Source organism: Python bivittatus, unplaced genomic scaffold, assembly GCF_059951505.1.
Source record: "Python bivittatus isolate LINGU-HERP-01145 unplaced genomic scaffold, Pbiv_v1 ctg000340_np1212, whole genome shotgun sequence".
Taxonomy (NCBI): Eukaryota; Metazoa; Chordata; class Lepidosauria; order Squamata; family Pythonidae; genus Python; species Python bivittatus.
In genome coordinates this window covers 1132440-1407560 of record NW_028277056.1, presented here as the reverse complement: position 1 = coordinate 1407560, position 275121 = coordinate 1132440, and the positions used below count along the sequence as shown (strand labels likewise).

Below are 275121 nucleotides of genomic sequence, written 5' to 3'. Positions count from 1 at the left end.
AATTAGGACGCTGACCTCTCTGCGTCCTCCCCTGGTTTCAGATGCCGACGTTCTGCAACCGAGCCACCTCTGTCCGGCCACGCTTCAGATGGCCACGAGAGAGAGCAGCCGGTGACTGCAGGATGCCCCTCCTTGTGCAGACCACTCCCTCCACTCTTTCCCAACACCAGCGGGAGTTAAGCCCCACCAATTTAACTATTTTAGAGACTGCATTCACATTATTCCATTAGGACGCGAAACGTTTAGTTGCTAACTAGTAGCCCGTTAGCAAATGAGCATGATTAAAAATACTGAATTAGCCCAAGCCAAAATAGAAAGGGCCTCGTTTGCAGAAGACCCGAGCCTTGCCAGCGCCCAAAGGCCCCTGCAAGCACTGACCCCACCACCCGCAGGACCTCCGCGGCCTTCCTCCAAAGGCACCGGCTCACCTGGGTGTGGTCTGGAAAAGGGGCTTCCGAGTGGCTCGGAAGGTGACGAAAGCCGTGATGGCCGAGAAGAAGATCCAGATGCCCAGGAATCGCCACCAGTGCAGCTTCACCGTGAAGTAGAGGGGGACAACCCACATCTGGAAGAGGGTCACCATCTGCAAGAAGAGAGGGGCTTTAGAGGGGCAGCCCCAACTCTCCCTGGGGAACTGCTACTCGGCGGGAATCCCCGTTCGGCAGTCGCAGCCCTCTCTCCAGACGACCCTGAAAGAACTCCAGCCGCGGGAGCTGCGAATCAGCCCTCCCCAAGCAGCAGCCAGGCAAGCCCAGCCCGGCATCAAACGACACTCAGGCCTAGCAGACGGGGCCACTGACTCATTATTTAGGCCACCGGGTCAATTCACTAAGCCTCCTTGACAGAGGGCGGTCTGGTCTCTGCTTGAACAATGAAAAGAAGACCCCATCTCTGTGGGTCCCAGTTCGGCCCCACGGTCGAACTGCTTCTATCCTTTGCGAGTTTTTCCTGGTGTTCAATCAGGAGCTGTCTTCCTGCAATATTTTCCCCACTATTCTACATCTAAGAAGGCCCTGATGCTGGGAAAGGCGGAAGGAAAGAGAAGAGGATGACCAGCAGCAGGGTGGAGGGACTCAGTTACGGCTAGGGGCAGACTCTCCTGGAAGAATCCTATCTATGTGGTTGCTAAGAGCCGACACTGACTTGATGGCACTAATCAGCAATTAATGGGAAGAAAGAGAAGAAGAGGACGACCAGCAGCAAGAGGGATGGACTCAGTCACAGTTGTGTTGGGGGTTCCCTTGGAGGACCTGAAGGATCAGGTTAGGGGCAGATCATCATGGAGGAGTCTATTTGCTAAAAGTTGATGCGGACTTGATGGCACGTAATCAATCAATTCCATCCATCCATCCATCCATCCATCCATCCATCCATCCATCCATTTCTATTCATGTAAGCCTTACAATCTGTAGAGAAGTCCATAATCCAGGGAAAGGTGGAAGGAAAGAAAGAAGATGACGACCAGCAGCCAGGTGGATAGGCCTGATTATAGAATGGGGAGACCTGAAGGACCAGGTTGGAACAGATTGCCATGGAGAAAATCTATCTACGTGGTTGCTAAGAGTCAACACCAACTTGATGGCATGTAATCAATCAATTCCACATTCGGCATCCTGGAACAAGAGAGCACAGGGCCTGAACATGTTTGGTGCAATATCCTTCAAGGACACCAAAAGCACACTCTTGTCTCGTCAAGGCTACACATTCCCAGTTCTCTTCCAGGCAGGCTTTCTTTCCAGTCCCTGGATCCGCCTTTGTTTCTTGAAAACTAGGCACAACACTCAAGCAGGGCTCTGGTGAATGCAACCTGAAGCCGAACTTTACTCCGCAGGATTTGTAAATTATGCTTCAATTGCGGCAGCCTAAAATAGCACTTGCCTTCTTTGCAGCAATGTCCCATTGCGATCATTTGAATACCCATCATTCTAAGATTATCAATTGATTTATCAATTTGCACAGCTGCCCATCTCAGTAGGCGACTCTGGGAAGCCCCAAGGTCCTTTTCATAAGGATGCTAGCAAGGCAGGAATCTCCCATCCTGTACTTACGGATTTCATTTCTTTGGCCTAATTCAGTGTTGTCCAAACTTGGCCACTTTAAGATGAGTGGACTTCAATTCCCAAAATTCTGGCTGGCTGAGGAATTCTGGGAGTTGAAGTCCACTCATCTTAAAGTGGCCAAGTTTGCACAACACTGGCCTAAATGAACAACCTGGCATTTGTCTTTAAACTTCATTCCTTTATCTTCAGACATGGCTGAAAATGTTATCAAGTTACCTTCCAGTTTCTATCTTCCAAAGTATTAACCTCTCATCCAGTTTAGCATCATCTGCAAATCTGACATGCATTCCTTCAGTTTTCTCATCCAAGTCATGTATTGTCCACTTCTGAAGGTGGTTTTCAAGCCAGCCAGGAATCTGCCAAAACTTCAAGATGTGTGTACTTCAACTCCCAGAATTCCCCAGTCAGCATGCTGGCTAGGTAATTCTGGGAGTTGAAGTCCACACATCTTAAAGTTCCCAAGGTTGAGAAACGCTGAACTAAGCACATTCCCTTACTATCACAATGTTGCAGGCTAATTGCCAAAGGGGCAAGACAGAGCCTGCAAGAGCAGAATCCAAGCCCCACCCCCTTTAATGTGCATTTTGATATCAAGGGGGAGGGGTTTAATCACACCAGAACCGGCATCTTCCCTATTTTGCCTCACTCGACTGAGGATGCCGCCATCTACAACATTCCCACAATGTATTAGGGAAGTCATGTGAACAAAAAACTGAAGTCAGATTAATTTTTTAAGAACTGTTCTTGACAAACCCATGCTTGATTACTGCATGGTCTTCAAAAAGCTTACAGATCAATACTTTACAATTGGCTCCAGATGTCTGGCTGTGAGAGCTGGACCATAAAGAAGGCTGAGCGCCGAAGAATTGACGTCTTTGAACTGTGGTGCTGGAGAAGACTCTTAAGAGTCCCCTGGACTGCTAGGAGGTCAAACCAGTCAATCTTAAAGGAAAACAACCCTGACTGCTCATTGGAAGGATGGATAATGAAGCTCAAACTCAGATACTTTGGTCACCTAATGCGAAGAGAGGACTCTTTGGAAAAGACCCTGATGCTGGGAAATTATGGCTGGGGAACTCTGGGAGTTGAAGTCCACACATCTTCAAGCTGCCAAGGTTGAGAGACACTGGTCTAACCTATTCCTGGGGGCTCTTCCCAGAGAAGGCTGGCCAGCCTCAGATGGGGAACACTGAAGCCCACCTCTCTCAGCCAACTCCACGTGCCGGGTAGAATCACAGCCCCTGATACACTCAGAGCTGCTGCTGGGGAAGGATTCTGGCTGCAACGTGGGCAGACCCCACCCTCTAAGTTAAACACTGGAGTGGCTGCCCACCATGGTAGCCCCGAGTGATGTGGTATCACCCCTGAAGCAGCTGCCTTACGTTGTAGGACCGAGGGTGCCTCTGTTTCCACTGTACCAGGAGGAGCTGGGCGACGACCAACGTGGCGATCAAGATGAGTACCATTTCGGCGTGCATGGCCTCGTGGCCCCGGTGTTTGGCGTGCATCCGGGCATGCTCGATCCTGAAATGAGAGCAGGGCAGGTGAGCCTCACACACAAATGTGTCTGGAGGCCTTCTAATTTCCCAAGCAGCTGGAAATGGTTCCAGTCACGCTGTGTAGCACACACACAGGTCTACGAAGACACAACACCGTTTGTATATCTCAGGACTGCAAAGGTACAGTTGGAATCAGGCAAGAGGGTACACTTGCCAGCATGTTTTCAGGGCCACTTTTCTTACTGATTTGGGCACTGTGGGCATCGGATGATGGAAAAGCAGGGTAGCTGGTTTCTAAGCTGTTTTGGATCTAAGCTTTGGTGACCTCCCGCCGTTTCCACTCAGGACCCCAAAGCATGTTCTCCCTTCTTCTCTGCACTTCTCTAGGCCTCTAAACCTTAATCTGTTAATGATTTTGCCTTCTCCCCTTTGGGGAAGGGACAAATGACCAGAGAGCTAGGGTGCAGGGTCCAGAGGGGGCAGGAAGGGGATGAGATGGCACTGCATGGCTCCCACCTTCTTTTCTGCATCTTTTCTTTGCTCTAGTGATCGCACTCATAAACATGTTTATGCAGGAGTAAGCCCTAGGGTGTTTTATGGAGCTCTAAATCTCAGCCTTTACTTCAATGCAGTATAGTTGAATGGGATGAAGATAAATAGGAGATGGTCTTTATCAGATCAAGGTGGGTTCCTCTGCATCACCATGGTTTTTAAATTGGGAGGGTTAGGTTGCAGACTTCCTGGAGACAAAACCTTGGCATTTGGGGAAATAGAAAGCTGGAATGTATGGTCCTTTTCGGGCTTGGCACATTACCTCTCAGTAATGGGAAGAGGGTATAGTTTTAAATGAATAAAAACCTAGCCAAGAAAAGCCAGTTCATTATGATTGCTTCCCCACAGGCAACTGACTCCAGCGATTCTGGCTGTCACATCTCCTGCTTCTCAGCACAGCCAGTTGAGAGAACAAAGCAGGAGGATATACTGGGAAGCAGAACTACACTGGCCAGTCTTCCTTATCCCCCAGAAGCAGGAGGTGGAAGGAAACCCTGCCCGCCCCTGAGAGTCAACAGGCTGAGTCTTGCAGCCCCAGCACAGGGCGTGCAAAAACAAGGCCACCTATCTCAGCCTGGTAAGTCAGCAGCCTGCTGGAGGCGGGCCTTGCACAATGATGTCACTTGCCCCCCGCCTCCCCGTGGATGGCCCTTGGCCACCAAAGCAGATGTCCTCAAGGTAGCCAGCCGGCCTTTCACTCACCTCCATCTCTCATCTGGATCCAGCTGTGACAGGTCAACCTACAGAAAACAAGACAGAGCAGCTGCACCCAAAGGAAGCCTCTGACCAGAGGGAGGACACCCTGCTCTCTTAGCAAAGGCGCTCTTGAAACCTCCACGGATTCACCAGGATTCAGAAACAGGAGAAGTGCTACAAACCACAAGGGTTACACAGGCAGTCCCCAGGCTAAGGACGCCCCATAGTTAAGAACAGAGCCTACTGTAGGAAAATTCAAGTTAAATATACAGCGATTTGAGCTAAATACAAAATGGTTCAAGTTCATTACACAACGCTACTTATACAGTATTATACAGTAACACTGTTCCAGCTTACATACAAATTCAGCTTAAGGACAGACCTTGGGAACGGAACTCGTTCTTAAACTGAGGACTACCTGTATTCACATAACAAGGTACTATATGCCCAGAATAGCCACAGTATGGCTTAATGGAGTGCCCTACTCTCCACAAGACTGTCCACAATGTCGTCACACACATTGACATGTCATAGCATGAACTACCCCAAATATGTGACGCATACATGGCTTTGTGGTCCCCACAAACCACCCAGGCCCATTTCACCCTTGCCTTGCATGCTGTGCAAAGCCAATGTGTCCTCCTGCCCCCCATCCAAGGGTTGAACGAGCCCTGCCCTGACTCACTGGGCTCTGGAGGGGGATGAGAGAAGCAACCCCTGCTTTCCCAGCTGGCAGAAAGGAGGCTGCCTGAGAAGGGGAGGGCCCAGATTAGGCTCCCCTTCCCCACATGCTCCATGGAATGGCAGCAGGAGAGGGCCCCTGCTCCACCTGAGAGTGGGATGGGCAGGCCTAGTTGGCACTTTACCCTCCTGGAAGGCAACCAAAGGTTTGTGATGTGATCCTTGAAAGAGAAAGAGTAGAAAACTGGGAGAGACCCCTAGATTAATTTTATCTGCATGTTACGGGAAGCCATGAGTCCTATTGTTATAAAAGAGGAATCCAGAATCCCATCTAGTGGTGAGTGAGTAAAGAAGCCCTGGCTCAGCCTGGGCCAGGGGTTGACCAAGGAGCACTGAAAGTGTTGGCCTGGGGAGACCTGGATTCACATCCAGCCTCAGCCATGGGAGCTCCCTGGGGGACTTTGCGCCAGCCTACCTCACAGGGTTGGTGTGGTGGAAGAAAAGTTGGAGGAGCATGCTAGCTTGAAATCCTGGAGGAAAGGTGGGGCAGAAATGTAACTGGGAAAGAAAGAAGTTGAGAAAAATTACTCAAATTACTCCTGGGGTTGCTAGAGATAGGCAAAGGGCCCGCTCCTCTTTTCAGCACCATGCAGGGTTTCCAGGCGGATACGGAAGAGGATTCTCTGTTCCAGAAGCAATTTTCGGCTGAGAGGAGGAGAATTTCAGTTCATGGAGGGATTTCAGTTTGTAATCAGTGTCTCCATTCAGACTCACTTCCCATGTCCCCTTTTGCCAGCTCTGAACATCAGAGAGTTGAGAATTTGCCTGCCACGAAAAGGTGAAGCCTCCAGGATCCCACAGAACACCTTAGCACCCAACGGGTGCTTCTGTAGCCAGGCCCAGAAACACTGCCCTCGTGCCCAGAGAACCGATGCCAGAATCAGTTCATCCCAGCAGTACAAACAGCACAAGCTGCAGAGTACCTGTTGTCTCCCTGCTGTTTCAATTGTGTGTTAGGACAGTCGTAAACTGCCCCCACCCACCTGTAGGACAGCCATCACCGCTCTTCTAACAAGCAAGCATGCTTTGGCCTCTCCTCTGAGCGAAGTGCTGACCAACCTTCCAATCCCTTCCTCCCCGGGAGAACTGAGAACTTCCCAACACCAGACATTCCACCCTCTTTGTGACTTGGCCCTCCTGGCCTCAACAGGAACCGCTGACCAGCGAGCTCTCCCTTTTCTGAGCATAACAGGCCTTTTCCCCCCTTAGTACTACATCAGGCACAGGGAAAGATCCCCGCCCACAAAAATCTTGCCATCAGGAACCTTGGACTAAAGTCAGAAGACACTAAGCCACCACAACCCTGATAAGGCCACCTTCTCCTCTAAAGAAGGTTGATCAGTACTTCACTCAGAGGAGAGGCCAAAGCATGCTCACCTGCTTTGAAGAGCTGTGACGGCTGTCCTACGGGTGGGTGGGGCAGTTTACAACTATCCACAGATGAAACACGGAGCACGTTCCCAGCAGGTAGATGTCCAGGCTCACTGAAAGGAATGTCCTTTAGTGTCCTTAGCTCCCTTTCACTGTGGGAGCCAACATCTAGAATAAACAAACTCCTTTTTAATCACAATGACATCTTTTATGAAACAAATTTGGCAGCACACATGCCTCTGCTGCACCCTCTACCTTGAATATTACAGGAGCACAAATACTTGGGCCTGCCAGGACTCCCTCGCCCCACTCCCTGATTTCTGATGGCTAACCACAGCGCACGCAGGGCACGTACAGGTGCGAAGGAGAGTGACACTAGGTAGAAAGAAAGCAGTAAATTCTTTGGGACAGAGAAGCCAGTTTGCTTACAAGGCCCCAGACCAAACTGCAAGAAAATCCTTGCCTGAAGTTGAAAGCTTTCCTCCTGGAGGTCCAAGGGTTTCCCAGAGGAAGGGAAAAACAAGTAATGATAATGTGCAACTTTACTTACTCAGAGATAAGGCCAGCTATGCACGCCTAGGACTGTAGCCTACCTAGCCCTAAGAATTCCAACAAGCTAGCAAGGCCTAGGCAAAGGTTGCAAGCACAGGAGGAACGAGCAGAACTCCTGCTCTTGCATATCTCCGCTGTTCTGTGGCATCACAAATCAAGCCTCAACCATAATTTTGTCTCATTCGCAAAATGCAATCAACTCTTTTTTTAGCTGTGAGACAATTAATCAAAACATCCTTTGCTATCAGAAACTGTTTTGCATCTTTAAAGGGACTGCTGTTGCTAAGTGGAGTATGTTGTCTAAACCCTCCAACACAGTGTTTCTCAACCTTGGCAACTTGAAGATGTGTGGACTTCAACTCCCAGAATTCCCTAGCCAGCCATGGCTGGCTGGGGAGTTCTGGGAGTTGAAGTCCACACATCTTCAAGTTGCCAAGGTTGAGAAACACTGCTCTAACAGGAGAGAAGTGCTGAGTGTAGGCGAGTCATCCTTTAGATGCTGAAAAGGTATGTAAGACACACCCTCAGCCAATAACTCAGGAGGTTCTGGGCTGACTATGGTGAGAAGCAGCAGGACGGGAGTGAGACGATTGAGAAGTAGGACTGGAATGGGGAGCAGCTTCTCCTCCTCTTACAGGCAGGGTGAGAGGCCAGAAAGAACCCTCAGAATTATTGCCACGCCAAGGGAAAGCGGGCCAACTTTCTCCACTTCAGCAAATGGGGAAGGCTCAGCTTTCAACAGCATTTTTCTCGCTGAACACACCAAGAGTTACCATCTGTGCTGGGCAGGAGGAAGGAAAGGAAACCTGACATTCTCTGAAGTCCTCTCTCACCGAAGGCCAGAGAAGGCCTAGCTGTTCCTGTTTTGAAGACAAGGTTCCTGGACACCACCATCAATAGCCTGCATAGCTCAACAATTTGGAACAACCTAGGTCCAGCTACCCCAACCACCCCTCCCTATTCTGGCTCTTCAGGAAGGCCTTTAGGGACGTGTAAGGCCATATTATGTCCTGAGGGGTAGGATGTCAGTTGGACTGCATTTTCCATGGGAATAGATATTATTAGCTTTTCACCTTACTGCCTGTTCTATTAAGCCAGAAGGAATCTGACAGCACCTTTTCCGACTAACACATTTGATTAAAAGGCAGCCGTTTCCACGAGCTTGGAAAAGGTGCTACTAGGCTCCAGATTTTTTGCCACCAAAGACTAACACGACTCTCCTCTCACACTGTGGTGATACTGTCAACTGCTCCCAGTCTCTGAAAATGAAGTGCCACACAAATCATTGCAGCTCCAAGCCAAGATTTGATTCCTAGTGATCTAGTGGGCATCAGCACTCAGATTTCAGTTCCTTGTATTCCTTCTCCCCATGCGGGCCTCTCATATCAGCAGTGCCTATTGACCAGGACTACGGTACTGCCAGACAGCACAGTGTCTCTGCCGCCACCACCACCTACTGCTGCAACTTTTTTTTTCCTGCCAGGGACTCAGACAGTGGGCAGCAGGACAGCATAGCAGGATCCCTCTACACCTATTATTTCTCCCCATCTAACCTCACCTTCCATTGCTTTCTTTCTCTAGCTGCTCCTCTCCCAAATTATCAGGACAGCTAATTCTGACTCAAAGACCCACTATTTGGGAATACTTGACTGGCTAGTTGGGCAGGGGAGACAACTAATACAACTTTCTGTAATGGATTAGATCTCTCCTGCAGCTTATGTTTTTATGGTTTAATAGTTCTATTGTTTTTAATGACTATTCCTGAGTTTTTGTGGTTGTCTATAGATATATATGTATGTAGGTATGCACGGGGAGGGGTTTCTAACTCTGTAAGCTGCCCAGAGTCGCAGCGGCGAGAAATAAGCCTAATAAATAAATACATCTGCAAGCAGCAGGGCTGGTGAACACGCCCTGATATTAAGACACTCACTCAAACTCCGCCGTCCCCGTTGCTTCTTTAAACAGGCAGGGGGGATGAACAGCAGCAACGTCACCCCCCCACGGGGGCCCAAAGGGAAGCCCCGGGGAAAGGAGCCTCTTGGAAAGCAGAGGGGAAAGTCAGAAAGCCATGCAGGAGCTGGAGAACCAAGGCTATGACAGTCAGCCCGGTGCTTGAGCTCCTGCCTAAATCATAGCTCCGGGGTCTGCGTCAGGCTAAGTGAATTTAGGCGCGGGACCAGATTGCCAAAAGATGGAAATGCATGGGCGGTGCTGAGTGGGAAATGCTAAGAGTTCATACCGGGGCAGCGTTGCTCAACCTCGGCCCCTTGAAGAGGTGTGGACTCCAGCTCCCAGCTGGCTGGGGAATTCTGGGAGCTGGAGTCTACAGCTCTTCAAGGGGCCGAGGTTGAGCAACGCTGCATTAGACTCGGCAGCAGCATCCCCCGGCAGGACAGCCGATGGGGCTGCACACCTCCCCGCTACAAGAGCCCCAGGGCGCCCTGACGGGGAAAGGCCTTCAGGTGGGCAAACGGAGGCCGCGCGGGGAGACGCCAAAGGCCTTTTCCAGAGCGGCCTCCCAGGGGAGCCTTGATCCCAGTGCGGGGCCCGCATGCGGGTTCCTGGGTGCTCCTTAAGCGAACGCCACCCAGTCGCTCGGCCTCTCGGTCGCCTGACCCGGGTAGACTTCCTCGGGCGCTGGAGGCTCTGCCCAGCTCGGATCTCCTCGGAGGGGGCTGGGCTGCGCGGGAGGCCTGCCCTGCGGGGCTGCTGGGGGGCTCCTGAGGAGAGGGGCCAGGCCCCCTTCCCCTCGCGCCTCGCCTGGGGAGGACGAGCGAGCCGCTGCCCTCGGCAGGCTCGGCGCAAAGGGCGGCGTCGGCCGACCGTCCCTGCGCAGCGCCCCGGCCCCGCTTCCCTGCTCGCGGCGCCGGCGGCCCTCACCTCCTCAGCGCCGGGCTCCAGCGGCGCCCCCACCACCTCCACTTCCACCACCGCCATCTTGCCCCCGCCTTTCCGCCAACTCGCTTCCGCTGGCACCCACCAATCACCGCCCCCGGCTCCCGCTCGGCCAATCGCCGCTCGCGAGGCGGCGGCAGAGGGCGGGTGGCTGTCCGCGCGCGCCAGGGAGCGTCGGGCAAGGGCCGGCTTCGCCCTCGGGCGCAATCATGAAAGCGAAGACACGGGGGCGGGGGCTCCGAGGGCTCTGTGGATAGGTGCCTGTAGAGCAGGGCGCGGCGCGGCGCGGCGCATCCGAGCTTGGAAGGAAGCGGCGTGCTTTCCACGCTTCTTCCAGGGAAGAGGCATTGTCAGACGCTCCCCGCAGTGGGTCGGGAAGAACTACGCCTCCCGGCATGCACGGCGGCCTCTACCGGGGCTGATCTATTGGCGGCCGGCGCCGGAAGTGTATGACGTCAGAGGGCGAGAGGCGCATCGGCCTATCCGGAGCGGAGCGAGGGGTCAAGTCGGGGTTGGCGGGAAAAGCGGGGCCGCCGCCGGGGGCGATGGGGCTTGTAGTCCTGCCGCGCGGCGGGGACGGCGATGGCGCCGCTGAGGATCCGCGGCGTGGTCTCGTTCTCCTCGCAGGTGACGCGGCCTCGGGGCGGGCGGGTCCCGGAGCGCTTCGGGGCGCCCCGCCCGTGTCTGCTCGCGGCCCCGGCGCAGCGGCCCGGAGCCTCGGGGCCTGAACGCGAAGGGCGGCCCAGGCGCCTCCGCGGCCCCGGGGCCCCCGCCGCCTTGGAAGCCCGGGGGGCCGCGCCCTTCGCCGGGGCCGCCAGCCGCGGCGGCGCCCGGCTCCCCTCGGGCGGGGAGAGGGCCTCTCGCGCTCGCTCCTCCCTCCCGGCTCGGCGGGGCGTCCCGGCGCGGGGGAGGGTGAGCGGGGCGGCTGCCCGCCTGGCCCCGGGGAGGATCGCAGCGCGCGGGAGCCGCGAGGAAGCGGCCCTTCCGGCGGACTGCGGGCGCTGCCCCAGCAGAGGCGGCCGGCCGGGGCGTCCGCGAGGCGGCTCCTTCGGCCCGCTCGGCTTCTGCGCGGCCAAAGCGCCCTGGCGGCACGCGGGGTTGGCGGCTGGCGCGGTAGAGACCCGTCGCCGGTCCGGAGGGACGCCGTGGTGGGCGGCAGCGAAAGCCGCCGCGAGGCCCCGAAGAACCGGGCCCGGAGCGGTGAACCGCGGGCGCAGCGCTCGGGGTGTGGCGTAATTCTCCGGCCCCCGTGTCCGTCTCAAACGCCGGAAAGGTGGTTCGGTGGGCGAGTCCACGAGACTCTCCTTGGCGAGCTGCCCCTCGGCGGCCCCCTTCCAGCGGCACTGAGCCTGGACCGATGCTTTCCTCTCCCTCCCTCCCGCTTTGCTGCGCCAGGACCCCAAATACCCCGTGGATAACCTGCTGCTGGAAGAAGAGCCGCAGCCCTGGCTCTGCTGCCCTTCCGATCGCAGCCGGCAGCTGAAAGCGGAGTTGCAGCTGGAGCACGCCAGCTGCATCGGCTACATCGACGTGGGTAAGCCCGGGATGAGTGGTGAGCGTGCCGTGAACTGGTCTTCTGGCGCGGAGGGAAGGGGCAAGCTCCGGCTCCCGGGGCTGCTGCAGGAGCACGGGGAAAAAGGTGTGAACATTTGCCTAAATGGAACTACAGGTAGTCCTCGTTTAACAACCACTCATTCAGCCTTTGCTTGAAGTTACGAAGGCGCTGACTGAGTGGGACTTATGACCGATCCCCGAAGTTTCAGCCATCCCAGCATCCCTGCGGTCATGTGATCGCGATCCGGGCACTTGGCAACCAGTTTGCACTTGAACAGTTGCAACATCTCAGGGTCACACGATTGCCATTTACGGCCTTTCCTGCCGGCTTCCCCCAAGCGAAGCCAATGGGGAAGCCGGCAGGGAAGGTCGTAAGTCGCTCTGGTAAGTCGCTCACACCCTCCCCTGCCTGGCAGCAGCCACTTACCCACCTGCTGGCCTGCTTGTGAGCCACCTGGGACTCGCTTAACGACGGCAACAAGGAGTGCTGGGATTGCCGTCGCTAAGCGATGTGGTCATGTCACATCTGGCTTTATGACCGCAACGCTTAGCGAAGGAAATCCCAGTCCCAATTGCCATCATTAACTGTAACTGACTACCTGTAACTGAATTCGCTGACAGCTGGATCCTTGGCTCTGTGGTTGTGCTGTAACGCAGCCCGAGGGAAGAGAAAGGGGAGGCTGTGTCGGCAGAAGGCAGCTTTGGCTCAACGGTAACAGAGTTTCCTGTTTTGGTTTCCAGGGAACTGTGGCTCTGCTTTCCTCCAGATAGATGTGGGGCGATCCTCCTGGCCTCCAGATCAGAGTTACCTCACTCTGCTGCCCACCACCACCTTGATGGGCCCAGCAGACGCCAAACTGAACAAGAATCGTTCTGGGGTCCGGATGTTTAAAGAAGGTAAAGGAAAGGCAGGTGCTGGTCCAGGATCTGGGGTTGGAGCTGGGCTTGCTCAGCGTCAGCTTTGCTGTGTCCGCAGGGGACCTGCTGGCCTCAGCTATGGCTGAGAAGTGGGATCGAGTCCGGCTCATCTGCAGTCAGCCCTTCAACAGGCACACCCAGTTTGGCCTCTTCTTCCTCCGCATCCGCACTCCGCGGGATACAGAGGACAGCCAAGCGGATCCAGCCGCCTCCTCCCCTTGTCAGGTATGGCTCTGTGGGAGATGTTTGGGTTTGGGACAAAATGGAGCATCTAAAACAGTGTTTCTCAACCTTGGCTGCTTTAAGATGTCTGGACTTCAACTCCCAGAATTCCCTAGCCAGTGTGCTGGCTGGGGAATTCTGGGAGTTGAAGTCCAGACATCTTAAAGTAGCCAAGGTTGAGAAACACTGATCTAAAGACTCATAGAGCCAAACAGAGACCAGGCACAATTACGCTGATGATAGAATTACAGTTCATCAGCAGCAATGTAATAGGAAGCTACGGCCAATATGGTTGATAACCGGAACGTTTCCAATGGGGTTAATTTACATAGCTATTAAGATACGCAGTGAAAAGGTGGATGAAATGGGATCACACTTCTCAACCCAGTGGAGCTTTGACTTAAATAAAGGGTCTAAGAATTTTTAATTAATTGTTATTTTAGTTTAACCGTTATCTAAAAAAAGAAACCCCTGTCCAACCTGGCTCCTTTGGGTAGTCAAGAGATATGGCAGGCTGAATTCAAGAGGTGATTAATGCTTCTCTGAGCAAAGGAGGTAGTTGCTCTCCTTGAAGGAGACGATGATATGCCTTCTCCTGAAGAGGCTTTCTCGTAGTCCAGCCAAGATGGACAGCTTCTGCCCAGTCTCCAACCTTCCCTTGGGGATAAAGAGGGAGTCCTAGAGGAAACTAATTACCTAAATTCCTTTCAGTCAAGAGTCATGCCCAGACATGGGATGGAAACACCAGTTATTGTTATATTAAATTTGTTATGGCTGACCACTGCAAAAGACTCAGGTGCTCAGATGGGTGAGTTTTGTCAGGAACTGTCCTATGAAACCTCTTAGTGATCTTCAGTCCCATTGACCCTGGCATCTCTCTAGACTGATTGCAAGGATTGAGGACTTGGTGGTTTCCTCTCCTCCCTGAGGGGAGGGTTCCAGTTGGTAGTTGTGGGGAAGAGGGATTGAGCATGGCTACTCCACTCTAAGCTACCGTGGGGGTTGGTCCCCTCCCCCATGTTGCTTGATATCTATATGAAACTGCTGGGGGAGGTCATCCATTAGTTTGGGCTGAGGTTGGCAAAGGAGTGCGACAAGGCTGCATGCTCTCCCCTTATTTATTCAATCTACATGTGGAATATAAAGGGATGCTGGATTGGAAGAAGAAGAGGAGCGTGGTTTAAAAGCAGAGGAAGAAACATTGATAACCTGCGCAATGCTGATGACACGACCCTGATAGCTGAAAATGCAAAGGGTCTACTAGCCTTAGTAATAAAAGTCAAAGAGCAAAGTGAAAACATTAAATATAAAGCTAACATTAAATATAAAGAAGATCCACCTAATGACAACAGGTAGAACAGCTAGCTTTAGAACTGGCAATGAAAGATATCGAAGGGGTGGGTGTGATGGCTTTTAGCCTCAACCATCAACAGTAAAAGAACCAGCAGTCAAGAAATACGCCGCAGACCAGCACTTGGTGGAGTAGCCATGAAGGCCTTGGAAAAAATATTCAAATGCTGTGATGTGTCTATATCTACAAAGATCAGAATCGTACAAGCCATGATATTCCCTGTGGCCCCCTATGGAAGTGAAAGTTGGACTTTGAGCAATGATGCCTTTGAACTTTGGGGTTGGGGAGGACTCCTGAGAAGACCGTGGACAGCCAAGAAAACAAACAAATGGATCATTGGATAAATCAACCCACTTGAGGCACAAATGACCAGGCTCAAACTGTCCTACTTTGGACACATTATGCAAAGACTCTCTGGAAAAGGCTCTAATGCTGGGAAAGGTGGAAGGAAAGAGAAGGGGAGGCTGATCAGCAGCAAGGTGCAGGGACTCAGTTACAGTGGTTATGGGTGCACTGTTGGGAGACATGAAAGAACAGGTTAGGGATAGATCGTCTTGAAGAAAATCTCTCTGTGGTCTAGGAGTTGAAAACGACTTGATGGCATATAATAATCAGAATGCTGATGATTCTCAACTTTATGTTGCTGGACTGGCAATGCCTTGGAGATGTTAAAGCCAATCTGGGGCTTGTCAGGAACTGGTGGGGGAAAATGCTCAAACTAAATTGTAGTAGCTGCTGTGGCTGGTGTGGGTCTTCCGGGCTGTGTGGCCGTGGTCTTGAAGTCTTGTTTCCTAACGTTTCGCCAGCACCTGTGACCGGCATCTTCAGAGTGCAGGAGCACAGACAGGAGCAGTTCTCTCTGTGCCCAGGGTGAAGTGACCCTTTTGTGGGTATTTATAGAGATCGGGGGGGGGAAGGGGGGGATTGGGGGGGCATGGGGGGGTTGGGTTACTGAGTGGCTGCTTGTTTTGGTGTCTGCATATGTGTGTATCTTCCTGGGGATTAGGCAGGGTTTTTTCTATTGAGTTGTTAACGAGGGGCTGCTGAGGGTGATTAGCATGTTCATTGTGTGAATTGTTCACACGTCCTGGTGGTTGAGCTGAGTTCATTGACCTTTTGCAGGTTGTATTGATAGATAGATGGATAGATGGATAGATGGATAGATAGATGATGGAGAGAGAAATGGGCAGGTAGGTGAAAGAGATAGATAGAAGGTGATAGAGATAGAGATGATGGAGATTAGAGAGAGAATAGAGAGATAGGTAGAGATAGATAATAGATGAACAGACAGATAAATGAGAGAGGGGGGGGGAGAGATTTAGAGGGAATTTTCCTTCTCAGCTGCTGTGTTCACAAGACAAATTGAACCAGGTCAGTTAAAGATCAGATCTAGCAAGTGCCTTTAGACATATTTTCTTTTCCAAGCATTTCATGGAAAACATGCATTGTGCAGACCCACAACATGGGTGAGTGCAGTAACCAGACCGGCTGTGTTGTGCGAATGCAGCCAAATAGGATGGCTGGTGTGGGTCTTCCGGGCTGTGTGGCCGTGTTCTGGAAGTTTTGTTTCCTAATGTTTCACCAGCACACCAGCACCTGTGACCGGCATCTTCAGAGGACAGGAGCACAGACAGGAGCGGTTCTCTCTGTGCCCAGGATGATGTGACCCTGTTGTGGGTATTTATAGAGATCTGAGGGGGGATTGGGGTGGGGGGTGGGGGGGTGGGGGGGTTGGATTAACAAGTGGCTGCTTGTTTTGGTGTCTGCATATGTGTGTATCTTCCTGGGGATTAGGGTTTTTTCTATTGAGTTGTTAACGAGTGGCTGCTGAGGGTGATTAGCATGTTCGTTGTGTGAATTGTTCATGCGTCCTGGTGGTTGAGCTGAGTTCGTTGACCTTTTGCAGGCTGTAATTTTCAGGATTGGTAGCCAGGTTTTGTTGATTTTTAGACTCTCCTCTTTTTTTTTATTGAAACTGTGCTGGTGTTTGTGAATCTCAATGGCTTCCCGGTATAGCCTGGTATAGTGGCTGTTGGTGTTGTCCAGTATCTCTGTGTTTTCAAATAGGATTTTGTGTCCAGTGTGCTTGAGAGCATGTTCAGCTACCGCAGATTTTTCTGGTTGCTGTAAGATGCCAGTCACAAGTGCTGGCAAAACGTTAGGAAACAAAACTTCAAGACCACGGCCACACAGCCCGGAAGACCCACACCAGCCATCGTATGCTGGCCGTGAAAGCCTTCGACAATACATTGTAGTAGCTGCTGTTTGCCCGTACAACGTTTGCCTCTCTGAAGCACCAGTTGCGAATGGACAGAAGTGCCCTCTTCCTGAAGGAGCTGGTCTGTGACTTCGGGACCATCAGCCCGTTCACGGCTCCTTCTTGAACAGCAGCTGGAGTCTGTAGCCGGGGAAACCTTTGCCCAGCTTCAGCTGTTAGTTGTATAGGGGACCTTTGCCCAGTGCCCGCCAACTGTACCGGGACCAGGAGGCTGGTGAGGCGGATTCCTGCCTTCGTCACCCCGGGGTTGGGTTCCTGCCCTCACTCTGTTGGGGCTGGCTCTGGAAACAACTTGGAAGCTACAACTGTCTAGATTGCTGGTAACAGTTGCAGAGTCACACCTATTTTCCCAGCCCAAATCAAGTTGCTGGTTATCCCCCTTCAAGCCCAACTTGGGGCCGCCTTGTCCGTAACGATCCAGCCGTCCTGCGGGATCCTCAGTGAGGGCCTTGCTCGAGCAAGAGGGGTGTGGGTCAGAAGGCAGGCTCTTCCTCTGGGAGGCCTGGTGAGACACTTGCCCCCCCCCCATGGTTTTTCAGGAACTCTCACAAGGCCTTTTTAGAATGTGCCTTCAGTAGTTTTGGCTTTCGTTGAGGGAGGAGGTGACCCTTTTATTTTGGTTACTGTAGTTCTTACCTATTCTGGGAGGTAGCTTTTAGGCGAGATTCTTCTCTCTCCTCCCCAGAGCAGTTTGACTGGGGCAAACATCTACCAGAAGGGCTTTACTCCTTGTCCTTTGCCTTCTTTTTAACATTTTGTATTCCCAAGGCATGCCTCTGCTGAGTAAATTCCTTTCTCTGCATCCCTCCTAGGCTTCTCCTGAGTCTCAAGCAAAGCCGTGGCCCTCCAGGGCAGCCTTTGGTGGGACATTCTTCCCGGCAGGGCCGTCGTAAGTACCCGTCTTTGTGGTGGGCTGCTCTGGCTGCTTTGCCACTGTTGTCGTGGAGAGGTGGAATCGTATCTTAAGCAGCTCCCTGAAATGTCGGGGAAGCAGAGCTCTGCCCACTCGGTTTGGGTAAGAACCCACCCCGTACTTCACCCAGGATTCCTTGCTTTCCTCTCTCCAGGCCTAGCACCGAGGAGGAAACGCTGCTCAAGAGTCAGCTGCATCGGCTCGACCAGGCTTCCCACCACAAGGGGCTGAGCCCCCCTTGCCTGAGCCGCCCAGCCCGGCTGGTCCTGGAGGCTGCAGCCTCTGTCCGCAAGCGAGCCCCTCTCCTGCCAACTGGCTCTCCGCCACCCGCTGCAAGGAGTCGAAAGGCTGGGCGGGCCCAGCGTGCAGCCGAGCGCCCCAGCGCACCGGGTGAGGGTTGGGTGAGGCTGAGCCAGGAAGAGATGCTCTGGGCGGCCACTGGAGGGCAGGGGAGCCACGCGGGCTTCGCCCAAAGGTGCCAGTTAGAGCGGTGAACAGGCTTCCTGCCCAGAATCATGACATTAGCAGAGGTTGCTTTCCTCAGAAAAACGGGGACGGGAGCGCAGAGGAACGGTGGGATTTTACAAACCTGCTTTCGGTCTGGCGCTCTCAAAACCTCTGTGAAATCACTGAGGTTGTGGGCAAATCTACAGGAACTCATAGAATATTAGGTTTTAAATCTTTCTGCTGCAGTTCTTTGACATTTAAAATCATGCCTTCCACTGCAGCTGTTGTTCCAGAGGGAAGTTTTTGCTAACTTGGTGCCTTCCAGAATGTTGAATTTGGCTCCCACCATCATTCTCGGTCAGCGTGATCACTACAAATTAATACATTTGAGGGAGCATCCAAGTGGATGACTGCTGGCTTATGGCTTAAATGTTGGGCCTCATTGGTGGTGGAGTTTGGGTGGGGGCTCAGGGTGGCAAAATAGGGTCCAGGGCAATGTTCTGGCCTCCCTGTGGGTAACAGCTCCTGGCTCAGGACCCCCCTTCGTTGCGCAATCTGTCAGATCTCCGTTTGTGCACAACATGGTGGTGGGGCCCAAGGACTTGAGCTGAGTGGGTCTCTTCTTTGAGATGGTGTGCTTGCAAAGGTTCCCCCACGTCAGACTTGGCAACGAGTGAGGCGTCTTGCCTTCCCTGGTTCCAAGATGCTTTTCGACTTCCAGATTTGTCCAGAACCCCACCCGGGGCTTCCTGTTGGCCTTGCACCCAACTGCAAGCCAGGGCTGGCCCTGTGGAGCTTTTTCAAGATCACGTACGGTCCGTGGGGTGCTGCGGCCTCTTGGGCCTTTGGCTCACTATATTTTTTATATATTCAGAAATCGATGTGGTACCCCTGTCCTTATTGGTTCGGGGCAGCTCACAAAAATGCTAGAAAATGAAACAGTTAATTCTTTATTTTTTTAAGAACCCCTCAAACCAGAAGTATAAAAATGAAAAGGCTTGGATAAAAACATTTTTACCTCCACCCCTTTGTAATAAACTTGTTTCATCTTCAGAAAGTACAGCTAAGGGTTGATGCCACAGCTGTGCCTGGCAGGGCCCCTGAAGTTCCCTGCTGACGATCCCTTCTGTTGTGGGATCCTGAAAATCACCCTGATCTCCGCAGGCTGCTCTTTAACTGGCAAGCTGTTCCCGGGTGATTTATGTTGCCGGCTTGTTTTATCCCGCAGGGCCCAAACAGGAGCAGTCAGCAAGGAGCAGTCGCATGAAAACGAAGAGAAGACCTGGGTCCCACAGCAGCAGGGGGAGGTGATGTGCCTGTGCCTGGATTCCTGCTTCTCCTCCTCCCCATTGGCTTTCTGGCAGGCCTGTTAGGGCTCGCTACACGATGCAAAAGATGGTTGCTGATGCGGGGAGAATTGGCACCGGGAAGGGCGGGGGGCAGACGGGCCAGTTTGCACGGCTGAGCGTGTAGGTCTGCGTTCATTCAGTTCCACGGGGGTGAGGGGCCAGAAGTCAGGGCCAAACGGTACGCGCTGCTCAAGGTCCTGATCAGCCCTAGTGAATAAGTAAGTGAGGAGTTCATGACTTTCCCAACAGATTTGATTCTGGTGTTGACTGTCCGGGGAACGAGGTTGGGACTGTGGGATTGGGGGAAAGGCTGCTTGAGCCCAGGGGGTTCTCGTGGATTTATTTTCTGGTCTTCTCCCCCACCCATCTGCCTGCCTCCCTCCCCCTGCAAAATTACTGCCTGGGGAAACTGAGGAAGGGCCCTTTCCCTAAATGCAGAATCCTTCTCAGATGCGAAGCCCACCGTGGCTGGAGCGCTTCAGCGTCAAAGGATGAGATCAGAGGCTGTGGCCTGCGCAGGCGAACCCTTGAAAGGAAGCGGTTTCTCCTCCTCTGGGAGGAGGGCCTAAGAGCGCCTCCTTTTCAGGAAAAGGGGAGACAGCCTTGCGCTGAGGCCCCGGGGGTTCTGCTCATCAGGAGGGGGCGGGGCAGGGGCGCCCCAGGGGGTGCTCGGGCACAAGACGGGCTCCGTTGTCTCCAGAGCTTGATGAAAAGGGGGCTGCTTCCTTGATGAGTGTTTGTCACCTAGTTGGCTCCCCTAAGCATGTCACTGCAAAAGGTCTCGCTTCGGGGAGTTTGGATTCACTGCCACCGTCCACCGCCTGCCCCTCTCAGGACTCCCAGCCAGCAGAGTCGAGAAGCAGGTGGCTGATGGGAAAACTTGGCTGGGAGGTCCCTGCTTACGACGGCTGACCTCCAGGGGGGCTGCAAGAGGGCTCCGATCTCTGACCTGAGCCGGGATAGGAGGATTGGAAGGGAGAGGCCACCCACCCCGATAACCCAAGCTGTCGGTACATGACGGTAAGGGGGGCTTTTAACCTTTTAAATAGGTTTCTTCTTCAGACCTAGGAATAGTTCTCGAAGGGTGGGAAGAGCCCACGGCCAGAGAGGAAAGCCACGGACCAGGGAAGATGGAGAGGAGGAGGAGGAGGAAGAAGAGAGCATGTCCGGAGAAGGAGATGCTGCGCTGGGCACCTGCCCAATCTGTGCTGGTGAGCCAGACCCCAGAAAGGACCCAAGAGGACCATGAGAAGCCCAGCAGGTGGCAAGGACAGAGGAGACGCCCGGCGGGTGGGACACTGTGCCTCCAGCCCCCCACTTCTGTAATGCCAGGGTGGGCAGGGCTGTGAGTTTGGGGTTGACATCTAGAAAATTGGTGTTTTTTTATATCTATCTATTAGAATGGTGCCCCGCCTTTCACACAGGAGCTCAAGGCGGCCTAAATGGGCGGCTTTTCCTCTTTTTCCTCACAGCAGCCTCTCTGTGGGGTAGGCTGGGCTATGTGCGTGTGAAAGGAACTCTGACAAGCCCTAAAGTAGGCTTAGGAATTTTCTTCTCTAAATCCCCCCGTGGCGTTTGCAGAATTGCCTTGCCCCCGCCTTCTCGAGTTCCCTGCAAACGTTGAGCGTGTCCTGTGGGCGTGGAGAGGTGGGCGCCCTGCCTGTGTGCCTTGGGAGCCACGCTGGATCTCGGGAATCCCCAGAGCGGCTTGTGGTGGGAAGAGGGTGGCACCTGCTACCCTTCACTTTCTTCCCCTACAGGTCGTTTCCCTGCCCAGGTCTTGCCAGTTCATGCCTCTGGCTGCGGAGAAGAGGTGGGCACGGCGAGGGCTTCTTCATCGCCCCTGTGGGAAGCCTGGGTGGACTGCCCCATCTGCCAAGTCTCTTTTCCTGCCTCCGAGGTGGAGGGCCATGCGAGCAGCTGCGGTGAAGACGCTTAGCCATGGATCCCTTCCACATCCCCAGAGATGAGGGCGGAAGGCATCGGCTGCACCCGGTCCCCAGTGTCCAACGTTAGGGAAGGGCTGGGAGTCGCCCGGCGGACGCCCCATCAAGCTCTGAGGCCTTGTGGATTGAATGCACAGCACTGGGGAGAACGCAACAGTTGGAGAGGTTGAATCAATTCCAAACCTCTTCGGGGGCATCAGAGGTGCTGAACTGAGCTCTGTGAGCCCCAAATCATCCGCCATTTGTCTCTGAGGGGGACCTCAAGCACGGTGCAGTTACTAAGGGGGGTTTTCTGAAACCTTGTGGTGTGATTCATTTGGACATTTCAAACTTCCAAATATTTAGGAGGCTAACATGCCAGCACGATATATTGCTTTTCTTTTGAGTGGGGAGAAGAGGGTGTGATTTGATTCGTGCCTTCCAGTTTCTGTGGGGGGGGGTTTGTAGGCCGTAATCAGGAAGGCTCAGAACAGCTGCTGTTGCTCTGCCCCAATGGGACGAAAGTGGCAGGGCTGGGAGGTCCTTTAAAGGCACTCGGGGCTGCCAGCCTTCAGCTTCGTGCCCCCCAGGTTGTGCTGCATTCAGCATGAGGCATCCTCCTTGCCCTCTTGAAGTGGCGATGGCAGGAGTGAGGGGAGGGCAGCCCTGCAGCCTGAAAATTGTCCAAAGAACCCGAACTGGTCACTGAAAGAACGTGGCGAGGCAACATTTTCAAAACCTGTAGAAAGTTGCTTTCCTGGAGCTTGTGTGTTCTGAGCAGATGTGCTTGTGGCTTTTTGGCAGCGCTGAACAGGGGCGGGAGAAGCTGCCTGGTGCACTGAGACAGGTGTGCCGTGGAGAAGAGGGCTGTCACATGGGGAATTGCACACGTGGCCTTGCCGCCCACTTCTTGTTAACGCAGCATTTGGGGCGGTGCCTTGAAGGGTTAGCCTCAGCCTGGCACTGATTCTTCCCTTGTTCATCTGTAAACCTCCCCCAGTGTTGCAGAACTTAGCGTAAGATTTGGCCCAAGGCTGCCCACTCAGGAGCTGAGAGCAGAACTTTGCAGCTGTGCTGTGGGACCGGTAGACAAGGGAAGCCAAGTGGGAGCTGGTGGCCAGGCCCTTCAGGACGTGGAGGGCTGAGCCCCTGGAGGGAGCCCAAAGAGTGTTAGCCTTGCCACTTTGAAGGAGCTCAAACAGCCAGAAAGTTCGGGAGGATAATGCGTCTCGTTCGTCATGCTGGAGGGCCCATTGTGTAATATCTGCAGTGCTGCGTTGCCTCCTGCAACCCCAGAACCTTTGCAGCCCTCGGCTTCCAAGCGGGTCCCCACTTCACCTGTAATGCTGCTTCAACAGACTGGAATGAATCTTTCTTGACTTGAGGAAACCCTTGGAGGGCTTTGCTGCTTACCTGGACCTCATGAAGGAGAGAAACTTAGGATAATTTGAGAATTAAAACGGCAGTAAGAATCCGTCCAAGAATTCTTCAGGTGAAGTCTTGCCACACAATTGTCATATATCTGAGCTCCCCAAAGCCTTTGCAATGGTATGTCTGCTCACCCTCTGCTTCATGTAGCAGTCAACCATTTGGGGAGCCCGTGAGCTCCTTGGAGGACTGCAACACATGAGTGAATGTCTTTTTGTTTAGAGAATTGGCACGGCCACCCATCTGATGTACATAACCTGGGTGGGTAATGGTCAATGGATTGATTACGTGCCATCAAATCTATTAAAATGTATTTAATAAAACCTCTAATTGCAAAATGCGAATTAAAGTTAATGATACAGTAGCTGAGGCACCGTAACAGACTCACAACACAACTACTGCTCCACTGGGCTCAACGGGCATCTGGCCCAGCGCCTGGGGGAAGAGCCAGCTCCTCATGACCTGGGAGGGTTGGGGGTCCTCTGGATCTTGGGAGGGAGGCTGTTGTATAAGCGGGTGTCCTGGGATCCCCGGGTTGGCATTTCATGGATCTGCCGCCTCTTCTGGGGAAGTTGGTGGGGCACAATGGAGAGAGCCTGGAGGGGCAGCTTGCTCTCCAGAAAGATGAGCCACGTCCCATCTGATCCATTTGAGCAGGGTTCCTCAACCTCAGCAACATGGCTGGCTGGGGAATTCTGGGAGTTGACGTCCACCCCTCTCAAAGTCGCTGAGTTGGAGGAACCCTGCATTTGAGGATCTTGTTTGAGAGTCTCCTTTGGGGAGGGGCCTTCACCAAGAGATGCGCTCAAACTCCGAAGTAACTCATCTGCCGGATGGTTCTTTTCCGTGTTCTGGATGCTTCCGAAGGGCCCCACAATCATCGGGGGGGGCTCTTGCCCAGGACTTCGCCCTCCGTTTTCCGGCACCCCCGGGGGTCCCGCCTTGAGTGCCGGCGTCATCCCGTCCAGTTCCCGGTTCTCCGCCTCAAGGACTGTTGTAGGGACGGGCAATGCATGCCCGTTAGCGGCTTAGCCGTTTGCCCCGGGCTCGCCCCCGGGCGCCCCTGCGTGCCCGGCTCCCTTCTCTGCAGCGGCACCCGGGCCCTGGAGGCCGCCCCCGCCGCGCCTCGCCCTTCGCGTTCCGGGTAAACAAGCCTGTTTGCCGGGCCAGCGAGCCGGCGGCCCTCCTGGGGCCCCGTTTCTATCTCGGCGGGCTGTTTTCCGCGCGGCTCGGCTGCCGCAGCCCCGGGAGACGGGCGGGGACGCCGCGCCTCCGGACGGACGGACGACGGACGGAGCTCGGCAGCGGGCGGCGCCGCCAGGGCTTGCCCCGCCGCCTGCCCGTCTCCCGGGCGCCGGGGTCCTGCCCGCTTCGGAGTGGCGCCGCGGGGCCCCTCTGCGGAGCAGCCCAGGCCGTACCGCTCAGCAGCCCCACCGTTGCAAGGGGGCAGCCCAGCGGCCGGGGACGTGGTGGGTGCGCCTCGCCCCACGCGCTTGAGCGGGCACCACGGCCGCCCGGGCCACGGAGAGGCTGCCCGTCCGCCAAGCGGGCGGTGCTCGAGAAGGGGCGGGCAGGGCGCTTCTTCGCCCCCGGCATTGGCGCCGCGGCCCCTTCTCTGGCGCTGCGTCCGGGCCGCGGCTACGGAAGCGGGGCTCGGGGCTCTGGCGATCAGCTTTCCAGGCAAACCTCTCTTCCGAATCGTCCCGGAGTGTCTCTGAGAGGGGTTCATCTGGGCTTGGAGGCTCAGCAGGGAGGGGTTGGCTAGTCCGTGGATGGGAGACCACCAGGGGCTCCCAGCACAGTTTCCATACTGCTGCCAAGGCCTGGCCTATCCCAGAAGTCAGCGGGAGGCGAGCTGAACTCGGAGGAGAGTTTGTATCTGTTCAGAACTTTGCAAAAGTTTTGGTTTTTCAGAATGCTACTTACCCAGAAAGAATGGCAACAGATGGAAAGAGTTACGGTTTGAAAAAAGCCCATACTGTATAAGACTTCTCATTTAATAATAATAATAATAATAATAATAATAATAATAATAATAATAATAATAGCAGCAGCAGCAGCAGCAGCAGCAGCAGCAGAATGATTGTGAAATAACACCAAAGCTGCTGCTGCTGTTGTCATTATTATTATTATTATTATTGAATGAGAAGTCTTATATGGGCTTTTTTCAAACCGTAACTCTTTCCATCTGTTGCAATGCAGTATATTCTTGCAGTTCCTTTGTTTGGACAGCTCAAAGTCGCACAGCGGTATCCACTGAGCCCTGCTGCCGTCTCTCCTTTAATCAAAGCGTGGAGGAATCTGAAGTCCGTTCAAAGCCACAAAAATTTCTGCGAGCTTTCTGATGGTTGCAGGGGCTTCATCAAGGAAGATGGTCAATAAGGAAGATGCTTGCATGGAAAATTGCCAAAGATTTAATCTGCAGCCAGCAGGCAAAATATGCCCGTCCTTGATCAAAGGGTCAAGGAGCGAATCAGGGGGAAGCCGGTCCCTGATTGAATTAAGTAACGTTCTGGTTCCCATTCAGGACAGACACCGAGCGATGGCTGTAATAATACTGCATTTAACATGTATGTAAATGGATGTTTGCCAAAAAGAAAAAAAAAGCGGTTATGTTTTACTTCAAGAGCAAGTTTTTACTCGCAAAGGACATGAAAACAATAGTGAGTGACTTTGGTCACCCCTTACATACTGGGGCAATGCACCGTCTGGCTGGAAAGATATTTTCTTTCTAGGCCCTCCAAAGAACAGGGAAGGGACCCTGGACAATATAATGACCAAACTAGGAAAAAGGGACGTACTACATTCAACACACTTATAAACAGACAGTTATAGAGCAAGTCCAATATCATCACATTTGACACCAGAAGAAGAAATGCTTTCTAAAATGAGGGACTCTTCGAAAGGAAGGTGGAAGGCAAAGATAAATTTGTGGCCCCAAAGATTCAGGCCCTTGAAGACCTGATATTCCTTGTGATTTAAGAACTGCATCTCAGTTGCTTACAGGTGTAGGTTATGTGTACGTGACGATTGTGGAAGATGATCATCTCTTGTTGCCGCTGTTGTGTAACATTCTATATACAGAGTGTGTATAAGATCCTTATATCCTTCGTGCGGTTGTGTTGTGTTGTTTTCTTTTATTCACTATGTTTTTCTTACTTTTATTACATAAATAAATGCAATTTTTAAAAAGCTTGGCATTTTTCCCAGAATGACCGTGATAAATATCAGGAACCACGCTGCCAGGCTGAAGGGGGCCTAGAGGCCAAGGTGCTGCTAGCGGGGGTCCCAGTGAGCAGTCCTGGTCGAATGAAAACAAAGCAGAACCGAAATGTCACAGAAGTCATGCAAGCAAAGTGTGTCTGAAGAAGGCGGGAACATCTGGCAAAGGGCATGAGGATCAACAATGAAAAATGTCTTTGCGGTGAAGCAGGGAATGGGCCAAAATGGGGCTTTGAAGCAGCGTCACGGAGGAATTTGCTGCCTTCAGATCTACCAGCGGCCACCCGTGCAAAGCTTCCTTAAGAGGGAGATCAGGAGTATTACAGAGTTCGGGATATTACCGAGTACTAATGAAAGGCTCCAGGTAACGCACAGCACGCAGAGACTCTCTGTCGACCTTCAGAAGCTTTATTGGAGACAGTCTGCTTAAGCACTACAAGTGCACACAGACTTTTTTGCTCACTTTCCCCACTACAAATTGGCCAAGTCTGCAAGGGGGTTGGGAGAGACCAGCGCCAAGGTCCGATGGTCACCCGCCTGAATGGTGAAGTGTTAACCCGAGTCCCTCACAGCTTTCCTTTAAATATCTACAGTATCTATCTACCTTTGGGAGCACCCTCTGGACCTCGCCTGGGTGGCTACCTGGGGACCTGCGGCCTGGCGGTCCTTATCCCCGGCACCCGCTGCCCAGGGCTGGTCCGGTGGCTTCCTTTTTTCCTCCTTCCTCTGCCCATCTGGGTTTTCCTTTCGGTTCAAATGCCACGCATCTGCTTCCTCCAGGATTTTACTTCCTTTGTAACATGTCTCTCTCCTCGATAGCCTTTTGGCTTTATGACTGATATTTGCACATACACACACACTTATTCACACTGATAGCATTTACATTGATAACTTTGATTTGCAGCAATCTCGTTACAATTATATTGCTCATCCGAAGGCTACCAATTACAAATAAATGTATGATAATGAATACAACCATTGTCTAATTGATTAAATGATTATATGCCTCAGATAATTCTTCCAACCACCCAACTAATGAGACTAGTTCCATGACCCATCTTTAATTTTTGTACTGTATTTTCTATATCGTCCATAGCCTCATGAACATTTTCAGTATCATTTGGAATAAAAATACAGTAGTCTTGCTCTATCAGGGCACAAACACTTCTCTTTGCTGCTAATACAGAATCTAAAGCCATTTGGTTTTGCAAAGTCACTTGTTGAACTGCACCCTTTTTCTTTTTTTAATGCCCTTAAATATCCTTGTCTGCGTCATTTACAATCTCTTCTAAAATACAACTTAATTTTTTTACTGCCTTGATTGCCCTATTGTGCTATTTAGTTGTTTGCAATCAGAGCGGCCACATCACTTGTCTCAATTATTGTTCTTTCACTTCAACTTTTGATTAACTGGAATGTGTGTTGCACATATAAATACTTTAAATACTGCCAGCACAACAAATTGAAGTCCACTTTGCCTTTGCCATCCAGTAGGCAAAGGTTTACCTGTCAAAAATAAAATAATGTCGCCTCAGGGCAGTGAACCTGTTTTTACAAGACATTTTATAGCAAGATAATGTCTGTCGTGCACTGCAGTGCCAGGGCCTTGTGGTGCTTTGTCTCTGATAAGCGCCCCTTATTTGTTCAGGCCCCACTTTTTAACACATCATGTTACATGTTCTAGTCCTCATGAAGGTAGAGCCAGTATCCCACGATCAGTGCAGCCCAGTGAAAGTTTCTCCACTCTAACAGAGCCTTCCTTGAGAGAGTATGACTGGAAATAATTAATTAATCAATCAATCAATTAATTAATAAACACTGCTTTTTAAACTTTGCTGCAGCTATAATAACTTTAATGCAGGGGTTCCCTGAGCCCTGAAAATTATTTCAAGGGTTCCTCCAGGGTAAAAAGTTTGAGAAAGCGTTCTCTGATACGTTCAGTGACATTCGGTGTACGGCTTGCAACGTGTTTGCTTTGGCTACGATACTTCTGGTGGAGTTCCACCGATGTGCTGGCCTGGCCCTTCTGCCTAAGCAGGATGCGTATCGGAGCAGAAAGGCAACAACTAATTCCATTTAAATCTCAAGAACATCACAGTGCAGTTTGCAAGAAGGAGTTCCCCACGCCGCCCCTCCCACAACCAAAATCCCCAAGATCTTCATGAGAGGCTCTGAAAAATAAAAAGAATAGACAACAGACAATGCAGGTCAAGAGTCATTGTGCTGTTATTGCACCACCTGGATTTGATAAAAAGTTTTTTCTTTTATTTCCTAACACATTTTGTATGTAATCTTGTGTAGTCATGTCCGCTGGTGTATTCATATCTCCTCCCCGATTTCCCAATCCACGCCCAATTTCATGTCGGCGAAAACCCTGCTCCCCAAAGGGTAAACTCTGCAAATCGAACGATACTGCAAGCCTGGCTAAGCAGCAACCTTGTCAAGAATGAAATAAAACCCACCACGGTCATGACCACATCGATGCCCCAAAATTGGCGGAGGGCTCAAGTTTGAAGACAAATAGTTTCTTAAAATCAATAGCCTCTAAGAGAACTTGGAAAACATGTTCATCCTTCCTTTCTTGTTTCCTTAGTTAAGTTTCTTGAACGATATGATAATGAATACCTACAAAACAGTGTTTCTCAACTTGCACAACTTTAAGATGCGTGGACTTCAACTCCCAGAATTCCCCAGTAGCTGGGGAATTCTGGGAGTTGAAGTCCACGCATCTTAAAGTTGCGGAGGTTGAGAAACGGTGCTATAGATGATAGCAAATATGAAAAGTCAAAGCTGACAGTTGCACCAAAATGTTCTGGAGTCTCTGAGGGAGAAAGATCCCTTCTGAAAAAAATTGATAAGGACACAAAAAGAGACATTAACAGATACACAATGTGGCATCAAACAACTAATGCACGCATTGTAACATTAAGCTTTTATAAGAGACTTATATTGATGGACCCCATTCTCTTTAATTTAGGTACAGGCTGAATCAGAGCAAGGTGCATCCAATAATTTATTCTTCTGCAGTCCTTCAAAAGGACTGTGGGAGAAAGGCAGCGAAGGTTTGCAGGGAGATTGGCCAGTCTGCATCCAGGATGTGTGACTTTGCCCTCATTCTGCAGCTCAAAGTGTGGGCTGGCAGGTACAGTATATATTTTTCTTTTCTGAGCTGTACAGAATGATTAATGATGTGGCCTTTGACCATAACAGGGACTTTTCTTCTAATTAACTATGTAAATAATGATCAGGTCAGTCAGAAGCAAATGAAAACGCTGTTTTGGGAGCTTCTAGGACCTCCTGCCATCTCCTTCTTGGATGTGCAAAGAAGCAGATTCTTGTTTACCAAAGTTCAGCCTGTACAGCCACCCTTATGGGCAATCTCATGAAACGCTTCCCCTGCTGCTGCTAAGTACCTGGAATAAGATTTGAGTTAGCACTGAATATCCCATGGTGCCCAAAATAGTCATAATCAGAAGCAGTACTGTATTTCCAGTTCCCACATTTCTGCCGCACAGGAACTGATGCCTCTCAGTTCCCAACAGCCTCCTAAGGCAGGAACGAGAAATCCCTCTGTGTGAACGCAGGAATTTTCTAAATGCCTTGCTTGGTTTCAGAGTCCAAAGTGATTCGTTCAATACATGTCTTCATAGAATTCTGGAACACATCAATTAAAAAATACCGTAAGGTATTTACCGTAATAAATACCTTATTAAGATACAGGCTGACAGCTGCAAAGACAAATTTTGCCCAGTGCTGGAAAAAAGACGTAGTACCGATGGTATCTGATTGGGAACCTGAACTTGGAGAATATGCAGCACTGGTGAAACTAACAGTACATACGTACAAAATAGAAGTTTAACTACAGTCAGGTCCAGAAATATTGGGACATCGACACAATTCTAACATCTTTGGCTCTATACACCACCACAATGGATTTGGAATGAAACAAACACAATGTGCCGTAACTGCAGACTGTCAGCTTTAATTTGAGGGTATGTACATCCAACTCAGGTGAACGGTGTAGGAATTACAACAGTTTGCATATGTGCCTCCCACTTGTTAAGGGACCAAAAGTAATGGGACAGAATAATAATCATAAATCAAACTTTCCCTTTTTAATACTTGGTTGCAAATCCGTTGCAGTCAATCACAGCCTGAAGTCTGGAACGCATAGACAGCACCAGACGCTGGGTTTCATCCCTGGTGATGCTCTGCCAGGCCTCTACTGCAACTGTCTTCAGTTCCTGCTTGTTCTTGGGGCATTTTCCCTTCAGTTTTGTCTTCAGCAAGTGAAATGCATGCTCAATGGGATTCAGGTCAGGTGATTGACTTGGCCATTGCATAACATTCCACTTCTGTCCCTTCAAAAACTCTTTGGTCGCTTTTGCAGTATGCTTTGGGTCATTGTCCATCTGTACTGTGAAGCGCCGTCCAATGAGTTCTGCAGCATTTGGCTGAATGTGAGCAGATAATACTGCCCGAAACACTGCAGAATTCATCCTGCTGCTTTTGTCAGCAGTCACATCATCAATAAATACAAGAGAACCAGTTCCATTGGCAGCCATACATGCCCACGCCATGACACTACCACCACCATGCTTCATGGATGAGGTGGTATGCTTAGGATCATGAGCAGTTCCTTTCCTTCTCCATACTCTTCTCTTCCCATCACTCTGGTACAAGTTGATCTTGGTCTCATCTGTCCATAGGATGTTGTTCCAGAACTGTGAAGGCTTTTTAGATGTCATTTGGCAAACTCTAATCTGGGCTTCCTGTTTTTGAGGCTCACCAATGGTTTACATCTTGTGGTGAACCCTCTGTATTCACTCTGGTGAAGTCTTCTTTTGATTGTTGACTTTGACACACGTACACCTACCTCCTGGAGAGTGTTCTTGATCTGGCCAACTGTTGTGAAGGGTGTTTTCTTCACCAGGGAAAGGATTCTTCGGTCATCCACCACAGTTGTTTTCCATTGTCTCCCGGGTCTTTTGGTGTTGCTGAGCTCACCGGTGCGTTCCTTCTTTTTGAGAATGTTCCAAACAGTTGTTTTGGCCACGCCTAATGTTCTTGCTATCTCTCTGATGGGTTTGTTTTGTTTCTTCAGCCTAATGATGGCTTGCTTCACTGATAGTGACAGCTCTTTGGATCTCATCTTGAGAGTTGACAGCAACAGATTCCAAATGCAAACAGCACACTTGAACTGAACTCTGGGCCTTTTATCTGCACATTGTAATTGGGGTACTGAGGGGATATCACACACCTGGCCATGGAACAGCTGAGAAGCCAATTGTCCCATTACTTTTGGTCCCTTAACAAGTGGGAGGCACATATGCAAACTGTTGTAATTCCTACACCGTTCACCTGAGTTGGATGTACATACCCTCAAATTAAAGCTGACAGTCTGCAGTCAACGCACATTGTGTTTGTTTCATTCCAAATCCATTGTGGTGGTGTATAGAGCCAAAGATGTTAGAATTGTGTTGATGTCCCAATATTTCTGGACCTGACTGTACATTTAAGCAAGAATGGCTTCCAGATATATTATATATGATGCAGCAAGGCTCATGATCTTTCAGAACCCTGCACCCATGGGAAACGCTGCTAAGCTGGATGCCCCAAGGATGTCCACTTTGGACCATGGTCATCCTCAATACTGACAAAGAAGAGGGCCTCTGGTTCGAAAGGTACCTTCTTAACCACCAAGACCTTCTGTAACGCCAACATAGTTAACTTCTTCCCAGACCAGGAAGAAGCTCTACTTGTTGGCAAAGGGCGAGACACTAATTTCCTCCACTTTTCTCGCTTCACAATTCTGATGTCTTCGTTGTGTATTTGTGAAATATTCAAGGAACTATAGCCTTGTAGCAGATGCATTCACTTTGAAGAAATGGGGGCATCGTTTCTACTTTGGGTTTCAATGTCTGTGAGACAAATTGAAATGCATAGTGTACATAAAGCATACACTGAAGAATTATAACACTGAGGATAAGCTAATATGATGATATCAATCACTCCCAGACATATGGCATTTGAGTGAGAACGTCTCTCAGATAAAATATTGGGAAGTGCTGGTTGGCTCCACCCTGGGTGTTTCCAAGTCTTTTGTCATTTTTATTGTTTTTTATTGAAAGAAACTAAAGGATATGGGAATATGTATTTGTGCACATGTGTGGGGGTTGTACATACATGTATACAAACAACTTTAAGGAAAAATATGAAGATTTGAAACAACCATATTCAATATTTCTACTCTGGAAAAAAACCAGTGGTGGATTAAAAAATGTTAACTAAAAAACTGAGACCATTTGGAATGAAATGACTCTGAATTGAAGACCCCTTTTGGGTTCCTACATTGGCTAAGCCATGATATTTTAAGTTAGGGTTAGTCAACCTAAAGTTGGCCAGATCTGTGGCTGGCCCATGGTCCCCCAAGGGGCCCCCAGGTACATCTCAGACATGGAATGGGGAGCAATAGCCCCCTCCAGAATAAGGAGCTGTTTGGGGCTTCAATGCCTACCGTCCTCAACAATTGAATCAGTGGACAACTATGGAAGATGTCCAGACTTCTGGAGGACACCTTGCCCTGCCCTAGACATCCTGCCTACCTGACTAAATTCAAGACACCAGGGAGTCTCAAGTGGTGCCTCTGGTGGTGACTGGAACCCCCCTCTGATTCTGGGGGTCAGAATTGCTTGGTTATCTGCTGGAAGGATTCTCAGCAGTTTACAAAACTTCCATTAAAAATACAGTAAAACATGCACAGTTCATTGCATCAAAACAACACTGAAAAAGATAAAACAAATTTAATCAACCCCCTGTATGTGTAGATGTCACACCTCATTCTTTTTCCTAGATAGCTGCTTTTAGTAGCTTATGAAAAGCCAACAGCATGGGGGCTGAGGGGAAGGCTATTCCAGAGTAGAAAAACAGAGCCTGTGGCCACCACCACCCTCACTTTGCAGATGGGGGAACCACAGGCAGATTCTCCCAAGAGATGTGAGCTGTGTAAATTGAAACTGGTTGGAGAAGACAGTCCTGCAAGTGCCTTTGTGCTAAGCAGGGCTTTAAAAGTTAAAACCAACATTTTGAATTGGTCTTGGAAACTTATAAGAAGCCTCCATGCAGGGCCTGGGACACAGTATCACCTTGTGTTCTGGGCCAGCTGAGGCTTCCAGCCGGACTTTGAAGTCCATTGCGGTCATCCACAACGTACGAAAGGAGATGGTCCTTCAGATGCCTGGATTCCCAAGTGCTTAAGGCTTTAAAGGTTAATATTGGTGCTTTGAACTGAATATGGAAAAAAGCCAATGGCTGATGTCTGAGGTCTTCAGTGACTGGTGGAATACATATAAACTGATACACAGTCCGGATGAAACTACTATACTATTCAAGTTTGGAGCAGAAAGGGTTCTGTGAAATTCCTGAGCATCCTTTTCCCTGTTCAGGGGATCTCCATGTCATCTAGAGAGGATAGCAAGCGGTTACAGTTTCTGCATCTTGGAAATTTTGTCCAAAGGAAATGCAAGAAGACGATATGGAATGCAGAACCGGATGGATGGATGGATGGATGGATGGATGGATGGATGGATGGATGGATGGATGGTCTAGAGATGGTATAAGATAGAAGATGATAGACAGACAGATAGACACAGACAGACAGAGATGATAGAGATAGATAGAGGCAGAGAGATAGAGATAGAGATAGAGATAGAGATAGAGATAGAGATAGAGATAGAGATAGAGATAGAGATAGAGATAGATAGAATACTTTACAAGCAAGAAACCAGCCAGGAAGACTAAGACAGCTGAGCAATTGGATAATATTGGAGCTAACCAGACCTTTATTCACACCCTTCTACTCTTTGTTACTTTGAGCTTTTAGTCAGCTGTATCTTCTAACAGTTTATTTCATTTATTTCTGACTCCATATTCCCTCCCTCCCTCCCTCCCTCCCTCCCTCCCTCCCTCTCTTTCTTTCTTTCTTTCTTTCTTTCTTTCTTTCTTTCTTTCTTTCTTTCTTTATCAGTGTTGACTCCTGGCAACTGCCTGAGCAAGTCCCTGCAGTTTTCTTGGCAAGGTTTTTCAGAAGTGGTTTGCCATTGCCTGCTTCCCAGGCCTGAGAGAAAGTGATTGGCCCAAGGTCACCCAGCTGGCTTCATGCCTGAGGCATACTCCATCATAGCCACCTTGAAAACAAACAGAACATGCTCTTACTTCCCTCTTGCCATGAAACATATATATTGGCTTTGGCCACAGCCCTCTTGATTTTCAAAGGTATAGATTAGATAGTCCTTATCACACCTTGCTTTTCAAATATTTGCTTCCATGGGAACTGAGAGGGCTAGCCCCTGCATCTACTTATTTATAGGTAATTGGCCTCATTCTTGAGCAAGAGAGATTCCCCAACATCACTTCTGCAGTGAAGCTCTGCTGATTGTCAGGTAAGAAACAACAGGAGACAAGTGGGCTGTGTGCTGTGTGGCTCTGGAGAGAGGGCAGGGGAGTAGGGACATAATGCCCCCCCCCCATGTTCATTTCAAAAACAAAAAAGCCTTAATGCTAGCAGAGGTGGGAAGCCAGCAAGGCATGGTGGCATCTCCCTGCTCCACGCAAAGGCTTTTATCAGCTTGGGGGCCAGAAGTTGTGGAACTGCCTATGGTTCAGTGAACTCTAAGCCCATCTTCTTCTGGAGGGTTAGGAGCGTGGTCTGGAGCAGGTGAGGAGAGCAGAAAAGGAGTGGCTTATGAGGGGTGGTACTGCTATAACACACGTTTCTGGTAGGAGCCAGTCTGGAGGGGTTCTGTGTAAACATGAGATGGCAAACTCCCTCTCTTCCAGTGACTCCCCTTCAGCCTTGGAGAATATGGAGGAGACCTCTGATTCCCAGGAAGTCATACCTGTTGGGGTGATCTAGTACATTCCCCTGTTGGGTGTAGGATTTGCAACAGCTTCTGTGGCAGGTGACCATCCAGCCTCTGTTTGAAGAAGACGCCACCTCATATGGCAGCCTGTTCCACTGACTGACAGCTCATACAGTCATGAAATTCCTCCTGATTTCTAGCCTGAACTTTCCTTGTAATTTTAATACTCTGGGGCAATGAAGATTATCTCCATTTACTTTTCCATTTCACAAACCTCCAAGACATTTGAAGACGGCTGTTGTATCTCCCCTCTTGTGGTTGACAAGGACCCCAAACCTTTCACATGGATTACTGCCAAGCCAGGTCTCCCCACTCAGGACTTGTGCCTTTCCTCCCCAGATTCCCAACTGAACATTTCTCCTTGCTCAATTCCAGTCTACTTATTTCAGCCTGCTGCTCAAGCCTGTCTAGATCGTGTTGGATCTTCTGTCTTTCCTCTAAAGTCTTAGTCACCCCTCCCAGTTTTATGTCCTCTGCAATTTTATAAGTGACCCTTCAGTACCCTCATCCAGGTCACTGCTAAAAAGTTTGAACAGCTCAGGATCGAACCCTGTGGCCCTCCACTTGATGTTTCCCTCCAAGCTGAAGGGGAGCCATTAATAAGCCCTTTTTGGGTGCAGCCATTCAGCCAACTCTGAGTCCATCTAACAATGACATCATCTAGTTCAGTGTTTCTCAACCATGGCAACTTGAAGACGTGTGGACTTCAACTCAGAATTCCCCAGCCAGCTGTCCACACGTCTTCAAGTTGCCAAGGTTGAGAATCTAGACCATATTTTACCATTTTGCGAAGAAGAATATCATGACATGTTGCTGAGGCCCAGGTACACTGTGTCCATGGCATTCCTCCATCCCCATGCAAATTGCAAAGGAGCCAAAGGCAGAGAATTGACTGGCCACCGGGATTTTAGAAATGTAATAATAAATGAATAACTGCATAAATGGCTGGGTGCTGATCTTCTTTTAAATGTCGAGGCTTTGGCAGGACATGCGTGAAATTAAAGCAGGGTTTTTAAGCCATGGATCTTGACTGAGTCCACTGATTTCCCAAACAAAGGGATTAAAAAAGATTGGCAGGATTTTGCAACATCTGGGTTCTCAAATGAGATTGCAGTCACTTCATTCATGTGTGTGTATCTGTGTCCCCATAGGGGGATGGATTTGCTTCTGGTGTAGCAGGGTGCGTGTGCAATCATTGCAGCAAGTGTGATCCTGCTGTGCCACATGGACTGAGTTCACAGATTGTGCTAAATCAGAAGCAAACCTTTATGGTTTCCTGGGATGTGTGAAGGTGATGATTCCATGTCTACGTCCTGCAAAAATAACGATACACAATACAGTACATTATCCTAAAACACTACATGAACCAACTCCAAAACAGAGAGAGGATGAGGAGAAAGGAAGTGGAGAGCTGGTTCAGGGGAGGGCAGAGGCACCTCCTTCTTGCACTGCGACCACTCTGTGGCTGACTAGATGACCGAGGCCCCAAGAGAGAGCAGAACTTTGCTAGGCTTGTGAGCTTCGGCTGAGAAGAATAGAGACTTTTCTTTTTCTGTCATGGATGACTTGTGTAGGTTGACTTTGGAGAGAATAGGGGCATTCCATGGATGAGTCTCATCCTACCTCAAATGTTTCTTAATTAGGTACATTTGGAGTCTATGTTACCAATAAGCTTCATTTAAGGAAGCATCTTTTGAATTTGTTAATGCATGCGTGGGTCTTTTGTCTGACAATGTAGTTTTTCTTTAAGTTTCATTCTTGCTTCTGCTATTTCACTGTCATGAACATATGGCCTTTTTCAGCAGCAGACAATGGAGGCCTTGCCTCTCAAGATGATCCTGGTGCTTTATCTGTTGGGGATGTTCTCAGGAGGCTTCCAGGTATGAAGGTTGCATGAAGGTTGGGGAGCAGAGACAAGGACTTGCCCTCTGGAACTCAGGTCATACTTTCACGTCTGCAGGGAGCCTGATGGTGGGGTTAAATAAGCACGTCCCCAGAGGTCAGGAGAACAAAATCCAGCAGCTGAAAAGCTACCCCATTGTCTAACCCCTTTTTTCCACAGCTGGGCTCACAGATTCTGCTTCTCCTTTGCTCCTCCGTGGAGCACTGGTTCCCCAGTGGTGAAGGCTTTGGGCCGCAAAACAAAGTCCTCCCCCCACCAAACTGGAAAGACCTTTGCTCTGATCCAAGAGAGCTTTTCTTAAGGGCTTGTTTGTGGATCAGAACCGATCACTGTATTTCAGCCCTAAAGCCCACCCATTATTCCTTACAGCCTTAAGGAATAAAGCAACGGTTTTGGCTTGTGCTTTTCATCAGAAACCCACAGAAATTGGACAAGGGAGGACAGGGGTAGAACTTGCTCCACGAGCTTCTCAAGGGAGCGTCTGTCTTCTCACCGACTGATCACCCATCAGAGGCACCAGACTGGACAGCTCTGCTTTACAAACCACAATTCTATTTTTTTGTTCTGTTTAAAATAGAAGAACCCCTTGGCTACCTTATAATGACAGCTGGACCCCCATTCCTGCCCCCCTCCCCACAGTTATTACCTCATATTTCCTGAGGAAGAACAGAAAGTCAGCCAGATGGGCAATGGTGCCTAAAGGGATTCTGGGTAAAATTCATTTTGATTCCTAATCAATTTCTGTGGGAACTACTGTATATATTCTTTTCCCATCCAGATCCTATGTGTTATATTCAAAACACCACTATAACCTTTTCAGTTCCTACCTGGTCCACCTTCAGGGTCTTTCAGTGGCTGACTGGATGCATGTGGGAAGCTCCTAAGCCAAGTCCGGGGGGGGGGGCAAGAGTCCCCCTTCCTTGTCCCTCCCCAGCAGCCCCCAGTATTAGCAGTCTTTGGGAGCCTGGTCCTCCATGAATGCCTCCAGACCCCCTTTCACCCCCTCCAAATTGCCTGCCATCCACACCATTGCTGGCAGCAGATCCCACTGTTGAACTGTGTGCTGTGTAAAAAACGAACACCTTATGTCGGTCCTGAATCTTCTAGATTTGATTCAAGGAAGCTCTTAAATTCCAGCACTGGGAGAGAGGGAGACATCTTCTCTCCACATGATCGTATAGATCCATACCGCCACTTCCAAACATCATCGTCCAACAGAGAGCGGAATCGTTCTTTACAACCCAAAGTGGTTGCCGGTTGAGGGTGCCCAGAACTCTCCATCTCTATTGCCCTTCCTCTCCTTGAGCCGTCTCCCTTCCCTCTCCTCTTCCAGGTCTCCAGTTTTCACAGGGGAAGAGGACGCCACTCGACTCGTTTCAAGAATAAAGAGCTTGACATGGCCCTGGATTCTTTCGATGACCAATACAACCGCTGCGTGAGTCAGATGGAGCAGGAACTGCCAGCGTTACTAAGCTCTGAACTTGACATGAATCACATCTACCGTGACAGCTGGCAAAAGGCCGTCAAGAAGTGGGACGAGATCAAGGAGCACATCGTCCTGCCCAGAGGCCTCCAGCCACTTCATGCCACTGCGGTCCTGGCTTATACAGAAAACTCACTATTTAGAGATTTCAACCAGGCGGTCCGGAAAGCTGGGCGAAGCAGAAAGGCTTACAAAGATAAATTCCATTACAAGTCCTTCCACTACCTTCTGACCAGGGCTGTCAAGATCATTCGAAAGAGCTCCACACTGAAGTCCAGGATGGTGTATCGGGGGATGGAGCCCCAAACTTTGACAGCTAAACGCTCCAAGGCCGTTCGTTTTGGACAGTTTGCTTCCTCTTCCCTGGACAGAAGCACGGCGGAACGTTTCGGAACGAAAACCTTCTTCACCATCACTACCTCCTACGGGGCCTTCATTGACGGCCTCTCCTTCATTCCCAAAGAAATGGAGGTGCTGATTCCACCCTTTGAGACATTCAAGGTGGTCAGTTTCACCAAGACAAAAAATGGAAACAATATCACACTTGAAGCCAGTGGTATTTTCAGCAGATACAATTGTGAATTTTTGAAGATCAGGCATCTCTGATTCTAATAGAAGAGAATATGCATAGCTCAGGGTTGAACTGTGGAGTCCTTGGCGTTCTCTGAGCTTGGTGGTTTCCTTGCAAACGTTTCATTACCCAGCTAGGTAATCTTCAGTGCTAGAATGGGATGGGGTTTGCTCTCTGTTCATATACAGTGGCACGCCCTGCCAGTGGAGGTGGGGGTCAGCTGGTGAACTGTCAGCATCTTAGACCAAGCTAAATCCAAAAATGCGAGGGAATTCCTGGAAGCCTGGTATTCAGACAAGGCAGCCATCAGCAGGCACACAGAGATAAGCAACATCTACACATTTCAAGACAATAGAAAGGAAAACAAAAGACCAGAACGTCTCCTCACCCACCAGCAATCATCACCCAGAACAAACTAAACTAAACGTTTGCAAGAAAACAGCCAAGCTCAGAGAGCTCCAAGGACTCCACACCTCTGATTCTTCTTTGGGGGGAGAATTGGCAGAGTCTGAAGCTTTCTTCTGCCCACCCCTCATGGCATTTCTGGAGTCTGAACATTGCACAAATATTCATTACACACTGCAGGGTACAAAGTGTGCCACAACCAGAGAGCAAAATTGAAGATCAGTTATTTGTAGAGCCAGTGATTCAAACAAGAATTCCATAAGTTGTTGTTCCCAAGGCCATCTGGCAACTGGATTAAAAAATGTTCATGCTAAACTGGTAATGTGCCAATCAAAATGCATTGTTATTAATTTGAAAAATAAATATTTTTTTTAAATCACAAGCAGAACCCATCCTACATCTCCAATCCAACTCATGGCTCCTTGGAGAAGACATTTATTTCATCCTGCAATTACAGTCACCTTCCTTTGCGGTTTTTCTTTGTTGTTGTTGTTCAGTCGTTAAGTCGTGTCCGACTCTTCGTGACCCCATGAACCATATCGCGCCAGGCCTTCCTGTCCTTCACTGCCTCCCTGAGTTTGCTCAGTTTCGTGCTCATTGCTTCAGTGATGCTCTCTAACCATCTCATCCTCTGCCGTCCTCTTCTCCTTTTGCCTTCCATCTTTCCCAGCATCAGGGTCTTCTCCAAAGACTCCTCTCTTCGCATTAGGTGACCAAAGTATCTGAGCTTGAGCTTCATTATCGATCCTTCCAATGAGCAATCAGGGTTGATTTCCTTTAAGATTGACTGGTTTGACCTCCTAGCCGTCCAGGGGACTCTCAAGAGTCTTCTCCAGCACCACAGTTCAAAGGCATCAATTCTTCGGCGCTCAGCCTTCTTTATGGTCCAGCTCTCACAGCCATACATTACTACCGGAAAAACCATAGCTTTGACTATGCGGATCTTTGTCGGCAAGGTGACGTCTCTGCTTTTTAATATGCTATCTAGGCTTGCCATAGCTTTCCTCCCAAGGAGCAAGCGTCTTTTAATTTCATGGCTGCAGTCTCCGTCTGCGGTGATCTTGGAGCCCAAATAAATGAAGTCTGTTACTGCTTCCATTTCTACCCCTTCTATTTGCCAGGAATTGATGGGTCCAGATGCCATGATCTTAGTTTTTTTAATGTTGAGTTTCAGGCCAGCTTTCGCACTCTCCTCTTTCACCCTCATCAAGAGGCTCTTTAGTTCTTCTTCACTTTCTGCCATTAGGGTGGTATCGTCTGCATATCTGAGGTTGTTGAAGATTCTCCCTGCAATCTTAATTCCGGCTTGTGATTCTTCCAGCCTGGCATTTCTCATGATGTACTCTGCATATAGGTTAAATAAGCAGGGTGACAGTATACAGCCTTGTCGTACTCCTTTCCCTATTTTGAACCAATCAGTTGTTCCATGACCGGTTCTGACTGTTGCTTCTTGGCCCGCATACAGATTTCTCAGGAGACAGGTAAGGTGGTCTGGTACTCCCATCTCTTTAAGAACTTGCCACAGTTTGTTGTGATCCACACAATCGAAGGCTTTTGCATAGTCAATGAAGCAGAAGTAGATGTTTTTCTGGAACTCTCGTGCTTTCTCCATGATCCAGCGAATGTTGGCGATTTGATCTCTAGTTCCTCTGCCTCTTCGAAACCCAGCTTGTACATCCGGTAGTTCTCGGTTCATATATTGCTGAAGCCTAGCTTGTAGGATTTTGAGCATAACCTTGCTAGCATGTGAAATGAGTGCAATTGTGCGATAGTTTGAGCATTCTTTGGCATTGCCCTTCTTTGGAATTGGAACATAAACTGACCTTTTCCAATCCCGTGGCCACTGTTGCGTTTTCCAAACTTGCTGGCATATTGAGTTCAGCACTTTAACAGCATTGTCTTTTAGTATTTTAAATAACTCAGCTGGAATACTGTCATCTCCCCTAGCTTTGTTGTTAGCAATGCTTCCTAAGGCCCACTTGACTTCGCTCTCTAGGATGTCTGGCTCAAGGTCAGTGATCACACCAGCATGGACATCAGGGACATTAAGATCTTTCTTGTATAGTTCTTCTGTGTATTCTTGCCACCTCTTCTTAATCTCTTCTGCCTCTGTTAGGTCCCTGCCTTTTTTGTCCTTTATCATGCCCATCTTTGCACTAAATGTTCCTTTCATATCTCCAATTTTCTTGTAGAGATCTCTAGTCTTCCCCATTCTATTGTTTTCCTCGATTTCTTTGCATTGTTCATTTAAGAAGGCCTTCTTATCTCTCCTTGCTATTCTCTGGAAATCTGCATTCAGTTGCTTATATCTTTCCCTTTCACCCTTGCTTTTCGCATTCCTTCTTTCCACAGCTATTTGTAAAGCCTCATCAGACAGCCATTTTGCTTTCTTGCATTTCTTTTTCCTTGGGATGGTTTTAGTTGCTGCCTCCTGTACAATGTTACAGACCTCCGTCCATAGTTCTTCAGGCACTCTGTCTACCAAATCTAATCCCCTAAATCTATTCATCACCTTCACTGAGTACTCACAAGGAATATGAGCTAAGTCATACCTGAGTGGTCTAGTGGTTTTCCCTACATTCTTCAATGTAAGCCTAAATTTTGCAGTAAGAAGCTCATGATCTGAGCCACAGTCAGCTCCTGGTCTTGTTTTTGCTGTCTGTATAGAGCTTCTCCATCTTTGGCTGCAAAGTATGTAATCAATCTGGTTTCGGTATTGACCATCTGGTGATGTCCATGTGTAGAGTCGTCTCTTGTGTTGTTGGATGCGGTTTTTCTACCAGATCTCAAAAAAGGCACCAATCTTGCCACCCCTCAGACAAGGAATCTGGGTTGTCCTGGCCCTCCTGGGAGTGGGCAGGCTTGATATTCCATTTCCTATACAAAACCTTCTCAAGTTCTTTCCAAAATATAAATGCACAATTAAACATGTTCAAAGACTATAAAGTCATATTAATTTAAAAGGAGAAAGGAAGAAAACATGACATCCGTCAGGGAAGGCCTGGCTGAATGCAAGGTCTTCAATGGGGGCTTAAAAGATGGAGACATTGTGGACCTCAGTTTCTCAACCTTGGCAACTTTAAGATGTGTGGACTTCAACTCCCAGAATTCCCCAGCCAGAAGTCCACACATCTTAAAGTTGCCAAGGCTGAGAAGCCCTGGTGTACCTGGACCTCTGCGAAGTCTTTAACAGCTGTCTCATGATATTCTCCTTCTCAGAATGGTAAAATATGGGCTAGATGATACACGTCAGATGGATGCACAGCTGGATGGATGGTTGCACCCAAAAAGGGCTCATGAATGGCTCCCCTTCAGCGCGGAGGGAAACTTTGAGTGGAGGGCCCTGGGCTGTTTAACCTTTTCATCAGGGACTTGGATGAGGGAGTTGTGGGGACACTTTTGAAGTCTGCAGAAGACATAAAGCTTGGAGGGGTGACTAGGACTTCAGAGGAGAGAGAGAGGAGATCCAGCAAGATCTAGGCAGGCTTGAGCAGCAGGCTGAAATAAGTAGACCAGAATTGAGCAAGGAGAAATGTTAAGTTCGGAATCTGGGGAGGAAAGGCACAAGTCCTGAGTGGGGGAGACCTGGCTCGGCAGTAGGGCATATGAAAGGGATCTGGGGGTCTTTGTCAACTACAAGTTAAGCAAGAGCCAGCAATGTGGTGCTGCTGCTGCTGCTGCTGCTGCTGCTAAAAAGGCCAATGCTATCTTGGGTCGCACTAATCCAGATCACAGGAAGTCATTGCTCAACTCTCCTCTGCCCTGGTCAGACCCCATTTGGAGTCCCGTGTCCAGTTCTGGGCAGCGTAGTTCAAAAAGGACAGTGTCACGTTGGAGTGAGTTCAGAGCTGCCATGATGATGAGAGGCCTGGAGATCATGGGCTATGAGAAACGATGAAAGGAACTGGGTTTGTGGGGGAACGAAGCCTGAGCCCCAAAACACCTTGGCAGGTTCTCTCTCTCAGCCCTTCTGCTCCTGACCAGGTTGCACCGAATGCTTCTTCCTCTCCTGCTGAAAGACTCACTTTCTGCTGCCACAAGGCATGAATCAGCCTGAGCAGAGACGCCCCAGCGCTACCTGGCTTGTCCAGAGGGATCATTTTTAAAGCTGCTGGATATTAATACCAGCGTAGGCTCTGCTTAGCTGGCTCATATCTGGCAGGCTTGGAGCAAACTGGCAAAGACTGAGACTGCCATCCTGTCTTGAGCAAGAAACCAGAACACATAAACAATTCAGCAGACTTCGGATGAAACCCGCAAAGGCTCTAAATTAAGCCGAAGAATACAAAGCTCCTCCCCCCCAAAAAGAAGACCATGCAGTTCTTGCTTTCAGCTTTGTGGTCGGTTGGGACATAGAAGCCAGAGAAATCTTGGAACTGTCGAGCAGGAAGGGGCTTTGGGAGAGAATCTAATTTAAAGCAACTCCGACAGACCCAATTTCTGTCTGGAACCATCACCAGTCACAGTACTCGCTCTTTTTTGTCCAGAGACTTATGATACAGAGAAACAAATGCAGGCTTACAACTTGTTCACTTTCTAAACCAGTGTTTCTCAACCTTGGCAAGTTTAAGACGTGTGGCCTTCAGCTCCCAGAATTCCCCAGCCAGCCTGGCTGGCTGGGGAATTCTGGGAGCTGAAGGCCACACGTCTTAAACTTGCCAAGGTTGAGAAACACTGGTTTAAACTAAAAACTCCACTCATTTATGCTCCCCCCCTTCTACACCATGTCACCTCCCTGCTCATAGTCCAGTTGACCAGGTTAGGACCGAGTCCCAGGAGGTGGGACACCCACCATGCATGGTGCTTCGCTCCACCTGGCGGCTTCCAAGGAGCACGGTTCCCATGCGTCCATCTGCCTCCTAACAAGGCTTAAGCAGTCCATCAAAGCTTGGCCAGTCCCACCTTAGCACTTTTCTTATGTCTCTAGGTATTTGCCCACCAAGGCTCCACTGCCCTCGATCGGAGCCATCCATGGTTTTAGGAACCATTGTCTGACGTTCTCTTCAAAGGTTCTGATACTGTCCCAAACCATCAACCAGGTTATGCCAGCAGCCTGCTTTTCTGCCCACCTCCACACCCCCCACAGTCAAGAGAAGTCCATTTCCTTGATAGGGACCAACTTCCCCCCAAATGCAGCCCAGCACCTCACAAATCTAAACCCTGGTTCTGACCTACTGCCTCATCCACGTTCCGTGCATTTCAAGGAGAGCGATCTCTGAGGGCCTGCATTACAGGAACCCACCCCAGTCCCTAATGTCTGCTTCCAGGACCGGCTGGCTGCTTTTCTTCCCATCCCTGGTGCTGACGTGCACCACGTCGGCCAGGAGGGTACCTCCCCATCATTTCCTACCAGGTGTTATCAACAGCTTGGAGTCTGCAAACGTCGCTTGTGCGCAGGACAAATCCTCTCTCCCTAACCATGGAAACCTTCATTACCAAGAGCTCCCCGGGGGCTGATCCTTGGTGCAAGCGACCTCCTTCGCCCCCAAGGCCAGGTTAACTGTCTTCACTCGTGAAGGGTTGTCCTGCATCAGGAGACCCCCGTTTTCCACCAGGGAACAGCCACAGCTTGGATTTCGGGGTGTTCTTGCCCAGGCTGGAAAAGTTCATTCCGAAGCTTTCGGACATTCTCAGCTCCCTCGAAGGTGCCACTGAGTTCACAAGTGCTCGGGGCACTTCCCTGCAACTTCTGCCCAGCAGGTCATCCCCAGGGCTGAGCCTCTTCTTTCGACCTGCACTCCTGCATTTTTTACAGTGGCTTAGGATTTTCCTGAAAGTTATGTCAGGAGAGTAGGAATACGTCTATCCTGGTCACCGGGCCCTGTGAACAAACTCCCCTGGAACCAGCAACCCATTATACTCTTAAAGGAAACCCTTGTGGACCCCCCCCCCAAAAAACCCCTGTCTCTGAGGGCAGCTCCGCGGAAGAGTCCGCCAGAGTGCCAGCCCCGGGCTGGGAGCGGCAGGCAGGCCAGGGCCAGGGCCAGGACCAGGGCCAGGGCCAGGGCCAGGGCCAGGCCGCCCCAGCAGCCACCTGCGGCTCCCTCCCCGGAGGCGCAGCCCAGGGCGTTCGTGTGGCAACCCGGCCCCCCGGGGGTTGGCAGGTGGGCTCCGTGGCTCCTCCCGCCCGCTGGCGCCCGGGGCAGGCAGGGAAAAACAAGCGTCGCCGGGCAGCTCAGCGACGGCCTGACGGCGGCCAGCCTCGGCTGCCTGCGGCGAAAGGGCGCGCGGCGGGAGGGCGCGGAGCCCCCGGTCAGCCCCGGCGGGGCGCGGCGCCATGGCGGCGGAGTACGAGGGCATCTCGGTGAGTGCTCAGCTTGGCGGGGCTGCCGGCCCGGTGCCGCAGGGCGAGCGCTCGCCCAGCCCGGGCGAAGGGGCCACCGCGCCGAGGGCCTGCCGCGCCTCCCTGCCGCCGCCCCAGCCTGTTGCCCTCCCCGTCGGTGCCGGCCCGGACTCGTCTCCTCCCCGCCGCGGCCAGCGCCCTTCCCTGCCCGCGAGCTCCGGGCGCGCTTCTTCGGAGCGCAGCCCTCGCTCAGGCGCCTCGGACGCGCCCTGCGGCCCCCGCGCAGCCGCGGGGCTCGGGGCTCCCTCCCTAAGGTGAAGCGGAAGGAGAAGAAGGGGGGCCGGTTTGGCCGGGCCACCTCCGCCCCAACTTTCCTCTGCAAGCAGCTGCCGCCCCGGGAGCGCCTCTGCCTCCCCGCCGGGGCCCGGGGACGCCTGCGAGGGGCTGGGTGGGTGCAGCAAGGGGCCCCGGGCTGCCCTGGGCTGGGCTCCGGGCGTCCTCGGCCAGCAGGCGCAGAGCCGTCGCGGGCGGCCAAAGAGGAAAACCTGAGGACTCGCCTCCGAAATCGCCCAGGTCAGCTCCCTCCAGCCAGGCGCTCTCCGATTTATTCCGTTATTTACGAGCAAGGCGGCGCAGGTCATGCTTCCTCCTCCCTTCCCCTCAACACCAGCCCTGCGAAGTAGGTCAGTCTGAGAGAGAGTGACTGGCCCCAAGCCCCCCAGGGAATTTCAGTGGCCGAGGCGGTCTCCTCAGTGCCATCCACAGGGAAGGGATCCCCCTTCTTTCTAAGCTAAAATGTCCCAGTCGCTGCTATCTTTCCTGGGCGGCAGGGAGTCCAAACAGTCAAGTTGGCCACCACAACTCTGCGATCAAAGACCTGCCTTGTTTACCAGCGTCTCCATCTTGACTTTTTTGACCTCTTTCCTGCAGATACCGTTGCTTGCGGGGGGGGGGGGCTCTAGACACCAGATTATTTTGCTTTCCCCCAAACTCACCAAACCTTCTGAGTCCACACAACACACAAATGCCCTGTGCAGAGGCCAGACCAGCACCTTGGCACTCAGAATGAACCCACAGCAGACATTTAGACCCATTCACAGAGGCTGCTATGCTCCCAATGTGCGGGATGAAACTCCCACCATCCACAGCCAGCTGAGTCATTGTGCCAACTTTGGACCAGGGAGCACCTCTGGAGGCATCTGGTTGCGGAAGAGCCTGGAGCGCCATCTAGTGTCTAGTAAGAGAGTGATGGTGGTGGTCGAAGGCCTGTTTGCAGAAGGAGGGTTTTCCCGCTGGGGACAGCTCCCAGCCACCCCTTCCTCCCTTTCCCCACTTCTCCTGCCCCTCCCCAAGCCGAGCATGTTGTTATTTGCAGGATTTTCACTCAAGCTTTTGAGGCAAACCTCCTCAAGAGAGTCAGCCTATAAGATGGAGCGAGAAATACCTCAAAAATGAGCCTGTTAGAAAAGTCCTGTAATAACTGCACCAAAAGGGTAATGTCAGCAACGAGCCCCCTCCATTTAAAGCAGACTGGAGTGCTTTAAGAAAAGAGAAGGTGGTCTGCAAAGCCTCAGCTGGCCCCTTTCCTGCTCCCAGGCATGCAGACCGTGAGACCCCCACGTGAGCAGCCTTTGTGTCTGGCTGAGGGTGAGAGTGGGGTAGGAATCTAGCTGGCAACTTCAAGGGCGCATCTGCAGACCCCCGTTCCTCTCAGAGGTGACAAAGGGGCCTCAGGAGCACAGGCCTGCCCTGGAGGGAGAGCCAGCCTCTGGAGAAAGGCCAGGGGCTCCAAGCAGGAGAGGCTATGTGAGAAGCAGAAGGGCCACAGACTTCTCCAGAACTGTGGAACCACAGAGTTGAAGGGGATCTAAGAGGCCATTTTATCCAGCCCCAGAAGCCCAGTACCGGTTAGGTTTATTCAGTCAATGACCAGCGTCCCAGAACCCCTCTTCAGCGCAGGATCCACCACAGTATCTCTGACAGATGGCCATCCAGTCCCTGCCTGAAGACCTCTAATGAGGGCAAACTCACCCCTTATGGGGCAGCCTGTTCATAGAAAGTTCCTCCTGATGTCTAGTCAACCTCCATCCTTGGAGATTTAACCTACGGTTCTAGGCCAGCCCTCTGGGACGTTCTTCTCTTCCACGCTTGCCTTCCGTCACCTTCCTTGTCCCCTCTGTGCTGATGCTCTCTTGGTATCTTAGGTTACTCCTGCCCCCTCCACCAGCAAGGCCCCTTTCCAGGACTTCAGCCTCTCTGCCAAAGCAGCCCCCCATTTGCCCACCTTGCCCTTCACTGCCACTAGAAATGGTGGCTTCCCAGAATTAGGATGCAGATGATTTTGTCCAGAGACAGATGGCCTGGAACGCTCCAGGCCGGTGTTTCTCAACCGTGGCCACTTTAAGATGGGTGGACCTCAACTCCCAGGAGTGTATTCGTCATACATCTTAAAGCAGCCAAGGTTGAGAAACACTGCCCAACGCCACTGGCAAGAGACTGTGGGAACTATGGTCCCAAACCCTGGGAGGGCATCCATTGCCTTCCTCTGCTCTGTCACCATGTAGTCTTAGTGGGCTGACCCTGTAGGAACTCGTGGCAATGGGATATATAATAATGGTGCTATTAATCCAGTGTTGTCCAAACTTGGCCACTTTAAGATGAGTGGACTTCAACTCCCAGAATTCCCCAGCCAGCCATGGTCCACTCATCTTAAAGTGGCCAAGTTTGGACAACACTGTTAATCCATCCGACATTGTTTTATACGGATGCAAAGAGCAGTTTTTCTGCCTTTTCCTTAGCCGACCAACTGGAAGGAAATAGTGAACAAGAAGCTGAAGTTTCCCGAAGGCCTCCTCAGTGCCATTCAAGATGGGCAGCTGGCGAAGATCCAGCAGCTGCTGCACGTGAGTGACGGGATCCTGCGGCAGCTGGACGATGCTGAAGACCGGGCCTGGCGAGAGGCTCTCAACCTGGCCATCCGCACCGGCGGGGCTGAGATGACCAGGACGTTGCTACGCTTTGTGAAGTTTGATTTCCGGCAGGTCCACGAGGCCCTGCTGGTGGCTGTGGACACCAACCAGCCCAATGTGGTCAAGCAGCTCCTGGATAGGCTCGACCAAGAGAAGGGCCTCAAGATGGACATCAAATCCTTCTCCATGGCCTTCTTCGATAACTCGATTGACAACTCTCGCTTTGCCCCTGGCGTGACCCCCCTCACCTTGGCTTGCGAGAAGGATCTCTACGAAATTGTGGACATGCTGATGAAGAAGGGCCACACCATTTCCCGGCCACACAAGGTCTCCTGCGCTTGCCTGGAGTGCTCCAACGGGCGTAAATTTGACCTGCTCAAGTTCTCGCTTTCCCGGATCAACACCTACAAAGGCATCGCCAGCCGGGCCTACCTCAGCATCGCCAGCGAGGATCCCATGCTGACTGCCTTCAAGCTCAGCCGGGAGCTCAAGTGGCTGTCCAAGAAGGAGCCCGAGTTCAAGGTCTGCCTTTGCGGGGGCTGCAGGGGGAGCGTGGGAAGGGCTGAGGCATCGGTCCTCTTCTTTCGCCTGCCTCTGCCTCGTTCTTCTTCTGCCTTTCAAGGGGATGAAAGACATCAGAAGGCTCAAGACCGTGGACACGAAGGGGGCCGTTTGAGCCATCGTGTCCAACGGCCTGGAGATTTACGGAGGCCGATTCGGGCCCCTCCCCCTTTGGCTCTTGAGGCTCCAGGAAGTGGCACTGCCCAAGGGACGTTTGCCGCTTCCCACCAGTGACCAGAGTCTGGCCCAGTTGGCTTTCCAAGGCTTCAGGATTGTGAACCTGAGACCACGTTTTAAATTTGAAATGTGGGGGACGGAGGCGGAAGCCTCCTTCTGCAAAAGGTCTTGCGGCTGACTGCAGAGCTGTGGCCCTGCCCCTGAGCAGACCCACTTTCTTTTGTGCTTTTGCCTGAAGTAGGCTCTAAAAGAGAGCGTCTGCGCCAGAGGCTTCATCCTCTGGCAGGTTCGTGATACGCAAATAGCTACCCAAGATCTCCACCTGATTTTGGGCTTGCAGCAAGCTGTTCTTCTGCTTTTCCCTCAAATCATTTGGTGGTTCGGTGATATTTAAAGACGGCCAGTTTGATGTAGTGATGAAGGCACCAGGCTAGAAACCGGGAAGAAGTGAGTTCATCCTGCCTTGGATAGGAAGCCAGCTGGGTGACCCTGGGCCAGTCCCTCTCCCTCCGCCCTGGGAAGAAGAAGGCCGGGGCAAGCCACTTCCAAAAAACCTTGCCAAGAAAACTGCAGGGACCTGTCCAGGCACTCACCAGGAGTCAACACTGACTCAAAGGCACCCAAAAGAAAAAACAATATTCAAAGGGGAGTAGCGGGAAGGGTGGTTTTGGCTGCAGAGGAGGTATTTTGCTCAGCAGCTTCTGTTTGCCTAGAGTTTTGCTGCTCCTCCTTTGTCCCTTACCTTCTCCTTTTGGGGGCAAAGCCAAGGGACCCCAGCAGCCCCACCCTTCCTCCTGCTGATGTCCGGCAGCAGCAGAACTGTGGGGAGAGCAGGGGGTGTCTCCGGAGGCCTTCACAAGCCCCTTCTCCGTCTCCTCTGATCCAGCCAGATTACTTGGCGCTGGAGCAACTGTGCCAGGAGTTTGCCTTTGAGCTCCTGGGCATGTGCCGCAACCAGAGCGAGGTGACGGCTATCCTGAATGAGCTGGGGGACGATGCTGTTGACGAAGACGATGACGCCGTGGACGACCAGGCCTTCGAGGAGGGGATTCCCAACTTGGCGAGGCTCCGTCTGGCAGTCAACTACAACCAGAAACGGGTGAGACCGCTGAAGAGCAGGCGGTGGCAGGCGGGCAAGCAGCCTGGGGCAGGTCTGCGAGGAGGGAAGAGCGAGAGGCCCCGGGCCCTTAGGAAAGCGAGGCCCCAGGATCTGTGCCCTTGCAAAAGGGTGATTTGAAACACGGCTGGGCAGCCTTCCTTTCATCCATGACACGGTTGCATGGGAGTGTGACACACAATAGACACGTGTGTGTCTGCGTGCGTGTGTGGTAATCCCATGTAACGGGGTCAGGGACGGATGGAAGAGGCCTGGCCATAATGTCCAGGAAAAGGGCTCCTTGTGGGTGGTGTCCGGTGGGAAGGGCTAATGTGCTCGGCACTCTGTTCTCAGCACCACATGGAGGAGATGTTGGAAGAGCTCTTCTGGCATGGACAGGGAAGCTCCCCTCAGGCCCCCCCGCCCAATCTCACTTAAAGCAGGTCGCAATGGAACGATCAGCTTCAATCCTGCTGATCCTGCCAGTTCCGTCATTCCAGAAATTGGTGTCGTCCAATGAAAGCAACCGGCGCCGGATCCAGGGCAAAAACGCCGTTCCTCTGGGGCACTTGCCACTTGCTCCGGTGCTGTGAAAGGGGTATCGGCGAATTCAGGGATGGTCCCAAGATACTATTGGTCATCATGAAGTCCATAGTGCGGGGTTCCTTCCTGCCCGTGAGTTTCTGGAGGCTTTGGGCTGAACCTGATGCTGGACCTGACTCTGCTTCTGTCCTTCTTCCCTCCCCGCTCAGTTTGTTGCTCACCCCATCTGCCAGCAAGTCCTGTCGTCCATCTGGTGTGGGAGCCTCCCCAGCTGGCGGGGCAGCAAAAGCCTCTGGAAGGTGTTCGTTTCCTGCTCCATCTTCCTAGCCATGCCCTTCTTGTGTCTGACCTACTGGTTTGCCCCCAAATCCAAGGTGGGTTCCTGGCCCCCACACTGGGCCAGTCAGCGCGTATGCGTGGCGATGGGGGCGGGCAGAGATGACCGTCTGCTAACTAAGCAAGCACGGGGGGCGGGGGGGCGGGGGATTGTATGTGCGGCTTCTCTGAACAGCTTGAGTGCGAGGTGCCTGGCAGGTGACTAGGAGTTGAAGTCCACATATCTTAAAGTGGCCAAGGTTGAGAAACACTGCTTTAGCCCATTCCTAAAATAACACTAAATTTAGAGTGTTTGGGTTTCCATGTCCACCCTGCTGCAGCCTAGCATTTGGTTCCCAAATTGGTGTGCCAGGATCTCTTTTCACTTCTTTCCCACCAGACTCCAGCTGCATGCATTTTGGCCAGGAACGCTGGGATCTGCAGTCCTAGCTCTCCTTGGGCATCAGCTGGAGAAGGCTGGGCTAATGGTTGCCTTGAAAGGTTAGGAGTTTGAGGGACCGGGAGCAAGCTAAATGATGCATCCCCCTGCCCCCCGGCTTTTGAAAACATGGTGTAACCCACCTTCTGGTTGCCTCCCTCCCTGATGGCAGATTGGCAAAATGCTGAAGATTCCTGTGATAAAATTCCTCCTGCATTCAGCCTCCTACGTCTGGTTCTTGGTCTTCCTACTGGTGGAGTCTCTAATCCTGGAGGGCCATCACGAGTCCTTTATGGGGCGCAATCAGAGCATGTGGGAGACATCCCTTCACATGATCTGGGTGGCAGGTAGGTGGCCGAGCAGTGCCCCAATGCAGGGTGAGGAGAGGGAAGAAAGAGGTGTCTGCTGCTTCTGCACACCCAGGCTGCTTCCTGAAAGAGAAGTCCTGCTATAACCACCACCCGGGCACCTTTTCTCCCTGGCCGCTTTAATGATTCTCCTTAGGAAAACGGGAGGCTTGAAGTGGAGGATGGTCTGGATTCCCCTCAAATTCCTGCACTGCACGGAGCAACGGTGGCTGGGCAGCCTGGTCTGGCAGCACTTCCCCATCTCTTTCCCTCCCTCCATCACACTCTTTACTCTCATTATTGGCATCATCGCCGGGGGGGGGAGGAGGAGGAGGAGGAGGAAACAGATGTGTTTCACAAAGCAGGTTTCATCAGGTGCCAGTTTTGAGGTTCAGAGGTGTTCTAATGTCCGCCTGGGCATTAGATAGACAAGACAGGTTTGCAGTCAGGACAGGACGAGAAGAGCAATTAATGGGGAGGGAAGGGGGCAGATGGGGGGGCCATTTGGAAGACTGCTGAGCTCTGTGGGAGATCGGAGCTGGAACGTGGGAGATCTTGGGCGGGTGGAAGCCGGTCTCTTTTTTCAGTCCCAGCGTAACTGAAAGGGCAGAGAAGAGGGCAAAAGTGGCTTTGGGTTTGCTTGAGTAGGAAAAACGGGGGAGGAGGAGACCTGGCAGGGAGTCCAGCTGCCTGCTTCCCTTGTTGGCCTTGACCCCGCAGCCCTCTGGAGGGTTCCTGTCACCGCGTTTGTCCCTGCAGGCTTCTTCTGGTTTGAGTGCAAGGAGGTTTGGATCGAAGGGCTCCGCAGCTACCTCCTCGACTGGTGGAACTTCCTGGACATTGTCATCCTCAGCATGTACTTGGCTTCCTTTGTGCTCAGGCTCCTGGTCTACCTCAAAGGCCGCGTCTTCTGCCTGGACGGCCAGTCCTCTTCGCCGGAGTGCTACTATTACACCCAAGCCAGTGAGCCTGTTGGCGGGCGGGAGTCGTTTGTGTGCTGGGTCACTTATTTACCTGTAGAATTTTTAGCCCGCCTTTCTGCCCAGCGGAAGCCCGAGTGGTAAACCCCCCAAAATCAAAGAGGGACACTGAACTTCCTGCCAAAGCAGATAAAGCAGCTACCAAACTTGCTCAAACAGAAAAAGCCGAAGAGGAAGAGAAGGCGTCTTCTTCTGAAAGCAGAAAGAGCCGCGGCCAAGTGCTGCTCTTGAAGGAGGTCCTTCCCCAGCTGCAAGCCCGTCAAAGCCAGGACCTTAAATTGCGCCCCGGGATAGCGGGATGCGTTGTGTAGCTTGGGGAGAACACAAAGGGCGGGAAGGCTGTCTCCTGTGTGCCTCGCAAAGGGAAAGACAGCCCATCTTTGAGGGGGCTTTTCCTGCTGACCTTAATATCTGGGCAGGTCCATCTCAAGATAGCCGAGCGAGATGGGGGGCATATAAATTTAATAAATAAATAAAATAAAATAATTCAGAGCCAGCCTGCGTCCAGTGGGCAAGTATGTCCCTGTGGACATCCTATGTCTAGCCTCCCTCCCTCCTTTTTTCTGCCCTTTTCTGATGCAGAGCGGCTGGAATGGCGCACTGAAGACCCCCAGTTCATGGCCGAGGTGCTCTTTGCTGTCACGAGCATGCTGAGCTTCACCCGCCTGGCATACATCCTGCCCGCCCACGAAACCTTGGGGACACTCCAGATTTCCATTGGAAAGATGATTGATGACATGATTCGGTACGGGCACCAGGAGACCTTCCTCCGACTCGGGGTCCCAGCCAGCTGGACCCTAAGCTCTTTGCGCGTACCCTTGCTATAGCCTGAGGAGGGCGTATGAACCTCTTGAGCGGTGCCCCCCAGCTTGGCGAAGGCTGCTTAGCAGGGATGGAGCAGCTCGGGCAAGGTGGTGAGAGACCCAGGAAGGCGCTTTCTCAAAGGAAGGGAACAGCAGTCTCTGCCTTGTTTTGGGAAGAAGAAGGCATCTTTAGGTACAATCTTTCCTTGGCTCCCCCTCAGGTTCATGTTCATCATGATGATCATCCTGACAGCTTTCCTGTGTGGCATGAACAACATCTATGTCCATTATCAGGAATCTGAGCGTCTGGGCAGGTATGGCAACGGGTGTGTCTGGGGGGTGAGACCACGACTCTGTTGGAAAGGCAGGTTTAGCTGCCATGCTGAAGCCGAGCAGACTGGGGGTGGGTGGGCACTGAATCTCCCCGAAAGAGGAAGAAGTTCAGTGGAATGAATGAGTGGGAGCAGGCCCTTCATTCTTCGTCGGATTGTTCACCACTTTGGAAGTTTCCAACCCGGTTCCTCCTGCATTAAAATCAGAGACTCTGAGATACACTCACACCTAGGAATGTTTTTGAGATTTCAACCTGCCCTCCTTCTTCAGCAAGCCCAAAAAGAAAGGGGTCTGCTGCTTTTTCCCCTCTCTGGTTCACCTCAGAAGAATGGTTAGGTGAAGCCAAAAGAGGAAGGGGTTGGCCTAGGACCACTCCCAAACCTCATTCAGTGGGATTTAAACCTGGGTTTCCTGGTCCATACAGAACACCTCAGCCAGCCCTCTGGCACGCTGGAGGTGCCCTTTACCTGGGCTCGGAAGACAATTTCCTAGATGTGCTCTTGGCTGATGTGGGAGCAGAGCCCAGATGGTGATTCAGTGGCTTTTGCCCTTAGGAGGAAGGTCCCCATAGCCTGGGGCCCTGGGCAGCCCTGCTGGTTACTCAGATGGATTTGTGGGGAGAAGGCCCCCCACAATTCTGAACTGAGCACTGGTTCTACCTGATCATTCTTACGTAGCTTCAACGAGACCTTCCAGTTCCTCTTCTGGACGATGCTTGGGATGGAGGAACACGACGTGGTTGACATGCCCCAGTTCTACGTGGCTGAGTTGGTGGGCCGAGTGCTCTATGGCGTCTTCACCATTGTCATGGTGGTCGTCCTTCTCAACATGCTCATTGCCATGATCACCAACTCTTTCCAGAAGATTGAGGCAAGTGTTCCTCAGGGATGCTGAGTGGAGTTGGTGTTTGCTGATGGGAACCCAGGAAGCTGCATATGCTGCAGAGGCCATCTAGAGACAACGTTCACGCTTGTCTTCTTCAGGCGTGTGGGAGTCAAAGCTCCCGCAGGGCAAGTGAGGCTCGCCCAACATAGCTCGGACTGCCCAGTTGAGGGGGGATGCATGCAAGGACCATGAGCTGGTTCAGACGTCCAAGGACTCGCCTGTGGCCCAGCGGTGCCTGCCCCATCCTTTCAGGCTCTCTGTGGAGACGGGGGAGAAGTTCCTCCAACTCACGTCTCAGTGTTTTTTTGAATTAGGGAAAAGTCTGCATAAAAATGCAAATGATGAAAATAAGGTACAAACTTGCATTGTATCAGAGAAACCTGTTTGCCAAATTATCTAGAACTGCAGTCCAATACGTGTGTTTGGAGGATTGTGCACAAAATGGGCACAATTTTCATTGCAGGTGTTTTATTAAAAAAAAAAAAAAAGTCTCAGTACAACAAACTGAACTTAATGAATTTGAGAAATTGAAAACCCGTGTGAAACGGAAATTAACACATTCGCCGGTTCTCAAAGTCCTCCGCCATCTTTGTTGCTCCGTTACTTATCGGAGCCTCCCTTCACACGCTTTCCACAGAACGACGCTGATGTGGAGTGGAAGTTCGCACGCTCAAAACTCTACCTGTCGTTCTTCAGGGAAGGTCTAACTCTGCCAGTCCCCTTCAACATTATCCCCACGCCCAAGTCCATCTTCTACGTCATCAGGTATGGGGAACGTGGAAGATGTAGGCCACAACGACCCCCCCATATGCGCCAGTTCCCTTGCCGCACGCCCCACATCTCCCTGGAGGGCAGAGATCCCACTGGCGGCTAGCCACGGGGCTCAACTTGCACGCTCTATCCTAGCACAGCCAAGTCAAGGTGACTTAGGGAGTCTTGGGGTTCCCCTTAAAGCCCAGCTGATTAACCGTCACAGAACCTTTGGCGGCCTTTGGTCTTGTGGCATCACGGACAGGTGTAGTGACAGCGTCCATCTTGCGGCCAAATGTCCTGGAGTTTGGCCCACCCCAAGTTTGCAGTGAATCCGTCTTCTTGGCCTCCCTTAGGAGCTTCCCGGCTAACTCTCCTCTCTTGACCCCGTACATCTTTAGGGGCGTCTTTCGCTTCATGTGCTGTTACAAATCGAAGAAGCATCAGAAATACCCCCCAGTTTCCACCATTGTAAGTTCCCCTTCAAGGTTTTCAGTAGGGACCTCATCAGCACCTGGGGCTTTGACTGCAGCTGCAGCCTAAGCGGCAACCTGCACGTGTTGTGTGTGCGTGCATGAGTGTGAACAGTGGGAGAGCTTAGAAGGTGGGGAAGAGGACAAGGAGACATAACCCCCTCAATCTGGGCTGGGATCGTTTTGCAGAAATTCTGTGGAATTCGGTGCACATTCCTATATTTCTAGCCGGCTTCCTGTGTTTAAACAAAAAAAAAAAAGCTTGAAGGCATGAGCTGCTCTTTTGCCTTCCAGAGCAATCCGTCGGTGGAAGAAGGTGGGACACGGGCCGAAAGCCGCCTCTCCTATCGGCGCCAGGTGCTCAAGGCGCTGGTGCAGCGCTACATCGATACGGCCAGGCGGGAGTTTGAGGAGAGCCGGAGGAAAGGTGAGGGGCCTTTGGGGAGCCCACCAGGAGGCAGGTGGTGTCTGGCAGCAGGGTCTGCGCGCTGCTGCCCCCCACCGAGTTTCAGATCTTCCGGGTGCATCCTGACAGCCCGGTAGGTCCCCCCTGCTGAGTCGCATCCTGTGTGACTCTCAGATGCATTGGGGGTTCTCCTTGGGGGCAAGCACGCGCCCGAGGGCAAGCAGCCTCCCCGCAAAGCGGCCACCGATAAGGAACCACGTGCTGCCTGCATTGTGCAAGAGCCACCGATGTGTTGTATAGCAGATGTGGGGGCAGGGGAGGACTCCCTGGACACTCACCTGCCCAGCCTACAGCCTTCTGGCTCACCTTCTCTACCCGGGGCAGGATGCTCCCCACCTCTCCCGGAGGGTCCGCTGCTCTGCTCTCGCTCAGGCCTGCAGTTTGCAGCCTCCGTCGCCCTCCTTCACCCCCCCGGCCCAGGGACGGTTGCAGTGCCCCAAATATGGTTGCACCAGAGACTGAGTGCCCAAGATTGGATCTTCCTTTCTTGATGGTCCCCAAGACGGGGGGAAGCGTTCCCTTCTCCCCTGCCTCAAACCAAAAGGTCCTTTGCAGAGGAACAGCCTGGCCTTGCTCTGCGGGTGGCCAGTGGGACATTTCCAAGGTCCGGGTGGGCCATAGGTGGCCCACCGTTTATACGTTTCTGGCCTCACTGATGGGGGTTTAGCCAGGGGGCTGCATCAGGACTCTTCCTCTTCTTGCCCACAGATCTGGGGAACCGCCTGACCGAGTTGAACAAGTCTGTGTTGCGTCTTCACACAGAGATGAAGCAGCTTCGCCACTCGGTGGCAGCCAGTGGGGCAGCAGCCAACCCCATGGACGGGGCCAGTGTGCTGCGCAAGTACATCATGAAGGTGCGGAACAGCTTCCAGAGCTACGAGCCTGAACCGGAGAACTCCGGCCAGGGATCCCCCGTGGAGGTGATGGTGCACCAGGACGTGCCCATCGTAGGGGAGGGCCGGCTGCCCTGCTTTCAGGAAGAGAAGGAGGGCGAGGCGGGGGGCGAGGAGGAGGCTGAGCAAGGGATCCCCGAGCACGAGCCTCAGGAGGCGATGGAAGGCGAGGCAGGGGAAGCGCCAGAACCCTGATCCGCCATTCAGCCCGTTCCCACTTGTGGGAGAGCGCTTCCGTAGCGCCGACGTCCGGCAAATGACTCTCCGACCGCCGTAGAGGCGAGGCCACGTGCTTCGCTAAGCGGCCATCCGTTGGGGGAGAATCCGGTCCCCTTCCCAGAGTGTCCTGGGGCAAAATGGGATGGACGTTCTCTTCAGCAGCGCAGGGATGCTCGGGGTAGGCAGGGTAGGCAGTTCCTCCCTTAGTTGTGCTATTGCTCAAGTTGCACCTAGAAAAACAAGCTGCATAATTGCGGTTCGTTCCGGCACAATTATTCTTGCTTCCGTAAGGAGGATGAAGGACGGTTTTAAAATATCTCCAGCAAATAAATGAACAACAGCTCCCCACTGGGCATAGTTACCAAATGTTTACCTACTTTGGTGCCTGTTTTATTCTTCTACACAGTGCAATAAAGTCTGCTGTTTATGTGTTGGGGGGCAGGATTAAAAACGCAGGGTTTCCATTGACACCTTTGCACACACACACACACACACACACACACATGCATGTGGGAAGATAGGGGGCACTTGCAGTTTAATGGAGAAAGAGTGCAACGGATGTAAGCTTTGGCTGGGAAACTGTTAGTAGTTTAGATCGAGCCCAGTGCAAAAATGCTAGAGAATCCCTGGAGGCGTTCAGATAAATCAGCCCTCAGTAGACAGCAGAGATAAGCCACATTTACACACCATTCAAAAGAGGCAATAAAAAACTGGGAAGGAGAGAAACAGACCACAACCCTCCAGCAGCCAACATTCAGATAAGCGGGGATCAACACCAGACAAAGAGTCAGGAGGAAAACAGTGCAAGTAGAAGAGAATGTATCTGGCTCAGGGTTGAACTGCAGTCCTTGAAACACAGAAAACAATGCTCCAGTGAAGGAACTACCCAGGAGAAACCCACCGACACCGGCAGGGCAAGCGACTGCATAAAAACAAGGGGGCAAACCCCACACTCACCAGCACTGATGCTGGTCCCCAGCTGGGCCATGAAACGTCTGCAAGGAAACTGCCCAGCTCAGAGAGAGCAGCAAGAACTCCATAGGAAGTAAACGGGATAGGGGCATACCAGGGGCTGGGGGGTGTCAAAAAAGTCAAGATGGCGTCCACCACAATATAGTTGAAACTTGCCCCCTTTTTTTACACACTTCGTGCATGTGATGTGTGTGAAGAGGGGGCAGGGCTTTAATCATATTGTGATGGGTGCCATCTTGACTTTTTTGACTCTCCTGCAGAGGTTGAGGTGGGGGCGAGGAGGAGGCTGAGCAAGGGATTCCTGAGCATGAGCCTGAGGCGGCGATGGAAGGCGAGGCAGGGGAACTGGGGGCTTCTCTTCAGCCACCTGGCCGGCTGCAAACGTGGCCTCGGGCGACGCTTCTGCCTTTCTCCAGCCCTCCTTTTGGCAGGTCTCCTTCTGCCAAGGAGCAGCCGAGGGAGAACCCACGAGAGTGGTCTGCAGGCAGCTGCGGGTTAAGTGGCAGAAATCATTCCTAGACCTCACTGAGGCCGGGGTCCTTCCAGGCATCCAGAGGAGCCTCCGTTCCAAGCAAAACTCGGCACCTTTTTGTCCTGTGTGCGTCGGGCTTCCCAAAGCCATTTAATTACAGTAAGCACGTAAGTTAGCCTCCACTAAATCGAACAAACCTTTTCTTGGCAATACGGATGGTGTGCGGGTTTTTCGTGAATACGCTGGAAGTGATAAGGACGCGACAAGACACAGACTTTGGACCAGATACAAACTGTGTGGGAGATCCCGTTCGTGACATCTTTCAAGCTTCAGGATGAGGCTTTAGCGATGCAATTCAGTTCCTTTCTTCCTGCCTGGAATTTTAGCAGGAAGGTCACTCACTGTTCCATTTAATCCACCCACCCTTCTGCAATTCCCCGCAACTTTCCCATCTTTTTCCTACATAAATCATCCGTCCAGGAGGTGAGATGCAGTATCGCCCTGCAGCTCTGCAGCTTCCCTAGACGTGAAAAGGGCCACCCTGCTTTATGGCATTTTGTGGTACTGAGAGCCACAGGAATGAGCGTAAAAGCTTAAAACCGGCACAGAGTCCTGCCAGACCAGTCAACGTGGTCAGAGCTTCATCCTCTCAATAGCTTCCAGTGGGGAAGGGGGATAGAGCGAAAGACCACCAGGACAAGTCAACTCCTAAAGAAAATGAGTTACTGGGGCCTAGTGAGCGGGCCATCACCAGCATTGGTGTGGCCCATCTTCCACAGCATCAGGTTTGCTGCTGGATATCAAAGTCAGTCGGCGGCTTTGGGCTAGATTCTCCATTTAAGTCTGGGCCCCACACTTCAAAAGAGGCACGAGCAGAGGGGAGTTTCCAGGATGATCAGAGGTGTGGAAACCAAGCCCTACGAACAACGAACAACGATTCAACACGTGGGGCCTGTTTCCTTCAAAAGGGGGAACTGAAGGGGAGATCCGATAGCAGTCTGCCAACCTCTAAAAGGCTGCCCCGTGCAGGTGAGGGCAGGGCTGTTCCCTGGCAGAACCAAGGGCAGGGCAAGGACGAGTTGGTTGAAGTGAAAAGAGAGAAGATCCAGGCTGCGAGCAAGAAGGACTTTCTTGATGGTCTGTGCAAAAGCCCCTTAAAACGGTGGCGGACTCTCCTTCACTGGGGGCTTCCAAAGGAGCTGGATGGCCACCAGTTGGGGGTGCTCCTGGCAATCCCTGAGCAAAAGGGTGAACTGAATGACCTTCAAGGTCCCTGGCAGAGCCTCCATTCAGTGGGCTCTTGCTTAGAAAGCCACTTCTGGATGACAATAAAATGCTATGGGAAATGCGCCAGATGTTGGGGGAGTCCATCCAACCATAATATTGGGCCCTTCCATTTGTACCCTTCAGATGTGTTGGATTAAGCTCCCATCGTCCCCGGTGTCTGTTTGGAGCAGGCCAGGCCTGGGCCTGCTGCTCTTGCGTGATGAGCGGAAGGTGACGCCGCACCGTACCTCGGGAGAGACTCCTGCTCGCCCTTCCCTTGTTCTGAAACACGGTGTCATTCCAGAGGGCCTTGCGCACAACACTGCCGGGTATAAATAACCTGGGGGCAAGTGAGAGGTGCCAGTGGGGTCTATAAAAAGCACCGTCTCGCTGTCCACCTGTCACAGTGATGGTGTCCCACAGCTGAGAAGGGCCACTGAGGAAGTCAGCAAGCGGCTGGAAGAAGGAAAGTGGGCTTAGCAGCGTAGCCCAAGTGCTTCCCCGGCTAGAAGCAGCAAGGTAAATGTGGCCCCTCCCTTAATCCCAGCTTGGACAACACTTGCAATCCTTAATTCTTCTGCTCAGGCGGCGAGGCCTTCCGCCTTCCCCAAATGCATCTAAGCAGGAGCCGGGGAGGGAATATTAAGGTCGTCGCGGCTGGGTGTTGGGAGAGTCGCCCAGTGGCCGGGTGGTGAGCCATTTTCTTGAGTGCTGGCCGTGTTTTGCACGCCTGCTTAGAGAAAATTCAACGAGGTGCGCTTGAATGCCCAAAGAGCAAAGGGGATGAGCACTGGGGGCCCTCGAGGCAGTCTGGCCAGCATCCGTCAAAGATCGATGGCTCACCTGCATTTAAGCCCTAATGTCAGTAGAACAACTCCCCCTGAGCTATCGCAGCCTTCCTTGTTTGGGTTTGCACGGACGGTGAACTTTGGTTTCTGCTTTTCTTCTAGCGCTGATCAGTTTAACGGGTGCAGAATCCCTGCAGCTCAGGAGCATCTGCGGGGGGATGGGGATGGGGAGGCAGGGGGCACCCTGAAGGAGATCTATAAGCCCCCAAATCTCTTTTCTGTGTCACATTTTGGCGGTGCAGGCAGGAACAACGGGAACTGCAGTCTCTGTGGTTTGCTTCGAAAGGAGTGAGCCATGAAACATCCGTCCTTCCCAACGTCTCTGGCGCTGTGTTTGATGGGGATGCTTACGGGAAACGGCCAGGTACGAAGGGAAAGCTTGTAGTGGCAAGTGACAGTGGAAGTGGCAAAAACCAACTCTTCCAAGATCCATAGTGACGCAGTGCTTTTATCAGGCCCATTGAAAGAGTGTTTGTATTTTGGGGGTCTCAAGAACAATCCACCAGGCAAGAAGTCAATAAAGCAAACAAACACAACGAGTGTCCGAAGTTCAGTCCGGACCTTTTTTTAATGTAGTGAAGGTCTGAGCCTAAGACTGGCAGACCCAGATTCATGCCCCCTCTCAATCATGGGGGGACTCCAAGCCAGCCATTCTCTCTCTCAGCCCAACCTACCTGGCAAGATTGTTGTGCTGTGGATAAACTGAAGGCAGGTTCTCGGGCAAGAGGCTCCAGAAGGAAAAGTGGGGTATAAATCAACAGGTTGCTCCTGAGGTGGGGAGTGGGGCAAATTGGACTTGATGCTGTCACTCATGTCCTCTAAGCACAGCTATTGAGACCTCTCTGGTCCACAGTTAGCAGGTCACATGGAAGTACCTGTAGAAACAAATAAATTAATGACAAAGGTGTGTGACCAACAGAGAGACCTTTGGGGCAACTGGTGATGTGGTGGCACACACGCGAACACACTCAGCCTCCTGTCTCCCTTGCACTCTTCACTCAATATACCTTCACAGTTACCCTGTCTGCCTAACCCACGCCCTGGACACACTCATGCCCACACAGCTGAGAAGCACCTTGCTTGCAAAATCTCTGTTCCCTGTGTTACTTGAAGCCACCAGGACCTCACTGTTGCATCCAGAGAATACCCATGGGGCAGAAGATGGCAGCCCTTGGCATCCCATTGTAAATGCCAGCCTGCCAACCTGTTCCAACACTCCTGGCCTGATTCCTAGATTGGGAATACACAGTCCCATAAATAAACAGTCCCTGCGCCACGCGTGACCTTGTAGATGACTACAGAAACCCACTGGTAACCCACTGTAGCTCACAGAGCACATGTGTCAGACGGGCTTACTGAGATGCACCCATAACTGTGCAGCCACATGCTGGACCAGCTGGAACTTCTGAGTGGTCTCCAAGGGCAGCCGCATGTAAAGTGCATCATGGTATCCCAACAAGAGGTGGCAAGGGCATGAATGATCATAAACAGGGTCTGTTGGTCCAGGAAACAGACAGATGGATCTGTGCGAAAGTCCTCCTGCTACTTGCTCTTCTAGCAAGAGCCATGAATCCAGGAAGACCTCAAATTGCACGCCAGTCCCATCTGGGGAGGTGCACCCCATTGAGAACTACAGATGGCAGGTCTCTGGATATGGCTGACTGGTATCTAGAGGAGGTATGAGATCAGCCTTCTCCAACCTGTTGCACTCCAGATGTGCGGGACCACAGCTGCCAGAATTCTCAGGCTATGTTGTAATTGCAGTCAGCCAGATCAGGAAGGTGCCAGGTGGGAGAAGGGTAGTTTGCTCTCACCTCTCGTGTTCTCTCTTTGCTGATTAAAAACATTCAGTAAGGTTTTCAAAAGATCCTTACAAACCAGCTCTATCTGGGCCATTGGCTTCCTTCTCCCTGCTCATGTTCTTTTCCTGCTTCAGGCCTTCCCCTTTCCCCTCAAAGTAAGAAGAGACCTCTTCCCAGTCAAGGAGGCACCACTCAACATGGCCTTGACGTCTTTTGATGACCAGTACAAAGGCTGTGTGGAGTCGATGGAAGCAAAGCTGCCGGAGCTGAACCACACCGAGTTTGCCAGCAACAGAGTCTATGCTGAGGCCTGGGGAGAGGCGGCCTCCAAGTGGAATGAGAGAAAGACCTCCACCTTGAGGTCTCCCGGTCTGAAACCAGAGCACGCCATTGCCCTCATGGCCTACACGGTCCAAGGCCGCTTCCACAGGGACTTCAACGCAGCTGTGAGGGAAGCTGGGCGCACCAGGGAGAACTATCTCAACCACTTCAACTTCAAGACCTTCCACTTTCTCCTGACGCGAGCCCTTCACATCCTGGGGACCACCGCTCAGCCTCGATGCCACAAGGTGTATCGTGGGGTCAGAAATGTCCGCTTCGTTTCTGAGCGCTCCAGGCCTGTCCGCTTTGGACAATTCACCTCTTCGTCGTGCAGCAATGAGAGCGCTCTGCGGTTTGGCACAGACACCTTCTTCACCATTGAGACTTGCTATGGGGTCAACATCAAGAATTACTCCTTCTTCCCAGGCGAGGAAGAAGTCCTCATCCCACCCTTCGAGAAATTCAAGGTGGCCAATTTCACAAAGGGGCAAGAGTCCAACTTTATCCATCTTCTCTCGCTTGAAGACGCCAGCATCTACAACTGTGTGTTTGTGAAAGGTAACAGCCAAGGAACCAGGGTCTTGATCCCAGAAAAGGGTAGAGCAAAGAGGCCAAAGATGCTCAACACATTTTTTGACCTCCTCAGGCAACGTAGACCCTGGTGCCGGCCCACAAGCAAAGGGCACCGCAGCCCAGTCTGTGTATCACAGCAAGGGTCTTGAACGAGAATTGGGGTATTTCACTCCCAGGGGATGCATAGTAAGATGAAGGCCAGCAGAAGCAAAGTTTGTCTTCCCTAGACAAAGGATACAACTTGGGCAAAAGTCTCCTCCACCTTTCCCAAGCTTGTAGAAGTGCCGAGGAAAAAACCTCTGCTCTCTGAGGGGCTGCTGGAGAGTCTTTTTAAGAGTCCGAGAGAGCAGGAGGAGACCCCTTGATGCCTGGCACAGTCGGAAGGGAAGCACCGGTCCCCTCTGCCTCACGGCTCTGCTCAGGTAAAGGAAAGCGCTTAGGAAATCGGGCAGGCTGGACGTCTGTCTCCAGAAGCAGGCCGAGAACCCAGCGTCCTGAGACACAGGACTGTCCAGTTCTCGGCCTCAGGTTTCTTTGGCTACTTGCAGAGATGCAAATCAGGGGAGGGGCGGCGGCCGATGCTTAACTTCTGCAGCTCTCGCACTGCTGCACCAATCGCTCGCCTGGGGCCTCCCCCCACCACTGCGCTCACCCACCCCCCACCCCTCCTTCAGTCGGCCCCAAACAACGCCGGCATCAAATTGCTGTTTTTGGCTAATCCCCGTGGGCATCTCTTCCGAGCCCCTGGCACACGGTGCTGCCCTGGTTTGTGAGTGCACCCCTCCTGATAGGCAAGGTGACTGGTTTCCTCCCCTTTCAGCAGGTTGTCAGCAACAGGGAAAGCATCCGCCATCGGGCACGGCAGTGGGCACAGGGATGGCCTCACTTCAGGACTCTGCCTGGGCATCTCAGGCAGACCCTGCCAGGATGGGGGAGCCAGCCAGATCCTGAGAACTGAAACAGACCCTTATTGCAAGGGGAAGGGAGGAGAGGAGAGGAAGTGACTGAAACTGACAAGTACAGAGGAACTGGCACAGAAGCACAAGCCAGCCCTTCTTCTGCCTGCTCCTCCTCCTCCCCCTTGTGGGAAGCCTGGAGAGGTGGGGTCAGCGGAGGCAGGAAGGGGATGGTCAGGGGCCTGAGCAGAACTCAGGGAAGGGAGACCAGAGGCTGGGGAGAAATGGCTGGCCCATGGCCGGAGGGGAGGGGCACTCCCCATCCTCCCCCACTCCCCATCACACCCACGAGCGCTCTCCTCCCTTCCCTCCGAAGTTGTGGGTGGTGAAGCAGAGCAGGTCCGACACCCCCGGAGGCTGCCCTTGGACGGGGATGGACTTAGGGGGAAAGGCTGCTTTGGGTGGAGGGCAGCCGGGGGGCCCTTCCCCCTCTCTTGCTCCTGGGCTGGGGAGGGCAGGGGGAGGGCAGATGCGTGTCGGCGCCGGACAGGAGCGAGGCCAGGCCTGTTTCCTTTGTCTTGGCAGGTGGGGGCTGGAGCCATTTGTCCCCTGAAGACCGAGCCCCCCTTCTTCTTTGGGGCCCCCTCCTTGCAGTTGGCCTCCTTGGATCTCCAGGACTCCTGTGATTTACTGGCTGGGCAAGATCCCCCCGCGCTTTCCCGAGGTTGCTAGTAGAGAAGCAGCAGCAGCAGCAGCAGCAGCAGATGCTGCAACGCCGGGGCCAGTCTGCAGGGCCTCCACGCGCGGGGAGGTGGCGTTCCTTCCCCGATTTCACTTACCGTTTGCTGCTCCAGAGGAAGCTTAAATTGTGCAAATTAGGAAGTGGACAATTATCTCCCTTCAGAAGATGCCGTGGGAGAATAAGAACGTGGAGCCTGGTGCGGCCGTTCCTAGAAGAAAGAGAGGTGACCGTCCAAAAGGACGGTCTGGCCCAGCGGCCAGGTCTTCGTGTCCTGAGGGAGCTCAGCCTGACTGTGTCCGTCACCCAAAGAGTCAGCAGAACTGATGTCAAGGAATACGATGGCAGGCGCTGGTGTGAATGAACGCTGGAGCTTCTTGTGCAGTCCCCCAGAGTTAGCCTCCCTGGCCACATTTGCACAATACTTGTATATTTGACTTGGCTGCTGAATTAACCCATTTTCTGGATTTGCGCAATTCACTGAGCCCTAAACTAACCAGATGGCCTGGAATGGAATGGCAGCGTGGAAAGGGAAACCTAAGTTAACAGGCCTGGCCCCGTGGGTTGTGTGAATCCAACCCCAGAAATCTCAGGAAGCTTTACTCTCCCTCTCCTTAGCCCAGAGCAGGAGCTGTTGGGGTTCAAGGCACCGTGGCCTCTGGGCTCACCTACCACCTACATAAACATCCACCCGTGTGCTCGGCATCACTGAGAAGCAAGGGAGTTCCTCTGGCTGCCTTCCAGCTGCAAAGCCCCCATGCGCTACTGGACCTTGTGGGAGGACGGGGGAGTCTTCCTGCCCCCAGCGACCCTGCTCCAGATGCTTTCACCTGCCTGTCAAGCCACTGGCTAAGCCACTGGCTGGGGAAGAGGGCGAAGGGGTAGAGCCGGTGAGGCTTCTGAAAACCGCCAAGAGCTGCTAGAGCCCTTCGGGTTCTCCGTAAGCAGGTCATCGGTGGCCCAGATGTTCTGACGCTCCTCCTGGGGGACAAGGCTTCTTCTCATCTGCTCTACTCCCTCGCTAAAAAGTGCCTCCAAGAGGTTGCAGTCTAGGGGGTGAGACTTTGGAGAAATAGTGGCGGGCCACTCGAGGAGGCAAGCTAGACCCCCCACCCCCCTGTTTAGCAGAGCCGAGAGGTCTGCGAGGGGAACCAGCCCATCCAGAGGGTTGGGGGACAGGCCCAGTAATCCCTATGGAGGAAGTGCCGGGCTCTGAGGGGAGCCTGCGTCTCTGAGGTCCCCCTCCTTCGAGGGGAAAGACGCCACAGGAAGGTCCCAGCGCTTCCCAGGAGAATCAGGTTACGGGGAGAGCCTCAGAGAACCCGTCCTCCAGTCACGGAAAGCGGAGCAGAGAGGAACCCCGTGGGAGTTTCTTGCTTAATCTCTTACTTGGGGTCAGTCCAATAAAAGGTGCCAAAGCTTTACTCTTCTGGAGCTGCATCTCCAGCCCAGAGCTCCACAACCTGCTTCACTCTGAGCTTATCTCGCCTCCTAGTCAGTCGATTTCTGTGTTGGCGTTCTGAGTTTCTCCTGGCATCAGGGATCTTCTAATTCCTTGTCAGGGCTACTTTCATGCCATCGAAAAGCCTTATTTTTGCTCCCATTCTCTGTGCTGGGTTGTTTGCTCAGGTCAACAACCGCAAGCTTCAGCAAACAGATCTGAGCCTCCCTAGCCTGATGCAGCTACCCCACTTCCTCAGCTGCTCTTCCCTTGTGGCTGCTATTTAAATAAAACCCCTTTTTCCATCATTCCTGTCTTAAGGTTGGAATTAGCAGCACCGCACGCTCCGAAAGTTACCTGGTCCAGGTAACCCTGGGAAAAAGGCAAAATTGGAGCCATTTATTTAAAAGCTGCATCCTGGGGAAGGGGGAATCTCCGCTCCCGCCCCATATCCCCATTCCAGAACTGGCGGTAGCAGGTAACTGCCTGGCGGCTGACCTCTTCCAGGTGGAACGGCTGCACCCAGAACAAGGGCTGCGAGGGGCAGATCCCAGGCTGGCTTCTTGTCGGTTCTTGTGACCCCCCTGCTCCCTCGATCTAACTGGGGTCCGGCCTGTCCTCTGCTGTGCAACTGCTCCGTGCAAGTGAGGAATGCTGGGCTGTGCCGCTCAGCATGTGCCCCTGCCGGCCCCCCCAACACACACCAGGGATTATGCCACTCCAACATCTGTTCCCTCCAGGAAGGAACTCAGTGAGAGGACTAAAATTACATTTATTTCCTCATTTGCAGAAAAGAAATGCAAGGCATCCTTTTGCAATTCCAACTCAGGGAGTGGGATAATAATTATTTTGTTTCTATCACACCTTTGCTCTCTCTTTCCCCACTGCCGTTTAATCTTGGCCCATGCAGCTCTGAGATCGGAGCTACTGGTCCAAAGCCCTCTTGGGCGATGGGCTCGTTCTGGTTGTTGCTCCTCTTTAACTTGCTCCTTTCCCCCAAAACGAGCCTGCCTCATCCCACCGTCGGCAAAGGTCTGATCCCAGGAGGCAAAGCATTCATTCCTTGACCCAGAAGGGCCCCAGGGCAGACCCACCACCCGCCTGATTCCTCCCACAGCGCCTGAGAGACCTCCAGCCAGCTTCCAGGTGGACTCCTGGCTCCATTCAGCTGTTTCAAAGCCACCTGGATGCTCGGGGTAAGCCCCAACCCAGCTGACGTTGCTTAAGTGCCCACAGAGGGAGGAGGCCCTGCACACACACCGCACACAGGAGTGGCGCACTGTCCCAGAGTCTGATCATGCAAGGCAGAGGCGCTTCCTTTGGGAGACATGGCCCAAGGCAAGGTCCAGAATGCTTGTGGAGCAGGGGCTGTGGGTACCGGGCGGAGACACGTTCACCCATGCCAGGCGGGCATTCCTTCCCGCGTCTCCTCAGCCAGCTGCCAAAGGAACTGAGCGGTGGGCAGGGATTCTTTGTGTGGCTACCATCTCTAGCTGGCTGGAACCAGCCATGTGCAGGAGCTGAAGTTGGATGCCACCAATCACTGAGCAAAGATGCTCTGCAGTTCCACGTATCTGCACCCTGCACCCAAGGGGATATTGGGGCTCACTTCAACTAACCATGGTTGCTTTGCAGATGCCCCTAAACCTCCAAACAACAGCCAGGAGGGCTTGTGCAATTAATTGGCCAGGCTGGGTGAACTGCTGCAAGGCTGTGGCCCAGCCGCCCACCCACCCACTCACACATACATGCCCACGCCCACAACCCTCTCTCGCCTTCCCCAGCTGCACCGAGTGCGCTTTGCATCACACAGCTTGGCCCATGATCAGGGCGCTCATAATGAACACCATGGCAAAGAAAGTCCACATGAAGAAGCGGTCCATGACTTTGGCCACTTTCTTCCACTCCCCCACCCGCCTGGAAAGCGCCTTCTGGTCTCGGAAGCAGTTGGCGATGTAGTCCACGTTCTGAAGAATGCTCTCCTGGTGGCACCAGCACTTCATTCTGGGGCAGGAGCGCTGCCCCTCCGGCTCCACCTCCTGGCCAGCAGGCCGCCTGGGGATGCTGCCAAGCCCCTGGAGCTGCGGGGTCTCCCAAGGAGAGGGCCCCCTGCCCGTGGGTTCCTCACCGTTGGCCCTCTGGACTTGAGGGAGCGGGTCCAGCTCCTGCGGTGGGTTCTTGCAGCTGTCACCAACTTCGTAGACGAAGAAGATGCGGGCCATATGCTGCAGGATGACCTTCCGGGCCCACCTGGGGACGGGCCTTGCCCCGGGGCCGCAATGGTGGATGTTCATGATGAAGATGGTCAGGGCAGTAGAGGCAGTGATCATCGTCATGGTGGCAATGTAGTACTTCCCTGGAGGGAGGATGGGGGACCAGATGAGGCACACAAGCAAACAGATTCTCTTCCGTCACATAAGCCCAAGTTCCCCATCCTGACACCTTCCAAAAGAGTCGGAGCTGAGCTTCCCAGCCTATCACCCGGAGGAAAATGGTCCAAAACCATCTGGAGAGCAGTAGGTTGGGGGGGAGTCGCAGGTCCAGAAACAGGCAACCTATCTGCTTCTTGGCCACCCATGGAAGGTTAAGGCAGTCAGCTCACTATGTCGCCATTGCTGCATCCCAGACAGTGAGGGTCATTCCCCGTGGCTACTGCCACCCCTGGCTTATTGCTTGTTCAAACAAACCCTCAGTCTGTTAAGGGAATTAGCCATGAGGGCAGAAGTGAGACCCTCCACTTTTGGTCATCTGAGTCTGTGAGGGCTTCTGACAAACCCTTGGTGGGGCCAATGGATTTCCAGGTTAGCATGTGTTTCTGAGTGGCAATGGGGTGGGTGGGAGTAGGAGTGGGATCTAGTAATCCAGAGGGCCTACTCACCAATCAGCGGCACATTCTCAGAAGGTGGCATGCTTTCAGCCACCAGCAGTTGGAAGACCGTCAGGGCCAGAAGAACGGTCACCCCCAGGGAAACCTTCTCGCCCGAGTCGGCTGGAAGGTAGAAGCCCAGTGGGGCCAGGAAGGAGATCATGATGCAGGGCAGCAGAAGATTGAAGACGTAGAAGGAGGCCCGCCGTCTGAGCAGCAGTGTGTAAGTAACATCTGGATAAGGCTCCGAGCAGCAGCCATAGGTGATCACATTCCTCTTGGCAGGCATTCCCAGCACTTCCCACTCCACATTCTCCACAAAGTCTGTCAGATCACCCATTGCCTGCTTGTTGAGAAGGTCGATTTGGTTGCCATTGTAGGTCCAGGAGCCAAAGGTCAGGCGGCACTGCTGCGCATCAAAGGGGAAATACGAGACGTCCACCTTGCAGGAGCTCTTGGTAATGGCTGGGGAGTCCCACATGATCTGCCCATCACAGCGGATCACCACATTGGTCTCCATGGAGGTGGTGAACTGGTCATCGGCACTTGGGAGGCAAGGAGAGCACAGGGATCAGGCTGGGCCAGAGACCATGGCCCTCCTCTTGCCCATTCTGCATCAGCTGGGCTTCCAGAAACAGCTTCCAGTGGAAAATTCGAGTGGCCCACCAATCTCCCGGACAACCATCATGGAAGCTGACCCTATCTCTTGCTTATAGGAGCTGCTACTTATGAGCCAGCGCTGTCTGCGAAATCACCCTGCCCTAAAATGTAGCCAAAAGAAACAGAGCAATTGGGTGTGGAGACCAGGGTCACCCGGTTGGCAGATGGTCTTCCCTCCCGGCAATCTGGGGGAAGAAGCAGGTGGGTCTGGCCATGCACCTCACGAGAGAGCTCATGAGCAAAAGGGATTTCTGGAGCCTAGAGAACACACGAAAGCCCAGGAGCTGACCCCATGCCCTCAGCTGTTCCTCCTCTGAAGATTTCATTTGTAAGTAGGGTTTGGCTTCACACAGAAAATAACTGACAAATCCAGCAGGGACTTCGGATTTGTCCAAAGAAATTATTCATTGGAAAACTACTAGACGTTTGGGGATTCTGGAAAATGTAGGAGCCAGAAGTCCTGGCTTTTTCAAGACCAGGGTTCTTTACACCAATGAGGATTTCCCAGATGCAGTCACTGCTTCCACCCACCCGTTTGCCCACCCCCTGCCCTCCCATCTCTATGTCAAGGTGCTGTTGGGCCCTTCTATGTCTTACACCGACTCCCAATTTCCGAAACGGTCCTTTCCTTCTCTGCATATTTCCCTGCACCTGACCCCGTGGATTTAATTTTACTTATTTATTTCATTTGGATCTCGCCTTCCTTCAAGGTGCTTTTGCTCAGGGCTGATAAATATGGCAAATATCCTATGGAACATATTATCCTCACTGCAACCTGTACGGGACAGGATGACTCACCCAAGGACCCCATGGCTCAGTGGGAATCTCCCTGCCCGGTCTCGGATGCTGCCCTCTACACCACTGGGCCCTGCACTTTTCCAGGGCCACTCCTGCTCCTCCTCCACCCCTCTGCCACAGTCCTCTATAACCCACTTGTTGTAAAGGACAATGTCTGGCCTCCAGACGTAGCTGCTGGGTATCTGGATGCTGTCAATGCCGCCATAGTCTTCCTTGTCCCAGCTTAGGTAAGCATCCACCCACACCTGCCGGATCCAAAGGTAAGCTGTCAAGATTTGGTTCCTCTCATCCTGGAACAGAAGGGAAAAATGAAAGAATTTACCAGGGAGAAAGGGGTCAGGCCTTGAGATCTGCAGGAGTGGCATGCAGGTAACTCTGGGTTAGATCAAGACCAGCCTTAAAGCTGTTCTTCTTATTTTACAACTCCCGAGGAGTAGGACAGTTTGGTAGCCTTCAAAGGTCTTCAGGATGCAGCTGGGTGGACTGAGGGGCTCTCTGTTTTTGATACGACTGAAGAAAGGCACCCTTGAAGCCTTCCTTTCCATGACTGTTTTTAACCTCTTTTACAGCCATCCAAACTGGTAGCCATGGCTCTATCCCCCTGCACAAAGACACTTCCACAACCAAGGAGTGGTCAGCGATTGCAGAGATGGATGCACCAAAAGCTCTTTCGCTGGAGAACTAGGGTTTTGTTCTACGTTTTGGGGGTGATGATGGAATATACCCATTCTCACCAGGCTTCTCGGGCAAAAGAGCTCCAATCCTGACACGGAGTGTTCCACCATCACTTGCCCTTACCATGTCTATGATCTGGGAGAGGGTGACCTGAAGGGTGACATTGAGAGCCCGGTCTGTGTCCTCTGCTGGCCGCAAAGCGCTGGAATAATTGGCAAAGAGCTGGTGCAGCAGCTTGTAGGCAACCTTGCCCGGGGCTCCTGAACAGCCTGTTGAAAGTAAGACCTGGTTGGGGAGCTGGGGAGAAAAGAGCCAAGGGAAGCTCAAAGGAGCAGAGCGGTAAGAGCTCCCTTTTCCCAACATCTCTCAAACAGAAACCACCACTATTCTCACCCCACACAAAACAGCAGCACCCCATCCTTGGCCTCTCTCTCCCATGCATGGTTTAGAGTTGATCTCCCCAACCCCCTCGTTTTTTCCCCCTAATGGCTCCAAGACAAGACACTAACTTGTGATGGACACTAGAGTTTAGATGGTTGAGTATGTTTGGGCAGATTGATGGATGACAGAGGTGGCTGTAGAAGAAGAGGGTCTTCTGATGCCACTGGAATTTCAGTGGTTATTAAGAACGTTGGCAGAGGTTCTGGTGGAGGCTGGAACAAATGGTGCCCTGAAGGTAGTGAGGAGTAGCTCTGGAAAGCAGGCTCCTGGACACATCTGGCACCACTGAAAACAGTCTGGGAGGTGGAGAACACATTGGAGACACTGGAGATCAGGCGTTTGGCCGCACTAAAGTTCTGTTTGGTTGGACCCACAAGCTGCTATCAAGTGAGGCAGTTGAGGTGGGCAAGGCCTCTTCTGAAGAATTTGGATAACTGGGACCTTGTTTCCTTCTCCCCAACCTGAGGGTGGTTCCCTGTTTTGGTGGCAGTTCCCATCGCTTGGACCATCACCTGCATTGGCTCAATGTTGGAGAGCCGTTTGGGAATGTAGCTGGAGGAAGGGGGTGAGTAGACAGTAGGTTTGGATAAGGTCACTTGTTAGCCAGCCTCACCCCTCCCAGGCAAATCCATTCTCTGGGCACACGTGGATTCAGGTACCGATACGAGGGCCAGCAGCTGCCATCTGCTAAGCATGTCTCTTCTTTTCTGCGACTCAGATCCTTGGCCCTGGGCCAGAACTCACTCTGCCAAATGAGCAACTCTAATTAAACAGAACTGACATCACATTAAAAGAGGGCTCCCAGTGGATTAATGCTCACATGCAGATTCACCCTCGGATCACTGTGGTGTGTCTTGCAGAGTTGCAGATCTTTACAAAACCAACCCGGCCTACGATGGGCAGGGGAATCTTTTTATGGGTTTAAACCAGTGTTTCTCAACCTTGGGAACTTTAGGATGTGTGGACTTCAACTCCCAGAATTCCCCAGCCAGCAGGGCTGGCTGGGGAATTCTGGGAGTTGAAGCCCACACATCTTAAAGTTCCCAAGGTTGAGAAATACTGGTTTAAACCAAGAGTTGCTGGTCATCAAAAGACGGGCCCCATGAATCAGCCTTAGCACAAGCTTAACCTGATGCTCCCTCTTGAGTTGGGGTTCTGGGAGCCCCAGAAGCTATTTCCCTGGAAAATCTTCCCCTGTATCTGCTGCCCTAAAGGAGAAAGATGCCTTCAAATTAAACTTTATGCGGTGACTCCATAGATACATCCATGTAGTTTTCTTAGCTCTTATGGAACAGCCTTTTTATAGGTTTTTGACTTCCCCGTCTAGCCCACCACCCTGAGATTTGCTGGTGGTGTTCCACCAAATCTTAGCCTAGTCCCACCCTTACGATGGCTGAAGGCTCTGCTTGCCGGTCTTGGCAGCAACCTTGTAAGAAGGTTGCTTTCCAATCCATGGTAAAGCTGAGAACGGTGTGCTTCTGACTTCGGGAAACCACAGCAGAAAACAAGCAAACAAACAAATTTGTATCCTGTCCAACTTCCAACAACAATAAAAGAAATCACAATAAAATCAATAAAACATAAAAGATGTCAAGGATGATGAAATGCAGGACCTCACCCTCCCTCACCAAAGAGCCAGGTCTTCGTGGCTCTTGTAGGTCACTCGTTTGGTTCTTGATGCTCTCTGAGCTTGGTTGCTTTCCTGCAGATACTTCATTATTAGGCCGTGGGCACGCACTGATGATGCTGTCTAGCTGGTAATGAAACACCCACAGTGGCGTTTCTCGACCTTTTCAACTTTAAGATAGGTGGACTTCGACTCCCAGAATTCCCCAGCCAGCATGAACCAAACAAGAACCTAGCCCGGAGGGACCCCCTCAGGAAAGGTGAGATTTGGACCCAACCTCTCACCACCACAGACTTCCCGTGATTATACGACCCATTTGCTCTTCCTCAACAGCACCCACCTCCTCCTTGGTTTCAGCTGCCGAGTGACAGCGGTTCTGCAAGATCTGTCCCTTCCCTGGTTTGAAAGTTTAATGACAGGTGTCCTGTTTCCCGCCAGGGACTTCTAGCGACATCTTGTAAGGTTCGCTTACAGATCAAGACACGCCAGTTCAATTATTAGTTGGTGCTTTTCCTCGCACCGATGATTGAAATCCAATTTAGCTGATGGCAATTCCAAAATGCCTCTTCTAAAGGCCACGTTTCTATGTTGCTATTAGGATACTCTTTTTTGTTGTTGAAAGCATGAAACTAAACCCAAAGGGAGCAGCCCTAGCACGGAGAATTCTACCTGCTATCCTCGATGGGAGGGAAATGAGGCAACTTAGAATCTGAAGCTCCGGCGCTGTTGGATCTCAAGGACCCCGATCAGCAGAAAACTCCCTTTAAGTGAGCAACAGGAGTGCAAGAAGGACTGCGTTGCTGAGCTGATAAAGGCACACATTTGCAAAATCACTCTTTCCTTAAGCAAAGACCACCTTTCAATCCTGGGAAACGCCCTACCTGGCATCCAGAAGAATCCCAGGAAGACCCCAGGAAGCAGGAAGGTGCAAACGGCAAGATTCCAAGGCATCTTCATGCCCACCAAGAGGAGTGAGAAAAAAAGCCCTACCAAACCCCACAGGACGTTTCACACCTCTTCGCCTACTGGGGATGTTAGCCAGGAATGTGCAGATCAGCGAGCTGAGCTGGTCGCCGAGAAGGCGACCTGCACAGCTTTGCTGGTAGAATCAGCGCGAGGTCTTGCCTGCTGTCCTCCTTCCAAGCGCTGCAGATCGTGCGCGAGCCGGTCTTTTCTGCAACGGGCGTCACGGATGGGCTTTCCTTAGCTCAGCCAGGGTGGAAACAAAACCCCAGGAAGTGGGTCATGCATGGCACTGAAGAAAGGAGCAGGAGGAGGTTAAAATAAGCCTCTAGGAAAACACAGAAGGTAGCCCTGAAGTGCCACAGCGTTCTCAAGTATGTGTGGCAGGTTACATTATAGAGTCATTCAAATATTTGAAGTGAACAAATTTAATTTCGGTGCCCGTACACGTGGTTGAAAGCAGAGTGTGCCAAACGCTGAAGATGCTGCCACTGGTTTACTTATCCTTAAAAGAAAAAGCCATATTTCTGAATGGATCACATTCAAGAAGCACTGTGTTGAAATTATAGACAAATCATAGACAGCAGTCGAAAGGTAGTTGATCCACGAGATAATTTAAAAATAAAAAAGACCTAACAATTCAACAGATTTATTGTGGCAAAAATCTTTAGTCTGCCTTGAACTAGATCTTTAGTCTAGCCTAGCTCCTATTATTTGTTACCTGGTTTGCATGTCATGTTAAGGAGCATTATGGGCAAAGTAGGTCACTATGGCTTGTGCAGCAAACTGTAGCTAACAGCCCCATAAATGCAGGGTTATTTTTGCTGTTTTCCCTGCAAATACAAATACTGCGATGCCCCTGAAAACCGCTGACCACCGTTATTGGTTATGGCAACCGAGGAGCCTCAGGAGCCCCGAGGATTGGCCCTGGATCAGTTTACGTGCTCTTGAGAGAGCAAAGCCGATGCGGAACACGCCTGCTGCAGAAATTCTTCTGAACCCCCAGATGTGGCATTGCTTGGATGCCACTGACCCAAACCTTTGCCCTTACAGTCGCGATCCTGTTAAGAAGTGCAGTGGTTGGCCCCTGCCCCCGTTATACCAGTTTCTCAACCTTGGCTGCTTTAAGACGTTTGGACTTCAACTCCCAGAATTCCCCAGCCAGCATATGGATGCGCCTAGGCAAAGATTTCCCTCCAGGTCACTGTGTACTGTATCTTGCTATTAGAGGAATCAAGAAACCAAAGATTCAGAAGTAAATGAACTTTTTGTTAAGAATTCACCCCTAGAAACGCTCACATTTATGTAATAACATAGTACCTAAACAAGAACAGCTTTCATCCCATTAACCTTAGAGACATTGGGGATCCTAGCAAGTACCTGTGGGAAAAAAAATCATAAAGGAAGAGTAACCTGCTGCTTAATTCCCAAGTGGAAGCTTGTTGTGACTCTCGCTTTCCTCATCCTGCAACTTCAAGAATTCCTTGGCCCTTGCGGGAATTCTTGGGAGCCTCAGATCTGCAGAGAAGTAGGTCGGGAGAAGTTTCATTAACACTCCCATCTTCACAGGTGAACAACCCAGAAGGAATCGCACAAGCAGACTTGGAATATATAAGGGGGGCTGTTTTGAGCAGCATGGATAACTTTGGGACTTCAAGAATATAGGTGGTCCTCATTTAGTGACTGCCTCATATACTGACCATTTGTAGTTACAACAGTGATGAAAAAGTAACTTTGTGACCAATCCTCGCATTATGACCTTTGCAGGTCTGTAAACCAAAGGAAAGCTGAAGTCAGATCATAAGCATAGCTGCGGTTTCATTTAGCAACTGCTTAGCTTAACCAAGTTGCTCGTCTCAGTTGTGGTTGCTAAAAGGGGACTACCTGTACAGCTAAACTGCTCCTCTTTCCAGTTCCAATCTGACAAGTATTTTAAAATACAGAGAAAAAAGTTAAAACAGGCATGGTTTTTTTTCCATCTGCCCAACACAAGCCTAAAAATCAATACAGAAAGTTATTTGCTGGCACTTCAGCTCCAAGTGAAGATTGGCAACTTGCAAAAAGAAAAACAGAGACCAAGTTGGAGACGGGCCATGGAAATTCAGAACAAGCGAAGCCCCTCTCCTCTGACCTAGTGCTTTTCCGGAAGATACAACGAACACATCCCCAGCCCTAGCATGGCAGTCAGGAATCGGGAGTGGGTCAGATTGGAGAAGGCCACAACCCTAGGCTCTCGGCCTAAAAATGCAAATGTCCCAGTATTTGCTGCCAGTCTGTCCTGCGTGGCTGTGGGCAGGATAGCACCTTCTCTCTCTCCCTTTTAGACCCTGAGGTTGGCTTAGCATCTACTACCCGAAAGGCACCATCAGCACTTCTGTTTGGTCTGGTGAAGATGCCCTTTAGAGCCCTTGGCAACCCAGGACTTCAACACGCGACACAAGCGCCCCCAGCTTTACAGGTAGATCAACTCCGCGCACGGCCAGGGGTGACAGGACCAGACCAGAGCGGAGCTCTCCCTGCTTCTGAAGAGCTCCTGACGTTTGCTGCAAACTGGAAGCTCACTGCCTCACTGCCAGGTCCCCAACTGCTGTGGTCAGTGGTGCGCTGACAGCTGCCGCTGCCGGTGAGCCAACTGATCTGCAACCAGGATGGGATTCTGACAGACCCACCCAGCTAGTTTGAGGATTGGGGGGGGGAATGGGACAAAGAAAGAGGCAATCAGGAAAATGTTATAAACATTTTATTTTTTTTTTTGTAGAAAGTATTTCCAGAAAAACAGACAAGAAAATAATCTGGGTCATTTATTTATAGTTTTAATAAAAACCTTTACATAATCTTCATGCGTAACCACTTTTCTGGCACCCCCAATACACGCAGTCAAGCACACATGCACACCCCCCCCAGCCGCCCAGATCCAACCGCAGGCCGGGCGTTCCCCGCAAGATCCAGGCCGAGGCTGTGCAAAGGGTTCCGGCCACCTCCCTGTTAAGACAGTCCCATCCGGAAGTCCCTTGCGCATATCGGGAATGCGCAGACCCCACAGGCTGGCTTCTGAGCTGTCCCCCTTCAGCCAAGGGCAGCCCTGGGCCTGGAGGGGAAGAGCACCTTCATCTGTAAATGCGGAGACCCCCGGAGGCAGCCTTTCGCAGCCTCTCCAGCCCGATCCCAGGGAGCCCTGGATAAAAGGAAGGAGGGAGACCCCACTTCTCTGCGGGGTGCAGCTGCTCGGGCCAACCGCTGGAGGGGCAATCCAGAAATGTACTGGCCGTCTGGCCCTCTCCAGGGCCATGCCCGGTCCGACTCTCCCTGACAAAATCTCCAGCCAAAGCTCAGTCGAATCAGAGATCTGACTATTCACACACAATGATTTCTAGCATCCACCCGAGCGGAGGAAGGAGTTCTGCTGCCGCCCTGTTTTCGGCCTGCCAAATGCCAGCGGGGGGCAGCCACCACTGCTGGATTCTGCGGCAGCGGGCTTCATTAACACCACAAAGCGCACGGGGATGGGAAGGGGGGCTCCTGGATCCCAACGGTAGAGCCGGCCCATAAGCTTCCTGCTCCCCCTCCCTCCCTCCCAAGCTAGCTGGCGGCAGTCGTGCAGATTTGAGAGCACAAAGGGAGTCCACATCGCAGCTGCTTTTACCCCAAAAGCTGGGTCCAAAGGGGTGCCTAATGGTGCGGCAGGCTGGACACCCAGACTTGCAGGCAGGACGGCTTCACTGGGCCACCACCATCAGTTCCCGCAGGTAGGACTGGGTCAGCCCGCGGAGCTCCTCCAGCGCGTAGTCTTCTGGCATGGGGAGTCTGCCAATGTGGGGGGCCAGCAGGCGCAGCGGCACTCTCTGCACATCAGGGGTGGCGCTGGCGGCAGAGTCCGGAGGGTGCTGCAAGCTCAGCACCACACGCAAGATGTCTGCGTTGCGCTTGGCCATTTCTGGGGGAGAAGAAGCATTTGAAAACCTGCGAGCCCAGAAGCCGGAAAGGCCCCTCGTCTTTCTACCTGCCTGCTACGGGTCGTGGACAGGACGCCTCCAGTCCACGTCCGCTGAGACAGAGAGGGGCAGGGTGCTTATGGCCATGGATTACTGGCCATAAGCAATTTCCCAGGAGAACCAACAGGGTAGGGAGGGCAGGACCTGCCTGGACCAGATGCAGGAACCATCTCACCAAGAGAACGGGCAGCTGCCGGAAGGGTTCTTTACAAATGTGCCCCTCCGCCAGGGGCTTCTCCCCTTTAGCCAAAGTGGGCCTTAAGGGGTGCCCAGGAGGCTGGCGGAGGCCAAGCGCACAAGATCAGGGGAGAGGAACCCCTTTTGGCCATCCAGCCTCAGTTCTGCGGCCCCAGCTGGGAGCGGCAAAAGAAGCTGCCCAGCTTTTGTTTTCACATTACAGGTTTGGGGGGTGAGAGGTAAAATGGGTGCCTTGAAGAGCAAAAGGGCTCCTGCACGCTCCCCTCTTCGGGGCAGCCCCTAATATCTGGGCAAGGGCTTGTGTGGTCTCTCGAGTGGAGAGAAACGGTAGAGCCAACCGTGGCGGGGGGCCCCATTCTTCGCCATCTGTGGCTTTCGACCAAGCAGCTCAAGGGCCCCTGCAGGAGCTTAGCTCTAAGGCTACCTGTTCACAACGGCAGGCCAGTCAATCCTTCTCTGCAGCGTTGTTTTAACCACACCTCCCATAAGCCCTTTGTCCGGTGCCGGGTTTTATTTGCTGGGCTTACGCACGAACCGAGTCACCCCCCGTAGCGATCCCCCAAAGAAAAGGAAACCGGGGTAAATCCTACGCCATCCCCAGCCTTACCAGACTGAGCCAACCTGTCCTTGGCGCTGTGACACGGGACCAGCTCTATCCTGCTGCAGAGGGAAATGGCTTTCGAGTGCAGCTCCTCCAGCTCGTACCCAGAACAGTCCAGCTGAAAACCAATCGGAGGAACGGGGCCAGCGTCAGCAGCTGGGGACGGGGACAGTGCTGTGCCACCTGCCAGAGGAAGAGTTTCTTCCTCCGGGTGAGACGAGGCTCTCGTGTGTGCCGGCCAGCGCCTTCCCCGGCAATCAGCCGCGTTGAAGGAGTCAAGGCACAGGGCTCAGCAGGGAGTCCGAAATGTCTTCCGTGATATCTGAAGCTCTCCTCCCTCCAGGTCCCCAATCACCCCTTGTGCCCCTGAAAAGCTGTGCCACGATGGCGTCTCCTGCTCCCACTGCCAAGTGGCAGTGAAAGGTGCCACTGGCTCCTTCCTCTCCCTCCCTGAACATTCAGAAACCAGAGGCCGCCATGAACGATCTCATGCTGCCTTAACAAAGCTTTTTGGGCTTGCATTGCCACCCCTGCCTCCTCGTTCCTTTTAAATGACCCCACCTCCTGATTCTAATGGGGCTTTGTAGGGAACAGTAGACTGTACAGCCCAGCTGGTGCATGTGCGTGTGTGTGAGAGAGAGAGAGAGAGAGAGAGAGAGGGAGAAAGAGAGTGTGAGTGTGCAAGGGGGGGTAAGGAATTCGGGGGGGGGCATTTGGAGCTGGCTGGAATAGCACGCTGAAATTTTGTACCGAAAGAACTGGAAAGAACCAGCTAAGTGAGCCCAAACCTTCAGAGCCCAAACCAGGAACAGGTACAGAAGACCAGGAAGAGGCCTCCGTAGGAAGTGAAGCAGAGGAAGAGGGTTGCTGAAACAGCAAGAGCAGGCTTTGAGGAGGCTCACTGACAGACACTGCGGGAGAGTCCAGAGGCAAGGCCTGAGAAAAGGCTTTGTGGCTTTAAGCGAGGCCACTACAAAGGTCCCGAGAAAGACTGTGTGTGGACCACACAACCGATGGGAGAAGCCTAATGAAGAGATCCAGTGACAGGAAGTGCCTGCCAGCCTCAAGGGTGGTTCAGCCTGGCTAGGGCGACAGGACGTAAATCCTGACTGGGGGGGGCACAGGCAGCCTTCACGCTCAGCTTGCAGGCCCAGCTAGCCTCTGCAGGCATTTTGCTGGCCCACCAGGGAGCCTTAGTGGTTCACAGAACTACCACCCCCCTCCCCTCCCCTCCCCTTGATAAACAGCAGGAGGGTGAAGGCAGCAGAAAGTGTGCATGGAAATACCCTACCATCCTGGAACCCGACTGTCACCCCACTTGCCTGTGCTTGTAACCCTCCTGAGTCAAGCCTACAAGAAGAGCAAAACTTATTCTGCCAAGCTCCCCAAGAGGGGGAAGAGCTCCCCCTTGGAGGCAACATCCCAGGCCACCCTACCTGTTGAATTCTGTTGACCATATCGATGACCTGAAGGTAGTCCAAGAAAACCAGCCCCGCAGTGTCCCAACCCTGAATGAGGGTGCTGCGCTGAGGACTAGACAGGTCTTCCAAGAACCCCTTCAGATACGTGTAATTTTCATTAATGATGGCATCTGTGAGGAAGATCAGTGAAGAAAAAGTCTTAATGGGAGGCATCTCGGTCCCTGCCTCCCATTTGGCTCCGGGGCTCTCAATCTCAATGGCAGTTAGCAGGAAGCTTCAGCCCCGGGGAGAGCAACTGGGGTGGGTGGGTGTGTGGGTGTGTGGCGCGTCCTTACCTGAAGCCAAATGCCTGACCACCAGCTGGTGGCACTGGTTCCAGCGGCCAGCCTTGAACAGATAGAGGGCCTCTCGGGGCTTGTCCCCCTCCCTCCTGGCCCACAAGGCCTTCGCTTCATAGATCCACTCCGGGGGGACACCCAGCTTCTCCGTGAGGAAGGCCTCCTTGTCCCAAGACTCGGGCATCTCCAGCAGCTTGCAGTGACGGTTCAGCAATTCCCGCACGGCTCTTTCACGCGTTCTGGGGAGGGGGAGGGGGCAAAGGAGGGTTGAGTGGCGGTGCTCGAAGGCTGTGCATCTGAGTACCGTCCGCAAAGGCAAGCCTTCTCAAAAACTGCATTTTTGCTGCTCCTGTGGCATTTTTCTTTCTGGTTTTGAGAATGGCTGGGATCTGCCGGTGGCTCTCCCATGCACTAGCTTCCCGTCTGACCTTTCACAACACATACACGTGTGTACAGGCAGGAGCACGGCCCCCCAAAATTCAGACTGGTAAGGAGGGGCACAACCCAGTGCAACAAACTAAGCTGGCTGCCCCTGCCCCTGGAACCTGCAGGCAGCAAAATACAAGAGCAGGAAGCATCCTGTTCCCCCCACATATGCTCTGTTCATCCCGGGAGGGAACCTCTGAGTGCAGAGTCCAAGCCCTGCCCCTCGCGGCAAGCCCAGCTAAAAAGCACCAAGTGGGATGGACAGCAAGACCCACCAGAGCTGCCGCCAGTCCCCCCCCGCCCCCAGAAAACGGCTACTCAGGAGGAGGTGGTTTCACAGCTTTGCACCACCCCACCCAAGGAACTGCTTCTCTGGTGGTAAAGCCCATCAGGAGGATTCTCCTGAAGACGCCCGGGGAAAAGGCCCCCTCCCCGCTTGCTGCCAAGAGCTGTATTTCGGCCCTGATCTCAGAATTTAGGAAGCTGTTAAAAACTGATCTCTCTTGTCAGAAGGGAGAGGGATGAATCAAACATACAAATGCACTTTGTGGCTGGCATTCCTTCCCCGGGATCCTAGTCCTATTAAAAACCCATATGGTAACCATGTTCTAACAAATGCTGTAAAACAATTTCACTTTCTCCAGCTCTGCTCAGCTCTGTCTCACTGTAAAAGTGAGTTCTAGTGCACAATTTGTAATTCTAAAAGTTTTACTTAAAAAACACTCAAAGCAAGATTCCCATACACATTTGAAATAGCAAGGAGCCACTTCCCTAAACCTTCAAATACAGCAACGTGACATGGTTTACAAGCAGACCAAGATTAAAGCAATTTATTTGAGGCAGCAGCGGCAGCAGCGGCATTAGATCAGAGGGCACTTACTGTGCGTTGGGCGTGTGAAGCAGGACAAAGACAGCCCACTCCCACAGCCCCTCCCTCTCCAGCTGGGCTGCATAGCTGGCATTCAGCACTCCCTGGCATTGCTCTGACAGGTGGGTATAATTTAAGGCACGAAGCACTTCCCACAGGTGCCAGCTGAGACGGTAGTCCAAGGGGTCTGCAGTTATGCTCCGGGGGTCAAGCAGCTGGTGTAAGTCGTAACACCTGCAAAGGAATCCCAGGTGAACCACGTGCTGGGCTGTTGCCACCACTTCATTCCACGGCCTTGTCCCTCCAAGGAAACCAGAGTGCCCAGAAGCCCGTGTCCCCGTTCAAGTCATGAAGCGAAACGTTTTGGAGACTAATGGCACTGGATGAAATGCCCCTCCCTCTTTACAAATCCACAAAGAGCAGCCAATGAACTGGGTGAGAATTAAGGAGACCTGAATGTGGAACGAGAGCCAGTTTGGTGTAGCGATTAAGGCCCCAGACTAGAAACTGGGAAGCCGTGAGTTTTACTCTTGCCTTAGGGTGACCTTGGGCCAGTCCCTCCCTCTCAGCCTAGGAAGAAGGCAGGGCAAACCGCTTCCAAAAATCTTGCCAAGAAAACTGCAGGGACTAGTTCAGGCAGTTACCAGGAGTCAAGGCAAAAAAAAAAAAAAAAAAGGAATAGAATTTTTGAACTGGGGACCATAGGAAATCAGGATAATCGGGGAGAGAGAAGGAAAATAAAAGATCCGCACATTGCTTTCTGCCCCCTCCCAGCAATTAACATATGCAAACACCCAGCTGAGGATGTGTATCTCACAGTGGGAATTCTGGAAGCTGCAGCCTTTGGGTGGGAGGACCAAGCCTTGGTGGGGAACCTGCATGATTCCTGCAGAAACTCTCAGGAGTTCTGGCTCCCCACCCAGTACACGAGGGGAGAAGGAAGAGAAGATCTGAGGTACCTGTCACTGTACAATTTTAACAGGTGAAAACACACATCTCGCAGAGGGTGTTGTGAACTGTTGTTCTCAACCACGCAGCCCGAGCCTTCTAGATAGGGAGGCAGCGGAGCACAGGCGTATCTCTCACCATCTGGGGAGTCCTGAGGAACATAAAGCCCGTTAGTGAAATGCAGCCCTGGGCATCTTTAGAGGGTGACTCGAATTCTCCAGGGCAGTTTCAAACAAGCCCCAGGTGGACACGGTGCCCCAGCGATGCCTTCACCAGTCACAGGGAGATGATTACCACGCACAAGCTGCTTCCTTCTTTTCCAAACGTCCTTCATACAAAGCTAAACACGATGCCTCTAATCTGAGGAATGTCCTTTTCCCCTCTCTTGGACACACACACACTTTTTGCCACTGCTGATGAAACACTTGTGCTACATCCATGATCGTAAAACCCTGGAGGCATTCAGGCGGAGGCTAGACAGCTATCTGAGCAAGGGATGGCAAGCTGGGCTCCCATCCTCTGCAACCAGTATGCTGGCCAGAAATGATGGGAATTGCAAGTCTAACACTTTTGGAGGATATCAAGATAACCAGGGAGGTACACAGAGAAGTAAAGGGTCTCCCCAATGACCCTACTGGGCTGGACAAAGGCCAAACACGCTTCCTTGGGATGAGCACCTGCTCCTCCCAAGGCACTAATTCAGACTCTGGTCAGCACTCAGGGCTGGCTGGAGGGTGCTACTTACTTGGAATGCAGCTTCGTACATGCTGAGGGCCTTTGAAAGGGGTGCCGTAGAAGGAAGCAGGTACCACAAATGGATGCCGAGAGTACGCTTCCAGTCCAGTTGGGAACAAACGTTGATGCTTCTCTTCTCAGATAATTGCCAGACCTGGAGCAGGAGAGCGCAAAGACTTAAAAAGGAGCAGCAGGTGGTTCTGTAATAAAGCCAGCGCCAAGCGTTGCAACTCACCGGCTTGCCAGCGAGGAGGCAAAAAATGCGTAGCCTCTCCTCCTGGATGAAGCCATCTGCCTGGAGCTGATGCCAGTCGGCTAACTGCAAGGCCAGGAGCTCCCGAATCTCCTGGCTCCCAACCAACTGGGAGAGGAGCAGTGACAGTCTGTGATCTCCTGCAACAGAACAGCAATCAGCACCCAAAACAGAAAAGACAAGCCCCTGCCCCCCGCAAAGCTTCTGGAGCCTCACACCGCTGGCTTGGGGATGTTGCCAAGGATGTGGAAATTTAAATGTGGGTGCTCTTTCTCTTATTTAGGAGACCTGGAATTTCCTGCTCGGCGAGGACCAGGAAAGAGGGGCGGATGGAACCTGTGCATACAGGAAGATAATCCTCTGCTGTGAGCCACTATTTGGCTGGCCGACTTTTACCTGGACAGTGCTGTGTGTAATCGTCCATCAGGGTAAGGCATTTGCCCTCTTACTGCTCCTCTGGCAGGGCAAGAGGCCAGCCTAGGGGGCAGGGGCTTCTCTGGGGAACGGGGGAGGCAGGCCAGTGGGAGGGGCTTGGGAAGAGCTCCCAATGAGATGCTGCATTTTCTTTGTACAAGCCTTGCAGAACTTTCCTAGGTGGCTGAAAGGCACATCCAATCCCCTGCACAGCCAAAAGCTAAATTTGGGTATCAGGAACTGGGGAAACCCACAACCCTTCGCTCAGGCTTCTCAAGGCAGCGTTTAAAATGCTGTGATCCAGGCTTCAGCTTCCGGGGTGCCCGCCACCCTCGGGCAATTTGCTGAGTATTTCTGCACACTGAACTGCTGAAGCAACGCCCTCCTACGAGGTCAAAAGCTGTGGAGAAACCCATGGCCTTACCAGACTGTTGAGCGAGACGGCAAGCATTGCCGATCTGCTTCCCGGTAAGGTAACTGAAGACGGCCTCTGCAGGATTGTTGTTCTGGCTGAGTGATACCTCCTCTTGGACCCGTTCTGCCGCAGTCTGTGACAGCCAGCGAGAGAAGGCCTTCCTGCGTTCCAGCAGCAGCACGTACTCACTGGGCGCTTCCAAGCAGACCTCCAGCTCTTTCAAGTGGCCCCAGAGCGCCTCGCACAGGGTCCACACGAGACCCCAGTCTTTCACCACTGCTGGGGAAAGAACAGCAGGCAGCAGCCTTCAGCATGTGATCTCAGCTATTCCTGCCAAATCCTCCGTTCTTTTTGGCTTTTGGCCATGCCGCTTGGACCTGCCATTCCCAGAGATTTTACTTCACAGATAACTTTCAGCTCCTTACTGTGAGCTGGACTCGGCAAGCTAACTGAGCGTTCGAACCTGTTTTCCTACTCCCTACACCCCTACTCCCAGTTGGTTTTTGCAAGGTTCTTGCTCATCCTTGGAGGAACTACTGCTGAAAGCTTAAAACAACCCGGCTGCCAATCTGGAGAAAGAAAGAAAGATGACCTTGACGAGGTGTGCGAGCCCCACTGCCAAGATGACAAGGAGCAAAACATGTTTGGAGTCCAGAATGTCCAGAGAACATTCAGAAGCAGCTCTGGCAGAAACCTGCAAGATTGATGTCAGTCCCACTAGGTAGATCAGGCCGTGCCATCAGCCCCACAGGAAGGCTAAAACTACTTTTATTGAGAGTGGCTCTAAGAACAAACTCTTGGTGGACCTCCTCCTTCTTCCTCTCATAGTTCAGTGAATTAGGGAGGCGTCTGCCTGAGTCACTTCCGAATGTTATCTGGACAATTCTGGACTTGTCCCTACAAAACTTCTCGGCAGATCACACTTGTTCTCTGGGTCAAAGCCAGAAAGGGGACCCTGCTGCTGTGTTCTCCTTTGCCTTGCTCACTTCCACACCCAGCTCTCTCCACGCTTGGCAAGAGAGGACCCTGGCAGTAGGCTACCTTCCAGAATCCTCCCGTCACCCTCCCCCTTGTTTATAAACACTCACCTTCTTGTTCTTCTGCGTCTTCACACACCTCTGTGGCCCATCCGGCATATTCATGGATGGCTGCTACGCCAGGGTTGGGGGTCAGCAAGGGGCAGAGATCATCCAGGTGGACAGTGCTGTGTTTCAGCTTGATCTCTAACGGAAGGAGGTACACACGGAGATTCCCATCAGTTGTCTTTCCTTCCAAGGTCAGTTTCTCCATGTGAACCTTGAAGGGGGACTCAGAGACCCTGTGAAGGTATCAGGAATACAGAAGACAGGTGATCAGGGGCTGCCTCCTCCAAACTTTTCTTGCTGCTGCAGAGAATTTAGAGGGCTGACAGACAAACCCCAACCCATGCACAGACAGCTGCCCATCTAAGCTGCTTGGAACTGCCTATCACTGGACATCCAGACCACCCACCCCTCCCTTAGTCTGCTTCCCAAGAGCAGTGAAAATCAGCCACTTCGGAAGAGCATTTGGGCACAAGTGGATATCACTCTATCCCCAAAGAGCAGAGCATCAGGCTGGTGCCTGTTATGACTGAATGGTTCTCTTCTGGTTCAAGGTTATGCTGCTTGGCTGCTCAGAGCCTGTGGGAACTGACTGGAATGAAGCCCTCAGTCAGTCAGTCAGTCAGTCAGTCAGTCAGTCAGTCAGTCAGTCAGTCAGTCAGTCAGTCAGTCAGTCATACACGACTCGGCTTGGGAAAGTGCTCTCTCAAGAGGTGCTCAAAGAAGAGCACTGCAAGGGCCAGCAAGGGCAAGTGCAGAGCACTGAGGCCGCCAGGGCCTTTTGCACCCACCCCTCAGCCAATCCCAATCCAAGCAGAGGCCTGGAAAGGAGTCGGGGGATTTCCTCTCTTCTCTAGGATCAGTCAATACATTTAGCCCCACGACTTCCTCAAAAGCCCACCAGAAAATGGTATGGTCCAATTTTACGAGAAAAGCCACCCCCCTTGAGGTTGGCACCCAGAGCGTCCCTACTATATATGCTGGGCCAGTGATGCTCTTTCCCACAGAAAAACCCCAGGATTACAGAACAACGCCTTACTGCTTCGGAGTTGTGGGGGCTGGCAAGAATCCGTACTCTGCCGACTCCCCGTGGGGGTCTTCTGGCTCACTCGACGGGCTCATCCGGTCTCCACTGTGGACCAAAACCCAGTTGGGCCCCCAGCCAACACGGAAGGAGCGACCCATGAAGAGTGCCATGTCCTTCAGCAGCCTTCCTTTCCCATGGGCCACTGATTTTTCCAGGGGCACCAGCCCCGGATGCCTGCGGACGCCCACGGTTTTCAGGGGCACTTCAGGTGCTGAGCGCGGCACTACGAAGGCAGAGGCCAGGGGAGAAAGAACAGGCCAAGGTGGGGCAGGCAGAGCGCCACCCAGGGAGGAGGTCCTTGGACTGCGGCGGTCCTGGAGGGAAGCGTTTGGGAGCAGGAAAGAGCCGCCGGAGAGTCTCGACTGCAGCAACCTGCTGACTGCAAACCGGGAGGAAAGCTTTTGTTAGGAAGTCAAAGGTAAGGCTTAAGAAACAGGAGCAGCAGCGGGTCTCGGCAGCTGCCTCTTCTCAACGGACCCGCCTGCTGCTGGCGAACAACGCCCATCTTCCCACCCCACACGCACCCCCAGGCAGACTGGAAGAGGCATTCTTCTGAACTGCCCTTTCCTATTTTATGCCATTGATGGAAGGGGATAATGCAGTCACACAGGGCACAACGCAGACTGGGAGGCCCAACAGCCGCAGCCACAATCTGCGAGAGCAGCTGTCAGGCCCCCACGGGCGTCGCGCGATTCCCAGTCCAGCTTTCAACGGACCAGGGGCTCTTTCAGAAACCCTACTTGGATGCTTCTCTGGCAGCGCACCCTGCTTTTCCTAGGGTCACCGTGCAATGAACACACACCTGACACCAAACGCAGCCCTTTTTACACTCTCTCATGCTCTAATATACTGATTTTAAGTGTACACCTTACACCGAAACTTTTAACTAAACTAATTATAGAATCAGCATGTGTGTGTTTTATTGGGTATCCTGGTTTTATTCAGAAATTTTAATATGCTGTAAACCACCCGGGGAAGCAACTAAAAAAAAAGGGAAAAAGGAGTGACGTAAAACACTAGTCAGCCTCGAAGGTCCCATTAGCGGCGTCGGGGTGCCTGGCCAGCCTTCACCAACCTCCACTAAGGAGGCTTCCTGAAGCCACTGGGGACAGACCCCCCCAGCCTTAACAGAGGGGTCGGTTGCACCTCTGGAGGAGGAGACTCCCCCAGCTCTGGGGACAGGCAGACGGCATCCACAGAAGCCAGAAGGCCATCTGGCTGGACTGTCGTTTCTTTCTGTCCTGAGAGCCAGAGGGGGCCGAGCTCCCTCAATGCCATCACCTGCCCGCCAGAACACCACTGAAATGTATGTGCTGGCAGCAGACAGTGGGGATCCCTCCCCACAGAGGGATGCAAATGGAAACCCACCGCGCAGAGCAGGAGAGGGATGGGAGACCCTCCCAAAGGCAATGCCCACAGCAGCTCTAGGACAGAGCATCCTAGGAGGGAAGCCACCTCTTCCTCTGCAAAGTGCCCCACGTCATTAGTTTCTTGTGGGGGGATGGAGCAAGTCTGCCAGGAGAGTGCCCGGCTGTGGGAGAACACAGTGACACAGGCCCTGCTTTCCCCCTCTGCTCCCCAGTGCAAGGGGGCCAACTCTGCTCCCTCTGGGGTGCTGAGGACAGCTGGCTGTATGACTCTGGGGAAGGCTCACGGGTGTCCACATGCCGGGACCTCTGGCAGAGCTGGGGACCATTTCCTATGAGGCTGAGCGGGGTGGGTTTCAGATTTCTTTAGCAACAGCCAGGACTAGAAACAATTCAATGAACAAGTCTCCTGATGCTCAATTAACAGTACTGACTAGCACAAAGGTTAAAATAAAAATGCAAGAAATCCAGTGAGGGCTTTGCCTTCAATAAGAACGTACTTGTAGGCAAAGCCAAGCTGTCAGAACCTCCTTCTTTCCCAGGCTCTTAGTATATAAAGGAGAGGAGGGCTGCCAGCTGCACACAGAAATGGTTAATGACCCCTCCTCAATCTGAGAACCAGCCCTCACCCGGGGCAGGAAGCCACCGGATCTGATGCTGCCCTTGGAGCTGGAGGGCACAGGCTGTGGCCATCTGGGGGCACGTGCATCGGCAGGCGTGCCTTGGTGGACAGCTAGATGCTGGTGGGTCAGTGGAATCATCAAGTTCTCACTGGCATAGGTGCTCCAAGCAATCTTACTTCTTCTTTCATATTCTTTAGCTGCTTCTATACCTACCAGAGCTACTTGGAGATCTGTCCATGACTACAGGTAGTCCTTGCTTAACGACCATGCATTCAGTGACTGTTTGAAATTACAACGGCGCTAAACGAGTGGTAATTACGACCGGTTTTCCTAGTTGCAGCCATCAGTGTCCCCGCGGTCACGTGATCGCGATCTGGGCACCTGCAATTACGACACTGCAGTGTCCCACAGTCACGTGATCGCCATTTGCGACCTTTCCTGCCAGCTTCCCACAAGCAAAGTCAACAGGGAAGCCAGCAGGAGGTTGCAAATGGCGACCAGGTGACACTGCGCTTAATGACAGCACAGGATTTGCTTAACAATGGCAACCGGAAGTGGTGGGACCGTTGTTGCTAAGTGGTGTGGTCACGTGGTGACGGTTTACGACCATGTCACTTAGTGATGGAAATTCCAGTCCCAATTAATGCTGTTAAGTGAGGACTACCTGTAAACTGTGAGTACAGAATGGCCTCTATGTTATTCTATTCTTACAGAGGAATCAAAAGATCCAGCAGCACCTGGACGTTGTCATTATCTGCTGGGCTCTACCCTAAATTAGCCCAGCTGATCTGTCTTAAGCAGCGTTTAGCATTCCAAGTCCTTCCTGGCCTGGGTGTTTGACTGCACCTGGGGGGTGGCTTTTCCATCCTCGGGTCAAGGAGGAGATGGGAAGTCTTGGAGAGCAGATCTCTTGCGAAGTATCCATTTGTTCAGCCTGACTGCCAAATGGGTGATCTGTCATCAAGTCCAAATCTTCCTCATCTGCAAGCAAAGATGCCTTCATGACCTGGAAAGAAGACGAAAGCAAAGGTACTGCACGTGCTCTTCTTCCTATCAGTACATGGGACTGGGTAAACAAAAAGGTATTTAAAACCTGCTGAATTTATTTAAATGTATTTATTTGATTCACTGCGTGGACTTCCAAGATAGAGGGGGAGGAGCAACAGTATGCTGCCTTGCAAGGCGGAGGTAGAGGAGTACGAAGGCAACACTGAAGAAGGCAGGCAAGGGTGGTGACATAAACACCAACTTAGCCCTGAAACTCAGGGTTGCCCCACCTTGGTGCTGTTTTGGTATGAACCAGACCACGGTACATGATTAGGTAATTCGGAGACCCAAGAATGAATGAGAGTGGGAATGTGCATAATGCTTTGTGCATGAACATAATAATGCACAGAACAGCTTGTTTCAGGTGATCCACGTCTGAACCAAAACCTGTACTCCATCTTGACACAGCCCCGAGGTTGTGAGTTCTGGAGGCAGCAGCACACAGAAAGTGTTTTTGCTGCAAAGATGGGAAGGGAAGCCTGGCTGGTAACAGCAGGGAAGATTGGGGGGGGGGATGGGAGTGACAGGGAAAACAGAAGACTGGGAAATGTGGGGGTGGGCATGCAGGCTGTGAGGGCACCGTGGGGACCACATACTCCAGCCTTGCCCTACTCACCCCAGAAGCACCCTGAATTTGGGGGGAGGGGACTCCGAGCCATGCTGTGTTTGCTCTATACAGAACAGAATGTATTTTTTTGGTTTGTCTATGTGCACATTGAAAAAGACCTGTTTGTTTCACATATGTTTCAAGTCTAGCCAAGCATTCACATGGCAAAAGACTGAATGCAAAATTAAAAGCATGACTGTTTATAAAGAAATATTGGAAAAAAATTAGTAAAGTCCAGTGAGAAGTTCTGAATATGGGATGGATCGGAAACAATCTGACATAGTCAGCAACCAGCTGTGGTTTTCCCGGAGGCATCGAAGACAACTCATGATTTCAAAGGCAAGCCACATTTTATATTTTATGCTCAAACACCAGATTATTCTTAGGCATCCTTGTTAAATAACTATGGTTGACAATGGAATATTTGAGAGCACAGTAAGGACAGTGAACATAATTCTATTCTGCATTACAAGATCTCATCTGAACCAGAGAGTACCCGTTGAAGAAGATCCTTATCTGGGTCCGGTGATTCCTGCTGAAGATTTGGGTGGGAAGATCCCCTTCTCCTCTTGAGAAAGACCTTTCTTTTCTCAAAAGTTCTGAATTCAAAGTGGGATTTGCTCCTAAACTTGCTTTCCTGTTTGGATGTTTCAACGACTTATCTTTAGCTACCTGCCTGAATATCGCCTTTCTTTTATGCATAATCTTGCTGCTTTTATGCTTTTAACTCTGTGCGTGTTTTCCTTAATATAAATTTTAGATTGATGGCTGACTTGAACTTTTAAGGCAACGCAGGATTTTAACTTATTATTAATATTAAATTAATATTCTAATTTTTCTTGGATAAAAAGCCAAAGCAAAATGGAAAAAGAACCTGCTACTCCTGTTTGGAAGAATCTCATTTCAAAAGGAAATTTCTGTAGGAAACTAAAGCAGTTTCAGGGCAGAGAGGGGGGAGCACCCAAATGCAACATGGGCCCTCCCCCCATGGGACACCTGGAGGAGGACTCACCTGCAGCGCATGGGGGTTGATGTCCAGGGAGGATGCGATATGCATCGAGGCTGGTACTGGTTCCTGTTCTTCCACTAGGTTCTCTTCTACCACAGAATCCTGAAGGAGCTCTTGGGTGATGTCTGCCATATCGCTGTCGAATTCTACAATCTTCCCCAGATGGTCAGCCTCTGGACTCTGCAAAAGTCAGTGGACGCAAGCCGCAATAGTAGCCCTGTGCTCTGGGAGGCCCACACGATGCCCAGATGCCCCGTACCAGTTCTAGATTCAGCCAAGGACCCTGTCCTGTGGAGCTGCTGAGCTAGCAAAGCAAGTGTCCATGAGTCTGCCCAGAGACAATGTTGTGGTGCAATGTCACCATGCACAGGGTTGTGCTGCTACCACAATGTCTCCTTCATTCAGCTGAATTTCAAGACCCTGTTCAGGTGATGGGTGTGGAAAAGAGGATGAAGCTATTTGGGCAACTGACATCCTGACACTGCATCTGCTGTACCACTGGGCGTGGTAGCCATTGCCTCATGGTGGCAACCTGCTGTCATCCCGGGATCCAGTGGGATTTTTAAAAGAAAGCACTCAGCCACCTCCTCCTGTGAGTTCTCCCACTTCAGAAGGAGCTACCTAAGCCAGTAGTGCTGGAAAGGCTACCTTTCATACAAAACCCAAATCGAGTGAATGGACCTAGTTGTCTGAGTTTATGTTTGTGCCTGCTCCTGCTCTTGCTCTAGAAATCCAAAACTCATCTGAAATGGTATCTCTAAACAAAAATGGAGAACACAGCAACATTGCTCCAAGATGAGTTTTTCTAGCATACATTTTGAGGTTCTTGTGATGTGTTTCTCTATCTTTACAGAACAGGGGATATCATCAATAAATCACTATTTCTCCCCCTTCCGACTCCAGGTTAGGGACCAAGCAGCTTGTACAGATGGCAAGAGCACTTTGGCATGCAAAACTCTGTCACAACACATCCGTGACAGGCAAAAAGCAGAAACAGGCAAACAACAGTCCTACCTAGACTGCCATTATCCTTTGAAAACAGTACTACTTCAGAGCCAAATGCCCAGATTTTGCTTTTTCAGAGGCCTCTTCATTTCTCTCCACAAGCAAACCCTGCTGGTGCACCGTGACTTAATTCTAAGCCCCCCTTCATTGCCCTGTCCTCCCCATCCGGGCTCTGAAAAAGGAATGCAGCAGACCAGTTTTATGCCTTGTCTTCTCTTCACTCTCTGTGGGGGGACCAGAGCAAATGCCCTTTGGGGTGCAAAGGGGAAAAAGGGACAGGATCATCTCCAGGGAAACCATTTTTAACTGGTTCATCTTCGCACACTTTGCTCTATGGCTGGACTTATTTCAACAGGGCCTTTACGGAGGGCAATGTTTTCTACCTTGGAAGGAGGTGCCAGCTTCCCAACTGCAGCCATTTGCTGAGTCACCAGCTGACCTGGCAGGGGTACTTGAGCAGTTTTTAATTTCTTGGACTCCACTTTTGCTAGGTTCTCTTCCTCTTCCTCATCAGAATCCTGCAGGCCGTATTTTGAGAAGTGAGCCACCTGGACAGAGAAAAAAGCCGTATTTTACAAATCAGAAGATCAAGAACAGATTATTCTCACATGAAAACAATGTCCTGCCCGTTAATTCCCATTCACTGCTGTCACCCTCTAAGATTCACCTACAGCCAACAGCAATTTGTGTTTTCAAATGTGACGGAGGCCCTTATCTTGCCTGCTCCTTAGGGTCTTTAAACAGGATGGGGGACCTGGCTCCAGTGCGGAACATGCTCCTGATCTGTTCGCCAGAAGAGGATGTTACCTTGAATATCCATGAACCAGTTTCAGGGCGGTACTCTTTAAACTGGGCTCCCTGTTTCCGAGAGACGGCCTCCAGTCTGCCTTCGTAGTTCATTTCTGCCAGCCGTTCTGGGCTCTTGATCAAGCAACGTGAGGTTTTGTCAGTGGGCCAAACCCCATCTAATGTGACTTCAGCTCGCCTGTTCAAGAGAGAAATGTGGAGGCCTGAAATGAAGATAATCTGAGGGAGAAGTGTGTGTGTGTGTTTTGGGGGGGGGGTTCCAGCAGCATGTCCCCTGCCACCGAGCAGGAGCTAACAGTGGGGTAAAATAGCCTTTCCCAGCTGGTGTTGGGATAAATAAGGAGAATAAAAGATTCCCGGCATCACCTGTTCAAGCCCTCCCCAATGGGGGGCTTCAATTCATCATCTGGGTAGACAATTACTTCTTTCCTGCGGATATGCACAATCTCATCCAGATTCAAGTTGCTCAGATTGACCTCCCCCTCGAAGTAGATGGAGCCATAGCCTAAGAAGAAGAGGATCCCACCATTAACTGGCCGCCCCGGACCATTGTAATGAAGTGTACTAGTCGCTCAAGCAGCACAATGTGTTGTGCACATAAATGGCAACGCATCTGGCTGTACAGGCACAAAAAAGACCTTTCCCATGAAAACAGCTTTGGGTTTGCCTATTTCCAGCACGGCGTTAACGGTGCCATTTTTCCACCTAATGACTCTAGGACAACAGGGGCTTCTGTTGCATTTCCCTCCTTTATTCCACAGAAGAATTGGTGGGTTTCAGACTCTATGAAATTACCGATTTCAGGGTGACGTGAACAAACCTGCATTAACCTTGAAATGCAACCTTTCAACTGTTCAGTACTTTAGAAAGCCAAGTGGCCTATAATAGCCATGAACTCTCAGCCGCAATAACAGATGAATTGACAACAGTGAACTGTAGAAGCTGTTCTGATCCTCACCTTTACGGCCTACAGTGAAGTCTGTCACAAGACACTCTCCTCTGTCATTGGTCATTTTGGCCAACTCTTCCAGGGGGGGAATGGTGTAGTACCCAACTCGTGTCAAGACAATTCCTGGAAAAACCAAAATCTGAGTGAAGGTCTCCGCCAAACCGCATACAGCAACGCAATCTCTGAGCACATGAACAAAACGCTGAACTTGCCTATAAGGACTGAATCTGATTCAAAGGCATTCTGCTCTAATAATCTGCTGGCACAGGTTCAGCTACAGCTTTGGGTAAGGGCATGGAAGGGGCCTGGGAGAGAAGGTATTTTCCAGATAAGCTCACTGGCTGTGTGCCAGTACAGAAAACTAGTCTTCTGACAGCCCCCGCCGGGTGATCCGGAGAAGGGCTTTCTTTAGGAAGATCCGTCAATCCAAGCTGAAATTTCATAGGTTGGTTCTGGCCCCTTGGAACAGACCTACAAATACCTGATGCCTGCACAGATTTGGGCCACAAATCACAACTTGGTTTAGTTTTCAGAATACCAGCTCAATTATTTGGACAACCACCCAATCGCTGACAGCTGATTTGAAGGTCAATGATGGTCTGCAGGAAAATTATTCTTCCTGGGTGACCAAGGAAGGGACAGCAAGCTGAACCCTGGGAGAGCCTGCACCTGACCTGCTGGATGGGCGCTGCGGAGCTGGCCTTCTGTCTCCTCGTCTTGGTCCTCCTGCAGGGACTCCTCGTGATAGGAAGCGTCCTCCGTGCTGTTTTCCAGTCCATTCCGCAGCGCCGGTCGCACATTCAGGGCCATGATGGTGTCGTCCACGCTGTTACTGTGATGCTTGTGCATGGCGTTCTCTGGAGTCTGGGGGATGGGCTTGGCAACGGAATTGGCAAAATACCTGGATATGTCACGAGGGTAGCTCTCGTCTTCCTGCTCTTCATCCTGCCTGTGGTTCTCATTCACTGACCTAAAGAGGAGACTGAATCTAAGACAGGCAAGCAGGCAGGCAGACAGAAAGCGTCGTTTCTAAAGAAAGTTACTCTGCCACATGTCACAGGAGGAGGAGAACTGATTTCATTGGCCTGAGTTTTCAGTCTCGGACAATGCCTCTTTTATGTGATGATATATCTACAGTGTAAGCTCAAGTCTTTCTGGGAAATGTGTACCCATAATATGGAAAAGAACCGAAAAACTGCATTGAAGAGTCAAACTCCTTGTGATATATGGTAAAGTATTTGGCTACCTCACCTTCAGTGAATATAAACAATTATTTATGTGGGAACGAGATAATTACATCATACGCTGAACATGGAACAACAGTGCATGCAAAGAGAAGTAGGATTTTTTTCCTCTGGAACTAAAAATGTAAAAGAATCCAGACTCATTTGATCATCACTGATTACAAGACAGACCCAGGTAAGGCCACAACAATTCTGGCCTTACATACAGTCCTGCAGGGCCAGTGTAAGCATAGCTTGAGGAAACTATTTTAAAAAACTAATTGTGTAACAGCTTTTAAAATGACAGGCTCATTAAACAAATAAAATGCACTTTCTGAAAGCAATCATGCTCTGAAAAAAAAAAGTAATTTCCCAATCACTCTAATCTCTACTGAGAATTTCACTTCCATTCTTCTGTAAATAAGCTTTTAGCCTGGCTTAGCAGTCAGGCCGATAAGATCAGCTCTCTGGTGCACAAAGCGCCAAAATATTCGGACGGAGTCACTGACACATCGGGCTACGCCGTGACGAGAGTTCTGCTGTTGCTTCGGCTTAGAACTTCATTTGAACCCCACCAGCGCGGCTTGTGAAACAAACCATGCATGACTGCACTTCACAATGGAGTCTGTCCAATATCAACCACGTTTGGTTATGAACTGTCCCCATATAAATCATACTGGGGGTGGAAGGCATTGGAGATCTTATTATACCAGGGTCGTTAGGGCTGGGGAAGTGGAGGAAGCGAGAGAGTGCAGTGATGAAGGCTTGAGACTAAGATGGGGAGACCCAGATTCACCCCCTTCTCCAGCCATGGAAGCTCCCTGGGTGACTTTGATGCACTCTCTCCCAGCCTAATCTACCTCACAGGGCTGCTCCCGGGGGAGGGGGGAAGGAATAGGAGAAGGGAACACTATGGTCACTGTCTTTAGCTCCAGAATGAAAGATGGGATATAGAACTTACAAATAAATAATTATTTTAAAGGGTGGTGCATAATTTTAAAAATAAGCAGAACGAGAAGCAACTTCAAGTGCAGTTGCTAAATAGTGATGAATGGCCAAGGCTATGCTCAGCAAGACCTCAGAAACCCGAGCAAGATTCATCTCCATAAGTGAGCAAGTTGTGCAAGCTGCCTTTCCGGCCACTTTGCCATGGAAAATGCAATTCCCAGTTCACAGGATCTGGCAATGGCTGTGATTTTCTAAGTCAATTTGTAGTGGGGAATTTTCATAATGGAGGACGCAGGCCCAGGTTCAGGGGACTTCCATCAGAACTCTGGCCACAACTCCTCCTGCTAAGGAGTTCAGACCAGCGTGCTTTGTCCATAATTTATCATGCTGCAACACCAAGCAGCTATCAGGACAGTAGCAACTAGTGGAAGCAAATTTCCTTCTTACTACTCCAATGTAAGGAGTTCTTTGCCTCCCTTCTTCCCACAGATGTAGCATTCAGCTTGAAATTAGACACGGTATTTCTAGCTTCACAGGTAGAAGAACTGCAAATGGTTAAACTCAGTAACTGGAGCTAGAGCTACTTTTTTAAAATGAGTCTTGCTCATGTCAGAAAGAAACCTAGCAGAGATGGGGGAGGCAGACATACCGATCCCCATTCTCAGGGTACACAGATGGCGAGGCAATGTCATCAACTTCAGCACTGGCAGGAGAGAAGAGACTGCTGCTGTTAAGGTTCTTCAGAACCAGCTTTTTAATACTCCTCCTGCGGGGGGGGAGAGAGACACACACAAACATACATGAGGTTATCCCGTGAAACCACAGTCCCCAGCAGATTGTGACCTTCCCCTTGCACGTAATTCCAGCCGGGTCACTGTTACCACGGCTCTTTTTTTGGCAGAAGGTGACAAGTCTAAAAGAGGATAAAGTCATCAACCTCAGTTCCTAATTTGTGGGTACTTATTCTGAGCATCAGATTAAACAAAAAGGAGAAAGGCAAAGGATGAGGCATGCCAGCTCAATTTCAGCTGGACCTTGCCAGGAGATCCTGGGAATTACAGTTCAATGAGAGAAGGCTAAGAAAGCACAGAGTTCTCAGTACCCCATTTATTTATATAAATTGTATAAATAAATAAAATAAAATAAAATAAAATAAAATAAAACAGGAATTCCTAGCTTCTGTAAATAAACCCAGGAGGACAGTGGAGCTTGAGGAAACTCTTTAAAAGTCACTGAGTGAAATCAAGGGAACTGCCTAGGCACTCATGCCTGTGACAGAGCCAGGCTGTCTAGAGCAGGGTTCCTCAACCCCAGCAGCTTTAAGATGGGTGGACTTCAACTCCCAGAATTCCCCAGCCAGCCATGTTGAAGTTGAAGTCCACCCATCTTAAAGTTGCTGAGGTTGAGGAACCCTGCTCTAGAGGAATCTCAGACTACGACAACTGGAGACCCTCAAGAACCAGAAGAGGAATTCTGTTCAGATCAGCAGGTTCCCCAGATCCCCTTCCGTGCAAAACGCAAAGACAACATAATACTAACTTGGGCATAAAGGCCCCGTTGGACAGGGATGGCTCGTCGTCATCCAGACCGTCAAAAAGATGGGATTTGGAGGAGCCGGTCGTCTGCAAAGCTTTTGGGCGCACACGAGTGGCCGGGCGGGGAGTCAGCTTGTAATGCGTTGGTGTGGTCAGGGCCTTCTGGGCCGCCGGATTGGTTGGCTTCAGCCTCTGAAAAAGAACAAGTGTTGCCACGTGGGGACGATGGTCCTCTCCAACTCAGAACGAATTCAGGTTTAAACTGCTGACTTGCTGCTCATCCCCCGCAAAGAAATGAGGCAATTGTCCAAGTCTGATTTTCTCCACTTCTATCCCCAGACTTTTCCCCAAGACAAAGGAAGGCAACAGGCATGTCCCCTGGATAAATGCCAGGGCATAAGGAGCTCCTGCTCGTTCTAAAACCCAAGTGTCCCGAGGAGGATCTATGGCGTGACGTACTCAGCCCTTCCCCAAACCATCACGGGTCTGCTGCCAACAAGCCATCCTTCCAGCTGGTGCTATCTCAAGCATTTTGCTGGCAGCAGCTGTGATGTTCAGAGTCTGCTTTTGACACGGGTTTTGACCTGGCTCCCTCTCGTAATTATGCATGGCAGGATGGGGTTCCTTGCAATCCCTGGCTGTCCTGTTTCTTCCCCAGCTGATCCTCCAGACGTGCGAAGACTGCAACTCCCAGAACTCCCTCCCAAAAGGTTTTTAAATGGGGAGGGAGGGGGGAGGCCCCTGACATAGGCACCCTAAAGTCACAGGCCTCTTGGTTATGTCTGTCCAGAGACGATGCCCCCTGCCCCCCTTGCCTTACCTCCTCCTTCTTCTTTGGGTCAGACATGGGGTTTCGGAAGAGAGGGGAGTCCCCGAAGGGCGAGTACGTCAAGCTGTTGAGGTGCTGCTGCAGAACGGCTTGCTGGGCCGCAGAGGCGTTGGGATCTGTCAAAGCTGAAGGGAAAAGGCAGCCAAGGGTCAGCCTGCTGGCCCACAGAATGCCACTGAAGATGACGAGGCAAAGGTGCCCTCCTCTGACAGCTGCAGCAACTGACAGCATTGACAGAGGGGAGGGAGAGATGAACGGCTGACAGCCAACCTCCAGCTGCTTCTGGGGGGAGGCCTTCGAGCATGCCAAAACCAGCTGTGGAGGCTACCTTACTAAGACACACTATCGAAATGCCCCACAAAATGGATTTGGACATACTACAGCCCAAACCCTGCGGGCTACCAAAATGCCAGCCAAGTGGCATTGACGGGATAGTCGCAGTGGCAGTAGAGAATCCCCGGCAGGAGTGGAAAGTGCCCTTATTCTGCCTATCAGAGGTACACAGAAGCTGCCTCAACCTGGTCTCCTGGCCATGTGGTCAATGGATGGTAAGAACAGTAGTCCAGCATATCTTGGGACACCAGGTTAAGGAACCTGTGTGTGAGCCATAAGCCATCATCACAACACAAGGCAAACAAAGGGCATTGCTGTTTATGATGCTCTCCTCTGGATGGGCAGGTGCACCCCTGACCTGCTGCTCCTCTAAAGTATGGCCCTCACCATGGCCTACACCCATAGAGGACAGAGCACTAGGGGGAATGAAATTCAGTCTTTCTCCATATTAGGATAGCGCACCTTCAGAAATGATTTTGAGTGGGCACAGTGCCACTCTGTTAGTCCCTGAAGATTTCTGCTTTAACGAAACCCAGAACAGCACTGGGCTCATGCAGGCCCGAAGCACTTCTTCTTCCAAACCATTTTCAACAGGTATGACCCTATTCTTTACGGTCGGTCCAGGTGCCACCAAGGGGCAAGCTGTGCAGAGCACTCTGGAGAGAGCAGTTCGTACTCTAACTCACTGTTGCGATGCTCAGCTGAAATCCCAAATGAAGCATATAGCAAACTCACCACGGTCTAGTCTTTGATTTGGGAGTAACAATAAAATGCACTCTGGATAACAACGAGACAGGCTATTGCCCTAAGAACTGCCCGAAGGCCGTAAAGCATTCTTGGCACTTTCAATGGGACTTACCTAAACTGCTGCCTAATGCCCTCACCACTTGCCCTCCTGAAAACAGTTTTAAGACACTCCCATCTGGTGGAAGGTTAAAAAATCAGAAAATCATTTGAGAAGATCCAAAACAGCAGGTTGACAGATCCATGTGATCTTACTAAGTTCACATGCAAAAGAAAAAAATTAAGTTCTCACTAATCCAAAAGAAACCTGCAGATGCTCTCAGCTGACACCACTATGCAACATCTGAGAATCACAAGGTGGGGCTGGCCAACAGCACAGTCTCTTCTACGTTGCCCCACCCTTGCACGAGCACTACTCTGAGGCATACATCTCTCCCTTATCCTTTGGCAGAGGACAAACTGAAGGGGACCTGGAGGCAATCCTCACACACCGATAGGGTGGTTTCTTGTTGCACATCTGAACTGACTATCAGAGAGAAGTCAATCAAGCCTAGACTGAACCAAGTTGAGCCCCTTCCCACCCCAAAGACTGGGTTTTAAGCAACTTACCCACAGCAGGCTGTGGAGCTCCAAAGCCCAGAGTGGCTGTTGATGTATTAAATCCAGGGGCACCAAATGCCCCTGTCCCAAGCGTGCCCCCTAGTTTGGGCTGCGTGCTCCCAAACAGTGAATTTGGTCCTGCATTAAGGGCTGCAGAAGAAGGGGAGGGAAACAGAAGGGTCAGGGAAAGAGACTGTGATCAACCAGCAATAACCAATGCATTCAGCCCTTCCCAACACAGTTCAGAGAGAAGCACTGTTGGTCTTAAGATGGAAAAATGCTTCTACCAGCCAATGCTGGCTTTGTCAGGTTTCTTTTTAAAAGGATAGACATAATTAAACTTGGCAATCTTCTCAGCTATGGGAAGATAGCTGTAGTGTAGCTTTTCACCCGACCATGCAATCAACTCCACAGGAAGGCTAAAACTGCTTTTGAGATTGGCTCTGATAACAAAATCTTGCAAGTCTGATTGTGCTGGACCTCCTCCTCCTCTTCCTTCCTTATGGTTCAGTAAATCAGGGAGGTGCCTGTCTGAGCTGCTTCCAAATATTTTCTGGTTGTCCTGGACTTAAAAAATGTTTCAGCCCCTTTCGCCTAGGCAATGGCTTTTCCATATCCCCGTCAAGGTCATCTTCCTGACTCTCTGCGTCCACCGACAGAGCTAACTGGAAGCCGGGGTGGGGGAGTGGGAGCTTTCCTAATTGCTACAGACGAATCATGAGCCCCAAAAGCCAGGCTGTCAGCTAAGTGTTAAGACATAATTGCTGACAAGGAATCCATCACACTGGGATCATAAATGGCTTCAAATCACAGAAAATCTGTTGATTCTGCAGGAACATTTTTTGCCTTATGTAACAGAAACCAGTTTTTAATCTCTCAGTCTGAGTAAAATGGCAAAGAACTGGAACAAACGTGTAAGGTAAGGGTGCATTGATAATTGATAATAATAACAGATGAAGAAGTTCACCATGGAGAGAAAGAACTGGGATGGCCTGGCAACATCTATGTTTCATTATTACCATGCTTTGCTCATCTCTAACCCTGGCACCCCAACTACTGGCTAAGAACTTTCTAGAAGGAATGAAGACTACACATCCCATGCTGGTAACTCCCCAATCCTACCTGTCCCAAATCCTGTCCCGAGGCCTGGACCCAGAGCTCCAGCTGCAGGCTTGCTCCCAAACAAGCTATTTCCTGGGGTGTTCGCATTAAACCCTATGAGAGAAGAAAGGTTAATGGCCTTCTCTGAAATTCAACCTGAACGTCTGTTGATTGTGCCACTAGGACTATACAAAAGCGGGGAACTTTTGGCCAAGTTTTTTTCTGAAGACACAACATGAGGCTGCATGTGGCCTCCAAGAACATGGTTGGCCTCAAGGGTAATTTTCAGTGTGACAAAAGGGGAAATCATTAACTACATGAGAGAACTACTACCCATAACTTTAATAACGTTTGGGTCTTTGACTGTAAATTCAAGGAATAACCTAATAATATTTAGACTGGAATCCAATCCAACGTAGTTTCCAACCTGCCCTGTCCCACAGCCTCTGAGAGTGCTACCCACGTGGCCTGGACTCAGAGCAGATGGTGCACGGGTATCCTGCCACCTGGCAGGATCCAGGGATCCCCTAGGCCTTTGTTTAGCCAATAAAAAAGCCCATAAACTTCACGGCAGGCTGAGTCCCTTTTCTCTGGCTCGCCAGCCGTTTTAGGAAGCTCAAGTCCAGACATGCACCGATGGAGAGAGTGGGACAGACCCAGCCGTCAGCCCACCTTTCCCAGCACGGGGCCCTCCAGGTATATCGACAGGTAACTGCCAGAATTCTTAGCCTACAGGCGCACAAAGGTTAAAGAGGAGTGATCCCTCACACCCCCAAGTTGGGAAAGGCGGGGGAAGAGCAGTGGTCAGAGCTGCCACACTATTCTCGCCTCACAGCTCAAAATGCAAAATTCCTGCCTATAACCCCAGACCAGATGGCCCTTTGCAACCTGTGCCCTTTCAGCCCAATTCTGCCTCTGGGCTACATTTGGTGAAATGGACAACAGACTGAAACACTCCCAGAGAGATATTCCAAGTGAGAAATATCTGTTTAGTCGGTTACCAAAAAGTCCACTTGTTGTTGTCCCGAAGGAAGGAGCACTGGTGGTTGTGGTGCCAAATCCAGCAGGCTTGTTACTAAACAGAGACTGAAAATAAAAGGAAAAAAAGACTAGTAGCTTTTACAAAAATACAAGCACCCAGAAAGAGCAACCCGCGTCTTTTCTCAGTCAGCTGATTTTCAAAAGAAGTGCCTTCTCCTGCAGGATGGCTGTCACGTCAGACAGCAGCTGCCCTTTTCTTTGGCACAAAAGCCCCCTAGGCTGCCAAAAACTAGAAAGGGGAGGAGAAAGGAAGAGACGGGCTCTACTTTTGTCCCCAGCATGGTCACAGTTCCCAGAGAAGGTGCCCTTTAGATACACGGGCCAAGCAATGCAAGGGGACGCGGGTTGCCTTGTCCTCGCTAGAAATCTTCTCCTGACTGAAGGAGGGGAAGCCAGGACAAATGTTTTCCTTTCTGCAGGCGAAAGGATCTTTTTTTAGTGATTAATTCTGCTACTGGGAGGGGACTGGCCAGCAACTTGGTTGAGATGGGCGGCTACAGAAAATAAATAAATAAATAAATATCTTCCCCAGATAACCCCCCCAGGACATCAGGGAAAAACAACCAGAAGATCGTATGGATTTGACTAACGTCAAGGACAGCTTCCTTGGGTCTGGCCCAGAGTCAAGAGGGCACTTCACAAGACTCTTCTTATTACTGCTACTTCTTAACTTTATAGAGGTCATGAGTGAATTGCAGAGAAGGGCATTTCCTGTCACAAAAGCTGATGGGAGTGTCTTTGACTAACGTGAAACCCCTTTACAGGCGATTCTACCAAGAAATAAATATTGGTATGCCTGCAAAGCTTAACTTTGCATAAGAACTGCAGCTTCCACCCTCTTCAGAAAACTCATTTTTAATCCACGTACCGAGCCACCAACGCCAAATCCAGTATTGGGTTGTCCAAAGAGACCAGTCCCTGTTCCAAACGCAGCTGCAGTGTTGGTATTGGCAGCTGTTCCAAAGAGGCCCCCCGTTTGCGTGGGCTGGGCGGCTCCAAACAGGCCCTGGGAATGATAGGAAATGTTGAGAAAGTGGGCCGCACGTATATGTCCGTTGGAAAAGCCGAGCAGACAAAAGTGACCGTGAAACACTGTCGCATCGACGAACCCATCCTCTGCTGGAGCTTGATCTGATTCAGCTGAGCTGGGCAAAGCTAAACAGGAAGCCTCGCTTTGTTTTTACTACTACCTTGAGGAGACTCGGGCCTGCCCAGAACCAGCCCTTTATGAAGGGAGGTCAGGAGGTCACCGGAGGCCACCAGCAAGCCTCTGCCCTGGAGAACGAAGCCCACCCACCACCAGGCCTGGAGACACAGGCCCTTCTCGGAGATGACAAGGCTGCGCACCCCTTCCCTTTTGCCAAGTCCCACCTCAGACTCTGAACGCTTCTATCCCAACCGGGTTAGGCTCCCCTGAAAAGAGCTGCCCTGTGACTGAGTGCAAACATGAAGGTCTGCACTCCTGGGAGTTCAACAAAAACTGCAGGACTGACCCCTAAAGGGGTGTCTCGAGGGAGCATTCCTCATACCATACCTAGAGCTTTCTAGGCTGTGATCATCCTTACCATTGTGTTTGTGCTGGGCTGTCCAAGGGTGCTGGTGTTTGTAAACGAAAAACCCGTGTTCTGGGTTGTTGTGGGCTGACCAAAAGGTTTGTTGAAGAGGCTGGGGGTTGCCTGAGTCGAACCAAAGAGGCCTCCAGTTCCCGTTCCAAAACCGGTGGTACCTGCAACACACAGACAAGGTTGGTTACTTCTGCAGTCCTCTCATGGAACCAGCTCAGACAGGTGCGTGCTTCAAGCAGCCCACAGACCCAACTTCGTCAGAAGATGCACAGGGAAAATAAGTAAAGCCACTTTGATACACCTGAGTATCGTTCTGAATGGGCCAAAAAGATTGGGCTGAGGCTTAACAGAAGACTTTGAGGAGAAGGGGCTGCAGCTCAAAAGGCATTTGAAGGGACCTCGGTACAAAAGCCAACACACGAGAACAATCAGAGACATTTCAGAGTAGGAGAAGACAGAGATTGTTTTACCAGAATGAACTAAGCCTGCAAACTGTATTTCAAGCCAAGATATTGCATGAGTTCACAAAAGGGAGTTGGTTAAAAGAACTAACTAAACAGTGCTGGAAGGAGAAATCAAAATTGGATTTGCAGCAATGGATTGATTATTGATGTGGGTAGTCACCCGCTGGCAAGAGGCGACTTGGGTTCTCAACAGAAGAGCTCTCAGACAGCCTCTCTGGTGCTGATTGCAGGGTGTACCTTGTTTTACCAAGGAGCTTTAAGGGATGAAACAGCAGAAGCAACTCCTGGAGGGCCAACAAAGGTGATGCATCTTGACTTTTCCTCCCTTATTTGGTTGGCCAGTGGCCTTGTTTAGGGGGGCAAACTACCCTTAGGGAAAGAAAAGCAGGTAGCTCTCCTGGCTGGCTGCTAGAATCATCTTCCGCAGCACTTTGTTGAAAAAGCTGCTGAGATTCACTGAAGTCTTCATGCCACGCAGGCAGCGTCTGATGAGGTCACTGAGACTACATTTGGCCTGCTCACCGGGGAAGCAGATTAAGTGTTCTCCAGGATGACCTCCACCACTGTCACCCTAATCCACACCCCTCCTGGCTCCTGTGCAGAGACGGCGTGTGAGTGCAATGGGCTGGATCCAGGGTGTGGTCAATATCTTGCTTTGGAATGGGGTGCTGCCGAGAGCCTTGACGGAGAATGCAGGGATGTGGTATTCCTTTTTTGGATCTGGCTGTTTTTGACAACTATCACCTGGTCTCCAACTTTCCCTTTTTAGGCAAGGAGCGGGTGGATGGGCACATGGCTGTGGAGCACCCCGGAGGAAGTGGATTACCTCAATCCTTTTTGTGTTCGGGACTGGCTATGGGACTGAAACCGCATTGGTGACCCCTTGTCAGGGCCTGGATGGGAATGGTGTACCATGCTTGGACTTACTAGACCTATCACTGGTCTTCAATGCCACTGACTACCAGCAAGGGTTGGGGATTAGGGGCTCAGCTATCCAGTGGTTCTACTCCTTCCTGAGTAGGGGGGTTCCAGTGGATGGTAGTGGAGGAAGAGAGATCAGCGTGGCAGTGCCACCGGGTTTAGTTCTCTCTCCTCTGCTTTTTAACATCTACGTGAAGCCGCTGGAAGAAATTATCTGGTGGTTTGGGAGTAGTATCATCAATACACTGATGATACTACTCAATTTACAACTGATACCCTGGGGCAGCTGGAGATACCGTGAAGACTTGTCCCAGGGCCTGGAGGTTGTTGGAGGGAAAAAGCTCAAGTTGAATCCTAGCAAGATGCGTTGTGGTTTGCGCACATGGCTCTCTGAGAGCTAGAGCGTACCTCTCGAGGGGGAAACACGACACTGGGGGAACAGGCCCACGACCGCGGGCCTTCAAGGACTCATCCAATTGCTGGAAGGGCAGGGGGAGACTGTGGCCGGGACTTCCTTTGCCCAGCTCCAGCTGGTGCACTGCCCACGGCCCTAAGTGGAACAGGAGGCCTCAGTCAACTGCTCATGGCCTCATGACCACTTGCCTGGCTGCTGCAGGGCATCCTACGGGGGAATGACTTTGAAGCCCACTTGGAAAGGGCAACTGGGCCAACACGCAACATTCTTTTTTTTAATTAATTTTTCTTGAAGAAAGTTTTACAGAATAAAAACATTCAAAAGTAAAAGAAAAGGGGTGAGAAAAGAAAAAAGAAATGAAAAAGGAGAAAAATAGAAAAAAAGACAAAAAAAAGGACAAAATTAAAATAAATGGCTTCTGATATTCTTTACAGCAGTTATAAATGCATTCAAACGTTATCCTCTGTCTCTAAGGTTACACCATAACTCCCTTTTTTCCATCATCTACCCCTTCTGATCATCAAACCCATAAATCACATTTTCCCCCATTTTCAGCAAAAAGTCCCTAAAGGGTTTCCAGCCACTGACAAATCTAGTTGTTGTCTTTTTTCTAATTAAACAGGTCAATTTTGCCACCTCTGCAGATTCTGTGATCTCCGCCTGCCATTCCTCCGTGGTGGGTATTTCAGAGTCTTTCCAACATGAAACATTCTGTGCATTTTCAGGCTCTTAACACCATTACCACGTTACAGCAATTCCTTGGGCTCTGCACGGGATGCCAATCCGCTCCCAAGTGCAACTGAAAGTGCTACAAAGCTGAAGTGTCTACCCCAGGAGATGTCACAGGTGATGGCCCATTTGCAGGAAGTGAGGAGGGTTATGGCCTCGGGGACACAGGTTCTCCACAGTGATTGCTGCTTTCAGGAACTGTCTCCCCAGGAGGCTTCATCAATTACAGCTTTCCAAAAGCTAGCTAAAACCAACTTATGACTTCATAACCAAGCAAAATCCTTGTGACACCTGCAAGCACGGCATCTTATGTCTCCCTTGGAAGAAGCCACTCTCTTCTATGGCTTCTTCCTTGCTGGTCAAAAGCAAAGCATCATCTCACCATTTTATATGGAACACAATTCTGGGATGCAAATGGGGTTGAGCACCAAGAGCAAGCCTGTGGGATGAGTGAAATCTGAACGTGAGCTTCCTGACTCCTAGACTGGACCCAGGCTGGTTCTCTTCAGCCACTGTCCACTGAGCACCCTGGAGGGACATGGTGCCGGAAGCCTGCCCAGTAAAGTATTTGGCTTTCCTGGAGGATGTTTTCCCCTCAAGACCACAGCAACAGCATAAAACTTTACAACAGTTTTTTACAAGCCTGGGTACAGCACACAGGCACACAAGCCCATTGGTACTTACTGGTTCCAAACGCTGTTTTATTTGGCCCATACGAAAAGCCCGTGTTAGTGGTGGAGGAGCCAAAGAGTCCTGTGGCTGCACTGGACGTAGCAGTTGACGATCCAAACAAGCCAGGAGTGGCTCCAGCTCCGACTGGGTTGGAGGGACCTTTCCTGTTAGCCTGATAGTCTTCCAAGCGAAGCTCCTAAACAAGAAATGTTTCCTGAGCACACAGAGGCCCCGCAAGGATCATCTTCTCCATGCTCTGGCCTTTCCAAAAATAGGAAAGGCAGCATTTGAACCGGGTGCTTCTTGAAAGGGGGGAGCGCTGTTCTCAAAGGGAAGGAGTTCCAACCCTGCACAGCTGACATTGGGCAAGTCATCAAGGTGCAGCTAAGCCGAAATGTGACCGAAGAGTTGTGTGAATCCCTCCAGCTGGGCTTTATTCAAGCAACCACAGGCAAAGAGTCCACACTGACCTCTAGTGATTTACTTTCATACTCCTTCATAGCAGTGATGCATTGATGCTTGGTGCTGATATTTGTGCTGACTCCAGACTTGACCATCGTATCAGTACCGGTTGGTGGCTGGAAGGAAAATGACAAGCTCACCAAGGTGCAGGTCCCGAAAGAAGCGACGCTCCTGTGAGCCCCGGTGGTGCCTTGTGGGCTTGCAAGCGGGCTCCGATGGCTCAAGCACCGAGCTGGGACTGAGGAAACCCTGCCATGGCTCTGGCCAGCATGCAGGGCCTGGGCTGCCTATCTGAGGGTTACTGCTCTTGGGGGCACGAAGCAGCAGCTGGACGCCTCCTGCCTTGCTGTGCAGGGCACGCTGTTCTACCCTCTCCTTACCTACGCTCTGGTCTCTTCTGAGTCAAGCTTTTCCTACCTGGAAGGGAGCCCTCATGACTCTGACTTTGCCTGCTGTTGCAATTTTAGAAGGAATGTGAGCAGGGGAGCTCCATCCTCACTGCTGCACAGACAGACAACCCCCCTTTTAGCAGATCTCTCCATCTTCTACTTCATCAACTGCTACAGAACCCTCAAGATCTGCGGTTCCATCCACCCCTTAAAGGGGCCTCTGCCCTAAAGCAATGCCGATGAAACACCCCCTTCCTCTTTTTCACAATTCCAAGGAGCAGCCACCTACCAAGGCAGAACACTGGGGGCCCCACTGAACTCAGGGCAATCTGCACTGGCTGGCAGCGGCTTTCCAAAGCCTCCCTCGGAGAACGGCCTCTCATCCTGCCTTGCAATGGCAGGGGTTGGAAGCGAGAGTTTCTACATGTGAAGCAGGTACTTGGTCATAGTACTACAGCCTTTTCTCAAGTGATGGGAAACGTAACTGTTATTCTCAGCCTCCCTTCTTGAAATAATGTACAAATAGAACTACATCAACATATGGTATCGGATCCTCTACAGCAGCGAAATTAATCCAGATTCCCTAGCATATGTTCCTGCAAGTATCACACATCCAGAGACATCTTGACAAGAACTTCCTAATCCAAAATTAAATACTGTTATGCTGCCCCATATGGAAGGCCATATGTCTGAGAGAGGATAATGAGGCTTCATGGGAATCATGATAAACATGAAGTCTTGTTCTCTTGTATCGCTGACAGTGAATAGCATTTAGATATATCTTGCACAAGAATCAAAAGCCCAAGAGACAGCATGAAGGCTGAAATTAATTAAAAAGTGCACATGAATGGGGCTTACATTGAATTTAATAGTTGTGCCAGTGGGGACAGTGGGAAAGCTTGTTGATCCAAAAAGGGAGCCAGATGTGCCTCCAAATGGATTGGAGGTTGTGTTAGTGGTTCCAAACAACCCTCCACTGCTGGTGCTTGTCCCAAAATCTGTTAAAAAAAATCAAATAAATGTCCAAACATATCACAGATAAAACCTTTTTTCATACAATGAATACCTGATGGAAAGCAGACTGAAGTTATAACATTTCAAATTAACCAGAACTGGGTCACAGATCAGCATGAACAAGGATGAATAAACACTCCTTTCCACACACAACCTGGGATTAAGAAAGAAGCCCACGTCTTTTATTCAGGGATAAATGCAATTTCCTTGTCCATTTGTTTTTCACAGAAGGTACCAAGAACATGCGGCTTACACATTTACAAAAGCTCAAGTTTGGGGTGGGGAGAACCACTTTTCCTTTCCTCTGCGGGGAGTAAAGGAAGGAAGAGGATTCCATCCAGCAAGTTCCACTTTTGCCAAGAATGCCCACAGGAAATCCTGCCTTCTACAAAGTCTCCTCAGAAAAAAAAAAGCCACCAATTCTTTTGGCCAAAGGGAACAGGTGGAAAAGGGAAATAGGTCTGTTTTATTCCTCCTCTTGCTGGCACTTCTTCCCTCCCAAACTGCAGGAAAGGACAGGTAGCTCAGGAATCAGAGGTTTGAACTGATTCCTTGCACAGGGGCTGGCCTGATCTACCACTTCCCTCAATCTATCCAAACACCTGGGAAATGGCATTCTGACTGACTGCTGACTCTTATAAACAGCCCCGTTCTACATGCTGAAATCTGTTTAAATCAGAACTTTAAAAAACAATTTCCAAGAATATCCAGAAAATATATTCGTCATAATTAATAATAAAGTTATCACTGAGTAATGCTTTTTTCAACAGCAGGTCACTTTGGATCACTATTAGCATTGTGAAAATACTACATACAAGCTGAAAGAACAGGAAAATATTTCAGGGTATGAACAATGAACAGGCCTCAGCTTACTCTTAATTACATTACTGCCAGAAAAGGCAATGCTCTTGCTGATTGTATTCCACTAAAGCTGGTTTTAAAAACAGGTTGCAAATTATTATTTGTCTTGCAGGACTATTTCTTCACGTTGTACATTTGATCAAGGTCCTTGGCTGTCTTAACAGAACTGTCCCCACACCTGCTGGCTGAAAGAGTATAAACAAAACTAAAATAACAGAGAATTCAGCAGGAGGTTGAATCCTGCAATGGGGATCAAAGGTGGGAAAGGGAGAAGACGGAATGTTTAAAATACTTCAGATTATATTTCTAATCACACTTATTCTGATTATTTGACCAAACACGTTCTTCAGTTCATGCACTGGTTCGTCTATTTTTATTTTATCAGAATGTTAGAAAGATGAATTTCCAATAATGCTCTGTGAATCTTACAAACCTCAGTTTGTCAACCGTACCCAAGCCTCATTCCACAAAGATGCTCAGGAGCATTTTCTCAGACGTTTTGAAGAGATGCCTTTTGCTGAGTGAAACAAACCAGTAATGGCACCACACATACAGCATTTCCAAGCTACTTTAGAAACAGCCATACTCACTGCCAAACCCCACGGGCTTATTCTGGGCAAAGGCATTGTTCTGGGATGAGAAGAGGCCTCCCCCTGCGTTTGCGGTCCCGAACAGGCCGCTGGACGTTCCGGTGGACGTTCCAAAACCAAAACCAGTACTCGTGGATGACGTAGCTGGCTGGCTAAAAGTACTTGCCCCAAAGAGCCCTCCTGCAACCAAGAAGAAGCCCTCTGATCAGGCACCAGAGAGGAGAAAAGGACGTGGGGCACAAAAGGCAGGAAGGGATCTGTACCTGGCTTGGTTTGAGCGCTACCAAAGAGTCCCCCAGCATTGTTATTTGATCCAAAGGCCGATGTCCCAAAGGCTCCTCCACTGGTAGTCCCAAAGCCAGTATCTGCAAAGCAGGAAGAGGGGAATGGGGGGGGGGGGAGGGTGTCTGAGTTCACAGTAGGGCTGAAATTCAGCTGCTCTCACAGCCACAGTTGACTGACAGAAAGGTGAAACCACTTTCGGGGTACACAGAGCGCATTTTTTTTATAGCGCATGGTTTTGCAAGCCGCATCTTTCAGAACGCTGAGGCTCCCATGTGAAGTATGTGACAGTCAAAAAGTGCATTTGATGGGCAAACATTTGGAGGGCTTACCATATTTAAAAAATAGAATTTTAAATAAAAAGCATTTAACTCAGTTCTATCCCATCCATATTCACTTTATAAAGAAAATGTTCTAACATTCAATGTAAGACTGCCAAATAATATTATTCTCTAGGTAGTTCACAAAGATAATGTACTATTAAAATTTAAAATATGTGGTTTAAGCATTTCCAGAAGAGAGGAGACTAAAAACAGAAGAAGCCTCAAATCTTCATCACCTGTGGATTCAAATATATAGCATACAAGGAGGTAAAAGATTTCTGTCTGAAACTGCCCATCGGAGGAGCTGATACTAAGCTACCTGGACCAAAACATCCCCCCATTCTTAGTCACAACTTACTCTGTCCGAAAGTTGAAGTTGTTCCAAAGCCCCCCGTGTTGCCTCCAAAGGGCGTTCCAAAAGATTTGTTAAACATGTTGAAGTTATTTTAGTTTCTCAAAACCTAAAAAAGAGAAAATAATTTTTTTTCAACAAACTCAGCTTTTAGGAGTTCATATTAGGCTTTTTTTCAGAAAATATAGATAAACTATATTTTTCCATGTTAGTTTCTTATCATGTCCATATGAGCTGTCAAGGTCCATCAGTAAAGAAGGGTAAAAGAACACTTAGTTAATTTAAACAAATTCAAGTCTCCAGAACCAGATGAATTTCTAGGGTACTAAAGAAACTAGTGGAGGTGATTATAGAACTAACTGCAATCTTTCAGTACTCCTGAAGAACTTGTAAAGCCCCAGAAGGCTGGGAAGAGCAATGTTATCCCTATCTTCCAAAAAAAAAAAAAAAAAAAAAAGGGCATTAGCAAATTACCAGTCTGTCAACTTGCTATCAATACTGGGCAAAGTCCTCATGCAGATGATTAAACAGCATATCTGTGAGCACTTGAATGCAACTATTAACAAAAGCCAGCACGGATTTGTCACAAACAAATCATACCAGACTAACCTTGTCTACTTTCTGTGAGTTATAAGCTTTAATAGATATGGGGAATGCCATGGATATAGTATATCTTAACCTCATTGAGTTTCTTTCCTTTCAGTTTCTCATTATATCCTCATTAATAAAATGACAATATATGGGCTAGATAAACAACTGTTAGAAGAATACATAACTGAACAAATGACCACTCCCAGAAAGTATTCATAAATTGATCCACATCAAGATTGGAGAGAAGTGGAGGAGGTATTTTCTGATAATAAGAGCCAGTGGAAACAGGCAGCCTCATGAAGTGGGATGTTCTTCATCATTGGAAGTCTTTAAACAGAGACTGGAGAGCCACCTGTCCAAAATCTGTCACTTAGTGAATCTAAGTGGGGGGTTGGACTAGTTGGTCTCCATGGTCCCTTCCAACTTTGTTTTTTTATGATTCCATCAATAAAGGAGCCAAGGCAACAGAAAGTTGTCAGTTACCAACAGCTTCCAAGTGATGGTCAGAATCAAATAATTTCCATTTACCATAGGATTCAAAACTGAACTTGTGCATTTAAATCAACCTAAGCAATTCAAGGTCAACTAGCAGAAGTTGTAGAACTTCCTGATCTAAGCTAAGTGAGTTTAACAAGTACATTTCTTGGCACACGAGTTAGTGTGCAAACTAACTCTAACTACTGTGCAAAATGAACTAGAAATAAAGGAAACAACCATGTTCATCCAAGTAACATTTCAAATGCTCCAAGAACAGAAAAACTGATCTGTTAATAAAATAGTTGCTTCCCCATCCTTGGAAATGGAAAGAGAAGCATATCCAAGGACCCTGGCTTGAAAGCAGCACAATGGCTCCTTGAAGCAAAGAAGAGGAATGAAAACCTGCCTGGAGATTTTACATCTTGGGAATAGAGATGCATAGAAATGGCAGTAAATGAATAAATTAAAAAACAAATCAATGACTTGATTCACACCATGCCATATTCTGGTTTTGGATTAGCCTGTTTGCATGCAATTAGCCATTGTAGTCTGTAAGCCATTGGTTCATAGCTTACACTGTGTGAATGCAGCCAACTTTGGCTTATTCAGTAAATTAGGACTAACTGGATTACTGGTTAATTAATCTTTGTTTTGGTCTTAGCAGCAGCTGCTTGCTACTGACTTCATCTAATAATAGCATGATACCCAGACAAGTCCTCCACTAGAATTATACACTGAAGATCACATTTCTTGCTGCCTATTTATGAAGTTCTACTATGTAGCTTCCTGGTCAAGCATTAGGACTGTAATGGCTGGCTTCACACACTGAGCTAAGCTGTAACAGTTAACTTCATTTGGGTTTGGCTTGATGTGCAAAGCTACTGTGAGGTACGAAGCATGGTGTATAGCCTTCCAGACACACTGAACCATGAACTAACTGATCACATTTCAACCAAGTGTACCATGCAAACCCTGGATACACGGTTAGTTTATATTTCAGTGTGTCTTCCGAACTCAGAAAATTGGGCCAAGTAAGCAAATTGTGGCTTAATGTCATGAATACATTCATGCAGTGAAGCATGATGAATCAAAAAGAATGCTGGACTTCTTAAAATAGAAAAGTGCTATTTGAGAGGACAAAACTGTTCAACTTATATCCAGCTCAAATTCACAAAAGCATAAACTAATACTGACTGCTGAGGCTCTGGGAAACAAAGATCATGAGGTATTATTATTAAAAACACAAGTAATTAAGTTATAACATACAAATACTAAATTCATAAAGAAATGGCATATATTGTCTCTAAGGCAAGAGTATTTCCAGAATGTACAAAACATTTTTATTTATTTATATTTATATATCAAATTTGTCACTGCCCATCTCGTTGAAAAGTGACTCTAGGTGGTTTACAAAGGAGATAAAATCAATTAAAAGACAATATAAAGACAATCTTAAAAATAATAAATTCCAAGAATGATGGAAATGACAAATAACTCAGGAGTGACATCAGGGTGCCAGCCACCCCCAGGATTGATTAAAACTCTTACCTTATTATTTTATCAATACATCCCTTCTACACTCAAGTCTCAAGATGAGGAGATCTTCATAAGCATCTCTTACTTGTAACATACTCTAGCATAAGATGCAAGCACCTGTACGTTTCATTTCAGTTAGCGCTGTCAACTTTCTGCCGTCATTGACAATGTCTCCCCAAAGTCTCAGCTGGCCATATTTAAAAGAACCCCCCCACACACACACACAGAGTGGCCACCCAGATGCTACTAGAAAATGCCTGCATATGGCACAATGGAGCAAACAGGCCTAATTCTTCCCAGCCCAAGCAGTCAGCCACTCTACAATTTAATGTTTTTACACACACACTTTCTACATAAAACAAACTAGAAGCTTCTGGTTTTCCTAGCTTTCTTTATGCAAAAACTTTTCACTCTAGCCTACAAAGTCCAACATTCTCTAAAGACTGAATACACTACTTAGGATTAGGGTTAATACACTACTTCATACTGAGGGACGTTGGAGAATCCAACTAGCAGTGGTTGCTGTCATTCGGGATGCCGATATCCAATAACAGTTTGTTGCTGATTAACAAGAATCCACTTGGTTTGCCCCAACATTAATGGGATTTAGGGGAGCAATTAAAACTCAATTATTTCAGCAGGACTTTCAAGAGGAAATGACTTGACAGGGATTTCTCTTGTATATAGACTATGACTATTTCTTGGAACAGGAATATTTTTATTTATATATCAAATTTGTCACCACCTACCTTACTAAAAAACAACTCTTTTAAAATTATATTTTATCATATAATTGCTACAGTTGCTTTTTTGTTCTTTTAATCTGTTTATATATTGTGGGATTATAACCTGCCCAAAATTGATTGACAAGTGGTATGGCATATAAACCTATAGCAAAAATAAATCGCTATACTCTACAGAAATAAGTCTTTTGTCCACTTTAGTTACATTAGAAGTCAAATCCACGATATACATTATTTTTAATCAAAGCAAATTACAACCCCTTTTACTGATGTGCTTAATGTAACTATGTATTTTACAGGATAAACATTTTGTAAGCCAAATAGCTATGGGAGTATAAGTAGTTCATTTCTAAATGTTTTATAACATAAATAAGTTAAAGACTACAATATTGTTGGCAATTCAAAAACCCCTTGAGCTTCTACTAAGAAAGCAGGTGAAAAACTAATTCATAAGCTTGTCAATACTCATACATTCAAGCTCCACTACCATGACTGGGGCAGTTTTAAAAAGGTACGCGATCCATTTTCTCAAGTTGCTCATGATCCCCTGGTGGGTTGAAATATACAGCTTCAGGAGCTCTGGTTAGTAAAATCATAATTTGCTAGTCTTTAAAGTGTAACAAAACTCTGCTGCCCAACTCAGTGCTCGCTGTGATAAAACCTTTTACCTATTATGTGTAGGTCCTTGAGTATCTCAGCTTGATTATGCTTGGCCATCAGGCTCAACTTATGTACTTACGCAGAGGTAATATTCAAGGCCGCAGAGTGACCACTAAGACAACTGCTATTTCCTTGGTGCTCCCTGGTAAGAATTTTTATTTCAGGGCAAAAAAAGCTGTTACTGATGTTCTCTAATAGATAATCAACACTTTGCACTGAAGATTCCAGAGTTTCTCTAACCAAGAAAGCACCAGCCTCGATGCTGGAAGGAAACCGCAAGAAAACTAATGACAAATCCTTACCAAGCACCTTTATAGCTGCATTCGCACTGGCTCACGGTCTGGTTAAGGTCCCCCAACTGCCAAGACCTGAACCACAGCTCTTGATTTCACCTGCGGGCGTGACACGCGAACCCACCCCGGTCCACACGCGCAGCCTCAAGATCCGCAGCTGCGTTCTGAGTCAGTCAACCGACTCTGGGCTGCTTCTACCTATCGTAAGCGGGGACTCTGGGCCCTGAACCTGGGCAGTTTGCCTTCCTTCCCCAAGCGTCAGGCCTCCTCGGCGTCGGGCTCACTTCCCGGTGACTTCATCGCCTCCCCTGCGCACGGAATTCCCCGCAAAAGGGCCCGCACCAGCTCCGTTCACAGAGGGGGTGGGGGGAGGCGTTTCTGCGGCGTCTGACCTGCAGCGCCCGGGACCGGTTGCGCGGAAGGGTCCCGCGTTAATTCGGCCGGCCGCTGCTTTAGGGGGCTCGCTGGCTCCGGCACCGGCCCACTGCGGCTGGAAGACACCCCGAAAGGGCCAGTACACAAAGGCACAGACCAGGTCCCTTCCCAGCCCGCGGCTTCGTGAACAAACCGGGAGGGGCGGCCCGCGTTCCCACGGCCCGCACTTAACCCACCACGGCGGAATTCAGGCCACCCGGTACGGCGACCCGAGCCGCGCGGCGCGACGCCTGAGGGGGGCCCCGGCGGCCGAGCGGTCGGAGAGCCGCCACGGGCCCATCGGCCCCGCACGTGCGCCCGGCGGGACCCTCGGCCGGCCGCCACGTGACCGCAAGACCCCGCCCACTCGCCCCCCCGCAGGAGAGCCGCGCGGCCCCTCCTCCTCCTCCCAGAAGCCCCCGGCCCCCTCCCTTACCGCTTCTCCAGGCTGGGCCTTCCGACGAGGGCGAAACGCGGCGTTCGGCGCAGGGGCCGCGGCCCGGCCTAGCGCTCGCTCGGAGTCGCGTCTCTGCGACGAAGAGCCGGAGGGCGCGGCGGTGGCGGCGCCTCCACGACACCCGCCTCAGCCGCTCGAGGGGTCGCGATCGGGGGGGGGAGGCCGCGGCGAAACTGCGTCATACACGCACGCTCGACGCTCGTCTGCGCGGGACGTCAAGGCGCCCGAGGCTTCCGATTGGCTCCCCCGCTCTCCCTTCCCCCGGAACCTCCCATTGGCCCGCCATTCCTTGACGTCGCGGCCTCGCGCTGGGCTCCTATTGGCCGAGGGGTAGACCACCCCAAACGTCACTGATCCCGCCCCGGTCCAACCTGCTGCGCCCCCCCTCCTGACGTCCGTCGCCGAAGAGCGCCCTGGGAGGCGGCGATTGGCTGGAAAGCCGACAGCGCTGTTGCTGGGGGGCGGAGGCGGGAGGGCGACGTCGGGGAGGATTCTGTCGCCGGCGCGGCTTTTCAAAACTCTCCGGAAGTGGGGGGGGCCTAGGCGCCTGCGGGGGGGTCGCTCCGTCTCTATAGCGACCGCGGGAGGCCGGGCCGCGGAGGCGGAAGGAGGGCGGCGAAGTACGTCTCCCAGCAGGCCCGGGCGGCGGGGCCCAGCCGAGGCCGCTGGGAGCCGTAGTGCGGGCGCGGGGGCGGCGCCGCTGTCTCCTCAGGTGAGCGGGGCGGCCGCGGCGGCATGTTGCAGGTGGCGCTGCCGCTGCCGCTGGAGCGCGAGCGGGACGGGGCGCTGCTGCGGGTGCGCTTCACCACGCTGGCCGTGGGCACGGTGTGCTGCCCGCTGGCCGGGTTCCTCTTCTGCCTGGGCTGGGCGCTGCTCTTCCACTTCCAGGAGGCCACGGCCACGCACTGCCGCGTAAGTCGCGGGGGAGGGAGGGGGGAGGGGGCGGGGGCGCGGGGCCGCCCCTCGCCCCGCACTCACCCGGCCCGCCCGCCCGCCCGCCCGCAGGTGCCGAACTACCTGCCGTCCCTGAGCGCGGCCATCGGGGGCGCGACGCCGGAGCGCTACGTCTGGCGGCTCTGCATCGCGCTGCACTCGGCGCCGCGGCTGCTGGTGGCCGCCGTCTACTGGCGCCACTACCGCGCGCGGCCCTGCCCGCACCCGCACCCGCGCCGCCCGCGCCTCTGCCACGCCGCGCTGGCGCTCAACCTGCTGGAGGTCCTGGCGCTGCTGCTGCTCACCTACGTCTCCTCCTCCGAGAACAAAGGTAGGCCGGGCGGGGTGGGCCGCGGGTGAGCGCCGCGCCGCGCCTCACGGGCCTCCTCTCTGCCCGCCGCAGCCCTGCACCAGAACGCCTTCGTGCTCTTCGTCGCCTCCGCCCTGGGCCACATGTTCCTGACCTGCCTGCTCTGGCGGCTGACCGGGAAGCACGCCGCCGCCAGCCCCGAGGTAGGCCCCGCTGGGGACGCAAGGCTCGCCTGGGGAGAGAGTCCCGCGCCCTCAGCTCTTAGCAACCGCATCAACAGGCCTTCTCTGCGGTGCTCTGTGCCCGGCCTGCTCCTTCAGGTCTTCCACCGGCGCCCCCGACCCTCCTGTGGCCGAGTCCGTCCCCCTTGCTGCCGATCCTCCTCCTCCTCCTCCTCCTCCTCTCCTTCCTTCCTTCCACCTTCCCCGGCATCAGAGCCTCCTCCAGAGAGCTGGGTCTGAAGCAGGATAATTTGAGCCTGGTCATTTGTGCCTCGTCTGATGATCCGTCAGTTGGTTTTCTTGGCTGCCCGTGGTCTTCTCCAACCCCAAAGTTCAAAGGCGTCAATACACTTCCTGTCTTCCTTCTTCAGAGTCCAACTTTCACTTCCATAAAGTGTCACAGGGAATACCATGGCTTGTACGATTCTGATCTTTGGAGATATACTGTACATACATCCTGGCATCTGAATATCTTTTCCAAGGCCGTCATGGCTGCTCTACCAAGTTCTCGTCAGCGACATATTCCTTTACTGTTGATGGTTGATCCTAAAAGGCAGGAGCTCTCCACCACTTCAATATCTTCACTGTCAGTTCTAAGGCTGGTTGTTTTACCTATCTGTGTTTACATTCATTGAAGAGGAAGGGGTTACAAAGAAGTAAACAGGCACACAAGGGGGAATACAGCTGAGGAGGAATGTGCTAGAGCAGCTATGCTGGCTGGGGATTCTGAGCACTGAAGTCCACCCATCTTAAAGTGGCCAAGTTTGAAAAACACTGTGCTAGAGTCTTCAGTGTGGAACTGATTAAGATCTTGTCGATTTCAGGCAGCAGCTGGAGCAAAGGTAATCAAGGTCACTGAGCTTATTAAGTTGCAATTAACACTTATTAGGGAAGAAAAGTCGCTCAGGAAGAGACAACTCAAAAAGCCAGACAATATTGGATTCTAAGGCTATGCCTGCCGGATGAAGGACACGAGAACAGAAAGGAGGGCGTGTCCTTTTGCCCGGCGTGTGGTAACCTTACTACAGATAGAAGCCACGTAATCAGGTCCCGGCTAAGCAAAATCTTGGGCCTTGCCTCGGTTTTCATTCTGACCTTGTTATGGCTATCAAACTATGCATTCTTCTGTGAGGAGGTGTTTGCAATAACGCCTAGTCTGGTGAAACAGGTTTTATCCAGAAGCATTTGTTTGCAGAAAGCTGCTGGAAATGGGTGAGTGTGGAAGACCTCTGAGGGCAATGTCCTTGAGGCACTTGCTGGTTCCTGGGCGCCGTGGGTGAGTTTTGTGTGGGGCCTCGCAGTCTCCATATTTCCTCCCAAGTGGAAGGGTGTGGTGTTTGTCCTTCGAAGAAATGGGGCTGAGTGCAAGCGGCTGCTCCCCCCTTGTGCTGAAGGGAGCTCCTTCAAATGCGCCATCAGCCATGCTCCTGCTGTCCGCAGCACCTTCAGCAGACCAGGAACTGGGGCTGCCCGAAAGCAAGAGCCAAGGGGGGGAGTTGTGTTCAAGGCTCCCTTTCAGAAGGCTGAGGATGTGTTTTGGACACAAGGTTGGGGTGTCGGTTTAGTTGCCTGATGTGGAAGGGAGGAGGTGTGAATCTCTAGGGAGCGTTGGCATTTCTGGTTTGCTTTGGAAATATTACTCGGTTTTGTTGCTGGCGTGTTCTTTTGACCAGTGTCTGCCGTGTAAAAGAGGAAACGCTTGAGTCCTCCCCGCTCTTCCTGCTCGCCCACCTGTGTCTGGGGGCTCTGCACGGGCTCTGGAGGGAGCATGGAGAGTCTGGCTTTTCTGGGCTGCCCCCTTGCTGGCTGTCGGGCCTTCCTAGTGGGAGAGCAAGGCTGGTGCTGGGTTGGGGATGGGCCGCCAGGGGGCAGTGTCTGTTTTCCTCCCCTGGGCTGGTTCCTGCTGGACTTGGGGCTCCTGGAGCCTGCTCTAGTTTTACTGGGCATCGAGGAGAGCTTTGTTGAGGGAGAGGGACGGGGGTGTAGGTGCCCCAGAAACCTAACCTGGGACTGCGGAAAAGCCCTCTCCCCGAATCCCAGCCCTATGAGTGATCCGGGGGGGGGGTGCATAGGTGAAGTACCCTCTCCAGCTTCACAGCAAGCAACCATCTTGGTTCACAGCAGCCCAGCCTGTCTGCAGGAGGGAAAATACATAGTTCTCCTCTGAAGAAGTCTGGCTGCGGAGCAGGAGGTTGATCTGTCCTTGTGGCTTAATCCCAGAAATGTCTGGCTAGTTGCTGCTGTCAGCCCTTCAAGGCAGACCAGGAAGCAGCCTTGATTGAAAGAGGCCGTAATAACAGAATCCTGCAAGCCTGACTGCTTTTCCCTCTTGAACCCCAGTGAGCAGGGGAGGCATTATTGTGGTTCTCTGGGCGTCACGGTTTCTGAATATTTGCTTCAAGGCCATCTCTCTGGCTCTCTCCAACCGCTGAGTGACGATGCCGAATTTCATGGGATCCACCAGGAATCCTCTCAGGCATCTTTCTTAGGCCTTCTTACCCTTTGGCCGTGGTTGTGGCGGAGGGTGGCATGCCGCGGGTTAGGTGGCTGAGGGCCAGGAGGGGCACCCCGGACAACTCTGAAACAACGGCTGTGCAGAGGATGTGGGGAGCAAAGGAATGGTTACAGGCGGGGGGTGGGGGGTAATTCTTCTTGTATGAGCGCAGGGCGGGGGGGGGCGCATGTCATGAATGAGCCAGAGGAGTGGTTAGTCTAAGGTTAAGGCTAGATACCCCCGGTTAAGGACACGAGGAGGATTTTCACACAGCCTGTCCAAGGGCTACCACTTACCGTCTGCCACTTCCTGTGTGAATTTTCACATTGCGCTTGTTTGCGGTCCTTAGCTGGGGCTTGAAGGGTGGGGTTCTCGCCGTGGCAGCCCTGAGCCCCACCCACTTCGAAGTCTGGGGCCCGATCCTGTGGATCAATGACCAGCAGAAGAGAGAGCAAAGAGACTGGGGAGGGGAGAAAGGGAGAAATGGTTCCTTCAGAAATTCAGCCTCAGCTGATACAGGCATGTCCATGCAGTTGCCAGAAGTTGAGGAGGCATTATTTCTGCTCAGCTGAAAATGGACAGAGGAAGGATTCGCACGGTTGCTCTATTTGCATGAATGAATCTATGTCAGTTTGCAATCAAGAGTCTGGTAACACCTCTTCCGATTCACACATTTTATTCAGCTGCAGCTCACCATAGACTAACCCGGTTCTTCTCCTACTTTGTTTGCTTTAGTTTTTCTTTAAACAAATTTTTTTCTGCAATGCCATTTGAGGAGTGGTTTGATCAGAGACTCTGGGATGGGTTCTCCTCTGTTATACTTTTGCCCGCCCTGCTTTGCCTAGCTTATACACCATGTTTTTGCTATTCTTTCAAAGTCTGGTATTTTGCTTGAGAAAAGTTCTTGTCAAAAAGAGGAGGAAGCTGTTTTTGTGTCCTACATAGACTTTGGTTTGGAGCACCGGCTCTTTGGGGCCTAGTGGGGCGGAGCTTTCTGAAGATGAATTATCATCTAGCGGGGAGTTTTCTATCTCTCGGTCACATCCATGGTGCAGTTCCTCTTGCAAACCTTTCTCAAAGTAGAAACAAGACCGTATCCTGTTGTAGTCTGTGTGTGTGATGCTACCAGTAGCTGCTTCTCAGGGTCAGTTTCTTCTCTGATTGTCCCCCCTTCCATCACCACTCCGTGTTAAATCCTTTGCAGCGCTATCCTTGTTGCACTTGTTTTCCTCAAATAAGCGGAGTCAGGAAGCTAACAAAAGGCTGATTTCTACTTCTGTTTTTAAAGCAACCGTAGTCAGAATTTGCTCTCCTGCTTCGGTAGGACTTGAGTTAAGCTTGGCCATCCTATTTCATAGGCTGGTGGAGGGTGGTTTAGGTGGAGATGTTCTTCAAATGCTTTGGTCTAGGAGCTGAGGTTACAGTATAGGCGCAGAGGTTGGGTGAGGCTGAAGATCTTTCTAGTCCTGCATTCAGTGGTCCACCAGATGCATCTGCAAAGCTGACAAAGGACAGGGGAGAGCTGTACAGAACCTGTTTTTTTTAGGAATGGAGCTTCTGGAACATTTTATTTCTCCTGTATATTATTCTGGGGAATGGTTCAGCAGTTCTCCATGGAGTGTCCAGATCAGCCTGTCCAGGGAAGAAACAGAATGGCTTCCTGTTTGGAAGATTAATTTTTGGAAATCTGCGTGGAACGGGCAGAACAGAATGGTCTGGAGGAGAGGTGGAATGTTCTCCGGAACTTCCCATTCCTGAAACTATGGGTTTTGCCCAACCTCAATAATAATCCTCTTCCACTGTTGCTGCCCAGCCTGATCCTCCTGAACTTCTCTAGCCATCTCCTGAAACCCTCTGAATTACATACATTTTGTAATGAAGTAGGATGTCTTTGATTTCTGTTACTACATGAAGAGGAAAATGTATCTCGACATTTCCTATCCCAATTTCCAGTGGTTTTTTAAGTTGATTATGTGCCATCAAGTCATTGTTGACTCTTAGCAACCATGTAAGTAGATTTTCTCCATGATGAACTTTTCAGTGGACCCCTGAAAAAAGGCACGGCTCCTTTAATGAGGGGTGTTGCTTGTGCTCCCCCCCTTTTGACTCCTTTTACGTGCCTCCAGCTCAGATGGTTCTCCTGCCCCCCTTCCCCACGAGCTCAGACACCCCTGTTGCTTTACGTTGCTGTTTTAGCCTTTGCTGCTCTTTTCCAGCTCTGTGGTGTCCTTTTGAGGGTGCAGAGGCGGTACTCCAGAGGTGGCCTTACAGAGGACAGAATGTGGCAGCTGCCACCAGGGCCACAAGTTCCCTGTCTTAGTCTTGTTGTGAGCTCGTTACAGTGAAGGGCATTTGTCATTTGAACTCCCATTTATCCCCCTTGGAGAGATCCTGGAAAAGCCCTCCTTGGCTCACGGAGCTCCAGATTGTTTATCAACAGGCCGGCAAATGTCTGTGGGCCTGCTGAAGGATCCTTGCATGGAGAGAAGCTGTTCTCTGTGAGTGACTGCTGGTTGTTGGGGGAAGTCTTCTGCTTCTCCCCACTGGCATGGGCTCTCCTTTGGATAACTGTACCCAGGCGCTCCTGGCTGCCAGCTGCCAAGCATGCACTGGCATCTTTGGTGGGTTTGGGGGCTGCTCCCTTCCATCTCAGTGTTTAGGAGAGGGCTTGGATTGCACTCCACGGTGCAACTGGGTGCTCTGGTTAGCCATCTGCTGGCCAAAGGGAGCAAAACCCTGGCCCTCGGCTGTGGCTTCTCCCATTGCAGGGCTGCCCCTTAGTAGATGGTACCCAAGGGCAGAAGCTTGCTGCCCCGTCTGGTAAAGGGTACTTGCCGTGGCAGATGCGGTGGCTTGAGTCAAAGATTGTCAGTGCATTGGTGGCCGCTCTTGGCTCTGGAATGGCCAGTCTTGTTTTGATGCCAGTCGAGGCTTGTCAGATTTGTCTGTCTGCAGGGATGAAGAATGTCGCTTCTCTATAATCTTTCCTCTAGCCTTTTGTTCATTTTCCAGCTCTGTTGCCTCCTTTTTCAGGTGTTACAAGAATGGCTGTATTACAGATCGATGAGAAGGTGTTATGATCCTGTTGTTGTTGATGATGATATTATTGTTATTGACCCAAAGCATGGGATTCTTCCTTTTTCGCAGTACTGATGTGTTTTTTGACATTTCCATTGCATTGTGACATGGTATCACCTGGCTACTGCCTTCCTGGTTGTGCTTGTGTCCTGAGGGTGGCCAGTTTTGGGAGGGGGGCAAGGAGGCATTCAGGATTGCTTTTTCCCACCTCAGTAGAAATTCTCTGTGGGTTTAGAGCTGCCTCTCCTGTCTGGTATGGGGACTTCCAGGGGAAACAGGAGGTTCCCTCTAGGACTCAGACTTTTGGAGGGAGACAATGGGTGCTTTGTCTGGTTACAATGGCCTTCTCTCTGGATGTCCCGGGGTGGGCTGGGACAATGAAGGAGGTCGCAGGGGATTCTCACAGGGGGCTTTGTTGGGCTTTGGCTTGGCTGAAGCAGGGCGGGGGGCTGGAGAGGGGCTGAGGGCCTTGGGCTGGGATCCAGGACGCAGAGTCAGCGGGGAGGTCACCTGCGTTTCTCTCCACAGGAGCGCACGTCCTACAAGTGGAAGTGGTGGCTCTTCCTCTTCAACCTGTTCACCTTCTTGGTGGCCGTGTGCTTTTACTTCCGTCACAACTGGTATTGTGAGGCTGGAGGTAAGGCAGCTGGGCCCTTTTCTGTTACTGGTATGGAGACAATAATTATGGTGATCTGAAACTCGGTTCGAGTGATGTTTTGGTTTCATCTCCCAAGCACAATTTCCCGCAACCTCGTAGAGTGAGGAGGCACCGTTTTTTGTGCCAGTTCAGGAGTCCTGGGCTTCCATGCCCTTCTTCAGCCTCAGGTTCTCTAGATGGGAGGGTGCGCGTTTCCTGGGCCCCCTGCTGTCCCTTCCAAATGTAATTGTAATTGTAATTCATTTATCACAACCGTAGCAAAAAGTATAACAAAATAAAGAAAATGATGCAGTGATTGCAAAATTACTCCAAGAAAATCAATCTAAGCCTCCCTCCTTTTCCCGGGACCCAGGGCACCCCTGGGCAGAGACGCAGGGCTTTGCCTGGTGAAAGGCTGGAGGCCCGAGTTCTGCCCGGGTTCCTTACCCAGTCTGTGGGATCCAGCAGGCCAGAGCGACGAGAGCGGTGTTGACTCAGAGCTCCCTGAGTTCCTGAGCGCGTCCGTCGGTGGGGCGCTCTGCACAGCCGCAGCCCTCTCCCGGTTCCTCCGTTTGGTCACCGTCCTGGGTGGCGGAGAGGGCCGGGGTGGAGCCCGGGCAGCTGGAGAGCAGCTGTGGAGAAGGGGAGGAGGAGGTGGATCCTGCTTCTGGGGGGAGTTCTCATTCAACCCAGGAGTGGGAGGGGGTCTCCTGGCTGCAGAGCGATGATCCACGGAGCGGCCTCCTTCCACGCTTCTCTGTCTGCTTTCTGTTCCAGTGTACACGGTCTTTGCCTTCCTTGAGTACCTGGTGGTCCTGTCCAACATGGCCTTCCACATGACAGCCTGGTGGGACTTTGGGAACAAGGAGCTGGTGGTCAGCTCCCAGCCGGAGGACAAGTACTTCTAGCAGAGACCTCCCGGGCCGGCTGGAGGAGCCCCGCTGGCTGCCGGCGGGGGGGCGTTGTGATGGGTGCTGGAATGCTGCCAGAGGGCAGTTTCTGGAAAGGGGGCTTTGCGGTGGCTGTGGGGGACCAGCCTTCTCCTGGGGAAGAGACGTTCTGTGCTGAAGGAGGGAAGGACCCCCCCCCAGGGAAGGACTCCCCCTCCGGCCCGGTTCTGCTAAGGGAAGGGCAGGAGGCTTCGTAGCCTGACTTCACCTGACGCTGCTCTTGGAGGGACGTCTGGAGGCCTGCAAAGGCCACTGCTGCCCCCCACCTGGGTGAGCCCTGGGGGGCTCCAGCCCTCCCCGGGATGGTGGAGGAGGGGCGCCTCACTCTCCCTTTCCCCTGGAGCTGTTCCCTGCTGGGGGAGTTGCGACTGACCCCCTGCAGCCACCAGTTTCCCCGTTGGGATGTTCTGTGTCCAGAAGGCTATTGGTCACAGGGGCTAAAGCGAATGGGCACGAGGGGCAGAATTTCTTGAGACGCCCCCTTTCCCCCTCCCTCCTCAGTTTTTGGCTTTCGCACTGATGTCCCCCCAGCTGGGGGAAGGGACGCCTGCTGTGTGTTGACAGTGTTAATCCTCCTGCTTTTGCTCTTTCCCTCCTGGGAATTGGAATTCCGGAAGAGGTTTCAAAGCATCGTCCCCCCAAGATACGGATCTCTAGAGTATCGGGGCGTGTGTGTGCTGGTGTGTCGTGGCTGTGCGACCAAAGCAGAGGCAAATTCAGCCAGTCTGAATTACGGCACCTGCCGGCTGAAGAGGAGGCTCTGCCGGCTGAACGATGCTGGCTGAAGCGGGGCAGGACGGGTCTGTCTCCTTCCCTGCAGCCGGACCGCGTACGTGATGGGAACGGAGGCCAGCACGGCACAGGAAGGGACGGGTTCGCTCACAGGCTGCTCCATTCTTGCTCAAGGCCTCTTCTTGCTCGGGGCGGGCGGGGGGTGGCCAGGGGCAGCGGGGCTGAGCCCAGGGAGAGAACCGCCCGGGGTTCTGGGAGAGGCACTGCAGCCAAAAGCAGGCTGGGAGGCTGCTCCGCGGCCCCCCGCGGCAAGGTCGGTGGGCCTAGCCCTGGTGTGCCGTGGACGGTAGAGGCACTCTGGTGCCTTGGGTTGGGGTGACTGGCTTCCCCTTGTGCGGTTCTGGGTCTCTGCTGTCCTGCCTCCGGGTGTGCGCGTGTGGAAAAATTTGCATTGCCAGATAATGTATTTTCATCAAATTCCCCCTCCCCACAAAATAAAGCACTGAGTATTTTTTAAAAAATAAGTTCTCTCTGCGGTTTTAAAGGGGGCTGTTCTGGCACATGGCAAGGAGGGGTCCTTGCTGCACCCCAATCTTTCACTGCCCCGCCCTCCCTCTTGGTCTGCAGCTCCTCGGCTTCTGTTCCCTGGTGCTTTTTTTTTTTACAGCTGAGGAGGCATCCTGCCCTTGAAAATTGGGGGGGGGAGTTGTTTCTCCCCCCCATCCCTATTCAAGGAAATCGTTCACCCAGTTTCTCTGCCCACCTATTTGGGCAGTTTTGAAAGGCATCTACCAAACCTGAACCCTGAGAGGAAGCGCTCAGGGAAGGCCATGGGTGGGCTTAGGGTTCTTGGGGAGATGCAGGCCTTGACCCCAACAACTCCCCCGAGATACAGGCATGGATGCATGTGGGATTATATGGTCAGAGTAGCTCATGGGGGAGTGACTGGTTTCTGCTTTGGATGACTGGATCTTCCACAAACTGGACAGCCAAGTCATCAAGGACGAGCAGGGTGGTTGCTGAAGACTTCTGGTGAGGACCACGGGGAGTAGGTAGCTCCCCCATCCCTAAAAAGAAAGAACTCAAGGTTGCCGATGACCCAGAAACTGGAGGGTGGGTCATATTTTAGAGGAGAAGATATTAAAAGGTGTAGTAAGGCTTTGAGCAGGGGGCTGAAATGAACAGGATGGAATTGAACGGAGAGGAACATCAAGTTCTGCACCTGGGCTGAAAAAGGTAAGGCGCGAGTCTAGAAGGGGGGAGACCTGGCTTGGCAGGAAGACACCTGAAGGGATCTGGGGGTCCTTGTTTACCCCAAGTTAAACAGCCCTGTGGGGCGATCTTGGTTTTGTTAGCAGGGGCATGTGGTCCAGACCCTGGGAAGACATTGCTCCAGTCCGTTGGTCCAGCCCCGTTTGGAAGGCTGCGTCCAGCTCTGGGCACCACCTTTCAAAAAAGGGAGGCAGTGAGAAATCGGAGCAAGTTCAGAGGGGCCTGCAGACCAAGTCCCATGGGGAACAATGAAAGGAACCGGGTTATGTTCAGCCTGCAGGAGAAATGCTGAGGAGAGAGATGAGAGCCATCTTCAAATGTCAGTATTTCTCAACCCTGACTGCTTTAAGACATGTGGACTTCAACTCCCAGAATTCCCCAGCCAGCATGGCTATCTGGGGAATTCTGGGAGTTGAAGTCCACATGTCTTAAAGGGGCTACGGTTGAGAGACACTAGTCTAAAAGGATGCTCTACGGGGAGGGAGCGGACTTACTCTCTGTTCTCTCTGAGGGCACGAGCAGAACCAGCAAATTAAAACTACATGTCCAGAGGGTCAGCCTTGACGTCGCGAGGAATTTCATGAATGTGTGAGCTGGCAGCCAGTGGAGCAGACCGCCACACGATGTTTGCTGGAGGTCTTCCAGCAGGGCAGGAGGGGAAGCTCTGGGCTTGCAGGCTGGCCTGTGGGGGCCCAAGCTCAGCCAGCACGAGGGTTGCTGCAGATGTGTGCCTAACGCAGCTGCCAGGGAGTCACGGGTGCTGCAGCTGCCCCAGGCTGGGAGGCTGAGTGACCAGCGGGGGATCTGGTTCCTCTTCCCTGTGCCGACAGCTGCTCTTCAGCCCCGTTTGGTGGGGCCGGACAGCCCTGGTTGCATCTGCGGTGGAGGGCCATCAGAAGGCCCCACACGTTCTTGCTTGGCCCTCCCAAAGATCCCAAGGTCCGCTGCCGCCACCTCTCCCTCCCCTCCCCAAAGATTCAGAGCCAAGCTCGTTTCCTGCAGCTGACTTGGCATGGCCTCCCCCACCTCTCTGCCAAGGGCAGCCATGGGCCACTTTTAAGGAGGCGATCTGGGTAGTCCCAAGTTCAAAATCCACCTTCCAGTAGGTGGTGGCGGCGGCAGTGAGAACCAACACTGATGAGCAGAGCTTTTCAGGTGACTCCACTAAGACGATGTCTACATCTTGTTTTGAACCTTAGGAGGTATTATAGGAGCCGCCCTCAGTCTAGCGCTCTCCAGTCCGCAATTCCCATCATCCCCAGCCAGCATAGCCAAGAGGTGCAGAATCTGGAGAGAGCCTCTGTTCCCCCTTCCTTGGACCCAGCCCTTCCCTTCCGGCACCCTTGGCCCCAACGCCTTTCCCCATGGCCTGCTCTGGCTGGCATCTTGGTGGCAGGACACCACCTCTCCCTGTCCTGCATCGGCTGGTCTCGCGCAGCCTGCCCAGAACTTTAAAGAAGCCAGCCCAAGGGGCGTCTTTTCCTGTAGAGGGGGATTTACAGAAGGCAAAACGCAGAGGAGACTCTTGATTCTTCATTAGGGCACCGGAGGAGGAGCCAGAAGCCCTGGGGGCCTCAATGAGACTTCTATGGGCAGCAGCAGTGCCCCTAGAGCCCTAGCTGAGCCTGGGTGGCGCAGGAAGCCACGATGCCCAGCTTTAGTCCTCCTGAGTGGGAGCAGGACCGGGCAGGCGTTGCTTTGACTGACTCTGCCACCTCTTTCCTGGCAGCTGGGCCAGGCAAGGCTCCCACCTGTGATGTGTGGAACTGCTCTACTCCCAGCTGGCCCCTCTGGATAACCAGATCCCGGACCTACCTGGGAAGGGGGCAGCGACAAGGCTGGTGAAGGCGTTCCTGGGCGCACAGCTAGACGGAGCCCAAGAGACAGAGGGGAGGTTGGCATCTTTATTGGGGATGACAAAAAGACCCACGCGCAAGGTAATCACCGTGGGGAGCGCAGGGCGAGGCAGGCGATGCTGCTCCTCCCTTGCAGCAGCAAGATGAGCCCCACTGAGCCTTCCAGGTCACGTAGAGGAAGGGCCGGGTGACGCCGCTGTCCCTGAGTGTGGCGAGCTGGACAAGAACAGGCAGGAAGCTTTGGGTTGGGCAATGCGGAGTTACGGCAGAGAGGCACCGCAGCTCTTTCTGGGGGAGGTGGTTAAGAAACTCTGCTGGAGGACCAATCCAGCACGAGGGCTACCAGCCACAATGTCTGAAAGTCTACCTGAGCACTGAGAGTCCTGAGAATCCCAACTTTCAAACCATTCCAGCGAGTTTCTAGTTCCTATGACAGTGGAACCCAGCCAGCCAATGGCTGGGCCTCGCCAAGGGTGGCCTGGAAGCTTGAGGGGGCCTGTGTTTGAACTAAGGGGAAGGGGAGCAGTCTGGATTTGGGGTATTCTAGCATTCCTCTGCTCTTTCATTCAACACCAAGCGTGCCCAGAAGCTGCCTGTCATCGGTGACAATTCAGGGAGAATCTCTTTCGACCAGCTGAGGAGATGCCCCTTCTCCTCTTGCGGAGGAGGGCAAAGGAGGAAAGATCCAGGCAGCTAGTTAGCCTCCAGACCTGTAAACAGTTCAACTCTGGCAGAGGACTGCTGCGGGAAATCCACATACAGTCTTCACAAAAAGAAAGACAGCGGAAGCGCTAAAGAACAGCATAGGCTGAAAACTGAGTATTTCCTTTGTAAACAGGATGTGGAGCTCAGGTGGCATCTTGGTTGGCAGCTTCCAAACTGTACCATGTTTCAATTCTGGAAGGTGCACCTGGCCTGCCTCAGCACCACGAGGGACCATTTGGCTGGGCGATGCTGAGGGCAAGTGATCGGAGCAGATCTTCAGCTACTGCCTCGTCCTCGCTCTCCTGGGGTGGATTTTCTGCCAAGCGGTTTCTCCAAACAGTCATGCAAGCCAAAGGCCAAGCAGATCGCTTGTTACCTCTGCCTTGGAAGAGCAGGGAAACCAGGTTTGGACATGTTGAGAAGAAGGTGGATCTTCTTTGCACCATCAAAGAAACAGCATCTCGAGCAAGCTTTGCGCAGTTGAGTGCAATCATGGCCTTTCTTCCTCCTTGCGGGGAATAAGGCTAAACATCTGAGTGTCCTGGTTCTCCGAACAAGCTGGTCCTTGATCCTTCTTAGGAAACAAAGTTTGGGGAGGAAAGAGTAAAGTGGGAAGCAGAGAGAGCTCCTGGGCATAAGCAGAGAGCAAGGCTGCTGAACTGTCAAAGCTGTTGGGGCCGCCTCCTCTCTCCCGAGCCTCTGAGGGCTGGCTGGGGACAAGGCCTCCTTCAAAGCAGCACGCACGGTTTTTTGGGCTTGGGTGGGGCCGGATTGAGGACCGCTCTCACAGCTTCTGTGAAGACCTCCTTGATTCCCTCCTGGTTGAGGGCAGAGCACTCCAGGTACTTGATGGCATGGATCTGCTTGGAGAGGGCAATGCCTTGCTGGGTGGTGATGGGCAACTGGTTTTGCTCCTTCAGCTTCTTCAAGGCCTCGGGGTTGGTCCGGAGGTCTTTCTTGGTGCCCACCAAGAGGATGGGCACGTCAGGGCAGTGATGGCACACCTCTGGGTACCACTTGTGCTTCACATTCTCGTAGGAGGGCGGGCTGGCGATGGAGAAGCAGATGATGAAGACGTTGGTCTGCGGGTAGGAAAGCGTCCGGAGGCGGTCATACTCTTCTTGGCCAGCTGTGTCCCACAAATTGAGGTTTATTGTCCTGCCATCAACGGTGTTCTGTGCGCTGTAGTTGTCAAAGACGGTGGGGATGTACTCGTTGGGAAAGGCGTTGGTTGTGTAGCAGATCAGGAGGCAAGTCTTGCCCACCGCACCGTCTCCCACCACCACACACTTGATGCTCTGCATCTCGGCAGCTGTTCCGGGGTTCTCGAGGCTCCTCCTCAGCAACCTGCAGGGGACCGAAAACAGAAGATGCTGGGCAGAGGCCTGCGGGAGGAACCCAACCAGCCCCTCCTGGCTTGCTCTTCATCACTGCCCACATAGACGCACCAAGAGCGTTCAGTGCCCAACGATCTGTAACACTGAGGGATGCAGGAGAATATTTGGCTTTCTTGCCAGTTTTACAGACCGTTCCGTTCTAATAGTTTGCATGCTGGACTGGGCTCACGTGCTACTTTAAAAAGATGCTCACGCTCTCCCAGTTTATTGTGTTTTGCTTTGAAAGGTTGCCCAAAGTGGGATTATGGGAAGCTGCTCAGCACTGGATGGGTAGCTTAGAGGACAAAGACATTCTTAGCGCTTCATAAGGGCTTCATCTTACAAGCTGTCCTGGCCTGTGTCTCCACAGGGATGCTCCTGAAAGGGGACTGGGGTCCCTCAGAGCCAGAGTGGGCCTGGTATCAACACCCACTCAGAGCAGAGTTGAGGGGGAACCTGGAAGGGAAGGGGCAGTGCCCAGTTTCCCCTTCCACGCCCTCCCGGCTGGAAAGGGTGAGCGGGCAGGCTGTGGCTCGTCCAACCAGAAGCAGGGAGATGGTTTGTGAGGGACAGAAGATGCGGGCAGGTGCGGGGCACGAAGAAGCCCAGCCGGGAGCTGCCACTGGCTCCTCCAGAGGAGAGGGTGTGGGGCACCAGCAACTGGGGATCACCAGGTCACTGGGGACGCCCGTGGCTGGCAGGGGCCAGGTGCTGGCTGGAGGGAAGGGCGCCTGCAGGCCACCACTTAGAGCAGGTTCCCAGGCTGGAGAAAGAAGCTGCACAGTGGTGCTGCTGCTGCTTCATCATCAATCAACATCAGCCATCAACAGACACAAGGAGATAAACGACATGTACACACCGTTCAAAAGAGGCAATAAAAAGAAACAGAAAGACCAGAACACATCCTCTCCAGCAGCCAACACCCAGATAAACAAGGATTAACACCAGACAAACAGTCAAGCAGAAAACAACACCCTAATCAAGGAACTGCCAAGGAGAAAGCCACACTCCAACCAACAATGGCAGGGCAAGCTTCTGTATATAAGGAGGGAGCAAACCCCACTCCCTTCTAGCACTGATGATGTTACCTAGACGGGTAATGAAATGTCTGCAGGAAAACAACCAAGCTCAGAGAGCACCACGGACTCCACAGTTCAACCCTGAGCTGCAGATATTCTCTTCCATTGGCTGATGCTCAAATGCTCCTGCCTGGGCCTTCAACACTCCCCCTGCAGTGCTGCTGCTTCCAGAAAAGGCCTGTCTGTAGAGCTCCATCTCATTGCCCCCCGCAACGACCAGGTATCCCCCCACTGCCTCCCCTTCTCCTGCTTCTGTCTCTGGTCATGCCTTCACTCCGGATCCTCGGATGAAACATGAAACTGTAGTGGTGCCCGAAGAGGCCGGCCAGGTGGGGGGGGGCGGGGGGGGGTAGGCAGGGGGAAGCTGCGCATATGTACGACCGCCATCACTGCTGCGTTTAGCCCCACTTTGCCTCTGCCTGGTCCGAATCAGCACGAATTGCTCCCACAGGCGACAACCGAGAGGCGGGAGCAAGAGATGACTCGCATCTTGCTGAGGGCCATCACTTGGGGGTCTCGGTGGGCCACTAGTCTGCTGCTGCAGGGCTTTTTTTGGAGGGGTAGCGCACAGCAGGGCTCTTTGGGGGTCCGCAATTCATTCCCTGCCCCCTGCATTCAAGGGGGTGGCCAGAAACCGCTAGCCAGATAGGCAGTTGCCTCAGGCTGAGGTGGCTATGCAGTTCTTGCTCAGCCCTGTCCAGCTCGCCTGGATTTCGGACAGCGGCCTGGTCCAGCTTTCCCCGGTGAGCCTGAACCAGGGGACTTTTCTTGGGGCGAGCAAGAGCTCTGCGGCTGACCTGCGGCGCTCCCAGCTTCCTTAGCAGCTGAATTCATGCAATCAGTTAGCAGAAAGCTTTCCTAATTTCACTGCAAAGAAAAATGTACAAAACCTCCTGTAATCTTTTCTTTCTTTGTTAACTTGTGTTACCTTCAGGGCCCACAAATGCATGCCTTTGTGGGCAATGTGAAATTAATTTCCAGAAGAGTGCCATTTGTGTAAGCTGGTTGCAACAAAACTCTAACAAGCCTGGTAGCAGGTGCCATAATAAACATTTCACACTTCGGGTGTTTTCGTATGAATCGGTTAGCTTTCAAGGTGCAACACGAGTCTTGGCTGCTTTTATGGCAACAGATTTATATCTCTGAAAAATTTGGGTTGTTCATTGTTTGTTGTCATTTTGAATTACTACATTGTCATACAGCAAAAAGGTCAGCCAAGAAAACACACTGATGGACATGGAGCAAATCAACCCAAGTTTTCACTCGAGGCACAAACGACCAGGCCCAAATGATCCGACTTCAGACAGATCACGAAAGGACCCAGCACTCTGGAGAAGGCTCTGATGCTGGGAAAGGTGGAAGGAAGGAGAAGAAGAAACAAGATGGATGGACTCAGCTGCACTGGTGATGGGAGCACCACTGGAAGACCAGGTTAGGGACAGATCGTCATGGAGAAAATCCATCTATGTGGTCCCTAAGAGTTGACCCCAACTTGATGGCATATAATTAATCAATCAATGCAAAGACCCAGCTCTCTGGAGAAGGCTCTGATGCTGGAAACGGAGGAAGGAAAGAGAAGAGGAGGATGATCAGCAGCAAGGTGGAGGGACTCAATTACAATGATGATGTGGGCACCATTAGAATGCCTGAAGGACCAGATTGTCATGGAGAAAATTGATCTAGTCGCTGAAAGTCAACCCTGAATTGATGACCCATCAATCAATACAGCAAAAAACCGCCTGGATCAAATCAAAATGCCTCGGGGCTCTCCATCTGACCATGCGGAAGGCTTTCCTAGGCTGACACACCAGATGTGCGGGCCTGCAGCTTCCACCATCCTCAGTCATCACAGCTAGCTAGGACAATGGGAGTTGTGGAAGCAGGTCTCTAGAACAGTGTTTCTCAACCTTGGCAGTTTGAAAATGTATGGACTTCAACTCCCAGTACTCCCCAATTCCAACCCCTTTATCTGCTGTGATAACCAACCCTCCAAAGCAGGTGTCCTTGTGCTAACATCTCAGGAGGCCTCCGGGAGATTAACGAGGCTGATGTCCAGGCGGGGCTGCGGGGAGACATCAGCGTCTCCCATCTGAGAAGCTGCCCCGGCTTTGCTCCTGAGCAAGTAGGAAACGGGAGGGGCCAGGAATGCCTTCCACCCGCCTCATTGTGTCCAGAAGAGGGGACACCCCCTCCCTCCCGGACCTTAAATTCTTTCTCCTGGGCAAGTCCTGCCCGGCACCATCTGGAAGGCCCGTTTCCTGTTCTGCAAAGGAAGCTTGTGCCAATTTGAGGGTGCACCTATGCTCAGGTGGTCCCTAGGATAAAAGGGAGTGGGTTTTGTCTCGGCTGCCCTTGGCAACAGCCAGGAAGGTGCCCTGGGAGAAGGTGTGGCGTTTTCAGCCAGCAGAATTGCTGAGTCGTAGCTTTAGGAAGAATCGAAGGGGCTCTGCTTTCCTGGACAGGGAACCTCCACTCTGGAGAACTTGGGGCCAGCTCCCCATAGCCCCGGGGGTCTGCAGGCTGCTCTGGGCTTGGAGATCACCTTTCCCAGTTGTTTTGCTCCACAGAATCTCTCTTATGGAAAGGCTCCCGACCAAGGCAGCCCTGTCTGAGGTTACAGCAGACACCAGAGGGTTTGCATCATGGATAAATGGCCAGGAGAGACTGGGAGGTATCTCAGGGCTGTCCCAGCCAGCCAGCCAGCCAGCCAGCCAGCCAGCCAGCCAGCCAGCCAGCCAGCCAGCCAGCCAGCGTTCCTGACCTCTGTTCTCACTGTAGAGCCCTGTTGGATTATGGTAGCCAAAAACCCGAGGAGTCCGGCACCCCCTTTTCCCACTAACCCGTTTTATTAAAAAGCAGAAGCTTCAGGAGATGCGGCCTCTGATGAAGCGAGTCGCTATTCACAAAAGCTTCTGCCTTTTAATACAAGGAGGTAGTTGGAAAAGGGGCTCCCAGACGCTTTCCCATTTCCAACCTCTGTTCTGTGGGTTCCCTTCTGGCCCCACAGAGGAAGGGAAGATCCCCCCAGCTGCTTTCCCCACATCGCTGCCACCTTTCGTCACATCTGCAGAGGAAAGCGCCCGGGGCGCGGGTGTGGCGCGCCTCGCTGGGAGAGAAACGGAAGCGAAGAGCAGTTCGCAGAAACCTAAACAGGAAGCCAGCCAGGCGGGGACAGCCGAAGACCGCTTGGTGCCTGAGGCAGGAAACCAAAATGGAAGGCACCCCCCCCCCGGAAGAAGCTCGGCCCCGGGGGATTCTCTGGGAAGCCCTCCTTGAAGCGCAGGGGCCCTCGGGCCCCTTGAGGCAGGCAGAAGGCCCTCTCTGCATCCAGAGCTCGGGGTTGGGCAGCCGTCCTTCAGAGCCACGCCAGGAGGAGGGAGGCAACCCGAGTCTCAGCTGCAGGAGCCACACGGCTCCAGGCGGCCCTCTGTGCCCAGGCGGCCCTGAGTCAGCCAGGGTTCCCATGGCAGAGCACCTCTGTTCCTCTGCCCGCTGGGTGGGACCAGATCCTCTGTCTGGACGTGAGGCACAAGAGACACTTTCTGGCAGCTGCACAGGTTTCCATGGCCAGGACGGAGCCATTCCTGGTTGTGGAGCCAGAGAAGGCAACTAGCTGCCCGCCTGCCCATGGGCACGTTCACCCGCACCGTGTGCAGCAGAGCCCAGGGAGGGAGGGTCTGTCTGCATTCCCCCACCACCTGTAGAGAGTAAGGTAGATGACCTTGATGGAGGCAGGCCAGATCCACTACCAAACCAACAAGGGGAAAAACCCATCTGAAGACCGCAGCAGGCAGAAAACATTCAGAGGCGGCTCAGACAGACACCTCCCTCGTTCACAGGAGCGTAAGAAGGGGAGGGGGACCAGCACAAGCAGACTTGCAAGACCGTTGCCAGCCCCACCAGGCAGACCAAATCAGGAAATCAACCCCACAGGATGGATAAAGCTACTTTTACTGAAATTGGCTAGAATAGCAGAATCTTGCAAGTCAGATTATATTGTTCCCCCTCCTCATACTCCAGTGAGTGAAGGAGGTGTGCCTGAACAGCTTCTGAACGTTATCTGGACATCCTAGACGCGAAGCATGTTTTACCCCCCCCCCCCCCAAATGGCTTGGGCTCTGCTGGCGTTCTATTCCTTCCCAGAAACCAGGAGCCTGCTGGGTTTTCGAGGGGAGGGGGATGCTGCATGGCTCCCACCCATTCCCCGTTTGCTGCTTTCCAGAGGAGGAGGAGGAGGAGGAGGAGGAGGAGGAGGAGGCATTCTCCGGCCGCCGTGCCCGTTCCTGCTTTAGTTCTCATGCTTCCTCGTTGCAAGTGCCCGGCCTGCAGTCTTTGTTTCCCACCTAGGGAAGGCTGGCTCACAGGCTGGCCCCAGCTCCATAAACTGGGGTCACAGACTGCACAGGCGGTGGGTTGGCCAAAGTACCTTCGACTAACTCAGCTCACACAGCTCACGAAACCATAAACTATTGCTTACCGGCCATCAGACATTTGTACCTCTGCACAAGGTTTGCACAAATCTGAGATCAAGGTATTTGAGCCTCTCCAGTCCCACTCCCTGCCCAGGGCAGGCAAGGCTCCCAGAATTATTTCACACGGAGGGTTGTCCAGCCTCCCTCTGAAGGCACGGAGAGAAGGGGAACCCCCCACCTCTGGGGTCATGGCTTCCGCTGTCAACTCTCAGGAAGCTTTTCCTGACCCTCCTTTCCCCTAAGTCCACGATTCCCCACCCCGCAATCCCAAAGAGAGAGAAGGCAGCTTGACCTTCTTCTGGAGGGAGCATCGTGGTCCTTCTGGGTACGTGGAGGGGGAGATTCTGTGATCACCTGTATTCAAGGCCCAGGATGTCCTGACCCAAAGCCTGGGGGGGGGGGGGGGGCGGAGCCACAGGCTTAGACCCAAGATGGAGCGGCTGTTAGTTTGGCCAGATTCTCGAACTCTTTGTCTGTTGTCGGGGGGGTGGTGCTCTTTGGTGGGGGGGACAGGTTTGGAATCTGCAGGCCCTTCTGCACTCTCGGCCCCTGCCGTGGAAGGCCGCTCCTGCCCTTGTCACCCCTGAGCGGAGGGCTGCTCAGAGACTCCAGCGGGTCCAAAGGGCAGTGCCTGGCGTGCTTCCCAAACCTTGCATCTTACACCCCGGCTGCTGGAGCTGCCCCGTTGCCTCAACCCTCGCATCCTTGACCCTGGCTGCCCCACGGCCAGTGGGCTTCCGGCTTCCATTCAAGGGGCGGGGTTCTGGTCCAAGGGAGCAGACACAGTTGCCAAGGAGCAGCAGCAGGTAACAGCAGACGGGTTGTAAATCAAAGTTTTATCAAAGCACCGTTGGCTAAAAAGTACCGTTTGCAGTCCGAGAAGCGAAAGGGTAGCCTAGTCACGTCGTCAAAAGTCACGACGCCAAGTCGGGCAGTCAGCCAGTCCAGAAGCCAGGGACTCAAGGTTTTCGAACGGTTGCTCTCCAACAGAGAGCGAAGGCAAAGCCAGCTACGTAAATCTCTCTGCTGGCAACTGGCTGCGATTATCCCGCTTCGCCCTTTGCCTTGCGAGGAGCCTCACTGCCTGGCGCTGCCCAGCTCGCCTCTGCGGGTGTCTGGATCTGGGGCTTGTGCCTCGTCGTCCGACTGCTCCAGCTGAACGGGAGAGGCCTGTGGCTGACCAGCCTCGGATGCATCCTGGCCTAACAATTCCCGAGGCTGACATTCCGCAGGCTCGGCTGCAGCAATGTTGTCGGAATCGGAGTCAGACTCTGAATCGTGCTGATGACAGGCGGGTGGCTACTGCTCCGGCCTCTGCGGGCCGGGGCTGGGGATCTAGAAGGCTGCCTGCCCCTGCTGCCGGAGCCGGACGGTCCGGGAGCAGCTGCTCAGAGCTGGGCAGGAGGGGTCCCGATGTGCTCCATCGAGGCTGCCCTCCTGGTCAGCCCTCCCGGTAGAGCAGACAGGGACCACGACCAGGTGAGCTAATCCTACTTTATTGTAAGGCTACATGAACAGAATCTTGCAAGTCTGAAAGCACAAATCTCCCGCCTCCTACTGACCGCCTGATCAGTGAGGGCGGGTCCTTCCTAAATTTCTCTCGCGGGCCGCTACCCGGTTGCGGGCTCCTCCCGCTTTCATCGGACGGTTCCCTCGGTGGCACCTCTCCCCCCCCGTCTCCAAGGCCCCCCTCGCATTCCATCACCCTCCCACGGGGCAGCCTGTGCCCCCAGCTGAAGCGGCCCCCCTCCGTGGCCTCCCAGGCAGGGCTAAGAGCTGCCTTTCCAGGCCCGACGGCCGAGACTGGGCTTCGTGGTCTTCTCTGCTGTATCGCGGCCGTTCGTTCTCAGACACATGTATTGCAAATGGCCGGGGTCCAGCACATAAATGTCCCCAATCAGCTGGTAAAACAATTCGGAACGCCCTGCTGACTCATTTTCGGTTTGAGCGCAAAGTCCTCCCCGCGATTCGGCGGGGGGGAAGTGGGTCTTCCTGCCAGCTCCCAGCACCGATCCCTGGCACGGCCCAATCCCAGGGGTGGGTCCTGGAGGAGCCCCCCTTCCCCACAGGTGCCTGGAGGAGCCAAGGCTGGAGCAGCCCTTCCTTTCTCTGGGTCTCCTTGGAGCTGCCCGACGTCTCGGCCGACATCCCGCTGGCCGCTTCCCCTTCCTGTGCAGGAAGCGCGTGACTCCCGGGTCTCTCCCCAGGCGGGCGGCGCAGCTGAAAGGCACTTGTGCAATGCACGTGCAGGACCTGCTCCCCAGGAGCCCTGCCCTGCCCGGGTCTGCTTCCGGAGTGGCTCGGATCCCCTTGCCCAACTCTGCCACCACGGGCTGGCCAGGCCAGGCTGCTTCCAACATCTGCGGGAGGAGGGCAAGCTTTGGACCGCTGCAGGGCTGCTGTTGGTGTCAGGAGGATGGCCCCTTGGCCCCTGAAGAGCTCTGAGGGGGCGGCACAGCCCGCCCAGGCTGAGGGGGGATTCCCCCTTGCTGGAGGCTTCCGGGGGGGCAGGACAGGGGCGGTAGCAGACTCCTGCACGGAGCAGGGGGTTGGCTAGATGAGCCCGGCATCCTGTGGCGGAAGGCCTCCTGGTGTGAGCGAGGGAGCCCCAGATGATGCCCCGAAGAAAGGCAGCCATTTTCAGTTCCAGGGCGGTTCTTCCCTCCCCTCATTACGCAAAGCCTGCCGTTCTGTGCAAATTCTATGCAAAGGGGACGCGGCTCGCCCGGCCACAAGCAGGCTCCGCACACAAGCTCCTTTGTCTTTCCTGGCCGGGAACATGAGTCATCAGGATCTGTTCAACATCGCGCAAGCTTAACTGCCCCTTCTCTCTTGCCACACCACTGGTTCCATGGGGCATTCCCGCCACGCAAACGGAGGGGCTGCTCTGGCAATATGGTGGCCACACTTTGTTCCCCCTCAGGAAGAGCCCTTCCCGGAGTAGCAGAGAGCGGCTGGTAGCCTTTTGGGTTCCAAACTCCGCGTCTGAGACTGCCCCACGTAAGAACGGCCCCGCTGGGGGCGGCCAAAGCTCCTCCCCGTCCAGCATTTTCCTTCTCCCAGGGGCCACCCAATGCCTCTGGGCACTTCTGGGCAGGGGAGGGAGATGTGACCCTCTCCCACCCGTTCCCCTTCAAATATTGGGAGACCAGCTGCCCCCAACCTAGAAGTCACATGGACTGACAGCCCTTGGTAGCCCTGCCCTCCATGGATGGATCCAATGGATCTCTTTGAAGGTTATCTGAGTCAATGGCCATCGTCGCGTCTTAAAAACACCCTGGTTCAACAATTTATTTTTTACAGTGGTCAGCCGGATGCCTCTGGGGTTCGTGCAAGCAGAAGATGGAGCCTTCACCCTCTCCTACCACTGAACCCTCACAAATGGCATTTGGACACAGGCTGTCCTCGGCTCAGAGATCCCATATAGTCTTCAAGATTAGTAGACCTCGACGGACCTGTCCTCCACAGCCATCCGAGTTACTGGCCATCATCTTACGTTCACCGTAACATCTTATGACCTTAAGAACACAAGGATAGCCCTGCTGGGTAGGCCAAGGCCCAACCCAATCCAGCCTTTCGCTGGTGAGCAGGAGAGGGAACGTGCCCCTCCCCCACCCTTGTTCCCCTGCAAGTTTTGGGAGGCCAGCTGCCTCCAAGCCAGGGGTAACATCGAGTCTTCAAGACCAACATCCCTTGATAAGCCTGTCCTCTACAGATGGATCCAATCCCCTTTGAAGGTCGTGCAAGTTGGCAGCAACACCATATCTGAAGACTATAAGGGGAGGCCTGCTGGGTCAGAACAAGGATCGCTGTAGCCCAGCATTTCATCTTTCACAGTAGCCAGCCAGATATGTCTGGGGTGCTCCCAAGCAGGAGATGGAGGCCTACCCCTCTCCTGCTGTTCCCCCTCCATTATTAGGAGGCAGCCTGTCCCGAGCCCACAGGAAAGGCAGAACCTTGCAGACCAGCAGCCCTGGATAGACCTTCCCTGCATGAATTTATCCAATCCTCTTTTAATAAAAAGGGAAGGTAGTGCTGCTGAATCAGGCCGAGGCCCACCTTAGTCCAGTTTTAGTCCAACTAGAAGCTGGACTAAATGGATGTTCACGTGCAGGAGATGGAGGGGCTCCCCTCTCCCTCCATAGTTGCTGCAACTGGGATCCTGGAGGTAACGTGGCCTCTAGTCATGGGTGTCCAGGGGGGAACGGTCAGGGCGCCACGTGAAAAAAAAAAGGGTGGTGATGCAAGTATAAAGGGATGGAGCATTGAAACATCACAAGGCACGTTTTGTGACATTGGCATTGTTGTGTCTGGTTGTGCTAAGGCTCATGAGTGCCGCAGGTCCTTCCTGAATGGACACCCTGCCCCACTCCGAGATTCCGGGCCAAAGGGAACAGGCCCCAGACCAACCATGCTTCCCGGGGGTGAAGCCTCCGGTCTGACGGGCACCAGCTTGGGGAAGGTGAGTGGCCTTAGGGTTGTTCGAGCAGGGGGAAAAGAAGCGTCTGGGGGAGAGGCTCCCCTTGAGCCACGGGCTTCTTCCGCATTAACAGCCTAGCCCTGTTGGGCTCCTACTCAGCGATCCCACCCTGGGCTGTGCAAAGCTTTGGTAAAGATCTCTAAAACTCTGGGCTGTGCTTTCTTCTCTGCCTGCCCTACCTGATGACAGAGGGCTCTGGATCGATCCCTCGTGGCCAACGAATCTCCAGGCCTTGGAACGGGTCCAGGCCTCCTCGGTCTCCCCCCTCTTGTTTCATGCAAGGCAAGGACCTCTGATGTCCTTGGCTGTTTTCTCTTCCCAGGTCCCAGGTCCCTTGGCCTCTATGGGCCAGCTCAAGGGGAGAGCTTGTCAGGCAGCCCCTGAGCCCAGGGAAGGAGGCCCCCAAAGCTGCTCAGGACTAGTCCAGGTGCCAGGCCACCCTTTCCAGGCAGAGGGCCATTCTGCCTTTCCCTGGCAGGCCAGGAGCCCCATGCCAAAAAGGAGCCCGTGAGTCTAGGACAAAAACTAAACCGCTTTCTATTTCCATGTAATGGCACAAAACACACTTGATGTGCTTGCTCTCCTGTCTTGCACTGAATCATCTCCCTCTTCCAGCCCCTTAAAAACCTTAAGGCTGCACACCTCAGAGGATGAGTGTGGAAGGTCGTCATGTGCCTTGGACACCTGCTACCCCAGCCAAATGTGCTTAGCTTCTGAGCAAAGGAGATCAGGGCGTTTTTGGTACCCAGAGAAACCTTGAATCTGCTAAAGGCAACAGGACCAGTCAAGACCCTCCATTTCCACCCCACGAGGGCAGCCCTGTGTCTGCACTGATGCGCTGGGCTCTCCTCCGCTCAAGATGGAAGAAAAAAGCACCCCGGACGACCCCGTCTGCACAGCACCCTAAGATATAAGCCAGGCTTTATAAACAACCATGGCCAGATTGTGGAACTCACTGAGCCCAAATCCACAAGACTCCATTACGGGGGGCTCTGGGGGAACATGTTCAGGGCAAGGCAAAGGCCCACATTGACAATGCCCACGGCTGTTCCCCTGAAGGTTCTGCTTCCCGTGTCGAGCAGCCCTTCAGGGTTAGTGGAAGCCAAGATCTGAAACGTACAAGCAGCCTTGGTTCTCCTCCCTAGCTGAGCTGGAGCCAAAATGCGGCCATCTGGGGCTTGGATAATGCAGGGAGCCAAAGACGTGAGTTCAGGAGTTATGACGGAAGGAGGACCCTGCCACACAGGGCTTCCTTAAGATGGAGGCGGCCACGGGCCTTCAGGACAGGGAAGAAGGTCACCTCATCCTCAGCTGCTGCTGTTTGATGACGATGATGCTGTCTGCTGTTTTTATGGCTCGCTCTACCTATAATGCTGCTATTTTGTTTTCTATTGATTTGTTTTACAGGATATTTTTAACCTACGCACTGCCCTGGGAGCTAATGGTGGACATGCATAAAGTAATGGGTGCAGGAGATGGTGACCTCCAGATCACGGCTCTGCCCCTTCTCCAAGCTGCAGGTCCTTCAGCCCCGTCTGGGAGCCTCTTCCTCAGGAACATTTCCACGACGCACCTGGCTCCAAACCTTGGGGAGTGGGCATGCCTAGGGCCTCTTTCCCCTCTCGCACCTCTGCCCCCAGAGTCCCGAGGCAGCGCAGGCCCTGTTCGGCTGTCACAAGAGAGGTGCCGACGCCTACAGTGCACTTGCAGCGCCACGCAAGACGGTGGCCGTTCTGCGTCCGCCCAGCCTGGGAAGCCTGGAATTCTGCCAGAGGAGCCGTTCACGGGAGGGGTGGGGTGAGCCTGTCTGCCAACTAACCAAGACTGACCAAGCTGACCGGGTTTTGCAACCCGCTGGTCTCCCACACACCCCTTTGACCCGCAGCCACTTTTGCATCTTGCCGGAAAGGGAACTTTGTTGTCTGACTGAGAGGACGGACGAGGGGGGTGGGCTGGAAGTGAGAAGTGGGGATGGGAAAGAGGGGGCCCAGCCATTACACGAAAGCAGGGGCTGCCTCTTTCTCTTGGACTCACACTGCCACCTATATCAGCAAACTGGATCAGTCACATCTCAATGGTACCGCCCAACACCACATGCATTACGACAACACCGCGCAATGATGCAATGAGCACTGCCAGTTACATCGTGCAGTATCACCAGCCCCCCAATACTGACTGGAGAGATACCCCCAGAGGGTAACCCCCAATCTCTGTGGGACACCTCCGATTCCTCCCCTGATGAAACCGATGCGGAGGGAACGGGCAGTGGCAAGCATCTCCCCGGGGCAAAGCAGGAGGAGGAAGGCCCGGGCAGACTGCATATCCCGGATATGGGGAAGTCCAGAAAGGGAACTTCAGGGCATCACGCACAGCCTCCCGAAAGGGTGATGGAAAAAACGAGTCAGCATTCTCGTATTTGGGGGGAGGACGGCTTAGAAAAAGGGAAAGGTTAACCAAAGACAGTCCAGCTATTAGCCAGCATGTTAAACCAGGGTGGGAAACAGGCAGGCTCCCAGATTTTGTCAGCGGGTGCCACCCATTGCCCTTCGGTGCGGCTGTGCAGCTGGGGCCAGGAATCGCTGAAGGGCGCCATCCACGATGGGGCACAATGGGGGCCTGGGAGGCAGTCACCAGCCTGATGTACCCCCCCCCCCCCCCGGCTGGGAACAGAGTGCTATGGAGGCAGATGAGAGGCAGGGGGCCTGGAGGTTCTCCCCCCACCAGCTGCTTCCAGGCTGATCTGGTGACTCTGGACCTTGTCCCTCCGGGCTGGAGGAGCCACAAAGCTGCTCCCCTAAAGGAGCATCCCAGGGAGGAGGAGCAACCCCCCCGAATATCCCTCCCCCCCCACCAGGCCTAGTGTCCTGTGAACATGACCAGATCTGGGCTGCCCTCCAGATGGGACAGTCCTAATTAAACTCCTGCTACCCCTTGTCAAGGGCAAAGAGCCCCCCTCCCCCACGAACCTCTTCTCCCGCTTGGCCTTGCAGCTGCAGGGTCATGACCCAACCTCCTTCTTCTGCCCTGGTGCCCTTGCTCAGCACCCTTCAGCTAGTGACCACCCGGAAAGGGCGATTTCGGATGCACAATGACAGGACATGCAAGATTTGTAATAACTCTGGAAATGAAGGGGGGCCAAATGCATCCTCTTTGGACAACGGGTCCTCTGCACTACCAAGGCCCTCTCTCTCCTCCAGAGCCTCCCTGGGCCGGGCCAGTCTACCAGAACCCAGGAGGTGAGGACAGAGGGGGCTTTAACTGCCCGGCGCGTTATCCAGGAGACCCCGCCAGGCTCACGGATGCCTCCCTCGCCCAAGGGGCGCCCAAGGTCGGGTTGTGGGAGACGCCGAGGCAGGGCTTGCTTAACCCCCGTTGAACCCCACCCTTGGGCTGGCTAAGCCGTGGTTTGGACTCAGCTTAACCCACCGGAACGGAACCGAACGGGGCCACGCATCGCGTTCCACCACGAACTGCGCCTGGCTGAGCCCGCCGGCCTCGCGCAAGAAGCAAGCCCACCGTCGAGCGACCCGCCTCACGGCCGGGAGCCGCCTCCCCGCCGAGCCATACGCGCGCGCGGGACGGGGGCCGCTTCCATCCGGTCCCCCTTCCGAGGCGGCGCGCGGGCGCGCGGAGGGGGCCCCGCTGGGGCCCTGCCGTCCGCACGTGCTGGCGGGCGAGAGGGTCCCGGCGCGGCTCCCCCCGGAGAGAGGAGGAGGAGGAGGAGGAGGAGGCGCGGCCGCTCCGCTCCGCTCCGCTAGCTAAGCTGGCCCGGCAGGGCGCGCCCGGCTTCGGCGAAGGAACCGTTACGCGCGGCTCAACCCCGGCCCGGCCCGGCCCGCCCGGCGGGCGCCAGCCAAGAGGGCGAGCGCGGGCGAAGGGGGTCCCCGGCCGGCGCCCGCAGCGCGGCGCGGCGCTCTCGGGGGGGGGAGCGCGGGCGAGGCGAGACCCACCTGGGCTCATGGCGAGCGGGCGGCGGCGGCGGCTGCTCCCCGTCGGCTCGCAGGAGGAAGTGCGCGCGGCCGGAGGAAGTGCGCGAGGTGGAGCGCCTCGGCCGACGGGGAAGTTTCCCGCCGCCTCCGCCGCCCCCTCCCGCGCGCTCCGGGGGGAGCCCTCTCTGGGCTCGGGCGGGCAGCGCCAGCGAGCCCCGGCCCCGGCGGCTTCTGTGCTTTTGGGGCCGCGTGATGTGTAAGCCCTCGAGCCACGGCGGCTCGTAGCGCCTGCGCGGCACCCGGGCGGGCCGGCCGAAAGCCCCTTCGCGGCGCCTGGGTTCCCGAGCGCTACGAATTAGCGCCCCGCTTGGGAAGCGACGACGGCCACGGGCCGCCGCCCCGCGCTGCGGCCTCGGGCTCCGTTTCTCCCCGAGGGCCCGCGGTCTCTGGAGGGGCGCGGGCAGAGCGGGTGGGGCGCAGCGCCCCCCCGCCTGCGAAGGGGGCAGCGGGAGGGCTCCCCGGCTCCCCTCTGGCCGCGCGACCCTGGCCGGTTTCTGCCTTCGTTTACGGTTCAGCGTTTTAAGAGGGCTACATGGTTTCAACTGTTGCTGTTTGTCCGCCGCCCGGAGGCTCGTTACGTGAGAGGGCGGCGGTGTGAATTCGCGAGCCAGCTGATTAGCTGACGCAGCGCTGCAACCCGGGCAACTTTCAAATCGGTGGACTTCAACTCCCAGAATTCCCCAGCCAGGCATGCTGGCTGGGGAATTCTGGGAGTTGAAGTCCACCGATCTGAAAGTTCCCAGCGTTGAGCAGCTCTCCGCTAAAGACGCGAAGCAAGCCAAGCCCTCGCGCGGGGAAGCCGGTTCCGCAGGGCGCGACCCCGAGACTGGGCGGGGGGCTCCCGACCGCCGCCTCTCCTTCCGAGGGGGCTTCCCGGACCCCGCGCGCGCCTGGAGGGGGGCGCCCTCCGGTTCTGCGCCCCGATGAGCCTCCGGGAGGGCGCCGCGGAGGCGGGGGCAAGCAGGGCGGGGGGGCATGGCGACCCTTCCCAAGAAAGCCGGCCGGCGGGGCTCCGGGGAACGGAGGGGTCGGGGGCGAGGCCTTGCTGGGGGTGGGGGGTCTGGCGTCCTTTTCGCTTCCTACTTCTCCTGTTCTGTTTAATTAACAAGACCGTGCCTTGTCCGGAAGGCCGGCGCTGCAGAAGGAGCCGCGAACGGGCAGCGAAGCGAAGCGAAGCGAAGCGAAGCGAAGCGCCCCGCTGCCTTCTCCCGGTCGGCCCGCGTCCGGCGGGGGGGCGACGGGCGGCCTCTCCGCTCGCCTCCGGACGGCGGCGCGCCCGTCCCGGGCTTCGGCCCTCTCGCCGCGCAGCGCAGCGCAGGGGCCGCGGGGGTCGCGGCGGGGCGGGCGGGCTGGGAGTCCGCGCGTCTCAGGCTCGGGGACGGCGGCCCGCGGGCGGGGGAGGGCCGCGCGCCTCCCGCGCCGCCGCTCCACGTGCGGCGCTCCCGTGGCTGTGCGGCCGCTAGGGGCCGCTGCCGGCCGGGCGCGCGCTCCGCGGCGAGGCCGCGCGCGATTGGCCGCCGGGCAGAGGGGGCGGGGCCGCCCCTCCCCGGCGCCCGCTCGGACTTGGTGCGGCGCGCGGAGCCCGGCCGGGAATCGCCCGCGGAGAGGCCGCTCGGCGCCGCGGGGGAGGGAGGCAGGCAGGCAGGCAGGCAGGCAGGCGGGGAGGGACGCGCGGCCCGGCCCGGCCCGGCCCAGCCCAGCCCAGCCCAGCCCGGCGCGGCGCGGCGCGGCACGGCCCGGCCCGGCCGGCGGAGCGGGGGCGCGCCGCTCCCGGGCGGACTCAGCGGGCCGAGCGCCGCGGCGGCCGAGGCCGGGAGCGCGGAGGGCGGCCCGGAGCCGACGCCTTGCACCTGCACCTGCAGCCGCGCCGCGCTCGCCGCGCCCCGGGCCGATGCGGGCGCGGAGCTGAGCGGCGCGACATGGCGCTGTGGGGCCGCATCGCGCTGGGCCTGCTGTGCGGCCTCCTCCTCCTGCCGCCGGGCCGCGCCGAGGGCCCGCCCGGCCCCGACCTGGACGTCGCCACGCTGGAAGGTGAGCCGCGCGGCGCGGCGCGGGGCGCTTCCGCGGGCCCCTCAGCGCCCGGCGGTCCCCGCAGGGAATTCTGGGAGCGGAGTCCGCCCGTCTCCGCGATGCGGCCCGCCGGCGCGCGGGAGGCCGACGCGGAGCAGGCGTGTGGGGCCGCGGGTGGCGCCGGGTCTCGGGAGCCGCTCGCCGCCCGGCCCGGCCGCATCGGGCGCCTGCGGGGGACGGGCGGTGCTGCTGGCCGGGGTCGCCTCCGTCGCTCCTGGCCACGGGGAGCCCTAACAGTGCCAAACCGGTGTTCCTCAACCCTGGCGGCTTTAAGACCGGTGGACGTCAACTCCCAGAATTCCCCAGCCAGCCGTGCTGGCTGGGGAATTCTGGGAGTTGACGTCCACCGGTCTTAAAGTCGCCAGGGTTGCGGAACGCTGGCCTAGGCGATGGGGCGGCTCTGCTCGTCGCCGGTTCCAGTCTGGAGCAAAGCAGACGGAGGCTTCCGGAGCGCCTTCGCCCTGCAGATCCAGAGCCGCCTGTTCTAGACGCCTTTCCTGCCTGAAGGTTCCCGGGGCGCTCTCCAGAACGGCCCCCGCGGCCCTCCCGCGATGCCAGATTGAGTTGTTCTCAAGGTGCCGCACGACGCCGTTGCTTCTGCTGCCCGCGGGAAACGGTGCCTCCTTGGCAGCCGTGGCAGCGGAGCGCCCGGGAGAGCCGTGCCCGGTGCTTTCGGGGCTGGGGGCCGCCCATCCTCTGCCGGCCGGACCCAGGGAAGGGGCTCCACCCCCTCCCGGCCCTTCCCGGCAGGAGGGTTTCCGTGGCTCTGGGCCCTTTGCGACGGGAGCAGGTGACAGCCACCTTCTGGTGAACTTCCCTTCGCTGGCGATGTCGTAAATAAGTGTGGTCGGCTGAGAACCTGGCAGCGGATGCAGAACTCGCTGCCGTGAGAGAGCGGTTAACCTCTGAGCGAGACACGTTTGCAGAAGGGGGGGCAGCCGCCTGCTCGCCAGGCAAGTCGCGACGTTGAAGTTGATGGCCACGGCGGGCAAGTGACGGATGGTCGTGGGGTTCACGGAGCCCCCGAGGCATCTGGTTGCCTGTTGCAGAGACAGGAAGGGCTTGCTGGATCCCCGGTGGGGTGGGAAGTTTAGATTCTTAAGCCCCCTCGGCGTGTGTGTCATCACTGCTGCAGGCATGGAGAGACCGGCCAATTAAACACCTTGGCTAAAATGTCATGCCGTTGATCGACTTTCCGTGCCTCCTTTCAGCTTTTTTTCCTTAAAGAAGCAAAAACCCATCTTTAGAGCATCATTAAAAGAATATTCATAAGAGCCCCTCTCCGATGCAGAAGCCGGGCTAGTGTATGGAGCCAAACGCGTTTGCCTGCCAAGGAAGGGTAACTGAAGGGAAGTGTGCCAAGTCTGACCTCGCTTGGCAGGGAGTTCCAAGGCCCGGGAGCAGCCGCCAAGGTGGCTCTTCCTTATGTTCCCGCCAGGCGGGCTTCTGAGGGTGGCAGGACCACAGACACGCCTCTCCTGCTAGTCTGAAGCCGGGCGGGCTCACAGGTTGCTGTGTGGAATTGTAGGCACCGTTAGCCGCATTTTGGTGTTGCCCCAGAGCAAGCAGAAGTCGCTGGAATTGTTTTAACGTGGGAGTTGTGTGCAGCCAGGCCAGTAAATAGCCTGGGGAAGGTGACTGTGTCCAATCTGTCATGGTATTCTGGTAATGAAGTCATTAAATCCTGTGTCCCCAGCGGTAGCGCTGAAATATCCAGTCCCATTGATCTCAGCAAGACTTACGCCAAGGTAAATATGTGTAGAATTGGGTAGCTGTAAAATCACGCTGCAATTAGAGGAGAACCCGTTTATTTATTTATGGAACTAAGAACTGTTGGCGCGACCAGCTTTAGAGCGGCTTATGGTTGGGCAGTCCAAATAAGAGTTATAAATGACAAATCTCTCAAGAATCTGTAAAATCCTGAGTAGTACTGATATTTTGGCTTCTGACTCTGCTTTTTGGAGTTTGTTGTTCTCCATCTGAGCAATGGAAGGAGGATCCTGAAACTTTTGCAATTCTGTCCTCACTGACTAACTGCGTCCTTTTGGGATCCAGACCTAACTTGTCTGAATTTTCAATCTATTTTCAGTCTATTAAAGATCACCACCACGCCTGGTCTGCACCTACGATTTAGATGTGTCTGTTTGTTTAAATGTGTGCAAACAAACCCAAACATGTTCAGGCTGTAATCTTGTACCTGTTTAGCTGGGAATCTGAATAGGCGTGTCTAGAATTCTGCTGTTGTTTCTTAGCACTCATTAGCCAGTTTCTGCTCTTGGCTGCAAGCGTATTGAAAGAGAGTTATCGTGTACCTTTTGCATGGAGCCCCTGTTAATCAAGTAGTAGCTGAGCAGGGAAACCCCCAGCAATTGTCTTTCCGTTGGAGAGAACAGCCTCCTCCCCAAGGACAAGCAAGTCTGCTAACCTCTCAGTCCACTGACCATTGGCGACTGATCAGGCTTCGAGGTCATCATATCCAGTCTAGAAGAGATTCTCTTTCAAGAAAGGTACAGCTCTTCCTGGATCAAGTGACACTGAAAAAGAGAGTAGGGTTACCGCGGGTGGGACTCTGCTCTCCAAATTCGGAAGTTCTCCCACCCCCTGCTGTGGTCATCTGAATATCACAGTTCTGAGTTAGGCCAGTAGCTGTTGAGCTTTGCAGGCTTCTGGGAAGATTTAAGGTGGCCTTTTTTGGAGACACTAAGGCCCCTTCCGTGCGCAAGAGCAGCATGATCGAAGATCAGCACTGCCTCCCAGACATGGTTCATTGGGGTTGTTGGAAAAGTAAAGGACCCTTTGCTAGCAAAGCTCAGCATGGAGTGTAGTGCTGTATTTTATTTACCTCTGTGGCAAGGAGAGCATCTTAGGACAGCTTCATGTAGGCCTTCCGTGCAGATCATCCACCAAGGCAGTCGGAGCAACCTTGATCCAATACCCCACCTGAAAGGCCCCAATTTCCTCCTTTTCTTCTTGTACCTTGCACACGAGGCCTGAGTTTGTTGGGACATTTTCAGTAGGAGCATAGACGGTGCATCTGATGATGGTCTGCAGAAGACCAGGCTGGCGGTTGGGAAGCTGCGGCCCTTTGCCAGGGTACAGGTTGGTTCTGCTGCCTGGGAATAGTGCTCCAGAGCGAGATCTGGATCAACCGAGGCATGTTCTTGACCCCCGTAAGGAATAGGTTCCTATCCTAAGCTGGGGCTTTTCATAATGTGGCCTTTGCCATGAATGGAAAGGCTTGTCAACTGCTTCCCGCCATCTCAATAAATGTTCAGGCCCACTCTGCCTGAAGAGGGGTCAGAAGTGCCATAATATCAAGAATTTCAGCGAATTTCAGCATCTGACCTTCGCAGAGTAAGCTTTTCCTGTTTGGTGTCAGGTTCACGCTATGTTGCAAGAGGAGCAGAAGCCGTTTCTTAGACAATGGGGTGCCTTCCAGGCATTCTTTTGGTGGATTTTCACTTCACTTAACAGCACCAAATAATTCTGAGAGGGACAGGGGCAGGGAAATGATATCGCTTATTGTTATTTATTTATTCAGTTGAGAGGCTGACTGACTCCAGATGACTCTGGACGGTTTACATTTAAAAAGTAAGAACAAGTAAGAAAAACCCAGAAACAGATTATAAGTGCCCAGAACATAGACTCTAAATAACAATGGCACACCCTACAGGGGCTGGACCCCCACTCTACCCCACGTTCTGGGAGAACTGCCAAGCTCTCAGAACACCATCCTGCTGGCTTATCCAGATGAATGAAAGCGGTGGGGTGAGGCATCTGCGCAAAATGACATTCTCAGGCACTACAAGAAAGCTGCAAAATGTAGAAAGCGGTGAGATTAATTAACTGTTTAAGGAACTAACATTTTTATAGTGAAGAGAAGAGAATCCCAGTATTGTGGTGATCTCAAGGTCAGCTAATCCAGCGCTCTGCTCAGGGTAAGATCCACTGGAACCTTCTGACAGATGATCTGTTAGAATGAGAACTGTCCGTTTCATGTGGCATCCGGTTCCACTGGCCGACAGCTCATATAACCAGAAGATGGTTTGTGATGTCTGGCTTGAACCTCCTTCCTTGTATTTTAACTCATTGATTCTGGTCTAGAGAATGAATCCACTCTGTCTTCTAACGTGGCAGTCCTGTAGATATTGGAGGACTGCTATCATATCTCCCCTCCGTTGTTTTTTCTCTGGGCCATTAGCTGTTCCTCACTAGCTGTTCCTTCACCATCTTACCAGCTGTCCTCTGAACTTGTCCTGTTTGAACTGCGGTGCCCAGAACCGGACACAGGGTTTCAAATGGGGTCTGACTGGGGCAGAGTACAGTTGAGCAATGATTTCCCATGATCTGGACTCTCTGCTTCTGTTAGTGCAACCTGAGATAGCGTTGGCCTTTTTAGCAGCTGCGGCACATTGCTGGCTCCTGCTTAATTTGTGATTGACAGGCCCCTTTCACATGTCCTACTACCTAGTCAGTTCTTTCCCACTCAAGACTCTCGTGCCTTTTACTTTTTCTCCCCAGATGCAGAGCTTTGCATTTCTCCTGGTTTAATTCCATTCTGTTCATTTCAGCCTGCTGCTCAAGCCTGCCTAGATCTTTTTGAGTCTTCTCCCTTTCATTTAAAGTATTAGCTATTCCTCCTGGCTTTGTGTCATCTGCAGACTTCATAAATGAAATCCCTCATTTAAGCCACTGATGAAATTGGTAGCTATTTGTCAGTAAATGTTTTGAAAAGATGAGGTAAAAAATCAAATCATGGAGTCACTAGAAGTGTTCAATCGAAATTAACCGTAAGATTATATATGGGCCCATTTGGGGATGCAGAAAACAGCCTGATTCAACTTGGGCTGATTCAGAGGCTGACCAATTTGAGTTTGTGACTCAAATCCAAATTGAAATTAGGGATCCTTTCTGCATCCTAATGGAGGGGATGACATCTGCTCAGTTTCAGAAACATTGGTGCAGAATGTTAATTAACGTGATATGATTACATAATTTATTTAATAACATTCTCCTTGTCATGCAAATATTTACAATTTGGTGCCAACTTCTGGAGATCTCTTGGGACCATTTGTAATACTTTTGGGGGCTCCAGAACCCAACCAGTTCTGGTTTTTCCAGGAAACAGTGGCTTAGCATGATGCGTGAACCCCAGACAGTTTCTGCTTGCCATCCAAGCTTCATGGTGATTCTTCAGCAATTCTAAACACTTTGAAAGGGATCCTGCTTCAGCACAGGAGCCTCCAAATGTGTTCCAAGTGGCAGAATTTAGCTTGGGACTCGGCCAGATCTCTTGCATACTCCTATTTGGAATGACACAGTCAAGGGACCAACATCAGGAAGGTATCCCTGTATACAACCAGATTGTCAGTGGTATTTTTACTTGATCGTTTAAAATATTATATACTGCTGCTTATTTAAGAAAATGTAAAGTGGTTTACAGTAATGGTAGATACTGGCTAACAAGGTTGTGGAAGTTTTTGTTACAAGAACCGATCAGACAGTTTGTTCATGACCTCTAGGGATTTATGGGGACGTTAGACTTGTAACCTCCAGGAAGCCAGCTGGGGCGGTTGTGTGAAGAATAAATGCTGAGCAGGACATTAGAACACACCACCCCTGCCAGATCAGCCCACCTAGTCCGGCCTTCTGGGTGACCAACCGGTTGCCTGCATTTGGGAGGCTCCCAGGCCTACCCCGGGAGGTGGGAGCCCTCCTCCCCGTTGCTCCTGCCAGACTAGAGTTTCGGGTCCGTTGTTGCCTGGGATTTGAGAAATGAGAAGCAGCCGCCCACCTGGGTGGCCGCTGAGAGCCAGATCCTCCGCGAACCCCTCCGGACCCCTTTTCCGGCCTCAGCAATGAATTTTGCGGGAGTGAGCCTGAGGACTCTTCTGCACAGCTGCTTAAAGGTGAAGCTGGATGGACAAGAGGTTGGCCTAAGAAAGGGCTGCCTGGACTTCAGCCTTGCCGCAGCTCTGGCAGCAGTGCTGGCCGGGGGTTCTTCCTGTGGCCCCCAGCGGGTGGCTCCTTTGTCCCTCTTCCCGGACACAGGGAAAACGAGCACCAATCGCTTGCCTTTCCCTGGGCGGGCCTTGAAGACAGGAGAGCCCCTGTGTGCTTGACCTCTTTTGTCCAGGGCATCCCCACTGAACTGGGGGGGGGGGGAGAAAAAAAGAAAAAAACTATAATTTTACCTTTCTTCCAGTCACCTGGAAGAAACTGCCAGAACGTGGGTCAGTTTCACCTGATGGGGGGCGCCAGCTAGGGGCTGGAGGAGCAGGGGGTCCTTGCCGTGGCATGCGGTCAGTTGCCACTTTGAGTGGGGGCTTTTGAACTTCAGGGAGGCTGCGCGGGGTCACCTGGGCTGGCCGAAGGTGGAAAACCTTTCTTTTAACAAGAAAAGACAAGCAAATGTCGCCTTTGTGGTGGGCTAGGGGCTCCGTGGTATGTCCTTATCCTCAAGAAGTGGTTAGTAGACCCTCCTCCCATCAGGGGAAGTGGGGGGTGCAGTGAGCCGTAAGCCCTTGGCTCCTGAAAGAGCCCCGAGGAACTGTCTGCCCATCTTCCTTGTCCTGCCTGTCCGCCTTCGGTCCATGTGCAATCCGCTCGCCTCCCGTGGTTTGCAGCGGGGTGGGAGTCAGTTGTCTCCTTCAGCTTGTCTTCACCTTAGGGTGCTTTCGGCCTGGCAGCTGAGCAAGGTGTCGTGCCCGGCGTTCTGCTGGAAAGAAGGGCAGCTGATGGGGAGAGCCAGTTAGAGAAAGCGTCTCCTTACTTGTTTAACATACTTATACCCCAGGCGTTTTAATACAAAGGCTTCACAAGGCGGTTTCCAGTTAGGAATAAGATAATAATAAAAGGGTAAAAAAAATTAGCCTGGTCGCAAAAGCAAAATCAGCAATGAACGAGGCCACCATCAGACCGGAACAGCACTTGGTGCTGCTGTTCCTTGTGGCTTCCTTGGGTGACGGTTTTCCTTCTTTCTTTTTAAATATTTTTGTTAGAGTTTTACAATGCAATAAAAGTATGAAAAATGAAAAGAAAAATAAGAGTAAGAAGAAAGATAGGAAATAAGAAAAAAGAAAGGAAGTGGAAAAAAGAAAACAGAATTTTGACTTCTGCCCTTCTTTCTATCAAGTAGCTGCCACCTTATTCCTTCCCCTCCCTCTTTAACCCTTTGTAATCCCTAGATCCACAGATCGTCAGTTCAGCCTTTTCTTCTTTCAGCAAAAAGCCCATGTAAGGCTTCTAGCCTTTTTAAAAAGCATTCCCTCCCCTGCCCCCGGCCATCTCGGTGATGGTTTTCTAGGACCAAAATAATGCATTTGTTACCCCTAGTCTTCTGTTTCAAAAAAAAAATGAATGGAAATGCCCGGCCGTTCTTCCCCAAGGCAGAGCGTGCAGGTCGGGGGATGCTGCGATGGCCAGAACTGTGTGGCGTGAGACGGGCGCGGGGAGGAATCTTGGCCGTGTGGCTTCATTGGCAGTGAGTGCGCGTGAAGGATGGCCGCGGGGCAGAGGTGGCGCTGGGAAAGGTCTTCTCCCCCCACGGTGCCTTTGCAGATGGTCTGCCCAGTGAGGCCGAGGCCGTGTGGGATCTTCAGTTCTGAATCCCGTGCTGGGCAGGATTCACTTGTCTTAAAGACTTTTTCCGACTATTCTGTGAACTAAGTTCCATTTAACTGAGGTGAAGTCAGACAGAGGGTTATGGGATGGCCACAAGTGGATTTACCAAGGCAGCTGCTTCCTTCTGTTGTTACTCAGCTGCCAAGGACAGGTGTGTGGCGACCCTTCTGTTCTCAGGTGGAGGCCTTCAAGCCCTGTTTGGGTGGCAGATTCCAGAATGAGCTGGTGGCACATTATACGAAGAAGCTCTGTTTTCTGGCTGCTTGGATCTCCTGCCTGCCAGCCCCATTTGGCTCTACAGCAAAAGGAAGGAAAGTCCTGTTTTTCCCCACACTGATCCCAGTGTTATAAACTGTAGCCAAGTTCCTTCTGAGATCGTGTTCTTGTTCTACACAAAGGACACCTTTCAGAGGAAGGAAGAGAACTGAACTTTTGAGTAGCTTTTTGGCACCTTCTCTTCACAGACAGTGTTGTACACGTGACTGCTTAAGGGCTCTTGATGTTAACCGCTAATCTCTTAAAACTTCCTAGTTATTCTTCTGGTGCGCTTTTCTTGTACCGTGTCTTCACCAGACTGTCCACCGTGATGACTGAGATCTGATCTCTGAATGGCTGGGCCAGACTCTTTGACTGCAGAAAGTCCGTGCTTGGACCCTCTTGGATTTTGGCCTGGCGGGTGACTGTGCCATCTTGGGAATACCAGCCTGACTGTGGTTGTCATCTTTAACCCTTCATATTTGTAATCTAACAATTTTAAAAGTTTAGGGAAGTGAAGTTATAATATTCAGTTTGGCATTTCGTTGCTTTGCTTTGTGTCTGTAGTCCATGAGAAGCCACGGGGACTCCCACAGAATTAACGGCAGGAGAGTGGGCTGGATTTGGCCCACAGCTCATGCTTCTTCCCTGCCGATGTTGGATGGGGACTACCTCTTGAAGAGGTCCCCCCCTTGCATGTCAGCAGCTATCTGCTGTGCCCCTTAGGCATAGAAGACCCTTGTCCTGCATGCCCCGTGGTTTGGACTTCTGGCCTGTTTCAGCTCTTATCCCCGGTGCTGCTAAAATAAGGATTATTTTTCTTTCTGGTCTGCTGTTTTTGCCTTGCAGTCTTCCATGTGGGTATCATCCCCCATAACTGCAACTCCTGGCAGCAACTGAGGGCAGTTATAGGAGGAGATGGACGGTGTCTCCTCTGTAATTTCTGCGGCTTGGTTGATTTTGTGAGTGGGGGGCAGATTGTTCCCGGTAGAACAGGCCACGCTTGTGCGGGTTTTGTCTTCCGTGTAAGCCTCCCAGTTAACCTGAAGTGTGGTGGGCTGTCCCTAAACATCTTCTCTGATATGATCTGCGGTTCCACCCAGATTGCACTGTATACTCTGTGTAAAAAACAATACTGTGTGTTAAAACAATCTCTCAGTTGTAGCAGCTGTCGATCTGTCCTGGAGGAAAGTTTTAATGAAGAAAGAAACCAAAGCTAATTGAATCGAGAAGGGCTTCTTGCAAGAGTCTGGCGGAGCTGAAGGCTGTGGCCTAAGCTTTGTAAATCCAGGAGTCATAGAGATTGAGAAAATATTTTCTTTTGTTCTAATTCTGTGTCCGCCTTGTGTGAGGGGTGGAGCATGCAGAATATTTATTAATTATTTAAGATGGTTTTATGTTGTATTTTAATGGATCTTATCTCTTCTGGAAACCGCCCAGAATTGCTTTTTAACGAGATGGGTGGTGTCAAATTTGATAAATAAATAAATATTTAAAAAATATGGACAGCGTGGATTTGCTGGGGTCCTGTGTAGTCAAAGAAGTCATAACTGTAGGGTTATAACTGTAGTTTATAAATATACTTTATTTATATTAAGTAGTTGAGAGACGCTGTTGTGGTTCTCCTGCCCGCCTTGTTTTATTTTCATAACTCTGTGAAGTGAGTAAAGCTGAGCAAGATTGACTGGCTCAGACTCGCCCAGTGCTTTGGGCCAGGCGGGCTGGAGATGACAGTCCAAAACCTCTGGGAGGGACCAGGCTGTGGGAAGCTGTGCTGTTTAGCACATCGCTCCTTGCTGGGCTTGGCGTTCTTGGATTATGTGTGGTTTTATTCCAAGCTGCCCAGGCATTTTTGCCCCTGTTTAGCCCTAGAAGTCATCGTGGCCAGCCCAAACCTTCTTTCAGGTACAGGAAAGTACTCTACCCATTGAATATGTTTTTCTTTGCTGGTGATAGCAGAGGGTTTAATCCACTTGGAGAGAGTGGATTCTGAAAATCCTTGTTCCCGCTTCAGCCTCTGGGCAGGCCTTCGTCTTTCTCTCGTCATAAATAGCCTCAGGAGAACTGGAGGGCTGACCCAGGTCCCTGCAGGGGGCTCAAAGCAGGGCCAGTTGGAGCCGCTGGGAAGAGAAGGTGGCTGGAACTGGAGCCAGCTTGCCTAAGGCATTTCGGACGGAGCAATTGCCAGGTAGAATAAAATCACGGCGTGCAAATATCACCCGAAAGCCGATTCTTGGTGCACTAAAAGCTCTTTCTTCTAGGAGAACTGGATACAGGAGAGGAGCCTCTCCATTCCGGGAATGATTCGTCAGCTGGAAGGAGCTGCAGGAGTTGCGGCTCTTAGCCCACTTGGCTTTCACTGGCAGGTGAACAGGAAGGGCTGTTTGCCAAGGCTGGTGCCAGGAAGGACGATGCCTACCGAGCCATGCACCAAGAGCACCCTTCCCTGTGCCCTGGTGAGCCGAGGCGGGGGGGCCGTAGCTTGACCACGTTGTTGAGGGCCACACGGAGGGAGAACTTGGGTCCCCTTCTGCCCTGAGAGAGGCGCTAAGCAATCGTGGCTTCCTTGCCGTTGATAAACTATGGTTTATGACTCAGCATGTTGCGTGGCCCTAACTGATTGTGGTTTAGTCCACAAACTGCATTTCAACCACCTTAGCACACTGCACACCCCCGTTGAGCGGAGCCAAAGGAACACAGAGATATCCCAGAATTCTCCCCAAATCTCAGTCAGCCTGCCCCAACCCAGCAGCGCCTGGGAGGGCCCTGAGAGAAGGGTAGAGCGCTGCTAACCCAGCTAACCCAGCACTGTACCCCTGCCAGCCCAGAAATCCTAGGGTGGCCAGAGGGGCTACGTCTGTCTGCTGCCCTGTCCAGCGGCCCATTCGTTCACCTTCCTGGAGCCTCCTCCCCTGCGCCCAGCTCAAGCGAAGGCCCCTGGCCGGGTGCTTAAGTGCCGCCGTCTGCACAGCTGTCGGGACGATCGCGGTTCTGGGAGCACGGCGTCCGGCGCCCTGCCCCGCTGAGGACAGAGCTGGGCAGAGCTGATGAGGAAGCTCTGGGACTCATCAGGGGCTTTCTCTTTGGGTGAATCGGAGCCCGCGCTACGAGCAAGAGCTTCCCAGAGAGCCACGGCTTCTGCTCAGCTTCCCGGGGGGAGGCCCCTGGCCGCGCTCTGGCCTGCTCCCGTGTCCTCTGCCTCGCTTGCGAGAACTGCCTCTCTTCCCCCGGGTGAACCTAGTGCAAAGCCCTCGGATGGGACTTCTCTGCCATGCCCTAGTAAGGAAAATGTTTTGCCGTTTGGATACGAGTGGGAGGAGGGGGAGCGGGAGCGGAAGGAATTTGGGTTTTGCACACTTCAGGAGTCGCCGGTCGCTTCTGCCTGCAGGCCTGCTGGGGATCTGGCTTCGGCTCGGTCAGCCTGCCCCAACCCAGCAGCGCCAGGCAGCCCTTGGCCGCGGCAGTGCCAGGCTGGAGCCTCTGCTGCCGATCCGCTGAATGCCTGAAACCAAACGCTGAGGAGGTTTAGCCCACTGGGCCTGCTCTTGAAGAAATAGTGCTCTGGGGGCCCTTCACCAGAACTGCGTTTTCCAGTCCTAATTTAATCAGTAATTTTGAAGATGGAGAGAGATCATGTCCTTTGGCGTGGGAAATACTATGGTAATGCTCTCTGTTAGGAACTCTGCTGCCTCAGACTGGACCCTTCTGCTTTGTCATTGCAGCGGAAGAGAGTAGATTATTATTGTTAGGAATGTATTAGAATATATCTTAATCAAGGAAGTTGGCCCTCTTGTCTAGGGCACCCGTTTCCCTTCTATCTGGGGCAGGAACCATCTCAGTGGAACAGTGGGTGACATGCCCAGGGGAGTGGGCTCTCGTGGCAGAAAGGCATTCCCAGAGGGAGGAAGTCTACTGCATGGATCTGGGTCGAGGCTGTCCTCCTGGTGGAAAGGCTTGGAGAAATACTAGACTCTGCATCTTCCTGCTCATTCGGTGGGTCCGCTGCCCGTTGGAATGAATGCAGCCGGGTGCCGTTTACCCAAGCCCCTTCTGTCAGGATAGTCCATCCAGCATTACTTAGGGTTTTTTTTTTAAATTACAGTTTCCATACACCACTGTCGGCATAGGGGCCTGGGTACTGCAGTCTGAAAAGTGGTAAGAAACCCTGCTGGATCAGGCTAAAGATCCACCCGACCCACAGCAGGCTTGTGGCCCAGGCATCTTTGCAGGCCCCCAAGCAAGAGGAGAAGGCTCTGACCCTCAGCTGCTGAGGCTGGAGGCTCTAGTTACCTGCCCGGTCCATCTGGGAGCTGTTGATAGGCCTGGTGACACCTCCTGTTGCGTGAATGGATCTAAATCCCTGGGAATTCATTTATGTTTTCTGATGCTAATAGTCCATGGGCAGACTTGTAGCTCAGTCTTGGGTCGTTGCACTGAGACGGTCTGAGGATCCCTGCCCTGGGCAGGGGTTGGACTAGAAGACCTCCAACGCCAGGGTTCTGTGATCGGTTAAAGGACTGCATGAAAATTAGAGTCATGCTTGACTCCTGGTGACTCCGTGGACACAACAGTGCAGCTTTCTGGGCAACGGGGTGGGAGTGTTTTCCAGAGCCGCCTCTTAGGTGGTTTCTAGATCCCAGCATAGCCTGCAGAACTGCTGAGCAGGCTGCCTGTGCTCTCCCTCGCAGGCTATCTCCTGACCATATCGGACCTGCTTTGCTTTGGGCCCAGACCTGGTCAGCTGGTGGCTTTGGCAGAAGCATTCTCTCTCCCTTTCTCTTTTGTATCCCACCAGGTTTACCATTTTGTCTTCAGATCGCCTGTAGATAGGGAGGGAATGTGGTCTGTGGCCGCAGGGCTTGAATCCAGAGAAATTATTTTTCCCTTTTAAATCTGCTGGAGGCCTCCCTGGGTCCCCTTGCTTCCACAGCAACAGTCTGTTTGCCCAAGTGCTATTCAGCAGGGACCGATGATCTGGCTGGTAATCCTCTGGCCGGAGCCAGAGCATCGAAGAGCGAAGCCAGAAGGAGGCCAGCCTGGCGCTATCTGGCAATTACTTGGCCTTTGCTGATTGAATACAACAGAACAAGAGGAGGAGGAGGAGGAGGAGGAGGAAGACAATAGTGAAAGAGGAAAAAGCAGAAAAATGATCATTTTAAATGTGTGTGTGTGGGGGTGTGTGTTTGTGAGTGTATATGTAATTTTACACAGCAGTTTTAGAAAAGGATAACCACATTTCAGTGTAATCATCCGTATCTAATCTATGCCTGTAAGTAACTTGTCCGTGCATTGCAAGTAGCACCAGGTTTTCAATCCACTGAATAAATGGGGCCATAGATTTATCTTTCCAATGTTGGACTAGTCTGTTAGTAATAAAAAGGGCATGAAGAATCCCCTCCTGTTGTTCAGCCATCGGTTTCCGTGTACAGTAATAGGTGTATTGATCAAAAGAATATGAAGGTCCAAAAATATTAAAACCTCTCTCAAAGTCAAATCAATATGTCTAATTACTTCTTCCCAGAATATTACAACTTTTGTTGTTGTTGTTCAGTCGTTAAGTCATGTCCGACTCTTCGTGACCCCATGAACCATATCACGCCAGGCCTTCCTGTCCTTCACTGCCTCCCTGAGTTTGCTCAGTTTCATGCTCATTGATTCAGGGATGCTATCTAACCATCTCATCCTCTGCCGTCCTCTTCTCCTTCTGCCTTCCATCTTTCCCAGCATCAGGGTCTTCTCCAAAGAGATCTCTCTTCGCATTAGGTGACCAAGTATCTGAGCTTGAGCTTCATTATCGATCCTTCCAATGAGCAATCAGGGTTGATTTCCTTTAAGATTGACTGGTTTGACCTCCTAGCAGTCCAGGGGACTCTTAAGAGTCTTCTCCAGCACCACAGTTCAAAGGCATAAATTCTTCTTTATGGTCCAGCTCTCACAGCCATACGTTACTACTGGAAAAACCATAGCTTTGACTATGCGGATCTTTGTCGGCAAGGTGACGTCTCTGCTTTTTAATATGCTATCTAGGTTTGCCATAGCTTTCCTCCCAAGGAGCAAGCGTCTTTTAATTTCATGGCTGCAGTCTCCGTCTGTGGTGATCTTGGAGCCCAAATAAATGAAGTCTGTTACTGCTTCCATTTCTACCCCTCCTATTTGCCAGGAATTGAAGGGACCAGATGCCATGATCTTTCACCCTCATCAAGAGGCTCTTTAGTTCTTCTTCACTTTCTGCCATGAGGGTGGTATCGTCTGCATATCTGAGGTTGTTGATGTTTCTCCCTGCAATCTTAATTCCGGCTTGTGATTCTTCCAGCCTGGCATTTCTCATGATGTACTCTGCATATAGGTTAAATAAGCAGGGTGACAGTATACAGCCTTGTTGTACTCCTTTCCCTATTTTGAACCAATTGGTTGTTCCATGACTGGTTCTAACTGTTGCTTCTTGGCCCACATACAGATTTCTCAGGAGACAGGTAAGATGGTCTGGTACTCCCATCTCTTTAAGAATTTGGCATAGTTTGTTGTGATCCACACAATCAAAGGCTTTTGCATAGTCAGTGAAGCAGAAATAGATGTTTTTCTGGAACTCTCGTGCTTTCTCCATGATCCAGCGAATGTTGGCAATTTGATCTCTAGTTCCTCTGCCTCTTCGAAACCCAGCTTGTAGTTCTTGATTCACATACTGCTGAAGCCTAGCTTCACAAAAAGTATGTTTCAAAGAAGCAGGATTTACATCTCCAGCAACATGATGATTTACTGTACTCATTCCTTTTCTGTGCAAACATAATGAGGTCCAGTATATTTTTTGGTTGAATAATCCAAGAGCTGGTGACATGTTTGATACTGATCTTAAGACAGTTTCCCACTATTTAGACAAAATGGGGATCTCCATTCCTTATTCCATTTAGTTTTTAAAATTTTCCCAACAAATTGATTTATCAGTAGCAGGTATTGATGAAGACTAATTGTGGAATTTTTTTGTCTCACAGGATACAATGCTAATTTCTTACAGATTAGGTGTCTCTGAAGCCAAAAATGTTGCTGGTCCAAATCAAGATGTCAGTGAATGTTATTGTTGTACCTACTGCCAGTGGACAAATGATATTCATCCTTCCACACAGGAACTGTTAAAAACTCATTTTTACCATTTAATAGTTGATCTAAGGCAGCCAGTTTGGTGCAGTGGTAAAGGCACCAGGCTAGAAACCAGGAGAAGGTGAGTTCTAGTCCCGCTTTAGCCACAAAGCCAGCTGGGTGACCTTGGGCCAGGGCAAACCACTTCTGAAAAACCTTGCAAGAAAACTGCAGGGACTTGTCCTCAAGATCAGTATCAAACATGTCAACAGCTGTTGGATTATTCAACCAAAAATATACTGGACCTCATTATGTTTGTGTAGAAAGGGACTGACCTGAACGCATACCTACGGCCACACAGGCTGATCTGAAGTAAAAATCCCAGCATCCATTCCATATAACAGGGTGTTTTTAATCAACATTATGGTTTCGCACCAATTTTGCATGAGAAAAAGAGTCAAAATTGAATTTTCTAGAAATAATATACCTCAAATTTCAAATGGATATAATAATGGCAGAATATATAATCAGACTGTTTATATTTTGAACTCAGAACAGTTTAATGAACTAAAGATGCTGCATATGAATATGAAGAGCCCAGAAAAAAGCATTTATATTAAGCGAAGGGGGCTAAAATTGGATATTAATCAAAAGGTCTGCATAATAGTTTAATTCAAGATTGAGGAAAGCAAAGACGCCATCTTTTTTTCAAAGATATCTCCAGAACTGAAGAACCACACATAAATGTACGGAACAATGTGTTGACTTTTTGAAAATATTTTCCAATGTATAGAAATCCCACAGAAAAGATAGAGTGTCCTGAAAATTACATTAATTTTGAAAATTTACCCTAACCCCAAAGGATGGGAAGCATCTTTATATATCTTACTCATATTTAATGCAATTATTTGAGAAATATCTGATGGGATAAGAATGCCCAAATCGTGAATAAATTCAACATAGGCATGAAAATAAAAATCACTTATGGCATGAATAAAGGAGTCTTTGTCTACTGGCATCCATTTCTAACCTAGAGATCATGCTGTAGTACACCCAGACATGTTATTCAGCCCATTGGAGGTGCAATCGAATGATGTGATTCAGAAATAATAAAATATAATCAGTTTATATAATCAATGTATATCCTAATGAATTATGCAAAAAACATGGATGTTTCAAATCTGTCTGATAGCGCAAGATGAGGGTTCTAAACAAATATCAGAACCCAAAGGAGAAAGTACCTTTGTGGAGTAAAAAAGTTAATGAAAAAAGGCCGTTGCTTGCTACAGATTTGCAGGCCATGTAGACGTTCTGCACCCATTTTATAAATCCTTTAGCTAAGGTAACGTATACGCTATCTATAAATTTTATCAAAAAGCCTTTGTGCAATAAACAATAGAATCACACTTCTCTGTCTTTGTTTCAAATCAGCCAAACGAGTTGAATTTTATCTGACCTGCGTCTGGTCTTGATAATACCTGCTTGAACGTTGTTTGTCAGTGAAGAGACCGTTAGGTACTGTTTTGGTTAAGAGATTTCAGCGGATCTATATTACAGTTTATGGAAATCTGGAAACGATCGTAAGATAAACGCTATCATCTTTTTCACTGTTAATATAGAAAGATTTTAAGATTTATATAAATAATGACCACCATAACATCCTTATCAGGTTTTCGGGTAACTCTACTATGTGCTTCATTAAATGGTGAAGATAAAATACTGTTCTCAAAAGTCTCACTGTATGGTTGATGAACTTTAGGAACAGGTACCTTCATAAATGTTTTATACCACTCCACAGGAAATCCGTCCAGTCCTGATGCTTTACTATTACTCATATTTGAAATCGCTTTTTTGATCTCGTCCATAGCTAGTGATGCAACTAAGATTGTTGCGAGGAATTAATTGTGGAAGGTCAGGTTTAGTTAAAGAGCCTCTACAACTTTAAGTTCTTGGATTTACTGTATAAATCTGAGTAAAATTTTTAAAATGGAAAATTTATGTCTTTGGGAGGACTGCATAACTTATCATTCCTGTCTTTAATGTCCATATTTTTTTCCCCTTTTTTTCCCCACTTCAGGCTGTTTGCCAAAATCCTGACAGGTCTTTCACCACTCTTCCAATATATTGACATAAGCTTGTTAACATAGCTATGTTATATTGGCTATGATAAGATAATACTCAATTCATAGTTTGTTGGGTCCCCTTATACAGAGTGCTTATAGGATACCAGCAGTGTCCGAAGAGTTTTCAGTTTAGTTTTGCAAATACGTTTCTTCTTACATATGTGAAAATACATGTAATTTTGTAAGCCTCCCATTTAGAGAGTTCCTGCATTAAGTTCAAAACCTTACAGTGCCTCAGAACTCATCTGCTTTATACATTTAGAATCATTCAGTAGAGAAACATTAGAATGCCAATTTCCAGATGGCTTAATAAACCAACTTGTACATTTAACTAAGTGAACTATGATCTGATACGAGATTTCAGTCATGTGTGTCTGAATATATTGTTGTCTAGCATTCCAAAACAGTAGTATAGAGGAAACGTGTGTCATCTCTAATAAATTTTACAAGAGAATTTCGCTCCTTAAATACCCTGGACGTTGTTCCTGGCAGGGGCACATTCCTGAAAGAGCCGTCACCCTTGTGTTTTTGGTGTGGGCCAGCTTGCTCGCCGCACGGCTCTTCGTCAGCACGGAAAGTGCCTGGCTGGTTCTGAAAGAGGGGCTCGGTCTCTCTGGGTCTACGCAGCAAATGTTACAGACCCCACAGGTAATTGTCTGGAGAAAGAATTTCAACTGCAGATATTAGAGTCATAATATGAGACATAATTTGACAACATGATCAGTACAGTCAACTGGACTGGTCTGATCCTGAATGAAACATCTGGTTGGCCATTTTTGGGGGATTCTGACATCTAGCCATTAGGGTGCTTGAGAGGAGCTCTCTTAACTGCGATGAGAGCCTGGTCCTTGAGTGTGTGGATTAGTTGCGGTGAGTGGTGGTGGGCAGTGTGGTGTAGTAGCAAAAGTGTTGAATTTAGATGGGCTGAATGCTCTTGGACCTGTAATTAACTGATTTTCATTGAGGTGTTAGTCTAATCCTGTGTTTCTCAATCTTGGCAACTTTAAGAAGCCTGGACGTCAACAATGCTGGCTGGGGAATTCTGGGAATTGAAGTCTAGAATCTTAAAGTTGCCAAGGTTGAGAAACCCTGCTCTACTCTGTTCTTCAAGGTGCCGATTATTCCCTCTGGAGGCCTGCGTGCCTTGGGGCCTGCTGATACCTGCAAGATCACTCGGTCAGTTACAGTCTGCCTGGCCAGGGCAAGTCCGCAGAGAGTCCTGGCTGAGGTCTGCACTCCTTGCCCTGCGTGACTTGTGACGAGAGGGGACTCGAGGGAGCTCCCCTCTTGTGGAATACCTTCCCCCAACAAGCTGACTTTGAGGCAACTGCTAAACCTTGATTGTTTCGCAGATCTCTTGGGATGGTGCAGTGAGGCGCTGCACCTTCAGTGAGCGGAGAGTGGAATTGTGGACTGGGATATTGGTTTTATGTTCTGGTGTTGTGACAGCTGTTCACCTCTTAGAATTATGCAGCCAAAGCGGCCTCAAAGCACTTGAATCAAATAAAGTCGCAGGGCTTTGAATTAAACAGAGCTTCCTGGAAGAGGGATAAACTCCAAGAGTGGTCCCTGCAGAACGGAAAGCTTTTCCTCCTCGCAGTCTCTCTGCATTGTCCTTTGGATGCTCCGGGACCAATGGGTGGAGCAGTTGGCTTGGTCTGGGCCAGAAAGGGCACGGAGCTGATTTATGGCAGGACAGCGCAGAGGAACTTGACCGGCAGGGCATCTCTTCTGCCTTTTCAGCAAAAGAAGGTACAGAAGAGTCGTGACTTTCTTCCCTTCTCACTGTTTTTTGCTTGGGAGGCAGCAGAGCCCTCCGAGTGATAATCTGTGGCTCTCTCCTTTCTCTGCAGATTTGTAGGTAGAATCAGGCGGGGGGGGCTGAGCAAAAATCAGCTCCTTTTCAGTTGGGTAAATGAAGTATTTGAACCGCGGCAGAGCCTTGTGTGGATCAGCGCTGCGAAGGTCTTGTCGGTTGACTGAAGGAGTCAGTCCACAGCTGAAAATGAAACGGAGCTCTTTGGGGGGGGGGATTGGGGGCCGTGATGCCATCTTAGCTGACTTCGTTATCTAACCTGTGTCCAGTGTCCCGTTAATAATCAGCTGGCGGATGCTCTAATTGTGTGTTTTAATGTGCACCTTGTCTTGCGAATAGCCGAGAGTCCTTTGGTATTGCAGCGACCTCTAAATGTGGCGGATGCATAAACAGAGAAGCATGCAAGCTTAGTCGTGTGGAGGCGGGGTATTTCACCACCAACCACCTCTGGAGCAGGTGCAGGGGCCCGGAGAGTCCTTCCGTTACTGGTTCTGGGTGCCCTGCTTGTGCGGCCGGCTGGCCCCCACTTGCGTGCAAACGTTCTCAAGCACCGGAGGCAGAGCTGTCCTACCTGTTTGGAAATTCCTGTGCTGCTGCCTGTTTTTTCTCCCTGCATCTGGGGGAAGAATGGGAGAGCCTTTGGTCCTGCTTCGGCCTCACCTGCGTTCACCTGTCCCTTAAACAAAGAGGTCTTGTTTTTAACCTGCTTAGAGTTTGTGTGGGATCAGAATTGGCAGGCTTGATGGGATTAAGACTTACAAAGGAAATGCAGAGGTGGTCTTTTAAGATAAAGGTGGCCTTCGATCTGATGTTGGGAAGGTCTTTCTTCAGGGAATAAGGAGTCATGAAAACCACCATTCTGCTACTGGGTCTCTCACCACGTCATAACCTGCAGTATTTTATTCAGGTGCCTATAAATTCAGGTGCTTATAAAGCCACTGGAATTTGAGTAAAAATTTCTTGTGTGTGGCTAGTATTTAAGAGAGTGGGGTTGGCTCTAAAAACACCATTCCCAAAACTTTCTCTCTGGGATTTTGGAATACATTTCCTGCTCATACCTATAACTGCACGAATGGCCTGTCTTTTTTTTTTCCCCCCAGAGCAAGACAGAGCCGTAATAGCAGGGCATGGCGTTGCTGGCTTCTCCAGCAGAAAGTCCTGCCGCCGCATAATCGAGGAGAACGTGCCAGATCCCAGACTACACAAGGAGTTCTACCTCTTGGTCTGCCTCTAAATTTGTAATTCAACCTCGGCATTTAGAACGCCAGTTAGAAGAGAACCTCTCGGAAACTAACCTCAGTAATTTTACCGTAGGGTAGAAGTAGCAGGCGGAATGTACAAGTGGTTGTTGTAAATGTTTTTTCCTTCCTTGTTGCTGGATTAAGAACATCACAGTGATGGAGCTGTAAGCCGCCCAGAAAGTTAGCTCCTTCCCCTGGTGATTGCCAGTTCCTCCGGAAGCGGGGCCACCTTTCTGTTTGAGAACCAGGTCCCCCTGAAGCCCCGGGCCAACCAAAGGCATCCCTGGGAAGGTCTGTGAATCCCGTTCTGCACCTTGGACTGCAGGTGCCTTTTGGCACCGAAAGCTGTTTTCAGCCAGAACAGGACAAAGAGTTCCTTTGGACAGAGATGGATGTTGTTTTGCAGGCCAGGAAGGACCATACTTGGCATTAAAAAGCTGTGCCGAGGGATGCGATTGTATTGCAGGTTGCACGCAACATGGTGCTCGGACTGCTTGGGGTACTTGATTCGGTTCTCTTGGTTCAGTTTAACGGCTGGGCTGTCGCGTTGTAAGCTGTCTTGAATGTTTTGGGAAGAGGGCGTGTATGAATAGCTCTTGATTGGTCATTATATGTTTAGATATGTTTGTGTGTGTGTGTTTCACACCATTTCCTTTTGCTGTAAGCAGTGTTATGCAGAGTGTAGAAAAGTGCCGCAGGCACCCCAGAGCCTCAAATTCTCTCTCTACCTGGCGTGTGTGAAAGAATCTGGTAGCTCCCCCATGAATTTGGCTTTTAAAAAAATCTTCAAAGACTGCTTTAGAGGCCACAGAAGCTGCAGAAGAGGATCTTCTGGGTGGTAATTCTATAAATGTGGGCTTCACCCGTGCCACATGTGTAAGCCCAGCCACCCCCCAGGGCCCAGAGAGCGACTTGTCTGGCTGAAAGGGCTTCGGCAGCCAGAGCGACTCCTCCTGCCCCGATGAACAAGCCTGTTCATGTCCTGCTAAGTGTGCAGAGCTAGACAGAATCTGGGGCAGGCCCACGGTTGCCCTGAAATCCTGGGCTGCTCCAGACGGTAGCTCTGAGGTAGAAGTGTTGGTTGGGGGCATGCACGTAGTTGTACTTTGTCTGCAGATGTTGCTGTGTGGCTGGCTGGAAACGCAAATGATTGTGGCAGAAGTTAGACAGACTATGGGATGCCCCAAAGAAGGTATCAAGGACCCGGTCGCATAGCCTGCAGCAGAGGCAACGTAGTGGATAAGTGCAAGTTAGACACGCATGTACAGCATATAATGTAAATATGAACGTGTGTGTGTATGTGGCAAAAAACTAATGTTGATTAAGCTGAATACATCGCTACAATTTTTATTCAAGGTAGGAAAATGGACGGAGAAGCTTTAAGATGCGCAAATGCTGGCCAAAAAGTGCTGGGTAGTTTGTGGTCTGTTGCAAGGCGTGTGTGTTTGTGAAAGAAATGAAAACGCCTGCATGTAGGAACGGAAGCGAGAGTTGGGCGGGCCAAGAGAAAACACGAAAGCGAGTTGCGCGCAGTTGCAACAGGCCACCTGCGGAGTGCATGTGGTAAACCAGAAGAGATTGGATCGGGAATGACTGGGGGCCGAAGGAATGTGCACTGAATGCAAAAGGAAGTGACCAGAAGCTGGGAGGTGTGGTATATTCAGCGATCCAGGGAGATCACATTGCACAACGAAAGTGTTGAATGGGTGGAGAGGAAGGGAAGACTGAGCAAGTTGGGGAGGTTTGCAGAGGGAGAGGTGGGAAGTCGAAAGAAGAAAAGGTGTTGTGTGAAGCAGTGTAGGCAGTCGCAGAAGGAGCGGGTGGATTGTAAGGGTAGAAAGATCTGCGTCGGAGAGGCCTAATGATGTAAACTGGATTTCACTCGGTTTCCTTGTCTTTCTGTTCTCTTCTGCCTGGGATGTCTGAGGTTTAGTGCTTCTTGCTCCTCTCCTGCTCTTGGCGTAACGCTGCTTACCCTGAAAGGGAGGAGCGTGAGTGAGTCCCGGGTCTGCAGCTTGGCCCAGGGTCTTCTCGTCCCGCAGCCCGGATCCTGTGGTGGTTTCGCTCTTCAGTTGGGGTCTGCCCAGCCGCACCTGCTCCGCAGGCCACGACCCCCCACCCAAGGGTCCTGCCATCGTGCCTTGTAAACGGGTTTGTGCCCAGTTCCCGACGGTTTTTCCAGGGCAGAACCTGCCGCATACAATCGTTTCTCGAGCCGTGTTCGTTTCGGCCAGGCCATGGGGGAGAGACCACCCGTTGTTTAACGCCTCGGTTTGGGCACGTGCTGGGACCGAGGATGGGGAGGGGGGACCGCTGGCCAAGAAAAGGCACTCGGCCAGGGCAGTTGATGGATGAATGAGTTGGATGGGCTAATGGGGTCTGCATTAACTTGTTGCTAGGAGCCCCAGGAAGCTCCTTATTTCTAATTTACTGTTACTACCCCGTGTCAAAGAACGCCTCGGTCCCAAATGGAGTTGTGCCTTTCTAATGATTTCACTGCTTTCTCATCCGCCCCGTTTTCTCTCTGCGAAGGAAGAGCTGGGGAAGATCAAGCCCCATCCCTGGGATTTCATGGAACCACCCCTGTACTTTTCCTGGCAGCGGCACAGGAATATTTTGCCATTCTAGAATGCTTTCCAACTTTCTAGTCTAGCCGACAGATGTGGGATCTCCTGGTGGTCTCCCATCCAGTTGCTAAACAGGTCTGACCAAGAGTGGTGGGAAGAGGAGCGTTAAATCTAAAAAGATGCTGCTGCTGCTGCTGCTGCTGCTGCTGCGGAGGACTGCTGCCCTGCAAATTGCTGATAGGACTGTGTGGTGCTCTAGATTCGGAGGGGAAAAGCCCCTTTTCCCCTTAGAATCCAAAGTGTTGGGGAGCCACGATCAGTAAACCATGGCGGTGCCTCTCCTATTTAGAGTCTTGTGGCCCCTCTGTGGCCCCTCTGTCCTCCTGCTCCTTCTCCTCTACCCATCTTGTGCATCAGTTGGAGTTACCAGATGAGGAAAATTAGATCTCCTATGGGTCTTTTGGGAGCTTCCAGAATCCTGGGCTTGTTTCTGAGCGGTGTTTCCCCACCTCAGCCACCTTAAGATGGGTGGACTTCAGCTCCCAGAATTCCCCAGCCAGCAGGCCCACACATCTTAAAGCAAGTTGGCTGGGGAATTCTGGGAGTTGAAGTCCACCCATCTTAAAGCGGTCGAGGTGGAGAAACACAAGCCTGCCCTGTCCCAGCAGTGGCCGTAGGGTGCCTCTGCTTCCCCTTCGGGTTTTTTGGGGAGGGGTCCAGGTACCGGGAGAGATGAGGCCGCTGCGGGTCGTGTGGCCGGGTGGGAGGGCTTGGAGTGGAGCAGCCGGCAGCCTTCCCAGTCCCTGCCCAGCTGTCCCTCCCCGAGGGACGCACGGAGGGATTTGCTTTGCTTTTGCGAGGCGGCCGCCTCCCCTTGCTCCCCCCCGGCTGGATCTGGCCTGTTTCCGTCATGACCGTCCCTTTGCTGGCTCCTCTCCCTCTCCAGATTTGGCCCCCTTCTGTCCAGGCTTCGGAGAGGTGTCGTGCTGATGGGCACTCAGAGGGCATCCCAAGCCCCTTCCCGAATTTCTTTCCAACATTCCGCTGGGTTGGAGAGGATAAAAATGGCATTCCTTGTCGAAAGTTTAACGGAGGCTTTGTTTATAAATAAAGAATAAGCATTTTGAAAAGGAAGCCTGTTCGTTCCCTGACGCCCCTCAGTTGGAGTCACGCTGTCATCCAGTTGGGGAGGTCTGAAGCTTGCTGCGTTTCCAGATAGGATTATTTTGCATAATGGCGTGCCTCACAATTAAGTGGACCTCTGGCTTCCCTCGGGGCCGCGACATCTCCCCAAGGCTGCGTTTCAGGCGCGCCGAGCAGATCTGTCTTCGTCCAGTGCAGCATCTCAGTGGGACAGCCGCTCTTCTCTTTCCTTCTGCCCCCCAGTTAACCTTGTCGTAGCTGCTGGGGACTGACCGGAGGAGGGACGTTGGAGTAGCTGCGGAGGGCAGCTAAACGTTGGGAGATTCAGACAGGCACAAAGAAGAGCTTCTTCACACAGCGTGGACAGAAACCCTCTTCTTCCGGCTCTGGTGGTGGCCACCAACGTGGATGGCTTTCAAAGGGAATCAGGCCCATTTATGTAGGAGGAAAAGGCTAATGGTGGCTACTCAGTGTGACACTGTCCTCTCTTAATCATTACAGGCCCCTTTTTGCAGAGGGGCAGCGTCTGCACTCAGTACAAGCTGCCAAGGAACACGAACAGAGGAGTTCTCTTGTAGGTCCCATCCCAGGGGCATCTGGCTGATCGCTGTGGGAAACAGGATTTAAATAGAAACTTGGCCTAGTCCAGATTCAGGATTTCCCTGAGATGGTGGGTTTTCCCCCCTACTTTCTTGTCACGACATCTCCAAGCATTGTCACAAAAAGCTACCCATCTGCTTAATTCCAGCTCAAGGTTGCTTAGGTTAAGTATTGATAATGAGGACCCCTCCATCAGCTGCTTGTTGCAGTCTTCCTCTGGGAATCCCACTAACTCAAAATCAGAACAGCTGCTATTTTCTTAATCCAGCCCTTCACCTGCACATCTTTGCTTTGAGGATCTGAAGAGGTGACAGAAAGGATGTTGGGAACTTTAATATGAAGACACATGAGGACTCTGGTGTGTAGCATCCTCCCGCCTGAAAGTCAGGAGACGGCCTCTCCTGTCCTGTGTTTCCGTGCTGGATGCATTTTCCCTGAAAATCGCTACTTTTCCCCACCTGTTTGTCTTGGAACAGCTGTCAGGAAGGACTCCTGTGTTTTGATGATGAACGGCCTGCCACAGACTTAAAGATTAGCAGTTTTCTGGAATTAAGTGGAGAGTTTGTACACGAAGCTGTAGGAAGCAAGTACCCAAGTCCTCCCTGAAGTCCATGCCCGCAGTTTCACTTCATTTATTCCCTTGACATCTTTGAATTTGAATGTAGTATTGTGCTCAGTTAAAACAAGAGGGTGAGGAGCTGCCTTGCCTAAATTAAAAAAAAAAAAAAAGTTACAATTTAAGTTAAATAGCTAACATATTGCATTGCTCTTCAAGGCTCCTCCATAGAAATTAGGGAGAGCACAAAGTGACCCAGATTCTTCCTGGTGAAAAGCATGCCTAACGTTAAGAAAGCAAGGGGAACAGGATGAATTCAAATGTAGCATTGCAGCTCTGATATGGAGCTACAAGGATGGGTCTGCCTGATTCTGTCTGAGGAATATCTTAAAATTAAGATTATGAACCACGTATATGATTAGAGAACTTGGTGCATATGCAACTATTTTCAGTGTGCCGTCATCTGTTCTTAGAATCACAGAACTGTAGAATTGGAAATGGTCTCTGAGGTCATCCAATCTAACCTCTTGCTCAGGTCAGGACCCAGCATTTTGGGAAATGACTAGTCAGCTTCTGTTTGAAGTCCTCTAGCAAAGGAGAATTCACCCTGTTATGAGGCAGCCTGGTCTGTTGGCTGGCAGCTCCCACAGTCAGGAAGTTCCTCCTGATAGCTACTTGAACCTCCTTATCGTTTTCACCCACTGGTTCTGGCCCTGCCTTCTGGGGCAACAGAGAATAAGTCCACTTCCTCCCTCATGTGACAACCCTTCCGCTGAGGGCTGCTATCATCTCTCTCCTTAGTTGTCTTTTCTGCTGGCGAGCTGCCAAACAGACCCAAATCTTTTAACCGTTCTTCATAGGGCTTGGTTTCCAGACTCTTCACCATCTTGGGAGCCCTGCTCTTAAGTCACTTGCATTTGTCAGTGACCTTTTTGAACTGCAGTGTCCAGAACTGGACCCAGGACTCCAAATGGTGTCTGGCCAGGGCAGAGTAACATTAATGCATCCCAAGATATCATTGGCCTTTATAGCAGCTGCATCGCACTGCTGGGTTATTCTTAATTTGGTTGATAAGGACCCCCGAATCCCTTTCAGAGGGACTACTGCCAAGCCAAGTCTCCCCATTCTAGACCTTTGACTTATGTTTGTCCTACGTAGATGCAGAACTTGACGTTTCTCCCTGTTCAGTTCTATCCTATTCATTTCAGTCTGCTGCGCCAAGCCCGTCTAGTTCTTGTTGGATCTTCTCACTCTCCTCTGAAGTATTAGACAGCCCTTCTAGCTTGGAGTCATCAGTAGACCTGAAAAGCGTCCCATCAGCTCCCTCATTCTCGTCACTCGTAAAAAGGTTGAACAGCCCAGGGTCCAAGTCGGAGCCATACAGAGTATTCCCCACTAAGCCAAAGCGGAGCCATCATGAGCTGCCTTGGGTGCATCATTCAACCACTTGTGAATCCATCTAACAGTGGCATCATCTTGCTCATAAGTTTCCATTTTATGAAGGGGAACCTCATGAGGCACTTTGTGGATGCTTCGCTGAGATCCAGGTAAACTGGATCTATAGCGTTCCCAGATCTCCTATGCTAGTTTTCTTTTGTGGGAGAAAAACATTTTTAACCTAGAAAGTTTTTATTTGCTGCAGGTAAAGGTCTAATGGCAAGACTAGTTTTGCCTTTCTTCCCTGGTTTGTACCTGGAAATGCCTCTAATGGAGGCACCCAGCACTTTTCAGTATTTTTGGGATTTTCCCCAAGGCTGCCTTTATATGTGTTGTCTTGTAATCAAGTTTGTCGTTGGTCTGAAGGCTCACCTTGTTATAACAGAATACTGCATTTGTATGACAGTCATTATTTTAACATTTGAACAGAACAAGCTTTTTGCAAAAACTGAGTTTCTTCCAATGTAATTAATTTACAATGCATGTTCCAATAATTAACAAAAGATGCCAACCTATTTGGAATTAATTCAGAGCTTGCTGAGAAGAATTCCTTTTATTACTGAGCAATTCAAACCAGAAGTATTGCCAGAAGCTGGCTGAAGTCTTACATTATCTGAAATAATAACTTTCCTTTTATTTTTTGTCTATTCTTACTGTTGCTGGAAAACCAAGCAGACAGTAAGGCGAGACAAAGGAGCAAGGTGAGGTTCTTAGGATTTACACCAAGCTGGGCCAACTGCAAGGATTTACACTACTGTAGCAATCTATTGGTGGAAAGATGGATCTGAGATAGTTAAGGACTGTAGCAGAGCACATCTTGTCTGTGCAGAAAGCTTCAAGAGGCAGATGCTTCTCTATCAGCAATGCTGGCAAATACACCACTTGCCTAGATGGACAGAGTCTCTCGCCTAGGGAAAGGTGTCTTAGCGTTGAAATAATTGTTGGCTTTATCTTTGTGGTTAGCCACTTTGGGATCTTAGGAAGACTGATGGGCTTAGTGCATTAAACCAATAAATAATTTCTATGTCCTAAACTTGGATAAGAGTAGAAACCTCACAGGAAGGAGGAAAGTTGTAGGGTGCACATACAAGATGGGGGGGTCATAGCTTGGAAAGACTGCATCTGAGAAGGTGGTGGTGCGTGGTCATTGATAACAGGCTGGAATGCCCTCTGAAGTCTGGTGCCCCCCCTCTGCTGGTGTTTTGAAGGGCCTTGAAGACCTGACTCTTTGCCCAGGCCTTTGGGAGGGTGAGTGAAGCCCCCCCGGATTGTGTGGGTTCATCTTTTTCATTCCTATCTGGGTTGCAGAGGCCTGGACTAGATGATCTCTCCCAAATCCACAGTTCTATGATTCTGTAATCAGTGTTCCTACAAGCTGTACAGAGGTGAGATGGCAGATCCCAGAGAAATGCCAGGATGCTGAGCTGTCATAATTAAAGGCAAGCTCACCACTTTCTGGAATCAGTTTTTTTTTTTGGTCCTAATGTACATATATTCTGTGTGTCCATCTGAGCCTAATCTAACACACTTTCTCTCACTCTCCTGTTTGTGCAGTGCATTTGACCTGCAGAGATTCCCGAAATGCTTCGATAGTTGAATAATCCTATTGCCATTTGGTTGCGGGCACCCTGCCTGCGTGAGAGAAAGAGGGCATTTTGGTATCGATGGCTATAGAGTAGATTTACGTTCTTCTGCTGTAGAGAGAACGTAGAGAATCTCAAGTGGGGAAGAGGCTTTAAGCCAAGTAACATGATTTTAATGTGCCACTGCTTTACCTTTTGGCTGCAGATGTCTCAGCTGGTTGTATGTCAGGTTGTGTCTGTAGAGACTTCCATCCCTTGTCTCTGCCCCCCCCTTCAGCACACCCGAAAAGCCTTGCGCTGAGCCCGCTTCCCCTAGGACTGCAGACTGGGATTAGCTGTTGATAGCAGAGAGCAAGGAACCCGAGCTGGCTAGCCTCGTGTCCCTGCCTTTGATGTGGGTGGCATCATTTCTCCGGGCCCAATCACTTAGAAGTGGAAGGAAGGCGTTGAAAGGGAAGGGGTTGTGACCTGTTGCTGCTAATGACTCCGGCCTTCGGTGGGGGTTGTCAGGGCATGCGTGGGGCTCTCCCCCACCTCCTTCAGGTAGTCTCCGGACAGGACAGGCAGGCAGGAGCAGAAAGGCAGAGCCGCCTTCTGAGCAGCTCCTTGTAGGGCGTGCCTGGGCTTGGCGCTTTTCAGGGAGGATGCTGCCGTGACCGAATTGGCTGGGGGAGAAGAGACCCCTCGGGCAGGAGGCCTTTGCTGCTGTGAGGCTGTGCCTCCTCCTCCTGCTCCCCCCCGGGCACGAGCTGGATCTTGCTTCCGTCTGGGCCTCGGCACAGCTGGGCTCCCCCCTTTTGGATTGGGGCAAGGTCAGAGGGCGCCACTCTGCCCGAGCCTCACCTGGCAGCCATGCAGAAAGGATGGACTCTGCCCTTTTGGTGCTTCAGGCTAATTTCACATGGTACTTGAAAACCAGAACAGGGCAGCGTATCCTTTCCCTGGGTCAGTTAGGCAGGTGGGGCAAAGGCGAGGGGCAGCACGGGGACAGAGGGAGGGAGAAGAGGTGGCCGTGTCCTCTCTGGCCTTTGGCCTCCTCTTTTGCCCCCTCCCGGTGAGGGAACGTGGCTCGCGATGGAGGAAGGCGTCCCACCCCTCTGCTGAGCAGACGATGAGTGCCACGGAATATTGTTGTTCTCTCCATTGTGTTTCTAGGCCGCCTTCCTTCGGCCAGTGCCGCTCCCAGCCCGGCGTGCAATCCAAGCAGAACCCCGGGGCTTGCTGGGCGTGTGGAGGGGCTCTCCTTTCAGAGCATGCCTTTGCTCCCCACCCCAAAGGCTGCGACGGTCATCTTGTTGCTGCCTGAACTTTTGGCGTGGGGTGCTGAGACGGGCAGAGGTCACTGACTTTGCAGCACCGTTAAAGGGTTTGCTGGGGGCTTGGCCTGAGGCAGGGGAGCAGGGCATTCGAGCCACGTCCCGCTGCTGGCTCAGAGCATCAGCTGATGTAAATAGTCTTCCCTTGGTTTCGCTCATAGCCCTCTCAGTTTTTAAAACTGTGATGCCAGGGTCCGAGCAGCCTTCTCCAACTAGATGCTCTTCCGATGCATTGGAATATAAATCCGGCACTTCAGGAGCCAGAAGTTAATCCAACACATCTGGAGAGAGCCTGTTCTGGGAATGTTTATAGCTGTTCAGAGTCAGACCCAAGGCCCAAGCATCCTGTTTCCCACAAAAAGCATTCAGGGCTGCCTGGGAACCTCCTGATCAGGCTGCCAGACAAGGGACCTGCGGTGGCCGTTGCCCAGGGTCGGATATCCAGAGCTTCTAGCCCTAGCCAGGAAGGTTAAGAACACGGGAGGGAAGAAGGAGAAGGTAAGGAGGGTTGCCCGGCTCTGAGACTCAGCCCAGGGAGGTTGCCAAACCCGCTTTCTATCAGGGGCTCCCAAAAGCTGGTTCCGCCCCACGTTCTATCCCTTTTTCTCACAGATGCTTCAGTCCTTAGAGGGGAGGCCCAGATGCTCCCCTCTACGATACGGGAATAGCAGGCTTGGTGGCTGCCAGACAGCAGGGGAGCTGGAGGGCTGGCCCTCCGGCCCACGAAAAGAACATCTGCCGGGCCAATATTAGAAGGCTGGCACTGAGCCAACCTGGCAAGGAAGGGGCGATTCTCCCCTGGAGCAAACCAACTGCCTGAAAAGCGCCAAACGGCATGGCTGTCCGTGGTACGCTTGGCATGAATGGTTGAGGGTGATGCTGAGACTGAGGACAAGAAGCGTGGGGAGGTGCAATCATTTGGGTGACCCGTTGAGTACAGAACTGGTTCCTTTGCTTCGGTTCTGCCCAGGCCCCACAGTCTGGGTCCCCCATCCTCAAATGGGATCTGTCAGCCCGGTGCGTCACAGCTTTTCTTCTTTCTTGGCCGGGGGCTGCCGCCATTTTCATTAGCGGGGGCCGCCTGGCTTGAAATGCGGCTCGTCGCACAGGCCTGGCATTGCGGTTTGTGATGGCCGATGTGAGGCTCGTGGAAGGGGCGCATTGGAGAGACTCGCACCGGGAGCAGTGGGATTCCGCTCACGCCAGGAGGCCTAGCTGCTGAATATTTTTATACGTGGCGCCTTTCTGCCTCTGCCCGACCTGTGTAAGAGGGCTGCATAGTTTTGTGTTGGGCTATTAATAGACTTCTATAAATCTTCCAATAAGTGCAGAACTATAAATAATAAAAAACAGAGTTTCTGGCCAGGTTTTGCTCTGTTGGTGGCTCCGGGGAGACGTGCCTGAACTTGGCTTGCAAGGAGAGACTGACCCACAGAATCTAGGCCTCCAAGGTGGTTTCCACAGTGAAAGAAGACCCAAAGTGATTTCTGACAGCCCTGGCTGTTTTGAGGTAGCTGACAGTAACTAGAGCACGGCAACTGGGAAATTAAGCCGATAACATGAAACAGGCAGAATTTGAGCAATCTGGATGGCTGAACGGGCGATAGCTTGGTTAGAGAATGGAGCCAGCCTTACTAAATGCAAATTGTGTCTGGGGTGCTGACATAAGGAGGACTGAAACGCTGACCAGCGTGATCCTGAACAGAGTTCTAGGCATCCATAAACTGAAACATCAATTAACAGATTTCAGTTATGGCTCCCAAGCGTTCAGATGAGCAGCCTGCATTTCAGGCTTTTCCCTGAAAAAGGGATTACGTTGCAAATCTGCTCCCATGGCTTACAAATGCATCTCCTGTGTTTCATCCAGCACTGGTACCTTCCTCAAATTAGTGGGCTATTCTTTTACGTTGAAAAAGCTGGTGGGTTTTTTTTGTTTGTTTTTTTGCTATTACGTTATTACTGCTAGATGAATGTGGATAGATTGGTGCAGGCGCTTAGCAGTTAGGCTAAGGGGTCACCAGTATGCAGACAACGCTCCTTTTTTCCCCATTTTCAAATCCCGAGGAGGCAGACAAGGCAATGGAATCACGGACTGTAAGAGTGGGAAGTGACCTGAGAAGTTGTCTGGTCCACCCCTCCATCCAGCGCAGGCATCCATGATGGCAGCGTCCCTGGCACAGCCACCCGCAGCCTCTGCTGAAACACCCCCCGCGAAGGAGGATCCGCCACCTCCAGATCCTGTCTGGGCTATTGCGTTAGGAAAGTCTTGCTGATGCCGCACCAAAGTCTATTCCTTGTAACTTGAACCCACTTTCTCTTGTCCTGTCTTCTGGGACAGGAGGGTCTTCTTGCTGCCTCCTGGAAGAGGAACTCTGAGGATTTCTGATTGTCTCCCGCAGAGCAGCCTTGCAGGTATTTAAAGGCACTATCATGTCTCCCCACAGTCATCTCTCCTCTGGGCTAAATGTGCCCAGGGCCTCCAACCATTCCTCGTAGGTTGCTCTCCTCAGTTTCTCAGCGTCCTCCCTGAAATGCAGAGCCTAGAATGGGAAGCCCTGTTCTGGATGCGCCCGACCCGTGCAGCGCGGAGAGGAACAGCGGCTTCCTTCTTCCTCGGTTCTTGGTGTTTTCTTTCCCGATACAGTAATGCGGCTTTTTACTTGCTTTGATATGTCCTATGTTCCTTAGAGTTACTTGGACGATTGAAACAACTTATAAACTGAACAGATAAATAAATAAATGAAGCTACTTCCCTCTCTTCATCTTGGCACCGGGCTTCTCTTGAGACTCCTGCGGACGGCATTGGCTTCTTCTGCCTCAGGGTAGAAGCGAATTGTGGAATCTGCTGATTCGGTTCATCTGGATCTGGATTGGGTTGCACTCTCCTAAAAGGCCCGGACTCAGTATTCCAGGCAGGAGCCCAGGCAGCAGGACGGGTCAGCCTTTCGGAAGACCAGAGGGCACTTTGGAGCACATGGGGCATGAACGTGGCCCCGTCTGCAATTCCTGCGCCTTTTTCCGCATGCCCTGTAAGGCCCCGTGGCAGAACTGCCCGTCTGAACTGTGCCTTCCTGTCACAAGCTTCATGGTCTGCCCATTAGCGAGATTCATTTCTGTGCTCATTTTAAAGTGTTGTTTTAACTTGGTTTGGGACCACCTTAAGGGAAGGGTAGCTGCAGTCCCCTGAAGCAGCATTCGGAGCCCTGATTGCTGAACAACGAAGCTGCCAGAGATGAAGAGCAGATTTTTTAAAAATGTAAACATTGTTTTATTCCAATCAACTTTTTTTGTTTTGCATTATTTTTTTTTAACAGCTGCTAATGCTACTGTAACAGAATGAGTTGAAAAGAAGCAAAATTTCCTCAAGTTTAGGAATGTTCCAAGAGTGGACCTCTCTATTCCACACTGCTCAGAGGCTGGGTCCTGACCAGGCTCTTCTGGCCTGCAGAAAGCTGGAAGGGGGGATCTTGATTCTTAAGGGTGCTTAGTTGTGTGTGTCATTCCCTGGAACCCACTATAAAGAAGGGCAACTGGGAGCCCCCCCTTTTAATTAGCTGTCAGTTCGTGTTAGTGGCCAGTAGTTAGAACAATCTTGAGGAAGGGTTCAAGCACTTTGCAGCTATCCCAGGAATGTATCTCTGCAAAGTTTGGGCCGGACCGTGTTTCTCTTAAGGCTCCCCTCCCCTTTCCCTGCTTGCCAAAATATGAGGCATCGGAGACGCCAGTCTGTTTTTCCTTGAGTGATGCGTGAGTCGTGCCTTGTTGCTGCCTGCTTTTCAGAAAACACTCCTGGGCGATTTGCAGGCTCCCTCTTCTTGGCAACTCCCTTCTCTCGTCCCTGCTGCGGTTCTGCATTTAATGGAAGGAGTTTGTATGAATCAGAGCTTCTGAGCAGCACCTCCAAGCACCCTGGAGTGGCTGAGTTTGGGGAGCCCTGGGTCTGTGTCCCCTGAATACGAAGCTGCTGTTCCTGCCTTAATGGCTGCGGTTGAGAAGGAGAGGTTTCCCCTCTAGCTGCGAGGAGTTCAGGGTCAGCCACTGGCCCTCAGTGGGGCGGTGCTGCTGGTTCACGCTCGCTTGTCCAGGAGAGCCGAGGGTTGGGGGAGAGCAGTGTTCCTCCACCTTGGCAGCTTAAAGATGTGTTGACTCCAACTCCCAGAATTCCCCAGCCAGCATCAGTAGACTTCAGAATTCCCATGCTGGCCTGGGAATTCTGGGAGTTGGAGTCCACACATCTTCAAGCTGCCGAGGTGGAGGAACACTGCGTTAGAGACTAGGAAGGGAAGACCCAAAGCTGGCTTTGGATTTCCAGAATGCAGGAACTAGGAGTCAGAACCGTTTGACCTGGTCACCAAACCTGAGATCAAAGCCAATTCCGATCACAGGTTTATGAACTCAGAAGGCTGGGAAGGGTCCTTAAAGCCATCAGGTCCGTGGCCCTGCTCAGAGCAGGAGCCCAAATGAAAGCCTCTCCCACAGTTGCTTGAACGCATCCGACGGAGAGGAGCTCGCCATCTCTCGGGGCAGCAGGTTTTGCTGTTGATGGCTGTGCCTGGGAATTTGCCTTCCTGTAATTTCAATCGATTATGTTATGTCCTGGACTCAGGACTACCGCAGGACAGGCCTGGATCCTCTTGTGTGTGGCGTTCTGCAGGTATTTGGAGAGTGCTAATGTATTTCCCCTAGTCTTCTCAAGGCTAGGCATGCCCACTCCCTCCCACTTCTGACAACCTGTTGACTCCCCCTTGCCTGTACTGTATGCCCACCATAATCAAAGTAGGTACTGCCCATAAGAGAGTGAAAGGGAACATCTCCTTCTCGTGATTTGGAAACTACACCGCTGCCCATCTTCACGCTGCAATTTTCTACTATTCTAAAACCTTTTTACAAGTGAGCCAATTACTGAGCCAAGTAATCACCATCCTCTGTCTGGGCATCTGGCTTCTATTTTCTAATTAAAGAGCTCTGAATTTGTATCTCTTAAAGTTCATTTTGTTATTTTTGCCCATTTTTCTGATCTGTCACAATTGTTTTGAATTTCATTTGTGTCCCATCTGATTTTGGGTCATCTGCACGTTTCCTCCAGCTCTTCTACCAAATCACTAATAAAGTTGTTGAAGGGTACAGGACACAGGGCTGATCTGTGTGGCACCACATTTAATGCTTTTCTCCAGTGTTTTGAAGAGCCGTGGATGTGCACTCTAGCTGGTGTAACTAAGAGGATCAGACCTTAGTCTTAGTATTGGCATTTCAGTGGGAGACCACCAGGAGTTCTAAAATCAGTAGGAGTCTGGAAGCACCTTTTCCGACTAACCATTTTTAAGAAAAGGCAGAAGATTTTGCCAGATCTGCTGCTCAGAATTTTCACGGGTGAATGTCAGATGGACGGATTTCTAGTTCCTTGACTCCTCCTTTGCCTCTTCAAACACGTTGCAAATGTAAAGGCAATCATAACCATGGCAAAATGGCAAAAAAATAAAATATACCACAACTATACTTCGTAGGCCAGTGGAAGCTTGACAAAACAGCAGTAAGCTTTTGAGCGTCCGAGAATCCTACATCAGGCCCGATGGGGAGAAGCGGGAGACAAAACGTGTAGCGCCATGTTAGGGCAGATGGCGTTCTTAAATGGGTGCAGAGGGTGCGGAGGGCTCGCCGTGTCTGCTGGGAAGAAGAAGCTTTTGTAAATATCCCATTTTTGGCAATAATAAATTACAGCTGTTAAAGTCATACTCTGTATTCCTTCCTGCCAGTCCGGAATTGTACCCGTTCAGCCTTGGTTGACTTTATTGTCAACTGCAACAGCTCCAGTTCTCTCTGTATTCATATAGACTGACTTTATACGAAGTCATACGGTTATGTAAAACGATAAAGGATGACTAACGGCTGCTTGGAACAAGCATGCAGGCCTTACGCCGGCATGCAAAAGTTACGTTAGCTAGATTGAGGGTCCTTTAAATTCTTCTAAGACTCATTTTAAGACATTGATGGGGGTGGAGGCGTGGCGATGGTCATTCGGGAATCACTCGCGGCTTTCAGGGGCACTGCCCCACAGGTCCTGGATGTGAGACCCTGCTCATTAAGTTGGGAGGCACTAGGGACTGGGGAGATTTTGCGATGGCTCCCTTACTGCAGTTAACATCATCCTGTTTTGTGTGGGTTTTTAAATAGCTTTTATAGTTTTAATGATTGTTTTATTGGTTCTGTTTAATGGAGTGTTGTACGCTGCCCAGAGTCTCTCTCTTGTGAGATGGGCGGCTGTACAGATATGATCTTATGGTTCTGGGGACTTCAGTCTGCCTACCCTAGGAATGAGGTCTGAGGTGGCTAGAGTTCATGGCCACCATGACGGCCATGGGCCTATCCCAGGTCATCCAGAGGCCAGCGCAGGATAGCGATCACACTCCGGATCTGGTGTTCCTGTCGGAGCAGTGGCGATGTGGTCTGAAATTGAGGGTACTCTTGGTGTCTCCCTTGTCATGGTCAGCTCGCGCCATGATTTCCATGGCATTCTCTAGTGCCACCATCCACTGCGGGGAGGCTGGGCCCATTAGGTCGGTCCGCCCCCAGCGACTGATGAACCCAGATGGGTTTCAGAGGGAGCTGGGGGTTGTTCCTGTTGGTCTGCTGCATGGTCCATCTGGGGTTTGTATATTTTTAATTTTAATAACTTTTAATTTTTAATGTTGACTTTTTATATTTTTATATATGTGGGTTGTTTTTTACTTTATTGTATGCTGCTCAGTGTCACTTCTTGTGAAATGGGCGGCTATATACATTTGATTAAATAAATAAATAAATAAATAAATAGATAATATGGTACGAAACCGTCGTTAATGCCTTGTATAGCTCAGTAGCTTCAGCGTTTCTCAAACTTGGCAAGTATAAGATGTGTGGACTTCAACTCCCAGAATTCCCCAGCCAGCCATGCTGGCTGGGGAATTCTGGGAATTGAAGTCCACACAACTTAAAGTTGCCAAGATTGAAAAACACTATAGTAGAGGAATTTCTAGGGCTTCATCCTGACCCTTCCTATGTCTCAAGAATGCACTCCATCCCCTTGCTTGTGACCCTTGGCCTAAAAATTGCCCGTAGGGCGGAACTTCATTTCAGCTCATTCAGAGATGGGACGGGAGTGTGGTTGTAAGCTTTTCCATTTGATTATTCCGTTCTTAATGGGTGAATTCTTCAGTTTATTGTCTTTTTTAAGTGGTTTGAGCGCTTCATGCTTTTCAATTACTGTGTAGGCTGTGTGTGGCAGGAGCTGTTGACTCATGAAAGGTTTTTTAAAAAAAATTTCTCCTTGCCACGGCTTTCCACCCACGCGCATCTTTCATGCGGAGTTGCAAAAGTGCTTCTGACCTTTTGCGTTCCCATGTAAGCTGATCCAGTGGCCTTGTGATGATACAAGCCAGAAACAGCATGGCAGAGCCACAGAAACCAGCACATCACCCAAATGTCCCTTGAGAACGAGGTTTTCTCTGCCATTTCTGACATCCGCTTTCTAACTTGTCAGTATTTTCCAAAGGATCCTCCTCAGTTTGGTCCTGCTTTTATAGGCCACGTATGGAGAAGTAGCTTTTTTAGAAATGGGGTTTCTGTGGAAAGCTGTTCACGTTAACATTAGCTCTCCGAATTGATCCAGGGAGCAAGTACAGTAGACTATAATGAACATAGTTGGTTCAAAGCACATTGACTGTATATTTGCTTCCTGGCACAGGGTGAAAGACAGATCTCTGCATTTTACAGTGAAGCTTCTGAGTTAAAATCTAGGGCAGTTGTATGTACAATGCCTGGCAGTTGCAAAATCTTGAAGTTGCAGAAAATGAAACCATGCCGTAAATTCTAGGTTTAGAAGATGCTGCACATTAAAAGCATATGAAGTAATAGAGTGGGATTGACAGAAGGCAGTGCGTGGGCTGGAAAAAAGGTGAAATGGCAGCAGAAATACTATGAAAGAGCAAGGGAGGAAGATTGGAAGAAGAGTGAGAAGATGTAGGTATGTTTGATGGTGCCGGTGAAGGTAAATAAAAGGTGATTCATGTGGGGAGAAAGTGGGAACTAAATTGGATAGGAATTGGTGGATGGTGACATGGAAGAAGAACATGGAAGAATGGCTGGCCGTGATGGAGGAGGAAGTAACTGGCAAGTTACCATCTTAGGAGAGATTCAGTATGTAAGTAGGAGACCTTAGCTGCTGTCACGCAGAGGACTAATAGGATTACTATCAAGAAAGAAGGGTGACCCCAAATTCTGATTGGCTGGACATGGCTCTGGGACCAACAAGCAGGCAAGCATGAATTAACTTACTTGTGGCTCAGGTGAACAGCCCTCCCTCTGAATCCTAGCAAGATGGCATTGCTGCTGGTGCAGAGGCCTTCTAGATCCATGCGTGTTCTGCGTGCTGCTCTTGACTGGGGTGGCCCTGCTTCTGAAAGAGCAGGTAGGCAGTCTGGGGGTTCTCCTGGCTCACGAGTCTTCCTAGAGCAGCAGATTAAGGCCATGGCCGGGAAAGCATTGTATGGAACACCTGGCCCCCACACCTCTATACGGTCAGACAGGCAGGGAGGACATTATACTTGAAAACTACTGCAATTGAAGTTTTTGATTTGTTGTTTTCATTGTGTGAACTATATGCTATTTATGATAGTTATTTTTCAGTGGTTTGCTCTTTTGTACGGGTTAAATGTTATGAAGTGTACAGTGTAAGTATCCTAAAGGGGTGGTGATGGTGGTGGTGACATGTGCTGACTTCCTTGGATCCAGAGGTGTAGGGAGTTGGAAATAGGGGACTGGTTTGAAAACAGTTCTGTTCAACAGTGTGGCAAAAACGTGCAGACATTAATCTTGCCAGATTCTTCGGCCAAAAGCTCAGCTGAGACAGACACAGCTTGTGCTTTGCCAGTAGTCTTCGCCTGCGATGTTCAGCTCTAGGAAACTCAGGTCTCTTCTGAGATGTTGCCATTCACGTGGCAAAGCAATAGAATTTACTTCCCCTGTGAATGAATCCCTTGAGCGTGTTAGAATAACCTCTCCAAATCTCTGCAACGTGCAGGCATTCCTCAGCATAAATGTTGATGCGGAAAGGGCACTCCAGTTGCTGGGTAGATCAGAAACATAATAAAACTGATAGAAAAAATAAAGGTTTGTTAAGAATGGACCATATTAAATCAATATGAAACACAACATTGGTTCAGAGAGTTCAAAGCCAGAAGGCTAAGGAGGAATGCTGAGCGGGGTTGATAGAGGTGTGGTTCGTTCCACGTTGGCTCAGCTTGCAAACTGGGTGGCACACGGGATAGAGGCCAGTTACACCACATGGTGACTTTGGGGGTTGTAATGCCGTGTGGTTATTATTGCTTTCATTTTCAGCGTTTTGTATTTTGGGGTTTGTTACTGTTTTTAATATATTTCTGTGAACCACCCAGAGCCATTGAGAGAGTGAGTTCCCCAAATTTTTTTTCCTAACCAAACAAGGGCATCAGTGAGGACCCTTTTTTCTTTAACTGTAGCTGGAAAGCACCTTGAGCACCTGTTCCCAGTAGGCAGAGCAGCCTTGAAGTGTCTGCTCCAGAGTTGGGTCACAATAGCTTGAGGCAAAGAGCTTAATTAAGGCGCTTGGGCAAACAGTAACTTTGGGCTGGATCTTTATTTATTTATTATTATTTTTATTTATTTACTAAATTTTTCAACCGCCCATCTCCCCCCAGTGGGGGGACTTTAGCGCTAGAAATGGATGACAGGCTTCCAGATCACTCTCTCTAGGACTTACCATTAAGAACATAAGAGCCCTGCTGGACACGGGGCCATCTGGATGCCTTTGGGGGACTCACAAGCTTGGAGTGGAGAGTAGGTGCTCCCTTTCCCTGTGGCTTTCCCTTCACCAGTATTCTGGGCCTGTGGCTGCACAGAAACCAGCCTTATTTATTTGTCTTCTATCTGCCGCAGTCAAGAGAGGCTCGCAGTTGTATACATAAATCTATAAAAATGCAATAAAGCATCCATAACATAAATATGAGTCCAGAGTCCACTGGAACTGGGAGGCCAATACATTTAAATAAGTAATACAAATAATAATAAATATGAACAGTAAACAAATGATAAAATAGCTTCAATTACACATAGAACATACAAACAATCAGTAACTGATGGTGTCAATTCATACCCCAATGGCTTTTCAATATATTCCAGTTTTTAATAACTTAGGAAAAGCCAGTAGTGTGGGGCTTGTTAACAAGCTATTCCAAAGTGTAGGTAGACCAGCGGAAGAAGAGCACCTGTGAGTCTCCTCCCCATTCATGATAGTGGACAACCACAAGCAGATTCCCCTGGAACAATCAGGTTGGGTCGGTTGAAACTGGTTGGAGAAGGTGGTCTTGGTGGTGTCCTGGTGCCAAGCCATGTAGGCCCTTAAAGGTAAAGGCAAGTGCTTTGAATTGCATCTGGAAACTAAGGACCAGGACAGGGATCAGGACACAGGTATACTGTGCTAATCTTGGTGAATACCTACCAACAACCTATGTTACGGGCCCCCCCATTAAGGAGGTCCATTTAGTGGGACCGAGAAGAATGGCCTTCTCCATGGCGGCTCCCTCTCTGTGGGATATCATCCCCATAGAGATAAGACTGGCCCCCACCTTGAGACTCTTCCGCAAGTCCCTGAAGACATGGTTTTGCTAGCAGGCCTGGGGATCCCAGGTCGATCTGGAGCCCATCAGATGGCTAGTGTAAATGTGTTGTTGTTGCCAGGGGGGTTGGGGGGCATAGTGGGTTTTGTATTTGGGATTTTTATCTCTGTAAGCCGCCATGAGTGAGTTGGGCAGCCATATAAATTGCTGAAATAAATAAATAAAAATAAAACAACCAGGCTGTTGCAAGCTCGTTGAATGGTTGGTGATGAGGGCATCAGGTCCTCCTGTTCCAGGTAGGGTTGAGCTGGTACATTAGCCAGAGGTCGCAAAGCTTCACTTGCCCCTCCAGTAACAGCTAAGAGACCAGGAGGTCCTCAGAGTTGTGGAACTGCTGCTTTCCCCCCCATCCCCACTTTATTTAGATCTTGTAACAACTTGACATAATCTTGTCAACATACAGTTCATAAAGGAAATAATCAGTTGAGCCAAATAGCTAAGAGTGAATAATAAACAGCAAAGCTCATTACAAATGTGCATTTAATTAGAAAACTAAAGAAGATCACAATCCAGATTTTTCTGATTATTATAATCAATAAATGGTGGCCAAACTCTATTGAATCAGCCAAAGTTTTGTATCGCAACTCTGTTTTTGAGACATGGAAGAGTACTTCCACAATTTCAGCTGCCAGCCTTCAGAGGAAAGTGTTGCTGAAAGTTTCCAATATTTGGTATATTCATTTCTCGCTGCTGAAAAAATATATAATGCTGATTCGGAAAATTTTACTGGTATATACATTTTTGTGATACTTAACAAGAAAATAACAGGAAGTTAAGTAAAATGCAAGACTAAAATTAGTTCTATCTTTTATTAAATCACTTTCCAAAATTGTTTTCACATTGCCACCACAAATGATAAGAAGTTCCCATTTCTTTACTACATTTCCAACAAATTTTTGGATATCTGAGACCCATTTTAGCAAACATAACTCGGGTAATATACCAATGAAAAAGCATTTTATAACAGGTTCCTCAAATTATAACATTTGCAGTGGAATTAGAGTTAGTTTTCCATTGAAATTCCCATTGTTGTATATCAGTGGTGAAATCTACATTTTGCATCCACTTAATCATGCAATCTTTGTTCAGTTTTAGAATCAGATTTTGTCAGTAACTGATTAATACCTGCTAGTAAATACCTAGACAGGTGCATTATAACAATTTTGGATTCTATTAAAGCTGCCATAGATCACCGTTTCTATATATCTTTGCACGCTGCAGGATTAATCTGTAAATACTGAAGCCAGTGATGAGTTTTGGCCCATTCTTGAGTCCTCTTTCCATTAAGATTTTATCTTGGCCCTCACATCAGTAAACATTGTGAAGCTTCCACTGATCAAACCTTATTCCAGGATCTGCTTCAAAAATGTAAATGTTTGGTATTGCGGCCAACGATGACCGGCTGTTACCTTTCCTTCCTCGTGATGGCAAGCCTGGAGTTTGCTTTCTTTGCAGCTGCAGCCCAGCAAATTGCACGAATTGAGATTCTTCAGCCCCAGTCCTGGTTGGTCTCTATGAAGCTGCAAGAGAGCTGGGAGTTCTCACGGTCCCTTTGTGTGAGGACTGTTGCAATGCAGTCTACTTGGAGCTGCCCTTGAAGACTACACAGAAGCTACAGAATGCGGCAGAGTGAGCAGTTATGGGTGCACCTTCGTACACCCATGTAAAACCTTGGTTGCAGGACCTGCAGTGGTTACCATTGTGCCTCTGGGGGCAATTCAAAGTGCTGGTTATCATCTACAAAGCCCTTCATGGCAAGGGCCTAGTTACCTGAGAGACCGATTCCCATCATTTCTGCCTGTCCCATAAGATCCAACAAAGTGGGCGAGCTTCATGTCCCATCCATTAAGTGGTGTAATAAATAGTCTAGTGGAACCTAGGAAGTAGGCCTTCTCGGTCAAGGCACCTGCCCTGCGGAGTAGCATTCCCACCCCCAGACTTTGGAACTTCCCCGATCCTGTAAGCCTTTGAAACGATCCCTGAAAACATGGTTATTCCCCAAGCTCTGGGATAGGTCCGGGTATCTCCCTCTGGTCCACAGAGTCTGTTTCCGTTCGGGCGTCTGTTTGTTCTCCCTGCTATGTTTACTTTTGGGTTCACTTTTAGGCGTTGCATCTATTTTTTTTAATTTGCAGGCTGCCCAGGGTTAGTGTGGAGCCAAATAAATAAATAAGGAGGAAGGGGAGGAGGAGGCAAGCAAGCAAGCAAGAACAGCTCTTGTTGAGGGAGCAAGGGATCCACTGGGGAAAAACTGGACTGGATATATAAACATGCGACATCCTACTTCTGCACGGCTGTGCTTTTAATTGCCGCATACGCAAACAACACTTTGCTGTCGTGTGCAGAAGCAGCATGACGTCATGCTACCGGTTATGTGGCAGTCGGGGAGATCTAGGCCTGTTGGTTCTCTCTGGCTGTATGGATTATACACTTGCCAGAAGAATGGTGGGGGGGAGAAATAACTGAAAAATAATAATTCTCATTTTTGAGCTGTGGGCATGCCAGCCCTTCAGTCTCTTTCTTCCTTGGCCGTTTCCCTTGAGAACGATTCCCTGCAACACAAAGCCGTTTAGCCAGTCAGGGCACTTGGGGCGTTTCAAGGAAGTGGATTGTGTTTGTCCTTCGGCAAAGTGCCCCTTTCTGATAACGCAAATGAAAACGCTGGGCCTTGCTCCAGTTGTTTCTGGTGTTGGCACAGTGCGCTCTGGGTGAGGCTGGCATTTTCTCTTTCCTCCACAGAAGATGAGAAGGCAGCCTGTGCCTGCTTGGGCAGTGTTCAAGTCATTCTGCATTTCCCAACCAGGGTCTTCCAGAGACGTTGGACTGTAACTCCCATCATCCCCGCCAGCCACACCCTTCTTTCGAATGCATAAAACAGTGTGGTCCAAACTTGGCCACTTTAAGATGAGTGGATGGCTGGCTGGGGAATTCTGGGAGTTGAAGTCCACTCATCTTAAAGTGGCCAAGTTTGGACAACACTGGCATAAAACAATTCAGCAGGATGGTTCGTAGGCCAACGGCATGCAGAAGGCCCTGGAGTCAGCCCTCCCCTCCTTTCGGTCAAAGGGTCTCTGCTGGGAGGGCCAGAAGGATCTCAGTCTTTGGAGAGCAGCCGCTGGTCAAAATGGTCAGCGGTGGGCTTGGGACAGGGGCCTGATGCCGCCTAGAGCTGCCATATGCGTTCATGGGTACGTGCTGCAGATCTGCCAGTTGCATTCGCCCACATGTTGACCCTTAGCTGTTTCTCTGCTTTACCCTCTAAAGCAGCGTTCTTCAAACTCGGCAACTTTAAGATGTGTGGACTTCAACATTCCCCAGCCAGCATGGGGAAGTTTGAAAAGACTGCTCTAGTGGCTCGGTACCTCTGTGGAATGTGTGAGTCGACCATGTGAGCCTGACTCCCGTTCTTGAATCTCTAGTGAAGCTAAAGCATTGGCGGAACCGGGGAAGTCTTGGGAGTTAGCTCTGAACAGACCTTGCTCTTGACCCTTCCCCTGTTCTGCTGCCAAGGACCCTTCATTTCTCTCAGTGCTCCTGCCTTGTACATTTTGAGTTTTACTATTTAATTTTAGAATGGCTTCCAGCCAGTTCCTAGGACTTTTTCTGTAGCACAAATAATCAAACTGAATTCTTTATCATTGGATATGCCCAGCTAGGCTTCCAAGATGCTGAGGTCGTGACTCTCTAAGGATCATTTTCCTGTACCCATTAAACGAGGGCACAGATGTATGAAGCCCGTTCATGTCTATGGGACCTGTTCAGGAGACGCTCTCTCGCCTCCACTTGCATCCTCTTAGGAAAATGTTTCTGAACAAACTAGAGATGCAGGGCGCAACTCTTGAGAGGCACCCAAAATAAACCTGCATTTGCCTGCTAGTCACAATGTTTGCTTATAAAATGTTTATCGAAAACAATATAAGAAGAGAGGAGAGGAGAAAGTTAGCAAGGTGCACAGCTCTGACGCTGAGCAAAATCTGCAGCAGGTGGTTGGTCAAAGTAGATCTCCGTCCTGAGATAAACTGTTCTGCCTCTGTAGCTTGTGTCTGTTCTAGATTCAATAGCATCTGATGCAGTTGGGTCCATGGAAGGAGCACCCAGAATGGACAGAAACCGGCAGGAGTGAGCAGGAGTACAAACAATGGGGGATCTGCACGGTTGTCTGCTGTTCAGGGAGGTGACTGAGATTAATAGCTGCCCTTTAATGGGAAATTGGTTGCAGAGGCAATAGAAGAACCATCCGGAGGCAATTCTTGCCAAAGTTTGCCTGAGTAGGGGGGAGGGAGGGAGGGAGGGAGGACCTTTCCTATTGGGCAGAATTGGGCTTTGCAGAGGCAGGGTGGCTTAGACATAATTAGAAGTTTTGGACACGGTAGGCTAGCGAGGGCTAAGTGTGGACACAGAGATCTTTCTCCTTCAGGTTCTGCTGCTGGTGAACACCCCTCTTCTCCCCCATAGGCGAAAGTCTGCCCGTGCAAGAGGCTTGGCCAGAGGGGTGTGTATTTTGGAGTGGGGAGGGGGTGAGATGGGGGCTTCAGGTGTGCCAGGACTACTTTGTCATTTTCTTTCAAGCTCTGCTCTGCCATCCAGAGTCAGGTGCAAATGATGGACCTTTAGACCTGCAGAAGTCTGAGTCCAGGCATCTCTTGAAGAGGACTCACAGTTACTCAGGAGAAGCCCCACTTCTGGCCGCCTCAGTTCCTTCCTTCCTTCCTTCCTTCCTTCCTTCCTTCCTTCCTTCCTTCCTTCCTTCCTTCCTTCCTTCCTTCCTTCCTTCCTTCCTTCCTTCCTTCCTTCCTTCCTTCCTTCCGTGCCTGGAGTAGGAGGGAAAGTAATGGAAGTCCAAGCCACGGATTTTGTTTTAGCAGTGTCATTTAAGGGTGGTGTGTGTGTGAGACTGTTGCTCTTCTTCAACAGCTGGGAGTCAGAAGCTCTGTCTGACCAGGGAGGGTTATTTGCAGAGCTACGTTTCCACTAGGTTCAATTGTTGTGTCACGGGTTCCTGGCTGTTGGGTGGAGGTGGATTGGCAGTTTAGAACCGGCAAGGGCCCTGACCCATTAGGGCCAGACTTAATTCCTGGCCAGAAAGGGCAAGCCGTTGCTGCTGAGCTAAGAAAGACAGGCTTCTGAGTATCCGTTATGACCTTGCCTGCTTAATTGTTTCCTAGAATTCCAGCTAGCAACAGGAACAAAAATAAATTATTTCTTTTAAAAAATAATTGCATAAAAGTCATTTGTAAGGAGAATGATTCAAGTTTGTTCTATCTAGTCATATTCGTCACAGATATTCGTTGATCCAAAATACAAACCATTCTTAGGCTGTGATGGAAAGGAGAGAATGGAAGCTCAGTGTCATCCACATATTGGGGGCAACAAATTCTGAAAATTCCCACTGATTTCATGCTAAATGGGATGCAGCTGGTGGGATGTTGTTTAGGAACTGCCCTTGTAGGAGGGGCTGAATACCTTCACTTGGTTCTTCCCAAGGCAGCCAGGCGGGATGCTATGGTAGATGTTGTTGAGGTCCTGCCCTGTAACTAGCCCTGAAGGAAGATCAAAAGACCTTTCAAAATAGCTGTAGACCATTGTATCATCTCAGTAAATTTGGAGTTGAAATGCTATCACTCTTCAGCCAACTTGCCCATGAATGAAGTATTGGAAGTATTTCTCAGGACTTTGATCCATGCACCCAATAAAGGACCTGTAACCCATGGAAGTTTAAATTATGATGAAGTGATTAAATTTTAAGGTATCACAAGACATTTGGTGGTTGTCTCTTAAAAGATTTAAGATGAACAGTATTAGCACAGGTCCCCTGTCAGGAGTGTTCCAGAGGCCTTGCTGTTTTTTCCACAAGAGTTCAAATGGTAGATTTTTCTGTCCTGACATACTTGCGCAAAAAGGATAAAGAATAAAAAGGCAATTGCATACTCTGTTTTGCACCCCTCCTCTGTTTTGTTCTGATTCTGAGTTTTTGAGATACAGTTCTTTTGGCTAGGTTTCTAGTATTAATAAAGAGAGTTGTATAAAGGATTGTTCTTGTTTTTATGCTCTGATCCTCGCTTCCGTGTTATATTCATATTATATTATTCCACAGTATTTCAGATTATGCTGGTGATAATGCCAAAATAATTAGCATATACAGGTAGTCCTTGGTTTACGATGGCAGTTCCAGCAGTTCTGGTTGTCATTGTTAAGTGAGGACTGAATGGGTCATTAAGTGAGGACCTCATGTGACCACAACTTCTGATTTTCTGCCCGTTTCCTCATTTACTTTGCAGGGAATGTTGGAAATCGCGATCACATGACTGTGGGGATGCTGTGACAGCAGGAACTTGGAGGACCGATTGTAAGTCCCCCTTGTTCAGCGCTGTTGCAAGTTCAGATGGTCACTGAACAAATGGACATAAGCCACGGACTTCCTGTAATTCCAGGTCCCCACAATGCGTAAGGGCAAATGTAGCAGAAGAATTCAACATAAACTTTTGGCATATTTCTTTGCTCTTGCAGTAGTGGACTTTGCTTTAGGAAGGAATGGGAAGCACAAAAGCACTAAGAACAGCATGTTTAGGTGGTATTGACAGAATTTAGGCAAGGTTAGCTTTCAGAGTTAAGGAAGGGTATAGCAAGAACAATACTTGGGTACAATGCAATCAGTGACCAACTCATATCAATTAGACTTAATAGACAACCCTTTTATATGTTGATTATCCAAGTTTATTTTCTAACCACTGACACATAGGAAGAGGAGGTTGATGTGCCAGTCCAACTTCTTCACTGCTGATGCGTTGTTAAAACAATCAAAATTATGCCTGTATACATGGACATCAGCAGATGGAGTACACAGAAATCAAACTGATTATATTATTGGTGGAAGGAGGTAGAAGAGCTCAGTTAAGTGGTCAGGAGCTGACTGTGGAATAGATCATGAATTGCTCACGTGCAAGGAAGGAGAAAAAGAAGAAGGCCAACCAGTTTCCACATACACCCACCATTTTCAAGGAGAATATCAGAAATTGTTTTGAAGTCCTGAACTTCAATGACTGAGAACCAGAGGAACTGTGGAATGAACTTAAAGAAGTTGTTAAGGAAATTACCAAGGAAAAAAAGAGAAGCCAAAGCCAAGAAAGACAAAGATCTCAGGAGGGAACTTAAAAGAATTTCAGAGAGCTGTTAGAAGAGACACGGAGCAGTATTACAACAGTATTTGTAAAGTCATTGAAGATGGAAACAGACACAGAAGAACTAGGAAAGTCTTCCAAAAGATCTTCAAATGTAGAGTTTCCAAATTTGATTTGGTGTTCTAATGGAGAGATAGTAACTTATTCCAAGAAGATCAAAGATGGAAGAAGTATTCTGAAATTCTGTACAGTCAATGTCCAAGATACCTTAGAAGTTATTCCCTACTTACAAGAACCTCTAGTGCTAGAAGATGAAGTTAAATCAATACTCCAATCATTACCAAGTTGGAAAGCTACAAAAAGCAACAGAAGAAGAAATTGTAAAGGTTTTGTCTGAATTATGCCAGCATATCTGGAGAATAACACAGTGGATTGGAAGAGGTTAGTCTACATTCCAATACCAAAAAAAGGATACTTAAGAGAGTGTACAAATTATTGTACAATATCCTTAATTTCACATCCTAGCAAAATAATGCTTAGGATTGTTCAATGCAGATTAAAGTCCTACATGGAAAGGGAGTTGCCAGATGTTCAAGAGAAGGCCGAGGAACACAAGACATTGCTGACGCATGCTGGATAATTGAGAAAGCCAAAAATGCCAAAAAGAAGCTAATATGTGCTTCATTGATTATACAAAAGCCTTTGATTGTGTTGATCATATCAAGCTATGGAATGTGTTTAGTAAAATTGGGAATCCCAGAACATCCCATTGTCCTCATGCAAAACCTATATACAGGTCAGGAAGCCACAGTCCAGGCAGAACATGGTGAAACAGAGTGGCTGCAGTTTGGCAAAGGACTGAGACAAAGCTGTAAACTCTCCACTTATTTATGCAACCTACACATACGTGGAATACATTTTGAGGGAAGCTAGATTGGAAGAAAATGAATGTGGTTTTAAAATTGGAGGAAGAAACAATCACCTGAGTTACCTGTGACTGTTGAAAATGCAAAGGATGTGCAAGCTCTAGTAATGAAAGTCAAGGAGCACAGTGAAAAATGGGACTAAGATTAAATATAAAGAAGACCAAGCTAATGACAACAGATACAGCAACCAGTCTTAACATTCACAATGAAGATACTCAGATGCTGGATAACGTCTGCCTTTAGGTTCAACTGTCAACAGTAAAGAAACCAGCAGTCAAGAACTAAGCTACAGATTAGCCTGTGATAGAGTAACAAGGCCTTGGAAGAGATACTCAGATGCTGTGACGTGTCTATTACTACAAAGATCAATATTGTGCTGGCAATGGTTTTCCCTGTGATACTCTATGGAAGTGAAAGTTGGACTGCTTCTTCAGAGTATTGATGCTTTTGAATGTTGGTGTTTGAAACAACTCCTGAGAATACTACGGATAGCCAAGGAAATAAATGGATCATTGAACAGATCAACCCAGATTTCTCACTCAAGGGACAAATGACCAAGCTCAAATTATCCTACTTCAGACACCCTACACAGAGACCCAGTTCTCCGGAGAAGGCTCTGATGCTGGGAAAGGTGGAAGGAAAGAGAAGAGGAAGACCAGCAGCAAGATGAACTGACTCAGTTACAGCGGTGACGAGTGCACTGTTGGAAAACCTAAAGGACCAGGTTGGGAACACTTTCTCCTGGAGAAGATCTGTCTGTGCAGTCACTAAAAGTTGACACTGACTTGATGGCACATTATCTATCTATCTATCTATCTATCTATCTATCTATCTATCTATCTATCTATCTATCTATCTATCTATCTATCTATCTAGGTTTGTAAGGTGGTGGGGAGGTTACTTTACAGTTTTGGGGAGTGTCTTTCCCTAACTTGAGTGTTTCTTATGGTGCAGTCGTTCAGATATCCATCTGGAACCAGAGAGGCCTAAATGTTAACAAAAGTTTTAAGAATATCCCCTTCTTATAGGCTTTGGACCAATGAAATAAATAAATAAATAAAAATAGATGTAGTTACGGGTGCACTTGGTATCTCAAGAACACTTAATGGCAATCTTCTCCTAGAGTCATTCTTAAAACTCTGACCAACCAGACTTTATGACTTTGGAAAGTACTCATGGTACAGATGGGCAGAACAGTGAGGCAAAAATAGAGGAGCCTGTATGATCATATTTTCCTTGAATTGTTAACTTGCCTATGAGGATAAGGCAAAGGTAGCATCTTCAGAATGCCAAGCTACTGCATCGAATCCTTAGCCTTTTCTCTTCCAAGATCACCCCTAATTCAACCCTGTGGCTCATTTCTGTGCTTTTCTCTCCTGCCATGTGTCCCCCAACACACCCACTGTAAAGACCCCATCCTACCTTCTTCCCCTTTCTTCTGCTGTTTGGTTGCTCCACAGGCATCTTTTATCATTTTTGACAGAAGCCACACTTCAACCATGCTCACGTTCTTCCTTGTCTCCTGTCAACCCATTTCCTTGTTGCCTTTGGTCTTTTTCTGGTTACAGTTTCCACCCCTCACAAGCAATGGTAGTAGAGTCCATTCAGTTGGGGAGGGAAGGTTGTGGGTGTCCAAAAACTCCGGCAAAGTACTGGCCACCTGTGGTCACTGCTTTATGACATGCCTTTGGTCTAAAGCCCACAAGTTGAGCTGAAAGCACTCCTGGTCTCCTTAAAGCATTTTAATGAAGGCAGTTCTAAATGGGTCTTCTTTTGTGTGCATAGAGCAGTGTTTCTCAACCTTGGCAACTTGAAGATGTGAGGACTTCAGCTCCCAGAATTCCCCAGCCTGGGGGATTCTGGGAGTTGAAGTCCTCACATCTTCAAGTTGCCAAGGTTGAGAAACACTGGCATAGAGGGATGGCCATGGTGAATTCATGTTCAACCCCAGGCAAAGCAAGGAAGTGCTGTAGGAAGCTGATGCTTCTTATCTCTTTAGCTGCTTCTGTAACACAGGCTGATATACTGGGACGGGTCTGGGATTCCCCATTTCCTCTGGGCATGGAACCACTGCAGTTTGCATCTGGGTCTCTGCATGGTGATAGCTGTAAATGCAACAGTAATCCCATGGCTGTCTTCTGTGAGGAACCAGCGAGTCAGAGAAGCCCAAGCTATCGTTATTAGTTGCTCATGGGATGCCCATGAAATGGTGGGAGCATGTCTGGAAATGTTGCTATGAAGGTTGGTTAGTGCTGCACGGCAGACATGCCAAACTTTGTTTCTTCTCTTATTTGCTTGTTCTCTCCCCGCTTTCCTTCTTTGTGCATTTTCCTGTGGCCTTGGACCTCTTGTACACTTGGTGTCTCAAGTCTTCATAGATGGCACCACATACAGGTGTAGCACTGTTTGTGTGCTCCCCTCCATATTTTCCTTCTGTGAAGAGTTGCAGGAATTTCAGAGAAGGTTTCAAAGGGCCACTTCTATTGCTGTTTTTGGGATGGCGGGGGAGAGCACCTTAACCATCCAGCACCTTAACCATCACCCTGCCTTCGCTCGAGTCAGCAGAATGAATGATATTTACAGTTTGGGGGCACCAGAGAGAACCCAGCTGCAACTGGCTTGTGTAGCTTCAGGAGAAGCAGTAGGGCTAGGAACCCCGGGGGGCTTCCTGATCGGGGCCTGCAGCTCCTCTCACCACACATCCTTCCTCTGGGCCTCTGCGCCCCTGAGAGTGTGCACGGCTCGGAGGCCACGTTGTATGACTCAGCTGACCGAGCCGGTCTTCCACAGGCACCTGTGCGGGCAGGAGGACGGGCGGCGTTCCGTAGCCTCTGAGTCATCTGGCCTTTTTAGCTTTTGCACACTCTGCTGCCTTCCTGCGGGCCTGCTTGCTGAGCACGGCTTGCTCTCTGCCCAGCTGCTGCAGAGGCTGTGGCCGTGGGGCGGTTGAACTCCAGGGGTTTGGGTTGAAGCAGGGCAAGCCAGCCATGCGAGTTGGTGAGGGACTGGAGAAAATTGGGGTCTGAAACCCAAGAAGGGGGCCCTTGCTGAGCTGCTCAGATTCCTTCATGCAGCTGCTGGGCTGGAGTGGGGAGTCAGAAAACGCACCCCAGGCCATCAGCAGTCCCAAGGCGTCAAGGCCGCTTTCCATCTTCCCTTTGTGCTTTTTTCCTTGGACTGAAGTCACGAGGAATGCAAAGATCTGGTCTTGATCCAGTTTTTAAGCACTTGAATATGACTTAGAAGGCGGAAATGTTTTTTTTTTTTTAATTCCTGTTTGCCCATAAAAGACATGCATCCCTTTTGCAGTGGAAGGGAGAACGTGCTGGGCTTTCTTTAGCTCTTACCCACCTTGTGTAGTTTGCCAGTTTTTAACAGGTACTCCTCTGTCTTTTGCTGACTGCTATTCAGTAGAAATCAGGTTGAAAATGGGCCCAGTCGCGTTACCTAACCCCTTGCCGGCCCCCGAGAGGGGTGGACTCCTGAACCTTTCCTGGAAGGAGAGACCCTTCCTAAGTGCTCCTGAGGAGGACCCTGGCTTCTTTCAGGGGCTTGTTAGAAACATTGGTCGTGGCAGGCGCGAGTGAAGGGGGCTTCGCAGGTGCCCAGTCAGGGCCTCTGGACCTCCCGCCTGCCTCTGGAGCGCCTCCTCTGAAAGGGGGTTCAGAGCGGTGCTCCTGGGTCGGCCCCTACGGGGTCCAGGCTAAGGCGCCTCTGCCTTTTCTCCAGGGGAGGGAAGTCCTGCTTGGGCTCCCGATTTCCCCAAATATCCTAGTCTCCAAAGGAGGGGCTGTCCTCCCTCAGGTCCCTGTGACGAGCCCTGTCTGGAGAAAGCGCCGTCGTGATGTGGGAGCCTCCTAGCTCTTCCTGGGTGTTTTTTCTAACCTTCCCGCCTCCCCCCGCAGAGTTCTGCCGCATCGACCAGCCCTTGTGCCACAACCAGGATGAGCAGCTCAGCTTCGAAGCCGTCCGCAGCATCCACAAGCAGATGGACGACGATGCGAACGGCAACGTGGACGTGGAGGAGAGCGATGAGGTGAGGGCTCGGGCAACACAGCCCTGCTTTCACAGTGACGCTGCTTCGTGGGCAACCCTCTTTCAGTCGATCCGGGTTAGATGGGGGGCGCTTGTGGCCTGCTGAAACTCTTGGCCTCTGAGACAGGGCCTTCTGGGGCAAGGGACCAGGGTTTCTCGATGGGGCACAACTCCTGCAACCTCAGTGGACACCCCCCCCTTTCTGTTTTGTGGCTTGTATTCTCCCTTTCCCTCAGATCAGATCAGCAATTGATAGCATCCATGGAAATGAAGAGAATGAGCTTTGCTGGCTTAAGGCCAACAGGAAGCAGAACTCTCCCTTTTACAGTTTCTCATTTTCAGGATCTAGGAAATGGTGAATCTTGGAATGAGGGGTCTCTCTCTGCACATAGGCTGCCCTTCCCGGCCTGGTGCTGGTGCTCAGGACTTGCCTGAGTGGAAAATGCTGACCCTCTCTAAGCTCCAGGACAACCTTCTTCCGTCCTTCCACCTGCTGCATTCAGTTTCAGGAAGTTGTAGTTCAGCTGCTCTCGCCATCAGACAGCTGCCTCCACTTGCTTCGGAGAGCGTAAAAGGAGCATGTGTGTGCAAAAAACAAGCTCAATCCAGGCCAAATGAATATTTCTGAGGCAGGGACTTCCCACCTAAAGTTTATTTTCTTTGCAAAATATGAGTAGAAGCAGCTTGAAAAACAACCACAGATTCTCTTCTTAAACTTCTTAAACTTTGGAATTCACAGCCACAAGATGGGGAGCTGGGCTGGCTTCAAAACAGGGTGGGATCAATTCAGTGAAGTCCTGGGGATCGGTGGCTCTTAGCTGGATGGCGGTGGGGCTGCCTCTGAAGGGCCTCTGCCGGGAGAGGAGTGGGCTTCCTTGGGCAGTTGGTGGCCCACTGGGAGAACAGGCTGCTGGAGGAGATGGGCCAGGGGCCCCGCCTGGCAGGGCACGGCATGGCACGGCTTCTGTCCTTAGAAATATGTATCCAATCAGATACGATCAGAAAAGAGCAAAGTCTGGGAGAGCAAAACCGGGAAAAATGTAAAAGAGATGGAACAAAGAAGTGGGAGAGGGTGGGCGAAGGATGGCAGGAGTTGCGCAGTGCTTCTCTCAAAGTCCATTTGTACTGTGGGAAACTGGGGTACGGTCTGCTGCCAGTGTGAGGGCGCAGAGGCAAGGAGAGTGAAGGAAGCCATCCCTCGGCTTGAGAATGGCAGCCGGTGGTTCCCCAGCAGTTCATGTCTAACCAACACACCTCCACCATCCCGGCCAGCGTCAGAAGTCTGCCAGACACCAGCACGCTTGACAGACAGTTTTGCATTCACTCTTCCTACCTGTCCTCTGCAGGGCAGTACAGCAACCGTGTTCGTCCGATATGCCCGCAGACACGGAGCTTTTGCATAGACGTTCAATATACTGTATATCTCAGTGGGAGTGGCAGCGTTTTAATATTTCTCCAGTTTCACAATCTACGCTGCAGCCTTACAATTTTTCAACATTCTCACAGCGCTTACGACTTCCTTTTCATCTGAAAAAGAAACTATTTATTTCTTTTTAATTTTGAATTTAACAAAAATAGAAAGTACAATAGCAGTGGGACAATTTTAAAAAGTATATATAATAATGATAAAATTAAACTAACGGTTTAAAAAAAGATCCATATAGAATTAATACACAACTAGTTCAGTCCTTTAATGTCTTATTAAACCGAGACCCCATTGAAACCTCTGCTCCTTCTTCTCATGTCTGCAGATTAAAGCCATTTTAAAAAATCAACATCTCTTGGATCCACCCTTTGATTACTGGAGTGTTCCTTCCTTTTGATCTTTGGAGGAGGATTCCCTTAACTGTTGTAAACTTGTTGTAAACTTTATTGGCATGGTACCTCGTACAACGAAATTAAATGCCATCCCCAGTCCACCTTATATATAAAAACCATAAAATAAAAACACACATCCTTCACAGTCTATTCGCCATTGCACAACCCCTGATGTTACATTAATATTGCATTATACAGCAGAGTTCAATATAGTTGCATCTCTGGGATAAAAGCTATTCTTCAGCCTATTTGTCCTTGTTTTTATTATCCTGTTCAAAAAAAGAATGTCCCGGGTGAGATGTTTTGAGCTTTCTTGAGGCAGCAGGAGCTGTAAAGTTCTTCCAAAGAGGGGAGAGGGCAACCAGTGATCTTCTGGGCGGTGGCGGTAACCCTCTGGAGCACTGATCCCCAGGTTAATTCTGTGCAACTGACTTTTTCTGCCCCTGCACATGAAACAATATTTTCCTGTCATCCTTTTTTTTGTAGCACTCAGCCACAGCCTCTTCCCTTCCAAATTCCACCTGGCTTCCTTTTTCATAGCGTAACTCCACACGTGGCTGTGGCGCTCTCTTCCAACTCACTCCCACTCCCTCTGGGAGAAAAATTGGTCTTCTAATTCTTCATGCTCAGAACCTCTCGTCACCCTCGTACGTGTTTCACTAATCCAGTCTTTAAGCAGTCAACTCAGTCATGCTTTTAGATTTATATTCCTTCGTCTGCCCTGTGTGGCTATGAGTCAATTTATGCTTACCCCGTGTATGTAAAACTCACATCTTTTGCTAAGCAGATATTCTCCACAATCAAAGTTTTTGTTAATACTTTGGGCTCCATGTTGCCCATTTATTTTTTCTGTTCTCTCTTAGGTCATTCCCATCCATCTGTTCCCATCACTTATCAGCATTGCTTTCCCCTGGTTTGCATTAATCAAAAATCCACTCATTTCCCCTCCAAAGTCACCTCTGGTTCTTTGTTGCTTCACATTCGCTGGAGCAGAACATGCAACTGTCACTAACCTCTGGATTCCTACTTTTATACGCACACCAGCAACACAGATGATATTAATTCATATTTTCTGACATAGAGTTTAGCTCTTTCTTGCACAGCTGAATCTACAAGTTGAATGAATGCGTTCATCAGTTCCATTCTGCAAAATCAGGTCACCTTTAATCAGATCTGTTATGTTCTTTTCTTTTCTCTCAGTTTTTCTCTTCTTTCCTGCCCTTAATTTCTCACTGTATGCTCTTTATCTTCTGCTCCTCTTGTATTCCAAGTCACAGTCTCCTTATGCCTATCGGTATTGACCGCTGCCTCCCATTGTGGCTTTAGTCAATCATGGTTCATACAAGGCTTTTTAGTAAGATAGAGAAAGTGTGAACCAGGCTACTAGCCCCATGCAACATTCCAGCGATGGTGCCATACAGTTTGAGCAAAGTTTGGCTGGGTTGCAACAAGTGCAACCAAAGCCCCGTTTTATTTCAGACATGCTCACATGCTCTGTGCAACCTAGAGATTACCTTGCAAGCCAACATAAAATTGCCCATATCCTGCTAACCATGATGTCTATCAGTATCCTGCACACGCTCAGGACACCATCAGGAACGAAGGCAAAATCAGGATTACATTGCACCGATCGACCTACAGCGGTGTCTCTCAATCTCGGCAACTTTAACATGCTGGCTGGGGAATTCTAGGAGGAGAAGTCCATACATCTTAAAGTTGCCGAGGTTGAGAAACACCGATTCAAAGTATCCCGTTGATTCTTCGTGGGTCAGAGTCAGTCTGAAGCGCTGTGTCCCATTCTGAAGGTTTCACACCAGGTGAAAAGAAGGCAGGATGGATGGTTGGGGGCCTGGAAACAACTGCGAGGAGGAGAGAGGGAGAGAAAGCTGTTTTGAGAAGAGAGGACTGACGGGGACACGTGAAGTGGCATTGCAGAGAAGGAGGACAAGACATGTTCTCTTGTCACCCAGAGAATGGCCTGAGCTGCTGTGAGAGCAGTTCAGCTGTGGCGCCAATTACGAAGGGAGCTTTTGATTTCCTTTCTGCTGGGCGCAGAGAAATGTCGGTTCGACGGCCACCAGTTCGGGATGCTTTCATTTTGAATTTGGGCACCAAGCGAGGAGTGAGACCTGAGGGCTTAAGTGGACTCTCCCAGCTCTGTGATTCTATATTTATGTTGAATTCTCCTTGCTAAAAGCACCTGCTTGGCTGAGGGCCGGGACAGTAATTTGAAGTACTGCGGTGTTAGAGTCCTCCTATTCTTCCGAGGGGCCTCACCACAGGGGGTGGTGCCTTTAAACCTGTCCTTCCTGTTCTGCGTGCCAGGGCATCTCACTTCCACAGGCGTTTGCCTGCTGCAGCATTTATTTTCCCGTGGGACTGCATTTATGTCTTTCCCACCCTCTCCTTAGCTGGCTGAAGAGCAGTTTCCCAGGGGAACCCTCTTTCCTTGAGCATGGCTAAGCTTGCCGGCTGGTGTCTTTTGCTGACTTGGGCTCAGCCTTCGGGTGCCGTGAAGGAACTGGGGCTGTGCTCTCCAGGCCCGAGAGGGTCTTCAGAGGCCTTTCCCAGCAGAGTCGTTTCTGGTCTGTAGGCTAAGCTTGCATGCTGAGAGGCCTTTCTCTCAGGGAACAATTCCTCAGCTCCCTTGAAACTTGCAAAGTGCCAGTCTAGCCTTTAGTTTTCCGGAGACGTGGCTGATGTGGTCTCGTTGGAAAAGAGCCTGTTTTAATTTACCAACACCCCTAACGTGCATAAGATCGGTAAACGCAGGTTTGGGATGGGAGATAAAATTTCAAAATGCTCTAGGACATATTTGAACTGAGCATTTTTCAATTCTGTGCTGGTGTTTCTTTCAAGAGCTCATGATGAAGTGCGGGGGGGGGGGGTGTTCCCTCATTTTAGCCTCACAAGAACAGCCCTGGGGTGCAGATGGGGCTGGGAGGGAGCAATTGACTGAACCAACATCATCTATGTGAACCAGAATCTTCCTGGTCCAGGTCCACTGCTTTAAACATTACCCTACACGTCTCACTCCATCTGCCAAATGAGGATTCATCTCAGAAATAAACTGGCCTCCCTACACAGGTACTAGCTGGCTGGCCATCCAGTCGTGAACTTCATTCTAAGGAGCTGTTCCAGTCAGAGATGGACATTGTTGGAAGCTGTACGTTTACCTTGGAACTTGTGAGCCAGAGTGAAGAGCGACACAATTCCATCCTTTTTGGCTTGTTCCCCAGCCCCTACCATAGGGCAGCCATGCCCCAAACTGCAGATGTAACCCACCCTTTAATATCTCCTGTTGGGAGAGGGAGAGGTTGGGCCAGGCGTGCAGCTTGGACGCTGCCGCTGCCGCCGCCACCACCACCAGCTAAAAGCGAGGATGGGCAAGAGCAGCCGGCCAAGCGTTGCTCCACCGTTCCCCCCCACTTCCAATCTTGCCTCCCTTCCCACACTCACTCTTCTTGTTCTCTCCACTGGCCCAAAGAGCTGCGAAAAAGGGAGCCCCTTGCAGGAGTTCCTGTCTCTTCCTGCAATCCGTCCTGATCCCGGCTCTCACCAGCTAGAAGGAGAGCCAGGCAAGTGGGCCTTCCAGCTGTACTTCATCCAGCCCTCCTGGACCACCTGTTTTCCTTCCTGGCAGCTGGCGCGCGTGGAGGGCCCTGTGGCGCTCAGCAGGAGGCTCTGATTCGCCCAGTGCAAAATTAACATGTGAAGTTCATGATGCAAGATGCAGTGATGGACACTAACTTGGGTGGCTTTCAAAGGGGAACTGGATAAGCTCATAGAGCACAAGTCTGTTGAGGGCTATTGCTTTTCAGGTCTCAGCATTAGGACTGGGTTAGGGGCAGCAGAGGAACTGTGATGGCAGAGGGGTGGGTCTCCATCTCCTGCTTGAGATACTCTAGAGGCAGCTGGTGGCTATTGGAGAAGCCAAATGCCGGATTATGGTGGCTTCCGCAGGGGGGAGAGAGCATGGTATGAAAAGGCTGGTAGAAAGAGACTTGGTGTCCACGTTCAGCATCCCTCCAAGCTAATGCTGCTGGGAGTCCCCCGTCTTCCTGCCCATCCCTTTGTGGCCAAGCTGCTTTTGCCAGCCTGCTCTTTTCCGGTGGGGTGCTGAGGGCCTGTTCTCATTGATGTCCTTCCCAGGGCTACATGGCCTGCTACCCTGCCCAAATGCTTGCTTGCCTGCTGCCAGATCCTGGGCATGCAGGTGGGCATTTAGTGTGAAACTATGTGCTGAGTGTGGCCTGTTAGCATGTGCAGAGTATAGGTGTGTCTACAGGCTCTTGTTGGTCTTAGAACAGAAGCTAAGTGCTGCTTGATTTAAGGCCGCTGCAAGCAGCGGTTCTCTCCCCTCACACATACCCCCACCCAAATTTGGTGGCAGGATTTGAAGAGGCTCTGGCTGCCCCCTCTGAGAGGCTATGGGCAAGCTGCACCCCACCATTAGATGGAGCAGGGAGGCCAACCAGTAGAAAGCCGCTTGGGCAGTTTCATATTAATGTCATCCTCAAATAGGAGGCCAGCCTATCTGTGGAGGGATGACCAGTGGCTGGCTGGGTGGGGGACTCAATGTCTTCCAGCTTGTGGGAAGTCCCACTTCTGGATCAGGAAAGCAGTTTCTATTCCTCCTTGTAGAGGAGATGGGGATTCCTCAACTGGCTGGGGAGCTCCTGCAAAGCAAGGCCATTCAAAAGCAAGCAGGTTGGGAAGAGTGATGCCCTCACCCGCGGTGCACACAGCCCCCTCCCAGTGAGAAGAAGGAGGCCCAGTGAGTCCTTCCCTCCGGGAGGCCAGCAGGGCGGGATTAATTTCGCTCCGCTTAGAGCTTGAATGGCACACGGAGAATGAGGGCAGGTGGCAGCCTCCAACAGAGACAAGGACGAACGCGGGGAGAAGCTCGGCCTTCATGGTAGCCCAGGAAACAGTAGCCATAACAGACTGCTGACAGTTTCTCCATGAGCTGGAATGATAGTTGAGAATTTATGGCTGGAGAGATTCCAACCCTTTCTTGCTCTCTTGTAGCGCTGCCCTCTTTGAAGAGGAGTATTGGACTTCCTCTCCTCTCTAACTCCGGATGGGCATGCTGATGACAGACGCTTGTTTGTGTTCCCTGAGATCCTGCTATCCCATTCAGTGAGTCCACCAAGTTAGGCTGGAATCTTCCTGCTGCTCCCCAAATCCTCGTCACAGGCATAACTTGTATTAGAGCTCAGCCTGGAAAGAAATGCCCCATTGCAGGGGACTCTCCCAGTCTAGCTCCAGAACAAGCTTTAGCATCTCCAGATCCTCTTTCTTGCCCTCTCTTGGGGCAGGAGCTACCTCTGATCACAGTCCAGAAAATGCAGTGAGGGATCCAGATCATGGTCTGGATCCTCTTTCCTTTCTAGAGGATATTGGTTCCCTTCCCCTGTAGGGAATGCTGGGAGTATGAGAGTCAAGGGTTTGATATGAGCCTGCTCCCCCACCAGGGGACACAGAAGCTCCAAGGTGGCTCCAGCAGACCCTGCAGAGGGAGGAAAAAGAAAAGACGTGGAAGGTCTCTAGACAAAACATGGCCTCATCTTCTGGCTTTTTTACAAGCTCCTTTTTTAAGGAGGATTAAGAGGAAGGTGACTCTAAAACAGAAGATTATGAGGAGAAGACCATATAGGAATGTCCCTTCATGTTTGATTGCTTCCCAAGAAATGGTGCACCTGGACCGCAGGCCAAGGAATATCACCAACATGTACCCAGATCCAAGCAGACCAGTGTGATGGCCACCTTCTTTGAGGCTCTGTCATGTGCTTCTGCAGTTGTTGCAGTTGTGCATTTGGAGGAAGTGACCATCTCAGTGATCAGTCCTACCTTCTAAAATCTATTGTCATGGAGCACCTCCCCCTACCCATGGTGTGCCGTACCCCCCCCCCCCCCAAGTTGATAGGCTTCCCATCTGCAGTCTTAATATAGTTCTCAGGACCCTTTCCAAGATCCAATTTGAGCTCCTGAGCAGCCTCTCTCAAAATCCTATCCTTGAATATCATTTTTCTATTGGCCATCACATCATTAAGGAGAGTCTTAGAACTGAGGACCCAATTTTCTGTCTCACTTAATCCAAGACAACTTTTTATGTATGAAATAATAACATTTTTGCAAGGATACTTAAAGTTCACAACGTGTGCTGATGATCCTTGGGTTATAAAACATAAAAGCATTTTATCCCTCTATATTTTTTCCAGAGTGTCCCTGATTTTTGAGAACATGACATACAGTGAAGAATTTCTTATGATACCATTCAGACATTAACAGTGGCAAGTTTTCAAAATAGTTTTTCCCTGATGGTGGGATTGATCTCACACGTATGATTAGCTCACAAGCCAGGCTCAGGGTTCCCTGTGGAAGGAGAAGGCTCTAAACAAGTGGGTCACCTTCTCCGCTACCAACCTGAACAACTGCTAAGGTGCTTGGAAGATGCTGCGCAGCTCATGCGGTGATTTTGTAGGTTGTCATCTTGTGGTTCTTTGAAGTATCTGAGTCCTGGTTTTTTAGGCATCTGTTGAAGATTTGCTCTTCCCTCAGGCCTTTCCAATGGGAATCTTATAAGTGAATGAATTATTTTTCCTCCCTCCCTCCCTCTTCCTCCCTTTTCAAAATTTATGCTAAATCTTTATTTCTGATTTTGTTACACTTTAATTATTCTTATTCCCCTTTTCTGTGTGCTGTTGCATTATGTTTACATAGGAAGCAATAGAACTCCACTTTAAGGTGGGCCTTCTGGGTGTATGCGCAGGTGTGCCAACCTACCACAGTTGGGTCTGGGAAAATAGTGCCAGGTAGCAGCACCATCCTTGGTTTTTAAAGCTTCCTGCTAAGAACTGGAACTCTTTGTCTAGCTGTGCTGGGAGGCAGGGAGGGAAGAAGGAAAACTTATCACTGGCTTCATTTCTCAGTCCTACCTGTTTGGTTGGCTCATGGTTTTGACTTTTGGGAAAGCAGAGGGCCCTCCTGCTCCCTCTGCAAGTGAGTTAGCAGCCCGTTGACTCTCTGCTTCCCAGAAAAAGGCCACAGCAGCAGCAGCAGCTCCGCCTGACAGCCTCCTCTTCCTAAGCGCTTGGAAGCAGGGCTCCGACGGAGGGAGGAGGACAGGAGAGATCACTTTTCTTTCCTGAGCTAAATATACTGAGCAACAGCTGGTTCCTCTGCCTGCTTCCCTCGGGGAGATCATGGCTGCCTTGAGCTGCCTGGAGTGCCCACTCTGGATGACCTCGCCATGTTCTGTGCGGAGGTCACAGGCTGTGCTTGCCCCCCCCGCCCAGCGCTTTGCCCCCCTGGCTTGGCTGCAGGGCTCAAGCTGAGACTTCATTGATCTTGGACCAGCCTGAGGACTTTTCTTTGTTCCCCCCTCGCCTTTCTCTCTTTTTTTAACCCCGAGCTTGGCTCTCGGCAGAGGTCACAGCACTGCCCAGGCCCTCCACCGCTCTTTTTGGGCCTGGTAACTTCAAAACAGCTCTTTCGGTGGGCCACGTTGCCAACTGGAAGAAAAACATTCCAGAGAAAGGACCCATCCGGCTGCCGCTCTTGTGTGCGCAGCTGAGCGCTTTCTCCCCTAAGGTTTCTCTCCCCGTTGCCCTTAGCTGCTCTTTTCTCTGGCCCGTGTTTTTCATTTCCTTCATTGCTGTTGTTGTGAACACGGCACCGTCCGTGCTAATGGCTTGTTGGCTCGTTTCAAGAAAAAAAAATGTTTTTTTTCCTTTACACTCCTGATCGGCGTTGCTTTTTTCAGTCCAGGAGTTGGGTGTGGTGGAGGGACTGGGCAGAGGGAAATGGGGTTACACATGTACTGCCTTGATTTTTTATGGCTTTCTGGGTGATTTTTTTAAAATTAAAAGCCCCTTTGTTTTTGTCATAAAGTTTGCCCCAAAGCCTTGTGTCTGTCTTTGGTGGACAACACGAAGCATCCAGGGCCTCAGCTCAGCCTCTGGACCTTTGCTGGCTGGGGAATTCTGGGAGCTGAAATCCACACATCTGAAAGTGGCCAAGGTTGAGAAACACTGCTCTTGAGCATAAAGCCCTTTCACAACTCCAGAAGAAACGGGGCTGAGATAGTTTGGACTGTTTTTATGTTGTTTTGGGGGATGTCAAGGGACAGATGAGAATAGCATGCATCCTAGAGACTTCTTGCTCCCATTCCCACCTTTAACTTTGGTGGCAGGGAACCCCAAAAATTGTGCCCTTGAATTTTGGCAGTGCAGTCTAGGTCGCTGAAGGAATTCAGTTGTAGTACTGGGGGATAGTCCCCACCCCTCCCATGAGTGGTTTGAACCCAAGGCCTAGAAGGAAAATGGTCTCCTGTTCAGTCCTCCTCATTCTTTAAAGCATTCCACCAAGGAGTAGAAAAGTTCATCCCAATTGAAGGGGTGTGGGGAGAAAGAATGGGTAGGCAGGCTGGAGGAGGAGACTCTTAAAACCCCAAGGACTCCACTCTTAAAATCTTTCTGGGGTCTTCAACCTTGTCTCACCATGTGCTGTGGTCCTTCAACGCTTTGTTGAAGTCTCAGAGACAGGGCCAAGAGAGGATCAGTGCTGGGAAAGCAGAAACCAGTGGGCTGATAGGATCAGGGAGTTGAAGTCCAGCATATTCTTCCTCCCTGTTTGGTAGACATCTCCCCTTTTCTAAAACCTAGGATGCAGTGCCACCTCTTCTTGTATCTCCACCCATCCCTCTCATAAAACCATACAGTTGGAAGGGACATAAGAGGTCATCCACCCATTTCTCCATGTAGGGGATGGCTGTGTCCTCTTTTCCCCACTTCTCCGTCTTGTATCAACATTAGTTATGAAGACCTACTGGCTGTTTTACCTGAATGTTTTGTATCAGTGTAACTGCAAAATCTGAAAAAGGGCACGAGGAGGAAGGCTGTATCTTCTAACAAAATACTGTAAGTAGATAAGAATCGGTGCTTCTGACAGGGCTTCATCACCTCTTCAGAAAATTTCTGGTGCTGCCTGCGGGGTGATCAGAGACTCCAGCAGTGATGGGGATGGGTGAGGAAGGGTCGGTCACTTCTTCCCATGTGTTGTGGATGATTTTAATTTTTCTAAGGTTTTATTTTTTTGCCATGGTCCAGAGTGGTATTAAATATCGTGGAATAAATAAGAATAAAGTTTGCTTTGATCCAAAAACAGTTAACACAGCTGGAACTGAAGAGAAGATGCGCTGAAGCATTTCTTGCCAGGCAGTGGACTACTCAGAGAGAAGGGACCTGTCTCCAATTCATGGGAAGTGCTGAAGAGTTAGAGAGCCTTTGGAGGGATTGAAATCGTTCCTGCAGGAGCCATCCCTGAATATAATAATGTTCATGGCAGTTTGTTAACTTGGGAAGCAAAGCTGTGGGTGGCTGGGAGTGCATCTGAGGAAGCAACAGCAAACACTTTTGCCTAAAGGCCCATTCACAGAAGGGGTGGGAATGGGGATGTTCTCCTGTCATCAAACTTTAACCCAGTTAATGGGTTAAGAGTAGAGGTGGCAGTTTTACTGAATCCCCCTGGCCAGCTGTGTCATGTGAACTGAAGCAGTAGGATAACTCTGTTTCCTAAATGCCAGACAGAGAGGAAGTTGTATGTGGCCCTGCAGAAATGGGTTCTTCTGGGTACCTTCTTATGTCCATCCGTCCGTCCGTCCGTCCTCTCCCTCTGCTTTACCTTTCATCCCCCTGAGGCCCCCAAGGGAAGGAGGTGGATAAGGGGTAGTATCTTGCCACCCTCCCTTTGGAGGCTGCCAAGGATGGCTGCTCTGCTGGTGGGGCTGGCATCTCTGGACGTGCCTTCTTAGTAGCCGGGGCTGAGAGTCCCGTGAGTCCAGCCCAACGTTCTGTCGCTGTTTCGCATTGTTAATCTCAGGGATAGTTTGCCTGCCTTGGAGAAATTGCTCGGAGCCACTTTGGAGTCTGGATCCTCAAGCCGCCCCGCGTCTCATCAGTTCACAGCTCCTCCACTGGCAGATGTAGCCGTTTGGGAGGAAAGGGAGGCGCGGCTGTTTTAGATGCAGTTGGGGGGGTTCTGCTGCTGCTGCTTATGGGCTTTCCAGCAGCCAGTTGATAATGATGGTGATGGTGATGTGCCATTGAGTCATTTTTGACTCCTAGCCACCACATAAATAGATTTTCTCCATGATGCTCTGTCCTTAACCTGGTCCTTCAGGTCTTCCGTTGATGCCCCCATTGCCACTGTGACTGAGTCCGTCCATCCACCTTGCTGCTGGTCGTCCTCTTCTCTTCCGCTTCCTTAGAGAGTCACAGAGAATCCCATGGCTTGCGTGATTCTGATTCTTGTAGGAATAGACACATCCTGGCATCTGAATACCTTTTCCAAGGCCTTCCTGGCCACTCTACCAAGTGCTAGCGTGCGGCGTATTTCTTGACAGCTGGTTCCTTAACTGTTGATGGTTGAGCTGAAAAGGCAGAAGCTCTCCACCACCTCAGTGTCTTCATTGTCAGTTCTGGTTTCTCTACCTGTTGTCATTAGTCTTTATATTTAATTTTAGTCCCATTTTTCACTGTGCTCCTTGCCTTTTATTACCAGAACTTGCAGATGCTTTTGCATTTTCAGCTATCTGAGAAGTGTCATCAGCGTAGCACAGGTTATTGAGGTTTCTTCCTCCAATTTTAAAACCACGCTCATCTTCTCAAGAGGAATTAGTATGAGTGAACATGAGTATGTTCTTGACGTTCTTATCTTTGGTGTTCTTCAGAGAGCATCCCAGTGGGAGTGTCCTCTTCCGTGTTTTGAAGTTCCACAGGAACAGTTGGGATCAGCACTTCTGCATGTGATAACTGAGCTGGGGAAAGATCTCTCTCTCTCTTCCTGAAGGGCAGGAAGAGAGATGGGGGCAGCCTCATTTCTGTGAGCAATGCTGCATTTCCTCTGAGGGCCCTCAGTCTGTTCTCTGCATCCTCAAGTAGCGTGAAGACTCACAGAAAGGTCAGCCCCATCCATCCTGCTTGCTTGCTTTGCACCAGTCCCAGCAGCACCTTCTTGCAAGGGAACTGAGCTGTGACCGCTGTTTGCAAGGACAAAATCAGTGAAAGCATGTAGGAGAACAACACAGGCGGGTGCTGCGTTCTTCTGTTTGCAGAACCTCCCTTTGCAGAGTTTGCTGTCATGGGGCAGATGGTCTGATGCAGGAAGCAGGCTGGGAAAACGTACGGCAGAGGGGGAGGCCGACAGTGGTAACCCTTAGGCGGCAGCCAGCCATTTGCATGAGAACCAGGAAGGACCTTGCCTACAGCCCTCCCCTGGCCCAGCTCCAGCATCCAGTTGGCATGAAGTCTTGCAATAGCATGTCCTTTGTGTAGGACTGATGTAACCAGTTGACTCTGTCTTTGTCTTTCTTTCCCAGTTCCTGAGGGAAGACTTGAATTACCATGACCCAACAATCAAACATAGTACTTTCCATGGGGAGGATAAGCTCATTAGTGTTGAGGATCTTTGGAAGGCCTGGAAGGCATCTGAAGGTAAGCCAGGTGGTGCCCCATGGCTTGGGCCTGCCAGGAGAGAACCTGGGGGCTGGTTTGGGACTAGCTGTCTGTTACGACAGGAAGAGGCTTCAGGAAGGGCTGTTGGCACTGCGTGTCTGGGTGAAATGCTGAGAACTGTTGAGAGAAGGCCAGGAGAATTCACCCCAAGAAAGGGCAATAAACAGAAAAGGCCAAGGCTGGCTGATGCTTCCAACTCCACACAAGCACAGCTTTCCAGCAGCAAGCCACAAGGGGTTTTGTTTGTCTCCTTAAGATGACACCGCTGGCACCCTGTGGCCACTGGAGCTTAGCATCCAGTTTGCTTCTGCCAAAAGGGTTGAACAAGCCTGGGCAGCAGCATTGAGAAAGGAGGCTTCTCTCTGGCTGATGCAGGCAGGATGCAGCTTCCAGAAGGCCTGCAGAGAAGGGCCCCCTTTCTCCCCAGCCCCCTTTTACCCCTGACCTCTTCCTCCACCCCCAGTGGCACTTTGTTTCCTTTACCTCTGTCTCCTTCCGCTGCTCTGTGTCCCCAGCAGCTGCTTCTGCCTCATCCAGACCACTCCTCTTATGCCGTGAATGAATCTGTTGTAGAATAGTGTGACTTGTCTCAGTTCATCATTTCTCTCGTTAGTTGGGATACCTTAGAAAATTGCATTGGTTGTTGTAAGTTTGGTAAGGGGTTTCATGCCGCCCCATTGGCCAGGGACAGACATGCGGATAATATATATTTTTGAAAATATCCCTTTCCATTCTCCTTAGGAGAGATGTACAAGCCAAGAAATTTTGGATGATGTCAGCGGAATGCCTTATAGGAAAAGCACAGGAGGGGCGGGGGGAGAGCAGCGTATCTCTGTAGATAAGGATCTTGGGACCGCAGGGCTCTGCAGGGTGAATTTTAAACCAAACTCTGTGTAGAGTCCAGAAGAAATGACGAATATGGACTGTTAGAGGAGCAAGGGAGAGGCACATGTGGCTGACTCGGGGCACGTGGATCCCTCCCGTCCTGGAGCTGGGACATGGCCTCAGAGCCCCCTGCAGGGCGGAGCAGAAGAGGAGGACCGTTGGCGGCCAGGGTGAAGGAGCGCTGGCCCTGTCTGTTGCAGGAGCCCCACGGGCCTTGGGAGAGTAACCCGTATGAGGCTCCGTGGCTCCTCTTGCTTAGTTGTGGTCTGCCGGGAAGGATCCATTCTCAGCCTCGTGGCAGGACATGGAGCTTTGAGGGGGAGCCCATCTGCCCTGGCAGGGAAGAGGTACCTGGTGCCTTCCAGATGTTTTGGAGTGTAGCTCACGTAACCCTTCTGCGCCACTCCTCTTGGCCACGACATAGGGCAGTTGGGCAGGTAAGATTCTTGGGGCGGAGGGCCTGGAAGATGTGGGGCCTTGTTTTGAGGCCACCTACTCTCTCAGCCGACCAGGAGCAGAGAGCTGCTGTGGAGCTGCGGGGGCCAGCAGACCGCGAGGGCATGAGGGGGACTGAGGAGGGCTCCGGGCTCTCTCCCTCCTGCAGCTTTAAGGGATCCCGAGTGGGGATGGAGGAGAATAAGGGCCAGGGAGGTTGTCCCTGTCTGCGCGTCTGCTGAACCTCGCCTCGCCTTTAGGTGGCACTTTCACTGGGGCTGTTGCAGACCCATCTGCCACCCCCCCCCACTGCCTCAACATGCTTTTCAGAGTGGTGCCCAAACAACTCTGACGCAAGGAGAATGCTCCCTTTTCACTGAGATATTGGAGAATTTTAAAATCTATTTCACAAATTCATCTGCTGTTTTGTACCGGGTAAGTCCCTGGCCGCAACCCTGGTGGTCAGCCTAGGCGGTTCAAGATACTTCTGCTGCCCGCGACTGGGTGCTTGTGAAAAGAGAAGGGTTGGCGCGTCAGGAACGATGAGCAAGTCCTCCACGCAGCATCCCACGTGGCTGGCTGGCTGGCCGGCCCAGGTGCCGAGAGCTTGCTTAGATAAAGCCGCCTGCTCTCCGCCGACACTCTTCACTGCTCCTGGTTTTGCTTCCATTTTCCGTCCCCTGAATCTCGCCCGGTTCCTCCTTGTTCCACTGGTCAAGCACCAGCCTGGCCAGAGGCCTTTCCGGCTTGCATCTCAGCTGCTACCTGCATCTCTGGGAAGCTAAGGGGACACGGAGGAGGCCCCTCAGGAGTGAGGCAGAGTTCACAGGCAGCCCCAGGCTTTCCTTCCTCCCGAGGATCCTGCCGTTTGCGGATCGGGTAATTGCAGCTCTGGGGGGCAGTTCTCAGGGACCTCCTGGAGGCTGCAGATGCGGCCACAGCAGCAATGGCAGAAGGGGCTTAGTCACTCCATAGCAGTGTCTCTCAACCTTGGCAACTTTAAGACCTGTGGACTTCAATCCCAGAATTTCCCAGTCAGCAAGGCTGGTTGGGGAATTCTAGGAGTTGAAGTCCACAGGTCTTAAGTTGCCAAGGTTGAGAGACACTGTTCCGGAGAGTTTTGGTCACCTGCAGCTCTTCTGCAGAGAAGTCCCGGGCATCTAGCGAGCCACAGCAAGCTCAGTTGAACAACAACTCCCAAAATTTCAGGGAGGGAGACTTTCAGCCTCTTGCCCTCCTTTGGAAATGGTGCAATTTCCGTAAAAATCTACAAAGCCACGTTAATTCTGTACCCCGTATTTTAAAAATTCCTGGTTTTGTTGATGAAGGAAACAAATAGTAAAAGCCTATACTGAACAGCTAGCCTGACCAGTAGCTTCATAGCAGGTTTCTCAATATTTTTTTTTTCTCTTGAAAGAGACATTTTAAACACAGCTAGGCAGGCTGTTTTTCTGCTGGGAGCTGCAGTGCGAGATCCACACGCCGGATCTTGTGCTGCAGATTGATGAAGTCGGCTTGTGTCAGAATTCCCCCCGGTATCCCTTGCGGAAAAATCCCTCCTTAATATTGGGTTTGGTTTCATGGAGTGTCCACTCCTAAATGTATAGATTATGGGAGTTAGGCCAGGCCTCTTCTCCCCACTCGGCTGCGGTGAGATGTGGAGCTGGGGCGGGAAGCTGCAGGAGAAATGACATTTCGTTCTCCCAGAGAGCCCCATCCCACGGTGACTCTGCTGTGGTGGTTGGAGGCTGTGCTGGGCCATGTGGACCTTGGTGCTGATCCAGCTGAGCAAATCCCCCCCTTCCTTCCTGAAGCCGAACTGCACGTGTTTACATAGCTTTTAGGAGGACAGAAGGGGCGTGCTTCGCAGACCACCTCCTTTGCTTCCCCTGAGCATGTGGATCAAGGCCGGGTGGAGTTTCCTGATGGGCAGAGCGAGTTGGCTTTCCTTGGGAGCTCTGTGAAGGGGGGAGGCCCGGCCGAAACGGGGTCGGGCTGCTTTTTAAGTCTTGCCACCCTGAGCGGAGAAGAAAGGCAAAATGTACGGTTGGGGCAGCTTCGCCGAGCATGCCTGCCGGGTTTTGTGGAACGCATTCCCGGTCAGAAGGCAAAGGGAGCAGGTCTGCAAGAGACCGTCCGTCGGGAAGCGCTTTGGCAACCCCCGCAAGGCTTTTCCACCTTGCAGGCTGCTCCGTCCCATAGTCGAATTCCAGTTTGCGGTGGCGGTTCAAAAGAAGAAGCACACAACCCCCAGTCAACGTGCTTAGACTTAGCGGATGCCGTATACCGCGGCACCTCAGAACTGAGGGTTCTCCTGCAGAACCCCTTGAGACCGTGGCCTCCAACGGGGGTCTTTCCGCCCCAGACAGACGGCTGTCCAGCCTCTGCTCAGACTAATCCAGCAAAGGGGAGCCTGTTTCCTCTCCACGTTGTTGGTTCCGCTGTTGAGCTGCGCTCCTTGTGCGGAATTTTATTCGCCAAGAGGCAGTCACTTGGATTTCACGTCCTGCCCGCTGGCAGCAGAGGAGTGGCTTTCTAGCCCCCGCCAGTCTCATTAGCTGCTGAGCCTTTGCTCGCTGCGCATTTTAAACTGAGGTTCTGTGTCAGTTTTGTGCTTCGCAGTTGCAGATGATTTGAGAGAGCCCTCTGAGCATCTTGTGCTCCCAGCGTGAGACAGCAGGAAGGCAGGTCTGGAGTGCTGTGCGCCCTGTGTGGGAAGAGTGCTGTTGGTTGCCTCTCCCTGAGACAATTCTTTGGGAAGAGACCAGCTTATTTCTAATATGCCATGCTTGATTTTTGTTCCATGTGCTTTGTTCCTCCCTCCCCTCTGCCTCTTGCATGTATTTGCTGTTTTTCTTTTTGCTTATACTAGAAAGGGAACTGCTTTTCTGATGCTGCAGAGTTTAGATGGTACTAAAGTCCATCTTGCGGTGGGGGAGCTGGCCGGCCAGCCGGCTGAATTCGTGAGAGTTGCAACAGGGACAGGCTCCAGCCACGGTTTCTTTTTAAAGGCCCAGATTCTCTGGACTGGCAGGAAGGCCTGCCCTTCTTGCTCACCCCCATCTACCCAGGTAAACTCGGGGTCCCCCCCCCTTGCCTGAGGCAGAGGTGCCTATTGGCCAGAGAAGGTCAGCCGTCCATCAGACTCGTCCCGGCAGAAACAGACGTCTTGGGTCTTTCCAGCTCCCTCCTCCCGCTGATGCCCCACAGCAGCTCAGACGTGGATCATGAGCCTGGTCTGTGGAGTCCGTGGGGCTCTCTGAGCTTGGCTGTTTTCTTGCAGACGTTTCGTTACCCGGCTAGGCAACATCTTCAGTACTAGAAGGGAGTGGAGTTTGCTGACCCCACTCCCTTCTAGCACTGAAGATGTTACCCAGCTGGGTAACGAAACGTCTGCAAGAAAACAGCCAAGCTCAGAGAGCCCCACGGACTCCACAGTTCAACCCTGAGCTACGGAGATGCTCTTCTGCTGAGGAAGTCCGGCTGGCTGGAGCAGATCTAGCGCGACCAGTTTCTGAGGAGCATTTGGCTTACTTAGGGAGCTGGGCACCTCCTGTCTTTGTACTCTCTCTTTTTTTTCTGCTAAACCTCAGATGATCAGGGGGTCTCCCACTTTTAAAGCAACCTGGGTTGCTCAGAAACATTTGTGGCATTTATCCAGTTGTGCCGGAAGGGATGGGAGCAGCTGGAGAGCCCTTTCCTCGCAGGCAGCTGAGGGTTCATCCTTCCAGCCTCCCTCGCAGGAGGGTTAGATAACCTCTCTTCTCTGTCCTATTTGTAAAGCGGGCAGGGGTCCGCGCGGAGGATTCCTGGTGCAAACCAGCCCAGGAAAGCCACCCCCGGAGCAGGAGCCTTTTCCTTTTCAATGAGCCGTGCAACTACAAAAGTAAATCAAGCCAATTCTGGCAATTGAAACTCGTTGCTCTGCTTATTTCCACCCCCCTGTCACCATTCACAGCAACCATTTGCATTTTATGACAAGTACAGAAAGTAGTATTGAAGCTGTTCGCCTCCCAGGATCTCTCAGGCTGTGATCTTCAGTGCACGGTTATTCCTAAGGCCTGGGCTGGGGGTGGGGTTCAGATGGGGTAGCCTAGATGGGCTGAAGGGGTCGTGCTACAAGAAAGCGCCACTTTATCAGTGCTGAGTGATGTTTCTCCAAGCAGGGTTTCTCAAGCTTGGCAGCATGAAGACGTGTGGACTTCAACTCCCAGAATTCCCCAGCCAGCCATGCTGGCTGGGGAATTCTGGGAGTTGAAGTCCACACGTCTTCAAGCTGCCAAGCTTGAGAAACCCTGCTCCGGTCTAAGGCTTTCCCCTGGGCCAGACTTGGTGCGATTCACCCATCCTTGATCCAACGGTAAGCAGTGCTCTCCTGCACTCCCTCCGCGCTGCATGAGGTGCTGGTAGGGCAGATGAATGGGTGGGTCTCCATCCTCTCAAAGCTTCCTCCTGAGCCCCTTCTTCCCATTCCCTGTTTATTGTAACCGCAGCTGAATAAATAAATAAATATAGAAGGGAGATGATCCTCCGACATCCTTTCGCAGCAAGTCATTATGGGACAGAGTTGAGACACCGAGCGGCCCAAACGAATGCGGGCTGGGACGGATACATGAATGGGAGACCACCGTGAGCCCCCGGGGCTGCAGGCTAGAGGGGAAATTGAAAAAAACATTCCCAAAGGTAGCAGCGGCATTCCACCTCCTTCCTGTGGGTAGGAAAGCTGAGCGGTTGTGTCCGTGGGGAGGCCTTGCCTATCCTGCTTTTATCCCAGAGAAAACTCTGTGGGCTGCTGGGGAGCGAGAGAGGCCACGTGCCAAGCCTTTGGCCCTTGTGTTTCATAGACTCTGGAATTTCACGCCAGGTTGTCCATCACTCTGGGTGTGTCTTGCTTTTCCCCCCCTTCTGCAGTGTACAACTGGACAGTGGATGAGGTGGTGCAGTGGCTGATCACCTATGTGGAGCTACCCCAGTATGAAGAAACCTTCCGGAAGCTGCAGCTCACGGGCCACGCCATGCCCAGGTCAGCCTGCCTTTCTCGTGACTCCACGACCAGGGCATCGAGGCCCACCGCTGAGAACGTGTTTCGGTGTGGTGACTCTGGGGGAGACGGTTGTTTTTTGAGGCTGCTGGTGTTCCTGAGAAGTCCCTGGTTGCTTCCCCAAACAACTGTGTGCTTTGCTAAGACGTTTTTTCTCTTTTCTTTTCAAACCAGGGCTGTTTGCTGTTTGTTGCCACTGGTTGCCCAGGCACAGAGTTTGGAAAAAGAGTTTACTCCTTTAGCATAGCAGTACTAAGCATATATAAATTGCAGATACAAATGAATATGAAGGAGAATACACAAATAAAAACGTTCTCTATCTCATGTTATTCCATCCAGGAAACCTTGGTAATTGGATGGATAAAAAACATCTAATGCTTTTCAGCACCCCCAAAGCTGTGTGATCTGTTCATATTGTAAAGCAGATCCCCTTATTCTCTGCCACTTTTGGTTCCTCCTATGAAATTCCACTGTTGTGGTCTGGGGAAGCAGAAAATGCTCCTTGGAAGTTATGGGGACCTTGGAACACAGAAACCCAGTGAAATCGATTAAGCTTGAGGAAGAAACATGAAATGTGCAAAATTTACTTGCACGTCTGCCCTAGGATCTCTGTTTCCAGGCTTCCACAGGGGATTTGCACAACCAAAGAACCGAACAGTGGAAAAAAGCAGGGTGGGCATTGCCACGGGGTATACAATTGCAAAGAACAACAGGGAAAGAGTCTCCTCTCTCCTGCTACGAGAAAAGTGGGGGCTGGAAGAGGAAGCCTTCCCCAACCTGCTGCCCTCCATTCCTGAAAGGAGCCATGGAACCTTCAGGGCACCAGATGGGGAAAGCGCATCCAAGACGGGTCGAAACATGCCCCTGCTCCCACGGGGCATCTGACGGCCTCTGGAAAAGCTGTGGCAGGGTTGGGTTGGGTGCTCGGGAGACTGGAGGCTGCTTGGGGCTCAGCCAGCCAACCCCTCAGTGGGAAATAACTGCCCTGCCTTGGACCACTCGCCTTTCCCCTTGACGGAGGGAAGCCAGCGGGGAGCCGCACCTGCTCAGCTGGGTCCTGTTCTGGAAGCTGGCCCAGGATCCTGGCCTGTCTTCCTTCTCACCCCCATGCGGTTGAGGTGCTAGAGGCCAGGTTTATGGGTTTGGGAACCCTGCAAAGACCCCCAGTATCGACATTTCGTGTTTTATGAAGTACAGTTTAGATCAGTGTTTCTCAACCTTGGCAGGTTGAAGACGTGTGGACTTCAACTCCCAGAATTCCCTAGCCAGCTTGCTGGCTGGGGAATTTTGGGAGTTGAAGTCCACACGTCTTCAAGCTGCCAAGGTTGAAAAACGCTGGTTTAGATGTTGCCCTAAAATCCTTGAGAAGAGCAAGGAAGCTGCTGTTAACCTTGTTCCTGTGACCAGCAGCACCCCTGAGCGGATCCCATTGAGGGAGGTCGCCTGGTCGAGCTGGCGCCCTTTTCGGCCTGACCTTCCCCACTCTTAAGCTGAGGCCTGGCCCCCGCTGTACGGCTCTCTCCCTTGTTCTCTCTTGCAGACTGGCCATCACCAATGCCACCATGACAGGGACGGTCCTGAAGATGACGGACAGGAGCCACCGGCAGAAGCTGCAGCTGAAAGCCTTGGATACGGTGCTCTTTGGCCCGCCACTCCGTGAGTGACCCTGCTTTGTCCAGGGACTGTGGAGGGCAGACAGGGGAGCCGGGACCCTTCAGAAGTCCTTAAACTGGAGCTCCCATCACCCTTGATCGAGCATGCCAAGGAATTCTGGGAATGATCATTCGGTCAGATTGGAGGGCTGGTAGCTAGGTTGTATCTCCCCGCAGCACTGAAGCTGTCCATCCTCCCTCGTTGTGGCTCGGCTGTCGCATTTCTGAGAAAGCCCGGCGGGTTGTGAGTGGGATCGTAATGGTTTGAGGTTTGTAACTCTCCCGGAAGGGCGGAATGGAGGAGAAAGTGCTTGAAGACTGCCCCTCGGTGGTGGGATCCCTTTTTCTTGGAAATGGGCCCAAGCGATTTTAAATTCAGTTGGATGGCAAGATCACTTCTGCGTGGCCTTTCGGTCATTTCCTTGGTTCTTTGCCGGCTTATTCGTTTATGTTTTGAACTGTCACGTCATCTCTTAGAACCAGCTTTAATAAGCTTTGGGTTTGTAAATGGCTGTGGTGAGTGCAGTGCTGCGCTCCTCAAATAACTCTGTTGTTCTATTTCGTTTTTAAAATCCGTAGCCAGAGAATCCAGGTTGTGCTAAACAGCCACATGGCTTCCTTTGCCTCCCATTTAATTGACGTGGAGATCCAGACTGAGACTTTCACCCTTCGATCGATGGCCAGCAGGGAGGGAGAGGGCAGGCTGGAGGGGTTTGGGGCACAGAGTAGGGCAGGCATGAGGGTGCTGTGGGAAGAGCTTGCCTACAACCGTTCCGGGCATTCGGGAAGGCCAGCAAGCTTTCTCTGCCACCCAGATTCTCCTGCCGAGACAGAGGTGACCAAGGCAGAAATGGGCGCGGTGGGTCATTCCGTTTCTCTGGCCCTTCCTCCTCTCCTGAGAAATGACTTTTGGTTGCAACCACCCCAGAAGCTCTGCCATCGCTCAGTGGCCAAACGCCCTCTGTGCACGCCGCGGATCCCAGCCTGGTCCCCAAAGCGGTGGACCAGGAGGTGGCTGAGAGGGACTCTCTTTCTCTGCTCAGAGAGCGGACAGGAAACAGGTAGCCTGCTGCTGTGAGGGGGTCCGCAGGGGAGTCAAAGAGTCATGGTAGCCACCACCGTGCCATCAAAGGCCTGCCCCTTCTTTACACGTGGCACAAGGCATGTAAAAAGGGGTGGGGCTTTGATTGCATTGTTGGGGCTGCCATCTTGACTTTTTTGACCCCCTTCCTGCAGACCCCTCCGGCTGGCCTCCTTGCCAAGAAGGTTCACCTACAGGCTGCGTCAGCTGAGCAGAAACCTTTCTAGCTGAGTATTGCATGCTTTGGAGGAGCCCCCTTGAAAAGGCTGCACCCACAATCCTTGAGGAGGATGCTTGAGAGGGGGGAGTTGCAGAAAGCTGCCCCAAACAGCTGTCAGCCAAACGTGGATGCCCACTAGAAGGGGGAGGCACGGGTTGGGTCATCCCTGGGGCAGGCATCGATGACCGGCCCAGGAGTTTGAAGAGCCGAGAGCCGAGATCCTTGTCGCTGGCAGGATGGACGTGGGGGTGGGGGTGATGAAAGTGGTGGGCCTCCTCCTTGATGGATCTTGGGCCTAGGGCCACACTGGCGTGGGCTCTGAGGGGTTGCTGGAGACCTCACGTGGTCCCAAACGCGGATAAAGAGCCAGAGAAGTTCCCACAGAAAGAACTCTTTGCAGTGTTGATGGTACACTGCTCACCCCAGAGAACGTAATGAATGCCGTGGAGGGTCCTAAATAGAAACGGGAGCTACAGATTCACTGGGTGGTCGCAGGCTTTGTCAGGAAAGCGTTTCAAACCCGGGTTCCCCTGCACTGAGCGAGGAGGGGGAGGCGTGCTGCGGGTGATGCCTCCTGAGGCTGACCTAGGGCCATCTTTGCCTTGGTTTCTGTTGGGGGCCTGGGCCCAGAGCAGCTGCGTTTCTGGCCCTGCTCCTAACCGCCCGGAGCTCTTTGGGTCGAGGAAGGGGGCTCTGAAGCTGTGTTGCCTAAGCCGCCCGTGGGAACTTTGCTTCGTTTCGTTGCATTATCCGGTGCGTGTGTCCGTGTCTGTGTCTCTGTTGGGATTCACGTTTTACCGTGTGAGTTCCTATTTTATCCCCGGGAAGCTCCAGATACCCACTGAAGAAGTAAATGAAATGTGTCTGGCTAGGCTGGATTTTTTGTGTTTTTTACAGGACGGCTGGCAATCCAGTCCCTTTGAGCTCATTGACTGCAAATTTGATGTTTACAGACTTAATCTGGTCTCTCTCTCTCTCTCTCTCTCTCTGTGTATGAGCTTAGAGGAATACTTTGGAGAAAGGCATGAGAGCATTAATGGGGTTATGGCTGCGTCTGTATATTCTTGTTACCGAGAACTTTCCCTCTTTGTGGAGTTTGTGCAATGGCTTATTGGTTAGTCATACTAATGCTTCACGGCTTTATAAATCTGTTTATAACGCAAGTGGATCTCTTAGTCCTATGCTTTCCTTTTATGTTTATTTGCCATTGAGCCCGGAGCCCTTCATTTCAGTGCCCCGCATCAACCGTTTCTTGAAGGAAAGAGAATGCTTCTGAATTGGCCGTATAAACTGGCCCGGAAGTCCACTCGGGCCAGCTGCAGGGCTTCCAAGGGCGCCGATGTAAGAGGCGGTTGGAGGCCAAAGGGAGCACTTAGGCTTCCTCGGCGCCCCCTTTTTCCTTGTGGGGATTCCAAGCAACCGCAACAGGCCCCCGGGAAAGAGTGAGGCTTTCTCTTTCCCTTTGCAGGTGCTGTAGGCAGAGAGCGCCAGTTGCGGGTGGCAAAAGGTCAGGAGGAGCCGGGTAGCCCCCTTCCCAACTAACAAGCGTTATTAAAAGGCATGGCTTTGGTGAGCTGTACGAGCCCTTTATTAAAACGGGCTAGCTGGAAAAGGGGCTGCCCGGCTCTTTCTGACTCTTCCTTTTGGTGTGCAGGAATGGCGTGAAGCTCTAACTGAGAGAATAGAGGGCTCCTTGGGGGGGCTAAAACCAAAGTTTTCTGGTGATGCCTGAGGAGGGGTTGGGGTGCCCTGAACCACCTTCAGCCTCCCCTAGAAGGAGCGATGGGGGCTTCCTTCTCTTGGGGACTTCAGGGCTGCCGCTATGGGCCTCCCTGGGAATGGCCAGCAGCATTTTGGGCCATGCTGCAGCCACCTTTCTTTGGGCTGGGGCCTTAGCCGTTGGGAATTATCTTCTTCCTTCGCTCCCTCCCCATCCTAATCTTTGGTATGTGGAATCCTAAGGCCTGGGATTTGGGGTGGCAGCCTGGTTGCAAATTGAGAATAAGGCATCGTTTGCAGGGCTAGATTGTTCCCCATGCAGAACCCTAGACTTGGAAGGGCCCCTCGCGTCCCACCTGCTGCTCAGGACAGGAAGGCCCTGATGGATAGATGGATGGATGGATGGATGGATGGATGGCTGACTCGTCTCCCCTGGAACACTTGTCGTGAAGGAGAGCCCATCTCTTCTCTGGGCGTTGGTTCCGTGGCCCAGGCAGTATCCATCAGCCTGGCCAGATATCGCTGTATTGACACCTGTCTTTCTGGGCCTAGATGAACAGCTTGGCCCACCTGCGTTGAGTCCCCAGAACTGATTTGATGCCCTGCTGGTCTGATCAGCTTCCAACAGTTTTCTTTCCCTCTTTTCAGTCAGTTATTAAAAGCTTTGAAATAAGAATGCATGTACTTTATTCCCAGCTCAGGAGAGAGGTGGCGGGAGGGAGCCCTGATCCCCCCACCACTTCCTGATTGGGCCCAATGGGTAGAGGAGGAGATGCTGCCCTGGCCTGTTGAATTTACTGTTTCATTTACTCTGCAAATGCAGCTTGACTTAAGCCACTTCTATCTTGGCTTCCAAAATGTGTGTGAGCTGCGATGTTTTTCCCTAAGAAGCTTCTGGAAACAATGGGCAGGGCAAGAGATCTCTCTGGGGAATTGCTGAGCATGGATCATTTGTTCTCCCAAAGACCTGAAAGCGTGCATGGAAGGCACTTTGGTGCTGTTTGCTTTGTCTGAAGAACTGATTCATCAGCCCCCTTAAGGATTTGCCTTGGATGTATAGTTCATTTAATCTTTACAGTTGTTATCTGGCCCTCAGATTGAGCTGAGTGAGGGCATCCTTTGAGGTGATGCTCACTAACTGTTCTTGTGAATCTCCAGGCTGCCTGCGGAAGGCCAGTGGCCACCGTGCTTTGGATAGCCTTGCCTGCGCTAATGGCAGGTTAGGGGAATTGGCGAGGCTTTCCTGAGTGGGAAGTGTGAGGGCGTGATGATATCCGTAGAGCCCCATTCAATGATGAGGACTCGGATGGATCAGAACCCAAAGAGTCCTCTCAACCTCCCCGACTTGATACTTTCAGTGTGCTGCAGCAAGAACAGGTAGACCAGAGAGGAGATGGTGACACAGCTTGATACAGAAGACGTGCTCAGTCAGTCTGAAGACTGAACAACCAACCAGGTAGAAGTTGAGTGTTTCTGTGAATGGCCTGGCAGAGTTGGGACAACGGGTGCTTGTTGGGCCCTTGGCAGAAGACCTGTCCCAAGGAATTGGACTTCGGGTGGACTGTTCTGCAGAGATGGTTATGCAAGGGTGTGTGTGTGGGCGTTTGGCATTTGTAGGAAACACCTTCTTTAAGAGATTGCTGGAAGATAGTTCATGGAACGGCAGCAGGAGTGTCTTTGGCTCCTTTCGGTGGGTGCCCTTCCTTTCTGGAGCCCTGTTGGCAAAAGCAGATGCGCTTTAATGGAGGGTCCTGTGCAACTGCAGCGGACTCCATGAGTCTCATCGAACCGAAACTCAGCCTAGGTGAGCGTTTCTTCTTCAGGTGCTCTTCCGAGCAACTTCAGTATGAGCCGGTTCCTCCGGACAACGGCAGTCCTTCCTGAGGTTCCTTTCTCCTGGCCACGAGCTGGGCAGGAAGGAGCCCATCTCCACTGGCTAATCTTACATTGGCCGCCCTTGACCAGCCCGTTGGGTGTTGCTCCATTATGAGCAGGAGTAGAAACTGGCCCAAGCAAGCTGCAGCCACAGGGCTGCGATGCTTCTTGGGAACCTTTTCTCATTTGGTGTGTTTCACGATTTGTGCCCTGTGGCCGGAGGTGGGGCCGGCAGGGAACTGGAGCTAGAAGGCCTCTTTCCCTCTGCTGCTGGCCCACCCACAGAGGGGCCCCTCCCCCTGCGTGGTGCATGAACATGCGCGAGGGGCTGCCTTGGCTGCAGATCTGAGGGAAAGCGCCCGGTCAGTTGGAAGGTGCTGCATCACGGTTTCCCGGCCCAGCCTTGAGCGGGCTTCGGAAATGGCCCTGGAAATGCAGGGGAGGCTGGAGGGACGGTTGAGCAGGGCCATTCTTCCCTCCTTGGGGCTTTCTCCGGCATTCCTGTCCCATGGCACTCGCTCCCCAGGGCTGCCCTGCGTTTGTTTACTTCCCCATAGTGCTGCAGATTTGGTTTGTCCAGGAAGGGCAGTTCTGGATCTCTGAGTACAGAATCCTGGAGACGTGACGAAGGAAGTAAAGGCAGGGGCTCTTGAGAAGGGGGACTTGGCTGGGTTAAAGAAAAACCGTACACTTGGACGCGTCCCTTGAGGCCGTGGAAGAATCCCCGTTAAGGCTTTGTGCTCGGCTGGCTGTCCAGCCTCTGCTCAGGCCAATGGGAGGGGTGGGAGGGAAGCGGGGTCTCTGGGTCTTTGCTTCTGCTGTCCAGTTGTGCTTCACTGGCATCTGCCTCCCCAGAGCCGAAATCCCCTTTCCTGTCTTCTGAACTCTGGGGGCACGCGATGCCTGTCATGATTAGCAGGTGCCAGTTTGGGGGGTCAAGAAGGAAGCCTCTGCCCCCCTGTATAGGCCCAGAGGCAATAACTCTGTGGAGTGCCAGAAGGTGTGTTTTTAAGTGCTTCCCAAGGACCGGCAGAATACAGCTCCAAGGGCCAGAATTTAGCATTTGGAGCATTTGCCGGGGAGGAAAGTGGAGTTTGATGCTGGAGCGGTTGTGTGGAAGGGCGAGGGGCTGAGCCACAAAGTCACTCCAGGTGAGAGGAAGGTCCGGCGTGAAGATCCAGACAAGCTGAGGGACAGAACCTCAAGGAGGAGGGCCACAGATGATCCACGGGCCTGCAGGGAAATGGAGGGACCTCCAACAAAGTGTGGTTCTCAGAGATGCGTGGATCGCTCTGACGAGTGAATCAGATTTTGCGTGGGAACACAGCCAGGACGCCGTGTTCTGGAATGGCACTCGGAGGAACGCCTTTATTTCTGCTGACTCCGACTGAGAAGAGCGGCTTGTTTTCACGGGGATTGCTGCCTGAGGAATCTGATTGGGGGTCGCCAGCTGTGGGCTGAGCCCACGCAGATCCCCTTGGGCATCAGCAGACCCTCTCTAAGGTTTGAATGCTGCTTGGAGGCTTATGCACCCACTCCACACAGCTGACAAACGAGAAAGAGAAGCATTCTGCTTACCATTGCATTCATTTACTCAAAGAAACTGCAAGCCAATGAAGCCAGTCCAGTAGAAATAATGCAATTACAGTTCTGTGTTAGGGCTGAATGAAGAGCAAAATAACTTCCTAATACTTGGCACAAAGGTTAGCCGTCGCTACCTGCTGCTAAAAGAACAGCATTGGATAGGCAGTGCTTTTCTTGACGAGAAAATCTAGAATCTCCTTCCTTTCTTTATGCACAGATGTTATCTTCTTGTAAACTGAAACATTCCTAATCTCTCTATAAACTGCATTTGGGCCACTTCCAGACCCATGGCTGTAAGGTCATTGAGAGACTCCTTATTGGCTGACACCTGCAAGGCTTTCTTACCTCCTGAGTGCCTTGTCCAAAACTCATTGACCCCTTGAGTTGTTACTTGGCAAGTCGTCATCCCTTAGCCACTAGTTTTAACTGAGTTAAAACAGCATGGCTGTATTTCTCCAAGACCCCAATGGGTAATACCTAAAAATGAACTCCTGGAGCTGCATGCCCGAAGATGGCTTAGAAATCACAGCCAAGCCCCAGGATGGCATCTCTGTTGGAGATGAAGCAGAGCTTCCAAAAGTCACTAGTGATTTTGATAGAAATGTTTGGAGGCAAATGTGCTTAGCTCTTTGCTGCTACCGAGAAACACAGGTGCTTTTCACACCTGTGAAGATACACGCGGATTCTGCCTCACCGTTGGGGCCATTCAGAAGTTTGCACTGAAAACGGGCTTCCGGGAGGCATTGTTGTCCCTGAGCAGAGAACTCTCCTTGTCTGGAATCCGGCTAGCAGGAGGTCGGCCTCCAGATCAGATCAAAGGGGCAGAGGAGAGGAAGGAAAAGAGGTGGGTGCGTCTCCTTGTTTACCAGGGCCGCTCTTCAACTTCTGTTTCCGCAGTGACCCGTCATAACCACTTGAAAGACTTCATGCTGGTGGTGTCCATTGTGATTGGCGTGGGAGGCTGTTGGTTTGCTTACATCCAGAACCGCTATTCCAAAGAGCACATGAAAAAGATGATGAAGGACCTAGAAGGTCTTCACAGAGCTGAGCAGAGCCTCCACGACCTCCAGGAGAGGTGGGTTTGTCTGTCCCTCCTTCCAGCTGGGACCCTGGATGGGGATAGCTGCTGCTGAGCCCCTGCCTGCCTGCCTGCCTGCCTTCCTGCCTTCCTGCCTCCCTGCCTCCCTGCCTCCCTGCCTTCCTTCCTTGTGCTCTGGCAAAGTCTGCATTTGCTTTGGCTTTCTTGATCGAAATGGATGAATCCCCACAGGGCGAGCATGGCGTGGCTCCTTGGGTCTCCTCTCTATATGCCAGGTAGATTGGAGTGAGAGGAGGAGGAACGGTTGCTCCCCATCTGCTTTTTACTCTGGCTGCACTTGCTCTAGCATGTCCCCAAAGAGATACTGCCCAAGGAGATGCGGTCAACAACTGGAAAAGGGTTGTCCACCCGGATGTACTGACATCCTGGTTCCCCTCATATTCAGTGCAGAGATTAAAAAAAAAAAAAAAGATTGAGGGTGGGCATCAAATGCCCTGTAGGGGTGGGAGGGTCTCCTTGGAGGTTCACTTCACCTTCTTTGAAATAGTCAAGTCTTCACTTGTCCCTAACATAAGTCACTTGTGTGTATCAACCTCTTGTTGAAAATGTGGAAGGAGGGAGCAGATTTAGCACACTTTCCAGCAGGCTTCTGTGATGTAGGGGGTAGGAACTTTCCCCCCTAACATTTAACTTGACTTTTAACTCTCTTTACATACTTCTTGGCCAGCATGTGGATGAGTAGGAGGAACTGTTGATCAGAGTTTCTGCAGTATGGATGAACGATTGAGCTTGCTGGTGTCTCTTTCATGCTATCAGGGTCAAGTCCTTCATGTCATTCTTTCATGCTCTGTCTTACCTGTCGTGTTCTCAGCGTGCCAAGTGCTCCGAGGTCCTTAGCTTGAAGTCAGGGCTGTGCAGAAGGCAAGAAGGTGACTCTCAGCCCTACCGGATAGGCCAGACTAAGAAACAAACACCATGCAGACGTAAAGCTGCTTTTATCAGAATGACTGACTATAAAGAATCTGCCAGATCTGAATGTGCTTCCCTTCCTCCCTCTTTTATCTTCATGTGAATTAAAGGTGGGGGGGGGCTGTCTGAAGTGACAGTGACTGACCACGTACAGCAGGAACGCTGGTGCCGCCTCCCTCAGGCAGGCCAACCCGTTCCCTGCTTGATTTGGCCTCGCTCTGGAAGCAAGTGAGCAGCAGCCCTCTCCCTCCTTAACCAGCTACCCACCCATCAGCTCAGGCCGGTGTGTCTTCATTTCGAGCAACCCAGGAGAGTGGCAGTCAATAACCAGAGGCCCTTGGGTGTTTTGCATCTAAGTCCTGATGCAGACAAAGATCCTCCATCTCCAGGGAGAGCAAGTTGCACGCACGTCTCTCAGGATCCTGGGAGCTCTTCAGGAGCTTCTCCGGCTTGCAAGCCTGTGATGGGGCTGCTTGTGTGGGTTAATTCTGTACCCGCAGATCTCCAAGGAATCCCTTAAACCCTCTGACCATCCCTGGGCGGTGCTAAGGGTGCACGGCTTCTTCTCCCTCTCTGGTCCCTTGGGGGTCTTGCCCGTAGCGTTCTGTCCTGGGTTCCTGCAAGACAATCAACTGAAGGCCGAGTCCACAAATGTGTCCAGACTCACTCACACCCTTCGTGGAGGACCTGCTCCCTCCACCTTGTGCACTGTCTTTTTTTCCTTGATCTCTCCAAAGAGAGTCTTAAAGAGAAAATGACAGAGCAGCCCCCGTCTTACTAATGACCGGTGGATTCTTCCTTGCGTGGGGAGGTTGTTTTCCTAGTAGCTAGAGGCTAGCCATTTTAATGTATTCACGAGTCACATTCGGAAGCCCTTTCTCCTCCTCTTCCTACTGTGGTAGGGAGTTCCACCATCTGATTTTGCCCTGCTTGAAGGTGGTTTTCTGTGGCTTCAGTTGCTCCCTCTCACCTTCTGTGCATTGCGAGATGGAAGAACAAGCATGAAACTTGGTTCTGAAACAAAAACTGGATTAAACAGCCTGCTTGTCCAATAGATCGCCCCCCCGAGAAAAGAGCTGCCTGCTTCCTTCTGCCTCCAGACTTTTTCTGCCCAGGGAGTGGGATCTCCATCAAGCTCCAGCTCCATCAGGCGGCAGGACCGGGAGGCTGCCGAGCCAGAGACCACAAGGGCGATCTTTGAGATGTGCAAAGCTATTCCTCCCTCCACTGGGACAAAATGTATTTTTTGAGTTTTGGAAATTAGCAAGTCAGCTCCAAACAAACTTGTCTAGCAGAGATGGCCAAACAGTGGGAGCATAAAGCTGTTCTGGGGTTGGGGGCTGTTTTATATGTGTTCTGGGCATCTCAATTTAAGGAGGATTCAAAGAAACTGGGAAAGCTTCAGAGAAGGGCAATGAGGGCGACTGGGGAACTGGAAACCTTTGGGGGAGAAATGGAGGCGGGTAGATACATTTAAGAAAAGATGCCTGGGGTTGGGAGGAATATGGTGGCCCTCTTTTAAGTATTTATGGTCATGCTGAAGAGGGTCCAGGCCTGTCCCCTGTCATTCCAGAGTGCAGGAGACAGAATAATGGACAGAAGTTGCAGGAAGGCCGATTCTGGCTGACTATGAGAAAAAAATCCTAATGGTTAGAGCAGTTGACAGCGGAAGTGAGGCGGTGGGGGAGTGATAGCCTCCCATTCCCAGGGAGGCTTCGGTTGGGATTCCAACTGGGCAAGGGGTTGGAAGTGGGGTGCCCACAGTTCCTTTCCACAGTGGGATTCCATGAATTCCTGCTCTGGGCGAGTCAAGAGAGCTGGGCAGGGGTGTTTTTAGGTTGAGGAAAAGCAGGCATGCATTTGTAGGAGCAGGACCCTCGGGTGGTTGTCTTTGGTCTCTGTGCCCTAAGAGCTGCTGGCTGTGAATATCAGCTGGGCAAAGTTTCTCTCTTCTCCTGTGCCCTCGACTGCCATCCTCCTCCTGGGAATTAAGATGCCACCTAAGCTTTCCACGTCCATCTCAGTCTTGCTCAAGGCCTGTGGCTCTCTCTGGGTTGGGCCAGTGTTTCTCAACCTTGCCAATTTTAAGATGCTGGCTGGGGAATTCTGGGAGTCCACGCATCTTAAAGTTGGCAAGGTTGAGAAACACTGGATTAGGCTGATGTCAGTTCGCTCATCTCTTGCTTGGGCAAAGATCTTGGTGGTGGACATTCAAGTATTAGCTTGGTTTGGTATCCAGCTTTTTAGATTCAGAATGAATTCACTGTTGTGAGAATCTGGTAGAGAGTATTGGAATTAGATCCAGTGGTTGAAAAAAGTCTCTGGCAGAATGGGAGGAATGAAGTGAAGGCCCTGAGACGAAATTCTGTTTCTTCTCCCTTGCAAGGGTTCTGGCATCCCCTCCTGCTCAGTACTTTCTACCCATTAGGTCCTCCACCCAGCTGGTCATTGGGCCACTCCTGTGAAGATCCTTCTGCCAGAGGCCTGCTCAGAAGCCAAAGAAAGGGGTTCAAGAAGGTCTCCAAAGAAACCCTGAGATACTCCCAACCCAGCTTCGTCCTCCTTTCCCTATTTGCTCTTCCTCTCCAGATCCTTCTCTGGATCTCCTCCTTCACCCCTTCTGCTAGGTTTCTGCTGCTCCTCTGGAACACCTTCTCTGTTCCTTTCTGCTTCAGGACTTGCATCTTCAGGAAGCCCCCTTCCCTGTTGTCTTTCCTCCAAGTCGTCCTTGTCCCTGCTCCCGTAGACTGGGAGCCTTGGGGGAGGATACACACCCCTCCCGCCTCATCGTCCCCTGTCTCTTTCGCAGGCTGCAGAAGGCCCAGGAGGAGCACCGCACGGTGGAGGTGGAGAAGGTCTCCCTGGAGAAGAGGCTCCAGGATGAGATCAGCATAGCTAAGCAAGAGGCTCATCGGCTCCGGGAGCTGCGGGAAGGGACAGAGAACGAGCTGAGCAGGCAGAAGTATGCGGAGCAAGAGCTGGAGCAGGTACGTCTTGCGGGGCAGGCAGGCGGCTCCTTCTACGGAAGTGAACTTCCTCCTTCCGGAAGATGGAAGGGCTTGACCTGCTGCCCTTTAGGACTTCAGCCGTCTCTGGGTCTGGATGGTGCAGCTTGGCTTTCCCCCGCCGCAAGGCCGTTGAGCGTCACGCGTCAGCGGGGCACCCCAGGCTGCTGCAGTCCAATGCTCGCCCCCCGGGGGGCCCCTCTCTCTGCCTCGAAGCACTGCAGGGGCTGTTGTGCCGTTCCCCCGGCAGGTCCGCATGGCCCTCAGGAATGCCGAGAAGGAGCTGGAGTCCCACAGCAGCTGGGCAGCCCCTGAGGCTCTGCAGAAGTGGCTGCAGCTGACCCACGAGGTGGAGGTGCAGTACTACAACATCAAGAAACAGAACGCTGAGAAGCAGCTGCTCCTGGCCAAGGAGGGGGTGAGTGCCAGGCTGGCGGTCTCGAGGGTCCCCCAGGAGTCGCGTTGAAGCTGCCCGAGGTCACCTCTGCCCCAAAAGGGAGCACGCTGCGGCTTTCCTCTTTGAGCCAGAACTTTTTCTGTTCTGCTTCTCCCTCCATGCTGGTCCTTGCCGCAACTAAGCCTACAGATGTAAGGAATCTGTGCAGTGACCAGGGAGCATAAATGCCAGAGGTGGGACGCTAAGGAGGTCTGTGGCTGGAGAGAGGGAGTCTGTGGCAGAACGGGGGCACCCGTCTTTACCTGTTTTGACCCAGAACAGGAGGGGCAGGTGGCGGAGGCACCGGGGCGGCAGTGGGGCAGCAGAGCAAGCTGCAGTCAGTCTGTTGAACGTGGGGGGCGTTTTGCTGGGCCTTCAGAGCGCTGACGCTGCTCACTTCTCTGCTCATTCTCTCCTTCAGGCTGAAAAGATTAAAAAGAAACGTAACACCTTGTTTGGCACGTTCCACGTGGCACACAGCTCATCCTTGGATGATGTGGATCACAAGATTTTAACTGCCAAGTGAGTTTGGGCTGCAGATAATCCCTTCCGGGGCCTCTGAGGGAGTTTTTGTGCAGACCCTATCAAGGGAAGCCACCCTCTCTAAGCGGCCTTTTCGGGGGGGGAGCCCAGCAGCCTGGAGAAAGACCCTCGCTCGCCTGCTCTCCCGGCTGGGGGGACCATTCCGGCTTTGACCCCCAGGGCAGGGACTGGGCTGCAAGGCAGTTGTGATGCGTGGAAGGGGAGGGGGCAAACGGGTCGGCTTGGCCTTGCACAGAAGGCCCCCCCGGTAGTGTTTCCTGGGGGCAGGACCCCAAGGCGGCTGCAGTGGTGAGCACACGGTGGCAACACAAGCCCCCAGGCCATCTCCCCACCCACCCACCCAGCCCTGGCCTCACTCCCCCAGCGCCCGTCCCTGCAGCCCCCTGACTTCCCCTCCCCGCCTCCTCCCCAGGCAGGCGCTGAGCGAGGTGACGGCCGCCTTGCGGGAACGGCTGCACCGCTGGCAGCAGATAGAGCTGCTCTGCGGCTTCCAGATCGTCAGCAACCCCGGGATCCACACGCTGGTGACGGCCCTCAACATTGACCCCAGCTGGATGGGCGCCTCCACACGGCCCAACCCCTCCCACTTCATCATGACCGACGACGTGGATGACCTGGATGAAGAAATCGTCTCTCCCATGTCCATGCAGTGTAGGTGCCCTGCGCCGCTGAGACAGTGCTCCTTGGGTGCTGCCCGCCCTTGGGCCCCCCTCCTGGCCCAAAAGGCCGGAGCCAGCGGAAGAGCTGCCTGCTTGGCACCAGATGTCCTGGCTTCCCTGAGACTCTTAGGAGCCAAATCCCCCCCCCCCCCAATCTTCAGTAGAGGGTGCTTTGGAAAGTCTACTTCTTCTGCAGAAGTCTTACTTTCTCAAGAAAAGCCGTGAATTAGCAGGGCTTAGATCACCCTAGCAGTGCCTCTGAGCATTCAGAGAGTGCTTTCCTCAGTATCCGGTGCATTTGACACGGAGGGGAGGTGGCTGTGAGTTCGGACTTACGGGCTTCTTGGGGTGTAGGCGAGGCTCCCGAAGGCGTCTTAACCTTGGCTCCAGAAGCCAAGCCGAGGTGGCATGCCCTTGAGATCTGCCCTGGGAAAGGGGGCGGGAAGGGCCTCCAAGAAGCCGAGGGGGCAGAGAGGAAAGCCCTTGCTGAGGTCCTGAGCTGGGAGGGCCCGCCTTTCTCTAGTGAGTCCGGGCGGGGGGCAAGGGCAGGGGCAGGCACTCCCCAGAGACGCCAGTGAGGGGGAACTGGCTGCCGACGAGTCCTGGGTAGCCCCCACGAATGTCCAAAATGCCGATGCCAATGACGCTTTCTCTCTTCCCGCCTCTCGTTGGCTAACGCCAGACGTCGCCTTGCTTTTGGGGCACAAGTACAGTGACCGATCATCTCTCTGCTCGGAGGATCAGTCCTTCTGGAAATACCCCGGTTTGAGAACTATTATCTTGGATTCGCTTTCACCCATCAGACTAAACTCAGCAGGCAGAGACAGCCGAGCACCCATTCTCTTCCTGACCCCTCCGGGCGGTTTTCATTTTAAGCATAGCAGCTAATTCTCACCCCTCTGCCCTGTCTGGCATCGCTACTAACCCCTTCCAGGAGGGCAGTGCCTGTTGGAACGAAGAACCGAAGGACCGAAACAGGGCAGAAGCGAGGCGGGGGGCTGCCTTCCTGGGCTAGGCGCCTGCGTTCGCCCTTCTTTTCTTTGCCAGGGCCGGGCAGGGGGAGGAAGTGGCCGGACCGCCCCTCTCCTTGGCTTCCTTGCCCTTTCTTCTCCAGGGGATGCAGGCAAGCGGGCAGAGGAGCAGGTGGCATTGCTGGGAGCGCCCCCTCGCCCTGGCCTTCCGCGCTTGGCTGACCGAGGCTGGCTGGCTCCCGGGCTGCCCCTGCGGGTCTCTAAGGGGAGTCGGCTTTAAGGGGGAGCAACTGCTCTCTTGCTTGGGAAGCCTCCCCGTGTCCCCTCCCTGCCCAGCTGCCAGGAAGCCAGCCTGCTCTGCCCGTGAGGGGCAGCTCCCCAGGGCCCAGAGGATGGATGGACGGAGGAAGTTGACTTGCCCCCCCGGAGCGGTTTGAGGCGAAACGCGGAGGACGCGGCTGGCTTCCTAAAGTTACTTGGGATGCTCTGCGTGAGAGCAGGCGCCACGTCCAGCGCAGGGAAAGCATCTTTCCTCCCGGGGCCTGCGGGGCGGGGGGTGGCAGCAGCCGACGGGCCCTGGGGCTGGGCTGCTTCTGGCCGGAGGATTTTTCCACTCAAAATTGCCCAGAGCCAGTTCTCCAGGGAAGAGGGGCAGGGCCGGATGCTTCTCCCCTCAGGAGAAAGGCAGTTGGGAGGGGCACTCTGGATGGGAGAGGGGCGGGGCGGGCGGGGGTCCTCCCAGCCGGCGCCGCTTCCCGGTTCTTCAGTTCCCAGCAGGGTCCTGACTCCTCGTCTCTTTCATGCACCAGTTAACCCGCGTCCTGTCTGCATGCCCCTTCGGGCCCAGCCAGCAGTCTTGGGCACCGCCCCGGGACCCTGCGGGGCTGTCCCGAGGGGGCTGGTGCCGCTAGGTGATGGGAACCTGGGTTGCAGCCAAGCCTCTTCATGTGCTTCAGCCTGACCTTGGAAAAGGGTTGCGGGGGGAGAGGAAATGGGGAGACCCGAGGGGGAGAGCGGGAGAGCCTCTCTGGGCACGAAGCCTAGGGAGGAAATGAAGGAAGCTTCCTGAGGACGGCCTTGGACGGCGATGGGAGGCCTTGTGGCGAGCCCCGCCTGGTCACCCCCCCCCTAACCGTGCCCCGTTTCCCTTCTCTCGCTCCAGCTCCCACCTTGCCGAGCGGCGTCGTGCGCCAGCGCCTGGTGGACCCCCAGCATTCCTTGGGATCTCAGAGGTTGGTAGAGTCTCACCAGCAGGCCCCCAGCCAGGGTGAATTGGGACCACTGGTGCATTACCTGCCTGGCAGGGTCACTCTGCGCCGAATGCCCAGCCTCACCAGCTGCAGCAGCATCGACGTCCAGGCCGCTCCTCCTCACTCCTCCGCTGCCAGCCACGGAGCGCCTTCTGCTCCCGCTTGCCACGCGCTCCCCATCCTGTACCACCACACCACCTCCTCTTACATCCTCCAGATGGATGCCCTGCCCAACCTGCCCCCTCCTGACGTCACCTCTGGGACGCACAGTCACGCCGAGAGCTTGGGGTACTGTCCTGTCTGCTCGGCCTTGGCTCCCCGCCTAACCTCTGGCCAGCTGTTTTCAGCCGCTGCATGGGGTGCTGTGCCTGCTGTGACTTCAGGCAAAACCCACTAATTGCACCGTGAGCTTTCCCAACCCTCGGCTGGAGGCTGGCTGCATTGGCTCTGCTTGAGGCTCGGGCAGCTCGCAGCCTCCAGCTGCTATTTCTGCCACGGCTGGTTTGTCTCGGCCGCCTGCCTGGGGCGGAAGCATCCCACCGTGCCTGGGAGAAGCGACCTGCCGGTCTGCCGCAGGGGAGGACAAGACACAAGTGCTTCAGTGCGCAAGGAGGACAATGCATGCCCCTGGGGTGCAACCCCACCCTGCGCCTTGCATACTTCTGCTGGGGAGGGGGAAGGGGCAGCTTCTGGAGCGTTTCCATCAGCTCTCCAGCAATGTGGGCCGCAAGCTGGCTAAAAGGGAGGAGGGGGCTGCAAACGGCAGTAACGTTCTCTCCCATCAGTCCTGTGGGAGGGGGAGGAGGCCTGGCTGCCTCATGTTCCCCCCTCCGCCCCCTTTGGAAGAGACAAGTGCCCCTCCTGCCACAGGGCCTCTTCCCCCAGCAACATCACGGTGCCATTCAGGGTGGGGTTTCTTTGCAAGGCCTGCAAGAGGAGTTCCGTGCAGGACCTGGGACCTCCAGCTGCCCCCCGGGCTGGAGAAGGGGAGCCTGTCCTCCCCACCCCACCCACCCACCCACCCACCACTGCCTCTTTGCATCAGCCTGCCTGGGGTTCTGAGGTGAAGGTGCTTGGGGAGGGGGGCGTTGGAAGGCAGTTCCCCCCCGGGGGCCGCCTTACTGCCGCCACGCACTGTTGCAGGTGAGTGCACACATTCAAGCTCTTGCAGCTCGCAGACTCGCGTCTTCATGTCTCCTCCCCCCCCGCAGGGACCTGGCCCGCTCGGATTCAGACTCCTCCATCCCGCACCTGAGTGACCACCAGCGGGCGTCCGCGTCCGCACCCAAGCTGCGTCCGGCCCCGATGAACAAGCCGGCCGAGGAGCAGCAGCAGCATCCTGCGGAGCCGGTCGAGTCCGAGAGCCCGCTGACGATGAAGAAGGTGCCACCGCTGAACCACCACGGGCTGGAGAAGGTGGCCAGCCTGGTGGAGCTCAGCCCCGGGGGTGCCCGCTCGGGGGACTCCTCCCGCTCGCACAGCCCCAGCTCCACGGAGCCCGACACGCCCTCGCCGCCCACCGATGGCCGTACTGCCCTTGCCCTCCTGGCCGGCAAGGCCAACAGCCGCATCCCGCACCTGGCCGCCAAGAAGATGGCAGGGGGTGCGGCGGCAGGTGAGGAGGACAGCGGCTCCACCGGTGAGGAGACCGACTCGGGCCCTGGCAAGAAGAAGTTCCCGCTCAAGATCTTCAAGAAGCCCCGGAAGTAGTTGCGGGATGGGGGAAGGACCGGGCGAGCTGCCTGCTGCCCTCCGCTGGACCAGATCTGCCCCGCAGTGGCACAGGAGCCCCTGCCCCGCCCAGCAATGCTCTTTGCTGGGGGGCTTCCTGTGGCTAGAGTGCCCCCGCTTGGCTGCGCATTGCTTGCACCCGCTGCCCCCCTTCTGCCGGCTGTGCTCCTCTGCGTGGCTGGGCACCGGAGCGGGAGGACCCCTTCCCTGGCAGGGTGCCCCGGACTGCAGCCTTCCCTTGGGAGCAGAGTGGAAGTTTTGTGGCCCTTCTGACCGGACTCGGATGGCTCGGCTGGGGCAGAGGAAGGTGACGCTTCGGGCTCCTTGCTGTGTCCTGCCCACTCCTGGACTGGCCAGAGCAGCCGCGGGGCTGCTGCACAGGCGGCCGTCTCGGTGGGTCTCAGGGCAAGGAGGAAGGTGGCCGCCCGGCCAGTGAGGTGGCTGCCGAGGCAGGGACAGAGAGGCAGCTCCTCTGCCCGGCCGGCTGCTTTTCTGTAAGGGCCGTTTCATAAAACTGTTTTGAATCTAATAAAGCATGTAGACTATTTTAATAAGCTCAACTGTGTGGTGTCCTTCTGAGATGGCTGCAGAGGGGGCCAGAAGTGCTGCTGCCCCCAGCTCAGCCGGGGACCAAGGAGGAGGCTGCCTCTGTCTTCTCCTGACCTGAGGCGTGTCTCATAGGCGAAATTCCTGCCTCTCGGCCGATGGTGCTCTCCCCACTAGCCAGGAGGGCCTCCCTTGGAGAGAGTGAAGTACCCGGCCTGGAGGCCAGCCTGGGGACGGAGCAGACGGCAGGTTCGGCTGCTCTTTCCACGGTGGCACAACAGGTTTCCTTGTCTGGTTTCCAGGAGGGCCTCTACAAATGCTGACCTTCCCTGAGCTTGTTCTTCCCATCGCCTTTTATTGGAAGTGCTTCGTGAAGCCCCCATGTGTGGGGAGGGAAGGAGGGAGGGGACACTGGGCAAGCATCTTCATGTGCATCCTGGGTGGGCGGGGGGAGAGCCTGTAAGACCCCTTAGGAAAACCGGCAGGGAGGTTGTCTGTCCAGGCACTTCGTCCAGAAGCGTCCTGTTCTGTCCTGGATTCTTCTCTAGCTCAGCTCCGGTTCGTGGGCAGACACTGCCGCCCTGTCTCGCTCTGCTGCACGAGAGGGAGCACAGGGAGTTGGCTTGTCTGGAGGCGGCTGAGCCAGTATGGGGCCCTGCAGAGGTTGGAAGGAGACGCGGGGGGCCGAATCCAGGAGGAGGAATCTAGGGGGTGAGGCACCAAGTGAGCGGAGGGCTGGATGAGGACTGGCATGGAGCAGCAAAGCCCCAGCAGAGACTGGCCTCTTCTGTTTCGGAGGTGGGCAAACCCGCCCTGGCGGGTGCTAGAAAGACCTCTAGAGCCAAGTCTCACCACCTCCGATCAGGGAGTAGAGCAGCCACAGCCCCGGCTGAGCCCCCTGGGCTTCTTGCGGGGAGATGGGCGGGAGGCACCAGCGCCCTCGAGGCTGACCCCCAGCGAGCAGCAGCATCTCTTCTGGAGCACTGCTTTGACTGGAACCTCTCCGCAGGGGTGGCCGGGCGGCACGTGGGCTGGCACAGAAGCCTCCCCATGTGTCGGCCGCAGAATCAGGCCTCGCTGCAATCCGGCAGTTGCCAACTCCCCACAAAGTCGCTGTCTGTCAAGTTCACGGTGTAGGGGACGTCAATGACCTGGTGGGGCAGTTCGCGGCCGTTTGCAGAACGCCAGGAGTTCAGAGGACGGATGGCTTTCCTGAACCGCTGCAATGACACAGGAGACTTACCCGTTTCGGCAGAGCCCCAATTACCCACCTCAGCCACCCAGGGGATTGCCGGGAAAAATCCCCTGCAAATGCACGCCAGGAGACCTCTGGAGAGGCAAGGCGGGCAGGGCGTCTCCCTGCCGCTCTCCAAGAGCTGCCACGCTTCCCGGCAGAAGTTCTCCACTTCTTTCGGCCCCGGGTCTCCAGAAGGGCTGCAAAGCTGCCCCAAGCTCTGGTGCCAGTGACGCTACACGGGGGTGGTGTGTGTGTGTGTGTGTGTGTCTCGCCAGCACCCAGATGCTACCACTGACGTCAAAAGGAAATTCTGCCTGCGGGGGGACTTGACCCCTGCAGGAGAGCAGGCAGAGACCTGCAGGGGAAAAACCGGAGGCGCCCAGGTGCTCTGCTGCACGTTTGCTTCAGTTGCTGGGATCCTGCGGCCTTGCTGATGCGCAGAGGAGGGGGTCCTTGGTGTTCGCTGACACCTCCAGCGCTCTCCGCACTGGGAAACCCGCTGCAAGTCTCTGGGTTGGCTTTTGCAGGACCAGGTAGCTAAATAAACTCACTTTCTGGGTTCATACAAAATGGCCCACCCGCATTCCTTAAGTGGCCCTGGGGGAGCTACCAAAGGCATTTGGCCAGCGCCCTGCCTTTTTCATTTATTTATGATCCCATAGACCCCACCGGGGTGGGCGGGTGGGGGGCAATGTGTGCTCTGGCGCTCACAGGCGTGGGGTTGCTGACCCTTGACTTCCGGCGGCTCTGAGGCTCCCCAGGATGCCAAGCTCCAGTTCCAAGCCACCCAATGGCCTGCATTCACAGGCCGCCTGGCCCGGTGAAGTGTGTGGAGTGTCCCCTGATCCATAATCCTCACTCCTCAGAGAAGGCCAGCCCGGAGGCCAGCCCTGGCGCAGCATCACCGTTTCCCTTCCTGCACTCCCCAATGCGGTTAAACCTTGTTCCCGTCTGGTAGCTGCAGCCTGCACTAACTGCCTTGTCTCGTTTCCTGCCAGCTGAGACTTTGGGCCGGTGGACGCCTTCCCCCTCTGGCCTGCAGAGCTGCAGGCTGCCCTGCTGGTGGGTGGGGTGGGGTGGGGTGGGGTGGGGTGCTGTGTTATACCCACGCTGCCTTCCCGATGCAGCCAGAAAAGATCCAACCCTGCATGGCTGCAACCTAAGCAGGGCTCTGGGGAGCGTTTCTGTCTTCCTTCCAACAGGGAAATCCTCTTTGGAAGTCCCTCTAACAGCCCTGCAAGGTAGGCCTGTATTGCAGATAGCTTGGGGCTGATGAGTCCAGAAGAGCAATGGCTTCCCCTCGGGTCCTGAGCCGCGGCACAGGAGAGGCACACCTGGAGCCTCGCCCGGCTCAGCTCCTTCACAGCTCTGCAGGTGACAGATCGGGGCCCTTCCTGCCAGCAGGCCTCTGCGCAGCCCTTCCTGTGACCTGCCAGACTCTCCCCACAACTCACATCGACCAGTGTCCCAGACTCCCTGCAGAGCGCCACGCCAGCCCAAAGCGGAATCTGAATGCAGGTCAGCACCCCCATGCAGACGCCCAGGGCCTGCCCCCACCGCGGGTACTGGTATGCCCCGTAGTGCAGTGTGGTGCCAGACAGGTCCAGGAAAACATAGAAGAGAGTAAACTGTGGAGGGAATGGGGGGGGTGTCAAAGAGCGGACAAGGGCAGCAGAGGGGAGCAAGGGAGGTCACCCCTTGCCGCCCAGAATCCCCGCCTGAGGATGGGGGGGGCAGGAAGACGGCAAATCTCCCCGCCTGGCCTACCAGGAGCATCCCCGGCGTGAAGACCACCCAGCAGGCCTTGAAGTAGAGCAGCAGCTGGCTGCACCAGGGCGGGCACAGCCGGATCATGTCGACAATGTCTTGGCAAAACTGGTTCACCCCTGCAGGGAAGGAAGCAGGTAGCACGTGGCCGCAGGGAAGGCCCCCGCCTGCCCCGCCCCGCCCCGCCATGCCTCCGCTTGGCGCTCTTCGTTCACGCATCCACCCCGCCTCCCTGCCAGGTGACGGCCCCTGCCTCCTTCCTGACCCAGGGCAAGCGAGGAAGCCACTGCGGTCTTTCGTTCTTTCCGAAGCCAGGCCTCGCCCGCCAGTTATTAACTTAGGAGGTGCCCGGCAGAGCTAAAGGGACGACCCCCTGCCCTTCCGCGATGCCGGGCGGCTCTCCTTCGAGGAACGGGGAACCTGACCGGCCCGACCGAGGGAAAAGGCCCGTTGCCCCTACGGCAGCCACGGTGCTGGCTTGTCGCGGGGACTGACGCAGCGGCCCGCGAAGGAGGGAGGGACTCCCGCGAGAAGCCCCTGCCTGCCCAGCGTGCCTGGCTCAGCCCCAGGCGGGCTCACCGTAGAAGGAGGCGACTCCGAGGCACATGAAGAGGGCGACGAAGATGAGCCCAAAGCTCGTGCTGTAGGTGTCGACAAGCGCGAACCAGTAAATGCCGCCCTGCGAGGGGAAAGCCACAAAGGCCTGGCAGCTGCGAGGCACCGAACCGGGCAAGGCCCTGGAGAGGCAGGAAGAACCGGCCCGGGCCAACTGGTGCCCTGCTCTCCCTCAGAGGGCCGCAGGGTGGGCTTCATCTGAGTGCGCTGCACTTTTCCAAGGGTCCCCAAACCCACCCCTGGGCTCCGGCAGCGCTCGCCCACAAAGGCTCCCAGAAGAGCCTTTTGCTGCCCGGCCAGCACTACACAACCCCTAATGCTGTCCTTTGCCAGCACAACAACGGTTACAACATGGTAAACCCAAACCCAGCATAATAAATCGTTCCTGCTGTAACAAGCAAGGCCCAGTCAAACGGCTCCCGTGAGTGGTGGCTTAATGTGGCAGCCTGGTTTATACCACATGCTAAAGCAAAAGCTGGGTTCACACAACGCAGTGCACCCCCAACCCTACGTCAGCAGCTCTTTCACAGCTGATCCCACCAGAAACCACGTTTTCTCTTGCAGGGGCAAGCCAGAGGGCCTTGCGTACTTCCGAGCTTCACAACGGGAGCAGCAGGGTTCGAGACGAGAGGGTGACGACCCTCCTCGTCAGTCAGAGAGACAGGGTGCCCTAATGGTGCGCGCAGTGAATCACGATAATGGGCATGGGGAAAAGGGAGGGAGCTTTAAACACCCCCCTGTTCCTTTCCCCCTGGCTCTTACCTCAGTAATTAAGAGAAGGCCCAGCAGGTAGAAGGCAAAACAAAGCCCACCCAGAAAGATCACTTTGCGCCTCCAGTCGCGCAGGGATGGGAACTCATCCATCACGGCCGTTGTGATGCCCTCCATGTTTCCAAACTGGCAGGCAGGCAGGCAGGCATTAGTGGCTTTGCCAGGGAGAATAGGGCACACCCTCCCTCCCCCAGTCCTGAGCCACCCTCTCCTACTTGGCACCAGGATGAGCCCGACAAGGAGCAGAAAAGAGACTCAGCTCTCTTTCCCGGGGGCCAGGCACCGACACAACCCAGGCTGTGCATGCTTCAAAAGTGATGCGGAAAAGGTGCTTTGGAACACTCAGGACACAAGTGCCGCCCCTCTTGAAAGCACCTGCAACTTCAATAGGACTCATTAAAGCAGCCGTGTCTTTTCTCAAGCTCCCGTGGAAGCCTGAAAAAACATGCAGCTGCTTTAAAGGGCACAGCTCTCATAGTGAGAATCGTTCACCTGCCCAGGAATCTTCTCTCGGGCCAACTGGAAAGCAGGAGAACAAGGAAGCAGCGTTTTACAGCCCAACCCAAACTTGCAATAGCTTTGTAATTTAAGTAATTTGTGCTGCTTTATAACAGTCAGCAGTTTCGCTATTGCCAACACTGCAGAGAGATTTTGATCTGAAAATAGCTGAAGAAGGGAAGGGAAGGGAAGGGAAGGGAAGGGAAGGGAAGGGAAGGGAAGGGAAGGGAAGGGAAGGGAAGGGGACAGCCAAGGAGCTTCGTTGTTTTAAAAATCACCTCAACGGCCCAGAAGTTTGCTTCAGGACCGCTGGCAATCCTGTGGGAGAGCCTCACCCAGGTGTGACGGCAGCTGGCACCCAACTCACCCAACCCCCACCAGCTTAACGGGGATTGCAATAGATCTGCAGGGGGCGGCTGGGTCAGGCTGCAACGGGAGACACCGGACGGCTGCTTCTTGTGCGTTGCTGGAGCTCCTGGCGCGCTGCCTCCCCCGCCCTCGGCCCTCATGCAGCTGCGAGCTCTGAAGGGGTCCGGGCTTGCTTACCAGAGTGTCCACCCCCAGGGTGAACAGCATCAGGAAGAACAGGATGGACCAGAACACTGAGCCGGGCAGCAGGGCCAGGGCCTCTGGGTAGGCCACAAAGGCCAGTCCGGGCCCTGCGAAAAGAGCGAGGGGTCACTCAAGGGCCACTACGCTGCCTTCTGCTTTCTTCAGACGCGGGCACACTGCAGGTGAAATAGAGTGGGGGACCGAGAGGAGCTGTGAGTGTGTGTGTGGGCTCTTGGCGGGGCTCTTCTTCACGAACCCCTAAGCTGCTCAGCTCCTGCTCCCCAGGTGGCCTGATCCCCAGGAAAAGGGGGGGTGCGGTCTTTGCTCTTGGAGCCGCCGATGAGCCAGGCCTGAGGACCATTGAAGGACTTCAAGACGGCCCTGGCGGTCCCCGGGTGGGCAAAGCCATCGGGAGGCGACTTGCAGCCCAGTCCGGTGGGGCTTCCCAGCGCCCTCCGTACCCGAATCTGCCACCCTCCCGACCGACACCTTCTTCCGCCAAGCCATGTGTCCGAGGATGGAGAAAATGGCGAAGCCGGCAAAGAAGCTGGTGCAGCAGTTCCCGATGGCGATCACCAGCGTGTCCCTGCGGGCAGAGGGAGAGAGAGACTGAACGAGAGTGCTGCCAGCCTTCCTCTGGCTTGGCTTCCTGCGCTGACGCCTCGCCTTTGGCGGACCCCACGGCTGTGCCTTCCTCACCCCCCGGACGGTTACAGCAAGTTGGGTGCTGGGAACCCCAAAAGCCAATTCCTTCCCCCCGTGGCTGATCTGTGCTCGGCCGGGGTTTGTGCCCGGAGCCAGGTCAGCATGGCCGGACCCCGCCTCACCTGATCACGTTATTGTCAAACTTGTTGTAGGAAGCCATGGAGAGGAGCCCCCCGAAGCCGATGCCCAGGGAGTAGAAGATCTGCGAGGCGGCGTCGTTCCAGACCTTCTCCGGGGAGGGGGAGAGAGACAGATTCTGATTCCAGTTTTCTCCCTCTTATAAGTTTCTCTCTCACCTTTTTTTTTTTTTAATCCGTTCCATCGTGCCTGATTCTCGGAGACCGCCTGGATGAGCCCCTGCGGTTTTCTTGGCAAGGTTTTTCGGAAGCGGTTGGCCATTGCCTCCTTGCTAGGGCTGAGACTGGCCCAAGGTCACCCAGCTGGCTTGGTGCCTAGGCGGGAGCAGAGCAGCCGGCCTCTAGCCCGGTGCCCTTAATCCCTACACCAAACTGGCTCTCTACTCTTCGCTTGCAACCCCACTTATTGGCACTGGCTAAAAAGCCCTGTTACTCTACGCATCAGCGCAACACGCCTCTCACAGTTCGTGCCTGCGGGAACACTGAGAGGGGTTAGCATGGCTCACGGAACGTGTGAGCCCAGGTGGTCATGGGTGACTCGGCAAACCGTTGTTAGTCAAACCGCATCTTCATGCGATCCACAAAGCAGGCCAGGGTTTGCAATCACACCGTAAGGGAAGTAAACACACATTTATGGCTTTGGGTTGCTGAACAAGTGATCGTTTGTCCCACCAGACGTGGTTAAGGCGGCATGGCTCACCCCAGGCACGAATCCAGGCCGTGTGGGGTGCCCAGGATGGGGCTGGCTCTAAAGGGTTGGGCTCCCTTCCCTGTAAGCCTTCCCATGAGAGGGCTGGCTCCAGAACAAGGGACCCCGTGCACAGCCGCCCCGTTCCTTCGGCTCCTGCTGAGGCCGCCCCCCAGCCTCAAACCCCTCCTCTGTCTGTCCTTCGGCTTGCAAGAAGGCAGGAGGGGCTCCTCGCATCCTCATAGGCCAGGGTCCCCCCCCGGCCTCACTTTCCCGGCAACGCTGCGGGGATCGCGCCCCCGCCTGAGGGCCTACCTGAGCGCTCCGGAGCCGGCTCCAGTCTGCGGAGAGGTAGAAGCGGACGCCCTCAATGGAGCCCTCCAGCGTGGCTCCCCGGATGATCAACACAACCATGACCACGTAGGGGAACGTGGCGGTGAAGTAGACAACCTGGCAGAGGATGGCAGGCCAGCTGAGAGGGAGAGGCGACCCCCCCGCTGGAAGCAGGCAGGGCCCTCCAGGGCAAGGAAGAGGGGCCTCACCGCGCTGGCCCCCTGCGTGGGCTCCCGTGGGCAGCCGAGACCCGCCACTCACCTTGCCTGAACTGCGGATACCCTTCAGCGTGCAGAGGAAGACAACTGCCCAGGCCAGCAGCAGGCACAGTGCCAGCGGCCACCTCACAGGGCCAGGGTCGCCCAGGCCGGAGCTGTGCACCACCCCAAGCACCCGCTCGCTGAAAGCAGAAGAGGAGGGCTGGCGGAGCGGCGGGTGGCCGGGAGCCTCCCTCCCTAGCCCCCTCCCTGCCCCGGGCCCAGCATGTGGCCCGCAAGAGGGGGCAGAGGAGACATCTTCCCAGCCCGGGCAAAACGGGTGCCCCACAACCCACGGCCACCTTATCCTGGCAGCAGTGAGGGAAAGGGGGAAGGAGACCTCGCTAAGGAGACCCAGCCGGGTCCGGGGGGGGCAGCGGAGAGAGTTCCCCCCTCCCTCCCTCCATACCTGGCCAGATTTGTTTGCTGGGCTGGAGGCGAAGCAGCAACGACAGGACGTTTTTTCTGATCGAACCTTTTGCCATTGTGTGTGTGTGTGTGTATGTGTGTGTGTGTGTCTCCCTCCCACGAGCTGCACTCTCCGGTCGGGGCAGAAGCAGGAGCTCCGGCAGAAGCGGCTGACCAAGGCCAGCCTTGAGCCCCAACTTTCTGCCGCCCCTGGCTGACCCCTAGGAGAGTTCAAGGGGCGCCCTGCCACCTCTCCGAGATTTCCTCTACTGACCCCCGAAAGAGACTCACTTCCAGAAGGCTTCGCTGGCGCTGGCCCAGGAGCTGTTGGCCAAAGACCCGTTCTGAAACGGAACAGACCCTGGTCACAGGGCCGGCCGCACAGGCGCACGCCTCTAGGTCCTCCAGGGCCGGCCAGCCAGCCGGCTCCCCTGCTGCCCGAGTGTCTCCCCGGCCAGAGAGGAGGCGCAGTGCGTGGCTTGGGACAATCCACAGGTTCTCGGCCATCCCCCACGCCACCCACCGCCCCTTTCTCTCCACCTCGGGCCCACCCGGTACCTGAGATTGGCAGAGGGGGCCGTTCTGTGGGGCGTCGCAGGACCAGGGCAGGGGGCTCTGGAAGGACATGCTCAGATAGTAGAAAGTCCAAGCGATGATGACGTTGTAGTAGAGGGAGACCAGCGAGGACACCACCAACATCCCGATTCCAATCCCTGTAGGGGGTGTGGAGGGTGTCGACCAGCCAGGCGCCTAGGACTCCCCTTCCCCAGTTGGGGATGCCTCCAGGAGGGTTGAGGGCACCGCCGGGCAAGGCACAGACTGCCGCTGGGCAGCTCCCCAGAAGCAGCCCTGGGCTCCCTGAGCTCCACCAGAGCAGCAGTGTTGGATTCGTGGCTGGCCAGGCGTAAGGCTGGCATAGGCCCTCGCGTGTGAGGAGGCCAGGACCCGTGTGGCTCAGCCTCTTGGGGCAGCAGCGGCGGAAAGAGATGTTGGGTTTGGCAGGCTTACAAGGCCCAGGGCTCGTCTGCTCATTGCCCCCGGGGGCAGGAGGAGGTCCTCCGCAGGGCAAATGAGGAGGGAAAGCAGGCCCCCGCCTGCAGCCCTCCCGGCCCTAGAAGGACCCTTTGGGATCCCTTCCCCCTCTCACTCCCAGGATGCCCTGCCTGGACTGATGGGCTCCCCTTTGGAGCTCGATGGCTTCTGGGCCCCATTGCAGCCCCCAGGCTTACCTTTCAGGAGGGGGCAGCACTTCCAGACACTGATAGGTCCTGCAGCACCATATTGGCCAAGGCTGAGCTCCATCAGGAAGAGAGGCAGACCCGTGAAGATGAGCATGATGGAGTATGGAATCAGAAACACCCCTAGGGAAGACAACCCAGCGTAGGTGTGGTCCTCAACATACAACACCACCACCACCACCAGCCCTCCTCCTCCTCCTCAATGCAACCGATCGCTGGCCCTGGACGGACTCAAACCACTACTGCAGGAGAATGGATTCCCGCTTGCTTTAGAGGCTACAGGCCTGGGAAAATATGCTTTTTTGGTGCTCGTGGCAACGAGGGCCTGAGGGAAGCAGCACGGCCCAAGGATCAAAGTCTAAAGCTGGGAAAGTCAACAGTGAAGGCCTGGCAGGTTCTCAGGCTAGAGGGAAGAGCTACCGACCCTCTTGCAGGCCTTGGCAGACTTCACTGTGACCCACTTTGCTCAGCCTCAAAAGGATGGAATCATTTCCATGATTTCCATCATTTTATCAATCATTTCCATGACTGGCACACATAAAAGATGGGGGATTCATGGCTTGGAAGTAAAACTCATGGGTGTGGTCAATGACAGGAAGGCAAATACGAGCCAGCAGGGTTAACGCAGTTTTGGGCTGTCTCATGGAAGCATCATGTGAAAGGTGTGTGAGTCTTTTGATGGCGGTGGGGCAGAAATATGATAGATAAATACATGGATGGATGGATGGACGGACAGACAGATGGACAGACAGACAGACACAGACCAGCCCTTCCTTGTTCCTCTCTACTCAAGTGATGGTGAGCCCACATCTGGAGTATTGGGTATGACTCTGACAACCGCAATTCCAGAAGGTTATGGACAGGTTGGTTCAGAGGAGGTGGCCAAGATGATACAGGGACCTGAGGACAAGCTAAAGGAAGGATGTTCAGTCTGGAGGAAAGAAGCCTGAAGGGAGGCATGACATAATTGTTCAGGTACAGAGAAGGAGCCATTAAAGAAGATGGTCAAGAATTACTTCTCACTGTGTAGACAGCAGACACATTGCCACAGAAACTAGGATGAGAAATAATGGGTATAACGTGCAGCTATCTAGAGTTAGTTTAAGAGGAAAAACTTCCTGATGGTAAGAAATGGGCTATAGCAGAACAATCCACCTGTAGAGTCCCCCCGAGAAGCCCTCCCTTTTTGCTCCCCACTTCTGAGCTTCTCCCAGATGGGCAGACCAACACAGTGCAGACACAGGAGAACGTCTCAGTGACTTGGGCTGGGGGCAACACCTTCCTCCAGATGTTGGATTCCACATCACTCACTCCACCTCTGGGGGACATCAGCTGGGTGGAGAAAGCTGCCTTACAGCCTGTTTGCCGAAAAGTTCTTCGGCACTTGGTCCCTGGATCTTCGCCTTCCCCCAAATGGATTTTGTTCCTGGGAGACTGCTCAGTCTACAGTGCCCCCTTGCGGAATGCAGAGGAAAACTTCTGCTGTTGACTTGACCCCATTCTCAGGGTGACTGAACAATTTTCAGGAGCTACAGGTAGTCCTTGACTTATGACCACAATTGGGACTGGAACTTTCGTTGCTAAGCAATATGGTCCTTAAGTGAGTTGTGCCTGATTTTACAACCTTTTTTGCTGCGGTCGTTAAGCGAATCCAATTTCCGCCATTGACTTTGCTTGTTGGAAGCCCCCTGATCACCTGACCCTGAAGAAGACAATGTTAACGTCAACATGCTTGCTTGGCAAGCTCATAGCTGATGGCAAAGAAGTACAAACGGTGATCATGTGATCCTGGCATGTTGCAACTGTCGTAAATACATGCCAATTGCCAAGTGTCCGAATGTTGATCATGTGACTGCAGGGATACTGCGATTGTCGTAAATGTGAGGACTGGTCATAAGTAATTTTTTCAGTGCTATTGTAACTTTGAATGGTTGTTAAATGAATGGTTGTAAGTCGAGGACTACCTGTATGTGCGTTCCTGTAGTCAGAGAAGGATCGGTGTATGTACCTGTGCAGAAAAAGGGAGATGCTAAAGAAGCTAAAGAATGTGCAAGTTATTGAACCATTACACTAATTACTCACATATGCAATTTTGACTTAAGAGCTTACAAAGAATAGAGCCATTCAGAGAGAGAGAGAGAGAGAGAGAGGGGAGTCAGGTGGAAGGGCAGGAGATGCGAGGGCGATCGCCAAGCGGATTGTGGGGGGAGCAAGAGGATGCAAGGAGGAGGTTTGCTCCTGCTTTACCACGGCAGGCAGGCCTTTGACTGCGTGGACCATGCCCCAATGTGGAATGCGTTCAAGGAAAAGGCAGGTCCCACCCGCCGACTCTTCCTCTGAAGGACAAGAAGCTTCTGTTAAGGGCAGAGTGTGGAGAAGCAGGGTTGTTGTGGAGGGGGAGGGGCGAGACGGGGATGCCCGTTGCCCCCACCCTGCTCAAGGCGGGCAGCGAGGATGAGAGAGGCAGGCCTGGGGCAAAGTTCAGGTCAAAACACTCGCAGTTGGAGGCGCGGGGAGGACACCCCTTAGGTGAAAGCGAAGGAGGCTTTGAGCTCCGTATGGAAGCAAAAATGGAAGTGGAACAATCTACATTAATATTAATGAAGAAGACAACGTTAATGTCAACATGCTTGCTTGGCAAGCTCAGAGCTGACGGCAAAGAAGCGAAAGTGTTGGATAATTTTGTTTTCTCGCACTCAACAACAGATAATGAACTATGTGCTGAAGGAATAAAGAGGAAGCAGGAGGAGGAGGAGGAGGAGATTTCAATGCCATTTTCAAGCAATGGTTTTCTCAGTGGCAATGAAAACTGGGCACTGAGACAGAGAAAGAAGACAGATGGATAGACGCTCGGCCGTATGGATACGAGAGCTTCTGCTAAGAGCGCCAAGGGTGGAGGAGGACCCAGTGAATCCGTTCTGGACCAAGGAAGGGCCAAGTGGTCCCATGAGGCAATTACCAGGAATCAAACTCGCATGTCTGATGCGAGTGGAGGAAGACTAGGAAGAGGGATTATACTTCCCGAAGTTGAGGGAAGGGGAGACAGTGGATGGGGGGGATGCGAGGAATTACTGGTAGGTCTTCAAGGAATTGTTACTCCTGGAGGCAGGTAAAGATGGTAGACGTTTGTCCATGCTGTGCCCAGGAGCCGAGCCCGACGATTTGCTTGCGGGCATGGCAAGATCAACCCCAGCCGCATCTGAGGTGCGATGGGGTTGTGCCCGTGGTGACGAAGGCTCGAGGGATGCCTGGCTCAGCTCACAAAGGGCCGCCCCAAAGCAGCAGAGAGGCACTGACATCTTGGAGGCCACCGAGCCATGGCAGATGTGCCATGAGGTGCACCAAAGGCTGAGGACCCAGAGGCGGCCTCTCGCTGCGCCCCCAAACTCCCTTCAGACTTCCCCAGAGGAAGCCGGTTGCTCAGCGACTTCTGGCTCCTGCTGCGGGAACAAGGGTGCCAGAGGAGACGAGGGAAGCCTTTGACCCAGTGGACCCTCCCAGGAGAAGCAGGCCGCCCATGATGTCCGGACAAGGAAGCGGGTGGACGCGGCTCACAACAGCACGTCTTCCACTCCAAAGAAGAGGCCGACATTTGGACTCTGTACCGGCAGGCAGTCGCAAAGAAGGAAGGAAGAGGCGGCAAGGTGCGGAGGTGCTGGAAGCAAGACTGGCACGCAAGGCTAGGGAGGCACGAAGAGATCTAGTGAACGGGGCTGGTCAGAAACCCAGATTTCTTTGCCCTTCTCCCAGTTTCTTCTCCTGAATTTCCTATCCTGACGATTGACTCATTTTCTGCTCTTCGAGCAATGCTGCTTAACCCAAATAACGTTTGCATCTCAGGAAAACCACGGACCCTCTTAGCCAAGCTGCACAACCCCCCCCCACCGCCCCCATCCTGAAGCAGCAGCCTTGAGCAATCCCGGAGGGACGTCCACTCACCGCCTCCGTTGCGATAGCAGAGATACGGGAACCGCCACACGTTCCCCAGGCCCACACAGTATCCCAAGCAGGAGAGCAGGAATTCGTACTTCCCTCCCCACGTCTCCCGGGGTTGGCTGGGCTCAGGGGCCGGCGTCGTGTCCTGGACCGGGACAGATGGCTCCCTCTGGGGCAGCATGGTGGATGGCAGGAAGCACCCCTCCAGGCCAGCCCCATTCGGTTGGGTGACTCTGCCCTGTCGCCCAAGGAGAGATGAGAATGCCAGTCAGGAGCACAGCGGTCAGAGTAGAAGTCCTCCTCCTCGGGGGAAGTGGTCCCCTCCTGGTCCAGGGCCTCCTTTCAGTGGGACCCTTTGCACCAAGAACCTTCTCATCAGGAGCGTGCTCTCCTGGCTCCATCTGCCCCTGGGTCTGGGGGACAGGAGCGTGCAGACTAACCTTCTCTGCAGCTGGACCAACCAATGGGGAGCAGCTTGAGGGCCCGAGAAGGGTTCTGCAGAAAGCCCAGAGAAGCTCTGCCCCGACACCTGTGAGGATCTGTTCCGAGCTTTCTGCCATCAGCTCAGAGCCGTCCTCAGGGCGTGGTCAAAAAAGTCACAGAGATGCAACTAAAGCTCTGCCTGGTTTTAAGGCGGAGCTTCAACTGCGCCGCTGCAGCGGCCCTCTTGACTTTTTTGACCACACCCTGCAGACGCCCCTGCTTGGGCTTCATCCCCCACAGCTCAGCAGAAACGCTGGGTGCTCTGCAGTGCAGAGAAGGTCCTCAGGAGTACCTGCCATTCCCCAGGGAGACTCCCAGGACCTCAGCTGGAACTCCAGCCAGGTCAGCCAAAAACCCACCGGGCACCCCGGGAAGCCATCAACCTTCAGGGACAGGCCAAACGAGTGGAATCCTAGCTCGGCAGAGAGGGCCACCCAAATGCGACGGATGAATCATCTAGAAAACTGCTCTTAATTGCTGGGGGTGTGGGTGTGTGTGCGCCTTTGAGTCAGTGTTGACTCCCGGCGACCGGCTGGACTAGTCCCTGCAGTTTTCCTGGCAAGGTTTTTCGGAAGTGGCTTGCCCCGGCCTTCTTCTCCCGGGGCTGAGAGGGAGGGACTGGCCCAAGGTCACCTGTTGGCTTTGTACCTCACGCGGGACTAGAACTGACGGTCTTCCGGTTCCTGGCCTGGTGCCTTCACTGCTACACCAAGCCAGCTTAGGGTTTAGCGGCTACAAAACCAGGAGGAGCCCACGCGTTTCCAGGGCAGCCGCCCACCCAGCCCCTCGTGGGTACTTCAGTGCAAGTCTTCCTTCAGACGCTCACGAGACCTGTGTTTGGCCCTGAAATTCACGCGTGGGTGAGTCGGGAGCTCTGCTCTTTGGACAACCTCTTGTGGAGTGAAAAGGGGAGTGCAGCGTCTCTGGGAACCTCAGAAATTTCTCAGGCCTCTTTCACCCCCTTTCAGAGATGCCCTGGCATCTCTGTTTTCCTTCCACCTGCGGCTCCCAGGAAAGGCACCGTCTGGCCAGCTGATCACTCGCAGGCTTCTTCAGGCAGATGCTGCCAAACGACGCAGAACGTGCCAAATATGAAAATGACCGGGTGGTATGAATGAGGGCAACTCCACAAGCTCTTACATGAAGGGTCGCTGATCTTCTCCACAAAAGCGGGTTGGATTGCCCATGACCCAAAGGCCACTGGGCCTCACTCCTAGCCCCCTATTTCTTCCTGGACACCTGACCCAAGCACAGCTGTCTCAGGGTCATTGCTAGGCAGGAGGGAGACCGCCGAGGGGCTGCACATCATTTGAAAATCAGAACAGCAAGAGAAGGGGTCCCCAAAGATCCGGTGATGGAGCATGCCAGCCCTCCCAAGGCCTGTGCCTGCCCGATGCCTTGGACTACAGCTCCTGTGATCCTCTCCTGCTGCCTGGGGTTGATGGGAATTGTAGGCCAACACACTTGGAGAGCCCCAGTTTGGGAGGAGCTGGATCAGGCCCAGCACAAGCCACTTCTGAGGCCAGGAACGCAGAATGGCTCAGATCACACCCGCTTTTAGCTAACAGCTCAGCAGCCTTCCTGAACTTGACTTCCAAGGCACTGTGGATTACAACTCCCACAATTCCCCAGGCTAGTTGTGAGTCACAGGAGTTGAAGTCCTACATAAAGGAGCAGCTGTGCCATGCCTGTGTGTGAGAGAAAGATGGAAGCGCACGCACGGTCAGCAGGAGGATCCGGCTGCGGCCGCCAGAAGTACCTCCACAGGCTCTGAGGGATGCTGGCTGAAAGGACTACCCCCTACCCCGAAGGTGAGGACCCCAGATGGACGCCGTGCGGCCCTCGGCTTCTCTTGCACAGCACAGAGAGGGGAGCCCCACAGCGTCCTGGTGCCCTCTTCGGACCCCTGGATCCACGCACACACCGGGGGAAGAGTTGGCCCTCAGCCCGGGAAAGGGGACAGGGCAGAGAGTGAGATGCTCCCTGGCACCTGCTGGGTCTTCCTCCAGCCCCTCCTGGCACTGCAGTCTGGATGCCACCTGCTCGCCAAACACACCAGATTCACGCTCTGGGTCAAGCTGGGCAGAGGGAGGCCCTGCCCAGCTGGGTCAGACCCCAGTTCCCAGGATTCCCAGCAGACTCAACCGAAGGCCTCGCAGGCAGCTGAGGGGTGCCATGAGAGCCTGGAAGTGCCGGGAAACTAAGTGGGAATCAGGCCCTCTTCCCCGGCAGATCTCCCTGGAGATGGGCAGCCTGGTGAGGAAGCAGGTAAAAGTCCTCCAGGTGATGAAACCGCAGCCCCGTGGGCCTCCAAGGTGGAAGGAAAACCTTGGCCAGTGAAGAAGGGGGGTGCTTCGACTCCCCCTCAGAAGAAATGTGGCCCCATCCAAAAAAGGTCAAGAAAAAAAGTGTTTTAAGTCACTGAGGAGCGGAAGCCGCTTTCTCCGGAGGTGCTCAGCTCCTCTTAAAAGAACTTTAAACCAGATGGCTTTGAACGCAGCCATGAAACTCCTCGCAGGACCCCTGCAGACCAGCCCCTCTTCACGGACTTGGTCCAGACCACCCCTGCTCCTGGGGACCCAGAGGTGAGAGCCACCCACAGGCGACCAGGTGCCTTGGCCCACAGATCCCAGCTTTGCTTTGGGTGGAAGAAAAAAGCGTGTGTGGATTCAAACACCCATCTTCTTAAAAGGAAAAGAAAAAAAAAGGAAGCACCAAAACTAACCAAAGAAGTACTGTAAAATGCGCAGATGTTAACTGAGGAGATTTTAACTGGTCGTCGCCCAGGGCCCTCCTAAGCGGGAGAAGCTGCTGCGGGACCGACTGCGAGCTCCAGAGAGGAGCCGCATTCCCGGCCGGCCGGGCGCTTCAGGAAGCGACGCCTTGGTTCGACTCCCCAGGGGGAATCTGGGGGCCGATCCAGCTCGGGGTGCGGGAGGGCTGCCGCAGCCCTTCTGCCTCCTCTTCCGCAGAGCCGGGGCCCTTCGGGGCACGAGGCTCAGGCCGCGGTGGCGCTCGCCCCGCCGCGTCTCCTGGGAGCCGGGACCTTCTGCGCGCCGCGCCTTCCTGCCAGCCCCGCCGGGCCGGCTGCGCCCCTCCCAGCACCAGCCGGGCCCGGCCCTGGTTCCTTTGCCAACCGCCCGGCTCTTTCCCGGCCCCGTCGCCAGAAGGCGGGCTGCGCTGCCCACTGGCGGCTGGGCACCAGAAGGTGGCCTCCAGGCGGGGGGCACGCGCCGGGCCCCCATTGCAGGGAGGAAGAGCTAAGCCGGGGTCTCCCACCACAACCACCCTGCTGGGTAGGCTCAGGTTGGGCTGAGCCGGAGCCCCGCGGGCCGAATCCCGCGCGGGCGAGCAGCAGCCGCCTCCCGCCCCAGCGCCCCTCCGGAGCCCCTCCGACTCTCCTGCCGGGACTCACCGGGCTGGCAGCAGCGGGAGGCTCCATCGGCGCGACGGGCAGCACCGACTCGCTCCAGTTCCGGCCGGCAGCACGGCCGAGCCCGGCCAGGCGGGCGAGGCGGGGCCAGGGAGGCCGGCCGGCCCACCACCTGACCGCGCCCGCTCACCTGGCCCGCCTCGGGTGGCTCAGCCGGCGCCGCCCGCCGCCCGCCAGCGGGGGCTCGCCCGCGGCCCCGGCGCCGCTCCTCTGGCGGGGTCGCCCCGAGGAAAGCGCCCCTCAGCCGGCCCGCCCCCCTCGCCGCCCCGGCGGCACCCGCCGGAGCAGCCCCCCCGTCCGGCGCCGCTTGCTCTGCCGGCCCGCCTGCAGGACGCGCGCGCGCGAGCCGCCCGGGACGCCTGGACGGGCCGAAAGCGGCGGGCGGCGGAGCGGAGGGGGCGTCGGCGCAACGAGCGCGGGGCGGGCACCGGCGCCCCTGGCCCGGACTCGGGCGGAGCGCTGCGGGGATGGGGGCCGAGACCCACGCCCTGGGGGGATCGCTGCCGGCTGGGAGCGCAGCCGAGGAACAGCGAGCCTCCTTGTCCTGGCAGGACCGCGCTGGCCAGGAAAGGCTCTCGCGGCCTCCGAGCCCGCCGGATGGAGGCCGCCCCGCGCAGCGGCTGCGGGGAGGGGGGGGCGGGCAAAGGGGGCGCTCGGAGCCCGGCGGCGCAGGCGGCGCTGCCCTTCTTTGCGCAAGGCTGAACATGAATTTCGGGCGTTATCTGGAGCTTGCGCGAAGCTACGCCGGGAGCGCCTTGGAGCCGCCTCCCCGCACTGCCCCTTCGGAGGGGCAACCCAAACGGTTGGGGCTGAAGCGGCACCCCTGGGCCTCTATAGCTTGGGGGGAAGGAGGCGAGGCCGAGGTCCATAAGAACACGCAAGGCACTTGGGGGGGAGATCAACGTGGAGAACCTGGGGTCCTCCCTTGAAATGGCGCTGCCCCCCCTCCGACTTGGCGCGCAATCTGGGGGTTCTCCGGGACTCAGCTGCCGCTGAAAGAGCGGGTGGCAACTGTGGCCAGGGGGCCCTTTGCACAGCTGCATCTTGGGCACCAGTTGCACCCATTCCTGGACTGGGGGGTCGCGCTGATGGTCACTCACGGCTTGGCCACCTCTGGGTCGGACTAGCGCAACCCGCTCCCCACGGGGCTGCCCCCGAAACCGCCCAGAATGCGGCCGCGCGGGCGGTTGGGGGGGCACGTCCCCTTTTGCCCACGAGCACCGCTGCTCCGCGAGCTGCGCCGGCCTGCGACAGGCGCCGGTTGCCCCTTCCGACCCCGGTTGGGCCACGGACGTCCGCCCCGCGCGCTCCCCCCCAGGGAGGGCATCTCCGGGCTGCTCCCTCTAGGTCCGCTCCTTTGCGGAGGGGAGCCTGCCTTTCCCGCGGTGGCCCGTGCCCGGGAGCGACCCCCACGGACTCCCTCCGCTGTGCTTGTTGCCCTGCGGGGCTCCGCATTTCCTTCTTGTTCCGCCGCGGGCTTTTCCTGCCCCTGCTTGTGCTGGGCGGCCTTCCAAGCCTCGGCACGGCACAAACCGACGGGCTGGGCTAGTGGCGGCTGGGGGAGGGCTGCCAGTCGGGGGGCGTAAAAGGGGGTCTGCAGGGCCAGGCTCCCAGCGGCCCTTCCGCCCCGCAGCCCGGGGTGGGGGCGGCCTTGCGGGCTGCTGAGACGCCACTGGGGCGCAGGACCTCCGACCCGCGGGGCTTGCTGGGTTCTGGGGTTGGCGAGTTCGAGAAGGCAGCCCGGCTCGGGCGAGCCTCCTCCGCGGCCGGCCACTCGAGGGGGCTCTGGGGGCCGATGCAACCGGCGCCGCCTTGGCCGCCTTGGCCCGTCGGGGGCGCTGCTGGGAGTGCCCTGCAGGGGGCGCTGTCGGGGCAGACGCGCAACGCAGCGCTCTGGAGCGGCGCCTCTTTCCCGCCTTTCCCGCCGGGCTCGACGCGGCTTCCAGCCGGCGCTGCGCACGCGCGACTTGCGGAGGGCGGGGCCCGGCCGCCGCCGCCGCCATCTTTGTCCATGGCGAGCGCGGCTGTTCGGCGGCGGGGCCCACGGGCAAGATGGCGCCGGCGGCGTCGCGGAGGGCGGGGCCGCGGCGTCTGGCGGGAAAGGCGCTAGGCGTCTGGCGGGCGAGAGCAGAAGCGGCAGCGGCAGTGGCAGCGGCGGAGCTCTTCGTCCGGGCCGGGCGCCATGCACGTCGTCAAGCGAGGTGGGCAGCCCGGGCCCCCACGGACTCCGGCTCCCGTCCGTCCGTCCGTCGTCCCCGGCGGCGGGCGGGAGCCGCCGCCCCCCTCGCGTCCTGGAGGGCGATGGGCTTTGTGGTCCCCGAGCCTTGTCCCCCCGCGGGCCCCTGGGTGGGGGCGCCGGCCTCCCCGTCCCAGCCGCGGGGGGCGGCGGGGCCCCTCCCCTGGTGCCCCGAAGGCGCGGGAGGGGGCGCCAGCCCTGCGAGGTGGGCCGGGCCGGGCCCTCGGGGAAGCCCTGCCGAGGAGCCGGGCCCCGGAGGGCCCCGCCGGGCCAGCCCTGGGGGCTCCTTCCCCTCCGCGCCGCGCCAGGCTGCGCCCCCGGATTGCGGGGCTCCGTCTCCCGCTCGCCGCAGCCCCGGGGCGCCTGGAAGAGGGGCGCGCGGGGCCAGACTTCCCGCGCGGGAGGCCCTCGAAAGGGGCCCCTGGGTCCCCGGGCCTGCTGGTCCGGGAGGGCCCGCGCGGCCCGGCGCCCGTCCTCCCCCCCTCCGCCTGCCTGCGAGGCCCGGGCCCTGAAGGGCAAGCGGGGCGTCCGGCCGGGCCCCCTCCCCCCTTGACCTCAGGCCCTTCTCCCGCAGATGGCCGCCACGAGCGCGTCATGTTCGACAAGATCACCTCCCGCATCCAGAAGCTCTGCTACGGCCTCAACCTGGACTTCGTGGACCCCGTAAGTTGCTTTCGGCTCCCCCGACTCGGGGCCCCATTCGCGGGTCCCTCGCTGCGTGAAGAGGCCGCCGTAAGAACGCTGGAGCGGGACTCCCGCTAGGGACGGCGAAGAGCAGGGATAAAGTAACCTGGAAGAGGCTCCCCGGGCTGGGAAATCTGGCGTTAATCACGCAGAGAGAAGGCCGTCTGATCGTTCCTTCTTTCAGACCAGTGTTTCCCCGCCTTGGCCGCTTTAAGACGGGTGGGCTTCGGCTCCCGGAACTCCCCAGCCAGCCATGCTGGGAGCCGAAGCCCACCCGTCTTATTTTAAAGCGGCCGAGGTGGAGAACCGCCGGCTTAAGTGCGTCGCGTGCAGCCGCTCCGTTGTGATTTATCCAAAGAAACGTGGTTCTTCCTGAAATCTTCTTCTGTACGATGTTTCAGGAGGGCTGCAAGAGGCAGATTTTGTAGGCTGTAGAGACGATACGCTTCGGGAAAGCGCTTTGCCAAGAACAAGAGGGGTCATCGGGTGCTCTTTTCTTTTGGCTAGGCTCAAATCACCATGAAGGTGATCCAGGGTCTCTACAGCGGGGTAACAACCGTAGAACTGGACACGCTGGCTGCAGAGACCGCAGCCACTCTCACAACCAAGTACCCCGACTACGCCATTCTAGCCGCGAGAATCGCTGTCTCCAACCTGCACAAAGAAACAAAGAAGGTCTTCAGTGGTGAGTGTGGCGGGACGACCTTTGCTCTGCAGGGAGAGTTGGGGGCATACAGGAGGCTGATAGGCGAACGGTAATACCGTTAATCTGACTAAAAGACGTTCTGGATTGGTGGTGTGTGCGAAAGCACTGGTTTGGCGAACGATTTGGAAAGATGCGCTGCTGAATGAAAGTGTTCTGTTATGGTTGTTGTGAGTCCAGGGCCCCCGATTCAAAGGTTGCTTATGTGTAAACTCATCAGTGGTTTTAAGAAACTTGGCCCCTTCCTTTTTCCCTTTCTGTCAGATGGCCATGATAAGGCCAAGAAGATGAAGCACGCTGGGTCTTCGGAACGCTTGGTATTTGCTGGGAAACATGAAATAGCCCTTTTGTAAATGCAGAACTTCCTTCTTTCTGTATTCAGACTCTGATACAAAAGGGCCGAAGAACTCTTTTCAGATATGTAGCCTTGGACTGAATCCTGCCCTGCACGTAAAGGGATTTATTGGGAAGGTTGTCAGCCTAGACCACCTTGGGATTGCAAGATGTTCCTTCATTTTTTTCTAAAGAACCCCAAATGGTCCTATACGTATTTGTTTAACTTATTACCATGTTTTTTCCTTCTCTTTCTGCAATAAGGGTACTGTCAGAAACAAGGCTAAAAATATAAGCACACGATAAAACAAAGAGCAATGCAAAGGTTAATAGGGTGGTTTAAGATGTTCTTAAGAGACACCAAGTTCATAAAAAGTAGTCTGGAATACAATAGTCTTCCCTGCCTGCCGAAACGTAAGGGACCAGGTGGGCTTTTGTAGCCTGTCTGGGGTGACCACTGAGAAGGCTTCCTTGTTGAACTTCCAGTACAAAAGAAGTCAGAGGAAAATTGTTCTAGCTCCTTGATGGCCTCAGGCTGATATAGCTCTGAATAATTCTGGTTATACTGTTTGGGGAGAAGCAAATTAATCTGAATGCTGGTGGGCTCTGAACAGAAAGATGGATGAGTAGAAGATTGATCCTCTACATCTTGACTGCCATGTAGATGTGTGCTACTTCTCCCACGGTTAATATGACCGTGTTATCTGTAGTCATGCTCTATCCTGCCTTTGTTGCTTTGTAGATGTGATGGAAGACCTCTACAACTACGTGAATCCCCACAATGGCAGGCATTCTCCGATGATCTCCAAAGAAACACTCGACATTGTACAGGCCAACAAAGATGTACGTGCTGATTGAATAAAGCATCTTTTCAGCAGATGGAGTAAAAGGTTCTGGTGCTGGGGGAATATAGTCTTGAGATGGTATGGACTGGAATGTTACCTTGGTCTTTTTGGGTTAGTGCAAGTGTGCCTTTGTGGGGAGGTGTGCAAGGCTGCCAGTTGGCAGTGCGGCCATCACGAATTGCAGCGTCACCTGCATCCTTTTTGTGATTCTGGTATTTCCTCTGTATTTAGGGTTGTGAGCACAACTCGGTGGTCTTTTCACAAAGACTTGCGTCTGGGCCTGAACTGCACTGGGTCTCTGTTCCCTACAGCAATGAATCTTTTCAGTTGCTCACATAGAATTGGCAGTGCTCGAAGTGTCATGGCACAGATCATCAAGGCCAGGAAGCATTCTGTGATTAAGAGATGATCAAAAGCAGTTTGCTACTGAGAACTCTCCCTGACGTCAGATTAGATCCCCCAAAACCGAATATTTGAATTCCAGCGTACTTAGGAACAAGAGAGCTGCATATCTGGGCTCATGCTGGACGAGGTCTCCTCTCGAAGCTGAATCTGATGTCCTGTTTCTTTTTCCAGCGACTAAACTCTGCGATAATTTACGATCGGGATTTTGCTTACAATTACTTTGGCTTTAAGGTAAGGAAGAGCTGATCTCTCTCTGAAGGCAGCAGCTGCGGTTAAGACTTGAGAGAAGGTAGTTTGTAGAAATGTTGGAGTAGAGGGGAACATAAGGACCATCTGTGCGACGTGCAGGAAGACCATTTAAACCCTCCATGAGAAGGGATCCTCTTCTCTTCACCCTCTTCTTCAAAACCTCCAGAGGTGGAGAACCCACAACCTCTGTAGGGAGACCCTTCTGTTCTTGCAGATGTTACCATCAGGAAGCTCTTCCTTGTATTTAAGGGATACCTAGGGAGCTGCAACTTGGACCCATTACTTCCGGTCCTAGTTTCTGTGGCCAGGGAAAAGCTTTCATGACCATCTTTCCTGTAGCTTCTCTTTATGTACCCGAATGTCCCTACTCAGGCGTCTTTGGTTTGGCAGGCAGTAAATAAGGCAGGGTGTCTTTGTCATTTCTATGAATGGTCAAGAATGGTAAGTCGGGACTACCAGCTTCAGCTAGTTTCCAGCTTTGTGCCTTCTCCGGCATCATCTTCCCCATCACACCCTCAGCCAACCCGTAAGGCGGGAATTCTTCTGATGCCCGTGTCTGCCAAGGAAGCTGCGTGTTTCCTGGCACGTTCTGGCTGTGTGTCAAGGCTTGCATGAGCGCAGCGTGCTTGGTGGAAGAAGGGCAGAGAGGTTGCTTGATTCAGGGCAGGAGGGGCTGAATTATCTTTGGGAATAACCCCTCAAATCTGCATGATGGCTGGGCTGAGGGCAGCGGCGGGGGGGGGGGGGGAATCCAATCTCCTCCTGCCAGCTTCCTTGACCGAGCCAGCCAGCCTGTCTGCCTGCCTGCCTTCCTTCCTTGCACAGCTGGAGGGGCTGATAATTCTTGATAGGTCTGAAATGGCCTCTTGCTAAGGACAGTGGAGTTGAGGCTGATGGTCCCAGTTACTTAATTTATCACAATTGTTGGTGTACCACCCAAGTAGCAAAACTGGGCAGTTCACGTAATCAAATATACAGCAGTCACCTATCCTTGCTAAAAAAACAAGGATTTGCAAGCCTTGTTTTGCTTCTGGGAAGGTTTCTTTGGGATGGTTGAGGAAATGCAGCTGGAAAGGGCCTCTTCTGCACAGTGGAGAAGCTCAGGGGCTGTTGGGTGCCTCATCCTGCTGGGGTCTCTGCTGGCTCCAGGCCATGGGGGGAAGAGGGGCAGTTACAGCAAGTGCATTTGGGTGCTGGCAATAGATTTAAAGATTGGTTGTCAGTGATACATGGTTGTATTATTTTATTGTCCCCTGATGACGTTATGCTTTTTTATCTTCTGTAAGACTCTGGAGCGCTCCTATCTTCTGAAAATCAATTCTAAAGGTTTGTACGATGTTCTTAATTTTTTTAAACTTTTAATAAAACCTGGCCAAAAAATGAGGGTTTTCGACTAACAGACTTTAAAATGACTGTTCTAGAAAAGCAAGATAATCAAGTGAGAAATGGTTGAACTCATATTTCTCAAAAAGTTTCAGGCCATCTCAGAAGGTCTCAACAAACGCGGTGGGCTTCTAACACACCAAAATTGTGAATTGATAAGGTACCTGTCTCACATGGAACCTTCATAACCAGCCAGCCTTTCCCCCTTACTTCCCCCTCCTTTACCCCAGTTTAAATCCTACGTCAGTTAACCATTGTATGCATTTGATGAAGTGAACCGCAGTTCACGAAATTTTCTGCCTTTTAATAAAATTTGAAAAAGATGCTACCAGGCTCCTGAAATTTTGCCACCATCAATTAACACAACTCTCCTCCAATGATAAAACCTGGTGGATGAATGTTTTATATTGATAATACTGGGTCTTTCCCAAAGGGGTAATTTAGGCAGGGGCAAGAGGCCATTTAAGGACCCTCCACAAGCAGAGGGTTGACTCGCGTGAACATTTGCTTCCTTATTCCCTGGTCTAGCCTCAGACTCTTCCAAGGAGCAATACTGTTGTCCTCCTGGAAGCACATTCTCTTTCGGGGCTCCTCTGAGCAACTCAAACGTAGGCCAACGTTGGACTAAAATGTCTCCTAAAATGGGTTTTTATTGATAGGGGATTTTTTTTCCCCTTTTGCATCCTTGAAGCAGTTTTGCCATCAACTTTCTTATCTATGCACCTCGAAGACACCCAGATCAGGTGAAATAAGTGTGGGGACAGGTCTCTCTCCCACCCAGCCAAATACGTGAGGTCTCCTTGTCCTACGCATACGAGGGCTCCTTCCCAAGAACGTCTTGCTGCTCCCCTTGAGTGTGGTGACGCGCTCTCCCTTCTGTGCCTTTCTGCCTCGCAGTGGCTGAACGTCCCCAGCACATGCTGATGAGGGTGTCTGTGGGAATCCACAAGAGCGACATTGAGGCAGCCATTGAAACCTACAACCTTCTTTCCGAGAAATGGTTCACCCACGCCTCTCCTACGCTCTTCAACGCTGGGACCAACCGCCCTCAGCTCTCCAGGTAAGGGTGGGCGGCTGGCTGAGCTGTGCGGAGGGGAGGGGAGGGGAGGGGAGCTGCTTCTGGCTTAGGGCCTCCCCACCATCTGCTCTTCAGGTGCGTGAGACAGTAGCTCCCTTAATTCTCCACAGCTGGACTTGGGAATCAGTCTGATTTCAGCATCTCGAGGGCAGCAGCGGAGAAAGGACGGAGGAGTTTCTCGGTGGTTGCCTTGGAGCCTGCTGCAGCCACTTGTAATGGGCAACGTTTGCTTGTAATTGTGGCCTTGGGAAATTTACCAAAGTAAAGTTAGTCTGATTGGGAAAGGCCTGAATTGGGAAAATAAACTGTGTCCCTATTACTGAAGTTGTTAGATTGTGGTTTGGAAGCACCGCCATCTTGGTAGAAAAAAATTCAAGGGTTCAGGTTGTCTTCTGTGGGGTTTTGGGGGCTGCCTTGTATTGGAGCCTGCAAGTCTCCCCTTCTTTCCATTCAGCTGTTTTCTGCTGTGCATGAAGGACGACAGCATTGAAGGGATCTACGACACCCTGAAGCACTGTGCGCTCATCTCGAAGTCTGCCGGTGGAATTGGAGTTGCTGTGAGCTGCATCCGAGCCACTGGGAGCTACATTGCTGGGGTGCGTCTGCTGTTGGCCGCCCAGTTGGATTCCTGCATGCTGTGGAATAAGGGTGGAAACTGCAACTGAAAACAGACTCCGTCATGGAGATGGAGAGTCTTTTTCTCTTGCTAAGGAGCCACGTAGGCCTGTGCCTCAGTGGGTCTAGTTCACTGTCTCAAATCTCTCTATTTTTCAGACAAATGGGAACTCCAATGGGTTGGTCCCAATGCTGAGAGTCTACAACAACACGGCTCGCTACGTGGACCAGGGGGGGAACAAGGTAGGAGGCATTCTTCCAAGGCTGCTGGTAGAGACCTGTGGATTTCCCAGGATCTTCTCCAACACAGTTTAAAGGGAGGGCTTGTCTCTGGCCAGTGATGAAGGGGTCCCCCATCCTCAGCACTCTCCCATATTGTTGGAAGGCTGGCAGACTTGAAGGTTTGGAAAGAGGGCTCAGAAATACAGTCAACGTGGAATTTGGCCTGGAGGAATTTAATAGTGGTCTTCACTGTGATTGCATGTTTCTGACAGAGACCTGGAGCCTTTGCCATCTACCTGGAACCATGGCACTTTGATGTCTTTGAGTTTCTCGACTTGAAGAAAAACACTGGGAAGGAGGAGCAGAGGGCTCGGGACCTTTTCTATGCTCTCTGGATCCCAGATCTCTTTATGAAACGTGTGGAGACCAACCAGGTACAGGGAACGCGGCTGATCTCTCAGACACTTGGCAGGACACCTGAAGAGCTGGGAATAGCCTCACTGTGGCATGAAACCTTGCCGCAGAGCAAAATTGCTCTCCCAATATTGGAGGCCTAGAGAGTGTTACACTTATTCTTGTGGGCTAATCCTGGACTGATCAGAAGTGTATGTTGCTCTGTTTTTCAAGAACTTAACATTTAAGGTTTTTATTAACACATTTTGTGGCTTGCAGAAGTGAAATGTAACCCAACCCTGGGCCTAAAAGAGGATACCCATTAGCAAACGCATAGACTAGAGCGCTAGGAAGTGGCAGGCCTGCTTTTAAAAGAGCTCCTGAGGCCCTCATGTTGACTGAGGAATCCTTTAAAGCCCCCAGTTGCTACAGGCAGGAGCCGCCCCAGGTGTAGGTGCAAAGGTTCCCAGAGGACAACTCAGAAAAGGTGCCTTGAAGCTCTCTGGCTGGCCAAGGCGCACCCTCCCTGCTGATGCTTCCGTCCTCCCCAGACCAAAATGAAGCAAGTGCATGCCAGAAACAGGTTTTGGTGTTGTCTTGGTTCAGAGAGTGGCGTCCAGTGCCAGCTGGCAAATTCTGCTCATCAACTTCTGCTCAAAGATGACAGCTTGCTTCTCTAGCAGGCGTTCCTTTGAAGTTTGTGCTGGAAGCAGGCAGAGGAAAATGGGCTGTCCTCACGGCAGGGCTCCGGAAGGGCCCGGGGAGGCCGATGGCCTGATGGTTCTGTGGAAAGGGGCCAGCTGAGCAGAACCCTTTTCCCAGCTGCGCCCAGCCACCTCCTTCGATTCCCTCTTGAAATGCAGCGCCCTCCTCAGCCTGGCTGCTTCAGCCTACCGGATCTGCCAGGAGCTACCCTGGTGTTAGGCTGGGCTTACTCCTAAGGAGACCGGTGCTTCCCTGACCTGTAGGGGAGCAAATTATCCTATTCCGTATGGGGGAAAAGTGGAACAGAACACTCGGTGTGTTCTTCTGAGCCTCCCCTCCAGTGATGCTTTTGAAGAACCAAAGCCGGGTGTGGATCCTCCATCCTTTGGCTTCCTTGAGGGCAGGAGCCTTTTGGGTGCAGCAGGAAGGCCTCAGCTGCCTTTGGGGGAGTCTCTTTCTTCTGGGTGGGGGCTCGAGCCCACCAGAGCTAACCTTCCCCCCTCCTTCAACAGGACTGGTCCCTGATGTGTCCAAACGAATGCCCAGGTCTTGATGAGGTCTGGGGAGAAGATTTCGAGAGGCTCTACGAGAGGTAGGAATCACCAGCTGGGCTGGGACGTGCAGAATGGAACTGGCAGCGTTTTTCCAGGGCGCTTTGGAACGTGTTTGCGTCAGAAAAGAAATACGGCTAGGCCCCTCTGTCCTCTGGTGGCTCCCAAGGGGCTCCCTCCAGCAGGGTGGGAGGGGCACGGAAGGAGCAAAATCCTGGGCTGTGGTGGTGCTAGGGAGAAGGCGCTTGGGGGCTGAGGATCTGCATTATGTTGAGTTGGAGGGCTTGCCGGAACTGTAGTCATGTGTATGTTGGAGGTGGTTGAGGTGCCCGGCTGGTGGGTTTGGTTGGAATATGGATGCTTTTTGTGGGGAACTGGTGCCCCCAGCTGGGGGAGGGTTGGGAAGGTGTAACCCTGAGGTGTGGAGCTGGAGGGCATAGAGTGCGGAAGGGGCTGTTGGGGAGGCCAGTCGATACTTTAACTTTTTTGCATTCTGTATAAGCTGCTGAGAGTTACTTGGCAATGGTGGAGTAAAAGTACATAAATTAAAACCAGCTAAGTCCGTAAGTAGCCAGGCGCACTCATCAGGCCTCTCGCGTCTTACCAGTGCTTGAACTGGGCCTGGAAAGCAGCAGGAGAGGGGCTGGATGCCACCCCACTGACTCATCCAGTTTGGCACGCGTGGTCTCGTGTGTGCCCTTTCCTGGAGAGGGACCTACCTCCCCAGTAACAAGTTGTGTGCGTCGTCTGTGGGCTGAAATCCACGGCTTTTCCCTCTAGCTATGAGAAGCAAGGGCGCGTCCGCAAAGTGGTGAAGGCTCAGCAGCTGTGGTACGCCATCATTGAGTCGCAGACGGAGACGGGAACGCCGTACATGCTTTATAAGGATTCTTGCAACCGGAAGAGCAATCAGCAGAACCTCGGAACCATCAAGTGTAGCAACCTGTGCACCGAAATTGTGGAGTTCACCAGCAAGGATGAGGTGGGTCACCTGCTGGGGCTCCAGGGAACTGCCCCTCCCCTCCCCTCCCCTCCCATATTGGGGACCATCAGCCGCTCTCCATGTCTTTCAGCCAAAGGCAGAGGGGGGTTCAGGCACCCAGAAAAGAGTCTTTGGGCACTCTTGTGTCAATAAAAGGCACCTCCCTGATTCATTGCCTGGTCAAGAACTTTGGTTTGGGCTCAGGAGCTGTGAACAGGAAAGCCTTGCTTTGAGGAACGAAGAAGCAAGATAGGGAGAAAATGTAGATTTTGATACTCCCCTCCTCTTCCCACAGTTCTTTAAATTCTTTGGGGAGCTGGTCGTTCACCAAATCATTTGAAAAAGAAGTTAGGAACAACGGACTCCCATTATGGGGAATAAACGAAGTATGGTGGATCACTAGAATCCCCCTGCCTGGGCCCAAGCTCGGAATCGGGGATTGTGGGAGGCTCAAGGGAGCAGCTTCTGGTGGGGTGGGGTGTGCTCAAGGGGAGGCAGGTCTTCTGGCAGGTGGCTCATGTTACTTTGCCTGCTGGTAAGAGCAGTTCTTCCCTTGCGCCTTCCAGGTTGCAGTCTGCAACTTGGCCTCCATAGCCCTGAACATGTACGTCACGCCAGAGCACACGTACGATTTCAAGAAGCTGGCCGAGGTCACCAGAGTCATTGTCCGGAACCTGAACAAGATAATCGACATCAACCACTACCCAGTGGTGGAGGTATGTGAGGGGCAGCGAGTTGGCACCCTGGCTGAGACATGGAGGGTAAGGCTAGCAGGGGGCATGATGGCTGGAAAGGAAAGGTTTCAACAAGACTTTGGAATGTGTGATTGTTCAGGAGTCTCTTGTGCTGAAAATGCAGCTTATCCCAATGCTTCTGGAGTAACAAATCTGTATGCTTTTTCTTCACAATAGCACACTTTTAGGATGCTGTTAATTGTTCTGTTGTAGATCTGTCCCCTTTCCTTCCCTTGTAAGCGTGGACTGAGACAATGCTGCGGATAAAGCTCTTCTCCTTGGATCCCACACTAGAATGGGACCAACTCCCTGCTCTCCAGAGAGTTCTGAACCCTGATTGAGCTCTGGAGAAAGCCAGGGGCCCAGAGATCTCCTGGCGCATCCAAGGCTCTTAAACCTGGGGGTCTGGGGTGGCCAATGGTCAGCTCAGCTTGTTGGGCCCAGGAGCAGGAGGGTGACGGTGTTCTCTGGATGTTGGAGGATGGGCCTGCCAGCAGGGGGGCCATGTTGCAAGCGCGGTCTAGAAGCAGGGGAACCAGGTGCCAGTCCACCCTCACCTGCGGAAACCCCCTCGGGATGAAATGGAGATCCACACGACACCTTCTAGAACTCTCAGAAAAGGCGGGGTGTACCTTTAGCCCCCCCTGACCCTCCTTCCTTTCTTTCCTCCAACGCCTCCAGGCCGAGAACTCGAACATGCGCCATCGCCCCATTGGCATTGGGGTGCAAGGTCTGGCTGACGCCTTCATCCTCATGAGGTTCCCCTTCGAGAGTCCCGAGGCCCAGCTGCTCAACCAGCAGATCTTTGAGACCATCTACTACGCGGCCCTGGAGGCCAGTTGCGAGCTCGCCCAAAGACACGGGCCGTACGACACCTACGAGGGCAGCCCGGTCAGCAGAGGAGTAAGTGGAAGAATGGCTTTGGATGGGGCCGTGGTCTGCCAGCACCGGACCGGCCACCTGAGCCTGGAGGAGGCTGCTTAAAGCCAATAGCCTTCCCCCTGTAGTCCCCCAAAAGGAAGCATCCGTCGCTTTGGCTGTCGCTTGACGCGCGATATTCAAGGCTGCATCTGTGACCTTTGGACACAGAATTCAGTTTTCGAGAAACCTTTATTCAGAAATGACATAGCGTGTTTTTGTTCTAATTGATGGTTTCCGTCAGTTTTTCTGTAAACAAGATTCTTTGTAACTACTTACACGCAAATGCAAGATCTCTTTTTATGCTGAAATATTTTGGCATGATTTTAAAAAGTCCGGTTCAAACGTTGGTAGCTGGAAACTCGCAGCCGTGTTGATCCTGCGGGCTGAGGATAAAACCTGTTTGCAACTCGTTATGCTCGGGAGATACATTTGAAAGGTCCTTCTCTTCCTCATGCTTGTGCAGAGAATGCTCACGCCTCCCCTTATAATAATGTGGGAAGCCTCTGCAGCGCTGGGAACCAGGCCAGGGAAGAACAGCTCCCGTTCTGGCCCAGTGACGGGCTGCAGCGAGCCGTCGCAAAACGGCGGCCATGGGGAGAGGCCTGCCTGTGTGCAGAAGAGGCGCAGCCATTCCCGAGGAGGAGAGCCGGTGAAGATTCTCTCCGCCTGCCCTCTCCCCTGCCCCAGGGTGCCCCGCCAACCCATCTGCCGCTTTGTTCTTCTGAGAATGCCTGCGAGGCCTAAGTGGGGCTTGAAGGTGTTCTCGAAAAGGAAGAGGTCACAGCCAAACAGCTTCCCGTTTATCTTTTCAAATCAGGAGAATCTAGGTAAAGTCAGGTGGACAGGCAGCCGCCCCTTAGCAACCGTGGGCAAGTGCCAGCCCTTGGCCAGAGGGCTTGGATCAAGGCCCTCTGCGCTCTGCAGGCCCCTGCTCTGTGGCGGGGCTTCCCGGGAGAGCAGGCAGGTGACCTTGGCAAGCCAGGAGCTGGGTTGGCCCGATGTGAAAGGCGCTGCCTTCCCTCCTGCAGATCCTTCAGTACGACATGTGGAATGTGACTCCCACGGACCTTTGGGACTGGAGTGCTTTGAAGGCAAAAATCGCACAGTGAGTAGAAGACCCTAATCCCCCCGCCCCCTGCCTGTGGCAGAGGATGGGTGCCCAGCGCAGAGGGGACCTGCTCCTGCCCCTTTCCTGGGAATGCAGAAGTGCTGCTGCTGCAGCCTCCTGGGCCCCTGCCAGCCCCCCTTTCCTCTTGCCCGTGTGTTCTAGGTACGGGGTCAGGAACAGCCTCCTCGTGGCCCCGATGCCAACAGCTTCCACGGCTCAGATTTTGGGCAACAATGAGTCTGTGGAGCCCTACACCAGCAACATCTACACCCGCCGGGTTCTCTCTGGGGAGTTTCAGGTAAGAGCCATCCCTGAGCTCCTTTGAATGAACAGAGAACTGGGTCCAAGGTGGGTCAGAGCTGTGCTGAGGGCCCTGGGCTGCAAATAGGATAAAGGACGGGCCACCGCCTCTGTGTCGTGTAATTGGGGCCACAGTGAGGTTGGAAGCTCTGGGCTGCTGCATGGAGGATAGTGGAAAATCACCGCCTCCGATAAAGAAGGGCCTTGTGCGGTGAGGTAGGAATGGAAAGTGATGCGGACCGTAGATGGGCTGTTGTTGCTAGCTGAAAGGAAGTGGCTGGTGCATACTGTGACTGCGGGTGTCTCGGTGTTGCAGATCGTGAACCCCCACTTGTTGAAAGACCTGACTGAGAGGGGCCTGTGGAATGAGGAGATGAAAAACCAGATCATTGCCTTCAGTGGCTCCATCCAGGTATGTCTGGGACGTGGTCCGGGGCCCTTTCTCTGGTCAGAGGGCTCCGTTAATTTTTCTGTCGTGCACCCGATGTTACTTGTGAGGCACAGCTGAGTTCGTGCAGAGTTGTGTCATGGAAGTGATACAAGATGATGCAAGGAAGTTGCACCCTTACACCTAAAATGTAATCTTGAACTCTTGTTGTTGAATGGCCTTCTCTCATCCAGAGATGTTTAGGTTGCAAAACGCAGGGCTGTATGTAATATAAAAAAATGCACACTGCCTAAGGAGTTTGAGAAGAATGGTGTTTTCTCTTTTTAGAAACACCACCTGGATGGTTAGGAAGCTTTAAGAGAAGCAGTTGGGGTGGTGAGAATGGACAGGAGAACTTGCAGCAACAGTCCGGTCAAGGGGTAGATAAGCCACCAGTAATTACTTTCGTTGGCACTCCAGCTTGGCAGGAAGCGGGAGAAGGGATCGGATAGGACAGAGATTGTGAAAACATGCTTGAGAACAAGTCTTGCTTTCTCCCGTGTGGGAACTCAGCACCATCCCTTGAAACGATACAGAAGATTTGGGAGCCACGGAAGGCAATATTCACGCATCACAGAGTTAACAGGAGAATTTACTACCCGCAGTTCTGGAGGGGTTCACGGAGGATCAGCTCTCAACGGCTGCCGACGTTAGGGGCTGTTTTCCGGCTCCTGAATCACAGGTGGCGGCAGCAGCAGCCCTCAGTCATGCTTACTGGCCCTCCCATCCAGGCTTGTGGGTCTCCTAAATGATTGCGTGACGCAGAAGGCTGGAGAAGGTGGGCTAAAGGCCAGGTGCGGCATCGGGGCTCACCTGAACTTCTTCAGTGCAGGGCCTGGCTTTTAAAAAGGGGGCGCCCCTCCTCAGTCGCACAGGCTGGAGGTGCCTTTTGCCCTGGGCTTCCCGGTCCTGAATGTCTGCAGAGCGGCTGCCGAGATTTCATACTCCTCTCCTCTGAGCCCGGCTTTCTGCCAGCTCTGAATCGCCCGGGGACTCATTCTGCTGCCCTCCTGCCCTTCAGAACATCCCGGAGATTCCCGAGGACTTGAAGCAGCTCTACAAGACCGTGTGGGAGATCTCGCAGAAAACCATCCTGAAGATGGCGGCCGACCGGGGGGCTTTCATTGACCAGAGTCAGTCTCTGAACATCCACATTGCGGAGCCCAACTACGGGAAGCTGACCAGCATGCACTTCTACGGCTGGAAGCAGGTGAGCGGGGAAGGTCGGGGCAGCAGGAGCCTCCTGGCCACTCTCCTCTTTGTGCTGTGGGGGGAGGCCCACCTTGAACAGGCACCCCACCCACCTTCCGCGGGGAGTCGGAAAGGCCCGCCCCCCAGAGGGGAGCCAGAGCTGCCTTCTCCCTTGCGCCCCTCCCCACAGCCCACCAGAGCGCATCCTTGTCCTCTGAATCCAGAGGCCCCTCTGGCTCCGGCAGGGACGGTGGCCCCCTTCATTTCGCTGGTGCTGGAAAACGAAAAGGGCAGAAGCTCGTTTCAGATGCCCCTGGCTCCCGGTGGTGGAGCAGGCTGACGAAGCTCCAGGCGGAGCCTGAAAGAGGGGCTGCGGCTGTTCCGCTTTCGGTGCTTTGTGTCTCCCGCGTGCTTGGCCACAGCTGCACGTCCCCTGCGGGCAGGCCCGGTGCTTAGCTCTCCTGCCTTTCCCCCGCGCCGTGGGTCGGCTTTTAGGACCCCGCCTGAGCAGGGCCCCCGCATCTCTCTCCTCTGGTTCGTGTGGTGGCGGCAGTTGCTGCCTTGGGCTGGGGCTGACGTGGGTTTGCCTCCTGCAGGGCCTGAAGACGGGGATGTACTACCTGAGGACCAGGCCAGCAGCCAACCCCATTCAGTTCACCCTGAACAAGGAGAAGCTGAAGGAGAAGAGCTCCCAGGAGGAGGAGAAGGAAAGGAACAAGGCAGCCATGGTGTGCTCCTTGGAGAACCGGGACGAGTGCCTGATGTGTGGATCCTAAGGAGCCGCTGGGCCGCCCGCTGCCCCCAGCTAGGTTAGAGAGGCCTAGGTTGCCTTGGAGCACAGCGAGGCCGTGGCGCTGTGCTTACGGGAGAGGGGTTGGAAGCGTGTGGGAAATTGGGTAGCAATAATGCCCTTGAAAATGGCCAAGCCGGGGCTGGGGGCTGGGGGGAGGGGAGCTGGTGCAACTGCTGCAGCCAGAACCTGTAAGGGCCCTCGAACAGCCTTGGGTTGTCCCTGGGATCGAGAGAGGCTGTTCCTAAACACGCGCAGGGAGGCAGGTTCAGGCATGCTGAGGCCGGGGAATTGGGCTCCTTGGATAATCGCGTCTGGTGCCTCGTTCCTTCTGGAGAGAAAGTGCTCGGTCTGATGTTGTGCTGCACCTTCTAACCTGGTCCTTTCCGTGCATCCATAGGCCATCTTTGGAGAAGGATTCAATGATGACAGATAGAACCATTTCTCCCTCCCTCGTTATAAAGCCTGTAAAAACTTTGCTCGGTGAAGATCCCCACTGTGTTGTCAGGGCCACTTGGGCTGGGCTGTTTTTACTAAACAAAAGTATGCTTCTTGACTTCACTGTTTAGTTTTCTAACGACGACTCTGGCTTCCTTTTTGACTATTTATTGTATTCAGGTGCTCTGCATGTAGACTTGAATCCTTTATGCTTATCTGGTGCATCAATAAAGACTGAGTCTAAAGTTGGAGTCCAACATGTTGGATGATTAAAGGACCTTCCGTTGAGACCTTTGCATAAATTCGGTGGCAGGGCATTTTGAATTAGCTTTTTGGAGAAGTCCTAAATGATCTGGTGCAGAGGGTTCAGTGGAGCTTTAGAGTCCAATCTTGGGTTTGCTTTCAACTTTGTTAAGGAGTCTGAGGATTCAAATTGTGCGTATGGCAAGCAACAGGTTTTAGGGCTAGACGGCATGGAACCGCAGACCACTTCCTGTATGGAAGATTGACTTCTGGAAGCAAAGAACAGGCCATCCCTTGGATTGGCCTGTCCTGGGGGAAGAACAAAGCTTCCAGGGAGCACCAGAAGGTTCTGGGGAAGGACCTGCTGTTTTACACATCTCCAAAATCCTATTTGTCAGATATGAGAGAAAACTTACTTGAAAGAATATTCTTGAGCAGGAGAACAGTGTAAACAAAAGTAAGATAAAAACACAGTACATAATAAAATAGACAAGAGGGCATTTGGCCACTCAATGCAAAATGTATGCAAAGGTATATCTGAGAAGGGGTTCAAACCGCCCTCTGCCAAAGCCTGGGAAGACAGCCAGGTCTTTAAGGCCTGACGGAAGGCCACCAGGATGGGAGCCATCTGGGTCTTATGGGGGACCTCATTCGAGAGGGAAGGTACCACGACAGAAGGTTCACTCGCTGGGTCCCAATATATGGCCTTGTTTGTTTGAGGGAACCTGGAGTGCACCAGACCTGTTGGATTGAACCAGCCAGGCAGGAACCATGGGAGGTGGGTGGTCCCCCAAATAACCTGGACCTTGAATTGCACCAGGAAGCAAACTGGCAACAGCACAGCTCATGGAGTAGAGGTGTCACGTGGGCATAGCAGGCGTGCCATCGCT

The 275121-nt window shown here is 52.4% G+C and overlaps 12 protein-coding genes across 28 annotated transcripts in view; 7 read left to right on the top strand and 5 right to left on the bottom strand.

The window, feature by feature from the left end:
* The window catches only part of RNF121 (ring finger protein 121), a 17332-nt gene extending 6873 nt beyond the window's left edge, over window positions 1-10459 (bottom strand). For 2 of the 3 annotated variants that reach the window (XM_088140385.1, XM_088140386.1), the window contains exons 1-4: window positions 10352-10459; window positions 4814-4851; window positions 3443-3584; window positions 429-583 (exon numbers count right to left, since the gene is read on the bottom strand). In XM_088140385.1, coding sequence (XP_087996511.1) covers window positions 429-583; window positions 3443-3584; window positions 4814-4851; window positions 10352-10408 — 392 coding nt within the window. In that variant the 5' untranslated portion in view covers window positions 10409-10459. Of the gene's footprint in view, window positions 1-428; window positions 584-3442; window positions 3585-4813; window positions 4852-6925; window positions 7088-10351 lie in introns of all 3 variants that reach the window. The other variant, XM_088140387.1, reaches the window with a different exon arrangement.
* Window positions 10460-10835: 376 nt separating this feature from the next.
* On the top strand, window positions 10836-23104 carry XNDC1N (XRCC1 N-terminal domain containing 1, N-terminal like). Its single transcript, XM_088140383.1, has 9 exons — window positions 10836-10993; window positions 11762-11900; window positions 12662-12817; window positions 12897-13063; window positions 17502-17578; window positions 17757-17992; window positions 19278-19356; window positions 20461-20609; window positions 21159-23104. Exons 1-9 carry the CDS (start codon window positions 10949-10951, stop codon window positions 21335-21337), a joined length of 1227 nt encoding a protein of 408 aa, XP_087996509.1. The 5' UTR covers window positions 10836-10948; the 3' UTR covers window positions 21338-23104.
* Window positions 23105-34251: 11147 nt separating this feature from the next.
* LOC103062889 (erythroblast NAD(P)(+)--arginine ADP-ribosyltransferase-like) lies at window positions 34252-39220 on the top strand. 6 transcript variants are annotated; one of them, XM_007438885.4, is made up of 3 exons: window positions 34252-34414; window positions 36700-36774; window positions 38131-39220. In XM_007438885.4, the coding sequence occupies exons 2-3, from the start codon at window positions 36706-36708 to the stop codon at window positions 38884-38886; spliced, it is 825 nt and encodes a 274-aa protein (XP_007438947.1). In that variant the 5' UTR covers window positions 34252-34414; window positions 36700-36705; the 3' UTR covers window positions 38887-39220. The 6 variants fall into 6 exon arrangements, with proteins under 6 accessions (XP_007438947.1, XP_015745447.1, XP_087996519.1 ...); XM_015889961.3 differs by having other exon boundaries at window positions 36697-36774; XM_088140393.1 differs by having other exon boundaries at window positions 34254-34414; window positions 36700-36833.
* Window positions 39221-45430: 6210 nt separating this feature from the next.
* Window positions 45431-58150, top strand: LOC103054758 (short transient receptor potential channel 2-like). 2 transcript variants are annotated; one of them, XM_088140380.1, is made up of 13 exons: window positions 45431-45560; window positions 48338-49030; window positions 50133-50345; window positions 51095-51259; window positions 51812-51986; window positions 52746-52949; window positions 53549-53711; window positions 53991-54083; window positions 54780-54972; window positions 55625-55752; window positions 56139-56208; window positions 56505-56637; window positions 57385-58150. In XM_088140380.1, the coding sequence occupies exons 1-13, from the start codon at window positions 45534-45536 to the stop codon at window positions 57762-57764; spliced, it is 2637 nt and encodes an 878-aa protein (XP_087996506.1). In that variant the 5' UTR covers window positions 45431-45533; the 3' UTR covers window positions 57765-58150. The 2 variants fall into 2 exon arrangements, with proteins under 2 accessions (XP_087996506.1, XP_087996507.1); XM_088140381.1 differs by lacking the exon at window positions 56139-56208 and having other exon boundaries at window positions 57385-57496.
* Window positions 58151-61583: 3433 nt separating this feature from the next.
* Window positions 61584-65624, top strand: ART1 (ADP-ribosyltransferase 1). Its single transcript, XM_088140390.1, has 3 exons — window positions 61584-61710; window positions 63283-64066; window positions 65524-65624. Exons 1-3 carry the CDS (start codon window positions 61642-61644, stop codon window positions 65622-65624), a joined length of 954 nt encoding a protein of 317 aa, XP_087996516.1. The 5' UTR covers window positions 61584-61641.
* A 3299-nt stretch (window positions 65625-68923) lies between these two features.
* On the bottom strand, window positions 68924-70273 carry CHRNA10 (cholinergic receptor nicotinic alpha 10 subunit). The gene is made up of 3 exons (XM_088140397.1): window positions 69997-70273; window positions 69273-69474; window positions 68924-69182 (listed from the first exon to the last, which is right to left on the bottom strand). The coding sequence occupies exons 1-3, from the start codon at window positions 70271-70273 to the stop codon at window positions 68924-68926; spliced, it is 738 nt and encodes a 245-aa protein (XP_087996523.1).
* A 7600-nt stretch (window positions 70274-77873) lies between these two features.
* On the bottom strand, window positions 77874-118133 carry NUP98 (nucleoporin 98 and 96 precursor). Of its 2 annotated transcripts, none has more exons than XM_088140369.1 (33): window positions 117884-118133; window positions 112740-112842; window positions 112040-112141; window positions 111777-111956; window positions 110170-110309; window positions 108931-109038; window positions 108473-108656; window positions 105260-105420; window positions 104563-104700; window positions 103655-103739; window positions 102675-102767; window positions 101562-101702; window positions 99867-100000; window positions 99051-99238; window positions 98161-98277; window positions 96015-96310; window positions 95350-95463; window positions 94758-94896; window positions 94392-94569; window positions 93968-94132; window positions 92583-92759; window positions 90763-90922; window positions 87879-88305; window positions 86846-87075; window positions 85767-86036; window positions 84911-85068; window positions 84686-84829; window positions 83952-84091; window positions 83005-83226; window positions 81696-81937; window positions 81376-81530; window positions 79946-80057; window positions 77874-79082 (listed from the first exon to the last, which is right to left on the bottom strand). In XM_088140369.1, the coding sequence occupies exons 2-33, from the start codon at window positions 112813-112815 to the stop codon at window positions 78865-78867; spliced, it is 5394 nt and encodes a 1797-aa protein (XP_087996495.1). In that variant the 5' UTR covers window positions 112816-112842; window positions 117884-118133; the 3' UTR covers window positions 77874-78864. The 2 variants fall into 2 exon arrangements, with proteins under 2 accessions (XP_087996495.1, XP_087996496.1); XM_088140370.1 differs by having other exon boundaries at window positions 85767-86033.
* Window positions 118134-118368: 235 nt separating this feature from the next.
* PGAP2 (post-GPI attachment to proteins 2) lies at window positions 118369-127787 on the top strand. Of its 2 annotated transcripts, XM_088140391.1 has the most exons (5): window positions 118374-118816; window positions 118910-119168; window positions 119241-119350; window positions 125469-125577; window positions 126355-127787. In XM_088140391.1, the coding sequence occupies exons 1-5, from the start codon at window positions 118640-118642 to the stop codon at window positions 126483-126485; spliced, it is 786 nt and encodes a 261-aa protein (XP_087996517.1). In that variant the 5' UTR covers window positions 118374-118639; the 3' UTR covers window positions 126486-127787. The 2 variants fall into 2 exon arrangements, with proteins under 2 accessions (XP_025029557.2, XP_087996517.1); XM_025173789.2 differs by having other exon boundaries at window positions 118369-119168.
* Window positions 127788-131681: 3894 nt separating this feature from the next.
* Window positions 131682-146880, bottom strand: RHOG (ras homolog family member G). The gene is made up of 2 exons (XM_088140365.1): window positions 146450-146880; window positions 131682-132439 (listed from the first exon to the last, which is right to left on the bottom strand). The coding sequence occupies exon 2, from the start codon at window positions 132394-132396 to the stop codon at window positions 131821-131823; it is 576 nt and encodes a 191-aa protein (XP_087996491.1). The 5' UTR covers window positions 132397-132439; window positions 146450-146880; the 3' UTR covers window positions 131682-131820.
* Window positions 146881-148023: 1143 nt separating this feature from the next.
* On the top strand, window positions 148024-239637 carry STIM1 (stromal interaction molecule 1). Of its 3 annotated transcripts, XM_088140362.1 has the most exons (13): window positions 148262-148519; window positions 200530-200660; window positions 213861-213975; window positions 220228-220339; window positions 221898-222013; window positions 229386-229563; window positions 233306-233483; window positions 233752-233919; window positions 234359-234459; window positions 234893-235131; window positions 235822-235902; window positions 237273-237342; window positions 238572-239637. In XM_088140362.1, exons 1-13 carry the CDS (start codon window positions 148408-148410, stop codon window positions 239068-239070), a joined length of 2100 nt encoding a protein of 699 aa, XP_087996488.1. In that variant the 5' UTR covers window positions 148262-148407; the 3' UTR covers window positions 239071-239637. The 3 variants fall into 3 exon arrangements, with proteins under 3 accessions (XP_087996490.1, XP_087996488.1, XP_087996489.1); XM_088140364.1 differs by lacking the exon at window positions 200530-200660 and having other exon boundaries at window positions 148024-148519; window positions 238572-239636; XM_088140363.1 differs by lacking the exon at window positions 235822-235902 and having other exon boundaries at window positions 238572-239636.
* Window positions 239638-239754: 117 nt separating this feature from the next.
* Window positions 239755-256771, bottom strand: LOC103055847 (sodium-dependent proline transporter-like). Of its 4 annotated transcripts, none has more exons than XM_088140360.1 (15): window positions 256678-256771; window positions 252783-253017; window positions 248835-248966; window positions 248164-248318; window positions 247897-247949; window positions 247202-247340; window positions 246923-247057; window positions 245905-246008; window positions 245539-245663; window positions 245072-245184; window positions 244019-244153; window positions 243221-243320; window positions 242642-242760; window positions 242329-242502; window positions 239755-240857 (listed from the first exon to the last, which is right to left on the bottom strand). In XM_088140360.1, exons 1-15 carry the CDS (start codon window positions 256702-256704, stop codon window positions 240705-240707), a joined length of 1899 nt encoding a protein of 632 aa, XP_087996486.1. In that variant the 5' UTR covers window positions 256705-256771; the 3' UTR covers window positions 239755-240704. The 4 variants fall into 4 exon arrangements, with proteins under 4 accessions (XP_087996486.1, XP_087996487.1, XP_087996484.1 ...); XM_088140361.1 differs by having other exon boundaries at window positions 243221-243282; XM_088140358.1 differs by having other exon boundaries at window positions 240728-242502.
* A 1893-nt stretch (window positions 256772-258664) lies between these two features.
* RRM1 (ribonucleotide reductase catalytic subunit M1) lies at window positions 258665-274239 on the top strand. 2 transcript variants are annotated; one of them, XM_088140357.1, is made up of 20 exons: window positions 258665-258896; window positions 259506-259594; window positions 260123-260300; window positions 261394-261494; window positions 262073-262132; window positions 263437-263476; window positions 264431-264593; window positions 265066-265207; window positions 265386-265469; window positions 265721-265882; window positions 267059-267138; window positions 267878-268079; window positions 268646-268795; window positions 269495-269716; window positions 270763-270839; window positions 271005-271140; window positions 271459-271554; window positions 272591-272779; window positions 273357-273569; window positions 273951-274239. In XM_088140357.1, the coding sequence occupies exons 1-19, from the start codon at window positions 258878-258880 to the stop codon at window positions 273534-273536; spliced, it is 2370 nt and encodes a 789-aa protein (XP_087996483.1). In that variant the 5' UTR covers window positions 258665-258877; the 3' UTR covers window positions 273537-273569; window positions 273951-274239. The 2 variants fall into 2 exon arrangements, with proteins under 2 accessions (XP_087996483.1, XP_087996482.1); XM_088140356.1 differs by having other exon boundaries at window positions 273357-274239.
* The last annotated feature ends 882 nt before the right edge of the window (window positions 274240-275121 follow it).

Excerpts from the sequence above, each read along its gene's own strand:
- ART1 (XM_088140390.1), top strand. The coding sequence starts at position 61,642 with ATGAAACATCCGTCCTTCCCAACGTCTCTGGCGCTGTGTTTGATGGGG. Across the intron at positions 61,711-63,282 it reads TGCTTACGGGAAACGGCCAG|GCCTTCCCCTTTCCCCTCAA; the intron begins GTACGAAGGGAA and ends TTCCTGCTTCAG. Across the intron at positions 64,067-65,523 it reads GGTCTTGATCCCAGAAAAGG|GTGGGGGCTGGAGCCATTTG; the intron begins GTAGAGCAAAGA and ends TTGTCTTGGCAG.
- STIM1 (XM_088140362.1), top strand. The coding sequence starts at position 148,408 with ATGGCGCTGTGGGGCCGCATCGCGCTGGGCCTGCTGTGCGGCCTCCTC. Across the intron at positions 235,132-235,821 it reads CTCTCCCATGTCCATGCAGT|ACGTCGCCTTGCTTTTGGGG; the intron begins GTAGGTGCCCTG and ends GGCTAACGCCAG. Across the intron at positions 235,903-237,272 it reads GTCCTTCTGGAAATACCCCG|CTCCCACCTTGCCGAGCGGC; the intron begins GTTTGAGAACTA and ends CTCTCGCTCCAG.
- RHOG (XM_088140365.1), bottom strand. The coding sequence starts at position 132,396 with ATGCAGAGCATCAAGTGTGTGGTGGTGGGAGACGGTGCGGTGGGCAAG.
- LOC103055847 (XM_088140358.1), bottom strand. The coding sequence starts at position 256,704 with ATGGAGCCTCCCGCTGCTGCCAGCCCG. Across the intron at positions 248,319-248,834 it reads GTGCTGCCCCCTCCTGAAAG|GGATTGGAATCGGGATGTTG; the intron begins GTAAGCCTGGGG and ends CACCCCCTACAG. Across the intron at positions 242,761-243,220 it reads CGGAGTCGCCTCCTTCTACG|GGGTGAACCAGTTTTGCCAA; the intron begins GTGAGCCCGCCT and ends CCTTCCCTGCAG.
- XNDC1N (XM_088140383.1), top strand. The coding sequence starts at position 10,949 with ATGGCGCCGCTGAGGATCCGCGGCGTGGTCTCGTTCTCCTCGCAG. Across the intron at positions 11,901-12,661 it reads CATCGGCTACATCGACGTGG|GGAACTGTGGCTCTGCTTTC; the intron begins GTAAGCCCGGGA and ends TTTGGTTTCCAG. Across the intron at positions 20,610-21,158 it reads CACCTGCCCAATCTGTGCTG|GTCGTTTCCCTGCCCAGGTC; the intron begins GTGAGCCAGACC and ends CTTCCCCTACAG.
- RRM1 (XM_088140357.1), top strand. Across the intron at positions 260,301-261,393 it reads AACAAAGAAGGTCTTCAGTG|ATGTGATGGAAGACCTCTAC; the intron begins GTGAGTGTGGCG and ends GTTGCTTTGTAG. Across the intron at positions 261,495-262,072 it reads TTGTACAGGCCAACAAAGAT|CGACTAAACTCTGCGATAAT; the intron begins GTACGTGCTGAT and ends TTCTTTTTCCAG.
- LOC103062889 (XM_007438885.4), top strand. The coding sequence starts at position 36,706 with ATGGAGGCCTTGCCTCTCAAGATGATCCTGGTGCTTTATCTGTTGGGG. Across the intron at positions 36,775-38,130 it reads TGTTCTCAGGAGGCTTCCAG|GTCTCCAGTTTTCACAGGGG; the intron begins GTATGAAGGTTG and ends CTCCTCTTCCAG.
- PGAP2 (XM_025173789.2), top strand. The coding sequence starts at position 118,640 with ATGTTGCAGGTGGCGCTGCCGCTGCCGCTGGAGCGCGAGCGGGACGGG. Across the intron at positions 119,351-125,468 it reads ACGCCGCCGCCAGCCCCGAG|GAGCGCACGTCCTACAAGTG; the intron begins GTAGGCCCCGCT and ends TTCTCTCCACAG. Across the intron at positions 125,578-126,354 it reads CTGGTATTGTGAGGCTGGAG|TGTACACGGTCTTTGCCTTC; the intron begins GTAAGGCAGCTG and ends TTTCTGTTCCAG.
- CHRNA10 (XM_088140397.1), bottom strand. The coding sequence starts at position 70,273 with ATGCCTGCCAAGAGGAATGTGATCACCTATGGCTGCTGCTCGGAGCCT. Across the intron at positions 69,475-69,996 it reads TGAGAATGTGCCGCTGATTG|GGAAGTACTACATTGCCACC; the intron begins GTGAGTAGGCCC and ends TCCTCCCTCCAG. Across the intron at positions 69,183-69,272 it reads CCACCGCAGGAGCTGGACCC|CATCCCCAGGCGGCCTGCTG; the intron begins GCTCCCTCAAGT and ends GGGGCTTGGCAG.
- NUP98 (XM_088140369.1), bottom strand. The coding sequence starts at position 112,815 with ATGTTTAACAAATCTTTTGGAACGCCCTTTGGAGGCAACACGGGGGGC. Across the intron at positions 94,897-95,349 it reads CTTCACTGTAGGCCGTAAAG|GCTATGGCTCCATCTACTTC; the intron begins GTGAGGATCAGA and ends TCTTCTTCTTAG. Across the intron at positions 84,092-84,685 it reads TGTACGAAGCTGCATTCCAA|GACTCCCCAGATGGTGAGAG; the intron begins GTAAGTAGCACC and ends TATGTTCCTCAG.
- LOC103054758 (XM_088140380.1), top strand. The coding sequence starts at position 45,534 with ATGGCGGCGGAGTACGAGGGCATCTCG. Across the intron at positions 49,031-50,132 it reads AGAAGGAGCCCGAGTTCAAG|CCAGATTACTTGGCGCTGGA; the intron begins GTCTGCCTTTGC and ends CCTCTGATCCAG. Across the intron at positions 54,973-55,624 it reads ACTCTTTCCAGAAGATTGAG|AACGACGCTGATGTGGAGTG; the intron begins GCAAGTGTTCCT and ends CGCTTTCCACAG.